This window comes from Lepidochelys olivacea (genome assembly GCF_965140295.1).
Source record: "Lepidochelys olivacea isolate rLepOli2 genome assembly, chromosome: 2".
Taxonomy (NCBI): domain Eukaryota; kingdom Metazoa; phylum Chordata; order Testudines; family Cheloniidae; genus Lepidochelys; species Lepidochelys olivacea.
The window spans coordinates 220,861,809-221,088,421 of NC_140412.1; the positions used below are offsets into that span (position 1 = coordinate 220,861,809).

General features: G+C 41.2%; 3 protein-coding genes across 4 annotated transcripts; 1 reads left to right on the top strand and 2 right to left on the bottom strand.

Annotated features, from left to right (window-relative positions):
* Positions 1–20,090: 20,090 nt before the first annotated feature.
* UMAD1 (UBAP1-MVB12-associated (UMA) domain containing 1) lies at positions 20,091–156,468 on the bottom strand. The gene is made up of 4 exons (XM_084621253.1): positions 156,313–156,468; positions 145,408–145,513; positions 62,219–62,304; positions 20,091–21,627 (listed from the first exon to the last, which is right to left on the bottom strand). Exons 2-4 carry the CDS (start codon positions 145,487–145,489, stop codon positions 21,370–21,372), a joined length of 426 nt encoding a protein of 141 aa, XP_084477379.1. The 5' UTR covers positions 145,490–145,513; positions 156,313–156,468; the 3' UTR covers positions 20,091–21,369.
* Positions 156,469–156,567: 99 nt separating this feature from the next.
* Positions 156,568–165,521, top strand: RPA3 (replication protein A3). The gene is made up of 4 exons (XM_084621254.1): positions 156,568–156,778; positions 161,796–161,870; positions 163,169–163,277; positions 164,861–165,521. The coding sequence occupies exons 1-4, from the start codon at positions 156,680–156,682 to the stop codon at positions 164,941–164,943; spliced, it is 366 nt and encodes a 121-aa protein (XP_084477380.1). The 5' UTR covers positions 156,568–156,679; the 3' UTR covers positions 164,944–165,521.
* A 15,290-nt stretch (positions 165,522–180,811) lies between these two features.
* MIOS (meiosis regulator for oocyte development) lies at positions 180,812–201,233 on the bottom strand. 2 transcript variants are annotated; one of them, XM_084621893.1, is made up of 11 exons: positions 201,074–201,233; positions 198,843–200,215; positions 197,217–197,315; positions 195,885–196,142; positions 195,169–195,338; positions 192,188–192,253; positions 190,826–190,984; positions 189,200–189,352; positions 187,533–187,737; positions 183,073–183,202; positions 180,813–181,571 (listed from the first exon to the last, which is right to left on the bottom strand). In XM_084621893.1, exons 2-11 carry the CDS (start codon positions 200,137–200,139, stop codon positions 181,475–181,477), a joined length of 2,634 nt encoding a protein of 877 aa, XP_084478019.1. In that variant the 5' UTR covers positions 200,140–200,215; positions 201,074–201,233; the 3' UTR covers positions 180,813–181,474. The 2 variants fall into 2 exon arrangements, with proteins under 2 accessions (XP_084478020.1, XP_084478019.1); XM_084621894.1 differs by lacking the exon at positions 183,073–183,202 and having other exon boundaries at positions 180,812–181,571.
* Positions 201,234–226,613: the final 25,380 nt, after the last annotated feature.

Below are 226,613 nucleotides of genomic sequence, written 5' to 3' on the forward strand. Positions count from 1 at the left end.
CCCAACTCCTGGCATCCTGTAATCTTTAGTGTCCTGTTGGCGTTTTTTTAGCCTTAGTTCTCCCAGCTTATTGGTCAATGTCAAGACCTCCTTTCACCTCATGGCTGAGGCAAACACTACCCCACATGCAGGAGATTTACATTCATTATGGATGGACACATAAGGTATCTATTATGCCTTGGAGAAGGTCATATCCCTGATCAGTGCAGCATCTGCCCTTCTCCAGTCTCATCTGGCATGTTAGAATTAGTTATCTCAAATTCCATCTCTTTAAGTAGGCTATGAAAAAAACCATCATACTGTGAACAACTGGAGGTTCATCCTCCTAATCTCAGTTCCATGACCAGCACTTTGAATATCCCTTGAATAGATATGTGGACAAAGTTGGCACCGAGGTTTGTTGCAGGGTTTGGTTCCTGGGTTGGTGTTTTTGTTGTGTGGTGGGTAGTTGCTGGTATTTGCTTCAGGTTGGGGGGCTGTCTGTAAGTGAGGACTGGCCTGTCCTCGTCGATCCCTCACTCTCAAAGACCCTGGGGGACAGGCCAGTCCTCGCTTACAGACAGCCCCCCAACCTGAAGCAAATACCAGCAACTACCCACCACACAACAAAAACACCAACCCAAGAACCAAACCCCGCAACAAACCCCGCTGCCAACTCTGTCCACATATCTATTCAGGGGACACCATCATAGGACCTAACCACATCAGTCACACCATCAGCGGCTCGTTCACCAGCACATCTACCAATGTGATATATGCCATCACGTGCCAGCAATGCCCCTCTGCCATGTACATTGGCCAAACTGGACAGTCTCTACGCAAAAGAATAAATGGACACAAATCAGACATCAGAAATCATAACATTCAAAAACCGGTAGGAGAACACTTCAACCTCTCTGGCCACTCAGTAAAAGATTTAAGGGTGGCAATTTTGCAACAGAAAAGCTTCAAAAACAGACTCCAAGGAGAAACTGCTGAGCTTGAATTAATATGCAAACTAGATACCATTAACTTGGGCTTGAATAGAGACTGGGAGTGGCTGGGTCATTACACATATTGAATCTATTTCCTTAAGTATCCTCACACCTTCTTGTCAACTGTCTAAATGGGCCATCTTGATTATCACTACAAAAGTTTTTTTCTTCTGATGATAAAAGCTCATCTCAACTAATTAGCCTCTCACAGTTTGTATGGTAACTTCCATCTTACTATATGTTCCATTCTATGCATCCGATGAAGTAGGCTGTAGCCCATGAAAGCTTATGCTCTAATATATTTGTTAGTCTCTAAGGTGCCACAAGTACTCCTGTTCTTTTTACATTTGAACTGGGAGTTGTGATTCCCAGCTCATGTACATACCTGTGCTAGCTCTGCTCAAGATAGCACCTAAAAATAGCAGTGTGTCCGTGGTGGCATAGGCAGCTGCCCCGAGTACAATACCGTCCAACCCCCTGGGTATGTACTTGAGCTACCACCCATGCTGCCATCAACACACTACTATTTTTAGGTGCTAGCTTGAGCAGAGATAGCATGCGTATGTCTATGCGAGCTGGGAAGTGCACATCCCAGTTCAATTGCAGACATACCCTAAAAGGCAGGTAGAGATTATAGAATAGAATTTCTTATATTTAACATAGCAAATTAGGTCATCAATTACACCTGTGCAATGTACAGTCTTAAATTCCAACTCAGTTACACCTGTGCCACTCCTTTGTTTTCAGTGGGGGTGCACAGGTTGCAAATGAAAATAGCATTTAGCTTTGGTAGTTCATTAAAGTTTTGTTGTTGATGAGCAAAAAGGAACACTAGAAATGACAGGTGAATTGGTTTAGAGAATCAGAACATGAAGCAATGGCACCCATGCTTCCAAACCCCTCATCTGAGGACAGAGTAAAAAAAGAATACTGTTCTCAGGCATCTGGACCCTACCAGTTGTGGAGGTAGCAGTTAAATTCAACATGACCTATCACTGTCTTAGACTTCCCTCAGAGGTTCCTATTCTTTCCTTTCCCTGGAGACTGCCTCCTCAGTCTGATGCTGTTGCATTGTGTTACCAAGAACAATAATCTTCCTCTAGTTTAGCAGCTTCATGAATTCTGAGAAAGGTGTATTATAATGGTTATGTATTAAGACTAGTTGCTGGTAAGAGGAAGGATTTAGTTTCTCGATCTACATAGTATTATAGTTGTTTTCTCTAGGCACACTCCTGTTGGTTCAATCTTGCTTTTAGATGTGATCTCTGTAAACAATGTAATAATTCTTACTACCTTTACTCATCTCCATAGGTCATTCTTTCTGATGAAGACTTATATTAATTTATGGTAATTTGTATAAAGGCCCATGTGACTAAGCCTGTAATGGGAAAAAATTAAGAGTGTAAAACAATCAATACACTATGGAAACACAAACATGAAATCGAGGGAAAACTGGAATGATCTTTAACAGTGCATTTCAACAACCTCAACAAAATGTCAGCATATAAATTTACTAGCAGTGTTAAAACAATTAAATATTTTTCAGAAAAAATATCAGCTTTGAAAGAATAAGTCATTTGGCTAGAGGAAGCTATGCTGAAAAATCTTTATAAAAGTGGGAATTGAAACCTACATTCTAAAGCCCTATCTTGAAAACAGTTTAATGTCTAAATGTGTAACATGTAACAATTTAGATTTCTTTAATCTTATCCAGCCTTGCACATTTTACAACCTATTATTCTTAGTTAGGAAAGAATCATTTGAAGGTCAAAATAGACTTTTTGATTTCTTAAACCAGATTATTGAACACATTTTTTATATATTTCTCAGGGTAATTTTCCACTTGACTTCACTTTACAAACTATTTATCACTTTTATTCCTCACTGACACATTTACTTCGTTGCTGCTTTTTTTCTTTTTGGGGGCAGGAAGAAGAGGAGGTAGTTATTGACAGTAGCAATATTTAAAGCTCTCATGTTTATGTGCCTGAATATTACTGTTATTTTGTTTTATAAAAATACCTTTCAAACAAAGCCCTGTAACTCGTTTAATTCTCCCTTTATTTTCACCAGCCTTAGGATTTAATAAAATACATACACACACAAATCCACCTTCCATACTTATAAACCACGGTTTCTGCAGCCTTGTGTGCATTTCTGTGCCTTTGACACTGGACCCCTTTAATTTGCTAATTAGGGTCCTTACTTGGCTAGAGTAGCACTTGGCTTCTCCATTTAATAATTTTGGCTTTTTTATGTACAGAAGCCTCTGTATTTCTATTACTCTCTCAGAAACAGGCTGATAGGGACAAAATATTGGAAAACTTTGTCAGTTCTATAAAGATGCAGACAGGCACCTATCTGCATTGCTAGGCACTTAAATACCTTTAAAAATTTGGCCCTAGGAAGTAACTGGCAAAAGGAAACACAACTTCAGATTAGTTCTAAAGAATGATTCGACATAACATCAACTTAATTACACTTCTGTCTGAAAACTTTATGTAGCTGATCCAAGTAACACTTGGGATTACTGTAACTAAAATATCAGATCCAAAATATTTCTCTATTTTTTCAGTCTCTTTACTTTGAGCATTTAACTATCTAAGATAGTTTCATTGTTTCTTCTTTATAATCACTCAGTTTCCTCTGTTATCTTTGTGGGTCTTTCACACAGCAATAAAGAAGAAATAAAAAACAATCATAGGAAAATGCGATTGTACAACCACAAAAATTGGCAGAGTATTTCAGAGGCAGAATTAGTCCCAGATCCACAAAGGGATTTGGATGATGAAACTGAGCATTGACACGACTAACTTTTAGGCACCTAGAAAATCACTGGAACAACGTGATCCACAAAATCTGTTAGGCACTTAGGCTCCCTATACAATGAATGAAGAGAGACAGGCACCTAAGAACGCTATCCACAGAAGTCAGCAAGGTTGGTAGGGAGCTGCCTAAGCTGGCCAATGGGAGATGCTGATAAGAGGGCATGTCCTAAGCCCTGCCCCTCTCATGAAGTTAGATGTTTAAGTCTGGGTTGCAAGGAGGCATCTATCTTTGCTATCAATCCACAACCAGATCCCTTCTCCTGGAGTCACGTGACTTAATCATCTAAGTAATTTCTTGTGAGAACAGGTTAGGTGCCTGTCTAACTCCACATACAGTAGTCAGAGGAGGTGGTGTCTACCTTATAACTTTTAGCCCAGTGGTTAGAGCAATCACCTGGGATGTGAAAATACACAGGTTCAGTTCCCCCTCCCTGGGGAGAAAGAACTTGTACACGGGTCTCCCAATCTCCACCAGAGTGCCCTACAAGGTAGTCTAAATATGGGTCTCCCTCAGTCTCTTCTGTTGAAGCTATTGCACTGTGAATAAATAAATAGTGTCTGAAGCAGGGGAACTGGATACTGGGTCTCCTACCCACCAGGCTACAGCATCATTCTCACACTCTCTTTGGCTCTAAGTACTTATACATAGTGGAACTGCTTCAACAGAAGAGGTCGCGGAAGGCCCACAGCTCAATAATTAGAGCACTCCCTTGAAAGGTAGGATTTGAACAGGGGGTCTCCCTTCTCCTCCTCAGGCAGAGAGGGTTATTGAACCTCCTACATCTCAAGTGATAGCTCTAACCACTGGACTAAAATTTATAAGTGGGCACCTCCACCCCTCCTCCTGCTGCCAGATTTTGAATCAGACCCAATTCATAAGCGGTGCTAAGCACACCCACCCGATAGGGCCCGATAGGTGAGATTGGCACTCCTTTGCTTATCTTCCCCTGGTATGTGGATCATTCTGGGCTTTGGGTGGGAGATATGTGTCCAAATATCCAGCATTAGGCAGCATCGTGCATGCCCAGAAGCAGAAACAAGGGCACTTAAGGAACTTTAACAATGGAAATTTAGATGTCAAGTAAGTTTAGGTGACTACAGGTTTAGGTGGCAGCTGAGTGGGGTTTTGTGGATCACAGTGGTGCCTAAAAGTGGGATTTAGCTTCCGAAGTACCTTTCAGAGTATCAGCCATGTTATGGCTCTGGGCCTTAGTTCATTTTTAGAAACTGACTGGCCTAGAAAAGAAAAAGCAGCTGCTCTCTTATCTAATCAAGAGCATAATTCATCTCTCTTTCACCTTCCCTGTGAAAAAGTCATTCTAGTGAGGCCCTGTAGATGTAGTACCCACCATGAATTTCCAGTTGATGGTGCCCTTAGAAGTCCCAAGCACCACAACACAGGAAGCCAGCTCTGAAAAGATCTATGATTGGAAGACAGCGAATATAAAAAACCATGGGCTTAGGAACATGGACTTGATCCATCAAGTCAGTATCTTGCCTCTGGCAAGGGTCAGTGATATTTGAGAGAAATGCACACATTCTCCTCACCCATTATACACACAGAATACACCATTAGCAATCGTTCAATGTTGTATGCTGTAGAAAAATTCCTTCCACCAATCTGTTTATGCTCACAAGCTTATTCAACTTGTCCGTCACAGAATTAACTGAGCTGAAAGGTTTAATTATACAGGAACTAAGCCAAAACTTGAGAGGCCTAGTAAGCATGGAGATTAATGTTCCAAAAGAGAACACTATTTAAAAAAAAATTTCCATAGCCTGTATGTTGTTTTCCAAAAGTTTCCTGGTGAAGAGCTAGAGAAACACAGGTGAGAGTGACACAGGCAACACTTAGCATCTACTGTGAAATTAGTCCTATTTCCTGAAGTTAAAATGTACTTTACAGTACTTTCCTACTGGTGGCTGCACAGCCATTAATAGCATTGTTTGTTCGGTACAACATGGAAAGTTACAATATGTAGAGTATGAATCTGTTTTAAAGGGCAATAGAAGGAGAATGAAAGGGTAAGGTTACAACTAACTGAAATACAGTGAACTGAAACTCTTAATAGGTTCTGCTATGCAATGTGTTACCTGTGTCCCAAGTGGCCTGGAAAAAAGAAAGCAGGTGCTGCCGTACCTAGTCAAGAGCATCCCTTTTGCCATCTGAGTGAAAAAGTCCTTCTGAGTATCTGTAGATGTAGCAGCTACCCTGAATTTGACGGTACCTGAGTTGAGATTTATGAAAAGCCTGAAGAAAGTTTTAAGTTATATAGGTGCTTTTCTCTTTGAACATGTTCAGTGGGTTCTTTCAAATGAAGGCGTAAACATGGTGTGAGTAGAGCCAGTCAGGAATTTTCCAACAACATTTTTCCATATGAAAATGCCAATAAATTGAAAGTGTGTTGATTTAGACAAATTTCCATTGTAAAAAAAAAAGATATGAAGGATTTCAATTATGTCAGTTCAATGGCATTTTCAGATTAATGGAAGGGAATATTTCAACGTTTGTTTCAAAATGACTTTTTGTACAGAAATTTCTTTTATAAACATTTAAAAAAAATTAAGATGTCAAAGGTGGAACAAAGTGTTTTGATTTGACTGAAACAAAACATTTCTATCCATCCTAATTAATTTTGTTTTGTGGGAAATTTTGAACTTTTTGTTTTGTTCCAGAATGGAAACCTTCTTTAAATTTATAGGATTTCCTGTGAAACAGAAAATCTGGTTCCCATTCAGCTCTAGTTGCGAGTATAAAGGTGAACTATTTAGAGATTAGGAGTTATTTCAAGGCAAGTTATTGGAGTTATTTTGTAGATCTGTAAATAGTATGGAATAATACAAGGAATGAGATGGGGTCTGGAATACCTTGGAAGACCTAGACAGTGTTCTGGAATAGCTTTAATGGGGTTATTGCCCTGTCATATCTGTTCTTCCTTACCTGGGGGACAAGTGTTAACTGGTGATGACATAAAATTAGCATTCAGCATCTCTCGAAGTCTGATCCTATCTTCCAAGAACCCTCAGGCTGAGAAGCATCAATACATTACGGGAAATGTTCTAAAGTAGTGAACCAGGGAAAGAATCGTGGCATCAACTTCAGTCACACCCTTTCCATAGAAAGACATGCTGGATGAGGTCTGAGTTTTTCACTTTCCCAGGCAATGCCCTTATTATCTTTTGACAGTCTCGTAACAGCAACATGTGTCTGTGGGACCATGTGCCTTGATTATTTTAATGCCTTCCCCACAGGTTTTTGAATAGTGCTTCTCCATCATTTGCCACTTGTACAGAATGCTGTTGCACATTTGGTCAGTGGGTTAAGCGACTGTGGTTATATTACACCTATCCTGCCCTCTCTTACTTGTTGGCCTTTTAAGTGGCAGATCGATTTTTAAATTGGTCTTCCTGACTTTTAAAGTGCTTCATGGGGTTGGCCCTGGCTAGATGCAAAGTCTCCTTCTTGAGCCTCCTGCTGAGGGGTATTTCTTACACTATTCAGAGTTTCCACTGTTTGCCAGAAATATTAAGGCCATTGCACTGTTACCATGGTGACCCCTAGCATGCAGAACTTGCCTGACCATAGCAACAGCCTCCGTCCATTCTTCATTTTTAAGCAACGCTAGGAAACTTTTGTTTTCCGAAGATATTTTTGACTACAATTATTTGTATTTCCATAGCACCCAGGAGCCCCCATCATGGGCCAGGACCCCATTGTGCTAGGCACTGTACGAACAGAACAAAAAGACAGTCCTTGCCCCAAGGAGCTTACAATTTATGCAGACTTCTTTTGCAGAATTTCTCTTTTTATCCTTACCTTCTCTTACACCCTTCCATTTGTTTTATTTGAGAGGATGATTTTTTAAAAGTATTTTATTGTTGTCTACCACCCCACACACCTTCTCATGACCCCTATAATTATTATTGTTCTTGTGGGATTGCTCAGTGATTTCTTAAAAGGGCCTAATGCAAAGACCACTAAAGTCATTGGAGAGATTCCCACATTGAATAGTTGGACTAATGTGCAGTAAACAAGGCATGGGAGCTACACACTGAACAATTAGGAGAAAAAAAGTGTTCATTAAGTGAACACCGTCCATTCTGTGCAATGAATGAGGCAGGGGTCCTGAAAAAACAGTATGTGAATCATATGATTAAAGACTGCATCATAATTCATTTGCACAATGGGGGCAAATTATGGTTGCACAGGCAACCATAATTCTGACATTTCCTAACTTTTGACTACTTGACTTTGCAACCTTAATAATCTTTTTAATGTAATTTATTTGTATGTAATTTTTCCAGTTTTTATAAAAAAACAACAAAAAAAGATATTCCATCATGCGGCATCATATTGACACCCACATAAATCATAGACAGGGTTGGAACCATTAAGAGCAGTTGTACAGACTTGAGTGACTGACAGCAGTAGCAGGTTGTCATCCTCTATGTGGAGCAGCACTAGAGGGGGATGGGACACTTTGCTAGTGTGTTTCACAAATACTTACTAACAACAGGCTATGGAGGGGAACGTTCCCTAGTAGACACAGATTCTTCTGTCCATTCCCACAGCTGTGACCCTTCTTCCCTGCCCCCCTCCAACCTGTAGTTGTCCCAGATTCATCTTTCCCCCATGTCAGTCTCCTCTTTCCAGCCTCATTCTCCTCACCTAGCCAGTCCCAGACTCCACTCCTCGGCCTTCTCATCCCACTCCCAGTGTCACCTGTCTACATTCTCAATCCCACTGCCCAACCATTCCCATATCTCTCCTCCCCACACTCCCCAGCTCCTTGCCAGCCAGGCTTAGGTCCCCCCTCTCCAGACTTCTTATTTGATTTCTCTCCTCCCTGCCTTGACTTCCAATTGATCTCTACATTTCCACATTCCACTGGCTCCCTGTCCCAATATCCCTTCCTGGGCTCCTTGTTCCAATTTTTTTGCCCAGTCAGTCCCAATTCTCCATCCCCACCCATGCCTCTCCCTTACCTCCTACCCCTGCCCCACTGGTTTTCAGTCCCAATCTCCTTTCCCAATCAGTCTCTGTCTCTCCTCCCTTTCCCCTCATCAGTCTCTAATCTTAATTTCTGCCTCCCCCTCTAGTCTACTACTTCCACGCACCTGCACATCTGGCTTTTGTATCCTCTGCATTTAGATCAGGCAGCTTCATCCTCTGTGCTGCATGGGCCATACGAGGGGGCTACTCAGAAAACAGGAAAGAGCATTCCTTCTCTAAGTTCAGATGCTCAAACCCAGATATGGCAAGGCCTGTGGCAGCCCAAAACTGCAGTTGCAGAAAAAGTCCTGCTCAGCCCTGGACTGGTGCATAGTTATACACATGGAATCTTCAAGGAATTTAGTTGTAAAAATTTAAGTCTCTACTGACCATGTGCAAATTGTGATTTTTCAAAAGCTTACAATTAAGCAAAATTTGGGCAGATTTTCACGGGGACAGCGGAAGCCACATCCCTGACACAAAGGCTGCCATCTTGACAAATTTTAAATCCCTGTTCCAAAATGGGGGAGAAGAGGAGGGAACAAGAACTTTTTAAAGAAATGGTAATCAGAATTTTTTTTAAATGGGCAAAACTATGTACTTTTCTCCTAGCTTCATTCTTGGAAATAGTGGAACCATTTTGGCTGAATTTTCCAACACATTCAGCCTAAGACAAATACTTATCATGGAAAACTTCAGCCCAAATGGTTAAAGTTTGGCAACATAATAAGCAACTGAAAACAGGGAAGTGTTGGACAACCTTATAATGGGAAGTGTTGCGCAATCTTAATCCTATTGGGATCCAGGAAGTGGGTGGGCAGAAGCCCGTCCACTGCTAAAGGACCCCCCATCTGCCTAAGGAGAGGATCCACAGGACCTGGAAGTCAAGTGATTCCGGGGGACAACTAATGAAATAACAGGGACAGGAGTGAGGTCAAAGGGTCAAACAAAGGGAACCTGACGGGGACACCAAGCAGAGAATCCTGGACAGCACCCACTGCTCCTCGAAGGCATCAAGGGAGCCAGTGGACGCCACCCAGAGGAACTCTGCCCGGATGCGTGAGCGGACAATCAAGTTGCAATGGGGGAGGTTTAGATTGGATATTAGGAAAAACTTTTTCACTAAGAGGGTGGTGAAACACTGGAATGCGTTACCTAGGGAGGTGGTAGAATCTCCTTCTTTAGAGGTTTTTAAGGTCAGGCTTGACAAAGCCCTGGCTGGGATGATTTAACTGGGAATTGGTCCTGCTTCGAGCAGGGGGTTGGACTAGATGACCTTCTGGGGTCCCTTCCAACCCTGATATTCTATGATTCTATTAATCGGAAATAGGCCCCACAGTCACAGGAGACCCCACTGGCCAACCTCCTCTCCCTGGTTTTATAGATGGCCACTTTAGCCAGGGCCAGGAGGAGGTTGACCATGAGGTCCCATGACTTTGTGGGGCCATGGATAGGGAGTGCATAGATAAGAAGGTGAGGGGAAAAGTGCAACCAAAAACCTTAATAATAGGCAGCGCTCCTAGTCCTGCCATTAATTAGTGAGCACTGTATCCCTGGCCAGATTCTGCAACTTTTACTCACTCTGAGTAGTCCCATTGATTTCAGTGGTGCAGGAAGAAGAACAAACTATTACAGAATGTTAGTAAAGGTGGCAGAATTTACCCCTCAGTGATCAACTTCATTCCTTGGTAGAGAAGTGTCGCTGCTCCACACACTGGCATAAATTGATAGTTTTGCATTTTTTTGCATTTTCATGAGGTCAACCTTTTTTCAGTATAAAATCAATATTACACGTTTTTATAAAGCACCCATACTAAGAGGTATTGTCTTTAAAATGAGAAATTCTTTTAGAAATGTTAATTTAACTACTTTAGTCAACGGCAAGAGATCTAAACATTTGGTGCCAAATTCTGTTCTCAGTTAAACAAGTGTAAAATTTGGAGTAACTCTGCTGAAGTCAAAATTTGAGCTAGAATGTTTTGCCCTTTTGGAGTTGCTCCTCTATCTCAAAATATCTCCTCTAGAGTGAAAAAAAGATGCAGGAACCTTTTACATGATTTTCAGAAAATACTGAGCAAACCCAGCTCTAGTCACATAAATGGGACTTGTGAGCGCTCAGCGTCTTTGAAAAAAAAATCTGGACACTAAACTGCAAATACTGGTTGGTTGGTTTTATTGTCTTTCAGTTACACACAGCAATGCAAATCTCTTTCAGATGAGTCCATTTCAGAGATGTAGATCATTAGGAATTAGTCTTCCTCCAAACCATGCCACCTTTTAGTGTTGTCCACTGCACTTTGAGTGTATAGCATGAATAAATGGAAAATTTGTTTTATCTGAGAATTTATTTTCTTGGAACAGTGTTTGACTGATTTTCTCCTCCCTTCTAGGTAGCTGGCAACAGACCAGGCCTTTTACCCTATTGAGGGTAGAAGAGCATCACACCATGCTTTCCCAGAATTGTAGTTTTCAAGTGTACAAAATACTAAACTTCTTATCAAAATACTTAATTATAAATTAAACTAATTTCCATTTCTAATAGGGCCTTTCATTATCAATAACAGGCCTGAAGACATGGACATTAATTCTACAACTATTCAGAAATAATTCTCTGTGGGAATCTGATTCTAGGATATGGAGGGTCTAAGCAAGAAAATTCTCAGGTAAAAAATGTTCTCTCCTCTCTGTTCCCTTCATGTCCCATCATTCTAACAATGACATGTTCACAGCACTAAAGGCCATATCTGGGTCAGAAAAGGATAGGATCAATAGTTATGTATAATAATGACAGCGCAGAAGCAGCCAAGGGATTATGGAGCTACCACTACTTGACTCTCCTGACAGATGCTGAATCCACAGGATACCTACTTTGCAGTGTCTCAGACATGTGGTCAGAAAGTCAAGTTGTTGCCTTCCATTTGTTTTCATGCAAAGCATTTGACATTGCTGCTAATGATGTTTCAGATCCCCCAGTTTAACGAGCTGTGATGTTGTTGTGTGGAGCTGCTACTTTTACCTTGTATGGGCTCATGATTCAAACGTTGATCCAGATCGCTGTGGTAGTCTTATAGGGTTTCTTGCCCAGATATCAGTTTTGAATGGTCTCTCAAACACAGTGGGCTACTGGTTTGGAGGCTAGTGAATAAGTCACTAACTTCAGAGTCCAAGGATATATCTGCTGCAAATGATGCTTCAAAGAAGATATTTTTCATCATTGCCTTCATTTTTATTGTTCTTTGGGGAGGGAGACTATCAGTTTGTCCAAACCATGACAGCTATTTCAAACACAATAATGCAGTGCAGGCCAAAAGGAGCTGATGCAATTACCTCATCGTCTGCCCAGAGACACAATTATCTTCCTATCTGCAGGATCTCTAGGTAAGAACTCACCCTCCACTGGAATTACTGTCTGATTAGTGAGGTACTGCTGCTTCCAACTTTGGAATCTCTTGTTCTTTGGTACAATGGAAAATCTCTGGAGCAGCTGGCTGGGTGTTATGGACCTATTGGGAAACTCCCATTATGCCACCTTCATATGCCAAATGGAAGGTGGATTCACAGACCCCTTTTAGACCCTGAGAGAATCCTTCCCGAGCATTGCTTTGTAAGAATCAGCTCTTCTATGTGATCTGGACTCTCCTCCCTGCTCCTGGAGATCTTGGCAAGTAGACAAGCCAGCTTTCTGTGACAGGTGTAGGTGAACTGAGCACACACTGCATTTCCTGTCCTTGTTTCTCCCCCTTGTCTCCTTCATAGACATATTTGGCCCAGGAGCAAGATTGGAAACAGGAGAATGCCTTAGTAAAACATCTTTTCCAAAGCTCCAAGGAATAAGTTTGCTGATTCTCTTTAACGGAACTGAAGTCCCAACTGAAATAAGGTAGTTAAAGTTAAAATAAGAGCAGAGTTGACTGAAAAAACTTCATGATGGAAGTCTGTAGTCTGCTGTTCACACTCCTTAGGCAGAGTAATCTGGGAAAGGCTTAGAAGGCAAAATCTTATGCCCTAGCCAAGGCAGCAGGTATGAGGAGAGAGCCTCATCTGGTGTAACTTGTCAGTTATTTCAGTGGAGTCATGACAGTTTTTACCATCTGAGGATCTGCCATGTGGTCTGCCACCAACATAGAGGAGAAAACCTGTGGCTAAAATTGTTGCCCATGAAGATGATAGAGAAGAACACTGAATTAGGGGGCACCGTTAATGTCACAGAAGCACATAAGGTAGAAATGCAAAAGTACTATTTAGATTCCCCAGTGCCTTTCCCTGACAATGTAGGATTGCACCTTACAGTAGTTACTCTTCTTATGCTAGTTACCCTACTGAAGATGCAAAGAATGGATAGGCTGAATGTTGCATAAAAGAAATAATTAAAAAAAAACTGTACAAGAACTATTGATTGCTTCAGAAGTGTGAATGGAAATAATTTAGAGCAAAAAGACAATTTTGGGTGAGCAAAGGTTTTATTCCTAGAGTTGTTTTTAGGTATGTACAAATTAACAGCTAGGGAAATTTCTAGTCAGATTAAGTTATTGTGGTGGTAAATTTAACGAGGGTAGAGATCGTTTCACTAGGTATTCTTTTAATTAAAAAAGCTCATTGACCACCTTTGCTCATCTAACATAATATTTTAATCATGTATATAAAAGTAATAAAGATTTAAAACTTTCTTTTTAAATTTTGGAGATTATTTTTGTTGAAATTTTTATGTCTAATGACAGCTTTTATTACTTTTTAGTGGTATAAAGCATTTAATGTCTATACTCAAAATGGCAATTTTACTAACCAACAGTAACATCTACTAGTCTCACATTGGGGGGAAAAAAAGGGTGATCGCAACTTTTAAAAATCACTTTTAGTCTCCATAAATCTGTTATTTTGTTTACTTTATCTATTGCACCGTACATGCAACATAAAATAAAATACAGAAATGCCTATAGTGTGAGGGAGGATTTTTCTCCCAGTTATTCTAATTCCAGAAACACAAAATCTAGGAAGGTATTTTAAATTCCTTCCTTAATGCCACATCTGTTGCCACTATCCCCCCCGCCCTCCGAACATTAAAATTAAATAATACAGATACAGGGTTAATACCGTGGGCCAGATTCTAGTCTAAATTACATGAGTAACATCAGAATCTGACATCTATAAATTATTCTGTAAAATTACATAAGAGTGAAATGCCATAGTGTATTAAAAATCTGGCTTTCCTTTTTGTAATATTTAAATCTACTCCACACTACCATTTAAAAAGGAGGCTATATGTAGTTTAACATTAAGCAACATTAATTTAACGGAAGGTAAGATCGAACAAGAGTGAACTATATTTTGACATTATGGAAGAGAGAAAAAGCAAAACAAGTAACAATAGAAAGATCCACAATACCACTTAGTCAGCAAGTTAAATATTAACCCTTTGCGGGAAAAAGTCTATCTAAAAAGTTAGTGGGGCAACCAAAACGGTCTCAAATCTTTGGGTGAGAACAACAATTTATGCTGATACATTAGTAGCTCATAATGTCAGCTGAAAGGAAGGAAAGTATGACACAATCCAAAAGCATCACATATTGTGCAACTTGCTTGAGGGAAAGGACCAGTGGGATTATTCTTGCTAAAATGATCATGCAATAGCTAGTCCAGCAGAAATAATAACTGGGTGGGTAATAGTCTCTTACGAGGACCCTAGTACATGACCTTATGTCTACTTCATGCACCTTTTACAATTCTTTAGTTCTAATAAGACACCTGTCTCTTTAGATAAAATATTTTCCATACCACTTCTGGAGACCTTTTTGCTTGGTCTGTCTAGTCTAAGATTCTTTGAATGCTGTACTTCATCTTTTTTGGAATTCTTTTCCAGTGGATTTAGATGAATGCCCAGAACTGACCTTTACAAACTGCTATATAAACATTTGAATTTGAATGGATGCACTGAATGTGTAATGATGCTTTCTACAAATAGTTGCATGTGAGATGTTAATTGCTGAGGTTCATATATTTGTTGCTTACTTATAAGCAGTTTCTTTTGTGTCTTAATACTGATGTGTATGTGTCAACTGACTTAACAGGACATCCTTGCAAGTAAGATCTTTGATCTCAAGAGTTTATTTTACCTTTGCAACAAAGATAAAACTGAATTGAACTGGCTGGCTGAACTAAGCCCTCTTTTCTCTGCACTGCAACTACTGCCTCATTCTGGGGATATCACAACTTCCACTGATACCACCACTGCATTTTGTTGTAGAACTAGGAAAGGTCTTTCCAATTTGTCCACATAAGGTAGAATACATACTGAAATCTTCATGATTGCTTGTTTATTTAAAAAAAAAACAAAACACAATTCTGGGCTGCCCATAAGTCTTTGCTTCTCTGAAAGAATCTGTCAGATTTGTGTCTACTATGTACCAGGGTTAAGGAAAATCTAACTATCTTTGAGCTACTCCTTCATACTATTTGACGGGTAAGTAGTAAACCTTATTAGAATACTTACCTTCATGTTTTGGTATGTTGAAAGCGTTCAGACCACAGGCCTGCAATAGAGAAGGCTAAGGATAAAAACAAAATAACCAAAAACTCTGCTTTCAGATGTTGACAGGATGTATGCAATCAATTAAATGTTAACTCCGTGACTCTTCTATTATTTACATTACAGTACTGCCCAGAGGCCCTAGCCAGGATCAGGAGCTCTTTGTGCTAGGTACGGTGCAAATACATAAAGAAACTGTCCCTGTCCTGAAGGTCTAGACAGAAACTGTGGCAAGAGCAGTTTTGGTATAGTGAACAGGAGGATGATAGAAGGGAGGCTATAGCTGATATTGCTAATTTTCTCTTTGAAAAAGCCTTCAAGATCTTGTTCACAGAATGAGGAGGGGACAAATGCCCCAATTATTTTCTGACTTTAACCTCCCATATGCCACGTTCTCTCTGACTGCACTTCATTTCATTTGTACATTTCAGTTTTGGTTAGTTAGGCCTTCTACAGCAAAATGATATGCAATGAAAATTGTGTCTTATCTTTAATTTTTTTCTCCTATCTTCTGACACTCCTACTGTGCATCCTCCTTTCCCATGCAGCTAAAGGACAGAACAAAAGGTGCAGGAGAAAGCCTTGCTCTCAAAGCTGTAACAACACTTATTAACTGTTAAACATGGAATTAATTCATAACTATTTGTAAAGAACCAAACAACATTTTAATATCCTGAAAGTGAGTGAATGGAAAAAAATAATAAATATATCTAAGGATATCCCAGAACCCATAACTAAGGTGGGGTAGATTCTCAGACACGACAGTAGGAGAAACGAAATTAGAAGTTTCAGACACTCCTACTGAAGGATTTAAGAATTAGTGAAGCTCTAAAGGAGAGAAAAATTCAGAGCAAATCAGTTGTTTTTGGTAGAGTAAATCTGGATAAGGGACTATACTACTGAAGGCACTGCCCTTTGCAGAGTTCTTCTATCAAAAGTTGTGTCCACAGAGGCCATCATCTATTTGGTAGTGCTTTGGATCTCACTGCTTCTTCAGTAGGACTGTCAGACATGAAAGTGTAGAAGAATGAAAATGCTGTTTTGCCTTTAGCCTCACATAAGTGTGAGCAGAAGAGCAGCCTTACAAATACCGACAAAGATTTCATGAGATCTCTGTGCCCCATAAATAGCCAGTGACCTGGCTGAATGAACTGTAATTCCTGGAGGACCAGATTTGCCTCTGACCTTGTCTGCTTCTGAAACACACATCTTCATTTTGAATATCAATAATTTAGAAACATCATCCCTATAACTGACTGGCAGTACAAAGGGAATCTGAACAGATAATTTGCCCCCCTTCTGATACGCATATTTGCTTCCCCATAAAGTTCACATCTTTCTTCTTTACTTTGTTTTAGATTCAGACAAAAGAAAGGCAAAACAATAACGTGGGGTCTGTGCAAATGGATCTTTTGGAGGAATGAAGGTTGGGATGGGTCTCAGTCCTGAAGGAGACCTTGTCACTGTGAAAGATGCTGAGTTGTGGCTCACTGACAAGGTCCTCAATTCTGAAATTCTTCAGAGGTGATTCAAAGGAAGGGGATAGTTACCAGACTTAATCACCAGGTAAGGAACATGTAAGATTAATGGTGGAAATATTGGAGAAATAAGGAAGAAGACACACTCTGCCACTTCAAGGCATCTTTTTGTATATTAACAAGAGTAAATCAGACCCTGTCTGCCTAATTCTAGTATACTATTCAAAGTTGCCACATGTACCTTCAGAATGTTTAGCCTAAGGACCTAGGATAGATACAGGACTGGAGAGGCATTGAACATGCTTTGCTTTTTGTAGTCCTTTGCTTATCCCTGTTAAGCCTTTGTCCCTGCTAAAGCATGCTAGAAGAACCTTCCTTTGAAATGGTTTATAAAGAGGGAAGTTCCTCTTTAATAGTTTGGTCAATATCTCAAGAACTTAAAGTTATACTTTTAATTTTGCTACCTTGCTAATGTAATAATACAATATCTGGCAATGCTCAGGTGCAGGACGGGGCAGGAACTTTCCCCCACTCCTGCCAAAAAAACCCTAGGAATTTGGAATTGCTTTGTTGCTGTTGAATGGGTGGAAAAATCTGTGGCTTTCTATGAAGGAAAGGACTTATACCCCCATAGTTTCAGGTCTGATTCTTCCCCCTACTAGGTGTAAAGAGAAGAAAAAGCCCAAAGCATGATGATCAGATGTTTAATTCACAAAAAGTTGTTTCTCTGATATACATTCTAGTCTTTTGTGCAAACAGCACAGTCCTCCTGGATAAAAACCTTGTAGCTCTTTTAAGAATTTACATTTTCTTCATCAATTTGCCTGGGATCCATGAAGTTAAAAAATAAATTCTATATAAATTGTATATGAGTTTGAAACACCAGTAATTGTGCTCTTGGATATGCTCGTTACCTTCTTCCTTTTATATTGGTTCCAGGACCAAAGCCTACACCTGTAGTCACACAAAGTGTAAACTTGGAAACTGCAGCACTGAGATGTCAAGCTTCAGATTGTACTTTCCAGGAAATAGGAGCAACTGTGTCTGTGGCTGTCTCCTTGGCAGATTTCTTGTACATCCTATTATCTAGTTCCATTTCTGGTTTTGCTTGTCGCTAAAGAGCTGTTTGTAGGGGCTGGTTCATGATCAGCCTGCTGTCGGGCTGTTCTGGATGCAATTATTCTTTGATTTACCACTGAACATGTGGACTTTGCTCTTTCTTCTGCATTTTAAAATTAGGCCTTTCCGAAGATTTAGTCATCTTTTTCAGACGAAATAAAAGGTGTTTTGTTAAGTTTGATTTAAACAAAATATTCATAAGGAAGCCATCACACATTATAGAGGACATCCCTTGCAAAATGAGGTTTTGTTAACCATAGATGACACTTAAAGCCTCTCCTGAAAAAACCAAAAGGGACTCTATTTTTTAATAAACAGTTTACCCAGACAAAGGCCTGTTACTGCACCTACTGAAGTGAATGGCAAAGCTTCCATTTTCTCCAATGAAACAGGATCAGACCCTAAATGTCTATAAACATTAGCTTTTGAGATGACAACTCAATTTTGTACTGTAACTGAAAAACTTCAAATCTATCAAAAAATTGTCTCAGATACATAATACACAGAAAACATCATTTTGAATTGTTCCAGAATTTTTTATACTGAACGTGTAACAGAGCAACTATGATACCTTATGACACTTAAAATATGTTAATATTAACCATCTCCGCTTAGAAATTATTAAAATGATTATTTTTGTATGCTGCTTTAAATTAAATTTCTTCATTTATGGCCAAATAAATATTCAAGCCACACTGTATAAACAGTTCGGTATTTGTTAAATTGATAAATCAGTGACAAATACAAATGTATTCCAATGTATATACATCCATCTACTAACCATTTAACACATATAGTCATTAAACACATACATAAATACATATCACTCTCTTCAGACTAAGGTTTGAATGGAAACAGCTATATTCTAAAGCCTTTAATTTTCTAATGATGTAATGTCGTCATCATGTTAGTAGTGGACAAGTGCTCAGGAGCTAATGCACATAAATTGAATTATTTCCTAATAGATTTTTTTGGGGGTGTGTTTTCCATCTCCCACTGGGAAAATTCACTTTGACTATCTGGATACCATTAGGATTCTGTATACACTCTTTATGCATCATGTCAAGCAAGAGAGTGATTTGAGCCCTTAGGCTTTTTAGAGAGAGGGTAATGATGAGGAATATTGCTAGCAGGTTTGTTGTATGTAAATTTTACCCTTCCAAAGAGATACTGTTATGGCTGTAGGTGAAATGTTTGACCTACTAACTGTATTTCATTTCGTGGTTGTGTACTTTCCTCTCCTGTGCTCATTTGCTCTTTTCCTATGCATATAGAGGCTTATTGGTCTGTGAGCATTTGAGAGCAGGATTCTAGTAAGGTATGTTTTAATTTAATAAAATATCTTATAGGCGAGTGGAAGAAGTGTATTTACAAGTCTACTAATGTGGAAAGAACCAGTTCTGTGGGTTTGTTGGACACTCATCTCTGTTTTGCAATTCTGCTCTTGGAATGGCTGAGCTGGGGACAAGTATCAGTTATGGGATGAAAAACAATCTGAACAGGAATATGCCATTTTCAAAATAGGTAAAAGTTTAAAGGTTAAATGCAAAAGAAACATGAGAATTGAGTTTAGCACTTAAAACCAGAACTTAATTAACATCCCCACTAGCCAGGGAATTCAGCACAGAAATAGGTTCTAACCAACTTATTAAAAATCTGTTTTCCCTCTGTGCGAAATCTTAGCACTTCTTGGATCACAAAAGGTAACCTCGGAATACAGTGTCCTCAATGCCAGATGTGCTACTGCACTTTATGGGCACAAACACGGAAAATATAGTATCAACTAGATTATGAATAATGTCCCTTATGTGAAACTCCATTTTTTTTTTTAAAGGGTCATATTCCATATATTTATTAGTGACACTGAAAATTCTCTTGGTTATCTAAACTTATTCAGTATCATCCCTGTTGTTGGGAGAATCCTGACAGTAATATATATATATAAGCATTAGATAATAATGGCATTCTCTTATATGTTTAAAAAGAGGACCCCCCCATGTTAACATATTATGTAATCACAGCTTTTATTTAAGTGCAATATGGATACTTTCCCTGAAAACAGGTAGCTCAAAGCATATTTATAAACTTAACAGATATAGACTGCAAACAAACTAATGAAATGTATAGGTTTTCCAGAAAAAAATCTGAGAAAACAGGATCATTTTAACAAATCAAAATGTAATTACAACATAGCTTCTCTATCATTTGTGGTATTTATTATCCCAAACATCTTAAAAGCACATACATTTGAAAATCTGTATGTATGTTTTTAAATATCCTATGTCACATATTTCTTATGAAAATACCCACTTACAGTTGGCACAGTATGTATACTTTTTACTGATAGTCAAAACAAATTTTATCTTGCATATGGCACAGAAAATTATTCACACACATCACAAAAGACTTCAGTGAGCAATTCATTGGGCAACAGCAATTTAGTTAGGTTTTAGCTATAATAAAATATGCATATAAAAGGCTTGAAATGAATGTTTAGGTATGGAACAATATAATGTTTTGTAGAGTTAAACACTGCCATCTGTATCTTTGGGCCACAATTAAAAAAACAAGGGTATGACCATTAAAAGTACATATCCTGAGATTTCTTTCTTTGGGGGCACATAAGGTTAAAAAGGAAAAACTGATCTAGGCATAAACCAGGAACACATGTGGCAATGAGAAAAAACAGCAAATGCAGGGCAGTTAGAGAAAAAACTCTTGAGAGAGAGAGAGAGAGAGAGAGAGAGAGAGAGAGAGAGAGAGAGAGAGAGACCGACCCCGAAGTGACATGGTAAGATGAACAGCAAGGTCTACTGGAAAAAGGAGAAGCTGACAAGCTTTGCATTTTGAGTGTGGTAAAATCTACTCAATCATACTAACAAAGTTAAACCTGTAAACTTTCTTCAGAAGTTTAAAAAGTGGCATTTGAGACTGGAGCATCGGTTGCCTATTATAATGCAAAATAGCATGATTTTATTTACAATCAGCGTACATTTCCATTCCTAGAAAAAGCAAAGATAGTCTAAGAAGAAATGTGCACAACAGGCTTTGCATTTGTGGCATCAGAGTAAAATATCAAATGCTGCATAAGTCCATGACATCAGAGGTAAGAATAATGAAATGTGTGCATTTACAGTCCACTTATTGACAGTCACCAATTAATGTATTAACAGATCGATCTCTTACACAGGATTAAGCAAAACTAATAGTTCTGCTTGATTATTTTAAGAACAAATTCAGCATTTCAGATTAGTTACTTACGTGTAATGTAAGACGATATGTTAAAATCTCATATTGTGTTTTATTCCTTAATTATTTTAGTTTTTATGCACGTGTTATATAGATGGCATACCACAAAAACATTTAAGCAGTTAAGTTACAAAACAAAATATTTGTGTAATTATCTTCAAGTTGTCAAGGTGCACATTCAAAGGGGCAGAAAGATAAAGACATATTACAAATCACAAAGCACTGAATTTTCAAGTGTAAAATCATACCAAAATCTTGATAAATTATCATTGATGTTGTAGGAGAGCAGCTGGTCTGGAAGGCCATTAGAGGTGTCCTGTACTGCTAGCACATGGGCTGCTAGGGTGAAGGGTACATCATTGAGGAGCTCTGACATGAAATGATTGTTTTCCAAATGTTGACTTGTCTCATTTCCCTCCTCAGCACCCACTACAGTCAAATGTGAACGTTTTTCTGTATTTGGCTAAAGAAAACAAAGGAACAATAATTTAGACAATACAGATTATGAAGTCTAAGCTTCACACTTGAAAACATTATGACCTATTTATAATATGCAGTAGTGGTGTTTGGTTGGAGTAGACTACAATTGAAATTCTTAATGCATAACATGACAATTCCTTGAGTCAAGCTTAGTTTAGCCAAGGCTGTAAGGATTTTTCTGAATGAATAATGGCAGTTTTTCTGGCCACATAATCCTACTATACAATTGTGAACACTGATTGACAAATATACCAGTGTATACTTCTAATTTGAAACTGAAATTGCCCAACTGGTTGGGTGTGCCTGTAATTACCACATAAAGTGATAGTGCACGTAACAAGAAAAAACACAGTTTTTGCACAATGTAACCATCGGAGATTATTGAACAAGCACTGCTAAAAAGAAAAATCTGGGCCGTTTACTTCAAAATCCTGCTATGCAAATTAAATAAATTATATAGTCCATTAGATAGGGTACTGGATTAGGGGAGATTTGAGTCCTGACTGCTGTGTGACATTGGATAAATCACAATCTCTATCCCAAAGGTTCTCAAACTGTGGTCCATGAGCTCCATTCAGGGGGTCCACGGATAGTTCCCTCTAAGGTGCGCACCTGGGAAGCCGCACATGAGAGAATGAAGGGCCACCCACCTAATTAGGGCAGCTGCGCTGGTGTGGCTCCACTAATTAGGTGCCTGGACCCTGGAGAAGAAGCACTTGTAAGGTGAGGTGGTGGCCTTGGGGGGAATAGGGGGTAGGTGAGAGGGGGGAAGTAGGGTGAGAAGAGGGGGTGGGTGGAATTTAGGACATGCGGGGTTGCGGCGGCCAGAGAAAGAGGTGACTTTTCACAGCTCCAGGGCTGGGGCTGCAGGGGAGAGACAGCCTTCATTCCCAGCCCCAGCTCTGGGGCTGCTGCGGCGGGGGAGAGAGGGGACATCCACTACATTAGACAGGTAAGACTACTGATATTAAAATATTAGTTGTGTGCTTTTATTTGTAAAACAAAAAAAGTTAATTATTATTAAGCTTTTTTTAATATAGCGCTTTTATCCAAAATACTTTGCAATAGTGAGCTAACAGTATAAACAACATTTGGAAAGATCATTAAGTGGTCCTCTGAGACCCTCAGCAATTTTCAAGTGGTCCACAAAAAAAAAAAGTTTGAGAACCACTGCTCTATCCTATAGTTTTGCCATATTTAAAACAGACACTAAACCCTCCTTCCTTTGTAAAGCACTTGAGATCTATGGGTGAAAAATACTCTACAGGAGATAAATATTATATTGCTATTTATATCTTTCAAGCACTGTACACACATTTGTTAATAATTCACAGCATCTCTGCGAGGTAAGTGATTACTGTATCTCCATTCTATAAAAGAGCAAACATACATAGAGATGTTAAGTGACTTGTTCAAATCCAGTTAGTGAATAATGGCAGGGCATGGAACAGAACTCAGAAATTCCCGATTCCCAGCCTTGTGTTTACTCCTTTAAACCACTCTCATATACAAGTAAATGCAAATATAGAAAAACCCAAAGAATATTTTTATTACTAAGCTTCCTTAAATCTCTACTGTAAAATTCTACGATCAGCGTGAACATAAATTTTCAAAAAGTTGGACAAGTTTTTAGATGCATGACTCCCATTAACTTTAAAGGGACTCATAAAGCTAAGATAAGCAATGTTAGATTTCTGTGTCAACTGCACATAACTATAGTTCTTGTGAAGCTAAGGGTTGTGGCTGCTTGGCAGGGGATAGTTTGGGATTTTGGTTCCAGGGAAATCATAAGAGGCAGTTGAGTCTTTTGGCATGGGGAAGCGGAGGGGTAGCATTTTCCCCTTGTGGGCAGGACTGGAGATGTCTTGAAAGCAATCTGATAGCAAATAGATGCCTCTCATCTAGTAATGATGGATAAAGAAACACTAGATAACTGTCTACTAAAATGATCTGCAGTGAAAGAGTTAACATTAACATTTACAATTCATTAGGTTTTAGAGTCATCACACTTCTGAGATTAATAAGGAAATGCTGACCTCTCAGAACTACTGTTTCAGAATAAGGAAGGTAGTACTCCATCATTTACATTTGGAAGGCTTTCTTTCCAATGATAAAGGCTAGAAATTTAAAGCTTAGGATCTACTGCACAAAATCCACAATCACAGAATTCATATGACCACTCACCTTGGGTTTGGAAATTTTACAAGATATCTAATATCCAGGTGAACAAACTTAGTAGCCAGAATAGATACAAAAGATGGTGTTCCACTGTCCATAGGCAATGCCCAGGTGAAAAGAGAACCTCCCACCCAGCTGCTGGGATTCACTCTAGGTGGCTACCTTTGAACTCAGGTTGTGGTCTCCCTCTTTCATACCAGCCTCTGGTGTCAAAGCTGAAGGCCCTATCTCCTTGAAAAGAAGGAATATTCTCTCTCTTCATATACATTCTAGAGCCTCCTGTCAACAGAATCTGTGTATGGTTGGGTTTCTCCTAGTCTCCCAGTCTAACAGCCAGCCCGTTGCAATATGGGTTTTGTGTGTGTCTGCTACTCAACTCTTCCCTCTGCTTTCTAGATCAGTGGTTCTCAAAACTTTTGTACTGGTGACTCTTTTCACACAGCAAGCCTCTGAGTGTGACCCCCCCCCCCGCAATAAGTTAAAAACACTTTTTTATATATTTAACACCGTTATAAATGCTGGAGTCAAAGCACGATTTGGGGTGGAGACTGACAGCTCGCAACCCCCCACGTAATAACCTCACAACCTCTTGAGGGGTCCCAACCCCCAGTTTGAGAACCCATGTTCTAGATGCTACAATGGATGTGCTTCTTTTATTCTTCATCCCATCCCCAGCCTCCCTTTCTGAGTTCTGCATTCTTGTGAGTAGCTCCAGTACTTGCTTGCGCAGTTGCTTATAGTTTTGAAAAGGATTAGCAGAATGAAACAGACAGGGTCCTGGTCAGTTTCTTTACTTTTGCCTCAGGGATCTAAGTGACAGCAGTGAAAATGCATAAAAAAAGAGTAACAATTTCAACTCTGCTGAAGGTTTCCAAAGCTGCAAGGAACAGCTGAGACAATGGAGCTGTATATCTGCAAGCTCAGGAAGACATTCTTGCACTGGTTTATACTCCATTCAAGTTTGGATGGTTATCTTTGCAATTATCAAGGCCAGCAACATTTTTTTTATAAAAGGAAACTTAGATTATACGGCAGTTCATCTCACAGGGAAAACTTCCTACTTGCTGAGAGCAAACAGGAAAGTGGATTTCCAAGCTCTGTATGATAAAAGAATTCAAACTGAAATAAAACTATCCTGCCTATATAGACACTTTCTTTTCTGAGAACTTTGATTATCAGAAGGAAGCAGACTAGTTTAACAATTCAGTTTAATTTAGAAAAGGAGCAATAAAAGACCAGGTATCTGTACCTTTAATTTCTAACATCTAAATAAAAAGGCATGTTTATCTTTAAACTGTACCCTGCACAAGCATCACAGTCACTTTATCTCTCCAGATAACTATCCTATTTGAGCTTTTTTAGAGGTGCTGGTATCTGCTTGCACTACATTAGCCTCATGCTGGCAAGCACAGATCTGAGTCAGAGCACAGTAAATGAAGGTTAGGAAAAGGTGGTATTGTAAGAGTTTGGTTATAGGGGGTCTTCAGATAACATTTTTTTCTCACCTTTCTAAGGAAAAATGAGCCCCCCATTTGCTGTCCTGATCCTATGGCCTACATGATAATTAGAAATCACTAGACTCTTACGTTTGTTTGGAAGACTATACTGTTAAGAACACCTGTTTACATCCTAATTGGCCCACAAAGTGGATGAATTCAATTTACAATGCAAATTAGAACATTATGTGCTGAAATTAGTTTAAAATAAGATGAAAATATACAGGCATGTGGTACACAGAAAGACAATTAGATATCCCCTCTTCCATGTAATAAATTTCATGCCTGTGAAAGGTGCAAATTGGTAGCACTGGAAATGTTAGTGCAAGATTTAAAAAAAATAAAAAAGAACTGCCAATTTACTTCAACCAGTGGTTGGATTAGGAGGAAAATAAATTGGCAGTATTTTACTCTTAAACCCCATTTCCACCATACTCCCAATCCCCACAATTTTCATTCACCGAATCCACCTTGTCAGGTATTTCCATATTACATAGATATCTATGCTATTTAACTTAACAAGGGGTTGGGTGTAACTCAGGGAGAATAGGGGTTTAAAAAGCCAGCTCATAAGCAACCCAAGGAGTTAGCAAAACAGGGGAGTTTTGCAGGCAAGTTTAGAGAGGGAGTGTGAGAGACAGATACACCTAATAAACATTCTTTAAGCTTAGGCCAATAATGGTTCCCCTGCCAAAAAACAACAAAACACACACGGAGCAAATATATACAACAAAAACCACTGCAAGAGTATAAATAATGCAGGAAGAAGTCGAGCAGCAGAATGGCAGCTATCCAGTTTATTACACTGAATGCAGCATGTATGTGGTCAGGTAGCATATAAGTGCATTCAGTGCAAGCAGCTCATGGCCCTCAGAGACACTGTATGGGCCCTTCAGACCAGAGAGGCTGAACTAGAGCAGCTAAGGGAGACAGAAATGTACACAAACAAACTTTCTGGGACACAGCAGAGTGGTCCCACCCCCAATCTGACAGCCTCTGTGCTGCTGGGGAGGATGAAAGTCTCAGGGAAGGAGATTGTCAAACTGGAGCAGAGGAAAACAATCCCATAGTTGGGACCCTCCTTCCAGATGATGTCATGGTATCCTCTCACACTAAGGCTACCTCTCTGGGGGGACTGGACCCTTGTTATTAGGAAGAGACAGGTAAAAGTAATGGGGGATTTATTACAGAAATACAGATAGTTGGGTTTGTGATGACTGGGAGAACCGCGTAATGAATTACCAAATGGGTGCAAAGGTTGCGGACCTCTCAAGACATCTAGACACTTATGTACAGGTTGAGGAAGAGCCAGTTGCCAGTGACATACAGAAAGATAGGAGAGAGGTCCTGAAGGCCAAATTTAGGCTGCTAGGTAAGAGACTATACACTAGGACCTCCATGATATTCTCTGAAATGCTTTCAGTTCCACATGCAAGGCCATTTTCACAGGCAGAACTGCAGAGTGTCAACGCACAGATGAGACAAACGTGTTCAGATGAGGAATTTAGGTTTATTCAACACATTCATAATGACCTGGAAAAAGCTGAGGGGCAAAGTTTGCACAGAATAAAAAATTACTCAAAATAGTTAAGTCCAAAGCAGACTTCAAAGAGTTACAAAAAGATCTCACAAAACTGGGTAACTGGGCAACAAAATAGCAGACGAACTTCAATACTGATAAATGGAAAGTAATGCACATTGGAAAACATAATCCCAACTACACATACAAAATGATGGTGTCTAAATTAGTTGTTACTACACAAGAAAGAAATCTTGGAGTTACTGTGAATAGTTCTCTGAAAACATCCACTCAATGTGCAGCAACAGTCAAAAAAGCTTACACAATGTTAGGAACCATTAGGAAAGGGACAAATAATAAGACAGAAAATATCATAATGCACTGTTTTCAGAGTAGCAGCCGTGTTAGTCTGTATACGCAAAAAGGAAAGAAGAACTCCTTTTCATAAAGCACTGTGTAAATCCATAGCATCACGAGGTTCCACGTTTAGGGAGTCTCACTGATTCTATGCCATATTTGCTCATTTTAAACATAAAAAAGATGTTTTCCTTTTACCTACCAGTCCTGTACACTCGAGCTGGAATCAGAGCTAAACTGGGTCCTTTCCCTGTAATGCATAATTGCCAATATGAAGATTCAGGAGGTTTGAAGAAACATTTCATTTGTAAACTCAGCAAATCTGTTATGGAATCAATAAGATAAAATAAAAATGGAACCTTCCCATGTTACTGTGTTTAGTCACTGTAGATTAGAACCACGATTTAAATTATTCTGAATTAAAATGCAAAAAGGTTAGCCATATACAGGTAAGAGAGGCAATGCAAGGAGGAGTGTGAAAGAGTGATGTCATAAAAGGGAAGAGATGCAACACAAAGTACGAGTGTGTGCTGGGAGAAAAGGTGCAGCAAGTGGCAACATAAAGGGAGTTGGAAGAGAATGACCAACACAGAGAAGTCTTCAATATTCCACCAAACAAATTCTATTGCACCTCAACTAACATCTGTTTCACAGATGTTTGAACTGAATAACCTTTGGAGTTAGAATAAATCCTCTACTTGGCATTGACATCTGAACACCAGAGTGTACAATGAGGGAATAGGCATATGATCAAACAAACATTCTTCAAGTAAGAGGAATTGTGGCTTAGTTGGGTCAAGAGATTTGGGTTCTGTTTCTAGTTCCGCCACTGATTTGGCCCTCCCCAATTTAGATAAATATTAAATATGAAAGAAGGTGTGATCAGTTTGTTGGTCAAAATGAGAGGCCTGAAATGTTAGATACCTAAGACACATAGTGGTTAATTTGATTTCTATTTCATTTTCAATTATTTAGGCAATTAAAAAAAATAGAGGCTTGAGACTATTTAGTACCCAGAAATATGCCAATTTTATATAATGAGTAGCCACCATGTTCTGATAGATCTAACTGGCTGACTCCCGAACAATTTGGGTTCATGTTGTTGTTTAGTATAAGAACAGCCCATCAAGCAATATTAGATCTTTTTGAAATGTAAGTATATTCAGCATTATCTGATCTCTATTTGGTTATATGGATCAAAATTTTGAGAATTTGAGCTGCATGAGGCCAAAAGAAAGGCAGACGATATCGTAAGATTATTTGATAGGTACTGATAGATACTGTTTTAGGATTCATGCCATCATGTCTGGGATTTACACCAAAAACATTATTAAAAATGGCAACATAAATCCATAATATAACAGATACAAAAGTCTCAGTCCTTGCTGCAACTTAGAGGGAGAGACAAAACCATAAGGCAACCCCCCGTGAGGAATGCTAACAATTAAAATTAAGGGCATAAAAAGAAAAAATAAATCCATTCCAAATTAAATTTAAAGATCAGCAGCGGCAGATTCACATGGCTATGCTAGATCCATGGTGGTGCACAGAATGGATCTCCATCTTGCACAATCCCTTGCAAGTCCTCCTTCTGCAAGAATCAGAATAGGAGGATTTAGATTTCTTAAATCCCTCAAAAAATGCATTTGCAAATTTGGTTTACCTCATGCTCTACTTCTTTCCATCTCAACTCTATAAACCTTCTATAAAAGTGTATCTTCTTCTGCATGTTGGACTTGACCTCACCATTGCAGTTGTCTTGTTCTCAACTGATGCAAGACTACAACTTGCCAGGATCATCTAAGTATCACCTTGTTGATGACAAAGTCAAACCAACTAATGTTAAGAATACACCGCAACTTCTGACACCAAAAACTGTTCAGTTTCCTCTCCTCTGCTGTTTTTAGCAGCCACATTTCTGTTCCATATAACAGAGTTGTCATCACTACGACTTTGAACACTCGTATCTTAGTTGTCACACAGACATGCTGCCACCTGAACAAAGGCCTTTGAAGACGCTGAAACAACACCGACACAAGACTGATCCGACATGTTACTTCTTTGAATCTCCAGCTGTCAACCAACTACTCCTCAGACAGATAAAACTATTTACCCATTCAATATCATTGCTATCTACAGGCAGAGTTTGCAGGTCATTTGTTTCTATTTTATAGGAGGCACGCATAGCGTTTTTTCTATCACCTTTGATCTTAAGTGCCATAGGTTCTGCAGTTTTTTGCAGCTCTTCCAGCATTAGGTGAGGTGGGTCAGTAGTCTCTCCAAGTAAGACAATATCATCTGAATACTCAAGATTCTCTAAAGATGAATATTTAAATGTCACACCTCCTACTTTGGCCTCAGTCAGCTTTGTCATCAGAGAGTTTATTAGAACATTAAATAATGTAGGTCAGAGAAAACATCTCTGGCATATTCCCGATTCTACTGAAAACCAGTCTGTAATACAACTGTTGAACCTCTCTGGCACAGTCAGGGAGTTAATAGGTGAGCCTGCACTCTGATCACTCTGACACCAATTAGTTTCCCCAGAGAAAGCTGACTGGGGTAATGAAAGGTAATTAGCTAATCAGGCTGGTGGGCTTGGTGAGCTAATGAGCCAATTAGCCACTCACCTCAAGACTGATGAAAAGACACAGGAAGGAAGTGCCAAGGGGAAAAGTAACAGGGCTAGCTGAGCCCAGTCTCACAGAGGCTTCAGGGAAGAAAAGACCTCTGCTCCAATCAGGTCCAGAGAAGAAGGCCTAAAGCACACTTGACTGTAAAATAGTACTGTTGCACAGGACTGTGAACGTGTCGATGGAGGGAACTAAAATAAATAGCATGGTGGATACACTACCAATAGAATCAGAGACCGTTTCTGTGATGTGCAGGCAGGTGCTACACCTGCACGCACCTAAATGTACCATGGAACATTTCCTCCACTAGGCACATTAAGTTCTCAGGCTCCCCATACTAGGGGTAGCAGTATCCACAGTGCTGATTGATGCACTGAGTAAAAAGCGGCCATAAAATCCATAAATGCGATGTTACCTTCCTCCTTTTGCTGCTCTAATCATTTTTCAATAACATTCTGTAAGTGACCAGTGCAGAAACCACACTGGTTAGCTCTCAACCCAAAAACGAGACAGTGTTTCACTTGGTTCAGTAGTATAAACATGAACACCTTCCTTGGGACAGATAGCAGCATCATTCACCTATAATTTGAGCATGATGAATGGTCTCCTTAAAAAAAAAAAAGGATGATGCATCCCTTTTTCCAATCTTCTGGAATGTGACTGGTTTCTCAAACTTAAGACAACGCTCTGAAGATAGTGAATGAAATCTGGATTTCCAATCTAACAATTCTGATGCAATACTGTCAAGACCAGGTGCTTTATCCTTTCATAACTGTTTAGAGGAAAGAATGTTTGTGGTCAATGTCACTGGCCTGTTTTCAGAGGTGTTTGCGGGAGGATGTGTGTTGTGTTTTTTCATGTCAGGAGTTTAGGAGGGAAAACTATGACAGCTACAGAGGCAGCAGTGGTAGTGACCCGAAGAATGGAAGAGACACTGAAGATGACTGGATTGTGGAAGCTATGGGATGTGCATTATTCTAGAGCGGGTACCTGACAAGTGCTTTTCATCCGAATGAGGTGCCACCTGCTAGAACTGATGGAAGAGAAAATCTGAGGTATGGAGATGCAGCTAGAAATTATAGCTGAATTTAGAAGAAGATTTGAGCAGATGGAAGAAAGGAAAGAGGCAACTGAAGGGAAAACCCAAGATTTGCAGATGCATGCTGGATAAGAAAACTGTGAGGGTAAGACTGCTGGATGAAGAAAATGGTCCATGGAAGCATGTGTCTATAAGAACAAGGCAGAGGAAAAGACCCGCTAGTGAAGGAGAAATAGAGCTGAGGAAGAAATTTGCTGAGTTGCAAAATGAAGGAGAGAGGCAGGCAGTAAGAAAAGATGGGAAGGAAAGGAAGAAGAGAAAAGCAGTGAGTCCTACAAGAAGAGGGAAGAAACAATGGAGATAGGTAGAGTTTAGAAATCCACGAAGATAGAGGATGACTCACAGAAGATTCTAAGTGAGAACAGAAGACAAGAAGACATGCAGCCAGAAAGAACAGGCCCGAGAATTGCATGAACACGAGGAAGAGATAGGTCTACGTAATTGGGAACTCCCTACTTAGAAGAACAGACAAGCTTGTCACCTGATTTGGAGGATAGAAGTGTGTGTTTTCTTTCAGGAGCTAAGATATGCAATGTGGAGCTGATGCTGAAGAGGATCCTAAGGGGAGCAGGAAAGAATCACTGACTGTTAGTCTCTAAGGTGCCACAAGTACTCCTTTTCTGATTGTCCTTCGTGTTTCATGCAGAAACAAATGATCCTGCTAGATTCTTGCTGGGAAGCAAGAAGGAAGACTACACCAGGCTGGGGAAGATGCCTAAAGAAATGGAGGCTCAGGTGATCTTCAACGGGATTCTCCCTGTCCCTAGAGGAGAGTGAAGATGAGATAAGACTATAATGATCAATTGGTGGCTCTGGCAATGGTGCTATAAGAAGGGCTTTGGGATGTTTGACCACTGGGAGGCATTCACGGACAGAGGACTGGTGGTGGTGGAGCAGCATTGTATACTAATGACAAGGTAGTCAAAAAATAAGAAGTAGTGAAATGGATAAAATGGAATCTGTTGGGGGGAGAATGGTAACAGAGGCTCCACTGAGATAGTGCTTGGGGTCTGCTACAGAACCCCAGGATCCTATTTGGATATGGTTACAGACCTCTTTAATATTTTTTAATTAAATAAATACTACTAGCAGGAAATTGTGTGATTATGGGAGATTTTAACTTCCCAGATATATATTGGAGGATAAATGCTACTAATAATGGTAGGGGGTCCAGATATCCCTGGATCTGATATTCAATAGATTTCTTGATCAAGTAGTCACCAGACTGACAAGAGGTGATACCCAAGACTTACCTAAATCAGAAATGGCAAGTAGGGAGAACCTCATAGAAGTATTGGTTGCAGAGGACAACTTTGGTTTGATGATCATGAGTTAACCTCAGTTTTAACTAAATGGAAGGATAAACAAAATAAGTTTGCAACTAGGGACCTTGATTTCAAATAGGGAAACTTAAAAAAATTAAGGGAATTAGTTAGAGAAGCGGACTGGATTGAAGAACGCAAGAATCTGAATGTGGGAGAGGCTTGGTATTATTTTAAGCAAAGTTGCAGAAATTATCTGGAGCCCACACCACAAACAAGGGAGGGGAAAAAACACGTAGAGAAGGATTGAAAACCAAACTGGATGAACAAAAATCTCAAAGAGGTTATTAAGAGAAAGCAGAGAGCTAACAAGGAACGGAAGATGGGACGGATCAATAAGGAAAGAGACCTATTCAATGTCAGAAAGCGTAAGGATAAAATGAGAACTGCCTAAAGCCAAGCAGAGTTGGACCTTGCAAAGGAAATTAAAACCAACAGTAAATGGCTCTGTAGCCATATAAATACAAAGAAAACAAGGAAAGAAGAAGTGGGATCCCTAAGTACCGAGGGTAGGATGGAAATTAAAGATAAGCTGGGTATGGCCCAACATCTGTACAACTACTTTGCCTCAGTTTTTAATAAGGAATTTGGGTGCAGTGGCAGGGTGGCTAATGGGAACAAGGATATGGAAGTAGAAATTACCACATCTGAGGCGGAAGCCAAACTCGTATACATCTTAAAGGGAACAACCTGGGGGCTTCCGATAATCTCCAAGAATATTAAGGGAACTTTCACATGAAATTGCAAACCAAATAGCAAGGACTTTTAATGAGTCTAATCTTGGGGGTTGTACCCTATTCCTGGAGAATTGCAAATATAGTACTGTAATAAAAATAAAGGGAAGGGTAACCACCTTTCTGCATACAGTGCTATAAAATCCCTCCTGGCCACAGACAAAACCCTTTCACCTGTAAAGGGTTAAGAAGCTAAGATAACCTCGCTGGCACCTGACCAAAATGACCAATGAGGAGACAAGATACTTTCGAAGCTGGGCGGGGGGAGGGGGATTCTTTTGCCTTTTCTTTAATTAAAATTATTCTTTTAAGAACCTGATTGATTTTTCATTGTTCTTAAGATCCGAGGGTTTGGGTCTGCGTTCACCTGTACAAATTGGTGAGGATTGTTATCAAGCCTTCTCCAGGAAAGTGGGTGTAGGGCTTGGGGGAATATTTTGGGGGAAGACGTCTCCAATGGGCTCTTTCCCTGTTCTTTGTTTAACATGTTTGGTGGTGGCAGCATAGGGTTCAAGGACAAGGCAAAGTTTGTACCTTGGGGAAGTTTTTAACCTAAGCTAGTAAGAATAAGCTTAGGGGGTCTTTCATGCAGGTCCCCACATCTATACTCTACAGTTCAGAGTGGGGAAGGAACCTTGACAAGTACCAATATTTAAGAAAGAAAAAAAAGTGATCCAGGAAACTACAGGCCTGGTACTTTGACCTCAATTATATGCAAGGTCTTAGAACAAATTTTGAAAGAGAATAATTAAAGACAAGGGTAAATGCTAATTGGGATAAAATACAATATAGTTTTAAAAAATGTAGCTCATGCCAGACCAACCCAATCTCTTTCTTTGAGAAGATAGCAGATTTTCTTGAGAAAGGAAATGCACTAGATCTATTCTATCTAGATTTCAGTAAAGTATTTGATACAGTTCTATATAAGAAGTTACTAGCTGAACTGGAAAAGGTAGGAATTAATGCATGAATTGAAAGGTGGGTAAGGAACTGGTTAAAGGGGAGATTTCAAAAAGTCATACTGAAAGGTGAACTCTCAGGGTGGAGGCAGGTTACCAGTGGAGTTCAAGGATCAGTATTGGGACCAATCTTATTTAACATTTTTATTAATGATTTTGGCACAAAAAGTGCTTAACAAAATGTGTTGATGATACAAAGCTGGAAGATATTGCCAATAAGGAGGACCAGAATATAATACAAGAAAATGCGGACAACCTTGAAATCTGGAGTAATAGAAATGGGAAGGAATTTAATAAAGCAAAGTGCAAAGGTTATGCATTTAAGGATTAACAACAAGAATTTTTGCTGTAAGCTGGGGATGTACCAGTTGGAAACAAACGAGGAGGAGAAAGACAGAGCTGTACTGATCGACCACGGGATGACTATAAGCTGCTAAATGTGATGCGACTGTGAAAAAGGCTAATGCAATCCTAGGATGCATTAGGGGAGGTGTTTCCAGTAAAGAAAGTTAACAGAGGGTTACTCACCTGGTGCAGTAACTGAGGTTCTTCGAGATGGTTGTCCCTGTGGGTGCTCCACTTTCGGTGTTCATGCGCCCTGGCACTTGTAATCAGAGATTTGTAGTAGTAGTAGTGCCCGGTTAGGTCGTGCATGCGCTGCCCCCATCTCGCACTGCCTGAGGCGATTACATAGCACCACGTGGCCAACCACCTCTTGGTTCCTTCTCTATCGCAAAGCTCCCAGCAGAAACTCCAAAGTAGGGGGAGGAGGGAGGGTAGTGGAGCACCTACCGAGACAACCATCTTGAGGAACCTCAGTAACTGCACCTGGTGACAAGTTTCAGAGTAGCAGCCATGTTAGTCTGTGTTCGCAAAAAGAAAAGAAGTACTTGTGGCACCTTAGAGACTAACAAATTTATTTGAGCATGAGTTTTCGTGAGCTACAGCTCACTTCATCGGATGCATACTGATGAAGTGAGCTGTAGCTCACGAAAGCTTATGCTCAAATAAATTTGTTAGTCTCTAAGGTGCCACAAGTACTCCTTTTCTTTTTGCACCAGGTGAGTAACCCTCTCTTCTTCTTTGAGGAGTGTCCCTGTGGGTGCTCCACTTTAGGTGACTGTATAGCAGTGTCCTCAGTGGAAGGAGGGATCTTTGGAATTGTATTTGTGGCTGATGATAGGATGGTAAATCCAAATATAGCATCTGAGGATTAATGTTGTTCCAATGCATAATGCTGTGTGAATGTGTGGGCTGACGCTCAGATTGCTGCTTTGCAGATGTCCATAATGTGGACGTTGTTGAGGAATGCTAACGAGGCTGGTAGGGCTTCAGTGGAGTGTGCATGTAACTTCATGGGCGTTGCAGTTCTTGGTGGTGGTAGTAGAAGTGGATGCATCTGGAGATCCATTTTGACAGCCCCTAGAGACGCTTCACCTTATCAGTGTTCTGTGATGGAGATGAATAATTTCGGTGACTTTTGAAAGGCCTTTTGTGGAGTACTGCTTCTCGTTTATTCCCACGGGGCTCTGGGAAGAATGACAGGAGATGGGTGAGTTGGTTCAGGTGGAATGATGATGGAATCTTTGGTCAGAACTTGGGATGTGGTTTCAAGGTAACTTTATTTTTGAAAAATGGCACGCATGGTGGATGTACTATGACGGCAGCTAGCTCCCCCACCCATCAGGCAGATGTGATGGTGAGAAGAAAGGCTACCTTCATTGAAAGGTAGAGTAATGAGCATGTCACCAATGGTTCAAACAGTGGTCTGATAAGGCTACACTGGTGTAGGGGTTGTATTTCTGGGTATATGTTACAAAGGCCCTTAAGAAAACGTGTGGCGATTGGTGAGCAAAAATGGATAACTCACCCACCTTATGATGGAACATTGTGACGGCTGCAAGGTATACTCTAATGGAGCTTGTGGAGAAGCCCGATTTCTTGAGTTCTAATACATAGTCCAGTATGCCAGGTAGGGGAGATGAGACAGCTGTGGTTTGTTTATTTTGGCAGCATGAGCAAATCGTCTTCATTTTTGTAAGTAAGTTTGTCGTGCAGTTGGTCTTTGACTAATTAACAGACTGTCTTCTACTTCCTGTAAGCAGGTCATTTCAGCTTCTTGGGGCCTGTCAAGGTTCCTCCCCCACTCTGAACTCTAGGGTACAGATGTGGGGACCTGCATGAAAACCTCCTAAGCTTACCTTTTACCAGCTTAGGTTAAAACTTCCCCAAGGTACAAATTAATGTTATCCTTTGTCCTTGGAATAACCACTGCCACCACCAAACTCTAACTGGGTTTACTGGGAAACGTAGTTTGGACATGTCTTTCCCCCCAAAATCCTCCCAACCCTTGCAACCCACTTCCTGGGAAAGGTTTGGTAAAAATCCTCACCAATTTGCATAGGTGACCACAGACCCAAACCCTTGGATCTGAGAACAATGAAAAAGCATTCAGTTTTCTTACAAGAAGACTTTTAATAGAAATAGAAGTAGATAGAAGTAAAGGAATCACCCCTGTAAAATCAGGATGGTAGATAGCTTACAGGGTAATTAGATTCACAACATAGAGAATCCCTCTAGGCAAAACCTTAAGTTACAAAAAAGACACACAGACAGAAATAGTCATTCTATTCAGCACAATTCTTTTCTCAGCCATTTAAAGAAATCATAATCTAACACATACCTAGCTAGATTACTTACTAAAAGTTCTAAGACTCCATTCCTGTTCTATCCCCGGCAAAGCAGCATACCAACAGACACAGACCCTTTGTTTCTCTCCCTCCTCCCAGCTTTTGAAAGTATCTTGTCTTCTCATTGGTCATTTTGGTCAGGTGCCAGCGAGGTTACCTTTAGCTTCTTAACACTTTAGAGGTGAGAGGATTTTTCCTCTGGCCAGGAGGGATTTTAAAGGGGTTTACCCTTCCCTTTACATTTATGACAGGGCCATGGAGAAGCCATGCTTTGAGATGAAGTCTTGTGAGGTTGGGATGCTGAACCTGATCCGCATCTTGTGAGAGGAGATGAGGCAGAAAAGGGAGAGTGCATGGTGGACACACAGACATATTTAGAAGGTAAGGAAACCATGGTTGCTGGGGCCACGTGGGGGTAATTAGGATGACTGGAATTGTCCATTTTGATTTTGTATATCACTTGTGATAGAAGAGGGGTCAGGGGAAGGCATAGAGCAAAGGTGCATCCCATCTGATGAGAAAGGCACTGCCCAACGATTGTGGACCCAATCCTGCTCTGGAATAGAACTGAGGACATTTGGAGTTTTGTGCCACCACAAAGGTGTTTATGACTGGAAACCCGCACTGATGGAATACATTCCTTGGTACTCGAGGGTCCATTTCCCACTTGTGGTCCTGGGAAAATTTTCTGCTTAATGCAGCTGCAGCAGTGTTCTCGCATCCTAGTAAATATGTGGCTGAGGTGTCAATGTTGTGACTGATGCACCAGGTCCAAAGTAGCATGATCTCTGTGCACAGGGAGTGTGACCCCACCCCTTGTTGGTTTAGATAGAACATGCAGGTGACGTTGTCTGTGAGGATCTTTATGGTTTTTGCTTAATCATTGGTAGAAAAGGGGAGCATGCATTGCAAACTAATAGTTGCTCCAGTAGATTTATATGAAGGAGAGACTGCACCCAGGACCAACGGCTCTGGACAGTATGGGTGTTTAAGTATGTCCCCCAACCTAGTAGGGAAGCATCCGTAGTTATCATCATTGTTGGAGAGTTCTGTACAAAGGGAACCCCTGTGTCAAATATATGCGGTAGAGAGGAGAGGGTGGGGGATGAACCATGTTGCGTCAACCAGATTGAGAATCTCTTCCACTTGGCCAGGTAGGTAGCTCTGGTGGAGGGCTTTCAGGAAAGCTCCATCGGTTTCAGCCATTGAGCTTCATGCTGTGAGCTGTAGCGACTCGAGGTCCAGGTGCTGGAGATGCCCCTGATCCTGGGTCAGTAAGTCCAGGAACAGCGGCAAGGTGGCTGGGGCTTCCGTGGGCATTTCCAGGAGCAATGTGTACCAGTGCTGGCAAGGTCAGGCTGAAGCTATCTATATCTATATAGATATATAGATATATATATATAGATATATATATATCTATATATCTATAAGAGTGATGTAGTGGTGGGAGTCTGCTATAGACCACCGGACCAGGGGGATGAGGTGGATGAGGCTTTCTTCCGGCAGCTCACGGAAGCTACTAGATCGCATGCCCTGATTCTCATGGGTGACTTTAATTTTCCTGATATCTGCTGGGAGAGCAATACAGCGGTGCATAGACAATCCAGGAAGTTTTTGGAAAGCGTAGGGGACAATTTCCTGGCGCAAGTGCTAGAGGAGCCAACTAGGGGGGGTGCTTTTCTTGACCTGCTGCTCACAAACCGGGTAGAATTAGTGGGGGAAGCAAAAGTGGATGGGAATCTGGGAGGCAGTGACCATGAGTTGGTTGAGTTCAGGATCCTGACGCAGGGAACAAAGGTAAGCAGCAGGATACGGACCCTGGACTTCAGGAAAGCAGACTTCGACTCCCTCAGGGAACGGATGGCCAGGATCCCCTGGGGGACTAACTTGAAGGGGAAAGGAGTCCAGGAGAGCTGGCTGTATTTCAAGGAATCCCTGTTGAGGTTACAGGGACAAACCATCCCGATGAGTCGAAAGAATAGTAAATATGGCAGGCGACCAACTTGGCTTAATGGTGAAATCCTAGCGGATCTTAAACATAAAAAAGAAGCTTACAAGAAGTGGAAGGTTGGACATATGACCAGGGAAGAGTATAAAAATATTGCTCGGGCATGTAGGAATGTTATCAGGAGGGCCAAATCGCACCTGGAGCTGCAGCTAGCCAGAGATGTCAAGAGTAACAAGAAGGGTTTCTTCAGGTATGTTGGCAACAAGAAGAAAGCCAAGGAATGTGTGGGCCCCTTACTGAATGAGGGAGGCAACCTAGTGACAGAGGATGTGGAAAAAGCTAATGTACTCAATGCTTTTTTTGCCTCTGTTTTCACTAACAAGGTCAGCTCCCAGACTGCTGCGCTGGGCATCACAAAATGCGGAAGAGATGGCCAGCCCTCTGTGGAGATAGAGGCGGTTAGGGACTATTTAGAAAAGCTGGACGTGCACAAGTCCATGGGGCCGGACGAGTTGCATCCGAGAGTGCTGAAGGAATTGGCGGCTGTGATTGCAGAGCCACTGGCCATTATCTTTGAAAACTCGTGGCGAACCGGGGAAGTCCCGGATGACTGGAAAAAGGCTAATGTAGTGCCAATCTTTAAAAAAGGGAAGAAGGAAGATCCTGGGAACTACAGGCCAGTCAGCCTCACCTCAGTCCCTGGAAAAATCATGGAGCAGGTCCTCAAAGAATCAATCCTGAAGCACTTGCATGAGAGGAAAGTGATCAGGAACAGCCAGCATGGATTCACCAAGGGAAGGTCATGCCTGACTAATCTAATCGCCTTTTATGATGAGATTACTGGTCCTGTGGATGAAGGGAAAGCAGTGGATGTATTGTTTCTTGACTTTAGCAAAGCTTTTGACACGGTCTCCCATAGTATTCTTGTCAGCAAGTTAAGGAAGTATGGGCTGGATGAATGCACTATAAGGTGGGTAGAAAGCTGGCTAAATTGTCGGGCTCAACGGGTAGTGATCAATGGCTCCATGTCTAGTTGGCAGCCGGTATCAAGTGGAGTGCCCCAGGGGTCGGTCCTGGGGCCGGTTTTATTCAATATCTTCATAAATGATCTGGAGGATGGTGTGGATTGCACTCTCAGCAAATTTGCGGATGATACTAAACTGGGAGGAGTGGTAGATACGCTGGAGGGGAGGGATAGGATACAGAAGGACCTAGACCAATTGGAAGATTGGGCCAAAAGGAATCTGATGAGGTTCAATAAGGATAAGTGCAGGGTCCTGCACTTAGGACGGAAGAACCCAATGCACAGCTACAGACTAGGGACCGAATGGCTAGGCAGCAGTTCTGCAGAAAAGGACCTAGGGGTGACAGTGGACGAGAAGCTGGATATGAGTCAGCAGTGTGCCCTTGTTGCCAAGAAGGCCAATGGCATTTTGGGATGTATAAGTAGGGGCATAGCGAGCAGATCGAGGGACGTGATCGTTCCCCTCTATTCGACATTGGTGAGGCCTCATCTGGAGTACTGTGTCCAGTTTTGGGCCCCACACTTCAAGAAGGATGTGGATAAATTGGAGAGAGTCCAGCGAAGGGCAACAAAAATGATTAGGGGACTGGAACACATGAGTTATGAGGAGAGGCTGAGGGAGCTGGGATTGTTTAGCCTGCAGAAGAGAAGAATGAGGGGGGATTTGATAGCTGCTTTCAACTACCTGAAAGGGGGTTCCAAAGAGGATGGCTCTAGACTGTTCTCAATGGTAGCAGATGACAGAACGAGGAGTAATGGTCTCAAGTTGCAGTGGGGGAGGTTTAGATTGGATATTAGGAAAAACTTTTTCACTAAGAGGGTGGTGAAACACTGGAATGCGTTACCTAGGGAGGTGGTAGAATCTCCTTCCTTAGAGGTTTTTAAGGTCAGGCTTGACAAAGCCCTGGCTGGGATGATTTAACTGGGAATTGGTCCTGCTTTGAGCAGGGGGTTGGACTAGATGACCTTCTGGGGTCCCTTCCAACCCTGATATTCTATGATTCTATGATTCTATATCACCGAGGCTTGTTCCCTTTGTATTTGGAACAGTACTTGTCAATGAGCGGAATGGACGGAAACATGTATAGGAAATGGCCTCCCCATGGGAGGAGGAACGCATCTGCGATGGAGCCTGGGCTGTGATTCAGGAAGGAACAAAACTGCTGACACTTCTTGTTGCATCGTGTGGCGAACAGGTCTGTCTGGGGAAAGCCCCACAGGTGGAAGTTTGAGTTCACGATGCCCTGGCATAAGGACCGCTCATTGCCGTGGAATGACCTGCTGAGATAGTTCGCCATCTCCTTCTGTACCCCGGGGAGGTACAATGCTTTTGGTGCATTGAATGTTCTACGCAGAAGTCCCACAACATGACGGCTTCCTGGCACAGGGGAGTGGAGCGTGAACCCTCCTGTTTGTTGATTTAGAACATCGCCGTGGTGTTGTCTGTCATTACTGACGCACATTTCCCTGTTTTGTGGGTTCAGAAAGTCTGGCATGCTAGGCGCACTGCTCTGAGCTCCCTGACACTGATGTGGAGAGTGAACTGCTCCCGAGATCAGAGGCCTTGAGTTCTGAGATCTCCCAGATGTGCTCCCCAGCCCAGTGCTGATGCATCCGTCACTAGCAAGAGAGACCGCTGAGGGCTGGTGAAGGGGACTCCTGCACATAGTACATGAGGGTCAAGACACCACTGGAGGGAGTTGAGGACCTGGCGAGGCAGGGTCACAATCCTGTCCAAGCTGTCCTGGACTGGCTGATACACTGATGCTAGCCACGACTGAAGAGGTAGAAATCTGAGTCTGGCATGCTGTACTACATAGGTACAACCGGCCATGTGTCCTAGAAGTTTCAGGCAATTCCTTGCTGTGGTGGTGAACTGCCTGAGACATCAAATGATGTCATGCTTCTGGGAGATATGCCCTGGCCTGTGTAGAGCACCGCCCCTATAAATTCTATCCACTGAACCATGGACAGTGTAGATTTCGCCACATTCAGGAGAAGGCCCAGTTTGTTGAACTTCGTTCTTATGAAGTCAACTTGTGCCTCCACTTGAGCCCTGGAGTGGCCCTTGATGAGCCAGACGTTGAGGTATGGGAATACCTGTATCTGCCGCCTGCACAGGAATGCAGCCATGACTGCCATGCACTTGGTGAACACTCGAGGTGCTGCTGACAGGCCGAACAGGAGGACTGTGAACTGATAGTGGTTGTTGTTCACCACAAACCTGAGGTACCTTCTGTGGGATGGAATGATTGCAATAAGAAAATATGCGTCCTTCAAATTAAGGGCAGCATGCCAGTTCCTGGATCCAAGGAAGGGATGATGGAGGCTGAAGATCATGCGGAACTTGAGTTTCTTCATGAACTTGTTGAGCTCCCGCAGGTCTAGGATGGGCCTGAGCCTGCCTTTGGCTTTCGGTATTGGGAAACACCGGGAAGAGAAGCCCTTGCCCTTCTGCTCCTGAGGAACCTCTTCCATGGCCCCTAGCAATAGAAGCAAGTGCACCTCCTATACAAGGAGTTGCTCGTGAGAGGGGTCCCTAAAGAGGGATAGGGAAGGGGGGGTGAAAGGGTGGCATAGACCACAGAATTGGATGGAATATTCTGTCTACTGTGTGGAGCACCCAACGGTCCAATGTGATGCAGGACCAAGCAGGGTAGAAAGGGGATAGTCGGGACAAAAAGGTAAGGCGGCGTGGATCCAGTCCTTGCACTGGTATACTGTCCTCGATCGCACCTTCAAAAGGCCTGTTTCGGGCTCAAAGGTGGTTTGGATTGGCCAGAGCCCTTGCCTGAGGATGGGTGTGGCCTCTTCCTGCAGCTCCTATTCTTCCTCCTGGAACTGTCCTGCTGGTTCTGTTGTTGGTAGAACCATGGCAAAGATTGCGGCCTAAATTGTTTCTCCTGCATGGCGAGGATGTGAATGCCCAAGGACTTGAGGGTGTGAAGCCTTTTGTCTGTCTTTTCGGAAAACAGAGTCACACCCTCAAAGGGAAAGTCCTATACTGTCTGTTGGACCTCATAAAGGAGATCAGGAGCCCCTTCTCATGGCCACTCCCATAGCCATCACCCTCACGGCTGGATCAGCTCCATCCAGAGCAGCCTACAGGGAAGCTCGGAAAATGAGCTTACCCTCCTTGACCAAGGCCGACAATGGCCTGCTGATTTGAAATGTGAAGCTGCAACCCACCTGTAGAATAGACCTTCCTCCCAAAAAGGAGGAGTCTTTTCACCTCCCTGTTCTTGGGGGATGGTCCCTGGTAGCCTTGCTGCTCACACTGATTGGCAGTGTCCACGACAAGGGAATCAGGTGGCAGGTGCAAGTACAGATGCTCATAGCCCCTAGATGGCACAAAATAGCATCTTCTGTTGTGCTTAGCTGTGGGGGGCAACGAAGATGGGGTCTGCCATAAAGTTTTGGTCATGTCCAATATGGTCTTGGTAAGTGGCAGGGCAATGAGTGCAGGTCTGGAGGGGGCGAGGATATCCACCACGGGATCTGTGTCCTCCACTACCTTCTGAATACCCAAGCCTTGGGCAACTCGCCACAGCAACTGCTGCAACACACTGTTGTCTCCGAGGGCTGGGGCTATAGCAGTGCCCACCAGCGCCTCATCTGGCGAAGAAGAGGAAGAAGGCCCTGAAAAGGGTGGCTGTTCCATTCTGTCAGCACCCAAGGGGTCCTGCGAATTGTGGGGATCCCGGGCTGGTGACAACCCAAATAGTGCCATGCCCCTTGGTGCTAGGACAGATGACACCCATGCCGGGGCTGTAGGTGGCGCTGCTGGCGCCACTATGGGCACCGGTGTCGCTGTCAGTGAGCAGAACTTTGAGCCACTGCTTCCTCTCTTTCAAAAAGTTCTGGGGTGAAGCCTGCGGCAGATTCTGCTTGGCGCAGACCTCACACTTTTTGAACCCTGGGGACCGTGGCATACCACGGCTCCAGGGAGCTGGGGGGGGCAGAACCCCAACACACTCTAAACTAACTGTAAACTACTACTAACTACAGAACTATAAACAAATGACACAGATAGAGGCTCTTGTGAAAGCAAGAGCTATGGGATGTTCCAGCTAACCGTCACTGGCGGTAAGAAGGAACTGAGGGGTAGCAGGTCGGCAGGGCTTTATAATTGAACGCCAGGAAGACACAACACCAGGGAGTGCCCTGGCCGACCAACGGATGCTGCTATGGGGAAAATCTTCTGGCTGCCGTGCTCGCATGCACACACGCACACCTGATTGGAACTGACATGAACAAGCACTCGAAGAACAGAATTTTCTATTAGATTTTATTGGTGAATTTATCAACAGCATCCAAGTGTGATATATTGGCATCCAGTGGCTATATCTGTTCAAGAGAATACTGTGTATCAAAAAAATGGTGCTTACTTAACCGCATTGTTCCAACCAATGGCCTATGCCAAGTGGCTTTTAGGAAGGTGAATCACCACCACAAGAGAGCAGATCTGTCCACTTGGAATAACTGGAGTTTCACCCACCCTTTCAATCTATTCTTTTATACCTCTATCCCCCCTTCCTAATCTGTGCTGAAGCTACAACATAGCACTAACTGTTGCGGCAGGAAAAGCAGAAAATCTTCTCTGAAACTGTAAATCTATTCTATGTCCAGTTATTGGAAAGGGGAGCTAAAGAGTTATGGATCCAGAATTCTCACCTTCATTCCACTGGACAGTAAAAAGTTCTGTATTTGGACTGTACAGAAAAAGAAGGCTGATTATTTGAGAAAAGAACTATGTAAGTAAAAACAATTTCACAATACAGTAAGAGGAAAATCTTTTAGTTAAGATGATTTAAGATGGGGGTGGAGAAAAAATTAATTTAAAAAAAAAATCAACAAATCCTTTAGCAACTGTACCACGTGGAAAGTCAGCCTAAACTAGAGGTTAGAAGTTATGGTTTCAAGAAAAGAACAAAATTTCTCCTGAATGACCTAATCTAGATAGCAAATTATAAACTAATGAACAACATCCATTTGGGTCTCTCACTGTGGAACGTGACTAACAGAAATCGCTCATTACACTGACAGTCACAGACATATTGGTAAAATTTGTAATATCTCTATCAAGAACAAAGATAAAGTTAGAGGAAACAGGAAAAGTGTCTTGGACTTTTCCAAAGTGCTTATAAGCTTGGAGTGATTTACAGACTATGTTGACTCCTTTGAATCAAGGAAAGGCTTCCTCAAGAGATATTTACTGAACAGTCTATGAACTATGGATGAAAATAAGTTTCCAAGGAAAACTAAATATGTTCAGAAAGGACAAAAAGGAGGAAAAAGCAGCTTAGTTATCTTATGGTGACATCAGAAAAACAACCAATTTTCCAGACCTTCTTTAGATATTTTTTCTATTAGAAAAGAAGATTACCTACTATAACGCCATTTTCCTGACAATACTTCTAGTCAGTCTGGAAATCATTAAATAGTTCTCTGAAGAGGGAACATGAATAGAGAGATGCTTTTCTAAATGTTTTAAGCTAGGATTTCATTTAGCAGTTTTAAATCCAAAATACAAGGGTATAGAGCTGTCATGACATCTGTTGGCTGGTTGCAGGCTTAGACACTTCTGAAATTTGATTATCTGAGCACCTTCAAACCTCAATCCTAAAAGGCTATACCTTAAGGATACCACAAAGATACTCCTTAGAGATTAAGTCTGTGTCACATGAGCTAGTATTGAATAGAGACAACTTGCAAGAACCATCTAAGGACTGGAGTTATAGATTCCTTTATTGATTAGCTGTAAGAGATTAACCCCCACACATTGAGGCTTCTACTTTTTCCAATTCAAGACATACAAAATATTTGCTGAAGTGAAAAGCATTAAAAAAAACTGCCAGTTATTATTTCTGAGCAAAGCACATGACTCTACTTTCTTGTAATATTTGAAGGCATTGTTCAGATTTTTCACACATTTTCTTTATAGCTCTCAGTTTTCATTTGCTCATAACTTTCCAGAACTAAACTTTAGGGATGAAATTTTCGAAGCTTGATTTCTGTCTGAAGGTGAATATTTTGGATGTTTGAGCAAACATTTCAGCCATTTTGGAATATGACAAAAGGAAAATTAAACTTTTTGAAATCAATGAGAGTTAGGTGTCTAGATGTTTTTGAAATATCTATAGGGACCTAAATACCTTTGAAAATCTGACCTGTAGTCCATTGCCAAGCATAATTTTGTTGGCAACTGAATTCTACAGACCAATACTATGTTGGGGGTAGGGGAGGGTTGGGTTGGTTTTTTGTTTTGTTTTTGCTCTGCTTGTGAAGGAAGGAGTCATAAAACAACACGGCCTGCCATTACTTTATCAAAAATACACATTATTTCAAACTAATCAGGATGTTTATGAGATAGTGTGAGACTACAACGTTTTGATTATTTTACTTGGCACTAATGCATTTATTTTCAAGACTATTACTATAAAATAATACCAGAGGGGAGATATATAAAAGAGAATTTGAGTATGTGTGTGTGTTGGGAGATTTTCATCAGTGAGACCAGAGAGTCAATGCTAAAAAGCTACCACAGAAGAGAAAAATCCATTTTAAATAAGAGTAGAAAAACAACCAAAAAAGCTATCCTTTTAAACTGGTATCAGCAATTCTGTAAAGACCAGTGAGTGCTGTGGCAAGCCATATGTAACAAAAAGCTTACATTTGTCTAGATATAGTCTGTATCCTGCTAAATAGAGACCTGATCTTGCAGCCCTTACTCATGTGCATAATCCCACTGGAGTCAATGAGACAGCAAATGTGAGTAAGGATTGGAGGAATTCTCATTGTGTAAACTGAAAAGGGCACATGCTGCTAGTTAATTGCAAACATACACAGGGCGACTACTTAGATGAAATAAAACAAAGAATGCTCACACATTGCCAAGTCAACCAGGTAGAAACCTGTTCCATTTCCTCCCTACCCTATGTATAGGCAAAAAGAGGGAGAATACAGCATACCTGCAACAGACAGACTCCCAGAAGCCAAACTGTAAGATTAACAATCAACAAACATTTTCAATATAAAGACCGTTGTTCACAGGCTTTACAATTTAGACTTAGGAGCCAAAGGAGTACAAATACGGTGATTTTGGAAATAATTAAGGAACACAGGATTAGAATAAATCAGTTGCTCATCCTATAGGTATCTCTCTCAGCTTACTGGTTCTCTAATTTGAAATGTAGGCTACTGAACCATGGAGAGAGAACAGAAGCACCTTTTCCCCTGTGGCACTGACGTTTATTTTATCCAGAAAATATAAATACAATATTTATTAAACATTAAAATATCTTGCTTTCAATTTCTAATAATGTGGTCATTAAAATAAACCAAAAAGTTACTTGAAAATTACTCCCTCATCTAACAAAGAAGTGTTAAAGTGTGAAAAGTTCCACACAATACAAAGTCCTTTACAACTCTGACTAGACTCAGAACTTTGATGGTGTTCTTATAAGACTTTTTGACAGACTGTAGACTGATACACAGTCATATCAACTTTTTCTTTTTTCCTGGCAGAGCTGAAGAAACAGCATGTTGGCTGGGCTGGGTTTCTGACAGCAATAGACTGCATACAAGAGTAGAAAACTCATACTCCTGGTTTACCAACACCATATGGATGTTTTGGATTGAAACATGTCAAGTTCTCACTAAATTGCCTTTTCCTTCCTAATGCAGTGGAATGAGCAGTGCTGCTTCCTTCTGCTGCCAGTTGAGGGAAAACTGAAGTAAACATTGTGATTCTGTTGTTCAATTTCTGTTTAGGGTTGTCTTTCAGTCACCATTATATGCAGATGTGTCATATTGCAAAGGTCATTGTAACACGATGTTGTATCATGACATCAGGCTGTGATGACAGTAACAGCATGTATGGTATTTCAAGACAGTTGAAACATTTGGAAAGCCTTGCGGGGACTTTCAAGATTCACTCACAAAATCAGGATGGGTAACAACCTGACTGATCTGTAGCAGGACAGTGAGCCAGCACTACTAGGTTGCATCTCAAAAGTGAGGAATACTACAATCCATATTTTGGAGAAAAAAGAAACTACTGATAATGAGGAATTAATTCTATTTGGTGATTAATTTAACTGGAAGTTTCCAAAGAGGTGGCAAAAGGAAGAGAAGATTCTGGATCAAATTTGTAGAATTATACATTAATAATTTGGGTTCTCAATAACTACAAATAAGCATGCACGGTAATTTGCATAGTTATATAACTATTTAGATTCATAGTGGGTCATTTGTGCGGATGCACTTGGGAATGAAGTGGGCAAGATATGTTTGAACCTTTGAATGTAATATTCTAAAACTTTTGTTCATCATTTTTAGCACATCTATTCCCCTGTTCAAATTCAGCCTTCACAATACCTGTTTTGTCAGAGAACTGAACACTCTTTGATGACAGCTACCTACCAGGTTAATTATTACTGTGTGTGTTTAATATATACACATAGAAATATGTTGATAGACACAGTGTACAAGCCAAAACAATAAAAAAAAACACACTTGTCTCCTCTAAGTAGTAGTGCAGTCCAATAGTCTCCTATGGCTCAAACCTATCCCGTCATATCAACTCTGGAGCGGTCTCACAGGTCCAGTGGCATAACCACTGGTGAAGTAATTAGTGTCAGTCTCTCTCTGACATACTTCTCTTTTCCTTTTTATACAGTTTTCAATTTATAAATCACCTAACGAGATAAAGGGCGCTCAAGACCCTTCCAGGAAAGAGTCCAAAAGTTTAACACAGTCTGCAGTCAATCAAATGACTAGAAGCAAAGGATAAACAAGTGAATCTTAAATTTTGATATAAATAATAATAATATTTCACATTTATGCAGAACACAAGAGCTTTGCAAAAAGGAGAATTGTCATTATCTTCATTTTATAGATAGGCAAGTCACTTCACCTCACTAAGGACACAGAGCAGGTCAGTGATGAAACCAAAATACAAACACAGATCTCCTGACTGCCAATCTGGTGCCCTCTCTCTTAGACTATGTTGCTTCCCATAAAATACTTAATGGATAGTAGCATGCTTTACATCACTACATAAGGAGCTTCAGAGAAGGGTTGCTAACTGACTGAGGCAACAGTGTAGCATGTGTTGTTACTAGTGAAATAAGCAGTCTAACATCCATGTCAGACTGAAAAAAATAAATGGTTTTACTTTCCCAAGATCAATTCATTGGTCAGTAGATTTTGTTGATCTTCATAATATGAATGTCCCTCTTTCTTGCATAGTTTGATCAACAGTAAAATAGGTAATAAGGCACATATTTAAATTATAATTAAGATTCATAGTTAATACTACATAGGAACAAACATGAGTTCTTACCTCTCAAAGATATAGTAGAAGAATGACAGACACATGACTGCACTGGTTTACATTCGCCTCATATTTTGAGAGCTATTCTCACCACCATACAAAAAAAAAAAAAAAAAAAGACAGCGGGACAAATCCTCAGCTGGTGTAAATCAGCAAGGCTTCATTGAAGGCAATGTCAATATGCCAATTTACAGCATCTTATGATCAGGCCCTATAATTTTAAAAAGAAAGCTGTGATTCCAATTCACAACATGATACCATCCAAAGAAAAGTACTAGCTCACTGAGCTGCAGCAGGTAGGCCCAATTCAGCCCATTCTAATAGCAGATGACTTCAGCATGTAGTTTGTGGTGAAAGGAATAACCAAAGAATAGACAATTTGGACCAACATTCTGAAGGACTTTGTAGGTCAAGAGAAGCCCTAAAAGTTAATATGGCATATGACTAGCTAGTAGTGTAACCTAGCCAGAAACAGAATTCCATTATATGCTCAATCATGCTTGTACCAGACAGAATCCAAGCACACTACTTTCTACCATCTTAAGTCAATTAATTGTGTTTGTATGGGTAGTAGCAAAGAAGCCATTACAGTTGTCTACAATGGGGCAAAACAAAGAAGGACATCAGACAGTAGTCCTCAGATGGTAAACAACGTATTTAAACAGAACAGATGTCTATTATTAAAACGTTACAGCACGTCCAGCCTAGGACTTTCATCTTAAAGATCTAACCATAGAAATAGGCTGTATAATCATCATCATGTTCCCATTATGCCTCTGGTGTTTAGGGCAGCGATGAAGCTCCTCCACTCCTACCTGATTCTGGCAAGTCTTTCTATGGTTCCCCAGCTGTGCCCCAGATTTTTCAGCTCAGTTTCAACAGCTCTTTGCCATATTGTTTTCAAGTAGCCTTGTTTTCCCTTTCCTTCAGGTGCCCATTTTACTGCTACTCTGGTGATGGAATCAGTTTCCATCCAAAGCACATGGCCAATCCATCTCCAATGCCTCCTGGCAATGATGGTGCTCATATCTCTTGGCTGCACTGTGTTAATAGATCTTGGTTTGAGATTGTTCTGGGCCAAAAGATACGGAGGATTTTTCCTGAGGCAGGTTGTACGGAATGAAGATAGTTTGGACATGTCATACTTTCTTATTCCCCAACATTCTGCACTATAAAGTAATGTTGAAAGTACATAGCACTGATAAATCTTGAGTTTGGTTTTGTACGTTGATGATTTCCAGACTGTATTTAAGCTCCTGAAGATGTTCCTGGCTTTATTGATTTTGTTCTGGATGTCCTGGCTTGTTCCACTGTCCTGGCTGATGGTGCTGCCCAAATATGTGAATGTTTATATATTGGTGAGAACATAATCCTTTATCCATACTCGTATAATAGAGCTTCCCAAAAAGTAGGCTAAGAATTGAATGGCTGAATCTAGAGACACCTAGATCCTACAGGCAATAGCTCTTGTTTTTGTCATTAACTCATTAAAAAGATAATCCAGACAGCCAAACTTGGATATATCATTTAGGCAATCTGACAGCCCAGTCTCATTGCTAAAAACAAACAGGAGAGAGAATGATAGCACTGTCCAGCTTCTGAGTTTAAGTCAAACAAATGATTAAAAAGTTGACCAGCTCAAGAAAATGTGAAAGTCTATCAACTTAAACAACATTGCTATTACTCCTAAGATCCAAATAAAATGGACGTTAACAACAAAAATCTCACTTTGTCCTTTTTGGGTCTCATGATATCCAGCAGAAACTAAATCTGGTGACTAAGCCAGATAAGCAAGCACTGTTTACAGAAGTCTCAGAATCCTGGAAGAACACAGAGCTGAGCTAAATATGTTTTTTATAATACTGTCTTGTTTTGCAGAAGTTTTCCTAGTGATAGCATATGTTCCCAGAAATGTTGCACATTGCATTACAAGCACTTGACACACAAAACTAGACAGACAGATAGTTTTCCACTTGTTCCAGATCAGAGAGGCTTTTTGTCTCTGCCATTTCCATAGTCTGCTGTACCAAATACTCCAAGGAAGTTCCATTGAGCCATACCGTAGTCTTCCACATGAATTGTGGTACCTAGCCATAATTATGATTATAAGTATCTTACAAAGGTAAATAATTAAAAACGTCTAACACAACATAAATTGGATAACTAGGGATTAAGCAATCCCGAGGGAGTCATTCCCTCCCCCCCCCATAAAAACGTACAAGAAGCTCTCCAGACACAGGGGAATAGCCACTAAGTATTTGAGGGGAGTATGAGGCCCATGAACGTGGAATCACCAGAACAAACAGTATAAAATTAATAAGCAAAATTCCTTTAAATTACAAACCCAACATAGATTACTTTTAGTAGTTTCTTTTAATACAATTACTGTTACTACAGCTTCTGCCCATTAAATGTGATGACATCTGTTGTGTAAAGAGGGCATATTGGTCATCAATAAGAAGTGCAATATCAAACAAGACATGAGCAGCTTTACAAGATGACAATGGGGAGATACGAAGAACCAAAGTTATTACTATAAATATCTCTTTTGTTTCTTGTATCAATTTAACCCCAGGGTGTCCTCAACACCACAGACAGAGAGTAATCTTTATAAATCTAATTCACAACCGTACCATCTGTTAAATAATATTTTATATCACTCTCCACAAGTATATACTAACATAGTTGTCAAAGAGGGGCAAAAAATATAATTTTACTACCTTTCCCTGCCAATGGAATGGTGAACTACATGAAATTAAAGGAAAATATTACCAAAGCTTCAAAATACTATTAATGTATCTAAATAGTCTAACAACAATGCTGATGCTAGGATGCATTATAATCTTAATTTTAGAATCCTAATGAAAATAGGTTAAGACTGAATATTGACAAATTGTGTAATAAAAATGCAAAAGCTACAAACTGAAGTACTGTGAAAACTGATAAAACCATGGTATTTCCTATCACTGTAATATTGCAACTAAACTAGAAGCTTCATGTTTCAGAAGCAAAGATTATTTTACAGGTTCAGTCCTGAAAAATTCTGAGAACTCTGGCCCTTATCCAAAGCACAGCATTTAGGAATGTGTTCAACTTGAGGTATGTGAATAGTCCCACTGAAGTGACTTCAGTGAGACTACACAGGATGAATTGGAACCAGAGTGCTCAGTACCTTGCAGGGTCATGTCCGTATACTTGAAATTCCTCTGGCTGCATTTTACATAGTGTTATGCCACTTCAGAATAGTGGAGACTGGAAATTGCTGAAATCTAAACAAGTTTCCTTGTGATATGTTGAAAAGGACAGAAAATAGTTATCAAGATGGTTGTTTTTATTTAGCTCTCACTTATGCACTGTGCAATTAAGTTTTATATTAAGTTAAGCAAGAACTATGTAAAGTGCATATCATTTAACTAACATGATTTAAAAATTTGCAGTGTTGCACCATAGTGTTCCCAGGATCTGACAGTGATGTGGCGGTTAGGTAATATCTTTTGTTGGACCAACCTCTGTTAGTGAGAGAAACAAGATCTGAAGGAGAGCTCTGTGGAGCTCGAAAGCTTGTCTCTTTCACCAACAGAAGCTGATCCAATAAAAGGTATTACCTCACCCAGCTGGTTTCCCTCATGATTTAGAAAGACACACACAGAGAAACAAATCTAGTAATATCTAAGAGGAGAAGGAAAAGCAAAAAAGACAAAATTAACGGAGAATACTCAGAAGGTATTTGCTTCAAGAACCAAACTTTTCATAGTTTCACGTCTGAATAAGCAAGTTACCTATGGAAAATGACATGAAAATTATTTTTGATCACCGTTTTCCCTGTTCCCCAGTTAAAAAGTCCACATATTTTAAATTCTAAATCAGATAGTGTTTAAAAATAAAAGCCAGTTTGCAATGAGAAAATAAGGCCTTGATTCCTTTAAAACAACTGAACACTCCTGGTCAATTATGCACAACAAATATTTGATGCCCATTTGATGCCCATTGTGGTTTAACTGACAAATAGCTTTAAATAAATTGCAATATCTTTGCAGAATATTCTTCGAATTCATGTGTTACTATTAATGCACGAGTAAACCAGTTGTGTAATATTGTGTCTCTCACTAACAACACATTAAGTATATAAGATGGCAATCTGCAGTACAAAGTTAAATACAACAATTGTATAGTTTTTAGGGCTGTCAAGTGATTAAAAACAATTAATCACGATTAATCACACGATTAATTGCGCTGTTAAACAGTAACAGAATACCATTTATTTAAATATTTTTGGATGTTTTTTACATTTTCAAATATACTGATTTCAATTACAACACAGAATACTAAGTGTATAGTGCGGTTTTTATTTATTGTTTATTATAAACATTTGCACTGTAAAAAACAGTATTTTTCAATTCCTCCATTGCAAGTACTGTAATGCAATCTCTTCATCATGAAAGTTGAATTTACAAATGTAGAATTATGTAAAAAACAACAACTTCCATTCAAAAAGAAAACAATGTAAAACTTTAGAGCCTACAAGTTGACTCAGTCCTACTTCAACCAATCGATCAGACAAACAAAGTTGGTTACATTTACCGGAGATGATGTTGCCCACTTCTTGTTTATAATATCACCTGAAAATGAGACCAGACGTTCACATGGCACTGTTGTAACCGGCGTCACAAGATACGTATGTGCCAAATACCCTAAAGATTCATATGTCCCTTCATGCTTCAACCACCATTCCAGAAGACATGCGTCCATGCTGATGACAGGTGCTGCTCGATAACATCCAGAGCAGTGCGGCCCGACACATGTTCATTTTCATCATCTGAGTCAGATGCCACCAGCAAAAGGTTGATTTTCTTTTTGGTGGTTCGGGTTCTATACTTTCCGCATCTGAGTATTGCTCTTTTAAGATCTCTGAAAGCATGCTCCATACCTCGTCCTCAGATTTTGGATGGCACTTCAGATTCTTAAACCTTGGGTCAAGTGCTGTAGCTACCTTTAGAAATCTCACATTGGTACCTTTTTTGCATTTTGTCAAATCTGCAGTGAAAATTTTCTTAAAACAAACGTGTGCTGGGTCATCATACGAGATTGCTATAACATTAAATATATGGCAGAATGTGGGTAAAACAGCAGGAGACATACAATTCTCCCTCCAAGGAGTTCAGTCACAAATTTAATTCATGCATTATTTTTTTAGTGAGTGTCATCATCATAGAAGCATGTCCTCTAGAATGGTGGCCAAAGCACGAAGGGGATATGAATGTTTAGCATATCTGGCACGTAAATACCTTGCAGTGCCAGCTACAAAAGTGCACTGTGAATGCCTGTTCTCACTTTCAGGCGACATTGTAAATAATAAGCAGGCAGCATTATGTCCGGTAAATGTAAACAAACTTGTTTGTCTTCATGATTGGCTGAACAAGAAGTAGGACTGGGTGAACTTGGAAGCTCTAAAGTTTTACAATTGTTTTGTTTTTGAGTGCAGTTATGTAACAAAAAAAAAATCTACATTTGCAAGTTGCACTTTCATGATAAAAAGATTGCACTACAGTATTTGTATGAGGTGAATTGAAAAATACTATTTCTTTTATCATTTTAGAGTGCATATATTTGTAATAAAAATAATAATATAAAGTGAGCATTATACACTTTGCATTCTATATTGTAATTTAAATCAATATATTTGAAAATGTAGAAAAACATCTAAAAGTACTTAATAACTTTCATTTGGTATTCTATTGCTTAACAGTGTGATTAAAACTGAGATTAATCGACAGCCCTAATAGTTTCATTGTGTTTTTTTTTATATCCTTGTGATTTCTCCTTGAATTACAAACGAAAACACAAACACACACACACACACATACACACACATACCCGCAAGATTGGAATCCCAGTTTACTGATATCCAAAATTATCCATCTTCCTTCCATAGGAATTGAAATGTGTGCATTATTCTTGTGTTTGTTTTAGTATATTGAGGTTTTAAAAACTGTTTGGTGAATGGCCAAATACTCAGTTACATGGGTGCAAATATCTGCATGCGCCTAATTTATGGACACCAATTCCATATCTTAATTTGCATGCATGTAGCCAGTTATGATTTAGGCACCCCCAACATGATGTTTCCACGTGACAAACACTTTGAACATCTCTACGCCTTAATATTTAAAAATAAAATAAAAGATTTACTCCCCAAGTAAAATCCAATATTTAATTCTGGAAACTTCTCCCTTTCTTCCTCTGAACACGTAAAACACTTTGAAACAATGCAAGATCAAAAGTACATTTTACATAGTTTATGAAGAGCTATGTTGTCAGCCATTGTCAAACTTCAGGAAGGTCTGTTTTCTCACATCCCAGCCATAATTTACTGAATCTTCTCCAATGGTGACAACATTGTGCATTTGACCTAGAAACTCAGATACTGTGGTGACTGTTGGCACATAAGTTCCACTTAAACCCTGTTTTGAGGGATCCCTGCAAAAAAGATGAATTTCACCTTTAATATGTGTTGTTCCATTTAGGAACTAAAGCGATGCATAGGTCTCGGGCTGCCCTTCTTCACAGGGATGAATTTCATGCTAAAGGTAATTTTCCCAACATCATGCTCAGATGATTTGCATGACTCTGAGATCAGAATAGAGCCCAACAATGAGGTATATAGAGTCCAACCCTTGTCTAGTAGGAATTATGTTAAAAGATAACAGACATTTCAAATACATACAGTTTTATACGCTGCTTTTCTTTGTCAGTTGTCACAGAGAATCCTAACCTGAGATGGGACCATTCTATTTGATTTCATTCTGACCATTGACAAGAGCCAGAGTATGTTTTCGTTTAAAGACAACTCCCTCTTCCTCCAATGGCCAAACTAAATAAAAATGTGCACTTAAAATACACAGATAAACTATATACATCACAATAGATCATACAGATAGCATCTGTAGCATAAAGGGAGATGAAGAACATTCCAATGAGCAAATTGCAGAGAGAATAATCAAGCCAGGGGCAGATGTGTACACTCAGGAAGTAAGATTCCATTGTTTTAATAGAGAGGGAGTAAGAATTCATTGAAAGGTGAACTTGTTACTGTTAAGTTTCTCAATTAATTCCAAAACCACCTCTAGTGACACTTCAATCTGTTACAATTCCTCAGATTTGTCACCTACAAAAGACGGCTCAGGTTTGGAATCTCCCTAACATTCTCAGCCGTGAAGACTGAAGCAAAGAATTCATTTAGTTTCTCTGCTATGACTTTATTGTCTTTAAGTGCTCCTTTTGTATCTCGATCGTCCAGGGGCCCCACTGGTTATTTAGAAGGCTTCCTGCTTCTGATGTACTTAAACATTTTGTTATTACCTTTTGAGATTTTGGTTAGCTGTTCTTCAAACTCCTTTTTGGCTTTTCTTATTACATTTTTACATTTAATTTGGCAGTGTTTATGCTCCTTTCTATTTGCCTCATTAGGATTTGACTTCCACTTTTTAAAAGATGCCTTTTAATCTCTCTCTGCTTCTTTTACATGGTTGTTAAGTCACGGTGGCTCTTTTTTAGATCTTTTACTGTGTTTTTTAATTTAAGCCTCTATTATGGTGTCTTTGAAAAGTGTCCATGCAGCTTGCAGAGATTTCACTCTAGTCACTGTACCTTTTAATTTCTGCTTTACTAACCTCCTCATTTTTGCATAGTTCTCCTTTCTGAAATTAAATGCCACAGTGTTGGGCTGTTGAGGTGTTCTTCCCACCACAAGAATGTTAAATGTTGCTATATTATGGTCACTATTTCCAAGCGGTCCTGTTATAGTTACCTCTTGGACCAGATCCTGTGCTCTACTCAGGACTAGATCGAGAGTTGCCTCTCCCCTTGTGGGTTCCTGTAACAGCTGCTCCAAGAAGCAGTCTTTTAAAGTATCGAGAAATTTTGTCTCTGCATTTCATCCTGAGGTGAAATCCTTGAAATAATTGAAATCCCCCACTATTACTGAGTTCTTTATTTTGATAGCCTCTCTAATCTCCCTTAGCATTTCATTGTCACTATCACTGTTCTGGTCAGACGGTCGATAATAGATCTCTACTGTTATATTCTTATTAGAGCATGGAATTACTATTCATAGAGACTCTATGGAACATGTGGATTCATTTAAGATTTTTATTTCATTTGAGTCTACATTTTCTTTCACATATAGTGCCACTCTACCCCCATCTCCGCACGACCTGTTCTGTCTTTCCGATAATATTTTGTATCCCGGAATGACTGTGTCCCATTGATTGTCCTCACTCCACCAGGTTTCTGTGAGCCCTATTATATCAATATCCTACTTTAACACAAGGCACTCTAGTTCACCCATCTTATTATTTAGACTTCTGGCATTTGTGTACAAGCACTTTAAAAACTTGTCACTGTTTATTTGTCTTCCCTTTTCTGATGTGTCAAATTCTTTATGTGAATGTTTCTTGTCTGATCTGGCCCATACTTTATCCTCTTCCATCCTCTCCTCCTGACTAAAACCTAGAGAATCTCTATCAACAGACTCTCCTCTAAGAGAGGTCTCTGGCTGATCCACGTGCGCCTCTGCAGCAATCGGCTTTCCCCCATCTCTTAGTTTAATGCCACACAGAAAGCAGAAGGAGAAATAGTTCCAAGGCTAAATTATATAGCTGTTCCTAAACATTTTATATATGATGGTTAAAAGGAAAAAAAACCATTTCATTGTAAAGGAGTACTTGTGGCACCTTAGAGACTAACCAATTTATTTGAGCATAAGCTTTCGTGAGCTACAGCTCACTTCATTGGATGCATACTGTGGAATCTTATGCTCAAATAAATTGGTTAGTCTCTAAGGTGCCACAAGTACTCCTTTTCTTTTTGCGAATACAGACTAACACGGCTGTTACTCTGAAACCTGCCATTTCATTGTGGTACTGCATACATTTAAAACTATGGGACTATGCAGAGTAGGTTCATGTTTAGAAAAAACATCATTTATTTTTGAGGGGGAAAATTGAAGTGCTTGTGTGCATACCATGTACAACATTTTTGGGGTGCAAATGCATTAACATGACATATGGATAGGTTCATCTTGTTTATCTGTAATTGCTTCTGTTTCAATGCCTAACTTAACTCATCATAATTCATTACACCATATATTTACAACTTGTACCATACCATTACCAGAGAGCCATCTTTAAACTTTCCTAAATTGTTCCCTTTCAAAATCAATACTGGAGTGCATGCTGAACAGAATATCACAGTCTTAGCTAGGTCTCCATCTAATTATTAGTAGTAACATCCTTTTCAAGCTGGAAAACAGGTAAGGGCTGACAATTTATGACCAATCACACAGGATACGAGTCTGTTACAGCTCTTCTCTATAGAGCTCATTTGTTCAGCTTAAACTGTAGATGCTCAGGCTTTCGGTTCTGGGGGTCTCGATTCAATTCTTAATGTGTTAGCTAAAATGACAACTGACACACTTTCATATTCCACAGCTGACAAAGTTAGTGAGAAAGATCTTCTGATTACTTGTCTACATGTGGCTAAGATTTCAAATTTGATTGACAAAAAAAAAACCTGTTAGATTACTCTGCATTCTTCTTGTTCTTGATTACTGTCCTAGAATTTCTCATTTTTATTTTATTATTTTTGCTTATGTAAACCTTACTTGATCTTAAATATTTTGTTTAGTCTTCACTATTGTATAGATTAAATTTCCACCGCTACCAACAGTCTGAGACAGAGTCAGAACTATTATGACGTAATAATTTATTTCAAATTCAAGTAAAAATCTTCAATACCTAATACCATGTATAATGTCTAATAGGTTTGAAATAAAAAACTGATCATACCAAGCTGTACTAGATTAGTCCTTCGCTAGTGTTGCCTGCTGTTGCTGTCAAGTGTTCACACTGTGACTGGGTTCATAAAATACATGGTGCTCTGGGTCCATCTTCAAGTCAGTACCATATAACCAGCTAGGGCTGGAAAACATCTACACTTGGGCCATTCACTTATAATGCATAATGTCCTGGAGTGTGCTTTGCTGTATATGTGGGTGCGAGTTTGTTTTGTTAAGTTCGTTTTGAAAAACTCACATTCTATCATTGTGGTATTTAGGACAATGAAAACAATATTTGCATCAAGGGCTATATAATGTGAAAGCTTTGTTAAACCTTTACTTGCACTATCATTTGTTGAGGATTTGGTGGTATTTACATAAACTTTTAGATGTACCACTGATGCAAAACATTCTTCTTTTCTTTCTCACTTAACACTTACGTAGTTTAGCACATTGTCAATCTGTCCACTATCTAGTAGGATGATTTATTTTTTAAATCATTTACCTACCATGTGGAGTCGGGATATCGAAACCATTCAAAAAATGGTTGCTTCAGCCTGGTGAAGCTAGGACCCAGATATTCAATGGCAGTTACAAAACAGAGATAAAATTTTATTTTATCACACTTTGCTTTTAAAGACTGAGAAATATTTATTCCTTTAAATTTGCCATGCTTAAGAATAAGTTTTTGGACATAAGGACCAGTACTGACTTTTGTTGCTGTGAATTCTAGCATAGCACTTTCTAGGATCTGCAAAGCCGCAGACAACAAAAGACCCTCTCATTGAAAAGTAGGAGTCTTCAGTTACAATGGTGAGCTTGCAGGTGGTCATGGTGGGTGTTATCACTTAGTACAGATGGTCTGGAGAAGTTAACATTCAGGCCAGTCTATTGAGTCAGGAGCTCACAGCTTTTCACTCAGTGTTCAGTGCCTTAGCCTCAGTCTCCCGGGCACTGGAGGGTCATGCCAGGGCATCAATTATTTAGGCACTGTCTACTCCTTTTATCCAAAGTCAATTTTTTTTTGGTGCTAGACCTATCTGTACCTCCATTTTAATGGCTTTGTCAATACCGTCTTCTGCAGCTTTTAGGAGGCAACTTGCTATTGCATCCCCTTTTCACATCTTACGCTATCATACCATGGGATCCGGGTGCTCCCAGAATCATCCTCACTGCCATCTGAGACAGACTCTAAGGTTCATTCAGGATCCCTCGCCCTTGTCAGTCATATATTCGCTACTGTTGGTGTGATGCTGTAAAATTCCTAGTGGTTTCACTTTGGACATTTAGTTCAAGGGATGAATCTAGCACATCCCTATGGACCAGTAGGCCCTATTGGTCACCAAAGGCTCAACTCCTTCCGGTCAAGAATACCAGATGATATTTCCTTTAAGTGGGTGAAGGGAGACCACCTCTAACCAGATCTAAGTCTCCAAAATGAATGTTGTCATTCTAACAGAAAACACCTTCTCCTTGACCTTCATGTGATTTGGAAGACTGAGAATACTAGAAAGTTTCAGTTAGCTCAAAGTTACAAACCCTCTGGTGTAGGATTAAGGGAGTTCTTGTCAAATTTGTGGATAGGACAATGGCTGCATGTGTGGAAGTCTTCTGAAATAGGGATTTTGGAGAAAAGAGCTTTCCTTTTTAAAGTTATAGGAAGAACTTTCTTCTCTGGTTTTAGAGAAGAGGATGGTGTGGTGCTGTATGGAATCTGGGGGACACTTGAGGATATTATGAATATCAATATTTTAAAATTGTAATGAGTTATGCCAGATAGGCCATGTAAGGTATCTGCAAAAATGTTATAATTTGCCAGATATGATCATCTCATTTATGTGTTTGTATCACCTTTGTATTATGTGTTAAAGATATGTATGTATGTCTGTATTTCAAACTTGTACTATGCTTCTGGGTGACACCCCCAGATAGTTTGGCCATCAGCTCTGCCTACCCTGCTTGCTGGCCCACTGAGGACCATCAACTATACAACTGACCCATTGAGAGAAGGCAGATACACCTTATGACTCAGCAAGGCATGCAGGGGCATGCCTATGGACAGAACTCTAAGGCTTTACAGCCAGCCATATGTTGGACAGCTTGTGTTTGAAACAAAGTAAGCACAGGCCACATGGCAAAAGACTATAAAAGGCAGCTGCATCTTCTCCATTTTGTCTTCAATCCTGCTTCTTACATCTGGAGGAACTTTGCTACAAACTGAAGCTCTGAAAAAAGGACTGAATGACCCATCCAAGCTGTGGATTTGTTCCAGAGGGACTTTCGAGCCAGCAAACTCACCAGTACTGCTAGGAACCAGATATATGGACTTTGAAGTTTTTGTATGTATGTGACTGCTTTACCATTTAGCATCTCTCTTCTTGTTCTTTCTTTTTTCTTTATAATAAACCTTTAATTTTAGACACTAAAGAATTGGCTGACAATGTTGCATTTTGGGTAAGATCCAAACCTATAGTGACCTGGTAATGTGGCTGATCCTTTGGGATCAGAAGAACATTTTGTATATGTGAACAGAGTTTAAAATAACTTCTCACCGTAGTGGATCTAGGTGCTGACTGGGAGCCAGAGACTGAAATACAATGGGGGGTAAAGGGGGCTGTGTGATTTCTTTTTTGCTTCTTGATAACCAGTGTGGGAGATCAGAAGTGCAGTTGTGACTGGTTGGGGGAGTTTAACTTCAGTGTTACTTCCAAAACTGGTGGGTATCTGCTTTCCCTTTCGCAGCCTGCCCTTGGCATTTCCAGTGAGGGCTGCCCCAGGCACCCCTGGTCACAGATAGTTCAATGGTTTGGGTGTTAGCCTGGAATTTGGGAGACTCAGGTACAATTCCCTACTTTGGCAATTCATGTGTGACCATGATCAAGTCACTTTCTCTGTGCCTCAGTTCTCCATCTGTAAATTGGACTACTACTACTTTACAACTCCTTTGTGAGGATACAAACATTTCAGATTAAGCAGCACTCAGATGCTATGCTAATGCAGGCTATATAAGAACCTTAGATTGATAGAAAGAAAAGGAGTATTTTCCACTGCATGCATACAATGAAGTGAGCTGTAGCTCACGAAAGCTTATGCTCAAATAAATTTGTTAGTCTCTAAGGTGCCACAAGTACTCCTTTTCTTTTTGTGGATACAGACTAACATGGCTGCTACTCTGAAACCTTAGATTGATAGAGAAAGGCTTGAATGCAACAGCGCTATTACAGTTGTGTTTCTCTACCACACTGACTTTTCTTTGACGCTCAGCAGGACCTCAGTTTATTTAGATTAAAAAATTCAATCACATCTATGCCCTTGTCTGCAAAGCCAGACCAAAATCTACTACCTAATATCCTTAGAGATCTCTGGAATAGCAGCAGTTCATTCAATAATCTTCTGCTAAGAAATGTCACCAAAGACACTTAAGGAAATGTAGTCTCTCTTACCTGAACAGGTTGATTGTATGTAGGTCCTGTCTCAGGAAATGAACTTTTATCTTTAGATGCTCTTCTCTGTTCATTAATTGTATCACCTATCAAAGCAAAAAAATAAATGTATTTTAGTGTAAGGTTTTCTATTTTCCACACAAACTAGTAAATCAATTTCTGGAGTACTAATCTCTAATTATATGATTCACTGTACAAGGGAGATTTAAGTCTACATATGTTATTTCCACATTTATATTTTCCAGCTTGAATTCAAGGAAAAAACCATATACACATGCATTTTCGGAAGCAGTCCACACAATCATAATTGGTGGTGGTCTGTGAGAAAACACATTAAGATGAGACCCAAATTATGAAAAAATCTAGAACCCTTGTTTTATAGTGTTCTGGGAATATTCCAGCAGAGCCATTCTGGAAAAAGCAAAAATGCTGTCAGCCTTTGAGAGGCAGCGGCAAAGTGAGGATCTGGAGCTCAAGCACATCACATACGCAGTTAAAAAGCATGCACCAGACAGTTGTCTTCAAAAAGATGTGGTGGATGCCACAGCTGTAGCAGGCAAAATCATAGTAAAATTCTAAAGACCATGAACTTGAATTGATCTTGAGTAGCAAAAGTACAAATAATAATTTTAACAAACAATTTAAAAGAGTGGTGAGCAGATAATTTGGAAAGGTGCAAAAATTATTGTAGTCAGATTATCCCGTATACTCCCAATTATCCAAATAGCATATGAACATAAGAATAGCCATACTGGCTCAGACCAATGGTATATCTAGCCTTGTATCCTGTCTTTCAACAGTGGCAAGTGACAGATGCTTCAGAAGGAATGAACAAAAAAGGCAATTTATCAAGTGATCTATCCCCTGTAGTCAAGTCCCAGCTGCAAGCAGTTAGAGATTTTGGGGACACCCAGAGCATGGGGTTGCGTCCCTGACCATCTGAGCTAATAACCACTGATGGACCTATCCTGAATGAACTTATCTAATTCTTCTTTTTAAACTCAGTTGTACTTTTGGCCTTCACATCATCTCCTGGAAAGGAGTTCCACAGGTTGATTGTGTATTGTGTGAAGTAGTACTTCCTTATGTTTGTTTTAAGCCTGCTGCCTATTAATTTCATTGGGTGACTCCTGGTTCACGTGTTACATGAACACTTCCTTATTCACTTTTTCCACACCATTCATGATTTTATAGTCTGCCATCATTTCCTCTGTTAGTTGTCTCTTTTCCAAGTTGAAAAGTCGCAGTCTTATTATTCTCTCTTCTTTTGGAAACTGTTCCATTCCCCTATTCATTTTTATTGCCCCTCTCTGTGCTGCTTCCAATTATAATATTTCTATTTAGAGATGTGACAACCAGAACTGCTCACGGTATTTAAGGTGTGGGCATATCAGGGATTTATATAGTGGCATCATGATATTTTCTGTCTTATTATCTGTCCCTTTCCTAATGGCTCCTAACGTTGTGTTAATTTTTTGGACTACCACGGCACATTGAGCAGATGTTTTCATAGATTCATAGATACTAAGGTCAGAAGGGACCATTATGATCATCTAGTCTGACCTCCCGCACAACGCAGGCCACAGAATTTCACCCACCCACTCCTGCGAAAAACCTCTCACCTATGAGCTAGTGAAGTCCTCAAATCATGGTTTAAAGGCTTCAAGGAGCAGAGAATCCTCCAGCAAGTGACCCGTGCCCCATGCTACAGAGGAAGGCGAAAAACTTCCAGGGCCTCTTCCAATCTGCCCTGCAGGAAAATTCCTTCCCGACCCCATATATGGCGATCAGCTAAACCTTGAGTATATGGGCAAGATTCACCAGCCAGATACTACAGAAGATTCTTTCCTGGGTAACTCAGATCCCACCCCATCTAACATCCCATCACAGGCCATTAGGCCTATTTATCATGAATATTTAATTACCAAAACCATGTTATCCCATCATACCATCTCCTCCATAAACTTATCGAGTTTAATCTTAAATCCAGATAGATCTTTTGCCCCCACTGCTTCCCTTGGAAAGCTATTCCAAAACTTCACTCCTCTGACGGTTAGAAACCTTTGTCTAATTTCAAGTCTAAACTTCCTGGTGGCCAGTTTATATCCATTAGTTCTTGTGTCCACATTGGTACTGAGCTTAAATAATTCCTCTCCTTCTCCGGTATTAATCCCTTTGATATATTTATAGAGAGCAATCATATCTCCCCTCAACCTTCTTTTAGTTAGGCTAAACAAGCCAAGCTCCTTGAGTCTCCTTTCATAAGACAAGTTTTCCATTCCCCAGATCATCCTAGTAGCCCTTCTCTGTACCTGTTCCAGTTTGAATTCATCCTTCTTAAACATGGGAGACCAGAACTGCACACAGTATTCCAGGTGAGGACTCACCAGTGCCTTGTATAACGATACTAAAACCTCCTTATCCCTACTGGAAATACCTCTCCTTATGCATCCCAAGACCGCATTAGCTTTTTTCACAGCCAAATCACATTGGCGGCTCATAGTCATCCTATGATCAACCAGTACTCCAAGGTCCTTTTCCTCCTCCGTTACTTCTAATTGATGCGTCCCCAGTTTATAACTAAAATTCTTGTTATTAATCCCTAAATGCACGACCTTACACTTCTCACTATCAAATTTCATCCTATTACTATTACTCCAGTTTACAAGGTCATCCAGATCCTCCTGTAGGATACCCCTGTCCTCCTCTAAATTGGCAATACCTCCCAGCTTTGTATCATCTGCAAACTTTATTAGCACTGTCATAAATGTAAAGGGAAGGGTAAACCCCTTTAAAATCCCACCTGGCCAGAGGATAAATCCTCTCATCTCTAAAGGGTTAAGAAGCTAAAGGTGACCTCGCTGGCACCTGACCAAAATGACCAATGAGGAGACAAGATACTTTCAAAGCTGGGAGGAGGGAGAGAAACAAAGGGTCTGTGTCTGTTGGTATGCTGCTTTGCCGGGGATAGAACAGGAATGGAGTCTTAGAACTTTTAGTAAGTAATCTAGCTAGGTATGCGTTAGATTATGATTTCTTTAAATGGCTGAGAAAAGAATTGTGCTGAATAGAATGACTATTTCTGACTGTGTGTCTTTTTTGTAACTTAAGGTTTTGCCTAGAGGGATTCTCTATGTTGTGAATCTAATTACCCTGTAAGGTATCTACCATCCTGATTTTACAGGGGTGATTCCTTTACTTCTATCTACTTCTATTTCTATTAAAAGTCTTCTTGTAAGAAAACTGAATGCTTTTTCATTGTTCTCAGATCCAAGGGTTTGGGTCTGTGGTCACCTATGCAAATTGGTGAGGATTTTTACCAAACTTTTCCCAGGAAGTGGGGTGCAAGGGTTGGGAGGATTTTGGGGGGAAAGACGTGTCCAAACTGCGTTTCCCAGTAAACCCAGTTAGAGTTTGGTGGTGGCAGTGGTTATTCCAAGGACAAAGGATAAAATTAATTTGTACCTTGGGGAAGTTTTTAACCTAAGCTGGTAAAAGTAAGCTTAGGAGGTTTTCATGCAGGTCCCCACATCTGTACCCTAGAGTTCAGAGTGGGGGAGGAACCTTGACAAGCACACTCCCACTTTTTGTGCCAATGTCAGTAATAAAAAGGTTAAATAAAATTGGTCCCAAAACCGATCCTTGAGGAACTCCACTGGTAACCTCCCTCCAGCCTGACAGTTCACCTTTCAGTAGGACCCGTTGTAGTCTCCCCTTTAACCAATTCCTTATCCACCTTTCAATTTTCATATTGATCCCCATCTTTTCCAATTTAACTAATAATTCCCCATGTGGCACGGTATCAAACGCCTTACTGAAATCTAGGTAAATTAGATCCACTGTTTCCTTTGTCTAAAAAATCTGTTACTTTCTCAAAGAAGGAGATCAGGTTGGTTTGTCACAATCTACCTTTTGTAAAACCATGTTGTATTTTGTCCCATTTACCACTGACCTCAATGTCCTTACTACTTTCTCCTTCAAAATTTTTTCCAAGACCTTGCATACTACAGATGTCAAATTAACAGGCCCATAGTTACCTGGATCACCTTTTTTCCCTTTCTTAAAGATCAGAACTATGTTAGCAATTCTCCAATCATACGGTACAACCCCTGAGTTTACAAACTCATTAAAAATTATTGCTAATCGGCTTGCAACTTTGGGTGCCAATTCCTTCAATATTCTTGGATGAAGATTATCTGGGCCCCCCGATTTAGTCCCATTAAGCTGTTTGAGTTTTGCTTCTACCTCAGATATGGTAATATCTACCTCTATATCCTCATTCCCATTTGTCATGCTACCATTATCCCTAAGATCGTCTTTAGCCTTAAAGACTGAGGCAAAGTATTTGTTTAGATATTGGGCCATATCAGAGCACTATCCGCAATGACTCCAAGATCTATTTCTTGAGTGGTAACAGCTAATTTAGAGAACATCATTTTGTATGTTTAGTTGGGGATGATGTTTTCCCAATGTGCATTACTTTGCATTTATCAACACTGAATTTCATTTGCCATTTTGTTACCCAGTTTGGTGAGATCCCTTTGTAACTCTTTGCGTGTTGGCTAGTTTTTGGGCTTGTTATTGTTGCTTTTTTTTTTTTTATTGGCTCCTGCCCCTGGCCTGCCCCCAGGCCCAGCCAATTGGAAAGCTTGAATGGTGATTGGAATTTGGCTCCAGCTGCTACATCGCCTGGTGCCTATGCATGGTAATATGCAGGCGGGGCTATTTGACATGCACGTGGACTCCTGTGCTTTGTTAAAAAATAATTTTAAGATCCTGTCTGGCTCCTGTCACCCCACCAGACAGTGCTGGGGCTGGGGGAGGGTGAGTCAGGCCAGCTGCACCAGGAGTGGGGCAGAGGTAGGTAGGGATGGCTGGGGGTAAGGGGTAGAGCAGGTAACAGGACCGCTGGGGAGCAGAGCTGGGCTGAGCTGCGGAGGACTGGAGCCTGGCTTGGGGGCAGCAGAAGTGGCCAGGGATGGTGGGAAATTGGCAGAGGGATGGGGATTAGCTGGAACACATTGTCACAGATCTGTTACCTAAAAAGAATGGCTCAGGTGTGGGAATTTCCCTCACATCCTATTCAGTGAAGACTGATACAGAGAATTCACTTAGCTTCTCTGCAATGGTCTTGTCTTCCTTGAGTAATCCTTTTGCACCTCGACTGTCCAGTGGTCCCACTAATTGTTTGGAAGTCTTCCTGCTTCTGACGTACAGTACTTATATTTTTATTTTTTTTTGCTATTAGATTGCGTGTCTTTTGCTAGTTGCTCCTCAAATTCTTATTTGGCTAACTGTATTTTCACATTTGATTGCCAGAGTTTATGCTCCTTTATGTCTTCCTCAATAGTATTTGACTTCCAATTTTTAAAGGATGTCTTTTTGTCTCTAACCACCTCTTCTACTCATTTTTGGTCCTCTTACTGTTTTTTTTTAAATTTGGAAGATATACATATAGTTTGAACCTCTGTTATGGCATTTTTAAAATGCAGTTTGCTGGTATTTCACTATTGTGACTGTTCCCTTTAATTTCCGTTTAACTCATTTCCTCATTTTTGTGTAGTTCTCCTTTTGAAGTTATAAGCTACTGTATGGGTTTCTTTGGTATCCCCTTCCACCCCCCATAGAAGTTAAACTTAATTAGCTTATGGGTGCTACTTATGGTTACTTATTACTGCACAGAACATTATTTTAACCAGTTGCTCCTCAACTGAATCACTCCCTTCTTCTTCCAGTGCTTTAGCACAGCTCGTTGAATCAAAAGGTCAGGTCTCTCTAAAACTGCTCACTCTGAAGTTCACATTACTAGAGTTAATAATTTCAGCCCAACGGATGGAGAACTGAGGCACCTTATTATCTTGCCACCATATATGCAGTTTTTCTGGATACTGTAAGGTTAAATTACACCTAAATTATTCCTAAACTGAGTACTGAGTTTTATTGTTACGCTGACCTTCTATCCCAACCCTTTAGAATAGGCAACTGAATCATCTGGGTCTGAACTCAAGGTTTTGTTTGTTTATTTTTTCCATCTCATTCTCAGGAGTTTAGGAAAGTTATTTGTCTGTTGGATAATCACCAATATGGAAAAGCAATTTCTAAGACCCTCACTGATATACAGTCTAAGCATTTGTCTAACCTATGATCAATCTTATTGTCAGGGATCAGTCCTCTAGAAGCATTCTCTGGTTCCTGGGCAGTAAGGACTGAGGCATCTGTTGTAGAAATGTGTAAGGTTATCATATGGACTTCCCCACACACCATTAAGTCTCATCAGCTGGACCTTCTGTCTGTGCAGAATACCCCCTTTGGGCAAAAGGCACTACATGCAGCACTTTAAGGTAAGCCCTCTTCACCTATCAATTATCTCTACTTTTTTTTTTCCAGAGGGTTGGAGAGAGGGTTACATGATGACTATTTCTCACTGGCAATATTTTTTTTTAAAAAATAGCACTCAGGGATCCTCCTCACCTTTGATGAAGGGTGACACTGTTTTGGCCTCTCTACTCTCTCATTCTGCTTTGGCAATACAGTATCTCACAGAAGAGAGGAGGGGCTGATATACTGAGCTCATCATCACAAAAACCCTTTGCCTCGATTCCAGGTAAGGGGGAAAAGTTGATGGGAAGAATGGGACTCAATGCTTTACTCTTACTGTCTTCCAGTAGGAGAAATGACAACAACAGAGTATTATCTGTGAACAATATCCCCTTCTATTTACTTTTTAGTTTTACCATTTTGTGATTCCTCATTTTCTCTAATTTAATTTTGTTTTAAATTAGAGTTCTACAGCCCTATCTTAGTTTAAAAGGCACAGATGTTCAGCAAAGAATATAGGTTATTATCATACAACTCTGTGTCACCACAAGACAACAATTTCTACAAAATTCAACAGTACAGATTTTTTGCTTTTTATGAAGTCACTTTCTAGGTGATTAATTCAACTGCAAGACAAATCAACTGATCAACCGGCAAGATTTCTATTCTACAGAAACTACATTTTTGTATATTATCACCAGCTGAGACAGCATGGACTTTGCCAACTCTGCACTAACTGAATTTAATCCTAATGCAGCAGAAAAACTTACTGTTCACATCTTTTGGATCTCTCTCTCCATCTGTGCAAACTGCTGTCTCCCCCAATATACAATGAGTAATTCTCAAAAATTTCATTTTAAAGTTCAACCTAAAACTGAATCCAAAAAACAATGACATATACACATGGAAAGGCTCTCAAAGCCTCGCTGACATAATAATTATGGATGGCAATATCTGTAAACAAATATACAGTTCAGTTTGTGACTGAACTCTGAAAGTGGGAATTCTGAGGCTCACAATCATGATATTCTTATCAAAAATTAAATCACTACAGTATACATTTTCATACGGATGGGATGGTACTTTCCTAGTACCATCTGATCAGATCAGAATTCTTGTACCATCGAAGATCAGAATTTTTGGTTTCTATCCTTGGTTCTGTTATGAGTCAGTCACTTTGTTACCTAGGCCAATCATTTAACCTCTCTCTGCTGTTTTCTGTAAATGTGCACAAAAATGAGTTACCTATCAAACAATAATGTCCTAAAAATGTTATATTTATAAATTATTTTGAAATTTTCATATGAAAGGAGCTACATAAGTGTGAATTATTATGAAGTTAGACATAAATTACAATGCATTTTAAAAACACTTTCCTTGCCTGTGTTACAAATTATGAAGTGCCTAGCTTGTTTGTGGATTAGATAGCATCAAAGAAGCAGGAAAATAAGAAAGAGAAAGGAAAAAAAAAACAGCAAGAAGGAACAGCAATGAGTTTAAAGAAAAGACTAAGAGAGGAAGGTTTTTTTTTGTAATTAAAAAAAACACACCCACCACACATTCCCCCCCCCCCCCCCACTAGACAAGAAAACCTAAAGTCGTGGTTCTCAACCTTTTCCAAATCAGGGCCTCCAGGACCCTTCTTTTAGGAGTATGGGAAGGAAAAGATAGTAGCCACCACCTAACACCTGTTTGTGGTTCTGTAGGTTGACCCATGCTCTGAAAAAAAAAAAAAAAAAAAAAAAAAGAAGAAAAGAACAAAAGGGAAAAATGGATGTGAGTGTTGTAAACATTGTACAAAACATGGGAAAGAACATGGACTAATGAAACTAAGAAGGGATACAACTTTGGTAAAATCAGCTATCTATTTAAACACCCTAGCCAGGTCTTTTTTAAAGCTCTCACTGACCACTTGTACATTCATCAGACCAACAAGCTGGGGCGGCTTTGCACCACCACAAGAAGATACTTGCACAGAGCTGCATTTGATTTTGTATTAATAGATTAAAAATTACCTATCATACTTTCATGTAGTTGCTTAACTTTTTCCTTTAGACATTTTAAAATTAACAACATAATGATATATCTGGAAGTAGGAGAAGAATGTACAACAGCATAATTCAATCAAACTGAGAGATGAGAATGAAGAATGAATCTTCTAAATAGTTAGGCAATATTTTTATACGAAATAACTGTATAAAAACTCTCTCTCCACAGTAATTATCAACTTTAATTTGAAAAGAACTCTTCTACCCTACAGCTACCTCTCCATACACACCCCACAAAAAAAATAACCCAATAAGCTTTGGAAAAAGCAATTTAAAAACTGATACAATACAGCCTGTAAACCAGGTTTGTTGTCTACATTTCCCAGGCAAGAATTACTAATACTTGTAGATCAAGAGATTTTGTGTCCCTCCTTACCTATAACTTAATACAATCTCTCTATAAATAGCAGCCTCTTTCAAAATCATAGGATTGCAGTGGTGAATCCAGAGATCTAAGATTCTAATGGAAGGTTTATGTTGCACCCATTGCAGCATTTGCATTCCATCACGACTTTCTTTGTGGGAATATCAAATGTTACTCCCAGGTTTAGAACCCTAAGGAAAAGCAGATTATTTTTGTCTAACACACAGTATTGAACAATAATCTAATTTACTTCTTCCCCCAATAATAATCTCCTGAAAACTCCTGTATGTCCTAAATGGTATACAGTAACATGAAACCATTACACAATGACTACATATGAAAAAAGGAATTCAGAACCAAAGACAATTTTACTAGACAGAGAGAGGGCATAAATAACCTTTCCACAGTACCAATATATATATATATTTCAACAGCTAACAAACACTAGCCTTGGTCTCCACAATAAAATTAACAGTAGTAATACACTTACTAACTTTAGTGACCTGATGTACTTTAATTCTGGTGATGAAAATAGGGGAAAATAGCCAGTTTTTCACACAAATTAAACGTGTGTGTCCAACCTGTCCTCAGAAACAGTTGAAAACAACATCCAAAACCAACAGAATAGCTAATCTCTGGATCAGACGTCTTTCCTGCGTAACCAGCTCCACACAACGAAAGATTAAAGGGCTACATTTTTTTAAAAGAGCAAATTGGTCAATAATGTGGATTAACTGGGATTAGTGTTATTTTCACTAATTTTGTGCTTTAAAATGGTTTAATATTTCTAGGAACTTCACTTTAAGGCCAGTTTTGTAAAGGAGACTCTGAACTAGGGAACTCCTGATTTACTTTCATCTTCTAACAAACAACATGTAAATAAATTTATATCAATTTAATTTTATAATCTAAGAGTTTTAAAAAAAAACATTTAGTAGAATTAGAGAATATTTCTCACTTTGATACATAAGAAACTTGCTAACTGTTGATTCATTCTTTTTATTTTCTTGTTATACTTTGAAATATAACAGTACGACTTCCTTAGAAAAAACTCTGACATTTAAATATTGGGATTTTACGCGAGTCTTTTTAACAGAATCAAGGAAAATTTATAATAATTTCTCTGAAACTAGACCATTACCATAGAGAAGCTATGATTTAGGCAGAAAATCAAGGTGAATGATCATAATCTTTCATTTAGAAGGCTAGTACACTAAAAATCCATGTATTTATGTGAAATACAGGCACCTTTTCAGCTGTGTAAATATAAAACAAAAATACCACAAAATATGAGTTGTATTTATTCATAGCTTTAGCAACACAGAGTTCATACTACAAAACAAATGCATTTATGGATTGTTTGGATACTGCATAAACAGATATAGCAAAGTTACAACCACCAAAAGCTTTATTACTTGCATCATTTGTGGACAAAATGAAAAACTATCATAACTGCAAATCATCAAACACTTATATTACAATGAAGTGTAATGACCACAAAGAACCTGAGTAGAGTCAGTTGAAAATTTTCTGATGGAATGCTTTCAGTCAGAAAATGCCAATTCATCAAAATCAAAACATTGCTGGAATGTGCTGATTTCAATTAAACTTATGAGGAAATCTGCCTAATTTCCTGCCAGTTCACCTATCCTACCTTCCCAGACTGACAAAGGCTTCCAAGCTCCTAGCTCCTCAGCAGCACGCTTTGCTGGAAAGCCTGAGCATCCAGGCTCCACACTCCTGGGATGCATGGGAGCCTTCAATTTACTGGCTCCCAGGCTGTTGGGCAGAATGCCTGGCAGGCTATTGGAGAGTCCAAGTTCCTCTACAAAGTACCTGGCGGGCTGAAACTGAGTAGAAGCTCCTAGGGTTTTCAGACTCCTGGCTGTTTCATAGCCCATCTGATGAGCTAGCAGGGAGACAGGGCTCTTGGGCTCCATGGCTCTTCAGCAGACTGGGTTTACGAGGGCTTCTAGTTCACCAGGATCTGCAGCTCCTCAGCAGCCCAAGTGAGGGCTCCCAAACTCCCTGGCAGCCTGCCTGTGGGCAACCACTAGCCAGGCTCCTGGATGCCAGGCTCTGCTCCTCCCCTCTCCAGACTGCGGTGGTCCTAAGATGACTAGCTGGAAGGATGCTATGGAGCTGGGGCTCCCAGATTCTAGGGGCTGCTTGGCAGGCTGGCTGGCCAGCTTCATAGGCTCCCAGGCTGGCCAGTTCCCTGGCAGCCCATCTGGTGAAATGCCAGTTAGCCAGGACTCCCTGAGCAGCCCAAGGAGGAAGCCAAAAGATTTCTGTTTTGGTTCTCCCTAAAGATGGAAGGTCCAATTAAAAAAAAAAAAAAAAAAAAAAAAAAGAAGACTTTTCATCACAATTTGGTACAAATGTTTTTTCTCCAAAATATGAGCCTTTTCACAGGATAGAAAGATTGTTTCCCTGTCATCTCTAAGGGTATGTCTACGCTATGGAATAAGGTCGAATTTATATAAGTCGGTTTTTTAGAAATCAGTTTTATATATTCGAGTGTGTGTGTCCCCCACAGAAAATGCTCTAAGTGCATTAAGTGCATTAACTCGGCAGAATTCTTCCACAGTACCGAGGCTAGAGTCAACTTCCGGAGCGTTGCACTGTGGGTAGCTACCCCACAGTTCCCGCAGTCTCTGCTGCCCATTGGAATTCTGGGTTGAGATCCCAATGCCTGATGGGGCTAAAACATTGTCGCGGGTGGTTCTGGGTACATATCGTCAGGCCCCCGTTCCCTGCCTCCCTCCGTGAAAGCAAGGGCAGACAATTGTTTCGCGCCTTTTTTCCTGAGTTACCTGTGCAGACGCCATACCACGGCAAGCATGGAGCCCGCTCAGGTAACCGTCACCCTATGTCTCCTGGGTGCTGGCAGACGCGGTACGGCATTGCTACACAGTAGCAGCAACCCCTTGCCTTGTGGCAGCAGACGGTACGGTACGACTGGTAGCCGTCATCGTCATGTCTGAGGTGCTCCTGGCCACGTCGGCTGGGAGCGCCTGGACAGACATGGGCGCAGGGACTAAATTTGGAGTGACTTGACCAGGTCATTCTCTTTAGTCCTGCAATCAGTCCTATTGAACCATCTTATGGTGAGCAGGCAGGCGATACGGACTGCTAGCAGTCGTACTGTACCATCTTCTGACAGGCAGGCAAGAGATGAGGATTGCTAGCAGTCGTACTGTACCATCTTCTGCTGAGCAGCCATGAGATGTGGATGGCATGCAGTCCTTCTGCACCGTCTGCTGCCAGCCAAAGATGTAAAAGATAGATGGAGTGGATCAAAACAAGAAATAGACCAGATTTGTTTTGTACTCATTTGCTTCCCCCCCTCCCCTGTCTAGGGGACTCATTCTTCTAGGTCACACTGCAGTCACTCACAGAGAAGGTGCAGCGAGGTAAATCTAGCCATGTATCAATCAGAGGCCAGGCTAACCTTCTTGTTCCAATAAGAACGATAACTTAGGTGCACCATTTCTTATTGGAACCCTCCGTGAAGTCCTGCCTGAAATACTCCTTGATGTAAAGACACCCCCTTTGTTGATTTTAGCTCCCTGAAGCCAACCCTGTAAGCCGTGTCGTCAGTCGCCCCTCCCTCCGTCAGAGCAACGGCAGACAATCGTTCCGCGCCTTTTTTCTGTGCGGACACCATACCAAGGCAAGCATGGAGGCCGCTCAGCTCACTTTGGCAATTAGGAGCACATTAAACACCACACGCATTATCCAGCAGTATATGCAGCACCAGAACCTGGCAAAGCGATACTGGGCGAGGAGGCGACGTCAGCACGGTCACGTGAGTGATCAGGACATGGACACAGATTTCTCTGAAAGCATGGGCCCTGACAATGCATGCATCATGGTGCTAATGGGGCAGGTTCATGCTGTGGAACGCCGATTCTAGGCTCGGGAAACAAGCACAGACTGGTGGGACCGCATAGTGTTGCGGGTCTGGGACGATTCCCAGTGGCTGCGAAACTTTCGCATGTGTAAGGGCACTTTCATGGAACTTTGTGACTTGCTTTCCCCTGCCCTGATGCGCATGAATACCAAGATGAGAGCAGCCCTCACAGTTGAGAAGCGAGTGGCGATAGTCCTGTGGAAGCTTGCAACGCCAGACAGCTACCGGTCAGTTGGGAATCAATTTGGAGTGGGCAAATCTACTGTGGGGGCTGCTGTGATGCAAGTAGCCCACGCAATCAAAGATCTGCTGATATCAAGGGTAATGACCCTGGGAAATGTGCAGGTCATAGTGGATAGCTTTGCTGCAATGGGATTCCCTAACTGTGGTGGGGCCATAGACGGAACCCATATCCCTATCTTGGCACCAGAGCACCAAGCCGGCGAGTACATAAACCGCAAGGGGTACTTTTCGATAGTGCTGCAAGCTCTGGTGGATCACAAGGGACGTTTCACCAACATCAACGTGGGATGGCCGGGAAAGGTGCATGACGCTCGCATCTTCAGGAACTCTGGTCTGTTTCAAAAGCTGCAGGAAGGGACTTTATTCCCAGACTAGAAAATAACTGTTGGGGATGTTGAAATGCCTATATGTATCCTTGGGGACCCAGCCTACCCCTTAATGCCATGGCTCATGAAGCCGTACACAGGCAGCCTGGACAGTAGTCAGGAGCTGTTCAACTACAGGCTGAGCAAGTGCAGAATGGTGGTAGAATGTGCATTTGGACGTTTAAAGGCGCGCTGGCGCAGTTTACTGACTCGCTTAGACCTCAGCGAAACCAATATTCCCACTGTTATTACTGCTTGCTGTGTGCTCCACAATATCTGTGAGAGTAAGGGGGAGAAGTTTATGGCGGGGTGGGAGGTTGAGGCAAATCGCCTGGCTGCTGGTTACGCGCAGCCAGACACCAGGGCGGTTAGAAGAGCACAGGAGGGCGCGGTACGCATCAGAGAAGCTTTGAAAACCAGTTTCATGACTGGCCAGGCTACGGTGTGAAAGTTCTGTTTGTTTCTACTTGATGAAACCCCCCGCCCCTTGGTTCACTCTACTTCCCTGTAAGCTAACCACCCGCCCCTCCTCCCTTCAATCACCGCTTGCAGAGGCAATAAAGTCATTGTTGCTTCACATTCATGCATTTTTTATTCATTCATCACACAAATAGGGGGATGACTACCAAGGTATCCCAGGAGGGGTGGTGGAGGAGGGAAGGAAAATGCCACACAGCACTTTAAGCACAGCACTTTAAAAGTTTACAACTTTAAAATTTATTGAATGACAGCCTTCTTTTTTTTGGGCAATCCTCTGTGGTGGAATGACTGGTTGGCTGGAGGCCCCCCCACCGCGTTCTTGGGCATCTGGGTGTGGAGGCTATGGAACTTGGGGAGGAGGGCGGTTGGTTACAGAGGGGCTGCAGTGGCAGTCTGTGCTCCAGCTGCCTTTGCTGCAGCTCGACCATACACTGGAGCATACTGGTTTGGTCCTGCAGCAGCCTCAGCATTGAATCCTGCCTCCTCTCATCACGCTGCCGCCACATTTGAGCTTCAGCCCTGTCTTCAGCCCGCCACTTACTCTCTTCAGCCCGCCACCTCTCCTCCCGGTCATTTTGTGCTTTCCTGCACTCTGAAATTATTTGCCTCCACGCATTCGTCTGTGCTCTGTCAGTGTGGGAGGACAGCATGAGCTTGGAGAACATTTCATCGCGAGTGCGGTTTTTTTTCTTTCTAAGCTTCACTAGCCTCTGGGAAGGAGAAGATCCTGTGATCATTGAAACACATGCAGCTGGTGGAGGAAAAAAAAAAGGGACAGCGGTATTTAAAAAGACACATTTTATAAAACAGTGGCTACACTCTTTCAGAATAAACCTTGCTGTTAACATTACATACATAGCACATGTGCTTTCGTTACAAGGTCGCATTTTGCCTCCCCCCACCGCGTGACTACCCCGTCAACCTTCCCCCCTCCCTGTGGCTAACAGCAGGGAACATTTCTGTTTAGCCACAGGCAAACAGCCCAGCAGGAATGGGCTCCTCTGAGTGTCCCCTGAAGAAAAGCACTCTATTTCAACCAGGTGACCACGAATTAGATCTCACTCTCCTGAGGATAACACAGAGAGATAAAGAACGGATGTTGTTTGAATGCCAGCAAACATACACTGCAATGCTTTGTTCTACAATGATTCCCGAGTACGTGTTACTGGCCTGGAGTGGTAAAGTGTCCTACCATGAAGGACGCAATAAGGCTGCCCTCCCCAGAAACCTTTTGCAAAGGCTTTAGGACTACATCTAGGAGAACCGCGAATGCCAGGGCAAAGTAATCCTTTCACATGCTTGCTTTTAAACCATGTATAGTATTTTAAAAGGTACACTCACCAGAGGTCCCTTCTCCGCCTGCTGGGTCCAGGAGGCAGCCTTGGGTGGGTTCAGGGGGTACTGGCTCCAGGTCCAGGGTGAGCAACAGTTCCTGGCTGTCGGGAAAACCGGTTTCTCCGCTTGCTTGCTGTGAGCTATCTACAACCTCATCATCATCATCATCATCTTCTTCATCCCCAAAACCTGCTTCCGTATTGCCTCCATCTCCATTGAAGAAGTCAAACAACACGGCTGGGGTAGTGGTGGCTGAACCCCCTAAAATGGCATGCGGCTCATCATAGAAGCAGCATGTTGGGGGCTCTGACCCGGAGCGGCCGTTCGCCTCTCTGATTTTCTGGTAGGCTTGCCTCAGCTCCTTCAGTTTCACGCGGCACTGCTTCGGGTCCCTGTTATGGCCTCTGTCCTTCATGCCCTGGGAGATTTTGACAAAAGTTTTGGCATTTCGAAAACTGGAACGGAGTTCTGATAGCACGGATTCCGCTCCCCAAACAGCGTTCAGATCCCGTACCTCCCGTTCGGTCCATGCTGGAGCTCTTTTGCGATTCTGGGACTCCATCATGGTCACCTGTGCTGATGAGCTCTGCATGGTCACCTGCAGCTTGCCACGCTGGCCAAACAGGAAATGAGATTCAAAAGTTCGCGGTTCTTTTCCTGTCTACCTGGCCAGTGCATCTGAGTTGAGAGTGATGTCCAGAGCGGTCACAATGGAGCACTCTGGGATAGCTCCCGGAGGCCAATACCATCGAATTGTGTCCACATTACCCCAAATTCGAGCCGGCAACGTCGATTTAAGCGCTAATCCACTTGTCAGGGGTGGAGTAAGGAAATCGATTTTAAGAGCCCTTTAAGTCGAAATAAAGGGCTTCATTGTGTGGACGGGTGCAGGTTTACATCGATTTAACGCTGCTAAATTCGACCTAAAGTCCTAGTGTAGACCAGGGCTAAACCTGGTCTCTGGAAGAAAGTCTTCTTCTATATATTTAAATTAGGCCTGATCTTAGTTGCAATAATTTCAAGGTTTGATTTTAAACCAGTTCAATTAAACCAACACAACATTGTATATGGACAGTCTTAAAGTACACTTAAACTTGGTTTATACTGATTTAATCTGTGTTAGTAAATTACAAGTAAAGTAAACAGGATGTAAACTACCAGTTTTTAAACTAATTTATGTTTAACCATGCAGGGATTTGCACTCATTTAAACAAAAACATTATTTTTAAAGAAAATTCTACCACCATAACATTCAACAATTTATTTCCTTATGCTCTCAAAAAGTGAAAGATTAGGTGGTTTCATAGTTTAGAGCCATGAAATATGCTATTGGTTTGCATATGACATTATTATATAGTAAATCAGAGGATCTTATATTATACATCACATCTCATGCCATACACCACATCAGGAATTAATACTGTGGATCTGTAATTTGTAACCAAAACTGATGTTGACAGACAATTCACTTGCATGCAACTGAAGGACAGAGGAAATGCATGATATGAATCAAAGTATTTCACTGCTTCAAGTGAGTGCACTGGAAGAAACATTCAGACCATCGTCTATTTGGTGGTATTTAACTTTTAATAGAAATGCATGGGAGGTTTGGAGTTTCCAGTTCATTCCTTAAATGCAAGGAACAACTGACAGCTTTAAATTTTGGTTGTTCATTTGGGTGCAAACTAGTATTTTTCTCCTTGCTCTGTCTTGTGGGATACTTAACATTGTTCACTTCCTTCTCTCAGTCATTAATAGCATTGAAACTACAGAGAGTTTTAGTAAATTCATATAATGTAGAGTCATTATAGATTGTTTCTTCCCCCCCTCAACGATCTCTTTGTTCCTATAAATATGTCAGAAGATCAAACACACTAAGCCCCTGATTACAGTTCTTCAACCTTAAACCTTTGCTTGTGATTTTTCTCTCTTTTCATTTTCTCCGCAAGATGTTATAGGACGATACCATAAATACATTGCTTGATCATTATCTTAAACAATATCATATTTTATTACTAACATTCTAAACAAAACAAGTTTAACAAACTCTTTGTGGTTTATTTTGTATGTGGCTAGATGGCCATTGTTTTAGCCACACCTATCATGTTACAAAATAAAAACATAATAATAGAATTTGCACTACACTATAACGTTTACCACAATGATATTTTTGATACTGATTCATCAGCCTATTTAAACAATTAAAGCTACACTACCAAATGAAACAACTAACTTTAGAGAAGTGCTCCTGGCCAATTTGTACAAAATGAGATTAAACAGTTGCAATTCTGTTTTACTGTTCACCTTACCCAGTACAGCAGTTGACAGAAAAGTTTCTAAGTTTCTCAAATCTCAAAGAGCCCTGCATCCCAAAACTGAACATTCCATTACTCCACAAAGCTTCTGAATTCTCGTATTCTTAGTCATCCTCCTAAGTATATTTGGTAATTTCAAGAAACTGCAATACACTTAGTCAAACCCACAACCACTACCACAGTGAGACAGATCTCAACCCTAAAAGGGCCAACCATTTGCACTTTAAGAAAGAACATTAATTTTGAAAAAATTGTTTCAGGTCTTCCAGAAGCCTACTGTAAGGGTCACTATAAGCAACGTGTTCCTCTTGATCAAAGCAATCAGTTTACCTGGGAGTACCATTTCATTTGGGTCTGAGAGCAGACCAAAACAGAAGGAAAGAAGAAAAGAAAAGAAAGAAAAAAGAAAAGAAAAGAAAAAAGAAAAGAAAAGATGACCTTCAGTGCAAAGGAGTACTATAAAAGATACCTACACAGATAGAAACGGATACACTCAAATGAATATCTGTAGAGTGGGCACCTTCTACAAGTAAGACCAGAAGGAGAAAGCATGGTCATACACATCTCCCTTCCTTTATTCTGAACTTAGTATCTAGCTGGACAAAGGATCATCAAAATAGGCTAAAAACTGCCATCCAATCATGTCTCTGCAGTACAAGCTACGTTGGGCATCATGTCCACAATTGAAAGATGGAGGTCTATGTAAAATGATATTGAGACCTGGGGTGCATGTGCATATTCTAGTGCACCTGTTATGGTCCTTTAAAACTGGAACCCGAAGTTCTAGATCGCATGCCAACTTCTAGTCATGTTCCCCAGAAGAAATTACTGTGATAGAGGGATAGGCCTGTGCCAAACTGTGAACTCCATCTCGTGTTGCGAGTATGATTTTTGTTCAAGGGCTCTACTTTATACTGTAACTTTCATTTTGGGGTATGACCACAGAATCATAGAACCATAGGGTGAGAAGGGACCGGTCTAGTCTAGTTGCCAACCTCCTTTATGGATTAGAGCAGTGGTTCTCTACCAGGGGTACCCATACCCCTGAGGATACATCAACTCATCTAGATAGTTACCTTGTGTTACAACAGGCTACATAAAAAGTACTAGCGAAGTCAGTACAAACTAAAATTTAATATAGACAATGACTTGTTTATACTGCTCTCTATATATACACTGAAATATACGTATAATATTTATATTCCAATTGATCTTTCTCTTATAATTCTATGGTCAAAATGAGAAACTTAGCAATTTTTCAATAATAGTGGCTGTACCACTTTTGTATTTTTATGTCTGATTTTGTAAGCAAGTAAAGATTATGTCTTTTTTTTTAAGTGAGGTGAAACTTGGGGTATGCAAGAAAAATCAGACTCCTGAAAGGGGAATAGTAGTCTGGAAAGGTTGAGTATCAGAGGGGTAGCCGTGTTAGTCTGGATCTGTAAAAGCGGCAAAGAGTCCTGTGGCACCTTATAGACTAATAGACGTATTGGAGCATAAGCTTTCGTGGGTGAATATCCACTTCGTTGGATGCATGGAAAGGTTGAGTATCTCTGGATTAGAACATCTAGTTTGTAGTGGAGACTTAATATCAAGTAGAAAGACTGTCTGAGAAGATAGTGACATTGCGCCAGATATTCTTCATAGTTGCATGATTATGATATAATTATGGCAAGATTATGACACATTTTGTACAAGATGGGTCATATAAGGTGTCAAGGTTCCTTCCCCACTCTGAACTCTAGGGTACAGATGTGGGGACCTGCATGAAAAACCCCCTAAGCTTATTTTTACCAGCTTAGGTTAAAACTTCCCCAAGGTACAAACTATTTTACCTTTTGTCCCTGGACCTTATTGCTGCCACCACCAAGTGTCTAACAAATATAACAGGGAAAGAGCCCACTTGGAAACATCTTTCCCCCAAAATTTCTCCCAAGCCCTACATCCCCTTTCCTGGGGAAGGCTTGATAAAAATCCTCACCAATTTGCATAGGTGAACACAGACCCAAAACCTTGGATCTTAAGAGCAATGAAAAAGCAATCGGGCTTTTAATAGAAGAATTTTAATTGAAGAAAAAGGTAAAAGAATCACCTCTGTAAAATCAGGATGGCAAATACCTTATAGGGTAATCAGATTCAAAACACAGAGAATCCCTCTCGGCTAAACCTTAAGTTACAAAAGACACAAAAACAGGAATATACATTCCATTCAGCACAACTTATTTTATCAGCCATTTAAACAAAACAGAATCTAACGCATATCTAACTAGATTGCTTACTGATTTTTTACAGGAGTTCTGACCTGCATTCCTGCTCTGGTCCCGGCAAAAGCAACACACAGACAGAGAGAACCCTTTGTTCCCCCCCGCTCCAGCTTTGAAAGTATCTTGTCTCCTCATTGGTCATATTGGTCAGGTGCCAGCGAGGTTATCTTAGCTTCTTAACACTTTACAGATGAAAGTGTTTTTCCTCTGGCCAGGAGGGATTTAAAGGTGTTTAACTTTCCCTTTATATTTATGACATAAGGTATCACTGGAAAAGTTATGATTTGCTGAATATGATTATCTTATTTGTGTGCATGTATCATTTTTGTATCTAAAGTTAAGAATATTGACTATATATCTGTATTTCAAATGTAGTTATACCTAGGTCACATCCACTAGGCAAGATGCTTCTAGTCTAGATAGCTAGTTGAGAAGCGCCTATTCAAGGTAATGGGTCATCAGGGGAAACAACAGGCCTTAGAAGAAGCTTATCCCCCACCTGGTGAGCCTTCCTGAGAACGCTCCAGACTGCCTGTAAGTAATGGCTGCTATGACTTAGTAGGGCGTGCAAGGGCATGTGACCAGACCACATGACACTGATCCCCATTTTGGGTACCTGTATTTTTCCACAAACCAGTCTGGAAACCAAGTTTGAAACAAAGGGTTCCTGCCATATGGAAAAGCTATATAAGGCAGGGAGTGACATCATCTGGGTTCTTCCTTCCCCCACAACTGAACACCTGACAGAAGCTCCGAAAGAAAAGGACTTGGAACAGGGGTGGGGATCCCAAGCTGCAAAGCAAATGCAGCTTGTGCCTTGAGAATCTGCAAGCCTGCTTGTATCATCAGTCAGGGTAAGAAACTGCTAATTCATATCCAATCTTTCTAGTATTATAGGCTTAGTTTGCGGTTTTATTTATTTACTAGGTAATCTGTTTTGATCTGTTTATCACTTATAATCATTTAATCTATCTTTTTGTAGTTAATAAACTTTGTTTTATGTTTTAATCTAACCCAGCTGAAGAGTCTGTGGAAAATCTCAGCTTCATTTAACACAAGTTGATTGTGCATATTCTTCTCCACATTGAGGGAGAGGTGAACTGAGTAATAAATTCATACTGGTTGTGGTTTCCATCAGGGCAGGATAGTACAGCTCTGGGGTCCTAGGCTGGGGGTTATTTTGGCTGTAGTCTCTCTACTGTTGGTTCATGCAATGGCTGGTCAGTGTTATATAACTGTAGCTGGGTGTGTCCCTGCATCTGTGAATGCTGGTGGAAGTGTAGGACCAGGAGTGGTCTATAACTTGTCACAGCAGCACAGTGCTGAGACGGAGTCCAGGCTGGTGAGTCAGACGGCTCAGTGGTACCCCAGTTCCAGCTGGCATCCTGGGGGGAACCCATCACGGCTATAACAGAGCAATCAAAGGCCATAATGTCGAATGACTCTCCTGTACTGGAATAAGGGGTCTTCTACCACTGAAGCCATTGATTTTGAGTGACTCTCTACACAGAAGCTGATGGGCAGAAATGGAGACTGGAACTCTCCCAGAGGAAGCACATGGGCAAAAAGGAGACAAGGTTTGTTTTTTAAAGGAAGAGGTGACTACTGCCACATGAAAGAAGACCAAGCTAAAGACGACAGGAAGGGCTACATAGCATAAGAATGCTGACCAAACTCAGGATTCTCCGGAGGGTTTGAGATCAGACTTGTGGGGGGCATGGGGAGGTGTGTTCATAATTTGCTGTTTTACAAAGATCTGTAACCCTCTAGTGTGCTTCATGGTTAAGAAATTATTTTGCTAAACTTGGGTTCCTTGTTGTCCCCAAAGGGTTTACCAGAGAGCTCCCTGCTAGCTAGACTCTGGGGAAATTATCTAAGCAACTGAGGGATTGGAAGGGGTGTGGTACTAGTTCCAGAGTGTAAGGCAACAAAACTGTGGGAATCCCACTGCCCAAGAAGGATGTCAGACAGGGGATCTGCACTTGGGAGCGTGCCTGAGAGATCCAGAGCTAGGAACAGTAACCAGTCATTACCCAGACCCAGGTGGGCTTAGAAGCATGTGGGATCCAGCTGTTAATGGACACACAATGGACTGGTATCCATCCATCCAAAGATGGTGACTGGACAGGAGGGAGTGAAAACTGCATATATGGCTTACTGACTCTTGGGAAACAGAGAAGAGAGGACAGATTTAAGGGCAGGGAGGGACTTGTTTGGGGTACTCTGTATCTGTCAGGTGGAAGACCTGCAGGGACTCCTGAATGGAACAGGAGCTGGCTAGGGAGAAACCTCAGATGGGAAAAGTTGTGAAGCTGTGGAAGAAGGGCTAAGACAAGACCCTGTGAGGTTGTTTTAGGTTGCTTTGGTTTGTTTTGATTTTTTGTTTATAAGTTAATACAGAAAACCCTGAGAAAAGGAAATGGAATTGTGCAATTGCTTGGAGCACGATTTCACCTTCCTTGCATGGTAGATCAGCCCACTGGCCTATAGTCTTAGTCACAACCAATTGTGTACTGAAAGAATAAACCATAGACGACGAAGCGGGTATTCACCCATGAAAGCTCATGGTCCAATATGTCTGTTAGTCTATAAGGTGCCACAGGCCTCTTTGCTGCTTTTACAGATCCAGACTAACATGGCTACCCCTCTGTAGCTACAAGCAGAGTTCTTTCACTTTTTAGGTCATAATACATAGACCTCAGAAGAGCACATCTAACAGAGCTGGTATCTGAAGTAGTGAACCATAGAAGAGAACGCAGAGGACAATCTGGCATACCCCCAACTGACATCTGCCATGTGTGATCAGTTTGAAATTATAACCCAGCACTACCAATCCTCCCAATGAGTCCCTCAGCCCAGAGGTCCAATCAGGGAACAGAATTTCTTTCTCATCTCAACCCATATGACTTAGATATGTCTTACTTGTATTAATCTGTTATCAGGCTGTTCTCATCTAAATTCTGCATCTTAATACAGGGGTGAATATCACACTTCCAACCTGCTCTCCACAAAACTGTACATCATTTGTCAGATCTTCTCTCACCTGCCTCAAGTGGTTACTATTCCCACAAACTCTGACACCTATACTAATGGGTAGATAACACTCAGTGGACCAGAAAAGTCATAGTAGTAGGGATACATTAATACCAGTGCTGTGAGTTTACCCTCTTATATTCCTCTGTTCCCAGAAATCTCCCCTAAATCAGTGTCAAAGCCATGTTGGAACTACACTTATGAGGAAGATAAGACAGGACAGTGCTAAAAACAAAAAAAATTCTTTCATAATAGCATGGTAAAGCATGTCCAAGGAACTGGTATCTTCAGGAACTCCTTGAGGGAAATTCTTTCAATTAACCTGGATTCATGGCTGCTAGCAGCAGAAAGAAGAGCAACATGTAGAGGTCAGCAAGAGAACTGAAGTGGCAGAGCTGGTCTAGGAAGAGTGTAACATTCTAACCTAGGGGTTCTCCAACTTCATTGCTCCAGGACCCCCTTCTGACAATAAAAATTACTACACAACACTGGGAAGATTAAAGTCAGGCAGGTGGTGGGGCTTGGGCTTCAGCCCTGGGCCCCAGCCATTCTAAGCCAGCCTGGCAACCTCTTTAAAATGGGGTTGTGACCCACTTTGGGGTCCCGACCCACAGTTTGAGAACTGCTGTTCTAACCTATAGAGATCAACAGTGGACCCAGCAAATCTGTAATGCATATAAAGATTGCAGAGTTCAGCATGAGGCATACAGCTCCAAGTTCAGAATAGTTATTAGCTTTGACCATAAATTTTTTTAAAAAAACCAAGACAACCCTTTAAAACATCCAGACAGCACTTTCTGGATTGTGATTTGTGATGCGAATCAAGGTATTTCTATTCTTAGCTCAGACAAACATTGCTGTTTGTATCCCAAGTGATTTTAAAAAAAAAAAAGAAAAAAAAAGAAAAAGAAAAACAGACTTCCAATATTTTTGTAATTACGTATTTTGGGGAAATTGAAACATGTTAATCAATTTCCCAAAATACTGGATTATCAAAAACATTTGTAATAAACTGCTGTCCTGAAAAAGTGTTCAAGATAAACAGACCTCTATAAAAATTATTTTACCATCAAAGCACAACATCTGTGACAACAGCAAATGATCATTAGTAAGCTAAATATATAAACTTTTCATGTTACATCTAATTGTTTTAAGAATTTGTTTACATAGTTTTAGTGAATATTCTGCTTTTCAGAAGTAAATTTATTTTAAAGTATTTAAATTTTTTTTCACATACTCTCTCAATTATACTACAGCTGTCTTGCACAGCCCAACTGACCATCTTCCATCATGAAAACAAACTGTACCACAAAATCTGAACTTCTTGATTAAAGAGCAAATGTTTTTCTGAGCCGAGCTAAAACTAGTGCAGCTGCTCTATTTCACTAAGCAAGCACCTCTTCTCCATTCAGCTGTGAAGAATGGCACTGACTGTAAATTGTTCTCCCTGATAGGTTCCACAATAAAAACAAACCACAATACTTTCAATTTTTCAAAGCCATTTTTTTAAAAAGTCTGCAGTACACTGGAAACAAGTGTTTTCTTTTGATTCACAGCCTTTTATTTCTACATAAACGTTCCTGTATGCATGCAAAAACAGGTCCCTGCAGGATACTCATAGTGACCGTTTATATTAACTTACCAGATGTACTAGACAGAAACTATACTGGCTAATTTAAAACAGGCTACTATTTAGCAGCTTAGTCTTTGACTAACTGAAAAGTATGATTGTGTTGGCTTATAGGAGAACTCATGAAAATGTTACAATTAGTATGTAGTATCTCACAATTTTTTTTTTTTTTTTACAATTTCTTAATTATTCAGTATTTTGTCCCAAGCATAGGCTCCAATTCTGTAGAGACTTACACATGTGCTTAACTTCACACATTGTAGAGCAGTCCCACAGAAGTCAATGTGCGGATATGTTTAAATCTTTGCAGGACTGGGGCCATATTTAGTAAAATCTGGAATGAATTACTTTTGTATGTATTTTATTTCATATAAAATAATTTCATTATGACCTGTGGCAGCACTGACGTGCAGATGCATTTACTAATAATGCATCAACAGTAGAACAGAAAGGCATGAAACATAAAAAAAGTCACAATCTACTTGAAAAAAATTTTTCTTAAAACTGATTTCTGCCATTTTAGAGGAATAATGGTTCTTATAGTGGATCTTCATTATCCTATTACCACCTTCTTGTGGAGCACGGCAGGGATAGCTCAGTTGTTTGAGCACTGGCTTGCTAAACCCAGGGTTGTGAGTTCAATCCTTGAGGGGGCCATTTAGGGATCGGGACAAAAATTGGGGATTAGCCCTCCTTTGAGCAGGGTGTTGGACTAGATGACCTCCTGAGGTCCCTTCCAACCCTGATACTCTATGAATGTATTATCAGGAAATCGTTCACAGCCGGATTAATTTCTATATTCTAAGAACAGTATGAATGGCTATAACAAAATTACAACTAAATATGTAATCAGAGAGAAAAAAATAAATAAAAAGGGTAGTAGCGACCAGAAATATTTTTATGTAGCAGAAACACTTTTCATTTTAACATAGTGGAAAGATTTGTTTTTTTTTTCTCTGTAAACTAATATCAACTATAACCCAAAATTTAGAGCCTAGTCCTGCAAGCCACTGAATGCCTTCATCTCCCATAACAGTCTGAGAAAGTGTTAAGTTCCTTGCAGGATGATGCCCATTAAAATTAATTATTTTCTCAGTAATCATATCATTAATTTCTCCCCTTCATCTACCATAATAGTGACATTTGAGATGGATGATGAATACCAGGTTGCTTACACATTGCCTTGGAACGTTAAGTGTGCCATTTTTGGAATTAGACCCTTTTTTCCACTTGACTGCCAAAGTTAGTCTTCTTTTTTCATTCTTGATTTTGCACCCCATTACTGACCAGTATGTTTTAAATTTTGAACTACCATAATCCTTTAAACAGTCTAAAAGTGAGTTCTGAAGGAACTGAAAGATCAGTACTTAGTTTGCTCAGCAAAGTGTTTGGGACAGATAATATGTCAAGAAGCAAGATGTAATTCTATGTACAATGTGAAGTCCATTTTGAAAGCAATACTTTTAATTTAATTTAACATTTCCGGACTCTTCTGCTGAAGCCACCCTATAAACTGACAATAAGCCCAATCCAACTCCCACTGAAGTAAATGAGAGTCTTTTCATTGACTTCAATAGGAGTTGGATCAGGTCTATTGGCACTATGAGATGATAGTGTCAGATCTGGACCACTTTCCATTCTGCTGGTATATTGATACAATCAAATAAAAACATTTATTCTAAATATTTTACTTCCTTACATAAATCTTTATTATCTGCACATAACTCTCTTGGTAACCATTACAGTCAATTGTGTCAAAGTGGTTTGCCATGCACGAGTACAGATTTCCAAACACAGCCTGCCATGTAAGAAGGAATAAGTACCTTAACTTCAAGAGAGCTGCTTCCTCATGTACCATTGGCTAAATTCAGTCCATCAGCTGCATATTTGTTTTTTTTCCGTTTATGCAGCTGAATTTACTGAATACTACATTATCCTCTCACCAACATTTGATATCTATTAACTTTAATGTTCATTTGGAAAATATATATCAAAATATTTTGTCAGAGAAAAAACTATTATGTATACAAAGAAGTCAATTGGAAAACCTCATTATACATGAAAATAGGAATTATTTGCTTAATTTCACTTTTAATCTTAAACTGCTTTGATGTAAAAAACCAAAAACGTTAGAATATATAAACTTTCAATTTCTTTTCACCTATATAACTTAAAACCACAAATTTATTTAAATTAGTAAAAAAAAAAAAAAAAAAAAAGCAACATTGCTGCCACACTGAAACCTTATACTCAAAGTTTCAACCTCAATCAACTTTTATGGAAAAGTTCTGAACCCCTGAAAAACAGGATTGACAACAGAAGTGCTGACCTCATGTTAATGACATGAATGGTGTCATTAGGTTGCTCTCAAAACTCTCTTACACAAAATTAAGTTCATGTCTTGAGACAGTTGATTTAAAGCTTTCCTTTAAGAAATTCAAAAAACACTTCTACTGGTTTCACCTTTCTTATGCCTCAGAGCAATGTCAGTATAGAATTTTCACGTTAATTACTGTTATTTTGCACAAGTACTTATGTATGGGAAAGTTTACTTCTAGCAACAAGGGTTAACATTTCAGTTTTACATTTACTGGTTTGTATATTTTATTTATATACCTCAAGTACTGGTGAAGAGAAAAAAATGGTTCTCCCCCAGCACATGTAAAACTCTGATATTTTATTTTTTTGAAAAAGAAAAAAAAATACAGACTCTATACCAGGAATCTGAAGCCAAGAGAGACAACAAAAGAGGAGTTACATGAACCTGTAATTCACCTTTCAAAGTTTAAGTTGTTAGTATTCTTCTGGTAATTTAATGTAAACTTTTATTCTTTCTGTACAAGCTACCTATTTTACCAAGAATGCACTGTATTTTCAGTTCTGTGTATTAAGAAACCAAACATGAATGATCAGTTGGGATGGAAATATTTCTTTCTGCAGAAGTTTCTCAGTGGAGCAGAGGAGCAGCCTCTGCTTGGCTGCTACTTGACAGAGCCTTGACTCCTCCACTTCCCAAATATGCCAGCCAATGCAGCTTCACTGGCTTTCTATAGAAAGTAATCTGTTTCCAGTATATGACTAGTGCAGATTACTTCCTCTCTTTTAGTGGGGTAGAAGAAGGCAAGAGGGAGAAGGAGAGGAGACAGGGGAAGAACAGAGAGCAGATGACAGGATGAGGAGATCGAGCATCTTCTCTGGTTTAATTTTCTACTTTCTGTATTAAGAAAATTTCCTCTGTAAAGTTTAAAAATATTCATGATGCATGTTCAACTGTATGTCACCCAATGGATGTCTGTGTAGTTGATTTTCTTCTGAGTCCAGTATCTGGTACAGTAGTTTCCAACTCAGAGGTATTCAAGAAATCACCTCTCTTCTACCCCATCATCACATCAATTGGCTTCCAGCATTAGTTTTTTCTCTTTGCCCATGGCACTGAAAATATCTCTGGAAAAACCATATTTGTCAAGTCTCTGTTTAGGTCTCTTCCCAAATTCTTCCTCAAATCATCCCTTATTTACAAGTCTCTTGATATTCATATTGTCATTGCTTCCCACGTTGGCTACAAGTAGAAATTCTGCTTAATTCTTCAGACTACCATTGGCCATTTTGTCATTTCTCAGTCTGGCATCTGAGAAAAACATTTTTTTTTCCAGATAGTCCAATACACAATTTTACTAGCAAATCTTCTGGGTAGAAATGGCTTGTCCTCTAATTCTCTCTGCTATGGCTATGAATAGTCTGGGAGATTTCTGGAACAGCTTTGTCCGTTCTAGATAGAAGATCTGCAAACATCTAGCGAGTGAAGTCATCATTCCTCATTAGAGCTGTGAGGCTTGGGGAAGGAGGCAGAATGTATGGAGTGAGGTGGAATGGGGAAACCACATTTAGTAGGAACTTGGGGTACAGCCATAATGAGACTGTGTCTTTATGAAAGGAGGTGAAAGGGGAATTACTCATCATGATTCCCAGTTCACCAATCCTCCTTACTGATCTAATGGCAACGAGGAAAGCAAATTTCATGGAGAGCAGGGACAGAGAGCAGGAGGCTAGAAGTTCAAATGGAGCGTTTATTAATGAGGTGAGAACTAGGCTGAGGTCTCACTGGGGAGTGGTAGGCTGAATGGGTGGGTATTTCCAGAATGGACAGTCAAGGGGTAGGTAAAAATAAAATGGCCTTCCACTGGAGGGTGGAAAGTGCTAATGGCAACTGCATGCACATTGATGGAGTGGAGGGCAAGTCCCGAATTTCTTTAGATAGAGGAAATAGTCTAAGTGCATGGAGGTTGGGGGAGAAGAGTAGTTCATCGGTCTGACTAGTCAACGACCAGAGTGTCACCCTGCAAGTGAGCCTCAAGTCTTCCCCTTGAGCAATACTGGGTGTATTTGGTGTTGGTGTGGGGTGTGAAAAGGTCTCTTATTGGGGTCCCTCATTGACCAAAGATGTCCCCGATTACCATGCCATATAACTCCTATTCATGGCAGGTTGCAAAGTTCCTGCTGAAAGGATCAGCAATTACATTCTGTTTCCCCAGTAGGTAGGCTGCTGTCAAAAGGATATGATGTGCAATGCACCATTCCCATAGGCATACTGCTTCTGCACACAGGGCTCGGGACCTCATGTCACCTTTTTTTGTGTGTGTGTGTAGTAGACCCTGGTTGTATTGTCTGATATGATGAGGACATGATAGCTATGAATGGCTGGGTAGGAACATGCAGCAAGCTCTGCACACTGACCAGAGTTCCAATATGTTTATGTGCATCCTTGTCTCTTGTGGGGTCCAGGTGCCTTGTATCATGTGGTCTCCCATGTGGGTGCCTTAGCTCACAACAGACACTCCATTATGATCCTCACACTCAGCAAGGATAGAAGGAAGATCATCCCTGATCAGATTTGTAATGGCTCTGTCCGCCATTTTAGTGAAGAGAACTTTTGGCGGGATGCTGAGCAAGATGTGTATAGGTTGGTGCATAAAGGAGTAGACTCTTTATAGTCATAGTTGTAGACAATGCAGGTATAGTTGAGTGAAGGGCATGACACATGTGCATGCCGCCATGTGCCTCAAGAGGGAAAGGCAGGTCCTGGCCAAGACCGAAGGGTGTGGCACTCAAAGTTACTGTTTCTCGCAGCGTCTGGAATCTGTCCCATGTCAAATAAGCTTGAGCAGATGCTTTTTTTTGCCTTGCTATTTAGGGGAAGGGTTGTTTTTTGTTTTTGTTTTTTTAAAATAAAGACTTGCTAGCTAGTAAGTCTGCCGTGAAAAGTGACATTTTGTATATTTGTTAATATCACTTTTCACAGCAGACTTACTCAGCTCTGGAAAGCTGTGGGACAAATTAAGCCCTTGAGGAAAGGTGGGTAGGGGGGGCCAAAGGGTGATAGGGGGATAGATGGGAATCAGGGGAGATGGGAGAGGTAAGCCTAGAGCGAGAGCCTGGGGCCCTGGTGCACAGATGGGGACTGGAGGAGGCAGCGAGGGTTGGGGTGATGTGCAGGGGGTGAGTCCGGAGCCTAGATCCCTGCGGCTGGGGGATGGAGTCTGCTGCCGCACGGCCAGAGTCTGTTGCCCACCATCCCAGGGCTTAAGCTTGAAGCCCGAGCCCCACTGTCCCCAGGTAGGTGAGGAACTCATGCTGCCTGCCTGCTCCTACAGCGTTTGTGGCTCCAGGGAACAGAGACCAGCCCCTGCTGGCGGCCCTGGGGGAGGGTTACTCCCCGCCCCCATATCACCACCCAGGAGGCTGTGGCTGCAAGAAAAGCCCCTGGTGGCTGCATTTGAGAAATGCTGCCTTACGGCATTTTTGAGGAGATTCATAGCTATGTTGATGGTAAACTTGTGGGGCCCTGTAGCATTCTGATGGTGGTGCGTGGAAAAACTCTCTTTGGTGCTGGTGTATGAATGCCCAAAGATCTTAATGTGGTTCTGCAGTCCTTCAGGGAGTATAGAAAATCATCCATCTTCTGGCTGAAGACGTGATTCGTCAAAGGGAAGATCCTCAATTACGTTCTCCACATCCCTTGGGAAACCCCTGAGGAGTGTAACCAGGATTCCCTACTCAGGACAATTCCTGTTGCCATCAAACACGAAACCATGTCTACTGAATACACTGCAGCTTGAAGCTTGGACCTGGAAAGCAGCGTGCCTTGCTTTAAAACTGCCTGGAACTGGTTGCAGTCTTGAAGTGGTAACTGCTGGTGAACTCAGCCATCTATCCATAGTTGATAAAGTCAAAACTTGGCCATCAAGGATAAGTAGTTGGAGATACGGAATTGGAGTGCGGCAAGGAGAAGACCTTTCTGTCCAAGAGGTCCAGTCTCTTGCCCTCCCTATCTGTCGAGCTGGAGCGCAGGTGTTGCTTGGACAGCTCTGATGCCGCCTGGGCGATTAGTGAGTTGGATGGAGGATGAGAGAATAGAAACTCTGACCCCTGGGGGAAGAGAGGGGAGGAACACGCAGAACCTCTTCTCAGCCCCTTTCGGTGTGGATATGCATATGGCCGAGGTGTGCCATATAGTGCATGCCAGTTGAAAGATGGCATCGTTGATTGGGAGTGTCAACCTCCCTGGTACTGATGTGTGTCGGATGTCAAGTAGCTGGTATTGACACTTCTGTACCTCTTCTAATGGGATCTCAAGAGTGTTGGTTATTCTCTACAGTAGCTCCTGGAACTGGTGATAGTCATCTGGGGGAGAAGAAAGGGTTGATGAGACATCCATATCTGGGAAAGATGATGGAAGCCTCTCCGGATCAGTCAGAGATGGGCTGATGGGTGAATATCTAATGCTATGTCTGAGCATCTACCTGACGAGGATTGTGGGTGGCGACGTGGGGGACTCCTCCTCAACCAAGCAGGACCATTCCAGAAGTGACTACTGTGGCCACAAGCTCCAGTATGACTAAGCCGGTTGATCCTGCTGTTGTTGAGCATGTGTCCAGGGGGCCGGGTACCAGCTCTGCAGGTAAGGCAAGGTGGGGAACTGTCACAGTGCGGTCGGAACCTTGCAGTAGTTGTGCTTCTCGAATGGGAGCAGTGGGCTGTGTTGAACATTCATGTCATCGAAATCGGAGGAATAAGAGACCTCCATGAATGGTGGAGCCACCGGAATGGGGGGTGGCAGGAACATAGAAGGAGAGGGAGCCCTCTGAGTGGGTGAGTGGATTGGGGCTCATGGCGACCTCAGTCCTTACAATGCAAACAGCTTGTGGGGACCCAGAGCAATTCTGAATCTCCCTGGGGTCATTGGTATCTGGTTTGCTAGCAGGATTGGTACTGGTAGAAGCATTTGTCTTGGGACTGACTGTTCACAGTACCCTGGTGAAGCCGAAGTAAGCAGAGTACCAGGATCTGTGTTCAGTACCGATGGATCTGGTGATCGGTGCAGCCTTTTCTCACTCTTGTGGGCCTTGGAACATGTAGTTCCTTCGTGGCTGGAACTTTTGGATGGTGCCAAGTCCTTCTTGGACTTGGAGGAAGACTTACTGCCATGCTTATGCGTATGCTTCCTTGGCCCATGGCTAGGCCCTGGTGCAGGGTCCTTAGCATTGGTACTGGCGGAACCTGATGGAGGCTCTGCGGTAGGAGGACAGCTCTTCACTTGCTCAGGCTAATGTACAGGGGGCGGGTTCCCCGGCCAGGATCTGATGCCAGTCCCATGGCATCCTCCGTGAGGTGCTTCTTGAGACAGAGAGCACAGTTTTCTCATCTACGGGCAGGGAAGGGAGGCAGATACTGCACCTAGACATGATGTGGAATTCCCCCAAGCAGTATAAACACTGCTGGTGCTCGTCGCCAATGGAAAACAAGCAAGGGCAGTGTTTGGAAGGAAAACCACTGAAGCAGAATCCCAAGCCCTTAATCCTATAAAAACAACTTGAAACTAGAAAATTTAGAACAAAACAATACAATCTTAACTATCAACAATTATAAAAACAGGTTTTCTAAAAGATTTGGAAAATGAGTCACCAAGAACAAGAGGATAGTAGAAGCTGCAACTCAAACCATGCGAAGGTGAGAAGGAACTGGAGATACCTGTGGCCAAAACCACAAGACAATGCAGAGATGCATATGCGGACCATCCAACTGTACTACTTTCAAAAGCTCCAGGCTCAGGCACATAACTCTCAGTTGAATGCAATAGGGACCACCACTCAAAGAAGAATCCTTTAATTCATAAACAGTAGAAAAATCTATAAACATGTATACATCTATAATCTAGATTTTGATTTAAAGACTCATCTGATCCGAATTCTCTCTCTCTGTAACCAATGACAATTTTTATACAGGAGGAACTATTCTTTTGGAGATTGGACACTTTTGATTTGAGGGGAAGGAAAAGGTTAAGATATCACTCTATACTTTAATATCATAATAGCTGTGTTTTACTCATATCCCTCTCCCCCTGGAGATTTTGAGTACAAGTGAAGAATCATCACCAGGATGTGAATTGAACAAGCTCCCTTTAGCTTTAAGCATTGCACAGTATTAGGAAATAGCCTTTTCAGATTTTTTTTCCGTTTGATAAGAGTTTCCAATTAACTCACATATGAGATCCAGGCACTAGAGCAATATTAGCAAGAAAAGTCAGGTGACATTCCTTAAAGGCTCAGAAAGGAAGCTTATAAAGGGCATTTAAAATGAGGTCAAGATTCAAAAAATAAATTCTTCATGAAATAACTATCAATGAAAGCAATGTATTTTGCTGACTTGCTTCAGACACAGGGAAGAAATTAATACTGAAAATTGGTAAAGCTCAATATACCTACTGGAACACCAAAATGTATCACATACAATAATCAGATGTGGGGTCTGAAGAAATTTTATCTTGGATGTCACAAGGACACAAAATACTTTTTCTGAAATCTCATCTATTTCAGATTTATAAGGATTTGTTAACAAAGTACAAGGCACGACATGCTGAAGTCTAGATGTTAAGTCAGAAATAAGCAGAGCTGGCAGAAAGTATTTCAACAAGATAAAATGTCTTTGGATTCAACTTCCACTGAGATAAAATACCCAGGCTGAGTCAATTGGATACTCTGATGAGCTTTCATATGAAGTAAATCCTGAAGGAATACCTAACCACTGTAAAGCATTCGTTGTTTATGAGGAAAAATTCTGCTTTTCAGGGTCCCATCCTCTCCTTATTGATGCTATATTACAAAATGGTCTCTGTCATAAATATAAAGGGAAGGATAACCACTTTTCTGTATACGGTGCTATAAAGTCCCTCCTGGCCAGAGGCAAAGTCCTTTTACCTGTAAAGGGTTAAGAAGCTCAGATAACCTGGCTGGCACCTGACCGAAAATGACCAATGAGGGGACAAGATACTTTCAAATCTGGAGCGGGGGAAAAGGCTTTTGTCTGTCTGTGTGATACCTTTGCTGGGAACAGATCAAGGAAGCAAGCCCTCCAACTCCTGTAAAGTTAGTAAGTAATCTAGCGAGAAAATGTGTTAGGTTTTCTTTGTTTTGGCTTGTGAAATTCGCTGTGCTGGAGGAAATGTGTATTCCTGTTTTTGTGTCTTTTTGAAACTTAAGATTTTGCCTTGAGGGATTCTCTAGGTTTTGAATCTGACTGCCTGTAAGATTATCTTCCATTCTGATCTTACAGAGTTATTCCCTTATCTTTTTTTGTTCTTCTAATAGAGTTCTGTTTTTTAAGGATCTGATTGGGTTTTTTGGGTGTTAAAAATCCAAGGCTGGTCTGTGCTCATCTTGTTTATTCTCAAGCCTCCACAGGAAAGGGGGGGTAAGCGCTTGGGGGAATATTTTGGGGAAATAGGAACTCCAAGTGGTCCTTTCCCTGTTCTTTGTCTAAATCACTTGGTGGTGGCAGCATACTGTTCAAAAACAAGGTGAAGTTTGTGCCTCAGGAAAGTTTTTAACCTAAGATGGTAAAAATAAACTTAGGGGGCCTTTCATGCGGGTCTCCACATCTGTACCCTAGAGTTCAGAGTGGGGAAGGAACCCTATAGTCTCATTTTGATTTTTTTTTTAAAAGGGTCCAGAATTAAAATTTATTGTTAAACATGGTTATTTAAAGCATATGGAAGACTTTTTTCTCAATAATCTGCACTTTGCCTTTTACTCTAATTTGAATACATATAATGCTGGCATCGGTTATTTGACAAAGTACAACAGTCTCACAAATTCAAATGTCAGAATGTAATTTTCCATTATAAAAATCCCTTATAACTTTACAAAAATATTTCTATGTTGGACCAATTGAGAGAGGACCATAATTTCATGAGGTGATAGTTTGTCTTAACACTACTGAAGCTAATCATAGAATCATAGAATATCAGGGTTGGAAGGGACCTCAGGAGGTCATCTAGTCCAACCCCCTGCTCAAAGCAGGACCAATCCCCAATTAAATCATCCCAGCCAGGGCTTTGTCAAGCCTGACTTTAAAAACTTCTAAGGAAAGAGATTCCACCACCTCCCTAGGCAACGCATTCCAGTGTTTCACCACCCTCCTAGTGAAAAAGTTTTTCCTAATATCCAACCTAAACCTCCCCCACTGCAACTTGAGACCATTACTCCTTGTCCTGTCCTCTTCCACCACTGAGAATAGTCTAGAACCATCCTCTCTGGAACCACCTCTCAGGTAGTTGAAAGCAGCTATCAAATTCCCCCTCATTCTTCTCTTCTGCAGACTAAACAATCCCAGTTCCCGCAGCCTCTCCTCATAAGTCATGTGTTCCAGACCCCTAATCATTTTTGTTGCCCTTCGCTGGACTCTCTCCAATTTATCCACATCCTTCTTGTAGTGTGGGGCCCAAAACTGGCCACAGTACTCCAGATGAGGCCTCACCAATGTCGAATAGAGGGGAACGATCACGTCCCTCGATCTGCTCGCTATGCCCCTACTTATAATCCCAAAATGCCATTGGCTTTCTTGGCAACAAGGGCACACTGCTGACTCATATCCAGCTTCTCGTCCACTGTCACCCCTAGGTCCTTTTCCGCAGAACTGCTGCCTAGCCATTCGGTCCCTAGTCTGTAGCTGTGCATTGGGTTCTTCCGTCCTAAGTGCAGGACCCTGCACTTATCCTTATTGAACCTCATCAGATTTCTTTTGGCCCAATCCTCCAATTTGTCTAGGTCCTTCTGTATCCTATCCCTCCCCTCCAGCGTATCTACCACTCCTCCCAGTTTAGTATCATCCGCAAATTTGCTGAGAGTGCAATCCACACCATCCTCCAGATCATTTATGAAGATATTGAACAAAACCGGCCCCAGGACCGACCCTTGGGGCACTCCACTTGATACCGGCTGCCAACTAGACATGGAGCCATTGATCACTACCCGTTGAGCCCGACAATCTAGCCAACTTTCTACCCACCTTATAGTGCATTCATCCAGCCCGTACTTCTTTAACTTGCTGACAAGAATACTGTGGGAGACCGTGTCAAAAGCTTTGCTAAAGTCAAGATACAATACATCCACTGCTTTCCCTTCATCCACAGAACCAGTAATCTCATCATAATGCAATTAGACTGAAGTAATGACAAATATAGTAAAAAGTTCTGCGATAAGATATTGTGTAATTATCTAAATCCCTACCCCCATCCCCTGGTTTGTTATGAACACCAGTGTATTCAGTGTTGCATGGTTGAAGCCCCAAGTTTACAGCCTAAAGCAATAATCAGTTGGAGACTCAGAGAGAGGCAGTGGTGGGGAAACAGAAAGATGGGGTCCAGTGCAGGTTTTTATTGTGAGCCCTCTGCCCCCAAACATTAGGGAGTATAACACTTTTACACAAACATGCCAATTCAACTGTTCAGTACTTAATAATACTTAATTTTCAAAATGTTAGCATGTGAAACAGTATATGACAACATATAATAAAGTTTTCTACTTTTCTATTTGAATCACCTTTTGCATGCCTTTTGTTCTTCCAGTTTTTTTTTTTTTTTTGTTTTTTTTTTAAAATATGTACCTCAGATGCAGGAAGCCTGCCAAACAGTCATATTCTGGGGAGCCATGTCAACTGGGGTATTAACACCTTTCTCCCATTCCTCTCTATGTGGGAATCAAACCTATCCAATGAGTTCCCCAGACATTTGGGGCATAGAGGGGGTCCAAATGATCAGACTATATTTCACAACTCTTTGACTTGATGGGCAATCAACCACCCTACAGTTGTCTAAGTGTTCTTAACCAGGCCTAAGGCAGCTTCCATAGTATGTCTTCACATTGTCTTCATCACAGATTGATGCGTTCATGCATAGCTGTTACTTGCAATTCTGTACATTCTTTCACCAAATTTCTCTGAGTCTTTATTCAGGAGAAAAGATGTGTGGTCACTTCTAATATGCTCTTGACATGGTACCCAGAGCACATAATTTTGGCAGCTCTGCTGCCCTTATTCATTTGTGCCTCCTCAATATACCTCCCTAGTGTTGTACTGCATGCTAAACTAATACGTAGAGGCTGCTGAAAGAGAATGGTTATTTATCATTAACTGGAGTTGTTAGAAAATAGCCTCTGCATATTCATATTTCTCAACACTTTACCCATTACTTCGGAGTCTTTTGTTAAAACTTCTCAAATCAGTGAAAGGCTCAGAAGGGCATGTTGGGCTATTCCCCTTTTATAGCCTCAGACCTCTCCATGAAGGGATGAAGAGAAAGAGTGAAAGGCCCCAATGGATGCTATTCACAAGAAGATCAGGCCACTTGAAGAACCACCAAGCCAGATATGGAAAAAGCAGGGAGGTTTTTGTAGCTCAATATACAAGTATGTTTGTAAACTTATGAAGATGGAATCTTGACCAGGATATGTTCACAGTATTGGAAAGAGCCAAGCATACGGTCAGTCACTCAACACTTTCATAACAACAAAAATGAGATTGGGGATAAGGCTTGGGGATAAGAGAACAAAATTATAACCTTAGTTCATAGAATCACTCTTTAACTGGCTGCAGGATTCCTTTTAACTAGTAAAACATTTAGTCAGTGAGCCATCTATGTGTAAGTACTCTAAATCCAAAGGAAGTTATGCAAACGCCCACACCCTATTTTAAGGTCACCGAACTTCACATTAAAGGACAGCAAATTCTGCCAATGTAATTGAAATTGTAATCTCAATTTTTTAAATTCCATGAACATAACATTATTTAACAAAGTAGAGAACATACCATATATAGCACTACTAGAGTCCATTTAGGATATTTTTAATTGGGGACTTTGTCCTATCAATGATGGGGACCAAAAAAAAAAAAAGGAATCAACCTTCAGAAAGGTCATACCCCATCACTCCTACCACTTCTCACTAATCAACTGGCTTTTCCTAAAGGCAGTACTACTTGTCTTTGATGATGGGCACTGTTCGTAACCAAACAAGTCATCTCTTGTGGCTGTTAGTTATCTACTTCTCTGATTACTGTCTTCTCAGTTTCCCCTTCATCTGTCTCTCACTTTCTCTACACCATGGCCAGTTTCTATTACATTCTCTCCCACAACGACAATGCTGCTCCCCATGCTGAAGTCTCATTAGTGCTTTATGTCTCCCACTGTTACTCATCTAATAGCAGTAAAATTACCGAGTTCTCCTAGTATAACTCTAGAAATATAAGCACTGCATGGCATCTCCCTCTCATTTCACATTATACAAAGTTTTTTTCCCCTGGAGTTGCATGGCTTTTACTTTTATTTCTACAAGTTATTTATTTTTGCAAGTTGTGTGTTGTGCAGTCATTCCTAAGTGGAAAACCTTTGAAGTTAAATATACGAGGTCACTCTCTGCGTTACTCATAAATTATCCTTCCTCCCTTCACACAAGAAGAAAAATGTAATGAGTGGACAAAGTATACAACATTACACTCAACTAAACAAAATGTATCCAACTTAATATTCAAGTACTCAAGTCACAAAGGTCCTTTTTTTTTGGGTATTGGAGGTCAATCATTTTATACTGTATGTATAATATATATAAATGGAGTAGCTTTTCAAAATCACCTAGACATTTAAAACTTAGGTGCTTTTGAAAATCCCACCCTTTAGTTCTTAACCATCTAAAAACTGACAGTTTCCTTAAATAGCTCTACAGCTTTAAAAGTTGATTTCTGACACAGAAATAGACCGTACTGAGAAGTAACTAAGAAATAGAGAAGTACCTTCAAATGCTTTGCTGAAATAGGTTAGGAGATTTTGAAAACAGAAAAAAACATCCATTTTGTTTATGTTCAATGGATTCTGTATTACTTTTCTCAAACTCAAAAACCACACAACTAAAAACAGGTGCATTGCACATGCACACAATGTAATTTAGCTACTATTTCATTTAATAATTTCCTATTTACAAAAGATCTGGTAAAGAGATGTTCCTACTGCTCTCTGCTCATTAAGATGGGGGCGGTGGCGGAGAAGGGAGCAGGGAGTTACGCATTTAAGAACTGTGCAATCAAAGCACAGATAACGTACAACAAAATTACATCAGTTCCAAGGACCGAGCCATCTTCTCTGCTGCGGAAGACCTAAAATATAAAACAGTTATCTGCCTTTGGTAACTGCTATTCTTCGAGATGTGTTGCTCATATCCATTCCATTCTAGGTGTGTGGACGCCCACATGCACAGTTGTCGGAGACTTTTGCCTTAGCAGTATCCGTAGGGTCAGCTGTGGCGCTGCTTTGAGTGCCGCGCTCATGCGTCGGTATATCGGGAGCCGCCGGCCCTATGCCCTCTCAGTTCCTTATTGCTGGCAATTCCAACAGAGGGTAGTGGAATGGACATGAGCAACACATCTCGCAGAACAACAGTTATGAAAGGTAGGTAACTGTTTTTTCTTCAAGTGCTTGCTCATGTCGATTCCATTCTATGTGACTCAAAAGCAGTATCCCTGGAGGTTGGTTCAGAGTTCACAGATGTGCAGCTTGTAACACTGCTCTACCGAAGCCAGCGTTGTCTCGGGCTTGCTGGGTAAGCACATAATGAGATGTGAACATATGGATGGACAACCAGGTGGCAGCCCTGCATATATCAGGAATTGGCACATGGCTTAGGAAGGCTGCCACCGAGGTTTGCGCTCTATTTGAGTGGGCAGCTACAATCGCTGGTGGAGGCACCTTCACCTGATCATAGCAGAATCGGATGCAGGCGGTGACGAAAGTCTCTGGGTGGACACTGGATGATCTTTCATCCTCTTTGCTACCACAACAAACAACTGTGTCAACCTGTGAAATGGGTTGGTCCTCTCAACGTAGAAGGCTAGTGCTTTCCTGACATCAAGGGAGTGCAACATATGTTCCTCCTCAGACTTATGAGGTTCTGGGAAGAAGACTGTGAAGAATATGTCCTGTCTCGTGTGAAATTACGAAAGCACCTTAGGCAGGAAAGCTGGATGCAGCTGCAGCTGGACCTTGTCCGTGAAGAACACTGTATAGGGCAGATCCAATGTAAGTGCCCTAATCTCAGAGACCCTTTGGGTAGAAGTTATTGTCACCACGAACACCACCTTCTAGGAGAGCAGAAGAAGGGAACAGCATGCCAAGGGCTTGAAGGGAGCTTTCATGGCCACTCGAACACCAGATTCAGGTCCCATGGAGGGACTGGGTCCCGAACTTGGGGGTAGAGCCGCTCCAGACCTTTTAAGAACCGGACCGTCATGTTCTAAGCGACGACCGACCTGCCCTGGAACAGAGGATGAAAGGTTGACATAGCAGCCAAGTGGACCTTAATTTATGAAACTCACAAGCCTGGAGCTTGAGATGCATAAGGTAGTCCATAAGGTAAGCAAGGCCTGTTCAGGTCTAACTTCTTGGGCTGAGGACCAACACAAGAATCATTTTCATCTGGCCAGGTAGGTCGCTCCAGTGGAGGGCTTTCTATTACTCAGTAGGACGTGCTGGACTTGGGCCGAGCACGCCTGCTCATCAGTAGTTAATCATGGAGCAACCAAACTGTGAGTTGCTGCGCTACCAGACTCGGGTGCAGGAGCCTGCCGTGATTCTGCAACAGGAGATCCAGCCACAAGGGCAGCTGCATTGGGGTCCTCACCAACAGGTCCATCAGCATGCTTAACCAGTGCTGGCGAGGCCAAGGCGACACTATCACGATAACCCTGGCCCTGTCCTGCTTGAACTTCATAAGGACTCTGTGAAGCAATGGCACCGGCAGGAAAGCATACATCAGAGCCCCCAACTATGGAAGTAGGAAGGCGTCCACAAGGAGCCCTATTGACTCCCCGAAATGAGCAGAACAGGTGACACTTCCTGTTCTGATGAGACACGAACAAGTCTACCTGGGGAGACACCCACCTTCGGAAGATCTTGTTGACCACTTCGGGGTGGAGTGACCATTCATGGTGAGACGAGAAGGCTCTGCTGAGGCAATTTGCCAATACGTTCCTGATTCCAGGGAGGTGCGCTGCCAAGAGATGAATGGCATGCTGCACACAGAAGTCCCAGGGCTGGAGGGCTTCCTAGCAGAGGGCTGATGACCTGGCCCCACACTGTTTGTTGATATAAAAACATTGTGGCAGTCACAGGCACCAGCTTCCTCCTGCTCAACCCCCCACTCTGCCCCCACCCACCCCATCCGGCCTCTTCCCGCACCGCCCAAGGCCCCACCCCACCTTGCCTCTTCCTGCCCAGTTTCATCCCCTTCCCAAAGTGCACCCCATTCCCGCTCCTCACCCTTCCTCTCAGAGCCTCCTGCACACTGCAAAACAGCTGACTGCGGTGGTCAGGAGGCACTGGGAAGGATGGGGAGGAGTTGACTGCCTGGGCCACTGGCAGGCACTGGTGGGGGGAGGGGAGGAGCTGGTTGCCAGTGGGTGCTAAGCACCCGCTAATTTTTTTCCATGGGTTCTCCAGCCCTGGGGCACCCACAGAGTCAGCGCTTATAGTGCCTTGCAAGTGGGACCGAAAAGGTTCATCTGACAGGCCCGATGAACTGCCCTGAGCTCCCTGAGATTTATGTGGAGGGAGCGGTCGACCTCCGACCAGCGGTCTTGTGTACTGAGCTCTCCCAGGTGGGCTCCCCAGCCCAGGTCCAAGGCATTAGACACCAGAGTTAGCGACGGGGACAGAGCCATGAAGTGGACTCCCTGCAACACCGATGTGGGGTCCAACCACCACACCAGTGATGACCGGATGTGGTCTGGCACCTTGACTACCAGTTCCAGGTTGTGCCTGTTGGGGATATAGACCGACGCCAACCACGCCTGCAGTGGCCAGAAGTTAAGCCGGGCATGCCAGACCATGAAAGTACAGGCAGTGATGTGGTCTAGCAACCTTAGGCAAGTGAGGGTGGTCGTGAGCAGGTGGTCCCTTACACAGGAGATTATGTCCGACATGGCTCGGAAGCAGGCCTCCTGAAGGAATGCCCTTGCCCGCCTGGAATTGAAGACCACCCCAATGAACTCTATTCGTTGCACTGGTACGAGGGTAGATTTCTTGTCGTTCACTAACAGGCCCAGGTCACAGCATGTAGAATGCACCAGATCAAGGCTTGGCTACCTGTTCCAACGCGTTCCCCCAACCTCCCCAATAGTCTCTTACCTCAGCTTCACTCCACGCATACCCCTACAACCCTCTTTTCTCCTGCCCTGTCCCTCTCCCTTCCCATTTAGCTGATCCCCTCCTTAAAACCACCTTAAAAAAATTAATTGTGGAACTAACATTTGCTGCTGTTTGCCGGCGTCACATTGTGCACTCTGTGTGTTCTTCACCCTCCCTGTGTCAGTGCTGTCTGCTTAGATTGTAAGCTCTTAGGTGAAAGGACTGTGTACTAGTCTATGTTTGTACAGCGCCTAGAACAATGGGGCCCAGCAAGTCTAAGCCAGCCCTGGTGACCCCATTAAAATGCAGTCCCGACCCACAGTTTGAGAACCGCTGCATTAGAAGATTCAAAACTAGAAAGGAAAAAAAAAATCAGATTAATGTATTTCTGTCCCCATTCTTCCCCCACACTACCCGTAACAACAGTGATATAGAAGGCATGGATATCCTGTCTTTTGGCTTGATCCTGTTCCCATTCAACTCATTAACTTTAAAGGTGCAAGATCAGGTCCATTGTAGATGCGGAAAGATAATGCAGCACTATGGAGATATATATCTCCATCGATCCAAAAGAACTTTAGACAAGATGTCTAGAAAGAGCTGAAAGTGCAAAGCCACCCAAGCACAGGCCATTTGTGTTGGCAACGCTACTTTTGACACTAGATAGTTTCTCTTGTTTGTTTGTCTCATGTATTTCTGATTCTTCCTCCGGGAAAGTAAAAGGCTTTTACCTTTGTTGTTATATTTCACTGTAGCCCTGGTAACTGCTCTACAAGGTGGTAACCATTCACACGAGCCTTTGACTAGCCTACTTGAGTATTTCAATTTGACTCGAGCAAATAGCACACAGCTGTAAACTGAAATGATCTAAAATGTATGTCATGGGGGCGAAAATATGCATGAAAATGTATGCCTTTTAAAAATCCTATGGAAAAGATTACAGCCACCAAAAACTTAGAAGAAAGGAAGGTGGAAGTGTTCAGTGTCTCCTTGCTTACTAACTATAAAATGGCACAACTGGGACCCTGTGGTTAGTGTGGAACAGAGATATAGGTTGTTCCATGAATATCCAAGACTAGGATTTCATTCTCTACATTATGTGCCATGACCTGCATAATTGGACATGTCTTTTTAACCTCCAGGATTGTCCCTTAAAACTGATACTTGTTTTTTAATGTTGCTGTATCTTTTATTACACAAAATTATTAGGATCAAAGTTTAAACACTGATTTTTACATTTAACACTTTCATCCACAAAACTTCAATTTTTGTGAGACAAGAAGGTTGTTCCTTCTTCAAAGAATGTCATAAATATAAAGGGAAGGGTAAACACCTTTAAAATCCCTCCTGGCCAGAGGAAAAACCCTTTCACCTGTAAAGGGTTAAGAAGCTAGGATAACCTCGCTGGCACCTGACCAAAATGACCAATGAGGAGACAAGATACTTTCAAAAGCTGGAGGGAGGGAGAAACAAACTCTCTCTCTGTCTGTCTGTGTGATGCTTTTGCCGGGAACAGAACAGGAATGGCGTCTTAGAACTTAGTAAGTAATCTAGCTAGATATGTGTTAAATGGCTGATAAAATAGCTGTGCTGAATGGAATGTATATTCCTGTTTTTCTGTCTTTTTGTAACTTAAGGTTTTGCCTAGAGAGATTCTCTAGGTTTTGAATCTGATTACCCTGTAAAGTATTTACCATCCTGATTTTACAGGAGGTGATTCTTTTACTTTTTTTTCTATTAAAATTCTTCTTTTAAGAACCTGATTGCTTTTTTCATTGTTCTTAAAATCCAAGGGTTTGGGTCTGTGTTCACCTATGTGAATTGGTGAGCATTTTTATCAAGCCTTCCCCAGGAAAGGGGATGTAGGGTTTGGGGAAGATTTTGGGGGGGAAAGACGTTTCCAAGAGGGCTCTTTCCCGGTTATATATCTGTTAGATGCTTGGTGGTGGCAGCAATAAAGTCCAAGGGAAAAAGGAAAATAATTTTGTAACTTGGGGAAGTTTTAACCTAAGCTGGTAAAAATAAGCTTAGGAGGTTTTCATGCAGGTCCCCACATCTGTACCCTAGAGTTCAGAGTGGGGAAGGAACCTTGACATGGTGGTAGAGCGGTGAGATTAACTTAAAATCATTTTGAGATCAATTTGAGATTTTTTGAACCAGAAGCACAGTTTTTAAAAGGAAATATTTTTTTTCCCCTTTGGGCTGCTGGAAAGCAGATTTTAAGCTGAAAGCAGTTAGAGGGGTTTTTTCCTCTGCTTTGGGGCCAGAGCAGAGACAAAAGGGAATTGTCTTTCGTGAGCTGGAGTTTTCTCTACCTAAAGGCAGGGTAGTCAACCTCCTGCAGGGAAATTCATAAGTCTTCACAGACCTGAAAAAGTTTTTTTTTTTTACCTAAGAACAACTAGAGGGGTTTTCTGCCTATTTACCTGGAGACAAAGGTGTTAAGTTTTTTTTTTAAGGATTTTTCTGTAAGCTGACAATCACTATCAGAGAACATAGGTATCCGGACAGCACAGCAAAATTTTACAAGCCAAGTTTTTTTTTTGTTTTCTTCCTAACTCTCGGGTGTAAAGCTAGTTAAAAACAGAGAGGTTAGGAGGACAGACTGCACTGTTCAACAGAAGCTAGAATTAGCCAGATTTGAGGCTGAGGAAAGACAAAAGGAACATGAAAGATGGGCATAATTCAGACAGATGGAGATGGATGCACAAGCGGTCAAAGAAAAAGAAATGGAGGCTGCCCACAGGAGACAAATGGAGGTAAGGGACAAAGCACTGGAGGAGAAGGAAAAAGAGAGGAAGCATGCACTGGAGATGGAGAATGCAAAGGCTCAGCAGAATATACCAAAAAACCCTAGCAATCCTTCTCCAGGTACCACTTCCCATCCCAGAAAGTTCCCCACCTACAAAGCAGCTGCTGATACCAAGGCCTTCTTAGAAAACTTCGAAAGGGCCTGCCTTGGGTACAGCATCTCTACAGATCAGTACATGGTAGAGCTGAGGCTGCAGCTCAGTGGACCCTAAGCTGAGGTAGTGGCTGAAATGCCTAAGGAACACATGAACAAGTATAGGAGGACTTGTGGCACCTTAGAGACTAACCAATTTATTAGAGCATAAGCTTTCGTGAGCTACAGCTCACTTCCTCAGATGCATATCGTGGAAACTGCAGCAGGCCTGCTGCAGTTTCCACGATATGCATCTGAGGAAGTGAGCTGTAGCTCACGAAAGCTTATGCTCTAATAAATTGGTTAGTCTCTAAGGTGCCACAAGTCCTCCTTTTCTTTTTGCGAATACAGACTAACACGGCTGCTACTCTGAAACATGAACAAGTATGAATTGTTTAAAACCAAGGCAAGAGTCAGAATGGGGCTAACACTCGAGCACTCCTGTCGGCGGTTCAGAGCCCTAATGTGGAAACCAGACGAGTCATTTACCCAACGTGCCTACCACATTGTGAAACATTGGGATGCCTGAATATCAGGAGCAAGTATTAAATCTCCGGAAGATTTGCCCTTCCTAACGCAAATGGAGCAGTTCTTAGAGGGTGTTCCTGAGGAAATAGAAAGGTACATCCTAGATGGGAAGCCCAAAACTGTAATCGAGGTGGGGGAGATTGGAGCCAAATGGGTGGAGGTGGCAGAAAAGAAAAAAACTGGTAGCAGTTGGAATGGATACCAGAAGGGAGAACCTCAGACCACACCCTACTACGGGGGGTAGTTGGGGCCTTGAGCTGCCCCCAAAGGAACCCTCCAGACACCTTATTGTCCTGCCACACCATTCTTCAGCAACCCACCTCACCCCAGTGACCTGTTAGATGGACGATGTTTTAAATGTAATGAGCCGGGGCATGTTGGGGTTCTTGGGGCATGTTCTTGCCCCAAGAACCCCAACTGATTACAGTTCATTGCACCGGAATCACACCAGAGGTCCTCAGGCCCAGATACCCTCGGAGCACAGGGAAACTGTGAGTGTGGGTGGAAAGGTCACCGCGTGGAGGGACACCGGAGCACAAGTGTCAGCTATCCATGCTTCCTTAGTGGACCCCAATTTAATCGACCCAGAGATCCAAGTGACGATTCAACCCTTCAAGTCCAACTCTTTCAATTTGCCTACAGCCAAGTTGCCTGTCCAGTATAAGGGCTGGTCAGGAACGTGGACTTTTGCAGTCTATGATGAGTATCCCATCCCCATGCTGTTGAGGGAAGACTTGGCCAATCATGTGAAGCTAGCCAAAAGGGTGGGAATGGTCACCCGCAGCCAGGCTAAACAATCCGGAACAGAGCTAGGCATGACGGCAACTTCTACCAGGACCCGGTCAGAGGTGATGGACCTGGACCCTAGGCCAATGTCTGCAACAGTAGTAATGGATCCAGTCCCAGAGACCCACACAGAGCCAGTCCCAGAACCAGAACCGGAACCGGCAGAACAACTAGCACCAGACCCCTTGCCAGCACTGAATCCAGTACTTGCAATCCCAACACCAGAGGGCCCCACCAAACCTGAATCAGCAGCAGCCGATAACCCTACACAAGAGGCTCAGCCAGAGCCTGAACCCCAACATAGTGCCCCAGCGGAGAGCGGTTCACAGTCAACGGAAACAGCCCCATCCCCTACATTGCTTCCAGAGGGACCAAGCATAGGTCCACAATCCAATGAGGAACTGATGTCTCCAGCATCCAGGGAACAGTTCCAGGCCGAACAGGAAGCAGATGAAAGCCTCCAGAGAGCTTGGACGGCGGCACGGAGCAACCCACTGCCACTCAGCTCTTCTAATTGATCAAGGTTTGTTGTAGAAAGTGGACTTTTATACAAGGAAACTCTTTCTGGTGGACACCAGGAAGAATGGCATCCTCAAAGACAGTTGGTAGTTCCAACTAAGTACTGGGTCAAGCTCTTGAGCTTAGCCCATGATCATCCTAATGGCCATGCTGGGGTGAACAGGACCAAAGACTGTTTGGGGAGGTCATTCCACTGGGAGGGAATGGGCAAGGATGTTTCTACCCATGTCCGGTCTTGTGAGGTATGCCAAAGAGTGGGAAAACCCCAAGACCAGGTCAAAGCCCCTCTCCAGCCACTCCCCATCACTGAAGTTCCATTTCAGCGAGTAGCTGTGGATATTCTGGGTCCTTTTCCAAAAAAGACACCCAGAGGAAAGCAGTACATACTGACTCATGGATTTTGCCACCCGATGGCCGGAAGCAGTAGCTCTAAGCAACACCAGGGCTGAAAGTGTGTGCCAGGCACTAACAGACATTTTTGCCAGGGTAACTCTGACATCCTCACAGATGCAGGAGCTAATTTCCTGGCAGGAACTATGGAAAGCCTTTGGGAAGCTCATGGGGTAAATCACTTGGCTGCCACTCCTTACCACCATCAAACAAATGGCATGGAGAAGTTTAATGGAACTTCGGGGGCTCTGATAAGTAAATTCGTAAATAAGCACCCCAATGATTGGGACCTAGTGTTGCAGCAGTTGTTCTTTGCCTACAGAGCTGTACATGTACCACATCCCAATTTAGGGTTTTCCCCATTTGAACTAGTATATGGCCGTGAGGTTAAGGGGCCATTACAGTTGGGAAGCAGCAATGGGAGGGGTTTACACCTTCTCCAGGAACTAACATTCTGGACTTTGTAACCAACCTACACAACATCCTCCGAACCTCTCTAGCCCTTGCTAAACAAAACCTACAGGATGCTCAAAGAGAGCAAAAAGCCTGGTATGATAAACATGCCAGAGAGAGTTCCTTCAAAGCAGGGGATCAGGTCACGGTCTTAAAGGCGCTCCAGACCCATAAAATGCAAGCGTCGTGGGAAGGGCCATTCACGGTCCAGGAGCGCCTGGGAGCTGTTAATTATCTCATCTACGCAGGTGGTGTCGGAGAAGGCTTTGGATTCTTTGACCATGGGATGGTGTTCCATGAAGGAGTGCTGGGCAGAGACGGACTCCATCTTACGAAGAGAGGGAAGAGCATCTTTGCCAGCAGGCTGGCTAACCTAGTGAGGAGGGCTTTAAACTAGGTTCACCGGGGGAAGGAGACCAAAGCCCTGAGGTAAGTGGGAAAGCGGGATACCGGGAGGAAGCACAGGCAGGAATGTCTGTGAGGGGAGGGCTCCTGCCTCATACTGGGAATGAGGGGCGATCTCAAGTGCTTATATACAAATGCACAAAGCCTTGGTAACAAGCAGGGAGAACTGGAGGTCCTGGTGATGTCAAAAAACTATGACGTGATTGGAATAACAGAGACTTGGTGGGATAAGTCACATGACTGGAGTACTGTCATGGATGGTTTTAAACTGTTCAGGAAGGACAGGCAGGGCAGAAAAGGTGGGGGAGTAGCACTGTATGTAAGGGAGCAGTATGACTGCTCAGAGCTCCGGTATGAAACTGTAGAAAAACCTGAGTGTCTCTGGATTAAGTTTAGAAGTGTGTGCAACAAGAGTGATGTAGTGGTGGGAGTCTGCTATAGACCACCGGACCAGGGGGATGAGGTAGATGAGGCTTTCTTCCGGCAGCTCACGGAAGCTACTAGATCGCATGCCCTGATTCTCATGGGTGACTTTAATTTTCCTGATATCTGCTGGGAAAGCAATACAGCGGTGCATAGACAATCCAGGAAGTTTTTGGAAAGCGTAGGGGACAATTTCCTGGCGCAAGTGCTAGAGGAGCCAACTAGGGGGGGCGCTTTTCTTGACCTGCTGCTCACAAACCGGGTAGAATTAGTGGGGGAAGCAAAAGTGGATGGGAATCTGGGAGGCAGTGACCATGAGTTGGTGGAGTTCAGGATCCTGACGCAGGGAACAAAGGTAAGCAGCAGGATACGGACCCTGGACTTCAGGAAAGCAGACTTCGACTCCCTCAGGGAACGGATGGCCAGGATCCCCTGGGGGACTAACTTGAAGGGGAAAGGAGTCCAGGAGAGCTGGCTGTATTTCAAGGAATCCCTGTTGAGGTTACAGGGACAAACCATCCCGATGAGTCGAAAGAATAGTAAATATGGCAGGCGACCAGCTTGGCTTAATGGTGAAATCCTAGCGGATCTTAAACATAAAAAAGAAGCTTACAAGAAGTGGAAGGTTCGACATATGACCAGGGAAGAGTATAAAAATATTGCTCGGGCATGTAGGAATGATATCAGGAGGGCCAAATCGCATCTGGAGCTGCAGCTAGCAAGAGATGTCAAGAGTAAAAGAAGGGTTTCTTCAGGTATGTTGGCAACAAGAAGAAAGCCAAGGAAAGTGTGGGCCCCTTACTGAATGAGGGAGGCAACCTAGTGACAGAGGATGTGGAAAAAGCTAATGTACTCAATGCTTTTTTTGCCTCTGTTTTCACTAACAAGGTCAGCTCTCAGACTGCTGCGCTGGGCATCACAAAATGGGGAAGAGATGGCCAGCCCTCTGTGGAGATAGAGGTGGTTAGGGACTATTTAGAAAAGCTGGACGTGCACAAGTCCATGGGGCCGGACGAGTTGCATCCGAGAGTGCTGAAGGAATCGGCGGCTGTGATTGCAGAGCCATTGGCCATTATCTTTGAAAACTCGTGGCGAACGGGGGAAGTTCCGGATGACTGGAAAAAGGCTAATGTAGTGCCAATCTTTAAAAAAGGGAAGGAGGAGGATCCAGGGAACTACAGGCCAGTCAGCCTCACCTCAGTCCCTGGAAAAATCATGGAGCAGGTCCTCAAAGAATCAATCCTGATGCACTTGCATGAGAGGAAAGTGATCAGGAACAGCTAGCATGGATTCACCAAGGGAAGGTCATGCCTGACTAATCTAATTGCCTTTTATGATGAGATTACTGGTTCTGTGGATGAAGGGAAAGCAGTGGATGTATTGTTTCTTGACTTTAGCAAAGCTTTTGACACGCTGACAAGAATACTGTGGGACACCAAGTTAAGGAAGTATGGGCTGGATGAATGCACTATAAGGTGGGTAGAAAGCTGGCTAGAGTGTCGGGCTCAACGGGTAGTGATCAATGGCTCCATGTCTAGTTGGCAGCTGGTATCAAGTGGAGTGCCCCAGGGGTCGGTCTTGGGGCCGGTTTTGTTCAATATCTTCATAAATGATCTGGAGGATGGTGTGGATTGCACTCTCAGCAAATTTGCGGATGATACTAAACTGGGAGGAGTGGTAGATACGCTGGAGGGGAGGGATAGGATACAGAAGGACCTAGACAAATTGGAGGATTGGGCCAAAAGAAATCTGATGAGGTTCAATAAGGATAAGTGCAGGGTCCTGCACTTAGGACGGAAGAATCCAATGCACAGCTAGAGACTAGGGACCGAATGGCTAGGCAGCAGTTCTTCGGAAAAGGACGTAGGGGTGACAGCGGACGAGAAGCTGGATATGAGTCAGCAGTGTGCCCTTGTTGCCAAGAAGGCCAATGGCATTTTGGGATGTATAAGTAGGGGCATAGCGAGCAGATCGAGGGACGTGATCGTCCCCCTCTATTCGACATTGGTGAGGCCTCATCTGGAGTACTGTGTCCAGTTTTGGGCCCCACACTACAAGAAGGATGTGGATAAATTGGAGAGAGTCCAGCGAAGGGCAACAAAAATGATTAGGGGTCTAGAACACATGACTTATGAGGAGAGGCTGAGGGAGCTGGGATTGTTTAGCCTGCAGAAGAGAAGAATGAGGGGGGATTTGATAGCTGCTTTCAACTACCTGAAAGGGGGTTCCAAAGAGGATGGCTCTAGACTGTCCTCAATGGTAGCAGATGACAGAACGAGGAGTAATGGTCTCAAGTTGCAGTGGGGGAGGTTTAGATTGGATATTAGGAAAAACTTTTTCACTAAGAGGGTGGTGAAACACTGGAATGCTTTACCTAGGGAGGTGGTAGAATCTCCTTCCTTAGAGGTTTTTAAGGTCAGGCTGGACAAAGCCCTGGCTGGGATGATTTTACTGGGAATTGGTCCTGCTTCGAGCAGCAGGTTGGACTAGATGACCTTCAGGGGTCCCTTCCAACCCTGATATTCTATGATTCTATGATTCATAGCATTCCCCACCTCCAACTGAAAGCCTAAGGTGTACCATATTAATTCTCTAAAGCCCTTTTATTCCAGAGAATTAAAGGTTTGTCAGTTTACAGCCCAGGGAGGAGATGATGCTGAGTGGCCTGAAGGCGTCTACTATGAAGGGAAAAGAGGTGAACCTCTCCATGACCCTTGGGCATATGCAACGACAGCAGATCCAGGTGCTGTGCACTAGCTATGCGCCAACGTTCTCAGCCAACCCAGGACTGACTGAACGGGCATACCACTCCATTGACACAGGTAATGCTCACCCAAATTAGAGCCCAACGTTACCGGGTGTCTCCTCAAACTAAAACTGCTATAGAATGGGAGATCCAGGATATGTTACAGATGGGTGTAATCCGCCCCTCTGGCAGTGCATGGGCATCTCCAGTGGTTCTAGTTCCCAAACCAGATGAGGAGATATGTTTTTGCATGGACTACCGTAAGCTAAATGCTGTAACTCGCCCAGACAACTATTTAATGCACAGATGAACTATTAGAGAAACTAGGACGGGCCCAGTTCATCTCTACCTTGGACTTAACCAAGGGGTAATGGCAGGTACCGCTAGATGAATCTGCCAAGGAAAGGTCAGCCCTCATCACACGTTGGGCTGTATGAATTTAATGTATTCCCTTTCGGGCTGCGGAATACACCCGCCACCTTCCAAAGACTTGTAGATGGTCTCCTAGCGGGTTTAGGAGAATATGCAGTCGCCTACCTTGATGATGTGGCCATATTTTCGGATTCCTGGGCAGAACACCTGGAACATCTACAAAAACTCTTTGAGCGCATAAGGGAGGCAGGACTAACTGTTAAGGCTAAGAAGTGTCAAATAGGCCTAAACAGAGTGACTTACCTTGGACATCAGGTGGGTCAAAGAACTATCAACCCCCTACAGGCCAAAGTGGAGGCTATCCAAAAGTGGCCTGTCCCAAAGTCAAAGAAACAGGTTCAATCCTTCTTAAGCTTGGCTGGATATTACAGGCCATTTGTACCACAATACAGCCAAATCGCCTCCCCACTGACAGACCTAACCAAAAAGAAACAGCCAAATGCCGTTCAGTGGACCAAAGAGTGTCAGAAGGCCTTTAACCAGCTTAAAGCAACACTCATGTCTGACCCTGTACTAAGGGCCCCAGACTTTGACAAACCGTTCCTAGTAACCACAGATGCATCCGAGCATGCTGTAGAAGCAGTTTTAATGCAGGAAGGACTGGATCAAGAATTCCGCCCTGTAGTGTTTCTCAGCAAGAAGCTGTCTGAGAGGGAAAGCAACTGGTCAGTCAGTGAAAAAGAATGTTACGCCATTGTCTACGCTCTGGAAAAGCTACGCCCATATGTTTGCGGACGGCGTTTCCACCTGCAAACTGACCATGCTGCGCTATGGTGGCTTCATACCGCCACGGGAAATAACAAAAAACTTATTCAGTGGAGGTTAGCTCTCCAAGATTTTGATTTCGACATCCAACACATCTCAGGAACTTCTAACAAAGGGGCTGATGCACTCTCCCATGAAAGTTTCCCAGAATCAACTGGTTAAAATAGTCTTTGAGATGTGGAAAATATTGTTAGTCTTTATATACTTGGTAGTATATTTAGAGGTGCATGTGTCTTATTAACTCTGTTTTCTCCTAGAGCTCCAGGAAGAAGTAACAGCCAGCGTTTCACCCAATCTGTGATTTGCGGGGCGTGTCATAAATATAAAGAGAAGGGTAAACACCTTTAAAATCCCTCCTGGCCAGAGGAAAAACCCTTTCACCTGTAAAGGGTTAAGAAGCTAGGATAACCTCGCTGGCACCTGACCAAAATGACCAATGAGGAGACAAAATGCTTTCAAAGCTGGAGGGAGGGAGAAACAAAGTCTCTCTCTGGCTGTCTGTGTGATGCTTTTGCTGGGAACAGAACAGTAATGGCGTCTTAGAACTTAGTAAGTCATCTAGCTAGATATGAGTTAGATTCTGTTTTCTTTAAATGGCTGATAAAATAGCTGTGCTGAATGGAATGTATATACCTGTTTGTGTGTCTTTTTGTAACTTAAGGTTTTGCTTAGAGAGATTCTCTAGGTTTTGAATCTGATTACCCTGTAAAGTATTTACCATCCTGATTTTACAGAGGTGATTCTTTTACTTTTTCTTCTATTAGAATTCTTCTTTTAAGAACCTGATTGCTTTTTTCATTGTTCTTAAGATCCAAGGGTTTGGGTCTGTGTTCACCTATGCAAATTGGTGAGCATTTTTATCAAGCCTTTCCCAGGAAAGGGGATGTAGGGTTTGGGGAGGATTTTGGGGGAAAGACGTTTCCAAGAGGGCTCTTTCCCGGTTATATATCTGTTAGACGCTTGGTGGTGGTAGCAATAAAGTCCAAGGGAAAAAGGAAAATAGTTTTGTACCTTGGGGAAGTTTTAACCTAAGCTGGTAAAAATAAGCTTAGGAGGTTTTCATGCAGGTCCCCACATCTGTACCCTTAACACTTTCATCCACAAAACTTCAATTTTTGTGAGAAGAGAAGGCTTCAAAGAGTTTCCAGAAAGATGTGAATCCGGGAACAAACATTCCTGGAGCATCCAGACTAGCATGAACTCAAGTTCACAAATCAGTTAACTCAAGTTAAAAATCTCTAGCATACACATCCAAAAAGATTGTACTATCACACAGATGGAAAATCTCACTTGTTTTCTTTTTAAATGAACAGTCTCATATTTTAAAAAAATTAGACATTTTCTAACTACTTTTTTTCTATATATGCAAATATGTATAATATACTCATCTAACCTCATAACAGCCCACATAGAACACTGGCCAAAATGAAATTAATGCATTGTTATTATGCTTCACTAAGTACTTCACTAAGACATGAGATGTGTTTGTAAATGACTCAGTCAGTCAGTTGCAAAGCAGTATAAACCAACAGTCACCTCTACTGTTGTGTAGGTTTTTAATTCATGGATTATACTCCATGAATTGCTTCAGTTTTGTGATTCTTTGTATAGTCTTCACACTGTAGTTGACAGATGATGTTCCTTTGTTAACTACTTTGCTGTTTCCCATTGTGAGAAATTAATTGACTGTTACTATTCAGGTCTTAACAAATAGCATTTCTCCTGTCCTTTGCTAATTATGCTGTGCCTGCGTTTTACATAACATTTCACACTACATTTATTTTTCCACTTTGTAGTTTAGGGCAGCTTATTTGTAAGAATGTGCATTTGTGCTCATATTGTCTTAACCTAACAGAGCAGATACGATTGTGTTGTTTCCAAGCCAATTATTCACATACATTTAACAAGCATACATGCAGTACTGCATGTTGGTATGAAGCATGAAAAATTAAACTCGGCTGACACTTAAATATGCACAACTTTCTAACTTGTTTTCAAGTGTAAAAACAGGTATTTTAATGTGTACTGCATGTGGGGCCCATTAGTGACATAACTGGGACTAATGCCCATGGGATGATATTTTAATTCACGATATTACTTCAACTAGTTTGGTTAAAAACAAGTTCAACATGATAGGGAGAATAAGTACCAAAATTGTGTTACACACAAAATGGTCATTCAATATCATGGCGTGGGGTGCACAATAAAAATAAATCATTTACAGTTGTTAATTTTTCTGTATATATTCAAGTGATCAACTTCAATGTATTTAATAAAAATATATGAATAAGTCTGGAGTGTATTAATTCTACTTATCTTATTCTCTGTTAATCTTTATATTCATTGTACATTTCTTGTTTTATTAAAAATATGGGGCTGGAGATGAGGTATCTGGAATTGCTGAGACTAGGAAAAAAGTTCTTACAAAAAGTGAGAAGGAAGAAAGAGGGATCCAGGCTTGTTTCCATGGTAAAATGCCAGGAAAAGCAGGGAGGAAAGATTATAATTTGTGGAGGAATACACATAACCGGGAGATGTTGGGGATTGGTACTGCTTTGAGCAGGGGGTTGGACTAGATGACCTCCTAAGGTCCCTTCCAACCCTGATATTCTATGGTTCTGTAAGAGAATATGCTGCTAGCTTGTTGAAGGATGAACTGGAGTCTTGTTTTTTGTTGTTGTTTCACCTGGGTGAGGAAAAGGGGGAGGAGGGAAGGAGGAAGCTCTGACTAGAGTCCTGTGTGGGTGGATATACAAAAGGATTTGTTAACTACAGAAAGGCAAATGAGTGCATATTGGAAGTGTAGATAAAAATAATATGAAACTGATTTAAGCCATTTTATTAACACCACATCTACGTTACATTAAACAAAAGCATGAAAACAAAGTAGGACTCCCCCTGCTAATGGACCAGAAAACCAGGAGATGGTTCTGAAGTACAACCTTCCAAACCGGATAAAGATAATAAAGGAGGCAGAGGTGGCCTGATGATTACATAAATGGCATACAGTTAAGGCTGCCACTGCAATTCCATCCAACAGTGTTCCTTTGAGAGGTAGAGGGAAGATATGGCATAGGGTAATATATGAGCATGGTTAAGTCAGAATGCTGGCAAACATGAACACTCAATACCTCCATTTTTATACATATTCAATTAGAAAAAGACAGACTTTGAACTAAAAATTGCACAACGACTATCTGCTTTGAAAATATTTTTAAAAATTCGAAGAATTTTTTCCACAAACTTATATACAAGGGCATTACAAAGCAAACAACCCAGAAGTGAGGGAGACTATGTACAAGCAGGGAAACTGAGGCACAGCAACGTGCTGACACTGGAAAGATAAGAAACCTTTTCTCACACTGAGAACCTGTGAACATGAATTAGAGTCTCTGTTGTAATGTGTATGGAGAAAAGGCAGCATTAGCATTTGCAATTTAAATTTAAGGCTTTAGTAACTTAATCTGAGACTGAAACTGCTTTAATGCCTTAAATCACTTTTAAACTTCAGAAAATATTATCTAAAAATCTTCACAATACAGGAACACAAGGGAAGATGACTAGGTAGGTGCAAGAAGCAGCAGGTTAAATGTCACCTGAAAGGTGTGGGTATGGGTGTGGGGGGGGGCGCGACTCAAAATGCTTTTTTGGCTCCTGTTTATCATATAAAAAACAAACAAACATCTCAGAGGGTTTTAGGCCAAGAGGAGCTACTTTTCATTAGCTCAAAAGGTGCTGCTCCCCCTTTGTCCCTTATGTGATGGATGCTAAAATGGCTTTCTTCTTTTGTTTCTGTTTCCTAAAGTCTATTGTCTCTGTTTCAAGAGTCAGAAAGGCTTCATCCCCTGACATGATTGTTAAGCGTTTTTCTCCTCCCTCACTGGTTAGCTTGATAGCTGAGTTTACCTTATATGTAAATGTATTTTTCCACTGTTCTCTGAGGTATTACCTGGCTCCATTTACATTGCAGATACAGAAAAACAGGCACAACATTCTTTTGTTTAGGACAAGCTGAGCTTACGCACTGTTTGCAAGATACCCTTTAAGAACATATTTTCAGCACATCTATAATTCTTCATACACCACCTTTACAAAAATCACACAGTATTAATGACTAATGTATTACTAGTTTGCATGTGATGCCTTACACGATCCCTTTGAGATACAGATTATGACAGAATGTATTGGGGCAATGAGTGTGACAGGCCTGATGTGAGTTATGGTATGGTGCAGTAGTCCCTCAGTGCCCAGTGGCTGAGGGCACTGAGGGACTCCGTGTCTCACACTAGCACAACCGGGCCCTGACTTGGCTGGCCTCTAGGCATTATTACTATATAAATGTTAAACAATAATAATAGCAAGTATAGCACTGACTACCATGAGCAATCCTGCTGAAGTGAAGGTCGACAAATAGCTTTTATTACAAACAGGGTTAAGGAGAGGGGAAGAGGAATGCAATTATTGTAATAAAGATTTTGCAACACATTTTCTGAATCTATTTGCTACCTTTAGAAAACTACCATTCAGGCAACGGTCCTGCTTAGGGCTCTAATATAACAATGTCCATTGAGAGAAATAATTCAGGTTGTTACTTTTTACCTCTATTTCTCTCTGATGGACTGTTTCCACCACAGACCATGTTCTCTGTTATAAGACACAAAATCCTGAACGGGTGTTTTACTTAAGTAAGGATTTCAGGACTGGGCTGTCAAAGTAATCCAATGTCAATGCTTCTATTGACTACCCAGCAGGAGTACTCATGTAAGGTGTAATCACTCCTACACTATGCCCCACACTATTGCATTAAACTGTAATTTATTTGGTCTACTTCTGGGAGTAATTTAATATGCCATCAATTCTGTGGATAGTGATAGTGCCATAATTGAAACTATAAAGAAAAATGGTTATGAACTGGGCAAATGTTTACAAAACTTTGACACAAAATAAACATCAAGATTTATTGTTTGACCTATGCCATGCAAGGACATTGCATATTCAGTTAAGCTTCTGAAAAATGCAAGCTACTTAAAAAATTTCTTAAAGCATGCATCTTTCACATATACCGTTTTATATTTCTTAATGAGCTAACAATTTTGTCAGGTTTTCAAAAACAAAAAAGGAAATCACAATAACTGGTTACTAGAGAGAAGCTGGATAAGGTAGCATCTTCTATTAGACCAACTTCTGTTGGTGAGAGAGACAAGCTTTCGAGCTTACACAGATCTCTTATTCAGGTCTAGATATGCGAGTAATAGCCAGAGAGTTACAGATGGTGAGACCTCTGGGGATGCCGTTTTGCTTCTTCCATTTGCTGAGGAAGTAGATGTTGCTGTTAAGTTTTGCTTCCTTTTTCTTTATGTTGTGGAGTTTCGATTTCAGATGGCAAAGTTTGGATCTTCCACTGTTATATGCAGTATTGTTGTAGCTGTGTTGGTCCTAGGATATTAGAGAGACCAGGTGGGTGAAGTAATATCTGAAGAGCTCTTCTTCAGGTCTAGGCTCTGTGTAAGCTCAAAAGTTTGTCTCTGTCATGAGCAGCAATTGGTCCAATAAAAGATAATACCTTATCCATCTTGTGTCTCTAATATCCTAGGAGCAACATGGCTACAACAACAATGCATACAATACTATAGAAATGGTGTTTAGATAAACACCATTTCTATATATTGAATGGTGATGATGCAAAGGAAATAAAATTGCCTGAAATTATTTTCAGCTGGCACATGGATGTTCCCCCTTGAAAGATTTATGAACAGAGCTTTCTGAAATCTGGAATTTGAATGCAAGACTGGACTGAAGCCCAGAGATTTATACGGATTCATTAAAGTAGCACATTCCATATATGTCACCTCAAAAGACAAAGTTTTATTTAAGGAATGATAATTATTTTCACTTTATATTAAGAAAAAAAACCCTGTCCAGTGCTGTAGACTCACAAATATTAAAGACAGAAGTCCATATAAATTAGCACATTCCACAGTTGTTCTCACTACCATAATCAAATCAAAATTAACCAGGCAGAATATCAATTAAAAAAATAAAGAATGGCCTGCAAAATAAACACACAGCAGCTCTCATCAGGTTTCCCAAAAAGTCCCCTGTTTACACTGCAACATAAATAATACATTAAAAAACTAAAATGAACATATGAGTTACATCCTTAGACAAAGAAAGCATCTTTCCTGGCATTCAAGGAACATTTACATTAATCTGAGTTTTCTTTTTCATTCATTTTCTAACCTACTGCAGTTATGCATTTACTTGTAAGAATTAAATTCTTGCTCAGTTTTCTTTACTGTGTGCTTTAACTTATACTTTTAAATAAATGTGCAAGTTAATAAAGAAGAATGGCAACAAAAAGTGTGTTTTAAACAGGTGTGCACAACTCTTACAGATGACCAAGTGGTTTTGGAATTAATTCTGCATCAGAATTAAAATTATATTATAGTAGAGCAGAAGCCCTGCTAAAGTGAACATTGAGAGAGTCACTTACTCTTTAAAAGAGGACTATTCTAAGCGCTCTAAAATCCACATGCTGACTTGGATTGTCTTGAAATATGCTGTGACTCATGGGAGTGCAGGGTAGGGATTAGTGGTCCAAATCTGGGCTCATTTGAGCCCGGAGTTCCCAAAAAGCATTTTACAAAATCACTTGGTTCTTCTGACTTTTTTGTGTCTACCTGGCGCTCAAACTATGGCTCTAATCCTCCCAAAACCTCCTCAGGTGCTTAGGACTTATATTCGTTACTGCACAGCACCCATTGCCCCTTTGGGGGAAAGGGCATTACACTTCAGAAGTTATTCATGATTATGTTTAGAACTCCATGTGAGCTTTAGCGAAAGAGAATGAAATATGAATGAGCAGTAAGACTAAGGGGTTAACAACAGTCTATATTTCCTGGTTTTCAGAGGTTTGAGAATAGCTGAATTTGACATTCTAGAGGACCATGAGATACCACGGGGCATCCTTAACTCTGCATTAATGAAGTTTTTTTTGTTTTTAATCATAATTAAATGCCCATAGTTGAATTATTAGCAAATTTGTTAAAAAATTAACACTAAACAAGTTATTTAAAAATCTGCACACAAGTTATTGCTAATTATTCACATTCTAAACCACCTTAATCTACCATATAAATCAAGGAATTGGACTAGAAGACTCAGGAGGATTTTTCAGCCCCCATATTATTTTATGAAGGAATCAAAACTCTCTCCAAATTCACCACCTCACTATTAGTCATTTGTTCAAACTGTGATACTTTTAAAATCTTGCAACAAAGGGGAAGATCTTGTCCTATTCGGTGCATGGACAGATACTTGCACCTGTACAGAACCCTAATGAAGTCAATGGACTCCACATGAACACAGGGATCCATCTGTGCACAGTTTACTGCAGGATCCTGGTTTAAGTTTCCTCTCTAGTTTTGCCTGCTGCTTCTATTGTAGTGGAACATAAGACACTGAAATACAGTCAGACCAGCAAACTAGATCACAATAGTGTTAGCTTTACTGAGCCACTGTCCTATATCAACTCCATGAAACCAATGTGCCATTACACACTCAAAACATAACTCAAACTTCGTTTCCCTCCCCCACCCCCATATATGCATGGTATTTTGCAATTGTGTGTTTTATTAACAGTAATTCTTAAAATTGCTACTACTAAAATGTACAGAAATAGTAAGGTTCAGTTCCAGGTTATAGCAAAACAGGCAACTAATCCCTCAAGTACAGTGTCTGCATATTCTTGAATATTTAAATATTCCAGTAGTGATTCTCTGAACAGTCTTAATTTCTGCTTTCAATGACATCTTAATCTTTGTCATTTCCATTAAATGTAGATTTTATTGGACCTTTTATGGACGTACACAGGAGAACATTAAAAGGATAAGTGAATTAGAGATTATTTTTTAAAAAATTAACTTAATTCTGTTTTACAAATGACAAGATCTATTATACAAATAAAACACATCAGCTAGTAGCACTCATCTCCTTGCAAGTGTAATTCACTATTATTTTTATTACTGCTGAAGCATGACAGTAAGAGTCTGCCAGCTATACTATACTAGGCACAATAAAGTTAGGTTTCGCATTCCATGTGATAAGGCAAATACTAACGAAGATTATATTCCCAACCTCCATTTCAGTTTATCTACAAACATTAGCAGACTTAAAAGGAAGCAACACTAACATAACCTTAACATATGAAATAAAGATAAGCAAAAACAGCAGCAAAAATGACAGTTATGAAAAAGAAACAAAGGTCTAAGGCTCTTATCTCTCTCACGTACCGAATTCATGCACAGGCATGCGTAACAGTGTTTAGTAACTGCAGAAAAACCCATTCATTAATTACTATTTTTTAGAAAGTTACATCTCCAATCCAACAATGACTAGATTAGTCATCTTAGTCTTGTTAAAACAACCTGCGTGCTAGTCTTTAATATTACTTACACACACATATATATATGTACATTAGGGTCTTATAGTGGAAAGTGTTAAGATGCCCTGTTTTCACTTGCTTATAAAGCTTAGCCAAATTTCAACTGTTGAGGCTGAAATTTTCCATGCCAGGTGTCTGCCTCAGTAGGAGGGGTTTTTTTGAAAGTTTCAGTAAAAACATTTCAGCCGCTTCATAAAATGAGATCTAGAGAGATGCACTGTTTTGCACAAGTTAAAAAATACTTACAAAAAGTTCATTGATGAGCTATAGTGACTCCATGTGCTGAAGCAGGGACTTGAAATTACATAAAGGTGTTCTCTTACCATCAGGGAGCTGCCTTTTGTCATCCCCACGAAAACCTGCTCAAATCTGGCCATGTTATAAACTTATGAAAAATCTCAGTTTGCATATGCTCAGTAGAGATTTGTTAGAGGCTGGCAGCATTACTCTCTAAAGATTCAATTTGCACTGTGCATACTCCATCCTCACAGGTCTGATCACTGACCAGACCGCACATACACCATTCCCACTGACCAACTGAGCATTCTCTATCCCAATGTTGCAAGGTTTGAGCAAGACTTTTCCCACAGTTTCTCATCCTGGCTGCCAGTGGCACGAAGCACCATCACAGAGACCAGGGAGACTGTCTCTTCTGTACTCTCCATTACTCCACTACTAACAGCCAGGCAACATGGAGGATAAAGAGGAAGCTGCTTGACTGGAATGAAAAGGGGAAAGGATGTATAGCTACCTGAGAACATTCCTCTCCAAAACCTCAAACTGAACCCAGGATTCATGAGTCCCAACATTCTTCTACAGCAAGGGTGGACAAACTACGGCCCGCAGGCCACATCCGGCCCGCCAGATGTTTTAATTCAGCCCTCGAGCTCCTGCTGGGGAGAGGGGTCTGAAAGTTGCCCAGCTCTGGCGCTCCAGATGGGAAGCAGGGTCTGGGGCCACTCTGCGTGGCTCCCAGAAGCAGCAGCAGCATGTCCTCCACTCCATCTCCTACGCATAGAGACAGCCAGGGGGCTCCGCTCCACACGCTGCCACCACTCCAAGTGCCACACCCACAGCTCCCATTGGCCGGGAATCACAGCCAATGAAAGCTGCAGGGGCAGCACCCGAGGATGGGGCAGCAGGCAACAGAGCCGCCTGGCTGCACAGGAGCCAGAAGGGGAACAAGCTGCTGCTTCCAGGAGCCGGTTGAGGTAAGCCGCCACACAGAGCCTGCACCCCAACCCCTTGCCCCAGCCCGCATCCCCCTCCTGTCCTCAGAACTCCTTAGTCCCAGCCTGGAGCACCCTCCTGCACCCCAAACCCCTCATCCCCAGCACCCCCATCTGGAGCCCTCATCCCCCTGATTTCTGCTCCACCCCGGAGCCCACACCCCCAGCCAGAGCCCTCTCCCACTCCTGTACCCAAACCCCAATTGTGTGAGCATTCATGGCCCTCCATACAATTTCCATACCCAGATGTGGCCCTCAGGCCAAAAAGTTTGCCCACCGTTGTTCTACAGTCTAATATTTGTGAATCCAACTGGCAAAAATGTTTGTTTTTTTCCTCCCCCTGTAGTGGTTGGTCCACAAACAGGATACATTATTACCACCAGTTACTCAATTAGTTCAAATGGCAGAGCGCAATGCTGTGGATCTAAAGGTCCCCAGCCATGCTAATGACCTATGTAGGAATTAGTATGGTTCCACATCATGGAATTGCTGTTTTTTCAGTTTGCTTTTTTAAAAACGTAACAAATTATATAAAAAATACAAAGTGAATATTAAGGTGAAAAGTCAAACACTCTAAAGGTAAGGAAATGCCAGCAGTGAGGTTGCATCTGTGTACATTTACATATTCATTTTTTCCTCTCTCTCACACACACACACGAAAGTTCAGACACAGAACTTTGTCAATGCATACTTTGTGAAAAGTAGTAACCTCATTTGTATAAAACAACTGTGGATAAGAAAAAATCAGTTTTAAAATTTAAACTGGATTTTTAAATTTAAATTAAATTAAATACAAGTTTATCGTTAAAAATAAAAATATTTAAAATTTGAAACCGACAACTTTAAGGCCTAAAATTATAACCTATTAAAATCATTTAATTTAAATAAAAAATAATATTAAGCAGTACACTTTAGCTTCCAGATATTAAAGAAAGTCAAACCGCTGAACTCATTGAAGTCACTAGCTAAGCACCTGAAACCAGAGTGCCCTGAAGTGCTAAAGCAGCTTTTGACAGTAGCAGCCTCTTCTGCAGGTACAGAGAGAATGTGTTCTTCATTTCAGTTTATTCAACTACTTGAGTTGAATGACTAGTTCAAAGTTAAGAAGCCAACTGGAGTTGAAAAACCAGGAAAGCTAATTCTCCTCATCCAGTCTAGGAATACAAATGAGGTGTGAGAAAATCAGATGTGGAGGTTACTCTTTACTCCTGGGGGAATTCTGCGCTACTGCATGTGCACATAATTAATGAGCTGTGCATATTTTAAAATGTTTGCACAGAAAAAAACCTTCTGTTGAAATGTTGCTGCAGTTCCACATTTTGACCACCAGAGGGTGCTGTGGAGCAAGAACAGCAGCAGCTCCCAGCAGAAAATAACTTCTGAAGTTCTACCTTTTGCCCACCAGAGGACGCTGTGGTGATAGAAAACAGCAGCAGCTCCTGGCCAGCAAGGGAAGAGAATGAGCCTGCCTTCTTCACAGTCCCTGTCAGGCCAGGTCAGGAGACAGGGGCTATGGGGAGATGGACAGTGTGGGGTACTGGGGGGGGGGAGGGGAAAGGGAGTCAGACAGGGGCTCATAAGGGCTAGTGTGGGAGGACAGATGGGGTAGGGGCTGAATGGGAGTGGAGGCACAAGGCCACAGAGAGGAGGGAGGGGCAGGGCCACTTGGTGACTGGGGAGGGAATGCAGAGCTACATTGGGGCAGGGGAGTGGCTGGGTGGGGCCACAGACATCTGGGGACTGGAAGAGGGGATACTGGGACACATAGGGACGGGGAGTGGCTGGGTGGGGACACAGATACATGTGGACAGGGAGTGCAGGAACATCTGGGACAGGGGCAGATGTGCTTGACTGAATGGGAGAGGCTAGGGGTCAGCCAGGGCCTGCATGGGGGAAGCTCCCTAACAACCCCCTGTGCCCCCCTCCAAAAAAACCCCTGTTTCATACTTCCTCCACCCATACCCAACAACCCTCCAAGTTCACACCCAGGCCCCTTCCCAGCAATTATTTCCCATTCCCTTAGCTCATCCGTTACCCCAGACTCCCCCAAGCCTTTACACTGTTTCTGAAGGGTGTGGGAAATATGGTTCTGTAGTGTAGTTTAAATTAATTATTACTCAGAGTTCTGTATTAATATGCCTAGTAAGCAGTCTATTTGTCAAAAAACATTTCCTGAATTTTTTTTTGCTGTCTTTATTGTTACAGGTATACTTGCTGACAGGTATTTTGAAATAAATGACCAAAAATAATTGAAACTGGTGTGATGGAAAGGCAGGACATGGAGCAGGTGGCTAACAGTTCAAGGACAGTCTGATAAGTATTGAAAGAACAAGATTAAGAGCCCAATGCATTGTTGGTTTCACCACCAGTGGGAAAATTCTAGTAAGGACCTTCAGGAATTTAATCATCATTGGATGAGTAAAAACAGCATACCTTCAACTGGAGGATAGAAGGTGCCGACTGCTGCAAGGTGGACCCGCAGCAACCTTATCAAAAACACCTGACATCTTGAAGGTGAGGAGGTAGTCTAAAATAAGAGGAATTCCTGTTGAATGTAGGGATAATTTATTCTACACCATCCATGTTAAGAAACATCTCTATTTGGCCAGATAGCATTTTCTGGTGGAGTTCTTTCTGCTCTGAGTGAGAATAGATTTAGCAGCCTCTGAACAGGAATGCTTTGTGTCTAAAGCCCATCCAAATACCAGGCCATGAGATGAAGAGAGCCTGGATTGGGACATCTGGTCAGGCTGCTCTCTAGATTTAGTGACTCAAGAAAGGGTTGTATGCTGATGAAGGGTCAGGTTGGCATTCACAGAAAAACTGAAAACCAAAGTCACCTGGGCCAGCTGGGCAGGATGAGACTGACCTGACCTCTGTTGTTCTGAGTCATACATAGAACTTATGGTATCAGTGGGATGGGAGGACTAGCAAGCCTGAAGTAATGTGTCGAGGGCAGCAGAAGGGCATCACTACTGGAGTCCCGGCCCAGAGATACTCTAGAGAAGGACAAGGGAAACATCTTGTTCATCTGGGAAGTGAACTGGTCCCAGGATGTTGTTCACCATTGGCTGAAGCTCTTGTTCAGGACAGAATTGGGTGTCTCGCATCTGTGGAAAAAAGTGTCTGTTAAGACTGTCTACCAAAGAGTTCTGAACACCTGGTAGGTATGTTGCTGAGAGTGCTGTGTGTTTCTCATGCACCAGTTCCATAAGCTGACTGGTACTGCAGAGAAAGGATTTTGCTCCATCCTGTTTATTTATGGAGAAAACAGACATCGGTTTTATCTAGATATGCAGTGATGTTGTGGTTGTGTCAGTCCTAGGATATGAGAGAGACAAGGTGGGTGAGACAATACCTTTCACTGGACTAACTTCTGTAGGTGTGACAGAAGATTTCAAGCTTACACAGAGCTCTTCTTCAGGTCTGCGTAAGCTCGAAATCTTCTCTCACACCAACAGAAGTTGGTCCAAAAAAAATATTACCTCTCGCACCATGTGTCTCTAGTATCTGGAAATCGCAGGACTGAATGCATGAAAGGAATGCATTGCTGGCTAAATGGACTGCTCTCAATTCTAGCAGGCTGATATGCATCCTTGCCTCCCAAGGAGTCCAAGCGCTTTGTGTGGTGTGATTGTCTATGTTGGCTCTCCATCCTAAGAGGGATGCATCCATGATAACAGTTGTGTCTTGTGTGGGTGTAAAAGAAAGACTCTCACATGCACTTGTTCTGGGTTCATCCCCCAAAACAAGAGAAGCTGTAACCTTGGTGGGAATTGTTACCCTGGTATTCATGTTTTCTCTGCCTGGTGAGTAAACACCAGAACGAGGCCTGTAGACAGAGGAGGAGCATGGTAAATAGCATTATGTAAGTAGGGGAGGCCATGCAGACTAGTAGGGAAAGACAGACTGGTCTGAGGATGACTTGTTCAGAGCATGGAATCTTTCCATAGGGAAGTAAAGCCCTTGCTGTGGTTGAGTCTAAAGTCACTCTGATTAGTCTATGCTCTGTGGTCACTGGGAGCTGTGGGTGGCCGTGCCTGTGGATGGTCAATGTAAACAAACTGTCTTGTGGCCCGCCAGCGGATTACCCTGTCTGGCATAAATCAGTGGTGGGCAACCTGTGGCCCATGAGACAATGCAGAATTCTGATTTTCAAATAAAGAAATTAAGTTGATATAAATTGAGGATTGGTCTCTATCCTCTGTTTTTCTTGGGAACTAAGAAACGTGAGGAGTAGAAACCTTCCCCTTGATGTTGAGATGGCACATGCTCTATAGCCCCTCACTGAAGAGTGTCCACCTCCTGATGGAGAACTCCTTGTGACTTGATCACGTAGCCAGAGTGAATGATCTCGAGCACCCACTTGTCTATTGTTATTGCCCCCCCAGTTGTGAGTGAAGTGAATGAGGCAGACACCAAAAGTTTAGGGGACAATGTAAGATGGCATCACTAGAGGAACACAGTTCTGCAATATCCTATCAAAAGAAACACAGTGAAACCAAGACTTGTTCTTAAAGAGGAACAGTTACAGCAATTGTCATGAAGCAATGTCAGTGGCATCAACTGCAGCCTAAAGAGATGTTTTAGCTACCAATTTGCCTTCGATAAAGACTTGGAATCAGGTGCTGTCCCTCTGAGGGAGCTTGTTCTTAAAGTCCAAGAATGTGAATCAACTGGTGAAATCATACTTTGCTAACAAAGCCTAGTAGTTGGCAACTCAAAACTGACAGTTGGTAGATAAAAAGATATCTTCTTCCCTATGAAGTCCAGCTGTTTAGTACCATTATCAGTGGGTGTTGCCATCGAATACTGAAACCTAGGACTTCCTAGTGGCTGCCTGCACCATCAGAGAAGTGTATGCTGGATGTGTCAACAGAAACTCCACTCCCTTCGCTGGTAAAAAATAATGCTTATCAGCCCTTTTTGGGGATGCAGGGAGTACGCCAAACTACCCTGCTTGGTTCCATAATGGCCTCATTCACAGGAAGGACCACCCAACCTGGATCAGAAGGTTGCAGAATGTTCAGGAGCCTAGTCTGACTATCCTGTACCTCCCTGAGTTGGATCTGGAACTCAGTCACCACCCTCTTCAGGAGCTCTTGATACTTCCTGTAGTCATCAGGTTGGGAAGGTGAAGGTGGGGCAACCACCTCATCTGATGAGGAGGATACACCCATTGGTCCCAGCAGGCCTGGCTCAATTTCTTCTCCCTCATACTTCGAGGGAGCTAGTTGGTGTCTGCTACGAGAGGGTAGGTGGCATTCATGCACAGATCCAGGGTGTCCCAAGTAAGGATCCCATACAATGCCAGTATGAAGGTAGAGGGGAACACGATGGCACTGGGTACCATCGGTTCCCCGGATAGTCATAATGACAGACAACAGACCTTCAGGTGCCTCTGCCTGGGCTAGCCTCCTTGTGATGGTTACCAGGTAATGTTCTAGCTGGAGTCTCTAAATTGGCAGTAGAGAAGGTAGGCTCCCATTCAACCATCAGAGCTGTCGGTACCATAGAACAAATGCTCCAGCTAGATGAAATAGGGGAATACTCCCTCCTATTCAAGGAGGTTTCTTTCTCTGAAATCATGATGTCTCAGTAGGGTTGGACCAAAAATGAGTCTGTGGAAAAGGTACTTGGGGAGATGTAAACTTTCTGTCTTCCCCAGAGCTCAGGGTGTTCCCATGGTCAGGACTGATGGTGGTCTTCAGACCACCGGTTGAGAACCACTGTTCTAATAAATAAGAAATGCATCATTCATCTTTTACTAACATGAAAAAAAAGGTAAAAATTAAGTAAGTTAAGCTACATAATTGTTTAAATGAATGTGTATAGATCCTGGTTAGTAAGGAGAAACACCAAATTAAACAAAGGCTATAATTAGTTCCAAATCAGCATGTTTTGATGGTTACCAACCAATGAAAAAAAATTAGAAAAAAATAGCTAAAGTACAAATGCAAAACAATTAACAATGATTATTTAAATAATGGTTTTCTGCTAGCGGATTTAAATCATGATAGGTTTAGGCTTGACAAAGCCCTGGCTGGGATGATTTAGTTGGGGATCGGTCCTGCTTTGAGCAGGGGGTCGGACTAGATGACCTCCTGAGATCCCTTCCAACCCTGATATTCTATGATTCTATGATTAAAATCAATTATTTAAATTTCTTTGATTTAAAATCAATCCCGCTGATCTCACCACTGCCTAAAGTAATGTCCTCCTATGTAACCTAGATTATTAATAAAACTAATTGGAAATTTTCAAAAATTTTGAAATTGTGATGAAAAATAGCAGTGTTTCCCATGGAAGTTTTTTGACCAAGAAATGTACATTATCTCTAAATTTTCCATTCTACTACATTTGAAAACAAAAAAATATAACACACACATTTGAGATTAACAATTAAGAGTCAGATAAGGCTGCATTTTACTAAAAATACTTGTGACTAAAAATCATGGACAGGTCACAGGCAGTGAACAAAAATTCAGGGCCCATGACTTGTCCACGACCTGCACTATATACCCTTGACTAAACCTTTGGTGCTCTGAGGCAGGGGGCAGCCTGGTGGCATAGTGGGTGTCTTGGGGGAAGGGAGGACAGAGCCCCCCGCTGCTGCTGGGATGGAAGTGGGGGCACTTCCTGAGACTCCTGCTGGGTGGTGTAGCAGCCCATGACCACTGCTGCTGCTGGGGAAGCTGTCGAGGGGGGGAAGGAGGTGAAGTGACCCGAGACTGCCCCAGCAGCATCCCATGCAACTGACCCAGGAGCTGCCTGAGCCGCTCAGGCAGCCACCAGGTCAGCCGCCCGGGCTGCTGCAGAAGTCACGGAATCCGTGACAGACTCACAGCCTTATCATATATGCTAGCATTTGTGTACAACTACAAACCATGAAGAAACTGTTAACAATAAACTTACAAAGGTGACAACAGCAGAAAGTTATAATCTCATTACAGCTGAGGCATATCTACTTGGGATATGAATGAGGTTAAAATCATGACTGGTGTGGAGAAAGTAAATAAGGAAGTGTTATTTACTCCTTCACACAAGAGCTACGGGTCACCAAATGAAATTAATAGGCAACATGTTTAAAACAAATAAAAGGAAGTATTTTTTTTCACACAACATACAGTCAACCTGTGGAACACCAAGACTATAACAGGGTTTAAAAAAAAAAAAGAACTAGGTAAGTTCATGGAGGATAGGTCCATCAATGGCTATTAGCCAGGATGGGCAAGGATAGTGTCCCTAGTCACTGTTTGCCATAAACTGGGAATGGGCAACAAGGGATGGATCTCTGGGTGATTACCTGTTCTGGTCATTCCCTCTGGGACTCCTGGCATTGGCCCCACTGTCAGAAGACAGGATACTGGGCTAGATGGACCTTTGGTCTGACCCAGTATGGCCGTTCTTAAGTTTCTGAGAACCTCTATCATATTATTCAGGTGCCTGCTTGATTAATTCTAATGGTTCTGTTCAATTTCCTGGGTTCATAGTGGATACTCTCTGTTCCTGTTTTCTCTAGAAGTGGCCCATTGCTATCTGTATCCCAGGTCTTCTTTCTCTATGTAGTCCCTTTACCCTTAAATTCTTCTTTGTTTATTTGTAATTTCTTCAATCACCATAGTTACTGACCTACTTTTTTAGCACTATGACACTGTCTATTCTTGATTTCCCCCCTGCCCCCTTTAAATCTTACAGTTGCTGATAGTGACTCCAGGAAATAGAAAGGACCGAAGAGATCCAGAGTAAAGAGAGAGCTTGCTTTCTGTGTATCCTCCGTGTGAGGATTCATTTTTAGTACTTTGAATGTATGGAGTATCTCTTCCACTTAGGTTAGGAAGTACTGTGATATATTTCTTAAAGAAGTCATGCTTCCAATTAAGGATTTCTCTGTGCATTTTACATCCATTGACTTTAGCCTCAAAATGAGAGCTCTAGTTCTGAAAATCTATATTGATGCCCATTAAAATAGCTAACACTAAATTCTGCCACAACTTGTGCTGGTATAAGACAAGTATTCCAGCAGTCCTGACAACCACCTATGAAGACAGAGTTAAGTAGAACCGGAAAGAAAAGTGATTTGATGTTCAAAGACACAGCAGTGGGAGTCAGCTCTGGCACATTTCATGGGTGCCTTCAGACAAGTCAGTTAATCTGTGATTCAATTTCCTTATTTGTAAAATAGATAGAACACTTACCTACCTCACATGGCTGATATAAGGTGTCTTTTGAGGCTAAAGTCAATGGATGTAAAATGCACAGAGAAATCCTTAACTGGAAGCATGACTTCTTTAAGAAATATATCACAGTACTTCCTAACCTAAGTGGAAGAGATACTCAATACATTCAAAGTACTGAAAATGAATCCTCACACTGAAGATACAAAGAAAGCAAGCTCTCTCTTTACTCCGGATCTCTTCGGTCCTTTTTATTTCCTGGAGTCACTATCAGCAACTGTATAAATCACAGTCACTAGAGTCAAGCAGTTTGAAGAGCAATGGTTTCTTGCTCTAGACTAGACATTTAAAAAAAAGTGTGTATATATAATGTACACCTGAAAGAAACATTCACTTCAGTCAGTTTGGGCATGCTTAATAACTTGTTTAATGGACAAAAGGAATCTGGAGACGAGTTCTGTAGAAAAATTCTTTCACTTCCAGAAAGAGGAACAAATGTGCATTTTTAAAAAATTGCACTTTTCCCTCCCTCTCTTTTAAACTACATAGATTTATATGTAAAATGTAGGTAGGACATGGAGAGAATAAAGCCCCCACCCCCCCAAAAAAAAAAAAAAAAGCACCAACAAAACCCTGTTACATGTGGTAGGTTTACGGTAGACTTACGAAGACAATACTTGAACTCTGGAGTTAAATTCACTGACTGTTTTGTTGCTGAAGCTTCTGACGATACTAAGATGACATTTTAATAAACTTTCAAGTATTCATGATTTGTAGCAATCTTAAAAACCCAGAATTAAGATGTGCCTTCCAATGTTATCCTTCTTTGTAATAAAAAAAGGACCCAGATCCTTTCCTACAAAGCAGTGTTATCAATGATAGCAGCCCCCTCTAGGACTGGTATGTGCCAATTGTCACAGAGGGAGCATGAGACTAAAACAACTTTTGTCTATGTCCCTCAGAACTAATGGCTCCCCTCTCCAACACACACTTCTCAGCAGCAAAACAGGGATTTTTTTTTAAAAAGATATTTAGAATCCGTTGAATAGTCAAAAATAAGTTTAAAAGAAAATATTATCCTCAACCATTTTTCATGATGTTTTTTTCTTGAAGGAAATTTATCCATTTAGGAAGTGTAAAACTAATGCAAAAGACCACAAAAGAAAATTTAGTACTATTGACGAAAAATCTATTCTATGAAAAAAGTGTCATGTTGCTACCTAAACTTAACATTGCATCAAGTACTGATTAGATATACTGTATTATCAGCAAGATTACTGGATCTACAAAATATGTGGTTCATAGGACAGTAAACCAAGACTATGATTTTATGAAGCAAATAAAAATCAGTGTTTTCAACTGAAGACAGAGGCAACACATAACTGTTGACTGAGGGTGGGGGGACAATTTAAAGGCTGGGGGGTGATATGTGACTGCCCCACACATCACCTCTGGATCAAAGTGGTTGCTAAATGGAAGACAGGGAAAGCCCTGCTGCAGTGTGAGGGGAACAGTTTCCCCTGGGTAGACCCCCTGCTATAGGAGTGGAACAGCAGCCTCTGCCCTAGGAACAGGCACGTGGCATTCACCCCACAGCAGTCTGCAAAGTGCTGGGACTCTGGCAGGAGAGAAGGAGAAGCAGCCCCATGTATTGAGGGGGTAGGGGCTCAGCCCACAGCCAGCCATCCTGTTGCTTCCTCCCTCCCAGTCCTGCATGGGCATACAATGAGTGCTGCTGCCAGGGGGAACCGCTACCTTTTTGCTGCTGGGCATCCCAGTGAGAGGTGGCCCAAGGCCTTGCCCATGCCCAGTGCCTTTGGGGCAGAGTCTGCAATGGCCCTCTGGATAGGTCCCCTCGGAACATTTAACCGTTGCTAAATGGTAGGCAAATTGGGGGGGGGAGGGGAAGGAGAGACAAGAACCCACGTGGATCCCCCTCAACGCATCACCTCTGACTGAAGATACCACTTCCTTTAAAATAAAGCATGATTTAATCTATTACGTTACTCAATTTGTAAATAGTTTTATTTCTTAGGTTGAATGTACCTTACCTAATGATGGGATTAGCAGAACTGTTTTCATGAACTGTAGCAACACCCCTCACATCCTTAAAAACATTTTTTCTGATGAAAAGGCATGTACCAGCTTATTCCAATATTTTTAAAATTATATGACAGAAAGCAGCAGGCATTAGCTATGCTAATGCATCAGTAAATCAAAACTTCCTCATTCCCACCTTGTTCCTCCCCCTCAAAACATCTCAGTAAGGAGACACCTACGAAGGTGCCACAAGTACTCCGTTTTTTTGCTGATACATACTAACACAGCTACCTGAAGTTAAGGTTGTGTTCCAAAATGGGGTATAGATTCACTTTCAGAAAGAAACAAGTTTTCAGTTGGTATGAAATTTTACCCAAGGTTAGCTTTTATGTCTTTTGAATTTTCTGTGTTGTTTTTGTTCAGTTTCTCATTAAAGTTTTAATATATCTTTGAACTTGGGTTCAAACTGAAGTTCTTCTTTGGCAGTCCTATTTTTATTGTTGACCAATATCTCTTAAATGCATTGTCTATCTGCATAAAACGTTGGGGGGGGGGTGAATCCTGAGAAGATTTGATGCAGTGGGAAGAGGTTTTAAAACATTGATACAAGGTAATTTTTTAGCCATTTTTCATGTTATAACTGAAAGTTCATGTGCATACAAGCCAGTTTGATCGGGGCTAAGCTCACGAAAGTTTGTTTGGTTGATACAGGTCACATGTGCATAAGATCTTCTCCATCAAGTGCAATGCTACCAGGGTATTTATTATTTGTATTGCAGTAGAGTTTAGGAGCCACAGTCACAGGCACTACTGTTCTAGGCATTATATAGAGACAAACAAAAAAAGTCCCCACCCCAAAGTGTGTTCTATCCTACAACGGAGAAGGACTCATACACCATTACAGATGGATAAAATAATCTCCATTAGCAGCTATTCTTCTATGCCCAGAGGTCCACCCCTTTATGTAATTCCCATCCCCAATTAAGAACTAAAATCCTTAAGGAAAATGAATACACAAGGTTTCTGATAATAGGGTTACCTCCACCCCTACCCACAAGCATGTACACATCTGACACTGCCCCACAAAAGCAAGAAAATGAAAGTTATGCCTTTTGCTAGTACTTAGCCTCTATTCTTCCACCCACAAGTACACCTTTCTATTACAACTAAGGCAAACCACAAACTACAACCTTAACTGAGGCATGCCAGCCTTACATCACCCCTTTTAACCATCTTCTACATACAATCTTGCTCCCCCTACACAAACAACAATTATACCATACATCCTTCAACTACTAAATTCGGCGAGTGAAAGGGACACTCTAGAAAGGGGTGCGTTTAGAACACAAGACGGGCAGAGTTAAGTTTATAATGAGTGTTGTATGGTACCAGGTGATACTCCTGAAGATGGAGTATAAGAAGGTACCTATTGATAGGCGGCTAAACTTTCAAATTTTTTGTTTTGGTATGCTTGAGGAAGTGTGTAGTCTTTGTATCAACCACTGCTTTCATACAAAGTTGGTGTATTCATTCAATTTTCCTTTCCCTGCCATTCCTTTTCCAGAAGACAAAATCTTTAGTAATAGCTGGCAAGCTTACTTGCTAAAAGACACATAAAACCATAAAGTGCGACATGGTGGTCATTTCACAAAATGGTAGATAAAGGATACAGTATACATCTCCCTTAGCCAGACTAGGTCAATACATTTCCCAGAACGAGTGAATATTTATCCTCTGTTGGAAGAAAGGGGTTGAATAAGAGACTGATTTTAGAACTGACTTCAGTATTTTGGAGTGCTGTTGTTAGGAGCCCAAGAAGGTAGAAATAATATCAGTTAAACTGAAACAATACTAAAGTGTGCAAGGGGAGACCAGAAAGGTCACATCTTTGACAACCACTAGGAATGTACTATAGTAGCAATGGAACAAATATCACCGAAGAGAATGACTGACTGGATAGCACATCTTCCCTGTTGGTGCTTTTTCTTCAAGCTTAGATGGAAAGATTTCGGCTGGTATACAAGGAAAATAATGACTGCAAACAAGGCTGGCTGTTCAAAATAACACATTTTACAGATTAGAAAAAAGTAAGGCCAATATTTTATATAAAAGGCATTAGGGATTTTGGGTGCCCGGACTCCTGAAATGAGCCTGATTGTTAGAAGGTGGTTGCTCAGCATGTCGCCCCCCCCCCCAAAAAAACAAAAAAACACAGGCTTCTTTTAGGTATATAGCTATGTCAGGGTTCCTTCCCCCACTCTGAACTCTAGGGTACAGATGTGGGGACCCGCATGAATGACCTCCTAAGCTTATTCTTACCAGCTTAGGTTAAAAACTTCCCCAAGGTACAAACTTTGTTTAAAACGCTTGATGGTGGCAGCATACTGTACAAGGACAAGGCAAAGAACAGGGAAAGAGACCACTTGGAGATGTCTTCCCCCAAAATATCCCCCCAAGCCCTACACCCCCTCTCCTGGGGAAGGCTTGATAATAATCCTTACCAATCTGTACAGGTGAACACAGACCCAAACCCTTGGATCTTAAGAACAATGAAAAATCAATCAGGTTCTTAAAAGAAGAATTTTAATTAAAGAAAAGGTAAAAGAATCCTCTCTATAAAATCAGGATGGAAAATACTTTACAGGTTATTCAGATTCAAAACACAATCCCCCTCTGGGCAAAACCTTAAAGTTACAGAAAACAGGAATAAACCTCCCTCTTAACAGAGGGAAAATTCACATAAAACAAAAGATAAACTAATCCACCTTGCCTGGCTTACCTATACTGGTTGCAATATTGGAGACTTAGATTAGGATGGGTTGGAGAAGATGGATTTCTGTCTGGCCTCTCTCAGTCCCAAGAGAGAACTACTACGTAAACAAAGAGCACAAACCACAACCCTTCCCCTCCCCAAGATTTGAAAGTATCTGTCTCCTTATTGGTCCTTTGGGTCAGGTGCCAGCCAGGTTAGCCGAGCTTCTTAACCCTTTAAAGGTAACAGGATGTTGCCTCTGGCCAGGAGTGATTTTATAGCACTGTATACAGAAAGGTGATTACCCCTCCCTTTATATTTATGACAAGCTACATGGGGCAATCAAGGCTCTGGCAGGAGGCAATGAAGAAAGGCTCTGGCAGCTCCTCCTGGCCAGAACCTGTCTCCACTGCCTCCTCTCAGCTAGAGACTTTCCCAACTGCCATAGTCTTTCACCATAGTCCTTCCCGTGGTGGGGAAAGGCTCCAGTAGTGAGCAGGCAGCCAGAGACTAAAAATAACAGTGGGAGCTCCCATATAGGTGTGGAGGGCACTCTACTCAACCTGCCCAAGCAGTGTCTCACCATCTACATTGTTATTTATATGCACGCTAGCTGGGCTTAGTGTCTGCACTCTACACGCCACCATTAAATGTACACTTATCCTAAATGTTATGAATGATACTCTGACATAATGCTATACAATAGCTGAGCTGAATGCTAATAAGTTTAGCATTAGTGAATCACAGAATGTTACTTACACCTTCATGGTCATTTTCTTCAAGAATATACACCATGTTTTTAGAGTATGAATAATTAAATGAAAGATTCATTTTATACAGGACAAGTGGGCTCATGGTATTTTAGGCCAAAATACACTTATTCTATAATCAAAACAAGTCTACATAGTGCCACTGAGATTCAGTGGACCATACATTTAATGGAAAAAAAAATATTACAGACCATATTTATCCCTTCTCTACCCATGCCCCACCCCGAAAATATAAACAAACAAAAAAAACATATAAAAACATTACACTTTCATTAGTCTAAATTCTGCTAGTCTCATTTTCACTGTAAATAAACAGGACTACTTCTTACATCCTTTCTATAATGCTTTGAGATGCACTGATAAGTGCTACATATGAGCTACATGATATTACTTGGGGAGTAAGATACTATTGAACGTGAGCAAGGCTAGCAGAATATAGCTGCTGAGAGACCATTTGAACACTATAAGCAGAAGTGAAAAAAAACCAATCAGAACTAAGAAATAAAAACACAAAGTGTACTCTGCAACATTGATTGTTATACTTGTCATTATGACCAAGGAATTCTTTATCATTTATTTTTGAATAGTTATCAAAACAGTTTTTCCAACGTGTTTTACTTTCATCACTCCTTATTTACAAGATTTAGTAGAGCAATGTCAAATACTCCCATGCTCAAGTGTGGGCATGTCAACTAAGCAATGTTTAGAGTTTTCATGTTGGAGAATTTCTATATTGAAACATCCATAAAGATGCATTCTGTAATAACTCAATTCTGGAAAATGTTTGTAGCATCTACAATGCTTAACAAATATTTTGAACAACATGTTAAAATGTTTATTACACTGGACGGACCAAGGAGACTTTTCAAAAGGGACAGTGAAAGGAAAGTGCACACGTTTGCCTGAAAGTCCTAAAACAACTTATTCTCTTGGGTTCCAACATGTTACATGACATTCTTCTGAAATTAAAATCACAAGCAGTTAAAAATAGGAGTCCTGGTTGTTACAGTTAATATTCTGGTATTTTTTTTTAAACAATTAGGATTAAGGGCTAACGGCTACATCTAGTCCACCCAGCACTATAAACAACAGCTGTTCTTTACAATGTATTGTTTATATTATGTTAAAATCAATAGGAGCTACTACAGACATGTCAAATGAACTTGATTATGCACATTAACATTTTAAAGCTAAAAAAAACAATTATGAAGCATACGTGCTACAAGGTATGTTGCAATATGACCTGACAGATCAAACCCTAGAAAGTAAGAGGCAGGGGGACTAGAAAAATATTACTTAGTCATGTATATTAATGAGCTAAAAAGCTTTTAGGGTTTGAATTTTGACCGCGGAGGTTTTTTTTTTTTCCTTCTTTTAAATGCCACCCTAAAGATATACAAGAAATTTTCCTAGTGTGCAGTCCACAGCCAATGAAGTGGTATGTTCTGAACACAGACATTAAAAAAGTCAAACACATCCATGTTACACTGAAATGTAGATCTCCATTTCCCGTGCTGTATCAAATCTAGAAAGAAAAAACAGTACTTATATACTGCTTTTAAGAAATATACCTGCTTATACTGCAAAACATAATGAATTTCTGTTGTTCTGTAACCTAATTCCTTTAATCTACATAAGAGATGCTGACCAAGTTCACTCAACCAAAAAAACAACTGGCTTTAAGAGTACAATCAACACATGCTTTTCAACAGTATTAATATAGCATGAAGCTTGTGCTCCCAATTATTTATATTGTTGCATTCTGTTATTTTCTGCTATAAAAATATGCAAATTCATTCCTTTGTGTTATGTAGGTCTCATGACCCTCAACAGATCTCTCTTGAAAGGAATTACAAGCCAACATCTAGATAATAACTATCAACTTTTCAGATTTCATTTTTTACTATTAAAGTGCCACTGCAGTGATAAATTTAATGTTACAAAATGTTTGAAATTATGATTAAAACCTAAAGTCTAATAAAAATGGTATACTATAATTACTGTACTGTACTCCACTGATTTTTTACAGCAGCAGCAGAATGCAAGGAAAAACCACCACCTAGTGATACAAGTGCAAACTGCAGTTTGTTTTTGTGTGAAACAAGTACCCAAGAGGATTACTTTGACTTCATTACTGAATGAAGAGGTAGCCATTACCTACTTATGTGACTAGAAATACAGAGGAAACCATTGTTATTTTCCTGGGCCTGTTCCCTCCTCCTTGCTCAGTAAACTTGGACTGTAGTATTAGACACCTAACAGGACTAGTAGCTTAGTATCGTGAATTACCCATCAAGAGATTAAAAAACTTCTATTGTCAAAAATTTTGACCAGACTTTGCACGGGCACAGGCTTTCACTTAATGGTGTACTATTCAGATAGTGCTTTTTATTTTGTAGACTACATCACTCATCTTATTATAAAAGAATTTTATGGAGATAAAAGTAGCCGTTTGCTTTTTTGGGGAGGGCAGTGGTAGAAACAAGAAACACACAATGGATGTTGCAGCTTCTTTATGGGGAAAGTCACAAGGGACTTTGGATGAGAGAAGCACATGCCCAACTGTCATCCTGCCTAGTGTGTTTAATATATTTTTTCTTAAAATACAATAAACCAGTACCGCTAACGCTTGCTTATTAGCGCCATTCAGAGCTCCTTCAAGGGAGAAAATATTGTCAATATTGACATGGTTCTTCTGCACATATTTTAGCAAGTCCCAGAAGACAAGCAACAGCATCAAGAGCTAACACTCATCTCACCACACCATTGATCTTCCAAGTAAAAACAAAGTTGCACTAATAAATCCAATTGTGCAAATATTGTGAAATGATCAGTTATGCTGTTGTACTAGAACTATTACTAGAATAGAAGTAATTTTTTTTGGACTTTTACTTTTCAGAATACATTTGTTTAAACAAAAGGGTATTTAAAACTCATGTATTTTCTTCTCATCGGCAAATTCTGATCAAAACAAACACAGTATCTGGGAAATAGCGACCCATTACATATTGGTGGTTTCAACCAAACACTACAGAATAGTTTACAAAACTTTTTAAACAAAATCTACTTCCATCACTTTCCAATTGCCTTCATTGTTTTGGGTCTTTAATGTTACAAGGCATATATTACACATCTAGCTTTGTATAAATCTTGATTTCAGAGACGGCATGGAAGTCATGAAAATGCCCCCAAACTGTGATCTTCTCTTTAAAAAAAAATGTTTTCTGCAACAAAACTGAATATTTAGTTTTTTTGAGAATTGCAATCTGCTGTACACCATTCTACACAAACCAGTTGCTGTATGCTAGAATATCAATGACTAAAGTGAACTACATTTGACCTTTAACATAGGAATTACCATAGTGAATCAGATTCACGGTTAAGGCTATGATTTAGTTACAGAGATCACAGCAGTCATGGATTTCGTGACTTTACCAAACCTCAGTGAACCTCTTCCACTTCAGCTGTCAGCAGCTGAAGTGGGGGCTGGCGGCAGGATTGTGTGCCCCCACGCTGCTGCAACTGGGGCTGGATGGCTGGAATCAGGATTCTGCAGCCCCTGCCCTGTGGTTTTCAGGGGGTGGGGAGAGACTGCAGCCAGGCTGTGCACCCCTGTCCCGCAGCTGTGGCCAACTCTAGAGCGGGGGCCGTGTGCCCTGTGGCTGCTCTCCCTGCTGTGCCCCAGCCCCGCAGCTTCCGCTGGAGGCTGCAGCCAGGGCTGTGCGCCCCCTCTTGGCAGCAGCCAGGGCTTAGCAGGCTGCAGCTGGGGCTGCACACCCCCATCCTGCAGCTGCGGACAGCCCCGGAGCACGGGGCTGTGCGCCCCCCTGTGGCTGCGCCCCCCGTGGCCACACCCACTGCTGGAGCTGGGGCTGTGTCCACAGCCATGGCGGGGGTCTTGGCTTGTCAGTTCCCCCCAAGCCCATGGGACTCCATTCCTGCCCCCTATTTAGCCCTACCCCCAGTTACTTTTAGCAAAATCACCGATAGGTAAGGGGTCTGTATATTTTTGTTTATTGCCCATGACCTATCTGTGACTTTACCTTGACAAAAATCCTAGCCTTACTCATGGTCCACCCAGCCCAGTATCCTGCACAAGATACAACCACAGTTGGCAGATGTGGGATAATGTGTTACACCCTTTGTCCCAAACAAAGATCTCATCCCTAACAGAGATTGGCTTAAAGCCTAAAAACAGGAAGTTCTCTCTTCCAAGATTTGGAAATATTCACAATTATAACTCTGGATATTCTTGTTATTCAATACATATCTAATCCCTTTTTGGATCTTGGTAAATTCTTGGACTTACCATGCTGCAGAAATGAATTCCACGTTCCTGATTATGCATTATATGAAAAAGAATGTCCTTTATTAGTTTTGAATTTGCCACCATTCTGTTTAATCGAATATTCCCTTGTTCTTGTGTTATGAAACAGGGAGAATAGAACTACTGGTATAAAACAGCTTCCAAACACTTATTTTATCACTTACCACTCTTTACTGTGAGCCTTCAGTGTTCATTTAATTTTATTGTGAGAGATCACCACAATATAGAAGTATATATGCAAGGGTGGTGTTCTTAGCACAAGACAACATGCAGCAATATACTTTTTTTTTTTTTTTAAATTCCACAGACACATGGTCAGAATAGACTTCTCACTCTCTTTCTCCAGAGATAGCCACAAGCCAATTGTGTTTTTGTGATGCATACAGCAATGGGCCTCACGGGAAGGAGTGTTGAGAACTTCTTTAACTTGCTAGCTAACAAATCTCACATCCACAACTACCTGTGGAAGGTGCTTACCTCTAGAGAGGTAATCTAATGGGCAAAACTGAGAGATGGAAACTCTCAATTACTACCCAACAAGAAGTCTAATTATATCCATGTGTATACATTCACCCACAATTTTTTTAACTTTGTTTGGCCTTTAGGAAAGCATGGTGAGAGGAGAGGACAGGAGAGGAGAGGAGGAGGAATAGGAACAGGAATAAGGGAAGGGGGTGGGGTTTATTTGGTGATTCCCAATAACTGGTTTTCCCTGAACCCAATCAGCATGATGAAAGCTTATGCTATGTTGGCACTCATTCCTTTGTAGCACCGACTAGAAACCTGCACTCACCTATTTCTTCTGGTGCATTCTTCATCTTCTGTAAAAATCCCTTATCAGGGCAATTGAACCTCAGCAAAAGCCCTGCAGATGAGAGCCAAACTCAGCTCTGAGACTCAGAACAGAATTAGAGACAGAGACAGAGCCAAAGCGTTAGTCTAAAAATTTGAAATCAAGTTTGGAATTTCCCTCAGAAAAGCTATGCAACCGAGAAGACTGGGTGAGCCACTCGCCACTATGGAAGCAGAGAAGACTGGAGGGGAACTTCAGAAGGTGGGGCATTCCCTTGCAGCCAGCAACTGACAAGTCTGTTTCTGTCTCCAACTCGCAAACAGACTAAGTATCTGTTGCAACAGATCTGTGAACCTTAGCACAAAGAAGAATTAATAATTTCCTCTATAAATTTGTGTACTGGGATCACCCTTTCCTATAAAGCCCCATTCAGAAGTACTGTATGAGGATGACTGAATTTTCACCATCTACAGAATTTAGCTGAAGACTTATGGCGACAGAAACCCTCCTGACCACAGTATCACATTTGCCCTGGGGCTCTTCCTCCTTTTTCCCCAGTACTGAAAGAACTATCCTTCCTCCATTGTGTAAGGAGTTGGAAAGAGACTCCATTTCTTGAGTTATTTACACTTGTATACCTTCATTAAAATCCAGACTGCACTGATAAACAATAATAAATAATAATAATAATAAAAAAGACACCAGGTGTTAAGGTTCTGTAAACTCTGAAGTACTTTACTATCAAATCTGGAAGAAGAAAAAATTAAGAAAAAAACCCCACCAAATTAAAACCACAGAGGTAGCTAAAGTTTTTTAAACTGCTGCTGCTCTGGGATAAATGGAGACAGCACTGCTAACGACTTCCTAAAGAAGGCAGTCCTTCCTGAGACACATTCCCCTGAATTTGAGAGTTTTGTAACTGCTTCCGTCTATAAGGGAATGATACCTTCCACTGTCAGCACTACTGGACATTCCTTTACAAGGGAAAGGAATAATTATATGGCAATCTATTTTGAACTAATTTGCAAGGTTAACAACTGTGTTAGTTTAAAACAAAACAAAAATTACAGTCACCACCAGGATTTGTGTGATACTCAAGACACTTCTGCCTACAACTCTTCAAGCTTGGCATTCCAGCATTGGCTCTGGGACTGCCTCAAATGATATAGTCATTACTTCCGAAGTGCTTTTCACAAGCTTTTGAAGAGATTTTTTTTTTTTTAAATGCAGGTGCCAGAGTTAATAGATTTAGCTACCAAAACTGGAGTTCGTGGATACAGGGCTGTAGCAGATCAAGTAAGCTTACTGAGAGGCAACTGTTAAACAGAACATTACAAAAGTAAAAATTAAATCCTTGAAATCAGACCTGCCCTAATAACTTGTAAGTAGTTGGGGCACCTATTGGTATGCAGGAAAACAGTTGTTCTGGAAGCTACTACTTAACACTTCTGTTAAAAAATTTCTTCTGTTATGAAATTTCCTAATTGTTCCAGTGATAAGACCCATTACCTCCACAGTGAACCTCTCTGAAAAGGTTAGCATCAGCACAAATGGAAGAAACTCTTAAATACATCCACAGTAACAAATAGTGAGAATTAGTAGGAAAAAAGTCAGCCTCAAATAGAGAGGTGGAAGACCTCTGGCAAGAACAAATCAGTAAATCAGGATAATGAGGGCATCAGAATATTTATAATGACAGATTTACACGAGGATGGAATTACTTGCAATAAGAAATAAAAAATCATTTGCAATACAAGGGTAATAAAAATCTTGATTTTCTTCACATTTCATCCCTCTTACACGACCATGAAAGACTTGATTAAAAAAAAAAAAGTTTGACAAATTCATAGATTAAAATGAGCAGAATTCCATTTTATTTCTGGAAAAGTCTCATTTATAACAACTGACATTTTAGGAAACTAAATCATTACTAACTGCTTAAATTTTCACCGAAGTACTCAAGTGCCAGATTCTGAGAGAGAAGACCTACATTTCATATGTGACTGTAAATAACATATGTAACATACAGGCATTTCCGAGTTAATATCTGGAAAACTTTGGTAGCAACTGAGTTTATAACAAATAAGTGCTTAAGAAGAGTAGTTCTCCCTTTTGATCGGCAAAGAAGGTGTTGAAGTTATTCATGTTTTTCAGCAACAGAGTGTTCTTATTTTTCCTCTTTCATCGGACAACCAGCTAAGAGCTTTAGTATTTAGCTTAAAGTACCCACGTTTCTCTTTATCACGATACATGAAATGAAAGCAACAACTACAAGCTTGTTTAAAGAAACAGAATTGTGTGCACATGTTCAGTGTTTTGACTTATTTCATATCCATCATGGACCAATTTCTGTTCCTCATTCTGTTCTCATGTAAAAATTAAAACTTACCAAATTGACAGAAGTAATATTGTTAAAACACTTTAATGTAATACTATTTTATAGTATCACTTACCCACAAGAACAAATCCATCTGCTTCTATTTCTGGTAATGGCACCTTCTTAGAGTCATGGCTTTTTCGGAAAAAGTTGAACATATCTTCTTTTCTCCAAGCCTCTCTCTAACAGGAAAACATTGTTAAATAAGTATGAAGCAATACAATTTAGCTTAGAAAAATTACCAAAAAGATAGTACATTATATATATTAACTCTGAAAATGTATCTCTAGATTTAAAAAAATCAGATTTCCTTGTGTCAAATGGATTGAAATACTTTGTTGAGAAAGTCAACACTACAGATAGGAGGTACAAAATTATTCACCTTCCCTCACTAATAACTCTCAGTCCAAACAGACAATTTTTCTGCAAGTTTCCATGTTTGGTTCTCCATGTTCTACTTTTCCTTCATAAAGTTGAAGGAAATCCCTTTGGCTGTTTTTGGTGCACGTTTTCACATTCTCTCACGCCCATTTTGCCAATGAAAAATGGCTATGCCCTCCCTAACTCACCAGACCCAGACAGAGTTAATCCAAAACTAGCTGAACTTTGAAATTTGAAATACAGCAGGTATTTAATCCTCACTAAGTATACTTGTCACCAAGTTGGAACAAATTTTGCTGCAAGTTAACCAATGGCCCAATCCCATAGACACTTACACATTACTTCATTCGCACAGATATCTCTATTGAAGTCAACTGAATTACCGTCATGAACGTTACACGTGTTTGCACAACTGGGCCCCAAGTTATGAATTTTTGAAAACATACACTAGGTATTCACAATACAAAGTTTCAGTTTTTCAGAGCTTATATTCCTAGAGAACAGTAAAGTACTGGTGTACCTTTTCCAGCAGCTTCTAAATATAATTTTCAAATATGGTGAATAGCAGATGACTGGTAATTCTTAGTTAGGCTAGTGTACATTTTGCTAAGAAACTAAGCAGGCAAGCCTAGCATGGTTATTGTCTCACCAAAAGAAAACATATAGACTAACCATTCTTGGCCAGTTTGTCCCATTTAAAACAAGCCAGTTAGACATGCTAGTAGTGGAATAAATGATTTGCACAGCAACAGGTGATACCCAAATTACCATCCAAGCTTTGCAATTTCCAACCAGTACAATCTCAGCAATTTTGAATAGCCACTATATTCATATACAGAACTGAATCCTGGACAGCTCTTCACATATCTATTCATTATAATGTACCCTTTGGTCATCTCATCAACTTTTATCTAACTAATACATTGCCTGAAGCTTAATGTGCTATGAAAACACTATCAAAAATGATTTCATGACACAGAACAAAAGGTTCATGAGGGGAAAAAAACCCCCTCACTTTTCCAAAGTTTTCAACCCAAACTAGAAGACATCTCAGGATGACATTCATTTGAACAATGTCCACAAGCTCTCTCTCCTTATCATTCCAATTTACTTTATTCTGAGGAACAGCCTGGTTTAGGAGATTTCTTTGATAAAAGAAGAAGAAAAAAAGTGACCTTTTCTGCCGTCAAAATATTTAAAATGTTCTCTCGCATCTTTTGTGAAAAGAAGTGTAGATGCAATCTGTCTTTCTTGATTTCATTTTTAATCAAGCTACCAGCTAACAAAACAAAAAAAAGATATATACAGTATCAATTCAAATGCTGTCTACATGACTAATAAACAGCATACACTTACAGCACAGAACCGTTGAAATCAAGTTATATGTATAATTTATTCCATGTTCAGAAGTAGGAATCCAATAAAAATGTGTTTTTTTTCCCCTCCTGGAAGGTGGGATTCCAATAAAACTATGAACTCCCCCACCACACATGATAAGCAGCAATTTTGGTGCATTTATTATAGAAGGACACTGTGTAATGGAAAGCAAGAGACTGCAAGTTCCACCAGCCTTTGCAAAATGACTGCACCACACTTTATGCAAACAGCTAATAAAAATTGCAGCGTAATTAAACCACATCCAGGTGTCTCCTGAGCTTCTTCCAATATAGCTGGGCAATTAAGTTCAATGGCTGTGAATCACCATCTAGTATGTCTTCAACAGTTACAATAGTAAATCTAAACAGATTTCCCCTTTAGTATATTTTCTTAATTTTATGGAAAAAGACAAAATTAAGAGTTTATTAACATGTGGCTTCAATTCTCCATTTATTGTAAGAAGTTGTGTGCAAAACTATTAAAGCATAGTCCCTTGACATGCAAGACATATTTGGGACCCCAAAAGCTTTTATGTACATGTTCAAGTTATTTTGTGGTCCACTGAAAAGATGTTGCATTATCTACTTTGCTTTTCCTTTCTGCCTAAATTGCTCTACTTTCCATTGAATACAGTATCGCCATTTTTCAAACTTACAATAAAACAAACAGTCTGTAAAGAAGTTGGATTGATTAGGTTCTTTTTCCTCTAATCCCATGTATATAGGTTTTCATTCTATTTCTTTAGATAAAGTTAAATTTGAGAACATCTTTGGAAAAGAACATACAGTGGTGGAACAAGTGAAAGTTTAGTTGGGGGGGACTAACAAAACAAGTGTTTGAAGGAAATACTGAGTTAATTATTTTTAGGTGTTCTTTCCAACTTCTGCAACATTTTTCAGTAGCATTAGCAAAGTCTGTATGCTCTGGCTAGTTTCCTAGATGATTTATTGAACAAGTGCTAGTTATTCACCATATATGAACTGCCTAATTCTGCTGTTATTGAATTATTAACCAAATATATGTATTCATGTTTGAATATTGGTGATATAGCAGAATTTTCTAAAGCTTTCACAATCCATTGTTAACTTTGAACATTCAACAGCCGATCTTCCTAGTGATCTGCCACACATCATCCATCTCCTCACTGATTATCCTGCATTATGAAGACCCTCCATCATTTCTTTACATAATTTTCTCAAGGCTATTTCCATGTCTATGCCTAATGTGACCAGAGTAAATAAGTTTGCATCAGTTGATTTCCAACATAAATGGTCTGCTTCTCTCCAATAATATTTCTAACACAGGCATTTGTCTTTTCTTCCATCAGGAGATATGCAAGTCTTCATCAGCACCACATTTCAAATGCTTCAATTTTCTTCTTGTCAGTAACATCAGCTTCCCACCATACACATTCATAAATCTCTATGGAAAAAATATTAGGTATTTCACCAGTTGTACCTTTGTACTTTAAGATGCCAAGGTTTTTCCACAAATGAGGCCATGGCTGAGCAAACCACCCTACCCTTCTTCCAATTTCTTTGGAACAGCTGCCTTGTTTGGCTATATATGATCCCAGATAACTAAATTCATCTACAACTGGTCCATTAATCATGATTTCAACTTGAGTCCTCTTTTTGTTGCATGTACATTGACACAACTATTTTGTTTCAGTCCAGTTGTACACAGTTGGGAATAGTCCATATTCCTCACTAACTGGTTTTTACAGATCCCAACATTTGTTGCATTGCATCAGGGGTTGTAGCAAAGAGTATTGTGTTGTCAGCATATCTGAGCTTGGTTAAGTGATGTTCACCAATGGAAATCCCAGCTCCTTCCACTTTGTCAAAACTTCCCAAGGCTTGTCTCAGAATAAATTCTGCATATAGGTTAAAGAGGCTTGGGCCAAAATTTGTCTCACACATCGTGCAGCAATGGAAAACCACTTACTGTCACCTACTATTCACATTCTGGTCTGTTGGCAGAGACTGCAGTGAATTCAATAGAATGCCTTGGAATCCTTGCCAGCCAGAATCCTACAAAGATAGTCATGTTGAATGGTATCAAATGCTTTTGATTAGTCAATGAAACAAAGGATCAATGGCTGACTGTACTCTACATTTTTAGGTGATATGACAGATATTCACGATCTGTCATGTGTGCCTTAGTTCTGCTTTCGTTTAATGCGATCCTGGATTAAGAAGAGCAGAACTTTGCTCATGTGCATCATGGGGATAGTCACTCAACTATTGTACTCTTATATCTCCCTGTGTTGGAAATGGCAGAAAAATTCCCTCCACCCAGTCCTCTAGCCAATTTCTAGTCATCCATAATTACAAATTTTCCCACACAAGATCAGTATTGGTGTTCCTCAATCACTTAACAATACTGTGTGCACGTCCCTGGTGCTTTCCAAGCTTCATTTTCATAATAGCAAGCACCACTCTCACAGGTTTGATGACTCCAGCTTTGTACTCTTCTGTTGTACTCTATTATGAGTGGCTTTTCTGAAGCTTACTGATTAGAGTGTTAATTTCTCCAGCTCCGTTCAACATCATTCTCAGTGAGGACTCAAGACCTTTTATTATGTTTGCTTGCAGGGAAAACCTTTTAGCAAAAACTCTTACCACTGTGAGCATAACTTTTTTTATGATTACTCTCTTTACAGTTCTCAAGGGTCATCCACTTTGCCCCTATATATTCACTCATCTCATCCAGTCTGCCTTTGAATCTGTCTGATCAGTTTCTTATAGCCTCTCTTACGTTCTTCCATCTTCAAACCATTCTCTTTCCCTCTGCACTGTCTTCCTGCCAGGTCAAACATCTTTTCAGTAAACCATGGTGTGTGGTCCAACACTGACTTTTCTGAACATGTACTCTGGTGGTTTCAAGCATAAGTTTTCATTTTATTCCAAAATTCGTTGAGGTTATTCTCTTCTTTCACTGTGCCAATGCCTCAAACGCATTCTCAACAGAAGTTATATAATTGTAGTTGATTCTGGACAAATCTAAAGGCAGTGGACCTGTCAAATGCCACATCTTTTTAAGTTTTAGTTTTTTGTGTTTGTGGGTCAGATGATCAGCTGCTAGCCTCAATCTGCATGCCTCAATCTGCACTCAGTAAAGTCTTTGTACACTTGTACTGTATCTCCAGAGTTACTGTATCATTACAGAGTCGATTTGATTCTCTGTCACACTGTCAGGTGACTGCCATGCACATAAATATCTAAGATGTTGGGTGAAGATGGTCTTTAACCAGGTGATCAGAGCAGCAGAATTCAACTAAAGGCCTCCATCTCTCTCATTTTGTCAGCCCAAATCATTGTTTTCGGTTATTTCTGAATTATTAGATGTAACCATAATACAGATCATGAAACATTTTACATAAAGCATAATCATTCACTTTCTGGAATACTGCTGCCAGCATGGTAAAATATCGCCTTGAATTGTAAACTATAGGCAAGTATATAGATATATATATATATATAGGTTTATAGGTAAGTGGCTGGGGCCATTCCGGCTGGCCTGCCCAGGGCGGGGGGTTAGTGGTTGAGGTGGATTAACTGGTAAGACTAATGCTTACTGTTTAACCATTTAATATTTTACATATCTATTGAATCCCTGACCATCTTGGCTAATAGCCATTGACATGCCATCCTCTATGAACTGAAATATTTCTTGAACCCAGGTTTCAGAGTAGCAGCCGTGTTAGTCTGTATTCGCAAAAAGAAAAGGAGGACTTGTGGCACCTTAGAGACTAACCAATTTATTAGAGCATAAGCTTTCGTGAGCTACAGCTCACTTCCTCAGATGCATATCGTGGAAACTGCAGCAGGCTTTATATATACACAGAGAATATGAAACAATACCTATTCCCACCCCACTGTCCTGCTGGTAATAGCTTATCTAAAGTGATTTCCAGCACAAATCCAGGTTTTCTCACCCTCCACCCCCCCACACAAATTCACTCTCCTGCTGGTGATAGCCCATCCAAAGTGACAACTCTTTACACAATGTGCATGACAATCAAGCTGGTTTAACTTGGATTTTAACTTGAAGAGTGGTCAGTTTGGATGAGCTATTACCAGCAGGAGAGTGAGTTTGTGTGTGTATGGGGGTGGGGGGGATGTGAGAACCTGGATTTATGCAGGAAATAGCCCAGCTTGATTGTCATGCACATTGTGTAAAGAGTTGTCACTTTGGATGGGCTATCACCAGCAGGAGAGTGAATTTGTGTGGGGGGGTGGAGGGTGAAAAAACCTGGATTTGTGCTGGAAATCACTTTAGATAAGCTATTACCAGCAGGACAGTGGGGTGGGAATAGGTATTGTTTCATATTCTCTGTGTATATATAAAGCCTGCTGCAGTTTCCACGATATGCATCTGAGGAAGTGAGCTGTAGCTCACGAAAGCTTATGCTCTAATAAATTGGTTAGTCTCTAAGGTGCCACAAGTCCTCCTTTTCTTTTCTTGAACCCAGTTATACTTTTGGTCTTCACAACATTCCCTAGCAACAAGTTGCACAGGTTGACTATGCTTTGTGTGAAGAAGTACTTCCTGAAGTTTGATTTAAACCTCCTGCCTGTTCATTTCAGTGGGCGACTCCTGATTCTTGTGTTATGTGAAAGGGTAACTAACACTTCCTCATTCCCTTTCTCCACACCATTCATGATTTTATATAGGGTACCAAATCCCCCAATAATTATCTCTTCCAAGCTGAACAGTCCCAGTCTTTTTAAATCTCTCCTCATATGGAAGCTGATCATACCCCCTAATCATTTTTGTTGCCATTCACTATATCTTTTTTTTTAAATGAGACAACAAGAACTTTTGCATGCAATATTCAAGATGTGGGTGTACTATGGATTTATATAGTAGCATTATGGTATTTACTGCCTTGTTGTTATCTACCCTCTTCTTAATGGCTCCTAACATTCAATTAGCTTTTTTGATTGCCGGTCCACACTGAGCAGATGTTTTCAGAGAACAATGATTCCAAGATCTCTTTCTTGAGCGGTAATAGCTAATTTAGATCCCATATTTTGTATGTATAGTTGGGATTATGTTTTCCAGTGTGCATTACTCTGCATTTATCAACGCTGAATTTCATCGGCCATTTTGTTGCCCAGTCACCCAGTTTGGTGAGTAATGCTTTGCGGTCTGCTTCGGAATTAACTATCTTCAGTAATTCTGTATTGTCTGAAACCTCTGCCACCTCACTGTTTACCCCTCTTTTTCAGATAATTTATGAATATGTTGAACAGCACTGGCCCCAGTAAAGATCTTTGGGAGACCCCAGCTATTTACTTCTCTCCATTCAGCAAACTGACCACTTATTCCTGTTTTGTTTCCTGTCTTTTAACCAGTTACTGATCCATGAAAGAACCTTCCCTCTTAACCAAAGTAAGTAGTCATAGGATAAGAGTCTTTGGTGAAGGTCCTTGTCAAAGGCTTTCTGAAAGTCCAAGTACACTAAGAACAACAAGAATACGGTGACGGGGTGTGCCTAACCATGCTCTGTCAGCCAAGGAAGCCACATCCCCTCGCCCCTGCTGGACATGCTCCAGCTCCAACAAAAGCAGATGTGTGTTGCAAGCTTTTAGAAGGAGACTGCTAGAGCTCCAGGACCCAGAAGCCAGCTGCGCCGAGGCTCCAACAGACCACCCCAGCTGACCACCAACAACGACGGAGGAGAGACAGTGGAGGTTACGAGACTCCCAGCCTTGGAAAGAAAGGTAGAAAGTGACCGAGGGAGCAGGACCGAGGTACCGGGTGACTGAGACTGGTTGTGAAAGCACCAGTTCCCTAGGGTCCTGATGCCCGGAGGGGCAAACTATGCAGTAGCACTGCTGTACTGACATTAACCACTTGGCCGTGCCGCCCTGCACCAAAGGGAGACTGCACAGATTCTGGCCACTGGACTGCAGTGCTTTGGGGGCTAGGGAAGCTGTGGCGACAAAGGAGGCAAGCCACGAGGGATGCTAAGTCTCCACTTTGATACCCCTACAACCTGATGCCCTGCATGAATTAACATGGAACAAGGATCCTTAGCAACTACAAGGACAACTTCAGTGATGGTGGAAGGTTGACTACAGTGGGAGGAAAGTCAGTCAAGGTGAAGGGGCAGGCCCAATTTTGCACACTGGGCAATGAAGGGGAAAAGAGACCTGGCACTGGGTGTCCCCAATGGGTGAGACAGCAGGAAAAGCCAATTGCACCCACAGACCCTGAGAATAGCAGCCACACTCCTTGGGTAAAAGAGACCCAATGTTGGATCATATTAAAGAAATTCTGTATTAAAAATCACAAATGAGTTTGATTCCCCATAGTTTCAATTCCAGGGTATTACTAATTAAGAGGTCTCTTGGTTTTTGGTACTGTTTCTCTCCCTCTATGTGTGAAACTTGCAAGCTGCTAATTGCGTTAGTACATTCTAAGACAGAGTCTATTCTCAAAGCAATTCACAAGAGAGAGAGACTCAAAGCAATACTCTAACAACAGAAACAGCACCCAGAGACTCCCCACCCTTTTGTTGTATTAACAATTGTGATTAAAATAGAGATAGAGGATGTATGTGGATGGATGCTTGGTGTGGATAATAACTGAATGATCAGGGAGGTGCCAGCCTAAGAATCCAGTGTCCATCGGCTGAAGAAGGCGTCAAGTGGAAATAACCAGAGGACCCCACCCCCGCCCCCGGAGGGCAGACTGGAATCCACCCAACAGCCTCAAGAATGGGAGAACCAAAGAACAAGATAACATCTTGGAGCCATCAGGAATGTGCTATCTGCTGATTGATTCAGCAACAGCATGATGAAGCAATTCCCATAGACTGCCATAGGAAGAAATTCCTATAAAAATAGACTCTAAAAAGTGAGAACTTTGGGGGTCTGATTCTGCAAACCAACTTCCAGGAGCATCAGATGAGCATCTGACAAGGCCCTGCTCCCTCCTCATGTCCAGGCCACCTGGCCAGTGGCTTGGCATGAGCAGCTCTAAGGCTGGTAACTAAGATAACAACCTTGCAGAACCTGTGTGTGTGGGTGTGTGTTTGTATGAATGAATGTGTGAATAAATATGAGATTGAATGGAATGTTATAGCTATAACTAACTGCTTACTATGATTCTTTCTGTATTCACAATAAATGTGGTATTTTGCCTTTTTTCCCTTTAATAAGATCCTGCTGGTTTTTATTTTATTGGTACAACACCAAGCACTGTAGAAAGCCACTTTTAGAGTACAGTATGGGGAGCAGCTCACAGAGCTGGCCTTTGCAGGTCCATACTGACCATTGATTTCCCCTCTTAAATTAGAAAACCTCAAAATGTAAAAGAAAAAAGTAGTTTATGTTTTTAAAGTGGTTAGCCCTTATCCTTTAAAATAATATCCTCAAAGAATGAACCAACTTATCTCCATCAGTAGGGAGTAAAGTTTGTCTCTGAAGATCTAATTCCACCTTCTGTCTTATCCACCAACAGCCTTTATCAATTCACACTTCCAAATCCAGGTGAGGCACTACACTCCAGACAGAAAGCGCTCTCAACAGTGGGAGCTTTGGTGCCTTGGGCGCTCAGGCCACACTTGTTTAGGTGCCTGAACTTTCACCCCCTTGTGACATTACACCACTGGGGTCAAATTTACTGCACCGCTGTGAAGGAAGAACAGTAAGAGCCCTACCCAACAGGGGGCTCTGGCAAAGAAACCGCAAATGTCTGGTAAGCACCATATGAACCCTAGGTTCAAAGGCTTCCTTCTGGCTGGATATAAAGGCTACATCTACACTAGAAGTGCTACATCGACGCAGCTGCAGCGACGTCCAGGGGTTCTCAAACTTCATTGCACCATGACCCCCTTATAACAAATGTACTACATGACCCCAGGAGGGGGGCTGAAGCCTGAGCCCACCCAAATCCCACCACCCTAGATGTGGGGGCCAAAGCCTGACCCCACCACCCCAGGCAGGAGGCTCAAAGCTGAAGCCCAAGGGCTTCAGCCCCAGGCAGAGGGCCTTTAACCTGAGCCACACCACCCAGGGCTGAAGCCCTCAGGCCCCAGCAAGTCTAAGCCAGCCCTGGCAACCACATTAAAACTTGGTCCCAACCCACAGTTTGAGAACCGCTGATTTAAGGCATGTCTACACTTACCAGGGATCAACACTGTAGCAATCTGTGCAGCGGGGATTGATTTAGCGGGTCTAGTGAAGACCCACTAAATCACCGCAGAGCACTCTCCGGTCAACTCCAGTATTCTGCCCAAACGAGAGGAGTAAGATAAGTTGATGGGAAATGCAGCACAGTGTAGACACCACAGTCAGTCAACCTAAGGTGCAGTAGCGTAACTTAGGTTGACTTACCGCAGTAGTGTAGACAAGACCTTAACTCCAGCCCCCATAAGTGGCAGGAGCTAGGTTGGAGAGAGAAGCTCTCCCATCAACATGGCACTGTCTACACCAGCGCTTAGGTTGGTATAACTTACATGGCTCGGAGGGGGTCTTATTCACACCTCCGAGCAACTTAAGTTATACTGAAATAATTTCAAGTGAAAACATCCACTCAATGTGCAGCACCAGTCAAAAAAGCAAAGAGAATGCTGGGAATAATTAAGAAAGGGATAGATAATAAGACAGAAAATATCACACTGCCTCTATACAAATCCATGGTATCTTCACATCTTGAATACTGCGTGCAGTTCTAGTCACCCCATCTCATAAAAGATATATTGGAGTCGGAAAAGGTACAGAAGAGCAACTAAAATGATTAGGTGTATGGAACAGCTTCCATATGAAAAGAGATTACAGAAACTGGGATTTTCAGCTTGGAAAAGAAACAACTAAGGGGGGGGATATGATATGATAAAGGTCTATAAAATCATGACAGGTGTGAAGAAAGTAAATAAGGAAGTGTAATTTACTCCTCCTCAGAACACAAGAACTAGGGGCCACCAAATGAAATCAATAGGCAGCAGGTTTAAAACAAACTAAAGGAAGTATTTTTTCAACACAACACTCAGTCAACATGTGGAACTCCTTGCCAGGGGGTGTTGTGAAGGTCAAGACTATAACAAGGTTAAAAAAAAAAAACACTAGATGAATTCATGGAGGATAGATGCATCAATGGCTATTAGCCAGGATGGAGCAGGAGGAGACGAGACCAGTCACTCCCTAGCACCTCTGCGCACTCAGCACGGCAGGGGCGACCCCCCCTCAGCCCCACTCCGCTCACTCACCGCGTTCCCGCCTCAGACGCGCTCCCGAACCGAACCACGGCACCGCCTGACGCCACCACAGGCGCCTTCGCTTCCGGGTTCACTCTCCGAGCAGCCCCCACCTGACCCTCACACCCGACAAAAAGGCCCCAAGCGCCCTCCGATTCGTACGCCGTGAGAAGCGCCGTTTGCTCACGTCACCAGGGCGTCGGGACCGGATTTTGTCCCGTTCGATTGGCGGCTTGAGAGGAAGCCCCGCCCCGATGTCGCCCCTGTTGCCAGGGCGACTGCCGGGCTCGTCGGAGAGCGGAAGTGCTGGTTTCCCGCCGCTCAAGGGAAGCTGTGGCCGGTGGGGTAGAGCGCGGCGCGGGCCTCGGGACCGCTCCACATGGGGGACGTGCACGAGGGGCCGCGGCCCCGCATCGCCACCAGCCTCTTAGCGCAGCACCTCGGGCAGCCGGTTTGCTTCGTGGGCCGAGTGGAGAAGGTAGCGGGACCCCCTGCCCCCGCCGCTAGCCGCTCCCTGCCCGGGTCCTCTGACTCCTCAGGCCGGAGGGTTTGGAGCCCGCTGCCTCCCTGCGAGTCCCCGGGGTCCAGGCTCTGAGGAGCTATCGGCCGCTGCTGGACTCTGCTCGAGGGCAGTATGAGGCTCCGGGCTGCGCGGCTCCCCTCCAGCGCAGGTTCGGCTTCGCTGGGCGGGAGGGGGCGCCTATGGGTCCCCTCACAGCCCTTGCTGGGGACCCACACCCCAGAGCCAGGCAGCACCGGGCCTGGCCCGGGGTGTCGCAGACCCAGCGCCCGGTGTAGCTCCGTGCCGCATCTCCACCCCCGGGGACCCCGCACGGCAGCACTAGCCGCGCGGCCTCCCCCGCGGCCTCCCTCCTTACCCGCCCGCTGCCTGTGGCTCCTCTCCCTGCTGGCTGCGCCGCTTTACCGTGGGTAGGGGGACAGCAGCGAATTCGGATCTAGTGTGTCTTTAAAAATGAATTGCAGGTAGTTCAAATTGTATCTGCCTAGTGCTACGATATTTACACAGTCCCATGCTGTTGCATCTGTCAAGTATACCCAAATAGGAATAACAATGTCAGTATTTCTCTGTTCTCCTGCTCTCTCTCCAAGAATGTGTCTCTACTTGTGGCTCCACTGAATGCATCCGATGACGTGAGCTGTAGCTCACGGAAACTTATGCTCAAATAAATTTGTTAGTCTCCGTGGTGCCACGAGTACTCCTTGTGGCTTGTTTGCTTTCAGTGTTATGCTAAGCTTGATCTTGACATAATTTTTTACTTGGAGAACTATGGTGGTAAGCTGGGTGTTTTTACCAACATAGTTTTGTGAGTCAGCGCCCTAGCATAGACATTTAAACCAATGTAAAGTATTTTATACTAGTGTAGCTTGGTTTGCTTCACCAAACTGTGATAAGGTGGAAGTACTACCACTGGTATAAATGCATCTACGCTGGGGGTGGGAGTTGCCACTTTAACTATGCCATAATAATTAAAGTGCGAAAACGTCTAAATTTAGACAAGGTTTTATTGAGGGAGGTTGTGGAGGGAGAAACAATCCCTTGGGTAAAGAGGGTCAGACTCCTGGAGGGCTTTGAATATCCAGACTGGACTTTTAACTGGAGATAGAGCTAGTCTTGGGACTGGAGCCAGGTGATGTATTCCTAGCTAGGCAGACAGGCTACTGCATTTTTGTACCAGTCAGATTTAGCATTTGGCTTCATTCATAGGTATAATTTACAGTAACCAAGGCTGGAAGTCATGAATGCTGGTCTCAAAAAGACAAGGCACAATCTTCTGGCCAGTCACAGATGAAAGTTAGTATTTTTTGCTGCTCTAGCTATTTGGGTATCCAAATGCATGGAGCCGTTCAAAGGACCCCATGCTGTGGACCAACTTAATAATCCAGGACCTTTGATAATGGGAGTATTTATTGAAGAGAAAAAAGAAGTATTTCAGAACCAATCAGCATCAAATTGGTTTAGCCTGGGTTCATGTTTAGCCAGCTGCTCTTCATCTGGAGACTGACTTGGTCTAAGCATTGAGAGAACTGGAAGGAGATGCTGTTTTTAAGTTTGATGTAAATGAGATGTCAACTTGAGCATAGTCTGCATACTGTTGGCACTTCAGCCTGCATTGTCGCCTTCGCTTGTCCAAAGGCTTCATATAAAATCAAACACTGTGGAGGAGAAGTTGCTATTGGCAATTCTTCAGATTTAACTCTGAAAGGAAAGACTTGAGCCATTTCAGGGAATTTCTGGTCTATCCCCAACCCCTGTAAGTTTTTGGAGTCAAGCAGAAGTATCTGGTGATCAACCATATGAAGTGGCCCAAAGATGTCAAACATGACGAGTATGAATGTGCTTCCTTTGAATATGGACACAAGAAGTCCACCACCAGTGCAACAAGTGCTGTGTCTGTTGTATGCCCTGCTTTGAAGCCTGACAGGTTCAGGATGCTGACAGCTAGTGTTTGAAACTTTTTTTTCCCCAGCTTCTAAATTTTCTTGTTTAGAAAAGGGATGTTGTATGCTGGAGGATAGTTCATGACTGAAGGTTTCTTTAGCATAAGTCAAATATTGCATGTTTGAGAATAGGTGAAACATTTGCTTCATCAAAGGAAGTTTTAAAATCTGTAAGTGTGGTCTTATATAGAGGGTGGATTTGATTTAAATCGAATTGATTTAAATCACTAGTCAGGAAGACAGAGTGGTGGCTGTGTTAATCTGTATCAGCAAAAACAACGAGGAGTCCTTGTGGCGCCTGAGAAACTAACAAATTTATTTGGGCATAAGCTTTCGTGGGCTTGGTGCCACAAGGACTCCTTGGTTTTGTTTTAGTCAGGAAGACTCTATTTAATCATGGATTTCTACACAAAAGTACATTCTTGGTGGTTGTTATAACATAATACATATTCTTCACAACTCAGATAAATGTAGGTTTCATTTTTAGAAGGTACGCACGATACATTTTTAAAGTGATTTATTTTGAAAACTTTTCAGATTAGTTTTACGGCTATATCAAAAAATGAATGATTGTTTTGGCTATTTCATTTACTGAAGGTAATTGAAGCAGATATTTATGAAGTCATTGGGAGGTGAACTATCTCCAATTCAACAGGTTAATCATTAATATTTGGAGGATTTTCTTGCCATGCTGTATTAGGAGGAGAACATCACCAGACAAACATTTGTTTTATTTAACTAAAACAACAACGTTATGTATTCTGGATTTTTTTCTTCAACAGCAAACATATTTTAGCAAAACAAGCATATGAATTTTTGAATTTAAACATTCAAGTTTCTTAAAATCAGGTTTGTTTTTGTTAAAATTGTTTAAAATAGTTAAATGAAATATTTAAAAAACAAAAATTGAATCAACTGTGTCGGCCAGGTCAACATGAAAAATTTAAAACATTGCTTTTTATCCACCCTGCTTAGATATCCTTTACTCCATCCAGAAAGGGTAGGGGTCAGTCACAAATGAATGACCTGATTGCCATGAAAACTTCCATGACTACACCATAACCCCTTGCTAACTTTTGTTGTCTTACTGGAAGATTTAGTTGCTTATTAAAATGACACTCTCCCCTGGTGCTGTGTGAAACCTGTCTATAAAGAAGCAATGAAAAAACTTCAGTGCACAGGGTGAGGGGAAGCGGGGGGGAATACTTTAATATTTTTAGTTGTAGTAATGTTAGGGGCTGTCATCTGTGTTTTTTTTTGTTTTTTAAATCAAATAGTCTGTGACTTTTTAAGAAAAAAGAAAAGGAGTACTTGTGGCACCTTAGAGACTAACCAATTTATTTGAGCATGAGCTTTCGTGAGCTACAGCTCACTTCATCGGATGCATACCGTGGAAACTGCAGCAGACTTTATATACACACACAGAGATCATAAAACAATACCTCCTCCCACCCCGCTGTCCTGCTGGTAATAGCTTATCTGAAACCTGACTTTTTAAGGTTAGTGGAGGCACTCAGCAGCTGATAAAAGTTGAACATCAGGCTGTGTCTGAAGTTCTCAGTGGCACTCTCTCCACTCTGGTATTTATTACCTTGTTGGTTGGATAGAACCCAGGTGTGCTGACCTTCAGAGCACGATCCTTGTATTGTGCTTTTAAAACATAGGGCATGTTCCATACAGAAACAAAGACCTAAGAATGGATAGCTTATGTTTCAACATGAGTTGGGGGTTTTTCTTAAAGTTAGAAAATGTGAGCGCTACTAGTGGTTTTCAATGAATATATAAGATGAAAAATGAAAAATTTACAATTCTTAATTAGCATTTAAAAGGTCACTTTTTTAGCAAAGACAAAAATTATTTAGTACTGTTGGCCTTATTATAACAATTTTGTAAATAAAGCAAAAACATCTCTTACATTTCTTCCATATGTAGCAAACAGTTTGTTGTTAATGTATCTAAAGCTGTTCTATCAGTCATCATTTTGATTTTGTTTAAAAGGGTTTTACAGAGCCTAACTGACTTTTTTTTAAAAAAGTTTAGTGACTACCATACTTTTAAAAATAACGTTCTATTATGGTTGCAACACAAGTGCTGTACTTCAAGAAATGAGGCTATGTCTACACTACAAGCTAGTTGTGATTCCTCTCCCCATGTACACATACTTGCATTAGCTCTCATTATGCTAGCGTGAGTATAAATGGCCGTGTAGCCACAGTAGCACTGGTTGCAGAGGCAGAAGCATGACTGAGCTGTGCCGAGTACAAACCTGCCTGAAACCGTTGGGTATGTACTCAGCACAACTCAGCTATGCCTCTGCTGTCATTACTCATATTACCATGGCTACACTGCTGTTTATGCTTGTGCTAGCTTGATGAGAATTAGCATGAGTACGTATACACAATCAGGGAATCACACCCTAATTCAGTGGCTCTCAAACTAGAGCTGAAGCTTGTTCAGGGAAAGCCCCTGGCGGACCGGGCCGGTTTGTTTACTTGCCACGTCCTCAGGTTTGGCCGATTGCGGCTCCCACTGGCTGCAGTTTGCAGCTCCAGGCCAGTGGGGGCTGCAGGAAGGGCAGCCAGCACATCCCTCGGCCTGTGCCGCTTCCCACAGCCCCCATTGGCCTGGAGTGGCAAACCGTGGCCAGTGGGAGCCACAATCGGCCAAACCTGCGGACGCGAAAGGTAAACAAACCGACCCGGCCTGCCAGGGGCTTTCCCTGGACAGGCAGCGGCCCTAGTTTGAGAACCGCTTCCCTAACTCATAGTGTAGATATAGCCTGAAAGTAGCTAAAAATCAGTGATGCTTTTTAGTTGGCCATTCTGACAGAAAGGGGAAAAAAAAGTAAACTGGTGGTAAAAAGTAAGAATTTTGATTTTAAAAATATTTAAGCTGACATGGGGAATAATTAAATTTACACACTTTTACTGTTCTTGAATGTGATATGTACAGTACAGAATCCAGTTATAATTTAGAAGAAATTTGCTTTGATAGTTTGAAGATATGTACTTAAAGACTTAATAATCTTTTTGTAGATTCACCCATCTGGGAAACTTTTCATCCTTTCGGATGGAGAAGGAAAAAATACAACTGTTGAACTGAGCGAGCCTGTAAGTTTAAGTGTCGTTTTGGAAGTTAGTTACCATTACCTGTCCTAACTTTTTTTTTCTTTCCCCCCCCGATCATGTACTGAAAGGGCAATAAATGCCTAGAGGGAGCTGAGGCCTGCTCCTTTTTGGAAACCATTCGCTTGAGAGTGATGACTGCTGGCTGGGAGCCCAGCTCTGAAGGCAGAGCTGCCACCAGCAGCAGCGCAGAAATAAGGGTGGCATGGTATGGTATTGCCACTCTTACTTTTGCACAGCTGCCTGCAGAGCTGGGCCCTCAGTCAGCAGCTGCCACTCTCTGACCATCCAGCTCTGAAGGCAGCACAGAAGTAAGGATGGCAATACCGTGCCGCCCCCCACCACACACAATAACCTTGCAACATTTCCCCAACTCCCTTTTGGTTCAGGATCCCCAATTTGAGAAATCTTGCTCTCCCCATGAAATCTGGTCTTGTGTGCTTTTTACCCTATACTATACAGATTTCATGGTCCATCACATGTTTTTCATGGCCACGAATTTGGTAGGGCCATATGTTTATATAAACACTCATATATTACCTTTGACAGATTCAATTATTCCCTAGTGTACTAGAACTCCCTTGTTCTAACATATATAAAGAGAGGCCCCTAAGGTAATCTATCCTTCTGGAAAGAAAGTCCTGTTTTCATTGGCAGGTCAGAAATAAATTCTAGATGTTCAGAAACAATGAAATGGCTTAAGAAAGCACTTACCTTTGGATTGACAATTTTTATGATTATTTTTGTGTTTATTTTTTTTAATTGTCATTACCTGGGCTGAAGCTACTAATTTTTAGGTGCCTAAACATAGGGTCTACATTGTGACTCCTGCACCTATGGCTGAAACACGTGAAGAGCACTCCTTTCACAGTCTGAGCAAAAGCCTGTTGCAACTGTAGCAGCGCACTCGGAGTACAAAAACTCTTCTCCTGCTGCACCTGTGGTAAGCATGGCACCTACGTGCCCCTTGCACCAGCCTGCAGTATGAGCCAGATGTACTGAAAAGGATACAACCCCCCGCCCCCCAAGATTCCTATGGGTTGCTGCTAATCTGTGTGTTCCAGACAATACTAAATCCTTTCTTGGTTATAAAGCTGTAGATCTTTTAAATAACAAATTAGGTTGTAGACTCATTTTTCAGTAGTACTGTATTGTGTGAAATGGAACAGACAAATTATAGTAACAAACATTGTGTCCTAAACTGTAGCTGTGTGTGTAACTAGTGACATGCAGAAAATAGTAAACCCTAATCTGGTGACTATTTAATTCTATGTGTTCACTAGTTAGATGAAGAGCTCTCTGGTGTCATTGAAGTAGTGGGAAGAGTTACAAATCAGGCAACCATCATGTGCATGTCATATGTCCAGTTCAGAGAAGATAAAAGCGCTTTTGGTAAGTAAAAGATAAGCCTTACAAATAATATACATAACTTTTTAGATTATAAACATTTCCTCAGTGAAGGAAGGGGCATGTCTGCTAATACTTTCTCATAAATCAGGTCCGTCTGGGAGTTGCCAGTATGATGAGTGGAGCTCTTTCTACATGTTCACAAGCTGCTTCCAGAAATCTCTGCTACTGATATAGAGGCTTCCATGCAGTGCCAGAACTTTGTTCCAGAGTTAGTGACCATAATGCAATTATGAGGAAAGATCATACCAAAATGCAGTACTGTGGTATTGAACTTTGGGTGTAGAAAGGAAGTTAAAGAAAGCTACTTAGAAAGAACCTAAACAAAGTTGCTAAAAAGCCCTAAAAGTCCTTAGACATGGAGGCTACATAAGTAACCTGTCTTAATTACTGTATTTTTATCTTTCTGCTTTTTCTGTTCAAGGTTCTGTAATGTTAATATCCCTATGCAAGAGTTGGTTCAAGCCAAAAAGAGTATTCTTATGTAGATCATTTGTACTGCTCCTGTCATTGGTTTCTGAGCACAGAGCACACCTGCTATGTGTACACAGAGTACTATCTCTCAATCCTCCATTCATTGGATAGTGTTTTGATGGTGTGGGGAAATGAGGCTGAAGGACAAAAGAATTTACAAAGATTATTTCTTAATTATAAAACACCTAGATACTTATGACATAAGTCTAAACCTGCATGGCTTCCAGAAAGAGAATGTCTCCAGTTGGTTGATAAAGGGAAATCAATAGACTTGTATTTGTTTTTTATTTTTGTTTTTTGAAAGCCTTTGGTAAAGTCCTTCAAGAGGCTAGTCAAGAAACAGTAGTCAGATAATGAGATTTCTTTCTCATGGATTAGAAATTTGAGAGACAGCAGGAATATATGGTTCATGTGTTGGTCTGTATCATTGGACTTGGAAGGAGCCTAAGAAGGCCCCCACCCGGTATTGGGTTTGGTGACAGTAAATAAATGACTTGATAGAAGGGTGAATATTGAGGTAGCAAAATTTATGGATAACATAAGACTAGAGGATTGTGAATAACATTAGAAGAATTACATTTGGTCACACATCCCCAACTCTCTAGAGAAATAGATCAGGCAGAGAGAGGGTAACAGAAATGACAAGGATTTCCCAAGAGAAGAGAGCTTTTAAAAAGAACAACAAAAAACATAATTTTGAGGAGACCCAAGAAGCAATATGAGGCAGGTAAATAGATGTTGTAGAGAAAGTGGATAAACAATAGCACCCACTTTAATACAAGGTTCTGAAGGTTAGCAAGAAGAATATAATATTCTTCCAAACCATGGAGTACCAGCATAGTTGCTAAGGAATTACCTTTTGGTTCCCCATCATCTAACTACTAACATGCACTCTGGACTACAACCTCTTCTAAATACTTGTTTTCACCTGTCAAAGGAAATTATAGCTAAAGAGACCTAAAAATTGTGAGACTCAGCTGAACGATGAGGAAGAACTTCCTCAAACTCCATAATGTGAAAGTAGAGAATACTGGGCTAGTTAGCATTTTAATACATTTGTCACAGTGTCTTAATATTTTCTGTCCCTCTTCCAGATCTTGCGCTTTACAATGAAGCACTGAAAATTATCCATGAATTTCCTGAGTACTTCCCATTTGGTGTTACAAGGAATGATTGATGCTTCTTGGCACACACCTTCCAACTTCAGAGTAAACAATAACTGCATGGTGTAATCTTATTGTTGAGCAAGGAGGCTGAAATTATTTCTAGTGGAGGTGCTCAAGAGATGTCTGTTAGCCAACTGTAATATGAACTGGACACCGTGGCAAGGTACTACTGACTTCTATTTCGTACTTGCGTCTTTACTAACAATCCTAAGTGCAGCCAATGAAAAAAACGCAGTTTTGTTGGAATTGAGATCTTTTCAGTAAAATATTATTTTGACTGTTTTTGAGGCATTATATATATATATATATAATATTTGTGTATCCAAAGGAATGTTTAGTAAGCAAATTGGTTTGTTTTTAAAAGGAAAAAAAAATCAAATGTTTAAGTTTCTGTATGCTTCCCCCCCATACCGCATGTATCAGGTGTTCTGTACAATACTTAGCAGGAAATGTCTATTTAAAATTAAGACAGTCTATGGGCTGTACCTTTAAACAGTATCTTTAAACTTAGATTATGTAAGATTGGATTTGAGTTCTTAAGTCTTGGAAAGTCACTTTCCTTAGCTTGGCAATAAAGCCTCAAACCTGACTTGAATTAAATGCTAAGACTTGTCTATTTTTAACAACCATTTCTTAGTGATAACTAAATCATGTTCAGCTGCTGCCTCATGTAATTTTTAATTTAACTCTCCAACACAAACCAGTCAGAGCACCTATAAGATACCTAATAACTGTGGTGATAATTTTTAAAATAGTGTTTCTAGTTGTCTTTGCTAATTTCCAAAGGAGTTGACCATATCACAAAACCTACCACAGCCTGCACTCTTGTTGGCAATCTAATCACAAGCATCAAGGACTGAAAAGATATGAGACTGTATTATTTTAATTGCTAAAGGTGGCCCTGAGACTAACATTGGTAGGAAGAGTTTGTACTGCCACTACCTATATGTTATATGTTTTGTGAATCAACAAGGAGTCTTCAGAGCTTTTAAGTTAGCATGCTTTCAGGAACAAAGTCTCAAAGGGAAAAAAATCTGACACTTTGTGTAGTCTGCTCCCGAATTCATTGCTTCAGAGACTTCTTGTTTTGGTTAACAAACCTTGTTAAAGTGTGTCTGTGATAAGATTTCGTATGCAACCTTTACTAATTTTTTAGTGTTCTATAGAGACTAAAATTTGCCAATTTTATGGCTACTTCCCACCTGCAAGAGGTATGTTTAAACATTTGCAGTATTTTCATTTTAGGTAGTGAGGAACAAAAATTGTTTTCAAAGACAGCTGCTGCTTCTTCAGGGGCTAGTCACTCAGTTTGAATCTTCAAACCATCTAGTAATCATCAGAAGCTGTGCTGTTAATTTTAATTAAAATTATGTATCTGGAGAGAGTAGCTCACTGAGATAAGACTGAACACTCTCTTCACCTGTAGACTGCTAGTTCAAATCCAGTGCAAATCAGCAATCAAAGTTCCTGCCATCTGAGAGTTCTTAAGTCACCTGTGAGAAATGAATCATCCTGGTTCAGTTGTTACCCAGGGTTTTCAGAACCCACAGCAAAAGTAACTTTACTGTTTCACTCCATAAGGTGTCAAGTATAAATCATTGGGAACACAGCAATTCCATCTGATGAAAGATTAATGCAAGTAAGCATGCTCTATCTAAAACTGCAGTTTATTAGCTTTAAGCACACACAGACATGAGCAATAGGTTTAGAACATCCTAAATATTTAACTAAAATCTGGAATGGTATTGGGTAATTAAAGAGCAGGTTCACAGTGGCCAGTTGTTCACCTACCAGGGAGAAAAGGTGTCAAGAAAAATCTCTCTTAAGATGGCTTCAGAGGACTGCTCCAGAATACACTTAGTCTTTTATAACTAACTTCTAAAAACACAAGTCATAGTAACACCTACTAAATTATCAAAAGTTAGGAAAAGTGATTAACTACGTAACAAACATTCCTAACAATCTTATAATACTTCTATATCAAAGGCGCCAAAATTCAAGGTTCTCCATCCACTTACTTTCTTTGTCTCAATTGTTGACTTTGTCTCCCCTCCTCCCATTCTGCTTGGCAGAAACTGGCAGCTATTTTTGACTTGGCCTTCAACAGCCTGTTTACTCAAATTAATCCTTAACTATGTGATGTTCTATTTTATTAAGCCATGGTAGCTGAATGTGCATAATATGGTTGAAATTAGCTTGATCACATTCTGGGGTACACCCCCCCCAGCCTCAAATCCAGGGTAACACAATCCCTAGTGGACAAGGGCCAACCTCAAACTAATTCAGTTAATACAACTGGAGAGACCCTTAGCAGAGAGATCAAGGAATGAATGGACTAGGGATGTAAATAACATGTAAAAACAATAACCATGTAACTAATTAAAATTCTCTCAGTTAAACGTTTAACCAGGGAACTAGGAGTGTGCTGCAGCACCCCCACATTTTAGGTGGGGCTCTGCTGCCAGCCCTGCACCCGACATCCTGGGGTCCCAGCTGCCGGCCCAGGGGTTTTGCGCAGGGCGGCAGCCTTGATCCCAGGCAGAGTTTAATCATTAATAGAAACAGATAAGCATCAAGCTTCTCCATTAATTGGTTAAACTTTTACATCCCTAGAATGAACAGTAAACTGTTTTCAATCCCTGAAACAGTTCTTCTAGGTCAGCCACCTAGGGCAATGCAGAAAAGCTGGCTCTGCCACTCTCATTGCTGTAGCTCTTTAGCATCCAGCAACTTTGTCAACCACTTTCAAGAGTGCAAAGGAAATCTGATATTCTTGCCTTCACTACTGTATTTGTTTCTGTGGGCATCTGAGAGAACCTGTTTCTTATATTATCGGCAAAGCTTGGGAGCGGATCTTTGTGTATACTGTGCTACAGCAATAGATAGACATCTGAACAGATAATGCAAAAGTCTGATCTTTCAGTACAGTTTACATGAGAACAGGTATGCAGAACTAAAATACTGAACAAAGTAAATGGCACCTGCCACTGCTATATGATGACCGCATTTCATACACAATACAGGAAACCACTGTTGCCTTGGCTACTGTAGTTAGTACAGAAATACACTTTCCTGAGTGCTGGGTGTGGCTGCATGCCTCAGCCATGGAACTAAATCTTCCTTAGGATACCAAATTGTAACTTGTACATTACTTGAATTGGTTTGTCATACATTTTAGCCAACAGCAGGGAAAAGTAAACATTGCAGTTGAGGTATGTAGATAATGTTCTCTTCAGCATTATGATCAAATACTTTAGTGGCTCAAAATATTTTTATAGATTCAAATAGTTTGTTACTAAATGCAAATAATATTTTAGGGATTATCACCGTTTTTGGGAGAGGACTGACACCTTGAACATTAGATAACTGATATGGAGCCTTTCACTGCAAAATTGTTTTTGTTTTGAATCATGCCTAGGTCAGATAAACATGTTGTCTATTTGTTTTAGATGAAATATTTGGTCTTAATCTAGTTTCTAGAAGAAAAATTTGATATACAAAATTCATTGCAACTGTTGCTACTAACTGGACCTTATGGCACGATTTTCAGATGCCAAGAATTGAGCATGGAGAATCACCTGCCCTCTTGCCTCTTCATGTACACTTCCTTGATTATTGGAGAGCATTATCCAGGGGAGGAAAAATTGGTTGAAAAAATTCCTTCTTGACTCTTTTAAATGGTCATCTCATTCCCTGAATTTTAAGATTTACTTTTATCCTGTTTTGTATAGCTATAAACTTTAGCAGTAGTTCATCCTTTCTGCCAAAAAAAAAAAAAACCCACAAAAACACCACAACCTTGAAGTTAATAGAATCAACCTCATGCAGAGTTTTTATCCCAACAAGGGAGAAGTTCTAGAGAGTTGTCCATTAGAGATTTGGCTGCTTTTTTTGATTTTTACATGGAAGGTACTCTACAGTGACTATATAAGTAGCAGTCTTAAAACAAACTGCTGAAGTGGATAGTAATCAATCATTTAATAGTTACTTTACATCTTCCTTTCCAAGGTACTGTACACACATTCATATTCACACCTGATGCTGTTGTAACCCTCCTCCTTCGTCTTGTTGTATTGTCTCAAATTAAAGTATAATTTTTGGGGGTCTGGCACTGTGCTTTATTGGCCCTGTAAAACATCTTGCATATTTAAGTAACAAATATCATTGAGATAGTTAAATATGATATAGCCACTATATGTATGGATAAATGGAGGCACAGAAGTTAAGATTACATAAAATCACAATGAATCAATGAGATAAGGTAGGCAAGATAAGCTTTTATTAGTCCAATAAAAGCTATTATCTCAAATATCTTGTCTTTCATATTCTAGGACCAACATGGCCACAACAACACTGTAAACAACAATGAATCAGCAACAGATTTAGGAAAAGTCACCGAGTTCTGAATCCTAGTTTCCTGCTTTAACCATTAGAGACACCACTAGTTCTTTTTTATAATCCAGGCACCTAGTATCTCAGCAACTTTCAGTTGCAGTGAATATCATGTGCTGAAGACTATACATTGTGTCTAGAGAAGTACTTTGAGATTTAAGTTTACTGATTTTTAATTTCACTGACTGCCCCTTCTACTTATATGTGGAGGGGTTAAAAAAGACTTACCTGTTTTTCCTATACCCTTTGTGATTTTAAGTACTTCAGCCAAGCACCTTTGGTTTACTTCTTTCCAGACTAAGTAACCCTACTCCCACTCTGTCTCACCATATTTTCTTAGTTCCCCTTCTCTGTACCTCTTCTTAGCTTTGTCCCTTCCCTCACCGAGCAATGAAAACAAAACTAGCATTCCACTGCATAGAATTTATTTAATTAGAAGTGTAAGATACCTTTACCTTTTCTCGTTCTCTCATGTTCTTTGGCATTTCAGTAATGATTTAAAATCACAATATATGGAGGAACTAGTAGCAATCCCATGGAATGATGAAATAAGCCACATGCAGCACAGAATATAAAACGCCCACCCTAAATTCCAGCCCTGAGCAACATCTCGTCTCTCTCTTCAACAGAAATTGGCCCAATAAAAGATATTACTTCATCCCTCTTGTCTCTGTAGTACTCAGTGTAGGCAGATTTGTTTTTTTTAAACTATGCCTATTTAATGTCATGGTCTTAGACTGGCACTACATACTGTGACTTTGTAGTGCTTTTATTATTTTTTTTTAAAAGGACCTGTCAATGCCTTATTAAAATGCTAACCACTTCTAGTTCAGACTCACCATGGCAAAATCAATTTCAGTAATGATACTAATGTCTTCTATAATCTATTGAAGCCTCTATCATTTGGAACATTAAAAAAGTATGAATGATTAATGAGCTGAGCATCCATCATTTAGATGAATGTGTTCATTTTTTTGATAGGGTGGTGCAGGTGAGCATTGTTCACTGAAATGAGAAAAATACCATTTCTCAAATTTCATGCATAAAAACATACAGAACTTCAAGTTTCTTTGAAGATACAATTATCACCCTTCTCTTACAATTTAGCTAGTAGACATTCTGCAGGTATTCCAGTTGCTAATGTGTCCTGTTGCATTTAGAAAACATATTTCTACTTTGTTAAACTTGCATGAGAGTTTAAAGAATACAGGATGTGTATTATACTGCTTCCTAATTCTTCTCAAGTTCCTTTGTATATTTTGTGCCAAAGTTCCTCCCCTACCTTGGTGGGTCTTGCGCTTATTGGCAGATTTGCTCGCCTTGGAGCTTCACGGCAGCCCTCAGCTTGTCCGTTTTTCTGAACCCCCCAGTCCAGGTCAACTTCTCCTGGGTCTGACCAGGAGTTGGGGGGATTTGGGGGGAACCCAGGCCCACCCTCTACTCTGGGTTCCAACCCAGGGCCCTGTGGAATGCAGCTGTCTAGAGTGCCTCCTGGAACAGCTGTGCAACAGCTACAAATCCCTGGGCTACTTCCCCATGGCCTCCTCCCAACACCTTCTTTATCCTAACCATAGGACCTTCCTCCTGATAATGCTTGTATACCTCAGTCCTCCAACAGTCTGTGTTCTCACTCTCAGCTCCTAGTGCCTCTTGCTCCCAGCTCCTCACACGCACACTACAAACTGAAGTGAGCTCCTTTTTAAAACCCAGGTGCCCTGATTAGCCTGCCTTAATTGATTCTAGCAGCTTCTTGATTGGCTGCAGGTGTTCTAAGCAGCCTGTCTTAATTGTCTCCAGAAGGTTCCTGATTGTTCCAGTACCTTCCCTGTTACCTTACCCAGGGAAAAGGGACCTACTTAACCTGGGGCTAATATCTGCCTTCTATTATTCTCCTATAGCCATCTGGCCCGACCCTGTCAAAGTGTTATTTACTCCTTCTCATTACACAAGAACTGGGGTCACCAAATGAAATTAATAGGCAGCAGGTTTAAAACCAACAAAAGGAAGTATTTTTTGACACAGCGCACAGTGAACCTGTGGAACTCGTTCCAGAGGATGGTGTGAAGGCCAAGACTATAACAGGGTTCAAAAAAAGAACTAGATAAATTCACGGAGGATAGGTTCAGCAATGGCTATTACCAGGATGGGCAGGGATGGTGTCCTTAGCCTCTGTTTGCCAGAAGCTGGGAATGGGTGGCAGGGGATGGATCACTTAATGATTACCGGTTCTGCTCATTCCCTCTTAAGCACCTGGCATTGTCCGCTGTTGGAAGACAGGATACTGGGCTAGATGGACCTTTGGTCCAACCAGTAGGGCCACTCTTATGTTCTTAATGGTGGATTATATGCCACCATTAACCTGGCTCACCCCACCCCATCCGGAAATGCAAACAGTAAACATGCCTTGCAAATGAATTTACACGTTTTTGCTAGGGCATTCCTGTTTCTTAAAAATAATAACTTACATAGCCATGGCTGTAAGTGTGCTACTCTGTAACCACTCAACAGTTTAACAAGCTACCTGCAAACAGTTAACTATATAAGGATGGGGGGAGGTGGAAATGTGTTCCATTTACTAATTTAGTCCATTTCATGTAAAGGGCACCTGGGGCTAATATATCTGCCTTCTGTTACTCTCCTGTAGCCATCTGGCCCAGCCCTGTCACAATTTGTATTCAGACAAATTTATGACAAAATTAAAGTTTAGTACATAACTAATATAGGGTAAAGTACATTACAAAGATGACATAATATCCCCAATCAAGCATTATGAACCCAGAAAATTCAGACTTGGTTAAACTTAAAGAAAATCTAAACACATTCAGGTATGGACATGTACAGTTCCAGCACCCAAATAACCTTAACTCAGACCTGCTAATCTGAAGAGAAGATTAGATGCTTGGAAAACAGATCAAAGAGACCATTGGTGCTGAGGCTATTCCAAACAGATTTTTAGTGCAAACCTTAACTATAGAGCTGTAATTGGTGCCTTCATAGTAAATGCATAGAATGTGAAATGGATGTTTTCCTAACTCTATTTTAAACTTTTGAGGCATATTCCAAAGATCTTGTCTCAAGTAATGAAGCCATAAATAAAAATGGATAATTCCAAACATGAAGTGTGTTTCCTGCCATGAAGTGTGACTGGTGAAAGGGAATCCATATCCACAGACTCATCAGGAAAATAGGGAACACCCCCTTTAAATCTGCTTCGAAGGTGACCATTACAATTCTGCCTAACTTGAGCAACCCTGCTCATTTAGACACTTGGTGTGTTATGTCATCTGGTATACGCAAAAAGAAAAGGAGTACTTGTGGCACCTTAGAGACTAACCAATTTATTTGAGCATGAGCTTTCGTGAGCTACAGCTCACTTCATCGGATGCATACTGTATATAAAGTCTGCTGCAGTTTCCACGGTATGCATCCGATGAAGTGAGCTGTAGCTCACGAAAGCTCATGCTCAAATAAATTGGTTAGTCTCTAAGGTGCCACAAGTACTCCTTTTCTTTTTGCGAATACAGACTAACACGGCTGTTACTCTGAAACCTGTCATCTGGTATGTTATGTCAATCCTATAGCCTGAACCTGATCAACTGACGCCTCAGGCAGATTGGTAACAGAAGTCAGTCACATGGAAGCATGTGGTAAGGATTTTACCTTGAAACAGGTCTAGTTAAGTTTTAACTACTAGACAGCCTTTTATCTTTTTCTCTTGTAGCCATTTCTGACTTTAAACACCTTATACTTGTACTCACTCAAAATCTACCTCTTCGTAGTTCAGTAGTTTTGATTTATTTTTAAATCAAAACTAATCCAGAGTTCACTGGTTAAACTAAACTGGTAAACTCCAGATGTTAGAGGTCCGTTGCCCCTGTAAGAGGTCAATATTCAACAGTTTTCTATTTTAACTGAACTGCCCAGGAGCGGGATGGACAGTGCAGCAAACATGTTTTTGGGAAAATCTGGGATTGTGTATATGTTGGCCCTCCCTCCAAATAGTAAGCAAGGCTGGTGGAAGCCAGCGTGTGACTAGAGCATTGCTGACAGGCTGCTGAGGTCAGAGCTGCTGGGCCAGGGCTCCAGCTATACACCAACCCTCAGGGTGTGACCTGCATGCTGTTAGGCTGCTTGTGAGTGGCCCAGGTTGGGAGCTACAACGGCAAAGCATTGTGAGGAACCCAGGGTTACAGGGCAGGTGGTGACACAACCTCTCACTGGTCTGGATTGCACCCTGGAATGTGACAACAATCTCAACACCATCTCCAGTATAAGAGATTTTAAATTATGCTACCAGTACTTGATCCCCACATATCCTTTGGAGGTTGTTCAGCACTCTTTTTGCACAACTGGAGTGCAGTGGCAACAGACAAATGGGTATTAGATATCCTATCTGACTATGCAATAGAATATTTTCCTACCTCCTTCAAAACTATTCTTTTTCAGGGACCATTCTCCTGAGAGGATTCTCAGGCAGGAGGTGGAGTCCTCTTTTCAGCAAAGAGCAATAGAGCATGTTCCTCTCCAACACCAGGGAACAGGCTTTTTACTCAGTGTACTTCCTCGTACCCAAAAAGAAGGATGGTTGGAAACCCACTCTCGCTCTCCACAATTTCAAATGCTTTATTTGCCAGCTGAAATTTTGCATGTTCACATTGACATCAATAATTCCCATCCCTAGAAAAGAACATTTGGATTACCGCACTCTATATGAACGACGCATACCTTCACATGGACATTCATGCTGTCCGCAGGTATTTGCTCAGATTCATGGTGGGCCCCAACCACTTCCAATTCAGAGTGCTCCCATTAGGCCATGCCACCCCCCTCAGGAACTTCCTGATAAGAACAGCTCGATCATTCAGTGGCCCCACTGGTTGTTTAGCAGGCTTCCTGCTTCTTATGTACTTAAAAAAAATTTGCTATTTTTTGAGTCTTGAACAACTAGCCAAATTCTTTTTTGGTCTTCTGAATTATATCTTTATACTTCATTGACCAGAGTTTATGCTCCTTTTTATTTTCCTCACTACAATTTAAGTTCCACTTTTTAAAGGATGCTTTTTTGCCTCTCACTGCTTCTTTTACTTAGTAAGAGGACCAAAAAAGTGCCCCTGTGGCTATGTTTATCAATGTTATCCTAGCTTATCTACCACAGGGCTGGTTTAGCACCATCAGTGACATGATTGTTGTGTAACCTGGTCTCTCAAACACCAGTCAAGACTTGTCTTTCCCTTCTGGGTCATGTGGTTTCATGCACTTATGTTACCCCATTCACCAGATTCAGCTTACATTGCCTACAGGCATGGCTCCAAATAGTGTATTTATCAACCAAACACATCATGAATATCATACTGACAGTTTCTTCCAGAGGAAGATCATCTCTAATGTGGTAGAAGGATCTCCATCAAGTATGTACGTGCACTCCCTTCCTATTCCCACACTGGACAAAAATTATTACAGCTGCCTCCCACGCACTTGGACACCCCAAGAGGACAGGATGCACATCAAATCTTCTGGAATTTCAAGCAGTCTGAGAAGCTTGCAAGGCCTTTCAGCAATTTATCTGATTTTGTCAAACAATAAAAGTACCATCTTTTTCATCAACAAACAAGGAAGGTCAAGACCCCACTGTGTGTAGAAGCAGTCACCCTATGGAATTAGTGTATCAGGAATCGAGTCACCTTGTCAGTAGTTTACCTTCCAGGAACTCAGAATGTGTTTACAGACACCCTCAGCAGGCATTTCAGCATCAATCACAAGTGGGAGCTGTATGATTTGGCAGTGAACAGTATGTTCTCTCAGTGGGGACCCCCCCCATCTAGGAGCTGTTTGCTTCCAAAACAAAAACAGGAAATGCAATATCTACTGTTCCAGAGGAGCTCCGACTCTATAATTTCAGGGCAATGCTCTTTTCCCCTGGTCAGGACATCTGACGTATGCCTTTCCTCCTCTACTAGTCCTGTCTTGCATCCTACAGAAAATTTGACAGGACAGGGCAGAAGTCATTCTCCTTACCTCCAACTGGCCCAGAGAATTTTGGTTTACAAATCTTCTAATATCTTCTGATCAACATCCAGTCCTTTCCTGATATCTTAACTCAGGAGAATGGAAGGAGCAAACATCCCAACCCTGAAGCACTTCATCTCATGGCTTGGTTTTTGATGGGTGTTTACCCAAGAACACTCCTGCTCTTAAGCCGTACCAGCCATCTTTAACAGCAAAAAAAAAGAGGTCATTAAGAAATGCTGTTCAACCAAGTGGAAGTGTTTTTCCATGTGGGCTCAACTGAAACATGTAACTTCTGAGTCAGCAAATATTTCCCTTATTCTGGACTATCTTTCTCTCTCTCAAAATGGCTGAGCTCTCTGTTTGAATCCACCTGCTGCCATCTACTGTCAGATGGTTAGTCAGTTTTCACTCACCCACTGACTGACAGATTCTTGAAATCTGAGTCTAATCAGAACCTTCCTACTAGTAAGGAAGCCTACCCCTCACTGGGACATAAACCTTGTCCTTTCAGCACTCTTTAAGCCTTCCTTTAAACACCTAGCCATATGTTCCCTGTGTCACTTACTGATAAAAGTCGAATTCCTTGTGGCCATCACCTCAGCCAGAAGGACAGTGAGTTTGGAGCCCTAATGGTAGATTTGCCATGCACTATATTCTATAAAGACAGTCTCATTTTCAGAGTTCCACTTGAGTCAATCCACTTACCTGTTTTTGATGAAACCACGTTGATCTTAAGAGATGAGGAGACTTAGTTCCCTCAATATGTGACGAGCCTTGGTTCTTCACCTACGAAGGAGTGGTTAGGCAAGGTTCTGTGGCCTGCAATGTGTATGAGGTCAGACTAGATGATCATGATGGTCCCTTTCAGCCTTAATGTGTACGAGGACAAAACCAATCAGAAAATCTCTGAGACTATTTCTCTCCAGAGCCAAATTCCAAGGTCAAGCTGCATCTTCCCAGAAGATCTGTAAATGGATCTCAGTCTGTATCCTACTCTACCACCAGCTGTCATATCTTCCTCCCCTTTATGGGATAAAGTCTCATTCTACAAGAACACAAATGACATCAGTGGCATCTCTTTAGGAAGTTCCTCTACTTGACATTTGCAAGGCAGATATGTGGTGTTCCATCACAGTATTCTCTAATACAGGACACCTCCACTGATGTATCTTTTAGGACAGCAGTCCTTCAGAAGGCTCTGCAATCTGCATCCTTGCATCCTCCTCCTATTTGAATACTGCTTGTCAGTCACACACAAATACATGTGGGGACTAGCACTCAAAGAAGAATAAGTTACTTACCTTATAGTAACTGGAGGGTTTTCCAGACGTATGGTCCCTATCTGTATTCCACTGCCTGCCCTCCTTCCCCTCTGCTTTGCATTGTTCCTGGATTTGCAGTAGAGAAGGAACTAGAGGTAGTCAGTCTGCTCTGCCCTTTATGCCCTTGGTATGGGGCATGAGAGCAAGGGCACAAGCCCAGACCAACAGACACTGCTTGCAAGAATTCTCCAACTCCAGGTGCATGGAGCACTTGCACACCCACAGCCTCCAGCTATCTCAGTTCCATGGTTCTCAGAAATTAAAGCAGAAGAAGTCAGGTAAAAGGCTGAACATTCATCCGTTTTAATTCTCTCTCTCTCTCTCAATTGCAACCTGTGGAGCTCCAACTTTTTGGTGGCTTCACTTTCACTCACTTTCCTGTCCCTACTTCCCTTACCCGAAATAAGCAAACAAAAAATTACAAACCAGTACCCACTTTGTCTATTCTCCAACCAACACACTTAAAACTCACTTAAATCACCACTAGAGATCACAGTCCCAGTCCTTCCAACCCTGCCCTAAGAATTGGGGCTCTCTGTTGATCAGGAAGGTAGCCACGAGCCAGTTTAAACCCAGACTATTTATCCAAAAACCCTTGCTTTGTCTGAATCCAGTCTGAACTAGTATATGCCTACCTCTCCAGGAGGGTGGTTGCTCTGGGGATGTTACAAACTGAGTGAATTTGCCTAATCACCCCCTGCTGTTCTCCTATTTACCCTTCCCATAGAAATAATCTTCAATTCCACAATAACATATACAACTGCATTTTTAATACAAGGGACCCTGAATGTATTAATTTAATTCAACAACATTCATTAATAAACAAATTTATTAACTATAAAAGGCAGATTATAAAGGATAACAAACAGAACAGATTACTGAGCAAATAAAACAAATACTAAGCTTCAGATCTTAGAGACTGGTTTTAAGAAGTAAACATTTCTCACCCTAAATGTTATTTTAGGCAAGTTGTAGAATTTGTGTAGCTAAGAGTTCCAGTTATTTCTTCTTCATAAAGTGTCAGTCACCCCTACTGTACTGGGAGGTGGTTCTGGAAGAAGGGAGAGGAACAGCCTGCTGATGTTTATCCTCCCAGCTCTAGCTCACCCCAAAAAGCAGAGGGAGGATCTAGTCTTTACTTTTCAACTTAGAACTTGTAATTAGCACCCAGGATTGATAGAGCACCAGTAAGGAATGGCATTTTTGTAGGAAAGTTTTATTGCTTAATATTAACAGTTTGGTGTCTACCTAAAGTGAGTTATCACATACTCAGTTTTGTAACATGTCCTTCACTGTACATATATACATTATAGCCTCCGCTGTCTTGTCAAATCATCATTTAGGCCTTGTGGTTTCTGCCAACTGTTTAAAAACTTATTCATGTGAGTCAATGGGACTATTTATGAGACTAAAGTTAAGTAGGTGCAAGTGTTTGCAGGGTCAGGGACCTGTTTTATTTCTGTGAAGGGACTATTTAAGGCACTCTAAAAAGACAATGAATTCTGTATTTATCTTCAAAGGATGAAACACTACTACTACTGTCAAAACTGTCAGCCAAAAACACATTTGCTATCCACAGCTTTGACATTTAGAGCCTAGAGATGAAACTTACTTGTCAATCAAATCTGTTATAAATCGATGTGACACCAGTTCATGGGTAAAATGTATTTAACTGACAATTTAGGTGTGCAGAATTTAGGAATATATGCCTGTTGTAAATTATATATACCAGCCACACACCATTCAGAAGCATTCCAGGCAAACCCGTTTGCAGATTCAAAACCTCGTCTGCTATTTTTAAAAGCCATTTTATACTACCTGTTTAATGTTTTATAAGTGGACACTAACAAAATCTAAAGATGTGTGTGTTCAATGTTTATATACATAAAAAGGAGGCCTGGAAAGAAAATGACAGAAACAGGTAGTTAGGTAATAGCAATCTTTCATAAAGTGCTCTACCATTTATATTTCCAAAATCATATGAGAAATACAAACAAGTAATCAGACACTACTGTTTCCAACCTAAGGAAGAATAACTACTGAAGCTGTAACCACAGCAAAACATCTGGTAGAACAGCAGCCTTGTTATAGTTATGCACAATTAGCTGAAGGTATATGGCTGTGGGAGAGAAGAGGCCTAGACAGAGCACACTGTATTGGCTGGCACTTGGAGCTATTGCCAGCATTGAGGCCACTCTAAAGTATACCAGGGATAGGAATGGCCACCCAGATTTGGCATTGCAAACTGTTTCTTTGCAACTCCCCTCCCTGGCTCCTGTATTTAGTGTCTTTTTCTGAGGACTGAGGCAAAGATTTTTCCCTCCCTATTTGAATATCATTGTTGTCACAGACTCCACACAAATTGCAATCCCATCTCATGTTAATTATAGGAATTTCTAGTGAGATATAAATATTCCCATTTGGTATCAAATGGATATAATCCAGTATAGAAACCTAAATAAACCAAAAATATTGAAAAAACAACATTTCATTAACAGAAATTGCATGTACATTTATTCTTTACTGTACTTCTACCTTCATGGACTGTGGCATCAGTAGAATGCTAAGAGACCATGAAAATAAAAACCACAAAGAAGCAATTCAGGTTAAAGCAGCAAATCAGACAAACTACAACTTTATTATTTTAAAACCAGCACAGGAGAAAACAGTGATAATGGATTAACAAGTTTAAAATGTTGAAGACATTACACTTTGTGTTATACTGAAAGGAGTGTTAAAATATAATGTATATGCCTGAAAGCTTGAGCACGGACTACATGTGCTTATGCTGTATCAGAATATACAAACATTCTTAACTCTCAGGATTTAAAGACATGAAGAAAATCAAAGTAAGCTTCTAATTTCATGAGAATAGGATCTGACAATTCAAAATGAGAACACCTTTACATGAGGGAAAGATGAAAATAAGTAGTCATGCTGTTGTACATACTGAATATTGGGGGGGGGGAAGAATTCAAAATAAAAAATTCTTGACATTCAAAAAAATCCAGATTCCTGTGAAACTGAAACCTAAATATTACATTGCCTGCATTATATCATTAGAACAATACCTTATGCATTAAATTCAAAATTACATTTATTAAATGGCATATATTTCAGATTGGCAGAAACCCCTGACAACATCAAAACAAAGCGTGCAAAATATAAATGGGTAGCTAGAAATAAATATTTCCTGCTAATAAGACAAAAACTTTTCCTCTTCCAAGTAAGCCTTTGTACAAATAATCAAGTATCAAGTACCTTTTACAATTTAGTTTAAAAATAAGACTACCAATTAGGTAACAATTTTAGGGTAGGGAAAAGTAATAAATGTATTAAAACATTAATTGGTTTAATCAGGAAAAAAACCCACTGTCGCTGGTGATGCATCATATACATAATTTACATTTGGCTTCTACTTTATTGCCAATACAGTGAAATGCTGGTAACCAGTAGTATCTTACAATATGTTCTATTTTTTAAAGACCAATTTTTCACAATACTGGCAATAAGATAGCATTTATTGCTAGTGTTCCATCTTCTAACATTTGGGGTTTTGAGTGACAATACATAAGTGTTAAGTATCAATTTTTATTCACCAGTTAAAAAAAAAAAAAAAAAAAAACAAACCACACACACAGACACACACACCAAATAAACTGATGTTATTGTCACATACCTTAAAGCAGTTTCTTCTAAATGTGTGAATTTTGTTGCTTATAAAAATTAAGGACAAATACTCACTAGAGCCAAGTATAGTGTGGCCAAATGACACTCAGTGCTCCACTAAGGAATTTTATTCTTGACTAGCAACAGGTTATGAAACTGCTCTTGACCAGAAACTTTAAAAACTGTGCAATTTTATGAGGAGGGCCAATGTCCACTGGTAATCTGTAGCATAATTAGAATTAGTGCATTTCACAAGAGCAGGTAAACACTGAATATTCAAAATCTTCAGGTTTCTGAAATTTAAACTGGTCCAGTAATCATAAATTTGAATTGAATCTGATTAATTTTTACAAAATGAGAGTTTTGATAATATTTTGCATGCACACAGAGTCCTTCATTAAAAATTAATCAGGATTTATTTGTATTCTGTTTTGAAGTGGATATTCCGCTTTTTATGAAATAATTCTTCAAAACTGTTTCTTGTTAGGAAAAAACTTGAATGAAAGATTTTACATTCAAAACAGCAAGATATGTAGCTGAACTTGCACTGAAATAGTCTTAGTATTAACAAAATTAATACAGAAAAAAATTACATGAATGCAACTTTTCCTTCAAGAAAAATCCATAGGGGGAAATTAAATGTTTTAATAGCTGGACTCTTGATACTTTTCTTTGAAATTCTTTCCTTTGCATATAATGAGCAGTGATGAATGAAGATAGAAAGCTACAGCATAACTCAGGATTTTCTCAACAACAGTCTTCAATTATCTATGTTGAAAGCCCAGAACTCATACTAAAACCAGCATGCAACATTGGCTCATCTTGGATGGCAGATTCAAGGATTGTTCAATGTTACTCTGAAAAAATCTTCTTGAAGGGTGCTTTGAATTTCAACAAAGCCTGTGGAAGTATTTCTGAAAGGATCTGCTTCAACCCACTAACTATAGTCCACATGGCACACTTAAAAGGCTCATTCCAGTAACGCCTGGCTCTGTGAAGCACATCTAAACTATTTCACACACCAAAATTGCTGATCGAACACAAGGATTTATTTTTCCCACTATGGGTGAGTCATGAGTTACTTGTTCTGAGGTATGTATTTAGGCTGTGAAGGACATCTGTTAGCTCCACATTTTGAAACTCGGTTGTTTTATGGCTGAACAGTCTCTGCTGGGATGAGATTCCCTGTAGTATCCAGCTGCATACATTTACATGAACACGCAGAAACTGGACACTCAGTATGGTCTCTGGATGAGAAAGGAAACTGGGAATTATAACACTGTAAAAGGAACAGCTTTGTAATCTCAGTCCTGTATGTCCCAAAATGTAAATCTGTGCAGCAACGTGACTAAAGAGAAATCAATAGCTGAACATAATTTGAAAATAGTAATAAAGCATATAGGATAAATCAGCAATAAGTTATCTGAAAGCAGAAGATCAGCCCTTTTAACTATATGAAAATATAGGCAGAAAGGACATAGAAGCTCAGAAAGTAAGTTTCACACTGTCAACTTGAAGTAGATAAAATTAAAATGACACTCTCTCTTGTTCTGTCTACATCTTTGAAAATGCTCTCTCTCATATGTAAAATTGTGACATTCAAAGTTTAAATTCAAGACAGGGAGTTTAATATAGTGTGACAAATTGGGCTCAAATATCCCCAGCAGTAAGCACCAACTGCAGGAGGCATAACATGACATCTAGAGAGAAGAGACCCTAATTTAATAAATCCTACAGTTTAATGGGATAAAAAGCTACTTACTGTGCATGACACAGAATAGTTAATGGGCAACATGCTACATCTTGCAATAAATCATGAGGCAACCTAGAAACTAAGCTATGCTGCTAAACTGTCAGAATACAACTCAAATGAACCTGACATTTGACACCTGTCCTCACAACATAACGTGAGAAAATAGAAAGGAATATGTTTTCAACACAGTACATCAAAATTTAAAACACACAGACAAGACAAAAAAAAACCTCAGGACTGTCAAAGTGAAATCACTATTTACATTTGTGAAATTAACACACTGTCCTAGATCCAAAGCAATACTGACCCCCAGTACCATGATAAACAGCAGCCTTTTGTCCAATTGGCAAGTTCACCACTCTGTCAGACTGCTTCCATGGGCAGCCTGCTTCCCTTTCTGTTGGAACACCCCTAACAATGGTTGTCCCCCACAGGAATTCTCCATTTCTGTCCTGACATAGGGATTAAAGATCTCCCCTACATCTTTCCAAATAAAACCATCAAGCAGTACCAGTATGCCAGGACAGTCAAGGAAAAGAGAAAGTTTGTTCATGTTTACAGCGGTTTCTAGGTAGGGCATGGCTTTCAGCACAATGGCAGAGGGGTTAATTGGATGACTGGCCATTACTGGTTATATAATGTCTTGTAATCACACACAACTGTCTTGAATCTCAAGCAAATGCTCAGACTCTCCACTGTGGGATGATAGCAGAAATTTGGCTCTGCTGACATATACATTCCATGCAAAAGCTAGCATTAATGCAGTATTAATACTTGGAGATGAAGGATTCAAAAATCAGGAGATGCAGAGTTAAAGCTGAAATCTCAAACTCAAGCTTGGTTCACTTGTGCATATGCCTTAAATTATATTTTATGTAATACCAGACAAGTAAATACAATATATAATAAAGACTACAGCCAGGAAGTAGATGTCTGATATGGCACATTAGACATAATTTATGTGAGAGCCTACATGTTTAATTGTGTCAGTTTACCTGAACCAGCTGAGCATGTGTCCAGCATGACCACCATGCCTGCAGTTATGGCACCATGTAAACCAGTTGTTGAACTGGGCTAATTTCTTGTCCTTGCTAAGATCCACCTTTTCATCTGACTTTGATACTCCTATGGATAGGTAAGAACTTTCAGTCAATATCTGTGCTATATTGGAGTATTAAAGAACTTAAAATTCAAATTAGGAGCTTGATTTGGAACCAGAAATAAACTGATAAATTATCACCCCAAAATAAATGAAAAATTAGAATTTATTAAATTATCTTGAAAGCTTTAGCGTTTTTCTTCAATATGGTATTTCTCATTTCAGCACAAATATTTTAAAATATTAGTGTTACCATGTGTGTATTTGACATGACTTTTTGGTACTCCCAAAGCTACTGAGATCTTATGAAACCTACTGAGAAGCCAGAAGATATGAGAGTATTTGCAATACATTTCTATTTTGAGATTTTATAACAATCACTTCTACCCCTAACAGAGGTAATTAACATTTTCACCTGTTTATTAATTTTGCTAATATAACAGGAAGAATAGAACAAGCAATAGAATTATTTTGCTAAGCTACTGTTTTAGCTGTTACTGTCTCAGTAATTTCTTGCCTATTAATAGCTTCATTTCACACTATTTCTTTTGCAATAACTGCTACATTTTCTAATGTTAGCTATTTCATTGTTTCAGAGTAACAGCCGTGTTAGTCTGTATTCGCAAAAAGAAAAGGAGTACTTGTGGCACCTTAGAGACTAACCAATTTATTTGAGCATAAGCTTTTGTGAGCTACAGCTCACTTCATCGGCATCTGATGAGCTCACAAAAGCTTATGCTCAAATAAATTGGTTAGTCTCTAAGGTGCCACAAGTACTCCTTTTCTTTTTGCTATTTCATTGTGAGGATTTCTTTTCTGCTTTGGAAGTGTGTTACTCCAGAACCTCATAGTAACATATCAATTAGCTATAAATGGAAACAATTGCAATAGAGAAGTCTTAAGATAAGCTGGTGAAACAGTTGGAAAAGATGTGTGTATATATGACAACACAATACTATACTCCATGTCTGTAATATCACAATACTGAACTATAAGCATTGTTAGTGAGAGAGAGCTTCAACACAATTTGTATAGAATTTAACCAGTAAGACTCAAGGATGTTACAGCTATGAAATAAACCTCATGACAGCACAGCTGAGGACATATTAGTTGGCTAGTTAGCAATAAAATTTTTGCAACAGATATTATACATATGGGGGAGCATCACAGGGTGGCTGGCCCTTATGGGGAGTCAGAACCCAGTCTATCCATGACAGGCTTCTTTAAGGAGAATGAGCCCATCTGTAAGCAATTACCTGCCATGGGGGTGTGGTTGGCGACTAACTAATGAGCCCCTGAACCCGACAGGAGGCTACCAGAGCTCAGTTGGAGAAGGGTGCTCTTGGAGAGAGGAGCTCCCAGAGACTAGCAGGAGAGCTGCTTGCCTGCTAACCTCTCTAAGGTGAGAAGTGAAAGGACTGAGTAAAGAGGGGCCAGCTGGGGAGAAGCTAGACTGAACTCTAACCCAGTTCCAGAACAACAGTGGGGAATTCCTGACCAAAGGAGAAAGAAAAGGAGTACCTGTGGCACCTTAGAGACTAACAAATTTGAGCATAAGTTTTTGTGAGCTACAGCTTACTTCATCAGATGCATTCAGTGGAAAATACAGTGGGGAGATTTATATACACGGAGAACATGAAACAATGGGCGTTACCATACACACTGTAACGAAAGCGATCAGGTAAGGTGAGCTATTACCGGGGGGGGCACACCTTTTGTAGTGATAATCAAGGTGGGCCATTTCCAGCAGTTGACAAGAACGTCTGAGGAACAGATGGGGGAGGGAAATAAACATGGGGAAATAGTTTTACTTTGTGTAATGACACATCCACTCCCAGTCTTTATTCAAGCCTAAGTTAATTGTGTCCAGTTTGCAAATGAATTCTAATTCAGCAGTCTTTCGGAGTCTGTTTTTGAAGTTTTTTTGTTGAAGAATTGCCACTTTTAGGTCTGTAATCGAGTGAACAAAGAGATTGAAGTGTTCAACTGATTTTTGAATGTTATAATTCTTGACGTCTGATTTGTGTCCATTTATTCTTTTACGTAGAGACTGTCCAGTTTGGCCAATGTACCTGGCAGAGGGGCACTGCTGGCACATGATGGCATATATCACATTGGAGATGTGCAGGTGAATGAGCCTCACTACACGATCCACTGTCTACAGCCAAGCTCTACGATACAAACGCATTTGCTCCAACCCCTCAGACAGAGACAAACACCTACAAGATCTCTATCAAGCGTTCTTACAACTACAATACCCACCTGCTGAAGTGAAGAAACAGACTGACAGAGTCAGAAGAGTACCCAGAAGTTACCTACTACAGAACAAAGAAAACAACAGAACGCCACTAGCCATCACCTTCAGCTCCCAACTAAAACCTCTCCAACGCATCATCAAGGATCTACAACCTATCCTGAAGGTTGACCCATCACGCTCATAGATCTTGGGAGACAGGCCAGTCCTTGCTTACAGACAGCCACCCCAACCTGAAGCAAATACTCACCAGCAACTACATACCACACAACAGAACCACTAACCCAGGAACCTATCCTTGCAACAAAGCCCATTGCCAACCGTGTCCACATATCTATTCAGGGGACACCATCATAGGGCCTAATCACATCAGCCACACTATCAGAGGCTCGTTCATCTGCACATCTATCAATGTGATATGCCATCATGTGCCAGCAACGCCCCTCTGCCATGTACATTGGCCAAACTGGACAGTCTCTACATGAAAGACTAAATGGACACAAATCCCCCTCCTCTGCCCCCCAGTAATAGCTCACCTTACCTGATCACTCTCATTACAGTGTGTATGGTAACACCCATTGTGTCCTGTTCTCTGTGTATATAAATCTCCCCACTGTATTTTCCACTGAATGCATCCGATGAAGTGAGCTGTAGCTCACGAAAGCTTATGCTCAAATAAATTGGTTAGTCTCTAAGGTGCCATAAGTCCTCCTTTTCTTTTTGTGGATACAGACGAACACAGCTGCTACTCTGAAACCTGACCTAAGGAGAATGAACCTGTTTTGAAATACAACCCAGCAACAGGAGAGCTGTGGACTCTTGATTTAAAGGAGAGAGCCATTTGAGCTACAACTCTGCTCCAGGAAGAGTGGCTGTTGACCCCTGAACTTGGGAAAAGACATTTGTCATAATTAACCACAGCACCAGAAGTAGGGGTGGACTTGAGGGACTAACAATGAGGTTTTTGTACTCGGTGTTAAAAAAAAAAAAAAAAAAGTTAACGAGCCCCCACAAGCTGGGATCGGGTGGATCTTGTTCTCACTACCAGCGAGAGACTGCAAGCACCAAGAGGGAGTTGCAGGGTCAAAAGGGGACATGATCAAGGACACATCGCTGTCATAGGGAAGAGGAAAAGTTTTATTATAATTACATTTTAGAAATGTAAAGCGCTTTTTAAATTTTAATTTCAAGGCATGAATTAATCTTATTCACGTTTCATGTTGCAGTAAAATGGAAACAGTTGGCTAAACTTTCTACGGTACACGTAATAAGTCTCCACACTTAAAGTAAGAAGTGCATATTCTTAGATATATTTAATAGCTTTAACTGGCAGCCATTGCCTTTGTTTCTCACCCTACAGTTATTTGTCAACAAGTAATTTACAACTTTAGTAAATGGTATTATTTTACCTACTTTTTGTTTATAGCATGAAATTCTTAGCAATTCTATAGCATATTTCCATCTTGAGATCACTTTACAAACATCAAATTAATCCCAACAATCCTGTTAAGTACGTAACCAAGTTTTATTCTCATTTTACTGAAGCAGAGAGGTCAAGTCACTTGCCCAAAATTCATAAAGGAAAACGGTAGAGTCAGGATTAGAAATCAGGAATTCTTAGTTCTTCCCTGTCCTGTGTTCTGACTACTAAACTCACACTTCTCCCATGTGTGACTAGACTCCAGAAGACTGAACTCTTGAGCCATAGGATACATACATCTTCTTGGGCAGTAGCAGCAAGAGAAGAACACTGGGCTACAATGCAGAAAGTACCTCATCTACTTGGGAGAGCCTACTCTCTAGCAGTGAGAGGGTAACCTCCATGTTTACTGAGGGAGTTGGTACCTTACAGGCAAAAGGTCAGGAACAACTCATTTCCATACTGTCAGACATCAAACAACTGTAATCAGGGATCTCATCATTGAACTGGGTGGGATTTGAACCAGTGAATCTTTCACTCAATGAGAGAAGTTTTTCAAAATAATTGTAAGACTAGAAAGAGTTACAAATGCAATGTCATTAAACAGGAGCCACTAATCATGTGCCTTTAAATAGTACTGCATTTTAACATTAAAAAGGAGTTTCTTAAAATTGTGCCATACCAGGGCAGCTGGAAACTGGAGTCCCCATATTTATTAGGCAAAGTGCACAGCGAGGAAGGGGTTTCCGACAACCAGGACAGCTTGTAACCTTTGACTTGGTTGGTGAGCCACTTACTCCATATTGACTAAAACCTCGGCCCTGATGAGGAATGGCTGAACAGCTATAAGAGATTGATTTCCCACAGAAATTGCAACTCACAAATACCTACAAAAAAACACAGACAAGAGCCAAAATTAATAATAGGAATGAGATACTTGCAATAGGATAAACCAATAATCCAGTTATATTCATGAATTAAGATGTTTTTGCTTTGCTGATTTAAGATAAAAAGCAAAAATCTCATCCAAAATAGACAGTTTGCAACCAGCTACAGAATAAAAAAAACAAAAACAACCCCACAAAAAACACCTTAAGTCAATAACAGCAACCTATTTATTTGCGTTTGTAAAATATACATAGGAGTGCCTATCTGAGGTTCTAACCAGAACACGAAGGTAAACAGATACAAAGTTTAGAATCTTTAGAGATACAAGGCTGTAGGACTCTACAGGACGCTATTTTAAGGAAAAACTGATTCTTGTGTCTTTAGCTATCTAAGGTATTTTATATCTTACACACCAAAAAAAAAAAAAACCCACCAAAACACAACCAGGGCACATTTTAATCAATATTTGTCACCGTATCGGTCAGTATTTTCTTACAGTGAACGGGACAAGTGTAGAGCTCAATGGGCTGCTGCCGTTTGAATTATTCTTTTTAGCAGAGGATGAAGGAACCTGCTTTCACCATAGAAAGTGCTGGAAATCAAAGTTGTTGGAAGGCATCTTTCTACTCTACTTATAAAAATAAACACCTGCTTAAAAAAAAACAAGACAAACTGAACAAAACCGAGCTTATTTTAATAAAAGACTTGACAGCTTATTTCCACTGTTTCGTAAGGGGAAACTGGATTTTTTCAGTACTATTTTCCATCATCTAACAATCAAGATTGCAGCTTTTTGTCAGACCACCACCACCCTGCCTGCCCTAGGTATATTTAACAGGCTCTTGCAGCAACATTTTCAGCATGGCCTTAAACCAGGCCTTCCTTTCTGCAGGTGGAGGCCAAGATGTAGCTAACAATGAGTACATGCCTCATTTCTCTGTGCATGTGTGACAGACCGACAATATCCTGAACAAATCTTATGAATTATGTTAAAACCTTATCAAATACTAATTGAATACTTTGGGGGTACATTGCATTAAAAAGGCAATTGTGTATGTGTTATTGTAACAGTATGTACCCTCTCTCGTAGGGATTCTAATGCAACTCCTCCGTTGTCAGCCCTTTGAAGCTACCCTCTAGAGAGGCGTACACACACACACACACAGTTCACACTCGATTTTCCAGGGACCAACAGAAAGACAGGAATTTTAGATAAACAGCCTGGTTTTAAAAGGCCTCAGAACCTTCTTCCCCAGCAAATGGACAGGATCCCTGGGTCCAAGAAGGTCCCAAATCCTTTAGAAAAGGTTGGAAGGACTGGGCCTACTGAAGGCACATAAGGCTGTGCTAGGTCTGAGTGGATGCTGTGATGAACGCGGGAAAGGAAAACCGATGGATGAGGTGCTGAAGGACTAACTTTTTACCTTATTAAATGCTCACAAAAATATAGTTCATGTTTACCTGTGCTAAAGGTTTTGAACTGGGATCCAGCTTACTCCTATGGATGTCAAATTCTGCTCGTTTATGCCAGAACCTCCAAGCATCCAACAAATTCCTGTAGTTCTCAATCCAGTATTGAACCTTCTCATCCTTAAGTACGTCAGATGGAGAACCCTAAAGCATGAAATAAACCACCAACATACACAATACCAGGGATTTAAATATCATTTTTAAACGTACCCGTTCAAACTATTCAAATTATATTGGTTAACCATTTAATCATTAACACGATGGGAGACAGGGTCTGGGGCTGCCACTAATTTGTTTTAAGCACTAACTGCAATATATTGACAGAAAGACTAATACTTATCAGTTAACTGTTAAATATTTTACATCTCTACACAATACAACTTATTTCTTCAGAGGGTTTCATATGATGTGGTAAAAGATATCTGAAGCAATACAATGTATTATGACTAAAGGAAACATTCAAAATTATCTATTAAATAAAAATTCAGCAAACATGAACTATAATGCAATACTACACTTTAGTACTATTCAGAAACCCATGTATCTTATAAACGTACCAAGCTTTGTTGCAAGCATGATATGCATATTGTCCAAGTATTCAATATTTTAATTCATAGATTATGATTAACAAAGTTTTATTGTTTACATTTCTACATAGTGCTTTGCAGGTGCATAGCACTTTACACAAACATGAGCCCCACTCAAAAGAGCTTGCAATTTAAGCAAATAAGATGGACAGGACACGGAGGTATAACATCAGGATGGGGAGGAGCATGTAAAAACAAGTGTGTGAAAAAGCTGTGCTTTCACACAGTTGCTATAGTGACATGGCACACAATGTTGGGTGGGTTTTTTTTAAACTAGTATTTTCATTGTGTGTATTATACAAAGGAGGGAACATGGGAAAAGGCAAAATTGAGGAGAGATCTGAAGGGGAGAGGGAGCCAGCATGTGTACGGATCAGGATGGACAAAAATTTAGAACACAGCAAAGCAGAAGGGGTGTAATGATATGATAGGATACATTCAGTCACATACACTGGTGCAGAGCTTGAAAAGTGTATCAGATACTTACTCTAAGCTTAAGTCTTCTTATCAGGTTGAAAACACTTGCACTCTGATATCCCTTAACAACCCAGACCCACAGGGCTTTAAAAGTAGACCAGACATCAGAAGACTAAACTCACTATCCAAAAGGTAAGTATGAAAAAGTCAATGGTGGTGGTGACAGCAACTCTGCCAACACAATCCAGAAGCAAAGACATGGTAAGAATCCAACTTCCTCTGCCACCAGTTCTGGTACATTTACCAGAGCAACATCCCTGGATCCTGCTTGGGAGCTCAGTCAGTATCAGACCATAGCTAGGTATGCCCAGCCCAGCTAGTGGAAGGGGAAAGGAGTATTCCATGTCTTGCCTCAGAAAGAGCAATGAGAACCTCTGCTTCTAAGGTGCCAAATGAAACACTGAAAGTAAAGTAGATAGACTGTACATGATGTATCATCTCATTTTTTAATACATGCTAAGAAGCACTTTTCAGTTCGCTATATAAGATATATTACTATAGTGCTGAAGAATAATGGAGTAACCTGAAATTATTTCAGGAGAGAAATACTAACCTGGAGCATACAATAGCTTGCTGTCTGGACATCCCCGGTTCTATCAACATAACTTTCCATTAAGTCCACGCCATCTTTTGTCAGTCCTGTCAGCAGAATTCCTTCCAAGTTCCCAGCATCTTTCAATTCATTTGTCAGCTTTTCAATGAATCTATTCAGCTACAAAAATAAAGGATTTCCACCTTCATTTTCTGCTCATGACCTTTTAATGTGACCAATTTAGCACATGCCAACACTTCAACTTTTTTATTAAATTTTCTCCTTAAGAGAAATTATTTCAACTAAAGAGGTATCTGCTGGAATTTATGCAGAAAAATGAGTGTAAAATACAGAAACATACACTTCATTGCATCAAAGTCAAAATCCTGGCAAACGTACTCAAGTTTCCTCACATGGTGGGAAAACAAAAGCTGAGCCACTGTTTCAGTAATTTAAAAATACCCTTTCCTACTGTCAAACAACCTATTTGATTTTTCTTAACTTAATCTGGAATTAAGTGTTTGCTGTTCTACCAGTACAACACATGCTCTGAAGTCAAGTTTTAGAGATTAACACACACTCTTTGAAAGAGCTTCTTCACAGTTAGACAACAATTTAAGGAGCATTTAAACAGCAAAGAAACATTTTGTGTAGCTTAATCAGATTAGTTTGTTACAGGCATGTAAAAGTGTTTAACCAACATTTCCCTTGAAAACAGATTGAACAAATTCAAATGCCTAGATAAGATCACTAATTGAAGGATGCTTATTTTTTGTTTGCTAACCTGACCACGTATGTTTATGTGAGCCAGACAAAGAAGAAAGGGCAACCAAGAGACAGATTGTAAAAACTTCCTCTATGCTGTTTGGTCCTGATCCAGCCACTGACACCATGCAAGCAGAACTCGGTGTCAGCATGAAGCTCCACTGAAGTAAATGGGCAATCACCTATGCAGAATCAGTTGTGGAATAAGAGCCTATAATTATAAGGCTGCTAGTAAAGATATTTGTTATAATCCCTGATATAGAATATTAGCATATCTAAATTTATATACAAATTTCATAGTATTTCAGAATTATGCTGTCCAACATCTGCTCATCTTCAAGTATTTCTAATAGGATACATATACTGTTAATACCATACAACTATTAACATAGTAACATGCTATAAAATAGTGAAAGTATTAATATTGACCCTAATTATCACAACTGGAAATCAGACTGAAGGTATAATCCGATAATTTATTCCTTTTTATTTTCAGGAAAGGAACACATTGTATCATTACTTCCATTATTCACACTTCAGAATTTTCTATAAAAAGGGTCTGATTAAAAATACAGGATGGCATATCAGCTTAATGCGAATATTCAAATACACACTCACCTGCGCATCATTGAGGAATTTACAAGCAAATGCCACTCTGTCTCGTACTGCTACCTTATTCTCATACTGTGGGGAAAGATAGACATATATGGTAAAACAAGCTCAAATTTCCAAATCACTCATTGCTTCTAAACAGAACACTAGACTTACTGTATAACTAATACCATGAATTTCATTATGCACATGAATAAGAGGTGTCCTCATATTGTGATGTTAAGTGCCAGGTGCCTTTTTACGCTTAGACTTAGTCACAAAACCATTACCAGGGCAATCTACCACAATGGCAAGAGAGTCAGACCCAATAAGTTGCACTTCAGTCTAGGGAAAGCTGGCAAGTCACAGTGCTTCCAGCACGTATAGTGGAGAATACAAGGAGAAGGCTGGAAAAGATGTGCTAGTGAGAGAAGAAAGATAGGAGGGGATGGTGAAGTGAAGAGGAAAAGTAGACAGTGATATTAAAATGTCTTTCTTGAAAAAAATCATATTAAAGACATTAAAATAACCTCAATAATTCTGTTATTTATTATTGGTATTATAGTAGCACAACAGACCTCAAATGAGACTAGTGCCCATTGTATTGGACACTGAACAAACAGGGTAAGAGACTCTCTGCCCCAAAGAACTTACAGTCTATTTAAACAAGATAGATCTCTTTCTAGCTGTTGGCTTAGGGGTACAAACATTCAATTATCTTACAGCTCCTCTAATCTTTCACCATACAGACCAAAAACCTAAAGTTAGAACTCTTAACAGTTACAGATTAACCTATAAGCATTCTGTGGAACACCAAACAGTTAAACCAAGTTTATCTCCTAGACAGGTTCAGAGAACAATTACGAAGGTATCAATTCTAGCCACACAATCAGAGGATAACCATACAATTGCTTTCTACAGTCACACATTTACAAGTAGGGCTGTCGATTAATCGCAGTTAACTCATGCGATAAACTCAAAAAAAAATGAATCCTGCTCTATTTTATCTGCCATATATTTCATATTATAGTAGTCTCGGATGATGACTCAGCACATGTTCATTTTAAGAACACTTCCTTAAGAACACTAAGAACAAAACACAAAGAAGGAACCAATGTGAGATTTCTAAAGATAGCTACAGCATTTGACCCAAGGTTTAAGAATCTTAAGTCCCTTCTAAAATCTGAGAGGGAAGAGGTGTGGAGCATGCTTTCAAAAGTCATAAAAGAAACACTCCGATGCGGAAACTACAGAATGTGAATCACCAAAAAATAAAAATAAATAAATCGGCCTTCTGCTGGTGGCATCTGACTCCAATGATGAAAATGAACTTGCACATCGGTCTGCACTGCTTTGGATTGTTATCGAGCAGAACTCATCATCAGCATGTACTCTGTAATGGTGGTTGAAGCATGAAGGGACATATTAATATTTTAGCGCATCTGGCATTTAAAAATCTTGCAACGCCAGCCGCAATAATGCCATAAGAATGCCTTCTCACTTTCAGGTGAGATTGTGAACAAGAAGGGGCAGCACTATCTCCTGCAAACTTGTTTGTCTGAACGATTGGCTGAACAAGAAGTAGGACTGAGTGGACTTTGTTTTATTTTTGAATGTAGTTATTTTGTACATAATTCTACATTTGTAATTTCAACGTTCATGATAGAGATTGCACTGAAAAATACTATTTTGTTTTTACAGCACAAATATATTTAATCAAAAATATAAAGTGAGCACTGTACACTTTGTATTGTTGTAACTGAAATCAATATATTTGAAAATGTAGAAAACATCCCAAAATACTTAAACAGTATTCTATTATTAACAGTGAGATTGCAATTAATTTTTTGAATTGCTTGACAGCCCTAATTATAAGGTAAAATTGTAACACAGAAAATACAGAATACAGCTTTCTTTTTAATACATTTGACAAACTAACATCTGTCAAGGCAACTCTATTTGCTTTCTGCTTTTTTTCTTCTGTTACTAAGCTCTGGCCACAATCAAATCATTCTCTTTGAGCTTCATTCTAATGGAGTATCTACGCTCAGTTGCTTCTTTTAAAAATCCTGCTGTCACTCTTAGGTCCTGAGATTTTCAGGACAGCAAAGAGAATATCTTTCATTGGAAATCCCAACCTGTCCTTTTTTTTTTTTCTTCAATAAAAAGGTAAACTGGGAAAAAAACTCAAGACTCTTTGATTTCAAGTATACCTTTTATTTAAAAAAATTACCATTTATTATCCTTCCCTTTATCTGTACAGTATAGGGCAAAAGCACACAAAAGACCAGATTTCATGGGAGGAGACCAGATTTCATGATCCGTGATGCATTTTTCATGGCCGTGAATTGGGTAGGGCGCTATGCATAGGATTACCCTATTCTACTATGCCAGCTGTTTTAAGACGTTTTGATTTGTTTTTCCAGAAGATTGACTACCTTACTTATGCTTTCTTTTAAATATTTAAAAACATCCATTTTCTAGCAAATTTTAAAATACAACAAAGACGACAATTGAGTGAATTGGAATGCTCACTTCAGGAAAAACACGGAGGAAATTTGATGAATTTATTCCTCTTCTCTACTTTCCCTTCCTCCCCCCTTTTGCCATCTTCTCACTCATTTGCTTTCCTACCTCATTAAGTATTTTCTTAACATTGTCTTTTAGTGTTTGAAAGAGACGATCCCAACTATGATTTTAAAGGGTTATTCATGTAGTTTTGTATATAGTTTTACAACGAGTTTACGATTACAGAAAAAACCTAAACGAACTCTCATCATAGTAAAACTTAAAAACTGACATTTTTAGCTAGAATTTTATTCCATCTTTTATAGATTATTCATGAATATTTTATGATTTTTAAAGGAAATAATCATGAGAAAACGACAAGCATCAGGAGGAAGTAAACAATAATAAATTCTAGTTTGAATTAAATTCAAAGAATTCATGTATAGGCCTCTGTATATATTCATTTAAAAGGAAGTTTAGTGTGGCAAAAATTTGCTTACCAGAACTCCATCATACGAACCAGATTCACTTGTCAGAAAAGCAAACATGGCACACAAGTAGGGGTTGTTTAGTTGTAATCTTAGAGTGCTGCACATTTCTCTCCAAAGGGAGTTCTTCTCATCTGTATATCCTGATAAAGCCATTGCTACTACGTTGAGGTTCAGATCACCTGATTAACAAAAACCACCAAGTATAGGGATAAAAATTTAGAAGAACTTGTCCAATAAGAACTTTACAATAATCTGAAATAGCCCACATATGCCGACATTCAGACATGCTTTCCTCGCTCCCTGCATCACTAAACATTAAAAACTAATGAAAAGCAATCTATTTACATAATATAAAACTGAAACACCTCTATAAAAGATTGGTCTTGGGTATTTGACCAGATATCAGCATTTCTAGGGTTCTAGTGGGTATATTTTGTACAGGGCATGAGATCATCCCTTGCTCTTTTGAGAGACGAAGAAGACCAATGATGCATTAAAGAAGGGAGTGACAGATTAGAACTTGTTAAAAACTAACATGGGGCCCAATCCAACCCTCCTGAATTAAGTGGTTGTTGTATCAAGGGTGGGTGTGTTCACTTGCTGCCATTAATGCCCTGATTGGGTTTCTATGGAAGGGAAAACTGATCTAGTAATATTAAGGCAAAATATCCACAACCAAAAAAAAAAAAAAAATAAAAAAATAAAAATTAGAAGGTACAAAATACCTTTTTCAGAAGAAGCTCCTTTATTTAGGATCTGTATTGCTCGCCGTATGTCCAAGTTGAAAAGTGCAACAGCAGCAGCTCTCTCCCAGTCTCCTTCTTGTTCCAAAGAATTTAGAAAGGGTTCCACATCTAAATCAGTTCCCTTCTTTATCCACCCACAGAGCTGCAAGGCCAAAGACCTCTCCTCACTTAGATACTGAATAATATCTGCCTGCCTATCGGACCCACTCCTGCTATGCCTCAGATTCTCTGTTGTTCCTAAGAGGGAAGACAATTTAAATCATTTGACAGACAGAATTTGCAACATTTTAATTTCAAGCTTCATTGAAAACAAAGTTAGTTTTACAGAAGAAAATTTACTAAGCTTTTGTTTTAGCATTAGTACAGCATAGAATTTGTTGTAAATACATGGCTTCTTAGCATGTACATCAAACTGATATTTATTTCCAATCAAGTCTTCTTACCAACACAACATTCTGGAAACTTCATTGCTCCTATGAACTTTGTAACAAAATTTTCAGATTTAAAAAAGCAAAAATTAAGCTTAAAAAGGAATGAGGTGACAGAACAGTACATGCTTCTGTTATTACTAGTATTCTAGGGTTCATTATTTCTCTCAGCAGCCAAACACATTCCAGGTGCCTCCCAGAATAAAAAGACAAGATTCTTCTTCAAGGGGCTTAGCCACACCTTCTAAAAGCTCCTTGAAGCAAGACGGAGATAAGTGAAACATCTTTTTATTCAGCTAAGCAAGCACATGGCATGTAGATAAGAGGGTGATTTATTTTTTTTATACACACACACCTCTCTTTCACACACATGGAGGACTTACTTAGTATTTTTGTTTACATCACTGATTATATATGACATATACAAAGAAGTATCCAGCACAAAGTCTATATGGCTGCTGCTGCATTCTTATACAGAAAAAAAAAAACTATATTGTCCAATGGTTACAGAAAAAGAATTAATCATTTTCAAGCTTTTATATAACATCAGGATAAGCAACGTTTAAACTATATCAAGACCTTTCAAATAAGTTGAAACCCATTTTGCGCTACATTAACAGACTTTCAAAGCAAACCAGAAATTCTGGGTGCTATTGGAGGAAAAATTATGTTTAGTTTCAAATTATTTATCCAAGAGCCAATTAGAAACTAATGTTTACTTGTGCTTCTGCATCATCTTTCTGCATATTCATTTTTTCCATTTAATTGAACGTGCGTTCTAACAAGTTAACAATTTTGTACGTGACAAAAACCATACTGGCCTCCACTAAGTTTTTGTAAACACGCTACAGTATAATTATTATCAAAGTAGTAATGTTCTTACCCAAAGATGACTTCACAATTGATTTAATGCCTGCATAAACTAAGGACCCTTTGTTTCCTGTAAGCTTCTGATCCATATCTTCAGTATATTGCTTCATAAGTATTCACACGTATAGGAAATATGAAAAAAAGTCTTAATGTTTAATTACAGGAGAAAGACCCCATTCTTTCAAATGTGCTTCTATTCAACTAGTCTTACGTACCAGCCTCTCCACAAGAGGATGCTCACCCACAGATCACCACACTAATAGAACATTGTAAGCAAAATGAACTACTAATTTTTCATGAATTAACATGATATAAAGAAAATGGTACCATGTACTGCTGTCAAAGATTTCCTTACTTGCTAATTTGTTTATGCGTTTGCTAGCACCAGCTCACTCACTAGAGTTCTGAATAGCAGTCCCCACTAAAATGAAGGGCAGGTGCAGTCTACATAAGCAACAATCTAAAAGGGACTCAACTTGGGGAAAGGGTGAAAAGAGAAAGGTCAAGTCTCTTCAACAAGAAACTTAATGGATTCTCCCCTTAAGTGCCTACCCAACATCCAAAAGTGTCAGGAGACTTCAACATTTAGGGCTTTTCTATACATGAAATTATTGCTGAATAAGTCCATGTGTAGACACTCCTATCCCAAAAGTGCCTTGTTCACGTTTATCTTAACCAACTCTGAAAGTGGATGTAGCTAAACAGAAAGAAGAAATATTCTTGAAGAGCTGTTCCTGAATAACTATATGTCTAGACAAGTCCATAGCCTGTAAATATTAAAACTTATCTACATGGGGAAATTTACAGGTATAATTATAATGGTATAACTATGCTGGTAAATTTTCCCATGTAGACAAGCCCTTAGTGAAAGTGTGCAGAGAGCAAAAGGTGGACTGCTTTTTACAGTTTGTCCACAGATGTGTTTTGCTTTTCACCCAAATGGTAGCCAGGGATATAGCATGAAATGGACCAAGTTTTCACTAAGCAAGGGGGAGTGGGGGTACTTCTACATTCTGACATATTTAACTCTGCCTCCAGGTTTGTAAATGTGACTGGGCCATAAATCAGGAAAAGTATATAAATGTCTAAATGGTTTGGAACTATTCAGGTAGATTTTTGGAGTCCTATGCAATCATGCCTAAAAACAAATTTTTAACACTTACATACTTTTAATCTTTAAAGTTCTTTACAAAGATTAGTTCCTACTTTTCAGGCTGTATTGTAAGGAGATCTTTCACTTGCAACAATGAAAGATTTCCTAAATACATTTACAAAAAAAAACAAAAACACCAAACAGACCACATTTAATGTAAACACTACCCTGATCTTGCAAATGGATACCTCTGTAAGTGTATTTTGAAATGTCTTGGTGAGAAGAAGGCCATAAACAGACGTCTGGAAAGAAAAATACTAGGATATGTTTTTTCCTCCATTATTTTTTCCCCTGGGATTTGGGAAAGTAGAATTTCAACTCCTATGTTTAATATTCAGAAAGTATTTGCAATATCTTGCGCTATTTACATTATAAGCCCTTTACACTTTGAATATGAAATATACATGGTCTACATAGAGACAGATCTGTATATAAGGTGCTTTACAACTTTTCTTATTTTACATTGCTTTACATTTTAAAGGATATAGTGCAGAGTGTACCAAAGTGATTTCAGCTGAGAATCTTCATTTCCAGCTAGAAGATGGTTTCTCCAGACCTGCTCAGTATCAAGGCCATACCTGGATAGAGCCCTGAGACGCATTTTGGTTGCTATGTCTTTTTCAAAGGAACTAGCCTTTCCTTCCTCTGTGCATTCGTACAAGTGTCGGCCACAAGCCCACATAAGAGATGTAACTGGACTCCATGCCAGAGAAATCCTTTCAAAAACTGTGAAGTCAGACATAGTTCTGTTGGGAGTCACAACTACCATTCGATTTTGACTTGTGGGATGCCATGCAAAGGAAGCAATATAATTTTCACATGGCTGCACACTTCGTTCAATTATTGTAGGTTCAGTTTCATCTCCAATAGGTGTGGGAGTATGCTGCATATCATACAATCTAATAATATTACTATCCCTAGTTAAAGTAGCTAGCAGTCCAGTTCTTGTTGGACACCAAGCTACTTTTGTTAGGGGCTTTGGTTGCTCTGTCAGAGTCAAAACAGGTTTTTCAAATTTTCTGAGATCCCATATGGCAACCTGACCTTCATAGAAGGAAGCCACACGATCATGAAAGTATGGGTCTACAGTCACTCCCTGAACCGCCTTGGTATTTACAAACATTTTTTGGCTTGTATTTCTAAGGTCAAAGATAGCCAAGTTTCGGTGCATTCCAGCTAAAAGAAGTTTCTGGTCCCGTGGAAGCCAGCAAAGAGAAAGACAAGCATCATTCTGTCCTAATTCATAAAGCGGCTTCGTCACTACCAGTCCAGCTTCAGTATCTCCAGCTGAAAGTCTCACTTTCTCTGTGGCAACTGCACTCTCTGTGGTGTATTTGCTACTTATATCCCAGATCAATACTGAAAAGTCAGCCCGATGTTTATCTAGGCCAGCAGCAAGCCAATTGCTGTCCAATGGATTCCACGCTAAGGTATTACATTGCCGTGCATGTTTTGGAACAAATTCTTTTCCTATCAACTCTTTGGACTTTGAGTTGTGATCCTGGCCCAGACTGGTAAGGACAACTCGACCGTTTGCTTGTCCAACGGCTAGAAGACATTCAGGATCATATTTAGGATACCAGGCCACACATTTCATGTATGGCGTATCTGAATTTATTGACAATAACGTAGCTGTAGTTTCTTCTGATAATCGCAAAGATCCTGCTTTGAGTTCTGAACTCACAGCAGACTCAATGTGATAGAGGCTCAGTTCTGAGTCACATACAACAAACCTATCAACATGGTGTGGAGCCCAGAGAATATCAGGTTTGGAGCCACTCATGTTTGCAACTACAAATCAATCCAAGTGATTTAAAATTTCTGTAGGAAGACTCAGGTGATGTCCATTCATAGGGAAACTGTTAAGAAAGGAATTGTAATGGTTTTAGTGTACACAGATTTAGACAACTAAACAATGAATATAAAACTCATCTTTAAATTAAAAACTAGGACAAGGTCTTGAGTTATTTCCAAGGCAAACATTCAAAACACCTATACTTAAGCTGAGATTGGAACCTTGGGGCAATGGGAGAGAACTTTACACTCTCAACCCTCTGTCTGTTATTGATATATCTACTGAGAAAAAATATCCAGCTAGCCTTCTTTGAACTGACAACAGGATTTCCCATGTATATGAACCCTCTATGAATATTACTCCTTTATTACACTACCGTGAGCACTGAGGTATCACAGCACCACACAATCTCAGACTAAAGTTCATCTCATGTAGCAATACAAAAAAACTCTGTCAAAGCACCGATGTCTTCTCTGTGGCAAGAAAGGGAGAATGCCATGCCAAGCCAACTTGCAAAAATGTAATGTCTCATTAAAAACACTTAAAAGAAACCAACTCATATACAGGCTATAGTATTAGGAGCACATACACATATTATGATATTGCCAAGGGCACTTACAAAACTCTCAAGCAGCTAATTTATTTCCGTTTTGCCGATTAATGTTTTGCAATACAAAGAGATCCAGTGCGGTTTTTTACACAGAACTGGACTTCATCAAACATTAATTCCCACCTACTATTACTCGGCTACAAAGAACCTGACTGGGAGGATTTTTTTTTTGTCGCTTTCCCTCCTCAGAAACACTCGCTCTGCGTATCACTTTGAAGAAATCTACCTTCTCCCCTGAGCAAAGTGCGCGCTTCTGGAAACCCACCCTGTGGCGCGCTGCGGGGAAGGCTCAGCCCCACTCCGCTCACTCACCGCGTTCCCGCCTCAGACGCGCTCCCGAACCGAACCACGGCACCGCCTGACGCCACCACAGGCGCCTTCGCTTCCGGGTTCGGTCTCTAAACCGCCCCCATAGAGACCCCAAGCGCCCTCCGATTCGTACGCCATGAGAAGCGCCGTTTGCCTACGTCACCAGGGCGTCGGGACCGGATTTTGTCCCGTTCGATTGGCGGCTTGAGAGGAAGCCCCGCCCCGATGTCTCCCCTGTTGCCAGGGCGACTGCCGGGCTTGTCGGAGAGCGGAAGTGCTGGTTTCCCGCCGCTCAAGGGGAGCTGTGGCCGGTGGGGCAGAGCGCGGCGCGGGCCTCGGGACCGCTCCACATGGGGGACGTGCACGAGGGGCCGCGGCCCCGCATCGCCACCAGCCTCTTAGCGCAGCACCTCGGGCAGCCGGTTTGCTTCGTGGGCCGAGGGGAGGAAGTAGCGGGACCCCCTGCCCCCGCCGCTAGCCGCTCCCTCACACAGCCCCCTCTTTTGTATTCCAGTCTCTGGCTCCCAGTCAGCACCTAGTCCAGTAAAGTGAGAAGTTACTTAAAACTCCAGTCGCTAAACACAGTGTTCTTCTCTGACCCCTAAGGGGCCAGCCACGTGACCAGATCGCTACTTGTCCGGATCAAAATACCGCACCGCCAGCCAGTCCTTTAGTTTCTAACATCAAAGATTTATTTAAAAAGAAAAGAAAAGGAGAAGAGAGGTGTTATATTGGCAAAGCAATCAGATACATACATATGACTTCAGAGTTCATGTCAGGTTGTTCGCAGCACTGGTGAGTTTGCTGTCTTGTAAAGTCTGTCTGGAACACGTGGAAAGCTTAGATGGGTCTATCAGTCCTTTGTTCAGAGCTTCAGTTTGGAAAGAAGTTTCTCCAGAGGAAAGAAGCAGGACTGAAGATGAAATGGAGGTGATGCAACTGCCTTTTTAGATTACCTGACTCTGCCATGTAAATTGTACATTTCTTGTCCCAAACGCAAGCTCACAGCATATGGGCATGGAAAATTATTTGGAGTCCCCTTGTAACAAGAAGATTTGCTTTTAATTGAAACCCTTTATTCTGATATTAAGGTTGTGACCTGCCCTATGGACCTTCCAGAGAAAAGCCGCTGACCAAGGCCAACTAACTTTCCCCTTGAAGGACGTGGATACAGCCCTCCGATCAAGAATAGGCAGGAAGCAGTAAATTCATCAACAACAAAAATTATTTAGAAGTGAAGGATTACAATAAAAGAGGAGAGAGAGGCAAAAATCAAACAGTAAAGGTTACAGATACAATGTAAAGGAAGCGGCACAAGAAATAAAGACAGTACTACAATGACAATTTTAACTATCACATACAACAGTATAACAATACGATTATTCAGTTAACACCATACTTTATAACAATGTATCACTTTAAATAGATAGAACACTATATTAATTAACACTTAATACTTTAGCCTGCCAATTACTGCCTTTATATAGTTTTAGCTCATTAACTATTAATGTATGATTGTAATTCAGCCAATCAGTTTTTAAGGATTTGCATATTCTGTTTTATGTCGTGTACTGAGGTGACTTTCCACCTCAGCCAGATTCCAGATATTAGCATATGTTAATGATTAATTAGTGTATGTTAATTAGTCACTTGTATAGAAAGCTACTCCCCTGTCCCATATACTTCTATGGGCTCAATGCATTTCAATGGGGGTTTTCAACTGACCTTTAGATGAACTCTAGCCATTTTCTATCTGGAGGTCCCATTGGTTTCTATGAGCTACAGTGTATTTCTGTGGAATTTTGCTGAGTCATTCCCCAGGGGAAGTGATGTAATCCCTTGTCTAGATTGCATCATCCCTATTCCTTTCTATGAGCTCCCATGTATTACTATGGGATTTTCTACTATATTACATAATCCTATGGCTGCCATTACTGTATTTTCTAATTTAAACTATTAGTAATTTTTATTTCATTAAAGCCCTATTCTTAAAACTAATTACTGTTTTAAGTATATCAAAGGGTCCTGACACCATCACCACTCTTTTTATGTTCATTTAAGCAATTTTTATAGTTTCAGCAAATTTAAACCCCTTCCAAGGTTTTTCTGCAGATTTTCCCCATTCAGAGCTCAATAAGGTATTCTGGGCAACTGAGGCAAAATTCTCTCATCACACCTTGTCCATAGGCATGTCCCTATATGTTATGCTGACTCACAGGTGTAGCCCCTGGCTTTTTTCAGTGGGCTCATTGTACAGCTGATTGTCCTTGATGGGCCATCAAGCAGCCTGGGTAGTGCTGATGCCAATCTGTCTGACGGTATCACCCAGATACACAAGTTTGAGATATCAATACACCACATGTATTTATAACTCATGATACAAAAATGATACATATATATAAACAAGCTTATTATATTTAGCAATATCATACCTTTTCCACTGATACCTTACATGGCATATCTGGTATAAGGTTCCTTGAATTTTGTAATATTGGTATCAATAATATTATAAATGGTCACCCGTATTCCATACAGCATCACAGATTCAATAGTCCCAGTATTTCTCTGTGCTCCCCACTTTCTTTGCAAGAATGAGTCTCTTCCCTACCACACAGTGATTTCACTATACGGTGTGCATGCCACCTGAACTTCCCCATCCCAACTAGGTCTAATTGTTTTAAAAAATTTCTAGTTGGAAAAAAAATCCATTTAGTTCTTGGTTGGAAATTTTAATTAAAATTGAAACGTTAATGCATATTTTAAAAGCATATATATGATAAAATACTTGTATCTGAAAAAGCATAGTAGTTTTGAAAAGTCTGAACAAAGTCTAGCTTCTTCACACAGCTGCATTTGTTAGCACAACGGCGCATTCAATTTAGCGATGTTGGTTGGCCTAATTTTCAAATTATGATTTATAAACAACAGTAAATCATCAAATTCAAAAGCTAATGTTTATTGGTAGTTTTTAATGTTTAAAATGTGGGGCTGAGAGTTAGCACCAAATCGCCTTGCCAATGAAAACATATGAAACTTGCTTACGGCAACCGGGCAGCCATAGTAAGTTTCTCTCCTCTTCTTTATGTGAAAGTTTATACATATATAGAAGTAATTAATATAATTTCTCATTCTTGGAACAACTTGATTTAGTATGTTTTAGTGAGTTTGCTCCAGAATGCTGGATTTGTGACTGGAACACTTATATAAATATATGTTTCCTAGTACGCCAAGATTTTAAAAATGCATTATTTGCCAAGGTTGTTATCTTGCATCGTCACTATCTCAAGAGGTCATTCTCTCAGGGAGTTTCTGTACTAAACATTTGTATTGTATTATATTATAATTGTTTCAAGTCCATTTAAATTGAATTAATTTTTAATTTTTTAAATATTTTTGGTTTTAGAAATCTAAAATTTATGCGTTTGGGTTTAATTTGCATTATCCTATCAAAACATTTAATTTATTCATATCTGTTTTATATGTTGCAGGTCAAAATGAAAAGACAAAAACCAACAGTTTTTCCACTCAAAGGCCTCAAAAGACAACCAAGATGAAGAACATACCAAGAACTAAGAATATGCCAACATGTTATCTGAAGGTTCTAGTGGTGTATCTACATCTGAACAGCCCAAAGCACGAATACAGCTATCTACTAAAGAAACAGTGTCTCCACAATCTAAAGGCAGTTCTTGATGTTTGTCAGTCAAACTTTTCCCATTTATTGAAGTTACAAAAGATGGTTACTGGGTGTACCTCTTGCAAAAAAGAAGGAAAGCTTCCCACTGTTACAGTTGGTAAAACTGGAGGAGCTTGGTTTGCCAAACTGATCAGCAAAGCCAATGCTGACAAACTATGTGAAAAGGCTGCAAAACACCAAGCCTCTGGAGTGCACTGACATGGAGGAAGCCTTATAAACAACATGGCTGTCGTATCATACTTTCTATTTAACCAAAAGATACCACACACTACAAACTGGAGGCTAATATTAAGTTCATTGTCACTTGTTAGCCCTGAAGTTGGACACTGGTTCCAAACAAGACTAGCAAATGCTCGCTATCTTTCTGCAAGAAACTCAACTGACTGGTTAGAAGCATGTGATGCAACAATGAAAGACTCAGCAGTTGAAAAAGTGAAGCACTCTCTCACCACATTCAGAAAATGTACATACCTGGCTGATGAATGCACCAATGCAAATGGGCGTCAAGCATTAAATCATTGCGTATGTTATCTTGATGACAGTGGTAGGCCAGTAGATGCGTTTCTAGATGTTCAGGTTATAGAAGACACATTGGCTGCATCTGTGACAACCCACATCTTAGAAGAATTAAATGCTTGTAAATTGGACCCCAAACAGATGACATACATTTGGTGGAGCTGCAAACTTATCTGGAAGACATGGAGAATAAGCTTTGCTGAGAGAAAAGTGTAATGCTAATCTCTCCTATACACACTGCAAAGGACATCTACTCCAACTCGCACTAGTACGAGCTGCAGAATCTTCAAAAGACATTTAAAAAGCCATACATTTAGTGTCTTTGCTACAGACTTTTTTCAAGAAGAGTCCAAAAAGACTGAACATCGTGGAAAAAATAGATGATGCTCTGGAACTGAAGTTTAAATTAATCCAATCTGCGAAAAACCCCTGGCTTTCTCATGAGCAATCCTTGACTGTTGTCTTAAAATTACTGCAACCATTATTGCTGGCTTTGGAAAGCATCTACCAAGATGGAATGGATCTAAGTGGTAAGGTTGGTGGACTACTTTTACTACTACGTTCAGAGAAGACAATCACCATTCTCTCTCTTGTAAGTCTACTGTTTAAACCACATGGTCATTAAACAATGTCATCCAGGCATCCGCTATACAGTAGTAGATCTTTGTCCAGCAATACAAGCTACACTTGAATCAATCAGAGAGATATCAATTAAAAGTGTACTCGAATATGCAAAGACTTCAGTCCAAAAGTTGACCAATGAAGGCACTTACATTGAATCCTTAAGTGAAGATGACAAAGAAATGTTTGTTAAGCCAGCTGAAAAAGTACACAGACTTAATTCTTACAAATCTACAACAGCAACTTCTGGATTCTACTCAGTCTCTGTGTGCATTTACAGATGCCTATCTTATAAAACATGGACAGCTGAGTGGAGTGAGGCACTACCAGCAATGGGGCTGCGATGTGATCAGAACAGAATAGAGAATTTGAACCCACAGTGGAATGTCATACGACTAATGAATGAAGATTTGATTTCAACTTTTTCTTTTTTAATATCACTAGTGGCTCACCCTGATCTTTCTGCCCTCCCAGTTTAACAGTACTGGGCTGTCACATTCCAAGAAAGAGGACGCCCAGTCTAATGCTTCCCTTGACTGCAAGCGGATAACCAGGCTCACTTTTGCATGAACAGTAGCATAGAACTGAGGGTGCATCATGAACAGGAGGTGGCACTATAAAATCCTGGAATCACTAATGATTTACCATCACACCATTCTGGCAGTGGTATCGGGGAACAGGGTTGTGCAAGCCATGTCTTAAATGCCGTATTTTTCAGCCTGCAACTGCATGACTTGCTCCTGCAATAGCTGGTTCTCCAAGGTCAGCTGGACAATATGGGCCTGTGACCGGTTCGGTCACAGAGACCCCCTTGGGACTGTCACCTGACGTGCTGGAATTACCTCTGAGCCCATTTTCCACTGCCAACTTAGGACTCCAGAACCCTGCCTTGTTGAGCCAGACATACTAGTCTGCTGCAACACAGACCCAGGTCTGGTCCACACCCCCAAAGCTGCAGACTTTAACCAAAAACTGCTCAGCAAGTCACTTATCTCCAGCATCCAGACACCCAGTTCCCAGTGGGATCCAAACACCAAATAAATCCATTTTACTCGGTATAAAGCTTATACAGGGTAAAATCATAAATTGTCCGCCCTCTATAGCACTGATAGAGAGATATGCACTGCTGTTTGTTCCCACAGGTGTTAATCACTTACTCTGGGTTAATTAATAAACAAAAGTGATTTTATTAAGTATAAAAAGTAGGATTTAAGTGGTTTCAAGTAATAACAGACAGAACAAAGTAAGTTACCAAGCAAAATAAAACAAAACAAGCAAGTCTAAGCCTAATATAATTAAGAAACTGAATACTGGAAAATCTCACCCTCAGAGATGTTCCAATAATCTTCTTTCACAGACTAGACTCCTTCCTAGTCTGGGCCCAATCCTTTCCCTGGTACAGTTCTCGTTAGTTCCAGCTCAGGTGGTAACTAGGGGATTTCTCGTGACTGGCAGCCCCTTTCTTCTGTCTGCCCCTCCCTCCTGCCCTTTTATGGCTTCAGCACAAGGAGGAAATCTTTTGTCTCTCTGGGTCCTCACCCCTCCTTCTAAATGGAAAAGCACCAGGTTTAAGATGGATTCAAGTACCAGGTGACATGGTCAGATGTCCTGTGAGACCCCAAGCCTCCATTCTTTCCAGCCTGACTCACATAAACACAGGAAGGCTTACAAGTAAACAGAGCCATTTACAACCAATTGGCCTGGTTAATGGGAGCCATCAAGATTCTAAACCACCATTAATGGCCGACACTTTGCATAGTTATAATAGGACTTCAGAGTAATACTTCATATTTCTAGCTTCATATACAAGAATGATACATTCATAAAGATAGGATGAACACACTCAGTAGATTTCAGAGTAGCAGCCGTGTTAGTCTGTATCCACAAAAAGAACAGGAGTACTTGTGGCACCTTAGAGACTAACAAATTTATTAGAGCATAAGCTTTCGTGGATTACTGAGTGGCCAGAGAGGTTGAAGTGTTCTCCTACCCGTTTTTGAATGTTATGATTCCTGATGTCAGATTTCTGTCCATTTATTCTTTTGCATAGAGACTGTCCGGTTTGGCCAATGTACATGGCAGACGGGCATTACTGGCACATGATGGCATATATCACATTGGTAGATGTGCAGGTGAATGAGCCCCTGATGGCATGGCTAATGTGATTAGGTCCTATGATGGTGTCACTTGAATAAATATGTGGACAGAGTTGGCATCAGGCTTTGTTGCAAGGATAGGTTCCTGGGTTAGTGTTTTTGTTGTGTGGTGTGTGGTTGCTGGAGAGTATTTGCTTCAGGTTGGGGGGCTGTCTGTAAGTGAGGAATGGTCTGTCTCCCAAAATCTCTGAGAGTTTTGCATGTGTGGTGGTGAGTTATGACTTTCATTAGATTAATAAAAAAGAAATTTTGTGAGAACGAGTTCTTGAAAGGCACTTAAATAGCTGACCTGATAATCAAATGATATACACTCTAAGCCCACAAGATGGAGCCACAATCTCCTCCTTTTGCGAGACTGAATAAGAAAGTATTTTTCTATTAAGGAGTTTGATCAAGCAGTACTAGATATTGGAGAAAGTATCAGCAAAATATAATTTGACATAAAATTCAGAATGTCTTAAAACTGACATGAAAATATCAAGTTCCCCAGTTCTTAATCTAAAAGGGAATTTTGCAGTTAAGGAGGAGAGCTTTTAGAGACTGTAATTTTAAAGTTGTCTAGAAGTTTCCCCCAGGGCCTATAAGGTGGAAAAGAGCAATTAGTATAAACAAATAATATGGATGAAGTTGCTTAAATAAATCCCTCTTGGTTTATATCATTTTATATTTAAAACTACATTCTAAAGCTAACGTGCTTCAGGAAGCCAAAAAAAGAAAAGCAGAACAAATTTTATATACGCTTTCAGTAATTCTCAGAATGTGACCTGAGAAGAAGCCTTAGTTGTGTCCAAGAAATCATAATATCTTTCCAGTATAAGAACTAGAGGTCCAACATACATTGACAATAGCTTAAATTGCACACTTGATTCCAAGTACAGTGCATTGAAAAATAGCAAATCTAGGTTTAAAAAGGCATAAAGAAGGATTCAGTTGCCATTTAGTGAGAAACTACAATAAGTCATAAGGATACATTTTCAAGGAAGGATCTTAGCCTAGTCTTACTGAGGTCACTCGGAGTTTAACCATCAACTTAGTTGGGAGCAAAATTGGGCCCTGAATAAGTGATCAGCAATTTCAGTTTAATCTGTCAGACAGATCTGTATGTGACAGAGCTACATAATCTTATCTGCTTTGTGAAATCAAGGAAAAAGGAATCCTGAAGTGACTCATTTGTGCCAAAATATAAAAATAAAAGCCACTGGTTAGTGGACAAATAGTATCTAGGTATCCAATTACTTAAATCCTTAGAGCTTTCTTAATAGGCAGAATAATGGATCTTACCACTAAAGATTTACCAATGAAGATTTTGGTTGAAATACTAAACCAGAATAACAGCATCAGGGTAGCTTACTAGAAGTTAGAAATGGAATAGGGAAGAAAGGAGGGCAGTACATTACAGATATCTAATCCACATATGAGTTAGCTGGGACAAAAAGAGGGTTCTGAGGGAAGAGGGGTTTGGGGAGAGTTACAAGCAGTATATGATATGTTATCACATAACCTATATCTGCAATAATGTAATTCAAGTGTACATTCACCCAAACATAGAATATGGGTATGTCTACACCACGAAATTAGGTCAAATTTATAGAAGTCAGTTTTGTAGAAAGCGTTTTTATACAGTCGATTGTGTGTGTCCCCACACAAATGCTCGAAGTAGTTGGCAGAGTGCGTCCACAGTACCGAGGCAACCGTCGACTTCCGGAGCGTTGCACTGTGGGTAGCAATCCCACAGTTCCCGCAGTCTCCACTGCCCATTTGAATTCTGGGTAGAAATCCCAGTGCCTGATGGGGCTAAAACATATTCACGGGTGGTTCTGGGTACATATCTTCATGCCCCCCTTCCCTCTCTCCTTCCGTGAAAGCAAGGGCAGACAATCGTTTTGTGCCTTTTTTCTTGAGTTACCTGTGCAGACGCCATACCATGGCAAGCATGGAGCCCACTCAGCTAACCATCACCGTATGTCTCCTGGGTGCTGGCAGACGCAGTACTGCATTGCTACACAGCAGCAGTTTATTGCCATTTGGCAGCAGACAGTGCAGTATGACTGGTAGCGGTCGTCGACGTAGTCCTGGGTGCTCTTTTAACTGACCTCGATGAGGATGGGGCACCTGGGCAAACATGGGAGTGACTCAGCCAGGTCATTTCCCTTTTAAGTTTCGTCTCATGGCAATTGAGTCCTACCGGCAGTGCACTGTCTTTTAATCAGCAGCCAGCAGAAGATGATGGCCAGCAGTCATACTGCACCGTCTTCTGCCGAGCACCCAGGAGATGATGATGGCTAGCGGTCATACTGCACAGTCTGCTGCCAGCAGGATGTATAAAGATAGGTGAAGTGGCTAAAAACAAGAAATAGACCAGATTTGTTTTGTATTCATTTTCTCCTCCCTCCCTCCGTGAAAACAACGGCCTGGTAAACCCAGTTTTGAGTTCTATCCTTGAGGTTTTGAGTTCTATCCTTGAGGGGGTCATTCAGTTTCTCGCAAAGCCACCCCCTTTGTTGATTTTAATTCCCTGTAAGCCAACCATGTAAGCTATGTCGTCAGTCGCCCCTCCCTCCGTCAGGGCAATGGCAGACAATCGTTCCAAGCCTTTTTTCTGTGCAGACGCCATACCACAGCAAGCATGGAGCCCGCTCCGATCACTTTGGCAGTTAGGAGCACGTTAAACACCACACGCATTATCCAGCAGTATATGCAGCACCAGAACCTGGCAAAGTGAAACCGGGTGAGTAGGCGACGGCAGCGCGGTGACAAGAGTGATGAGGACATGGACACAGACTTCTCTCAAATGTGGGCATCATGGTGCTAATGGGGCAGGTTCATGCAGTGGAACGCCGATTCTGGGCTCAGGAAACAAGCACAGACGGATTGGACTGCATAGTGTTGCGGGTCTGGGACAATTCCCAGTGGCTGCGAAACTTTCGCATGCGTAAGGGCACTTTCATGGAACTTTCTGACTTGCTTTCCCCTGCTCTGAGGCACAAGAATATCAAGATGAGAGCAGCCCTCACAGTTGAGAAGAGAGTGGCAATAGCCCAGTGGAAGTTTGCAACGCCAGACAGCTACCGGTCAGTCGGGAATCAATTTGGAGTGGGCAAATCTACTGTGGGGGCTGCTGTGATGCAAGTAGCCAACACAATCAAAGATCTGCTGATATCAAGGGTAGTGTCCCTGGGAAATGTGCAGGTCATAGTGGATGGCTTTGCTGCAATGGGATTCCCTAACTGTGGTGGGGCCATAGACGGAACCCATATCCCTATCTTGGCACCGGAGCACCAAGCTGGCGAGTACATAAACTACAAGGGGTACTTCTCAATAGTGCTGCAATCACTGGTGGATCACAAAGGACATTTCACCAACATCAGCGTGGGATGGCTGGGAAAGGTACATGACGCTTGCATCTTTAGGAACTCTGGTCTGTTTCAAAAGCTGCAGGAAGGGACTTTATTCCCAGGCCAGAAAATAACTGTTGGGAATGTTGAAATGCCTATAGTTATCCTTGGGGATAAGTATAAAGCCCCTACCCCTTAATGCCATACACAGGCAGCCTGGACAGTAGTCAAGAGCTGTTCAACTACAGGCTGAGCAAGTGCAGAATGGTGGTAGAATGTGCATGTGGACGTTTAAAAGCACGCTGGTACAGTTTACTGACTCGGTTAGACCTCAGCGAAACCAATATTCCCACTGTTATTACTGCTTGCTGTGCACTCCACAATATCTGCAAGAGTAAGAGGGAGACGTTTATGGCGGGTTGGGAGGTTGAGGCAAATCGCCTGGCTGCTGGTTTCGCACAGCCAGACACCAGGGCGGTTAGAAGAGCACAGGAGGGTGCGGTGCGCATCAGAGAAGCTTTGAAAACCAGTTTCATGACTGGCCAGGCTACGGTGTGAAAGTTCTGTTTGTTTCTCCTTGATGAGACCCCCCACCCCTTGGTTCACTCTACTTCCCTGTAAGCTAACCACCCTCCCCTCCTCCCTTTGATCACCGCTTGCAGAGGCAATAAAGTCATTGTTGCTTCACATTCATGCATTCTTTATTAATTCATCACACAAATAGGGGGATAACTATCAAGGTAGCCCAGGAGGGGTGGTGGAGGAGAGAAGCACCAGGAGGGGTGGTGGAGGAGGGAAAGACAAGGCCACACAGCACTTTAAAAGTTTAAAACTTTAAAACTTATTGAATATCAGCCTTCTGTTGCTTGGGCAATCATCTGGGATTGAGTGGCTGGGTGGCCGGAGGCCCCCCACACCACGTTTTTGGGCGTCTGGGTGAGGAGGCTATGGAACTTGGGGAGGAGGACGGTTGGTTACACAGGGGCTGTAGTGGCAGTCTGTGCTCCTGCTGGCTTTTCTGCAGCTCAACCATACACTGGAGCATATTAGTTTGATCCTCCAGCAGCCTCAGCATTGAATCCTGCCTCCTCTCATCATGCTGCCGCCACCTTTCAGCTTCAGCCCTCTCTTCAGCCCGCCACTTACTCTCTTCAGCCCGCCACCTCTCCTCCCGGTCATTTTGTGCTTTCCTGCACTCTGACATTGTCTGCCTCCATGCATTCGTCTGTGCTCTGTCAGTGTGGGAGGACAGCATGAGCTCAGAGAACATTTCATTGCGAGTGCTTTCTTTTCGCCTTCTAATCTTCGCTAGCCTCTGGGAAGGAGAAGATCCTGTGATCCTTGAAACGCATGCAGCTGGTGGAGAAAAAAAAGGGACAGTGGTATTTAAAAAGACACATTTTAGAGAACAATGAGTACACTCTTTCACGGGAAACCTGGCTGTCAACATTACATACATAGCACATGTGCTTTCGTTCCAAGGTCTCATTTTGCCTCCCCCCAGCGCATGGCTAGCCCCTTCCCCTCCCCCTCCCCCTCCCCTTCCCCTTGGCTAACAGCAGGGAACATTTCTGTTCAGCCGCAGGCAAACAGCCCAGCAGGAACCAGCACCTCCGAATGTCCCCTTAAGAAAAAAACCCTATTTGAAGCAGGTGACCATGAATGATATCACTCTCCTGAGGATAACACAGAGAGATAAAGAACGGATGTTGTTTGAATGCCAGCAAACATACACTGCAATGCTTTGTTCTTCAATGATTCCCAAGTACGTGCTACTGGCCTGGAGTGGTAAAGTGTTCTACCATGGTGGATGGAATAAGGCTGCCCTCCCCAGAAACCTTTTGCAAAGGCTTTGGGAGTACATCCAGGAGAGCTGCGAATGCCACGGCAAATTAATCCTTTCACATGCTTGCTTTTAAACCATGTATAGTATTTTACAAGGTACACTCACCAGAGGTCTCTTCTCCACCTGGCGGGTCCAGGAGGCAGTCTTGGGTGGGTTCGGGGGGTACTGGCTCCAGGTCCAGGGTGAGAAACAGTTCCTGGCTGTTGGGAAAACAGGTTTCTCCTCTTGCTTGCTGTGATCTACAACCTCATCATCATCATCTTCCTCGTCCCCAAAACCTGCTTCCGTGTTGCCTCCATCTTCATTGAAGGAGTCAAACAACACGGCTGGGGTAGTGGTGGCTAAAATGGCATGCAGCTCATCATAGAAGCGGCATGTTTTGGGCTCTGACCCGGAGCGGCCATTCGCCTCTCTGGTTTTCTGGTAGGCTTGCCTCAGCTCCTTAAGTTTCATGTGGCACTGCTTCAGGTCCCTGTTATGGCCTCTGTCCTTCATGCCCTGGGAGATTTTGACAAATGTTTTGGCATTTCGAAAACTGGAACGTAGTTCTGATAGCACGGATTCCTCTCCCCATACAGCGATCAGATCCCGTATCTCCCGTTCAGTCCATGCTGGAGCTCTTTTGCGATTCTGGGACTCCATCATGGTCACCTCTGCTGATGAGCTCTGCATGGTCACCTGCAGCTTGCCATGCTGGCCAAACAGGAAATTGAAATTCAAAAGTTCGCAGGCCTTTTCCTGTCTACCTGGCCAGTGCATCTGAGTTGAGAGTGCTGTCCAGAGCGGTCACAATGGAGCACTCTGGGAGAGCTCACGGAGGCCAATACCATCTAATTGTGTCCACAGTACCCCAAATTCAACCCAGCAAGGCTGATTGCAGTGCTAATCCCCTTGTCGGGGGTGGAGTAAGGAAATCGATTTGAAGAGCCCTTTAAGTCGAAAAAAAGGGCTTTGTCGTGTGGACGGTGTTAGGATATAGATATTCAGGCCTGTCTGTAAAGGCCTATACTCTAAGAATGTAGGTATATGTTTATCATTTAGCTAGTAATAGAGGTATACAAGAAAGAATCTGTGTAAGGGCCCTCTCTCACTGTGATGTATACCCCTATTACTAGCTAAATGATAAACATATACCTACATTCTTAGAGTACAGGCCTTCACAGACAGGCCTGAATATCTACATCCTAACAGACAGGTGCAGGGTTAAATCGATTTAACGCTGCTAAATTTGACCTCAACTCCTAATGTAGACCAGGGCTATGAAAAACAAAGCAACAAATAATGTGAGAAGTAAAGGGAAATAAATGCTGTGGTCTACACTACGAGTTTAGGTCAAATTTAGCAGAGTTAGATCGATTTAACCCTGCACCCGTCCACACGACGAAGCCGTTTTTGTCGACTTAAAGGGCTCTTAAAAGCAATTTCTGTACTCCTCCCCAACGAGGAGATTAGTGCTGAAATCGCCATTGCCTGGTCGAATCTGGGGTAGTGTGGATGCAATCGACAGTATTGGCCTCCGGGAGCTAGCCCAGAGTGCTCCATTGTGACTGCTCTTGACAGCACTTTGAACTCAGATGCACTAGCCAGGTACACAGGAAAAGCCCCAGGAACTTTTGAATTTCATTTCCTGTTTGGCCAGCGTGGCAAACTCAGCAGCACTCAGCAGCACAGGTGACCATGCAGTCCCCCCAGGATGTTTCCTATCATCTCCATCCCTGAGGTTATTGCAGATTAGAAGGCGAAAAAACCGCACTCGCGATGACATGTTTTCCAAGCTCATGCAGTCCTCCCGCACTGATAGGGCACAGCTTAATGCATGGAGGCATTCACTGGCAGAGGCCAGGAAAGAATTGCTGTGTTTGCTTAACAGCCAAAGTTAACTTGTTAGCGATCCTTCCCGAGCTAGGTCACTGTGTCACATGCATTCTGTGCTGTGTCAGCCTCGGGCGCGGGCATGACCGCTTTGTGAGCAGGAAGGCCATAAATATAGACATTGCATTAGGTAGCTTCTGTAGCTAGAGAAAACATTCCTGTGCATTCGGCAAAGTCCTTGGCAAAAAGAGAGAAGCCCTGTGACACACCAAACTATTAATACACAACCACATGTTACATAAAGTATAATGGGGACCACGCGAGGGATACATTCAAGTTGGGTTTCTGTAGTGTAATGATTATCACTTTCACCTAACACAGGAAAGGTTCCTGGTTTGAAACTGGGCGGAAACAGGTCCCTTTTCTGACTCCCCTCCTGCATTTTTAGTCTTAGAACAGACCGCGCTGTGAAATTTTAGTTTGAATTATATCAATTATGAATTAAATAATATGGAAGCTCTCTCTAAGTTATAGTCCCGGGTTCCTTACCCTTTCAGCTGCTCTGATAAATTAACTTTTTTATGAGGGGCAGGGGAAAATTTTCATGAAGCCTTTTATAGGAACTAAATGCTATCTAGGACTCTGAAATTATGTTAACGTGTCCCATAGAGTGCAATCCTTCGTTCTGGATTTGTCATTCCACAAGTTGAACTACTCCTTACTACTGTCCAGGCTTCATGAGCCATGGGAGCAAGGGGCAGGCTTGGGTAGGTGCGACCGAGCCTCCAGCTCGCATCATATTCCAGGCAGGACTGAATCTCCATGAGACGAAACTTAAAGAAGAGAATGACCTGGAGTCACTCGCATTTGGTGCTTTAAGAGGAGGATAGCCATGTGTGTTCAGGTGCCCCGATCGACCTCACCGAGGTCTGCCAGGAGCACCCAGTAGATGTACAACAGCTATCAGTCCTACTGCACCGTCTGCCGCGAAGGCAAGAAGCTGCTGCTGTGGAGCAATGCAGTACTGCGTCTGCCAGCAACACCAAGGAGACGTATGGTGATGGTGAGCTCAACAGGCTCCATGCTTGCTGTGGTATGGCAAGCATGGCAGCTGGCTGAGCGGGGCCAGCAGCCAGGACCCTGGCTGGCAGGAGCCGGCGGACAGAGCCCCAGACTGGCAGCGGTCTGAGCGGTCTGGGGCTCTGTCCGCTGGCCCCGCTCAGCCCACTGCCTGCCTGGAGTTCTAATCATTCAGGTAGGCAGCGGGCTGAGCGGGGCCGGCAGACGGAACCCCAGAAAAAAGGCGTGAAACGATTGTCTGCCGTTACTTTCACAGAGGGAGGGAGGGGGCCCGATGACGTGTTCCCAAAACCACCGACGACAAACTTTTTGCCCCATCAGGCATTGGGAGCTTAACCCAGAATTCCAATGGGCAGCGGAGACTGCGGGAACTGTGGGATAGCTACCTACAGTGCACCGCTCTGTAAGTCAATGCTAGCCACAGTAGTGAGGACGCAGTCCGCCGACTTAATGCGCTTAGTGTGGACATACACAATCGACTGTATAAAATCGAATTCTAAAAATCGACTACTATAAAATCAATCTAATTTCATAGTGTAGACATACCCTAGAGACTAACTTTTCATACCAAGAGGTTACATTATGCATTTGATACAGGAGAAGCAGCACATGGTACAGGTATAACCAGCTGGTCACTGTGGATGACAGAAACTTAGTGGGATCATACACTCTGAGCATGCAGGAGCCCTAGCTAGATGAACTAAAATGAATATTTGATGTGGTGCAGACAGCTATTGCAAACATGGTTGCTACACTTAATAGCTTAGTAAACAGAATTAATAATATTAAAGCCAGATCTTAAAACTGGAGATGGACACTCTTCACATCAGATTTGATTTTTTTTTTAAATGCAAAGACCTGATCAGGCTGAGTGGCTGAAGAAAATAAAGTACTGAACTGTAAAGCTCTCATCCTTAAAAATCAGTGTCTATAATATATAGCTCCTTGGAGTAGCAAATTGAGAGGAAAGGCAATACTGGAATTATTCTTATAGAATGGTTTCACAAAATACAAAAATGACACATATATGGGGAACAGATTTACAGACTTCCCAGCCACAGATACACAAATACAATCAATGCTGACATCATTGTTGCCAGAATATCAAATATTCATGAAAGGTGCCAGATTTTACAAGCATACTGATAACTGGAGGACATTATGTCCAAGAATTGTAAATTTTAATATTCCCTGAGCTTTGTGTGGTTAAGGCTCAGATCTGTGTGCCCGAAATGAGCTAAAAACTATTGGAGTTGGCTGAAAAATCATTAAATCAACTCTCCTTTGACTCTACTAGCAGTGAAGATAACTCTTGAACACAATCAAAAGTATACAGTGATTTTCTCTATGAGGGTGGAGTTGATTGAATGGATATGCTACTACATGTGTGTAGATCTAGGCACAAATAGGAACACACACATAAGAAGAAATATATGTTAATAGTGAAGGTCAGGGGCCGGCAACCTTTCAAAGAAGAAGAGCAATTGTTTTGTTTTTGTCTTTGACCAAAATATTTCGAGAGCCGCATCACATGCAAGCTACTTGTAAAGTTAGAATTTATCAACTAATAATAATTGAACATATTAAAATAATTACTACTCACCAATATTTTTAATGCGGCTTCTGGAGTTTGAATATGAATATGCCCCGGGCTGGGTCAGGGGATTGGGGTGCAGGAGGGGGCATGGGCTCTGGGAGGGAGTTTGAGTGCAGGAGTAGGTTCTGACCTGGGATAGGGGTTGGGGTGTGGGGGTGTGTGCGAGGTGCAGGCTCTTGCTGGGAGGCACTTACCATAGGCAGCTCCCGGCCGGTGGTGCAGTAGGGCTCTGGGCCCAAGCTGCTCCCAGAAGCAGCTAGCTGCTCCCAGAAGCAGCTGGCTGCTGGCACATCTCTGTGCGCTCCTGGTGGGGGTGGAGGCGGCTCCGTGTGCTGCCTCCGCCCCCCTCACCATTGTCACAACTCCCATTGGCCAGGAACCAGCCATTAGGAGCTGCAGGGGTGGTGCTTGCGGGCGCTGGTAGCGCACGGAGACCTGTTGCCACCTTCCCCCCAAGGGGTGCGCAGAGACATGCCGGCAGTCAGCTGCTTTCGGGAGCAGCGTGGGGCCAGAGCCCTGGTGCGCCACTGGCCAAGAGGCCACAAGGGAGCAACCAAAGAGCCACATGCAGCTCAGGAGCAGCCAGTTGCTAAACCCTGGTGTAGGTGATATATATGCTACTTAGTTATATGAATTGTACCTCAATCATCACTAATGTCATCACTATCCCAACAGATGTTGGATGCTGGCCTCTATTAGTATTACTATGTAGTATTAATTACAATGTAATATTAATCTTTAGAACAGAAAAAGTAGAAAGAAAGAGGAAGAAACAAAGTATAAAGAAGAGGAGATAGTACTGCAAGATTAGGTGGCCATGCTACATATAAAGTAGAAAAGTCCATTGTACGCATTCATTATTGGCAGCAGGAAAATCATTTAGACCATATAAATCAGAGATAGATAAAAGTTTATCCCAGCCTGCTCCCTGCCAATGCAGGATTGTTACCTACAATACATTTTTAACGTTGAGTAGTTTTAAATGGTTCAGGTGATGGGACTTACACTGTTTTCCTCGTGAGACTATTCCACAACTTGATAGATTTGGACTTTTTGGCTACTATATCACCTAGCAAACCGTGGTGTCTGGAACAGTCTGTTTGCCACATTTTAAAAGACTTTTAAATTGCAGCTGGAGTTATTGGAGACTGACTTATGAATGCAATGGGCTGGATGTAGTTTCTAAGTATGGTACCATTCTGTGATCCATCTTGATTTTTTTTGTTAAATGTTTTCTTGTTCTGATTCTCACCTAATTAAATTCAGTGTAGTTAATTAAAAAGGCATGGCTGGCTTCCTTGGACCTCGAAACATAACACAGACTCATGTAATTTGTGGTCCACTTTTTCCCATACTGGTTGATGTCTTTTAGCATAACTGGTTTTGAGGTTTTTCCCTCTCACTAAATACATGTGTTTTGGATTATTTCCCCTGATATATTTTTCTATGTTAAATCTCATTTTGTTATTTTCTGCCCTATTCCTATCTCTCTAGGTCAGAGGAGGGCAAACTACGGCCCACAGGCTGGATCTAGCCCATCAGGGCTTTCAATCCGGCCCACGGGATTGCCAGCCCCGTGGCACAATGGGGCTAAGGCAGGCTCCCTGCCTCTCTTGGCCCCATGCCACTCAAGGAAGCGGCCAGCACCACGTCCCTGCGGCCCCTTGGAGAGTGGAGGCAGAGGGCTCCGTGCACTGCCCTCGCTTGCAGGCACCACCCTCCACAGCTCCCATTGGCCGGGAACAGGGAACCGCGGCCAATGGGAGCTTCGGGGGCAGTAGACAAGCAGGCGAGGGCAATAGACAAGCAGAGGTCATAAAGAACATTCGCTAATGATGTCATAGAGTGAAAGTAAGCACCACTACACATTTCATAGCAAATAACCAGGGGTTTGGCCCTATGGTTAATAACATACATAATTCCTCCCAAAATATCCCACATCAAAGTTTATATTAAACATTCATGAAATGAACTTTAGCTATGCAAAGGCTTCAAGTTAGCCTGTCCCTTGATTATTGTTTAAACACGGGAGGAAAAAATGTAAGCACATTTGAGGCTCCCCATCCAGTCCAATTGCTGTACGGTCCTCTTAAAGGGAACCAGAACTGGGGCAGTGAGATAGGATTATCTACACTACATTACAGAGATGGTAGCATGTCAAACACAATCTGCTGCAGTTCATGCTGCCAAGAAAGTCAAACACAATCATGAGTAATAGTTTAACATTTAGAAAAAGCCCCAAGTGGTAAGATGTATAGATTCATCTTTGTTCTTTAGGTTAAATCCTCATCTTTCATCTTTGATACTACTAGGGAGGCTATGTGGTTGACTGGAAAAGCCCCAAGTAATTTGTATCCTTTCTTTGCACAGTTTTTTCTACTGAAGAATACTGAACAATCTGACTCTAGAAATGGTGTTACTCTAATAAAAGGATTGATTTGCTCCCCTCCCCACTTACAGTATTTTTCTTTATTTCAAGCACAATGTAACACTTTTGTCCATAGTAGGTAAGGCTGTATGTTTGTCACACCCATTACTTTTATTACCAAAAAAATGGGACTTTTAGAGTTTTTCAGGAAAAAATCATAGTTTCTCAATGTCTTATCTTGGTCAACCTGCCACTGAGCAAGACTCCTCAATGATTTTTTACAGAGTTTGTTCTGTATATGTTGAGTGCATTGAGTAGAAATAGTTAAGTGGATTTAAACTATCAGTTAAATATTTTTTAATTTTTTATACTTTTTTTATTATTCAGTAAAGTATATGTAAAGTATACTAGTATTATACTAATATACTAGTATAATAAAGGTTTCAGAGTAGCAGCCGTGTTAGTCTGTATTCGCAAAAAGAAAAGGAGTACTTGTGGCACCTTAGAGACTAACCAATTTATTTGAGCATAAGCTTTCGTGAGCTACAGCATCTGATGAAGTGAGCTGTAGCTCACGAAAGCTTATGCTCAAATAAATTGGTTAGTCTCTAAGGTGCCACAAGTACTCCTTTTCTTTTTAGTATAAAAGTTTTTCATGAGAAACAACTTAATATTATTTTAAAATATGCCACAATTTCTATCTTTTTATCTAAAATTATTACTTTATCTTTTTTCGCCATGACAATTTTCCATATTTGTTGTGGCAAATAACCAGCCTTAATAATGGAAGTGTAGGAAATTTTTTATCGGGTGACTAGGATGTTACCAGGGGTGAAAGTAAAATTGAACTCTTACCAGTACGGGGGCCAGCTCCGGCCCCCACAGAAGGGGCAGGGCTGGGAACCAGTGTCCCTCAGCCTGCCCATCTGCGCTGCCTGTCCCGCGCTGCCTGGGGCTCTGGCGGCTATTTAAAGGGCCTGGAGCTCCGGCCGCTGTAGCAGCAGCCGGAGCTCCAGGCCCTTTTAAATTGCCAGCCTGGGGCTGCTGCTTCTTTTGCCCCCCCTCCCCTGTTGGCAGCCCGGGAGGTGGGGAGGGGGGGGCAAAAGGAGCAACGATGTTCAAGCGCTGCTACAGCGGAACTTTAAGCAGGGTTCTTTGCCACGGCAGCGCTTTAACGTTGCTGCCATTTTTGCACCCCCCGGCGGTGGCCCTGCTGCTAGGGACCTGGCAGGGCCACCGACAGGGGGTGCAAAAGCGGCAGCAACTTTGAAGTGCTGCTGCGGAATTGCTTTAAAGTAAGGTGGTACAGGCCGGTACTGGCGGCCACTCTTTACCGGTATGCCGTATCGGCCCGTACCGCCTCATTTTTACCCCTGGATGTTACTGGCAATCAGTTTGTGTATTATATTGTAGTATTCCAGCAGCATTCTAGGCGCCTAAAAATTGAAGCAGAGTATTATTGTGAAAGGCATCAAGCTTACTTGCCTTACATCCTTTGGAACGCTTTCTGTTTTAAGGTTGTTACACAAAGCAGTTATGTGTTCTCCAGGTCAATAACCATCACTAGAAGGACATTATAACATTCTGCAAGTGCTCGCATAATCTCTTCTGTGCTGCAGGTATATGACACATACTGTTCACAGAAGTACAGTATTCATTCAGACTCAGCCAAATAAACCAACCACATCCAGAAGTCTCAAGACCTAAAAGGACAGGAAAGTTCTATGTAGATTTTTTTTTGTATTCACTCCCTTTTCTTTTCCTTTTGTCTCTTTCAGATGCCCTTCTCCTAGAAAGCTAAGAAGCCAGAATCCTCTGGAGAGAATCCATACCCATACTCAATTCCATAGCCTTTTAAAGTATCCTGTAAATGGATTAACAATGGTCCAAATTCTTACCTTCAGTACCCATACACTGTTCCTACTGAAGTCAATGGGAGCAATGCATATCTGAAACTCAGTATGTTTGAATATACCTTAATTCTTTATCTGACCATAAGTTTAGTTATACTGGGCCTGTCATGGGGCAGGCTCAACTGGGGCACCCTCTTGCATCAAGCCATGGCACAACAGGAGCACGTGCCTCAGTTTCCCCTCAGTCCAGCTATAAAAAGAGCAGAGTGTCTCACTGTCCAATTCAAAGTCCAACCTCTGGCCAAAATTTACAGACCCGAGCACAGAGGAGCTGCAAGACCTGACAGAGGCCTTCTTCCCCGATGACCAGGATGACCCTCTACAGAGCCAGGTATGCCAAGAAGGGGAGCTGGGAAGTAGTGCAGGGTAGCCGACCCCTGTATGGCTGCAAAGCTGACAGCAAGTGAGTCAGCGTGTTGCGGTCAGGATCCCCGCTGACCTAGTGGCAGACCGTTCTGCCACTGCTAGGGCCCTGGGCCAGGACACAGTGGAGTGGACACTGTGTCCCCCCTGCCACCCCAATCCGTGGGTGGAAGTCTCCCCTTCTCTTAGGCAAGAAGCCTGTGCTTGTCGGCCCTCCGCCAGAGCTAGGAGGCTCAACTATTTGCTGCTCAGTCTGAGTGCAGGCCTGAGCCCTCAGCAGGGGCGGCTCCACCAATTTTGCCGCCCCAAGTAGTCGCCACCGAATTGCCGTCGCCGCTAGAGTGGCAGAGCTGCTGCCAAATTGCTGCCGCGCCCAGACGGAAGAGCGGTGGAGGCGCTGCGCCCGGAAAAGCAGCAGAGCTGCCGCCGAATTGCCGCCACAGGACACGGACTGCCGCCCCATTCTCAATGCCACCCCAAGCACCTACGTGGAAAGCTGGTGCCTGGAGCCAGCCCTGGCCCTCAGACTCTCTACTGCCCTGCCCTGAGCAAGGGCCTGGGCTAATTGACTCTTTGCGGCCTGCCCTGACCAGGGGCTGGGGCTCCGTAACGGTGTTTGTCGTTCGGCCCTGATTACAGACCCGAGCTCACATCTCCCGTTGCCCCGCTGATTCCCCATGTCAGGCGACCCCTGGAGACGTAGTGGGGTGGATTGGCTGCCCACAGACCCGGAGCGGGAGGAGCCACTCCCCCAGTGGACTACATTGCTGGAATACTGTGTCCAGTTCTGGTGTCTACAGTTTAAAAAGGATGTTGAAATAATGGAGAGGGCTCAGGAATAAGCTACCAGAAGGATCTGAGGTTTAGAAAACATACTTTAAAAAGAAAAGGAGTACTTGTGGCACCTTAGAGACTAACCAATTTATTTGAGCATGAGCTTTCGTGAGCTACAGCTCACTTCGTCGGATGCATACTGTGGAAACTGCAGAAGACATTATATATACACAGAGACCATGAAACAATACCTCCTCCCACCCCACTCTCCTGCTGGTAATAGCTTATCTAAAGTGATCATCAAGTTGGGCCATTTCCAGCACAAATCCAGGTTTTCTTACCCTCCACCCCCCCACACACAAACTCACTCTCCTGCTGGTAATAGCCCATCCAAAGTGACCACTCTCTTTAAAATGTGTATGATAATCAAGGTGGGCCATTTCCAGCACAAATCCAGGTTTTCTCACCCTCCGTCCCCCCCCCCCCCCCAAACTCACTCTCCTGCTGGTAATAGCCCATTCAAAGTGACTACTCTCTTTAAAATGTGTATGATAATCAAGGTGGGCCATTTCCAGCACAAATCCAGGTTTTCTCACCCCCTCCACCTCCCTCCTAAAACCACACACACAAACTCACTCGCCTGCTGGTAATAGCTCATCCAAAGCGACCACTCTCCCTACAATGTGCATGATAATGAAGGTGGGCCTTTTCCAGCACAAATACAGGTTTCTTCAGGATAGGCTGTAGATCCTTACTAATGCGTTGGAGGGGTTTTAGTTGGGGGCTGAAGGTGACGGCTAGTGGCGTTCTGTTATTTTCTTTGTTAGTCCTGTGCTGTAGTAGGTGACTTCTGGGAACTCTTCTGGCTCTATCAATCTGTTTCTTCACTTCCGCAGGTGGGTATTGTAGTTGTAAGAATGCTTGATAGAGATCTTGTAGGTGTTTGTATCTGTCTGAGGGGTTGGAGCAAATGTGGTTGTATCGCAGAGCTTGGCTGTAGACGATGGATCGTGTGGTGTGGTCAGGGTGAAAGCTGGAGGCATGTAGGTGGGAACAGCGGTCAGTAGGTTTCCGGTATAGGGTGGTGTTTATGTGACCATTGTTTATTAGCACTGTAGTGTCCAGGAAGTGGATCTCTTGTGTGGACTGGACCAGGCTGAGGTTGATGGTGGGATGGAAATTGTTGAAATCATGGTGGAATTCCTCAAGGGCTTCTTTTCCATGGGTCCAGATGATGAAGATGTCATCAATATAGCGCAAGTAGAGTAGGGGCGTTAGGGGACGAGAGCTGAGGAAGCATTGTTCTAAGTCAGCCATAAAAATGTTGGCATACTGTGGGGCCATGTGGGTACCCATAGCAGTGCCGCTGATCTGAAGGTATACATTGTCCCCAAATGTAAAATAGTTATGGGTGAGGACAAAGTCACAAAGTTCAGCCACCAGGTTAGCCGTGACATTATCGGGGATAGTGTTCTTGATGGCTTGTAGTCCATCTTTGTGTGGAATGTTGGTGTAGAGGGCTTCTACATCCATAGTGGCCAAGATGGTGTTATCAGGAAGATCACCGATGGATTGTAGTTTCCTCAGGAAGTCAGTGGTGTCTCGAAGGTAGCTGGGAGTGCTGGTAGCGTAGGGCCTGAGGAGGGAGTCTACATAGCCAGACAATCCTGCTGTCAGGGTGCCAATGCCTGAGATGATGGGGCGCCCAGGATTTCCAGGTTTATGGATCTTGGGTAGTAGATAGAATATCCCAGGTCGGGGTTCCAGGGGTGTGTCTGTGCGGATTTGATCTTGTGCTTTTTCAGGAAGTTTCTTGAGCAAATGCTGTAGTTGCTTTTGGTAACTCTCAGTGGGATCATAGGGTAATGGCTTGTAGAAAGTGGTGCTGGAGAGCTGCCGAGCAGCCTCTTGTTCATATTCCAACCTATTCATGATGACAACAGCACCTCCTTTGTCAGCCTTTTTGATTATGATGTCAGAGTTGTTTCTGAGGCTGTGGATGGCATTGTGTTCTGCATGGCTGAGGTTATGGGGCAAGTGATGCTGCTTTTCCACAATTTCAGCCCGTGCACGTCGGCGGAAACAGTCTATGTAGAAGTCCAGTCTGCTGTTTCGACCTTCAGGAGGAGTCCACCTAGAATCCTTCTTTTTCTAATGTTGGTAGGGAGGCCTCTGTGGATTAGTATGTTGTTCAGAGGTATTTTGGAAATATTCCTTGAGTTGGAGACGTCGAAAATAGGATTCTAGGTCACCACAGAACTGTATAAGAAAACCTGGATTTGTGCTGGAAATGGCCCACCTGGATTATCATACACATTTTAAAGAGAGTGGTCACTTTGGATGGGCTATTACCTGCAGGAGAGTGAGTTTGTGTGTGTGTGTGGGGGGGAGGGTGAGAAAACCTGGATTTGTGCTGGAAATGGCCCAACTTGATGATCACTTTAGATAAGCTATTACCAGCAGGAGAGTGGGGTGGGAGGAGGTATTGTTTCATGGTCTCTGTGTATATATAATGTCTTCTGCAGTTTCCACAGTATGCATCCGACGAAGTGAGCTGTAGCTCACGAAAGCTTATGCTCAAATAAATTGGTTAGTCTCTAAGGTGCCACAAGTACTCCTTTTCTTTTTGCGAATACAGACTAACACGGCTGTTACTCTGAAAACATACTTTGCAATGAGAGACTTTGGGAGCGCAGTCTATTTAGTTTATAAAAGAGAAGGGACTCCTATTGTGGACCCTCTCCCCTCACTAAGAAGGGAGAAAGTGTTGCATCATAGGAGATGTAGTCCAGGCTGAGAGCCCAGCCCATATAGGAGAATGAGAGCACAAGGTATCTAAACTAAAAATCTCATGAGGCATTGAATCAAAACATTTCAGTTTTTGGATGAAAAGTTGAAAAAAGTTTCACTGAAAAGTTCAAATTTTCTGTAGAAAAAAAGAAGAGATTTTTCTGAACAGCTCTATTGTTAAGTACCTGGCCAGGGAGAAATGCTAGAAATAGAGGGTTCTTTAATCTAGCAGATAAATACATAACAAGATACAATAGCTGCAAGTTGAAGCTTGAAAATTTGTAACTGGAAATAATGTGCACATTTTTCAATGAGAGTAATTAACCATGGAACAGGTTAAAGGGATACGGTAAATTCTCTGCCGCTTGGAATCATTAACTGTATGTCTTTCCAAAACTTTCACCCACAAGTTATGGGACTCTGCAGAAAATACCGGTGAAACTCCATAACTTGTTTGTACAGGAGGTCATGCTAATTAATCAGAATGATATCTTCTGGCCTTAAAAGCTATGCATCTGTAATATCTCTCTTCCTCGGTTGTTTTTTATTTAATACTAGAATTGTCTATTTTTTCTCTGTAACATAATATTGGATACAATTTTTATGCAAGATATTATGGAACATAAAATTTTATTGTTTTGGGGCTCTATTCTACCTGGTACTTACAACAGGTGC

Excerpts from the sequence above, each read along its gene's own strand:
- UMAD1 (XM_084621253.1), bottom strand. The coding sequence starts at position 145,489 with ATGTTCAACTTTTTCCGAAAAAGCCATGACTCTAAGAAGGTGCCATTA. Across the intron at positions 62,305-145,407 it reads AGATGGATTTGTTCTTGTGG|GTGATACAATTAATGAACAG; the intron begins GTAAGTGATACT and ends TTGCTTTGATAG. Across the intron at positions 21,628-62,218 it reads CATACAATCAACCTGTTCAG|CCAAATACAGAAAAACGTTC; the intron begins GTAAGAGAGACT and ends TGTTTTCTTTAG.
- RPA3 (XM_084621254.1), top strand. The coding sequence starts at position 156,680 with ATGGGGGACGTGCACGAGGGGCCGCGGCCCCGCATCGCCACCAGCCTC. Across the intron at positions 156,779-161,795 it reads TCGTGGGCCGAGTGGAGAAG|ATTCACCCATCTGGGAAACT; the intron begins GTAGCGGGACCC and ends ATCTTTTTGTAG. Across the intron at positions 163,278-164,860 it reads AGAAGATAAAAGCGCTTTTG|ATCTTGCGCTTTACAATGAA; the intron begins GTAAGTAAAAGA and ends TCCCTCTTCCAG.
- MIOS (XM_084621893.1), bottom strand. The coding sequence starts at position 200,139 with ATGAGTGGCTCCAAACCTGATATTCTCTGGGCTCCACACCATGTTGAT. Across the intron at positions 196,143-197,216 it reads AATTGTGAAGTCATCTTTGG|GAACAACAGAGAATCTGAGG; the intron begins GTAAGAACATTA and ends CTTCCCTCTTAG. Across the intron at positions 181,572-183,072 it reads CACATGCTCAGCTGGTTCAG|AGACCATACTGAGTGTCCAG; the intron begins GTAAACTGACAC and ends TTTCTCATCCAG.